Source organism: Mchenga conophoros, linkage group LG18 (assembly GCF_057382185.1).
Source record: "Mchenga conophoros isolate Kocher_MC1m ecotype Shallow Benthic linkage group LG18, M_conophoros_male_GT1.1, whole genome shotgun sequence".
NCBI classification, from domain to species: domain Eukaryota; kingdom Metazoa; phylum Chordata; class Actinopteri; order Cichliformes; family Cichlidae; genus Mchenga; species Mchenga conophoros.
The window spans coordinates 18,089,590-18,350,094 of NC_140543.1; the positions used below are offsets into that span (position 1 = coordinate 18,089,590).

The following is a 260,505-nucleotide window of genomic DNA, read 5'->3' on the forward strand; positions in this document are numbered from 1 at the left end:
ATTTAAACCCTTCTTAGAATCTCAGTAATCTCAGTGTGTGTGTGTGTGTGTGTGTTTATCCAAACACGTTTTAGTTTTTCAGTGCAAAGCTGCAGATCATTTGTGATGCGTTTGGTAAACAATTATAAATGTAAGAGCGAAGATCTAAAGGTAAAGGCATCTTCAGAGGTGGAATTAAAATTAAGTGGTTCAAACAAAAATATAATTTCTTATCTATTCCAGGCTTTTTTTAGGGCTATGTGTGGAAACTATGTTTTAATTATCATTTTAGAAAAGTCTGACCTCAAAATATTTCGTCAGTTACTAATTGCTTTATTTTGACAGCTCAGTTTTGAAACCAGCTTGCCAGTGTCTCAGCACTTAACTGGAGCATTATGGTTTTGCACAAACATTCTTAGTCATACTCAGACAGCTTATAGACATTGCTTCTTCATGTATATTTTGCTCCACATGTTGGGTCATGTATATCTCGCCCCGGCCTCTGAATCCACACATTCTGTCTCTCGTGTAAGAAAGCTGTAAAGTTTAGCCGTTTTCTTTCCCTTTCAATAAGTAATTTGTGCGACACATATTTAAATATGTCAGAAAACAAATTTCAAGTTCTTTCATGTCTCTCAGCAGTTAAAGTATGAGAGAAGGAATGAAAGCAGGCCATTGCCTGTTGCTGGTTTGGGAAGTTTCTATTCCTGCGCTTTCCCTTGGAAGGCAAAGGGTAATGAGGTGCTGCAAAAATGAAAAGAAAAAGTATTGGAGACACAATAAAAATGTAAGAGAAGCTTTCTGCAGGGAAATGAAGATATGTATTTATGTATAATATTACTATTAAACAAGGCAATTCAAACATAGTGAATAATATTACTGAATAAATTAATACTATTTAAAGGAGAATTGCAATACTGCGAACAGAAGCCACTTGTAGAATGCATTTAAAAGTTAAAAGGGGGTGAAGGAGGTAAACATTGCCAAAACAGCAGCAAGATGGAGTTTAGCTTTCAAATAAGGAACAAATTTCCACACTAAATGTGGTTAATATGTCAACAGTTTGAGCGATGATTGTAAAAAACGTTGAGAAAAGGGGTCAGTCCATTATTTATTCTCTCTAGGGCTCTGTGTGGATCTAGGTTGAGGCCTTGTGTATCAACATACAGTGTCATAAGCTGTTACTGACAAGCAGCACGGCTACAAAACCGTTACCACCATTATTCTAGAGTAGAGAAATGCCACGTCAACAATGTATATATATATATATATATATATATATATATATAAATGTGTGTGTGTGTACAATAAACTCTTTTGCACCTTTGTCGACGTTATAATTTACAGTTTACAACAAAAATAAAATGTTCAGTAAATGCTTTCCACACATAAATCCAGCAACTGTTGAACATTTATCAGCTCTCTTTATCTCACAGTTTATAAACTCAGCATCCAAGAGAGAAACTTAAAATGAAATATGCGCGACGATATGATTAAAGGCCAGGGTTAATCATTCGTGATTCATAGAGTTTTACAATTTACCATTTATTCTACCTAGTGCTTTAGTACCCAGGACATGTTGTAAATCTATATGAGAAGATAACGTTTATTTATGCTTTGTTCTGCGTGGTTTTTACCACAAGCTACCAGTCTGATTAGTGTTAAACTTGCAGCATATAGAAATGTAAAAAAAAATGCAAGGGTAAATTAAAATCAAAGGCAGATTTGTAATAATCAGAAAAGTCCTTACTATAATGCTAGATTTTCAGTGTCTCTGGATACATATTGTGTTGTTTCTATTCACAAAATCATCATCTTACTTTCTCTCTGTCTACAGTGCAACCCTCAAATGTCTGGAGTTTTTAGTTACCATCTGTTTTTGTGCCTAAGGCTTTGAAACGTGGCTTCACTAAAAAGAAATCATTTAAACATGTAAACAAGCGCTCATTTTCTTCCTGTGCCTGTACTTATGATGCCATAGCAACCGGTAAATTCCATCAGATTCAATCACATGAAATACAAAGACCCAACAAGGAAGCTGTGCCATCAGCAACCACAAAGATCAAAGGCAGGCGGCATGAAAATGTAATAAAATCATTAAATTAACGTATCAAGGCAACCAGCTGATCCTACATTTATAAATATGTTTTGTCAAATTAAACATAATTGTATTGATATTAGTCTGCTCCCTGTATTATTTAAGACATGAACTTTGTGGCTCATCTGGTTGTTTCCTCTCTGTTTGCATGCTTCTGCTGCATGTAACACATGCCATCTCTGCAGTTATTTGAAAGCTAGCATGAAGCTGTGCCAAACTTTACGTTGCAATAAACAGTTATTGCAACTTGTATAAAACATGCTACATTCATACCATCATTATGATAAATCTTGTTGCCTTTTATTTCTTTGCTTCAGTTTTACATACTTTCATCTTGAGTAGTGTCAAAATCTTTGCAAGAATCGCTAATGTTTGTATGTATTTCGGGGTTATGCTTGGATTTTTTGTGTATTATGTTAATTTTAGGTTAATTGGGGCGATCGTGGCTCAAGAGTTGGGAGTTTGCCTTGTAATCGGAAGGTTGCCGGTTCGAGCCCCGGCTTGGACAGTCTCGGTCGTTGTGTCCTTGGGCAAGACACTTCACCCGTTGCCTACTGGTGGTGGTCAGAGGGCCCGGTGGCGCCAGTGTCCGGCCTCTGTCAGTGCGCCCCAGGGTGGCTGTGGCTACAATGTAGCTTGCCATCACCAGTGTGTGAATGTGTGTGTGAATGGGTGGATGGCTGGATGTGTAAAGCGCTTTGGGGTCCTTAGGGACTAGTAAAGCGCTATATAAATACAGGCCATTTACCATTTAATTTAGCATTTGAGAAAATGATCTATAAGCACTTTTCTTGTGCTCACAGAAAACATTATATTTAAAAGATGTTATTTGAATTAATATACTAATTATCCAAAAGTATTTTGCTAAAGAAAATAATTTGAGTAAAACAAAAAACTGTAATAGTCTCCGGTCATTACCAGAGTACCTTATCTCTGCAAAGAAGGAATGTCAGGTTAAATAGAAACGGTATGTATTTCCATGCTGGTTAGTTTGTTTTTTCCTTTCTTTTTCTTTTTACAAACAAGTGAATATACCAGTATGACTACTGACCAGAAATCTGGGGCCATTATCTACAGGGACAACAGTTGCGTGAGGCCACGGTCTGCTGCCCTGTGCCTAAACATTTAAGGCAGCTTTTGTAAATCTACATGTGGGATCTTTATGGGAGTCAACATACTATCAATGGTTTAAACATGCCTCATTTGAAGTCTTGGTTTTTCAAGTGTTACACATATAAGTACATACATACATAAAGGCAGACATGGATATTTGTGCCTTTACATATATATAGATTTCCTAAGAACAGCCTAACCCTACTGGGCTTCAGGAGAGGAGAGATGTTTTTATGTGTGTGTGTGTGTGTGTGTGTATTAGCACAGAACTTGTACTCCATTCACTGCAGGACATGTGTTTTAGAGTTCATAAAGCCTCCGTACAATTTATCATCTTAACTGCCATTTATCTGATCTGCACTAAACAAAGGTTTTGGATACTTTGAGTCTATAAATCAAGTGAACTTTGTATTTACAGCAACCTGTTAAAAATATTCTAAAAGCTGTTAAGAGCGCTTCGCCTGCCCCAACTCAACTTGTTTTGGCTGCCTTCAGGCCTCCCCAGTCTCATTCATGCAAGCAGGAAACCAACAAAAAAAAATCTCAGTGTTGGGATCCCCTTCAAAAAAAAGTATGCTTAGATAATATCAGAGTTACTACGCCAACAGGACTTGTTTGGGTTATGTACAAATGAGAGAAAAGAAGACAGGAGAAAAAAAGCGCCGGCAGCACAGACAACAAAGAGCCTGCGTGCCAATAGGAGGAACTACTCCCTTTAGGTGAGTGTCTTTAAAATGCTAGCTTTGCACGAAACCAACACAGATCTACCAGCACACACCTTATTTACACCCACTCAGATAGAAGTCAGTCAAAGGGCAAATGCCATCCTGTCAAGAAGATTTAATGCAATATGAATCTAGAGTGATCATGATCTTTATTACAGTGTTTCTTTTTAGTGTTTGGTTGCTATATTATATAATTGTTGCTTTTGTTACCAGGGTTTTCTTTTTTAATGTAATTGCCTGGTCTCATAAGAGATGCAAAAATTATATTCTATTTACCTAAAGCTCTGCCTCATTCCCATGTTTGTTACCTTCTTTATACCAGCAAAACCTTGTCAGTGATCAAAGCATAACTTACCCATTATCCCTAAAGATAAAACTAGATTTTGGATGTAAATAAATGAGGCTATTTGGACGTTTTTCTGCATAAAGTGAAATAAAAGTGACATCTGCTTCTCGTGCAGCCTCTGCCGGGATACATAAACAGATCTCCCAGGTGGTCTGTGTGTGCGTGTCTGTGTGTGTGAGTTTGTGTGTGGATTTCTCTGTGCATGTGCTCACATCTATTTCTTTGTGAGCAGTGCGTGTAGCATGTTAGAATGCATGTGTGTGTTTCGGAGAAGAATCTGAGAAAACCTTAAGTGGAAGGCAGCCAAGCCCTTATGAACGGTGACACATTAAGCAGAGCCAAATGCAGTCTGACAGTTAAGTTTAATGATATTTGTATCCAAGCAACACGCTTCCAGACCTGCACTGGATCTGTTCTCTCGACAGGACCTGAGCTCAATACAATGCCTCAAGCCTGGTGTGAGTTTGCTCATAACTTGTGTGAGAGAGGGAATGTTTATAACATATTTGATGAGACTGTGTATGAACTGCATGTGTGTGGGCGTGCACAGCCAACACTGCATGTTCCGACTCTTCGTGCTGTCTCAAAGAGTGTTATTGCACACATGCTGACAGCAGTTGTGAATCTTTTATGAAATTTTAGATACAGATACAAACCTGGATGTGTATATACCTCCCATCCCCAGAAGATTTAACATCTTTTCTGCAGTCCACACACCTCCTTTGGGCCCACCACAGAGCCACATCAAGCTGGCGCTCTCCTTACTGTAGCTCAAAATCTGCAATCGCAGGCAAAAAATACAGCACCACCCCCCAGGATGGCAGTGTTGGTCAGCTGCACCACCACATAAAGGATTTATGGGATTGTGAACCAATAAAATGTGAACCAGTGTTTGAGATACTCTTTAGTTGGTAACATCAATTATATTTTCCATGAAGTGATTAGTAAAATAACTTTATTTTATACCTAAATATGACTATTGAAATACTGGCCAACTGAAAAAAAATTCCCAATATGAGACATGTCTGCAACCATGTACACATGGACAATTACCTACTGGTCTTAAAAGACTTTATGATTTTGACTTCTGGTCACTGGTTAAATAGACTGTTAACCATCACTGAAACAATCACACTAAAAGTTGGTGCATATAAAGCAACAATCTGTGGGTGTGTAGGTGTTTTCAACCAATCTGATGTTGCTGTAAAAGAAAAATTTTAAGGTTAGGGTTAGCAGGGCGTATTTGATTTTTATAAGGACACATTGTTAGCCGTTTCATAGTTTGTAGGTCAAGTAAGTAATCCGGTATGTCATTGACCCATTATGTAATTTTGTGGCTTACAGCCATTCAAAAAAATCCTCATTTTTATTTCATTTTGTTGTTTTGTATTCATTAAACATGCTTTCCTTATTTCAACAGAGAGAAAGAGAGAGAGAAATACACAGATAAGAAACAAAAGTATTTTGGTGATCAGCCGATAAGAAAAAAGACAGGATAATTTAAATGTTTGTGGCGGTAGAGAGCGTAGTAGCACATGGAGATTTGACAGTCTTTGACAGTCCAGGATGAGGTGGAGATGAGAATGCTGCTGCATGAATGGGTATCTGGAAAGTATTTTATCTGGAGGATTCTTGGAAAAGGCAGGCATTTTGGGGCATTTCTCTGATTTTTGGATCAAATAAATGACAATAGTCTTAAGATGAGGAAATCCAGACAGTGTGGGAAAGCAGAACTGACAAAAATAATAGAACAGCAGGAAAAGCATAAGCACTAAAGAATGCAGGACTTACTTACCTTAGTTCCTCCTACGCCGGGCGGCGCATCGGGCAGCTAGTGATCTCCATCGATGTCGGTCAGCAGCGACTGCTTCAGCTTCGTCCCAGGCAATGTCGACAGTTCTCAGATCATCCATGAATGTTCGACGCCATGTGGTCTTTGCTCGGCCTTGCTTTCGCTTGCCAGTGCGTGGACGCCATGTCATGGCAATCTTAGCTGGGCAATGAGGGGGTAGGTGTAAAATATGGCCCGCAAAGCGGAAGCGCCTTTCTGCAACAACATCGGCTAATGGACGGGTGCCTGCTCTTCGTAGGACCTCCTCATTTGTTATTCGGGCTGCTGGGCTCGACTCAGGAAGACCTCCAAAAGTTGACCGCGGCCCTGCAGAGGGAGGCGACGAAAGTTGGATTAAGAATCAGTGCCAAAAAAACCAAGGTACTCCGAGTTGGCTATGCATGTGCCCGCATTCCTGTCATGATCAACCAACAACGTGCTGAAGAGGTGGAGAATTTTACACATCTTGGCAGCATCATCTCGAATGACGAGGTCTCTGATCGGGATGTCGATGCCAGAGTAGGGAAGGCAGTTGGTGTCCTGCGACGTCTCCAACCTATTGGGAACTCGACCTCCCTGAATGTAAGGGTCAAGATCAGACTCTCTATCGTCTTCCCTACTGCACTTTACGCTAGTGAAACCTGGCGCTCAACAAGTGCAATTATTCAACACCTGAACGTGCTTCAACAACGTGGCCTGCGGCGAATCCTGAGAATTTCCTACCGGGACCCAATAACAAAGAATGCAGGAAGATGTGAAAACAAAGTTGTTTTTTTATAGCACTTATGCAAAGGCTTCAGTTAGTGCATAAAGATGACTCATTTACATGAAGAGATTGGAGTCTATTAGATAGATATGATTCAAGCCACTGCAGCACGGTACCTATAATAACTACAGCATGCTCTAATCTCTATAATAAAATATTATGGTCAACAGTATCGACCGCTGCGGTGTGGTCTAATAGGACAAGCACAGAGATGAGTCCACTGTCAGAGTCCATAAGAAGATCATTTGTAATCTTCACTTAAGCTGTTTATGTGCTAATTTGAGCTCTGAAACCAGACTGAAGCTCTTTGAATAAACAATTCCTCTACAGACAATTAGTTAGTTGTTTTAAAACTGCTCTTTCAAGAATTTTTGAGATAAAAGAAAGGTTAAAGACTGGCCTATAATTACTTACTTGGATCAAGTGATGGCTTTTTGAGTAATGGTTAAATTGGTTTAATTACTGCCAGCATGAAGGCCTGTGGTACATACCCCATAAAGACAACTCGCAATAAGCTAAACAGCAACTTGTTATAAGCTAACATCATGCCAGCTAATGTTAGGTTTGAGTGTTCTTAAAATCACTCTTTCCCTCTGATAACCAGTTTAATTCGTGTTTACTGAGTTTATGTGCCCAAGTCCAACAGTGCTAAATCGACTTTAAAGAAAGTTTCACTGATTCAGGCTAAAAGCAGGAAAAACAGCAACTGTTAGCTGTTAGCTGTTAGCAACTAAGGATATTCTCAGTATTGCTGTCACAGGACAGAAGCTAGTTTTACTGACTCACTGGCTTGTATCTGATTTTTTTCAAGTTTTTCAGTCTCCTCCAGAGTAAAGAGACATGGACATCCAGCATATTGATAGCTGAGGTAAACAACAGACTGACAACCTATACTGACCAGAGTTGCTTTTCCTTCCTCGACTACCATTGCCAGAATTATACACTTTAATTGGGAGGGTTAAGAAAACAGAATTCAGCCGACTGTAATCTGCAATCTACTGACATCTATGGTAACCTTTACCTTTAAACATTGCACACTTAATGATAAAAGTTACACAAGTAGCAATATTGTCAGCAAATCTTTTGGTTGCCATGTGTGCAGTAATAATATGAACGTGGCACCAATAAAGCAATCCTTACCTCAGCAAGCCAAAAGAGTCTGACAGTGATGCAACATGTATGTATATATGAGCGTGACAGGAAGGAAAAAGGAGAGATGATTTGGTTCTAATTATACCTTTTGTACCACAGTTTTTAGGTAAATGACAAATGGTTGAGATATCTCTCTCGCGCTCTCTCTGTATCTCTATAGAGATTTACTAGTTTGACAAACAAGTGTATATTTTTGGAGGGTGGAAACGCCTTGGAGGAGCTTCTTTAGCATCCGTGTAGCCTTTTGAAAGTCATGTTTGATTGTCAGGCACCTGATGTCATTGTAAATGACATTTAAAAGAATGCCACTGGTCTAGATGTCTCACCCATTTTAACTATGGATTTGCGTAATAACATCTGACAGATAAAAATAAGTTAGAAACATATTTTGAGAGTTTTAAGTGGAAGTTTCAATTCTCAGTAAGCAGTAGCTTGATCTACATAAAAATAACATGCGCAGATTGCTGATTTGAAGCAGTCTGCTTATTTCGCCAAGTTTTATGTCTCAGTATGCCAGAAAGTGTGGTCACAGCTCAATAGCACTTTGATCTTTAAAACCCAAATGCGATGAACTCAGGACCCAATGTTGACAAAGGATAAAATATCTTTTATAACTAAAACTGTGTTTTTGTTTAATGCTGGTGTGTCAATTTATAACATCTATCTAACTGATAAAAGGCCATATAACAAGAAGAAAATGAAGAAGAAAAAGAAGAGGCAGAAGAAGAAGAAGAAAAGAAGAAAAAATGACTTACTTTTACTTACTTTTCACTCACGGAGTAAGTAAAGTATGTGTCTTGGTGTGTGGTATGTCTACAATGAGGAGAATGTAAACTGTGGTGAAATGTGATCTTTGGCCTCTCATAGTTTTCCCAGGTTTGGAGATCAGAGCGATTAATGGCACGCACACACAGTTTTTCAAGTTTGTTAGTGATTATGAAAAAAATGGCTTCACTGCTTATATAATTTCGAATTAATGAGTCCTAGGACAACATCTTTTAGTTGTGTGAATCTCTATTTGTTTATTTGTGCTTTTCTGTTTGTTTGCTTGCTTTTTGTTTGTTTGTTTCTTGGTTGGCTGACAAGGTCAAACAATCTTGCCAGCATGGGTTTCATAAAATTTTCAAGGACAAAATTGCACTATCACCTCATCACACATCAACGAGCGTCAGTCAAGGTGCGTGAGAGACTCTACTCCACCTCTTTTTATGAATCATTTCTCAACCAAATGATCAGTAACATCAGATAAAGCAACACAAATCAGTTGTCTATATAAACATTCCTGATTGTGACGGGTGTATATGAGTGTTTGAAAACGAGCCAAGTCTGTGCATGATTCATGCAGGCAAGGCTCAAATTAGAGTCATATGAATTCATATGCTAAGCTGGAATCCAACAGGTGTAAATGGAAAAATCAAGTCTCATGTGATCTTGTTAGAGCCACTATTGCTGTGATAGATCAAGAGAATCAAGATGTGTACTGCTGAATATGAATTACAAAATAGTCTTAAAAGCACTACAAGAGTTCATTGTTATCTATCTAAAAACTAACATATATTTTAGGTTAAGGTTTAGGTTAGGTTTAGGGATGTGGATGGAGATGAAACAAAGATCTGGGCTGCATGACAAAAGCACAACATCTAATGCTGAAGTGTGAACTGCCTATTATGTTATATATCAGATGTATGTTTGATAAGAACTATGTGTTGTTTTTAATATGTTAATATGTAAAAATACATTATGATGATGTGATACGAAACATACCACAAGTCCTCTGCAGAAAGGTTAACACAAAGAATATACAGAATATTTCTTCCGCTAATTTCTTATAAGTCTGAAATTGCATTCTTTCTTATGGCCACCAGGGGGCAACTTCTCTGGTTCAAAGAAGGAATCTGGTTGCATTGCAATCTATGGGAAAATGGCCCTATGGCTTACGTGAACTATGATCTCTAGAAACACTTTCTCAATGAGTTAATTGCCCCAGTTATTAGTTTTAATTCTTATTTAGTTCGACAACTTGTTTATACAGTAAATTATGGTCCCTATTATGGTGAAAAAGGAGAAGGGCAAGGTGTCCTTTAGTGAGGCCTTACCTTGGACAGTGAGTACAATGCCATGTCCTGGCCTGCTAGACCAGCAGTCCCCAACCTTTTTTGCGCCACGGACCGGTTTATGCCCGACAATATTTTCATGGACCGGCCTTTAAGGTGTCGCGGATAAATACAACAAAATAAAACTAGTACCGGTACCAAAAAAAAGAAGGTTTATTCATAACACACGTGAAAAGATCCAGGAAAACCGAGTAAACGATAAAAACGATAACAAAATAACGCTGGAACCCGATAAAAACCCTGAAAACTATACATTTGACACCTGAGCCTCAACTCTCGCGGCCTGGTACCAAACGACTCACGGACCGGTACCGGTCCGAGGCCCGGGGGTTGGGGACCGCTGTGCTAGAGTGTTAGGTATAGCCGATGTAGCTCACCAGCTACAGGAACTTACCAACTACTACAGCAAATATACTTCATCAAGTTTTTAGCACCACCTATTTCACAAGGAAGAATATTTTTTTTGTTTATTTTTTGGGCTGCACCAGTTTATGATGTGATCAGGCCACCAGAAGACATTATGTAAATAATAAGTGCTGCGTAAACATTTGCGGTTCAAACTAACTGTCAGTGGTTAATTTCCAGTGAGGATCACATGCAATGACTCACCAGCTGTTGCTGCTAAACTGGGGAGTTCAAGTTCTGAGACACTCTGCATAAGACTGTGTACGTCTTTCCCAGGAAACTGGAAGTGGAACAGCTCGTGAAAGGATGTTTTCTTTGCTACACCCAGTGTTTGTTAGGTTTGAGGAGGGAAGGTGGGTTGTGATGAGGTCAAAGGAGAATTTGGGTGAATTGTCATTTCTATTTTGGTTTCACTAACAGACAGCAACTCCTGTCCTTTGAGGGTTTAGAGTCTGTTGCTTACCTTTGACCCAGACCTATGGGCCAAAAGAAGAGTGAGAGAACCCTGAGGCTTGGACAGAGAAATTAAACAGGCAGATGAAGACAAACAGCACATCTTTGTGATGTCGATGTTGTTCTTTATCTTAAATCTGTTAATATATTTACAAACAAGTAGTAAAATGTGCCTGTTCAACCTTTAAACAGGAAATCAGCGTTTTATAGTATTTATCATAACAAGACGTAAACATCATACCTCAAATTTGTAATAAATATTCAGTGATACTGCGCTCTTTACCTTATAATGATCTGGGAACTCCATCAAAAAGTGTGAAGCCCATAAACACAATGGAGGCCTAGAGTCAAAGAGGCACACACACGATGAAAGCATTTCCTGTCCATTGACCTCTTCTCATTCCCAGACTGCTGTGTTATGTAGGGAGATCAAAACAAACTTTGAAATCTGATCCTCATTTAGCATCAAAAAGCCACTACCAACAAAGAAACAAATGATGAAGTAAAAGGGTTCAAAAAATAGCTGGAGAAAGGGCCGTAGCACAATGCTATTGTAAGTAGTTAAAAAAAAAAAGAGGGAGAGACTGGCATTTTGTTTGCTTTGTGGTCAGACACACCTTTGTTTTTTCACAAACACTGTTTTGATCATTTGGCAAACACTGAAATAACGCAGTCAAATATTCCCAACAGTGCAAAAATTTACATCTGGAAAACAACCCAGAGATCGAGTTACAAAGAAGCTAAGAAGCAATACTTGGAATAGCCGAAATTCCATAAACCACAGATGTAAAGTTAGTGTGAAAAAATCTACTCTCCTTAAATCGTCCTTTGACATATTCAAAATGTAATTTAAAAAGTATTAAATTACATGTGAAGTATGTTTGGTGATTTATAGCCCATGTGATCCATGACTCTGATTACTTTCTCTATAGCTAAACTTTGTAGCTTATACTCCTGACAGGTCAAAAGATTCCGTCTTTAATGATTGCAAAGGCCAGTGTTTACTTCAGGGCCAAACGAGTCCAGCTCCACCTCTCTGTGGTTTGCTCTAGGGTGGGGGTGTGAATGGAGTGAGAGACGGAGCCTGACTTGGCTGGTGTCTCAATCACAGTTTAAAAATCAGCAAGCACTCCCTGAAAATATCAGATGATGATGTACATTCGGAAAAAAAACATAAACGCCGTTTAAGTCACCATGACGCACGAGGTAACAGCAGAAAAACATTTTTCAGTTGCTTCCATTTGCTAGCAAGCCATTCAGAAATTATCAGGAAGACCACTGTTTTGAGACATGCTGTATAAAGAAAAAAACAAGAGCAACGTGAGCAGCATGATAAAAGGAGCGAAATATCAAGTCCTGATTATGCGAAGTGGGTGTATACAGATTGTAATTGTTAAGGTAACATAAAAGAAGTAACAGGCAGATAATACTACCTTGAAGAATCACAAGATAAGCCCAGTTTCAGAGTGTAGGCCAAAAGCGGGCCTGTTATACATGTCACATATGTTACATGGTGATATGAACCTAGAAAAATGCACTTTTTGAAGTTTTCTTCAGTGCTTGTTTGTGTTTCTCTATATTGGTGATGTCAAACTAATATAAACTAGACTGGCGAAAATCCCCCTTTAAAGAAGTTTAACTGCACATGAGAGGAAAAAAGTGCAATTTATACAACAACAAGTCTCAGGTTTAATACTCGATAAAGAAGTGCTGTGGTAGTAATGAAGGAAATGTATATGTATGTGTCTTTGAGCTTAAATTGTTAGAAATAAATGTGTAAAATCAGAGGGAAATTTATGAAAATACAGTCCAAATTTATGCTCTCCTTTACATTTTCCAAAAACATTTAGTAAACAACATTGGTATCTTTGCTGGGCCGATTCTGACCCCTGCTCTAGACTTTAAATCATTTACTTTGGCTATTGAAACTATGACCTCGCTCATGATATTTACGTTCACGTTTGGTCATTAAAAATAATTCCCAGCAAAGACAAGATTTTGGCTCAGATTGTGACACATGCAGTGATAATATGCCGAACTAAAAAGTTTAGACCCACACTTATTTTAAGGGCCTTCATATTGTGACCTTAAAATTTTGCATGTCTTCATTAAATATACAGGGTGGGCCATTTATATGGATACACCGTAAACATTACCAATAAGTTTGATATGTCACATGGCCCTCTTCCTATTGAAAAAACAAAAGTTGTATCCAAGATGGCCGACTTCTAAATGGCCACCATGGTCACCACCCATCTTGAGGAGTTTGCCCCCTCACATATACTAATGTGCCACAAACAGGACTTTAATATCACCAACCATTCCCATTTTACTACGGTGTATCCATATAAATGGCCCACCCTGTACTTCAGTTTAATTTAGCATTTTCTCTCTTTCTTAAATGGTATTTGGCGCTTCTTTGAAAAGTTGTTGTTGTTTTGTTTTGAGGTTTTATGATTGGCAACAACAGAAAGGTTTGTTGTGGTAGCATCACAGCTACTGATTAGCAGAGGCAGTTTATGTCCCAGGGGTATCATAAAAAATGCCGGTCATAGGACAGCAATCTCTCTGGCATACACCACAGGATGTTCTCAGCTGCTATCACATACAGTAACAGGTTATATTGTCTGCCAGTTATTTCTGCTGTGTCACCATACGATCTTTGAAAGGGTTTATGGTGACAAGACACTGTGTCAGAGGATACCATATTAACATATGAATATAAATAAATGTTGTTTTTTAACTGAATTTTTTTGTACTTAAGAAAGACAACATTAGGGGTAGTTCTAAGCTCTATCTCCTTTATTACTCCTGTTATCGCTTTATTACTCCTGTTTTTAACACAGTTTTGTTTGTTTTCAAGGTGATATGTTCACAGTGACCCAGAATCATAAGGTGCATAAAATGTAATAAGTCTGACTCCTACTACTCCAACACTTTGCTTCATGCATCCCAACTTTTTCTTATTAATTTCCTAGTTCTCTCAACTGTAATTATTTAAGTAAATAAAGCAGAGAAAACTTTATTTTTTAAACAGCTGCATTAACTAGAAGAGGAGGACCATAAAGATGAACATTTGTTTCAATGTTTTTATGTCATTAAGGAGTTTTCTTTGTGTAGGCCTTTAAAGACATTTTGTGTGCACTTACTTTTTGGAAAAACTGCCCAACTGGTTCATTTTTACAGCCCCATTAGATTCATCTGTAATAACTGAGTCATGTTTGAAGGTCTTAGATCTGAGAGAGACACATCAAACCACTTTATAAACAAACTTTAAAAAGAAACCGAAAAAAGCATCATCAATGTCATATTTAATAAATGCAAAAAAATGCTTATTTGGTATCCAGATTTGTCAGATGTTCATGATACAGTCAAAATTATTTGTAAAATTGCCCCAAATTCAAAAAAAATCCAAAAGTTTTGTGCGATTTTTTCTCAGGAGGTAGAGCAGGTCATATACTAACCAGAAGGCTGGTGGTTTAATCCCCGGCATGCACTATGCCAAAGCATCCTTGGGTAAGATACTGAACCCCAGGTTGCTCCTGATGCATTCACCTAAATGTGAATGTTACAGAAGGTAGAAAGCATAGAAGACGCAGAAAAAAGTCTCGATGCATGCTCAATCATCCTGGTAAGTAAATCTCAAAAGGTTGATTCTGTTCATCTGGCTAGTCCAGCTCCTCGTAGTCTTAATATAAATATATAGATCTGCTTGTATGAAAAAAATCAATGGAATCAGTTTTCCCAGTGTGTATGAGACGCAGCATTTAATCACCATATGGTTGTCATTTGTAGAGCGATTATTAAAGAGTAAAATCTAGGATTATTGTTTTTTTCAATAAAAGGTGTGTATCCTTGGTTATATAATCACTGAGTATCAACTTCATATAGGCATATCTGTTTTAAAGGTTATATTATGTCTACTGCCCAGGGACAAAACAAAACATGCAAAACATTATTGCAAAACAGATGGATATGATAGCCAAGACTATGCAATGAGACCAAAGTTATAATAAACTGGAATTTTCCTTAAAAATAAAGAAACATGCAGTGCCACAATCACTAAATGTTTGATCGGTAATGCATGTTTATTTGGGAGAGTTAGAGTATGAGTATTTGGAAGGGAGAGTATTAATGAGTACTATACAAAGCATAGTATCAGGGTGGATGTTTTTTCTTTCCCGCACAGTAATGTGATGATTGTAATTGTACAACATCAGTGTCTGTGTAATAACGGCTCTTTGGAAACTTAAATCACTGCTATGTCTGAACAACAAATGATGTTTTATCACTGTTTTTAAAGACATACAAAGTTAAACATGAGCTACCAAGAGACAATGCTAAGTTGAACTTAAAAGACATTAGGTTAACTATAGTTATGAAAAACATCTTATTAACATTTTGGCAAAGGCTGACTGTAATAAACACACCCTTTTAGCATGCAAGGCTATATTTGGCGTGCCATGGTTACTAGTTTTATATTTATAGACTATAAAAAAGTAAAATTATTGTCCAATAAAATCCCTCAGGTGCAGATTTCAGCGGTAGAAGTTTGAAGTTTGCATGCCAGTCAGGAAAAATAAACCTGTCTTACACTTGAGCACTGACATGTGTGGTGACAGAGAAACACTTCAACAACAAAAGCAGCATTGCTTGAATGAGGGCTGTCAGTTGGGGTGAGGCCCAAATCTAAGCAATCGGATGAGAAGCAGTGAGGAACACATATACAAACAGCCCTAAAATTCCTCAGTGTTATTCTTCTAGGGATTTTAAAGCTTACTTAATAAGCTTACTGATGACTAAGACACACAGTAATGACACAAGCAGTGCCTATAGTAAACAGTAATGACTAATGTCTCTATGGAAGGGAATTCTAAGCTTTGGGTTTGGTGTTGACATGGATGACTGCTGTCTGGCACGCGATGTGGGATTAAGGACATAAACAAGTGTTGTCTGACTCTGCCCAGGACTCATAGGCCCAACTCTCTGGCAGGAATGATCTGCCAGGTCCACACAGAGATTGGTTCTGTGTACAGTTCACCTGACACCCCCACTAGTCCAAATGCTTTACTTTTATGGCCTTATCTTCATAGTTTCAGTTCACTGACCCTCCACTTCTCAACTGCCTTTAGCTCAAAAATCTCACTGTTTATCTGTTTAGTGACTCACTTGTTAACATAGTAAATCTTTTAACAGCAAGAGAGACAGATAGCATCTACAGATACTTATAGAGCACAGCTTACGTGCATGAATATTGGATTTACACACTCCAGGTAATGCAATAGTCATAGTATACAATATTATAATACATCAGTGTTTTAGTCAAATAATCAAATAATATATTGATAATATATTAATGATAATTAGCATAATTAAATAGCATGACAGTGTGGTGGTCAGCACCATCATCTAACAGTTTTCCTCTTGTGTTCACGTGGGCTTTCTTCAGATGCCCCAGCTGCTTCCCACAGTCCAATGACAGGCACATAAAGTAAACTGGTGACTCTAAATTGGCCATAGATGTGAATATGAGTGTGAATAGTTGTTTGTTTCTCTGGGTATAATATAAAATATATATATACAATACATGTCTCCTATTTGTTGTTACCCAAAACCCAGAAGGGATCGCATATTTTCTATTTTAACCTCCTAGGACCTGGCGTCCACATATGTGGACATCACATTTTGGGTTATTTGGACCAAAATACTCAATTTTGCTCTACAAGGGCCTGATATCCACTTACGAGGACATTATACTGCAACTGTTCTACTGAAATTTTAAACGAATGTCCTCATATGTGGATGTCATTTCTCTTAGAAACAAAAATTAGGTAAAAAAAAATAAAATAAAATCTGATCTGGTAATTCTTTATTTTTACATTCATCGGGTCCCAATCAGCCCAAATATCAAAGAGAAATTAAAAATGCATGCCGTGGAAGAGTACGGGTCTTAGGAGGTTAATGATACCTGATATATAGTCATTCTTTCCGCTACTTCTTCCTTCCCTTCACATTGTATCATAATGTCGGGTAATGCTATCTTATCAAGCTGTTGAACTAAAATGGGCAGTGCCTTGGTTGAACATTAAGCACATTCACTTTATACTGGAAAGTAATTAGGGCGTTATTGCACTCTATGGTACAGCAGTTGGGAAACAATATTTCTTTTGTTGCCATGTGTGGGATTTTAACAAGACATGTCCTGGTTAAACTTTGGCTGTTATGTAAAGTGTTTCATTTATTCCCTTACATACAAGCGGTGACCCTACATAAGCAAAGAGCATTCATGTATTCAAACAGAGCCTTCACTGTTTTTTCCTTATTGCTGAATCCTAATCCTTTTTAGCTGCAGATTGAGGATAGTTTAATTTTCAGCTGCATTACCTCCACCAGTTTTGCATATTACACTGTGAACTTCTGTGTCATTTTATGCTTCCTGTTATCTTCTTTCTTATTCTTATGAAAGTAGCAAATGTTTTGCTCGGATGCATGTGATCGTTCTGTTTTTAAACACGATAGTGCAAATATTTTTCAATTCAGAGTGTGGTCATGTTAACAGTCAATTTAAACTTGGCTTACATCCATGAGGACTTAGAGGTCAACCTGATGATTTATTGGTCACAAACTGACCCAAAAGAAAAAAAACAAACTAAACTTGTAACTTAGAAACTCTGATTCTTACATGTGGTGTGTATTCTGAACATACAGGAAGGGCCAGGTTTAAAGATTTAAAATATTGTGTCACAGTTGACCTTTGACCTCTCCTTCAAGGTCAATAGATTAATCTGAAGGTCAGTTTTTTGGGGGCAACACTTTGTCCGCTTCATATTTATTACTAAACAAATGTACTAAACAGTGAATGAATGCTACACATGCACCGTATCCACATAAAAAAATATATATCTATATATATTTTTCTCAAAAGTATGTCAAATATGTAAAAATGGGTTTTAACAAAGTAGATAACAAAAGCCTGCACTTTGCACTTAATTTTACTGTACAAACTTTTTAAAGTTAAATGAAAAAGAACAAAGAAAACAAGATGAATATGTAGAAAATGCAATGCTATTCCCTTAAAAGCAAATACTGCCCGGAGAGTGTGCTGCCTTGGTGGAGGTTTGTGGTTTTGAAGCACTTCTTGTTTTATTAAGCAAATGCAATAAGCTACAGCTAGTATCATGTTTCATACCCTTTTCAATTAGCTGTTGTCAATGTATATGTTAAGCAGACAGAAATAATAGTAACGATATTTAGGTTTTATGTTGTGGGCACCTGCTAAAATAGGCTCTGAATACATCAGGCTAATCTCATTTTATTAGACCATTAGTAATGTTTTGTGTTAAATACAACTTTTTATTGCAACCTGTTACATGATCAGGACTTATTCATTGACAGACAGAAGTCCCAAGATATAATATAGAAACAACTCTTTGTGTGTCTGCGATTGTTTGTGTGGATCTGTGTGTGTGTGCGTGTGTGTGTGTGTGGGTGTGTGTCTGTGTGTGTGCGTTAGTGTGTTTGTGTGCAGCCTCTTGCTAACTGTTTTTGCAGCTGATGACAGCAGAGAGGCCTTTCCACACATCTTGACAGCTGTGTTGTGCTCAGTCACGCTATAGAGGCACTGCAGTGGGCTGCACTTCTGACTACAGAGCCCTCTAGAGTTGGACATATAAATTAAGAGTCCCAGAATCTTGAACTAAATCCTGCAGATAGAATATTTAATAAAACCACAATAAGGTAAGGTGTAAACCTCACCTCTAACTTTGTTCTTTTGTTTCATTTATAAATGAAACACTGACAAGAAGCAAAACAGGACTGTTGGGATAATTAATGCATGGCTTAGATTGATATTTTAACAGGGAGGAGAGAACATTTTTGTCATTGTTATCAAGTTAAAACACTTGTTGAATTAATGATCCACCTACTGCATTTGATAACCCTATTAAAAGATACTTCCTAGTTAAACCCAAGGCCACTCCTTTTGTTCTTACTATATTATAAATACAATAGTATAGTTCTTATAGTACTATGAGAACTTTACATTAACAATGATTAATAATAAATGATTAATCAGGCTGCTTTAATCAAGACTGAAAAAGCAACAACAGAAGATAAAAACAGGGAGCTGTAGGCTGCAAACCTGGTTAAAAACTATGAAACAGTCAGTTCAATATATGACCAACAAGCACGTTTTGATGCTGTTTCACTTTTTTTCTTGGTCCTCTAAGGTCAAAGCTTCATGTAGAATGTCTCAGCAGAAATCACAAAAAAGTCTGAATCCCTGACGTTAATTTGGACTTTAAGAGTATAAATATTAAGGTAAGAAATGCTTTGAATGTTGTCAGAATATCAGAAAGATACAGCAGAAAAGTAAGACCAATGGTCAACAACCAAACAAACAAAACAAAAAAGAAAACGAACAGTAAATTGAGTCATAAGTCACGTGAGTTCATGATATTATTTACCATTGTGGGAGTTTTTGTTATAAAAGGGTGTGAGTTATTTAAACATTTATAGTACAATTGATATGGACAATGGCAATTTAGTGACTAGTTAGTGCAGTATGAAGGTGAGGCTCAGAGATGCGTCATGGAGGATTTTATGTACATGTGGTTAAATATTTTTGAATTGATGTTGCATAATGACTTTGACTTGACATTGGGTGACAATAGCAGCTCCTATTATTTGATCTACCACTGTAGTCAGTTTGATATGAAAGGCTGTTTGCACATTAGTTGTTCTGTTGTGGTCAGTATTCATCAGTCAGTTTATTTGTAGCTTGTTTAATTTGTTGTGAACAGAGTGAAATCAGTTAGTCAACCAATAAATCAATCAATCTCTGCTTCCAACCTCAGTACCTGAGGTTACATTTTTTCCAGTGCTAGTATCCCTAGAAACTGTCCATAGATCATACTCTATGGATGACTGTGTTACATTTCTATATTTACAAAGACGGGGTTCCTTCTAAATTCTGGTTTAGTTTAGTTTTTTGTTTTTTATCTTATCGTACATTATGTAAAGTTAACATGTGCACTAGTACAGCAACTAAACCCAAAAATGGATTGTCACTGTGGAAATGTGTTCTTACTCAATAAGATGAACACTTCATATAAAACTTGTAGTGTCATGTTGAACGCAATATGTGTTATAAAACTTATGTGCTCTAAAGACAGAGTTTCTTCCATTGCTTGCTTAAAAAGGGATTTGTTGAGCTAGCACAGGGGGATTTTTAAATTGACAATAACCAGGAGGCATTTGGAAAAACGAGAAATAGTGCACAAGAACTTTCACAGTAAATTCTGGAGTTTAGTCGATGTAAGTGTAAGGTTAGGGGGAGATTGTGACCCCAGTAGGGTACAGATAAGCTTTGTTTGTGCCACAGCAAGGCAGGCAGGGACACAGTGGGAAGATCAAAGGTCCAGTGTTGTGTCCAAACTGAAGTGGCATACTGACTCTGTCACACCCACACATACACTTGCACTCCCACCACTATGGAAAATTCATATGCTCTTTCGGCTCCATTTGTTTGTATGGGCAGGACAAACATCCCATATTTTGTGGTGTAGTGAACGTCATTTATTGTGTACATCTAATTAACGTCTGATATTCCATTGCCTGCTGTACAGAGAAATGGGAAAAAAAACAAAAACGTATGTCCATCCTTTTCAAGTAATTCTCTGAATGACATTCAGGGAATGAGGCAAAGAATATGTATGCCTATTTTTTGTGATTTAAAACCAAAATTATGCAGTATGTTAAATTCCATGTTTAAATAGTTTAAAATGATGTGTTAAAACATGCCCCCTGCTGGGCACAATGACAGCCTTGGAAACTGCATACAGTTGGTTTGTCTAGTTTAAGATCAAAAGTGTCCCTTGTTGTAGCTACCTTTACACTGCCTTATCTCACAAAGAGCCAAGAACAGCAGAAAGCAGTTTTTCAAAATTTACTGTAACTCAAATAATAGCTGATCTTGAAACAATCAAGTCAGACTGCATCAAAATGTTGCCATTGTACACATTATATATTAAAACAATAATAAAATGTAAACGAAAGAGCAATTTTTTACCCTTTTTGAAAATGTGTAACCATATACCTACGAAACAAAAAAGGAAAAATGTTATTTTGTCAAGTTTGTTATACTTCTGACTTGGAAAATTGTGAAATTTGGAAAAGTCTAACCACATAGCAGTTATTAGAATTATACAGTATAAACAGTCCACCTTAAGTTATGAACAGCCCAGAAGTAAAACAAGTTGCACAGTTCACCTGTTATTACAGTAAATGTCTCGTTTACTTTACTGAATTAAAAGAATAAACTGCCTTAATGCATTAACCAAAAATAAATATACATAACACTTCTATTCCAAATCTTACAAGTTAAAAATATATTAAAACTGCTATTGTTACCAGTAAGCAATCAAACCTGTATTTAGTCATGTAGGGTGAAAAAACAAACAAATTCTAAGTACAAAGGAAAAACTGTTAGTGTGTTTCATGGCAGACGTGTCAGTAAAGTATTTCTGCTTCTCTGGACTCTAAGTTGGCTGCATGATAATAATTTTTTTTTCTCTTTTTAAGTGTAACTGAACCATTGTAGGTAACTTTGTGTGCATTAAATTGAATCAAGTAGAAACATTTTAATGAGAATCAATGCTGGCACTCACAGCTACTATGACCTAGATGACTAAGAACCTGCAAAGACACTGAATAAGAGGAAACATGTTTATTTATATTTATAGTGGGAAAAGTTTTTTTTTTTTTCAAATCTGAAAAAAAAAACCATTAACACTAAACAGCAATAAAACTTTTTTCATGTCAGTTGCTTTATAATATTTCTACTTTCAGTTATTAAGCTTTTTGCTTTTTTCTTCTACCGGGCAACCTAATAATAATTAATAGATAAATGTATAAATGGTATTAACAGTAAAACATGCATTACAGACTCACATTTAATAATTTCTATTTTTAAAATAGTTCTAAAGTTCTCAGCAGTAGTGGTTACATTTTACACTGGAAAAACAAGCTTTATTTTTGCATATATGGCCAAAACACACTTAATGTTTTTAATGTTTCTAAAGTGTTGCACTTACAGTGCACAAGGAGTGCACATTATGTCCAAAAAACCCATTAAAACTACTGTATACTGCTGTAAACTAGAGCACAAGAGCTCCGTTCATATTACACTGACAAACCAGCTTAACAGTAATCTTTATCATCACACAGCAAATGAATATTGTCTAACTAAATACATTGCAATGTTGTTGCTGCTGATGTTCAGCAGGCCGTTTAATCCAACACCAGGGTGTTTCCCTGCTTTACCAATCTGCAGCATGTTGTTCTGACCGGGGTTGTTAAAACCACCACAATGCTGCTAAAAATACATTCCCCAAAGGGCTTTCAGAGGTCTAAATGTTAAAGCGGGCCAAAAAGCTGTAAGTATCATTTAATAAAAAATCAGTAACAGTGCAAAGATTTTAGCCTGTGCTTTTCATTTTTACACCTTGAAGAACATAACTGCAACAGTGCAGTTCTTCCTCAACAAAACAGCACTATTATAAGACATAACATAGAGAGTGATAATAGACTGTCTATTTAAGGAAATTATTATTTTCCATCTTTGCCTTATAGTTTACTTTATACAGTTCACTTCTAGTTTATCTTTGTTTTTTTTACATCTATCTATGGTGAGGCTAAAATACCTCAACAACTATTAATTTATACACTTACAATTATTTGAGAATAAATTGAAATGGCAATAGTTATTCCCTTGATTTTCCTCCTTTCGGCACAAGCAGGCCAAAAATTTTGGTTTTACAACTAAACATCTCAAAAGATTTTTGCTTATGGTTCCCAGAAAAAAAGAACTCCTTTCCTTTAGCATTCACTTTAGCACCTTTGGTTTTTAGCTAGTTACCCACAAAACGGACATTTCAATTAAACTTAACTGTTCTTCGTTTTTACTACTAATCATTAAATAATCATATACTTGTATATTAGATGCTGAATATGGTACAGTTATATAAACATCACCCTCCAAAGAGCTAAACATTAGAATGTGTTCTCACTGTGAGAAAATAACTTCTTGGTGTTTGTGCTTACAATTTTATGTTTGGAGTCCTAAAATTGAGTAGAAAGGCACAATATAAGCACCAGTCCATTTTTCATTTAGCATTTGGCTCAGTGCATGGAAGTATAGCCGCACAGAACACGAGTACTTCAGTTGTTTAATCTCCTAAGACCCGAACTCTTCCACGACATGCATTTTTAATTTCTCTTTGATATTTGGGCATATTGGGGCCCGATGAATGTAAAAACAAAGAATTACCAGATTTTTTTTTAACCTTATTTTTGTTTTTAAGAAAAATAAGAGCCATATATGAGGATATTCATTTAAAATTTTGATAGAACAGTAGCAGTATAATGTCCTCGTAAGTGGATATCAGGCCGATGTAGAGCAAAATTGAGTATTTTGGTCTAAATAACCCAAAATGTGATGTCCACATATGTGGACGACAGGTCCTAGGAGGTTAAGTGTTTTGTTCTGCCTCATTAGAAAATACAAGAGAAATCAGTCAAATCCACGGCACGCTGTTTCGGAGAATTGCCTGCTGCATTTCACTGACACAAAAAGAAGAAACGCTGTCTCGGAATAATTTTCTGAAATCTCTTACTCTCACAAGGCACTGGTAAAATTTCTGCTTGAGCGATGGCTCATAGTTTTACAGACATTTTCAAAATGACTAGCCGGTGTCTCCATGTGTTTACATTGTGGTTCTGCAGCTCAGTCAAGGCAAGAGAGGATCTGCTGAGCACCGTGTTTATACTGCCTGTTTCCTGTGTGGCTGTTTGGGAGCCTGTGAGGGAAGAGACACTGCAGTCACAGACCAATCAAACATAAACACCGAACAATGGATGATGGACGCTGAAGGATTTGCTCCAACGACTGACTTTTCGGGTGTCTCTGTTGATGCCATCCAAGCAAGACTCAGTATTTTTAACTCCTTTGCATGGATACAGAAAAAATTTAAACCTCGGCACAATTTTCTCAGACTCCCTAATTGAGCTCTGCCCATTCCGACTGAATTATAGCCATTAAGAAACAATGTGATGTGCTTTACAACCATATCTGGAGTGAAAGTGACTTTCATGACACAGCTCTTTGACTCTCTGGGGTAATTACACTAAGATGTGCTTATGTTAGCTAATAGGCCCCATGATGTTTGCTGACCGATAATTTGAGTTATCAAGAAAATCTCCACACTACCAAAGGACTATCCCTCCTTAGAAAAGGCCTGAATTTCTTATCACAATAAGGACCCTGCATCTGCCTTTCACAACTGGACCACATCTCCTGGGTGGTCTTTGGGTTCAGCTGCGTAATAACTGTGCCTTGCTCTTCCAAGAAGCTGTAGAAAACAGTGAGAATGCTTCATTTAAGCCAGATAGGAATCACCTCATAACCATGATGGGATTGATAAAACAAGCCGGGCGCAAAGCTTGGCTGTTCAATATGAAGTACATTAAATGTTTGCAAGGTGAAGACATGCGAACCAAGTAATCTTCCCTATTATCAAAATTAAGGCAATTTTACAGGCATGAGTGTCAAATCCCATCCCATATCAGAATTTTGTGGATGCTTAAGTGAGTCCCACCCTTAAGTAATAATGGGAAAAGGACTACAACAGACTGTGAGGAGGATGTGAAAAAAAACAGGCTCAAGTGGAGGGTTGAATTTTGTGTTTCCAGAGGCGTCCATTCTGCCACTGCCCCATGTCTCTGACCTGGACCTGGACCTGGATCCATCTCGGGAGTGGAGGCTAGAAAAAGGAGGTGTGGTCTCCTCTTGTCTACCCCATTTCCTGCCTTCAACACAAGCACTAATTGGAAATTTGGGTGGCCTTGTTTATTTACATGGGTGAAATGCGGCGAGGTTGTATTTATATTTTCATGGCGCGTTCTCAGTGGTGCTGCATTACAAAGCATTCCCCTGAGATCTCTGTGGGAGAGGTGCATAGAGCTGTAGAGTAGCCCAGTGGTTGACTATGCTATGTGCATGTGTGTGTGTAGAGGTTTTACAAGGAAATTCCATCTCGTGATCAATAAAATCGGACTTATTTGTTTTGTCCTCTAAAAATAACACTCATGAGAAGAAGAACATGACAGCATTGATTTGTTTTTATTAAAAATAAAGCAGCATCCTATACTTCTCTGAATGTTAAAAACAGGGAATAAATAGAGGGTAAAAACCAGTTTGAATGACTTTTCTTGTAAACACCGCATGCAAAATCAAGTCTCATGCCAGGAAACTGATGTCCTACTTCGACAGGCTGAGCATAAATGCATGTGGGCATCACTTATCAGTGTGTGTATTGTTCTAAAAAATGCATGCATGTATACTACAGACCTGCTAACTTAAAGGTTTCTTAGGCCCCATAAGTGTACACACAGAAAAAAAGTGGTGGCAGTGTGTGTTTATCTTTCAGACCAGGACTACGAAGTGGTGGACGGCCCAGCTTTCTAGTCAAGCCATGGCTAAAGAGAGGCTGGTCCTGACTCTGGATAGTGTAAACATATGAGTGCACACACACAAATGCACACAGATAGAAAATCTACAGGGCTCTCCCGTCCTGCTCCCTGCCTGTCAGCTGGAGACCACACACCCAGACCACACAGAGTCTGAGAACAGCCTGGCTCACTCTCATGCAGTAAGGCCTACTGTCACTCTGACCACCTCTGTCTCTCTGTCAGCAGTAGACCTGTTTGTCACTTGACACATAAAACAAAGAGTCTCTGCTCAGAGAGCAGGAACATATAAGTGCCTGAACATCAGTAGTTTGTTTTACAAGTTGGCATCAAATCCAGACAGCAGGATTTATTAATTAATCTAAATAAAGGGAGGAATTAGACACTTTTAAAAATGTGTACAGGAAATTAGTAATCCTGGATACAAATGCTTGCGCATTATAACAGAGTCTCAGGTCCTATAGCTCTATGCAGACAGCAATTAGACAACCAATGATATATCACTCCCTGCTGGTCATGTATTTTACTACACCGTCTTCAGTGCCCAATCATTTTGGAAGCCCCTGCTTTGTTTCAATTTGAAAACCTTCAGCTTTTCTGTTTATTCTGTGCCTCCGGAGATTACGTTGAAACTGCAGCATTTCTTACTTTGTCTAATGACATTTTAGTATGACATCCTTTGTATCCAAAGCCTTTGTAAGTTGCCAGCCAAACTAAATAGACAGAACAGTCTTTGCATCACCGCCAGATACACCACATTGTTCTGCTTATCCACACTTATCTGTCTGAAGTCATCAGATGATTGTTTTCCATTACTTTGCTGCTCCTTATCCGACAACTGTTATTGCTTTCCTGCCATCATAATATATTGGGTCAAGTGCGTTGTCTGAAGCAACTCACATAAACACAGGCATCTGAAAACAATTCAAACTGATTAATTGCACTGATAGAGATTTTATTGAGTGCCAATTCCCATGCCCTCTGTAGCTCAGATGCAAAAATTATTTTAACTATAATATGGTATAATAATTATAACACAAAGAAAAATAAATGGCATGGTAATAGTAACCAATAGCTATATAATCCTCCCCTAACACAGCTTTTCTGTCTTGTATTGTTCTGTGATAAAAGTGAGCAAATAATCATCTGTCAACAATTTATCAAAGTATTTGCTACCAACACCAACTGGTTGTCGGCTCGCAAGGGCTGTTTAACCCTTACACGCTTTTCATATCTCATGCCTTCACAGTATCACCCCAAGAATTCGCTCATAATAAGTGTATACACAAAATTTTTAACTACAGATTTATTTAGAATGTGGGTAATAGTTTATCTGTCATTAATAAATGGATGATTCATCTTAGTTAGGTTTCAGAGTTAGTTTCAGAGACCAGTGACGGGGGTTTTTGGGTCATTTATAGTATTTGTTTTTGGAGAAAAACATCTGCCCTGTTTAACCTGATATAAATATATAACAGACACAATGATTTAAATAGATTTGACTGAACATTCTGGGTCTGGAACTGGGGTTAATTATACAACCAATGTCTAATCACTAGCCACCAGGTTAAACACTGTTATATCATAAAAAAAATAATATATTATTAATTACTATAATTATCAATATTAATTCAAAAGTAATTAACAGACCACAAAACTTGCTTATTCCAAACTCTCTGTACTTTTAAAGCTGTAGCGGTGGGACTGTGTGGGATTTGTGGGACTGTGTGGGGCTTGTACATGTGTTTCCCACACTCACTGAAATGGCAGTTCAGGCACATTTGCAGTCTTACAACCACTCTTCTGATTTGATCTGGATCTGATTCTGAATTTGAGCTGAATCTTAGGTTACTTAGCTTACTTACCTAGCATGGCTGCTTGTGCTTGCAGGCCCAAATGTAACATGGTTGCATTTATATAACACTTTTCTAGATCTTCTGTCCACTCAAAGTGTTTTTAACTAAAAGTCAAACTTCAGCTGTACATTTCAAGCACTTTATCTACCACATATCAATAGGTGGTGTACAATCCCCACTGTGATTAACCTACCTGTTGCACAGAGCCAGAAAAACTGAAACACATGCAGGCCCAGGGAGAATATTCTTACCATACATGGGGGGCCCCTGAGATTTGAAGCGGTGACTTTCTTGCTGTGAGGTAACAACACTAACCACTGAACCAACATATTTCAACACTGTCTGTGTCAAGGCACCACATCTATAGACACCCTCTGATTTTGGAATATTCTCTTTTCCTTACGTTCCCCATATATGATGATTGTTATTATTTCACTGTTTTGAGATTCCCCCACAATCCTTCAGCTAAACGGTGTCAATATCTGTCACCACTGTTCCATAAAAAAATACAATTTTACATTTAATCATTTTCCTTGATTTGACCGACATGTAGCTAATCTAAAATCAGTCTGAATATATAAAGGTAGAATTTGACCTAGAACAGTTTTGACAGTATCAAAAAATTATACATATTTACAAAAGTAAATACATATTTTAAAATATATATTTTTGAAAATAAATCTCAGAATTTCAGACTAAGGAAAAATTTGTTTTAGCCAAAACACACACACACACACACACACACACACACACACACACACACACACACACACAAAAGCCCGTTCAGCTATCTTAGTGAGGACCTTCATTGACATTATGGTTTCCCTAGCCCCTTACCCTAACCATAACCATTTAAAAATGAATGCCTAACCCTTACCCTAAACCTAACCATAACCTAATTGTAACCCTAACACTAAAACCACATTTTGAGCCTCAAAATAGCCTTCAAACTTGTGAGGACCGGTGAGTGTGTCCTCACAAGTGACTGTTGGTTCTCACAAGTATAGTAGAATGCAGATTTTTCGGTCCTCACAAAGATAGCTAGACAGGAACACACACACACACACACACAGAGAGATAGATAGATAGATAGATAGATAGATAGATAGATAGATAGATAGATAGATAGATAGATAGATAGATAGATAGATAGATAGATAGATAGATAGATAGATAGATAGAGCGTGTGTGTGTTTGAATGTGTGTTCTGACTACAGCCACTCCTGGTGAGTAGCCTCATGTCTGCAGTTTGACAGGTGTTTAAAAGTTACATAGTAATGGAGTGAGATCAAATTGTATTCTTACAGTTTATTTGCTGATGTTATCTTTTGACTTTTCTGACACTAGTTCTTCAGAATAAACCAATAGCTTTTTTTTTTTAACTGAACCTACACCAACCAGCAGATGTCAGCAAAACATTGTTAACTTTTAATGGGAGCAGACCTATTTATTTGCCTTGACTAAATCATGTCTTTTTTCACATAAATTAATAAATAAACCCCAGCCGTTGTGACACAGCCAAATTTCTGTCACTCTGAATAACAGAATCAAAGGATGTCAGATACACACATGTATCATGGATAAATTCACAACAGTGTTACAATGATTGCTGTGATGTATTTTGCAATGTCATTTTTGAGGTTAAAAATATCAAGTATTAGTTTGTGTATATCGTGCTCATATTGCATTATTACCACAGTCAGATTCATCAAGTCACTGAGTCAAGACGGAACAAACAGAATCACTCTCTTTTGGAGAAAGTGTTGCAGCTGATGTGTTGCATGTGGTTTCATTTTCCTCTATAAAGTCTTTTAAACAATGTCGTGTGCATTAGCTGACTAAACTGTCAGCTCCAGAGCTTCAAGCTGCGAGTTTAGACAATGTCACTTGGAGTAACGGCTCATAAAGGCGGAAAAACTGAAGCCTGACTACAAATTATGTGGCTTCCTGCAAAGGGGGAAACACCATGGCAAATGTGTGAATGTGTTTTTCTTTTCTTTTTTGTTTTTCTAACCAAATGTGACTTTTATTCATCCACCCTTTTTCTGCAAATGTGGGGAGCTCAAACATAAACCAAGCACAGTACACATGAGTAGTTAAAAAGTTTATTCCAAAATAAATTTGTTCTCATGGCAGTTTTATATTAAAATAATCTCCATGTTAATATCTGATTCTTATCCTTTTTTTTTTTTAATAAAAAACGTTTACAATAACAATTAAAGAAAATCGTGTGGTTTTAGCTGTAGTTTGCTTTTACTGTAACTGTAACCTGTGACGCGAAAAGGGTGTGTGTTTGTGTTTGAGTCACTGATGCTGTAGGTGGGGGAGTCACATGTTTTGTCCTGAGTCCATAAATGTCACTTCCAGATAACAGTAATTCTGCAACTGTGTGACACACACGTACACACCTACACACATGGACACATGTGCTTTGTCACACACACAACGGCACGTTGTACATTAAGCTGTCTGATTCTGATTATGTGACATTTCTGACTGTGAAGTAATGTGAAACACAATTTCATGCAGTGGACAATCGGGCAGTTTCAGGAGAGCGATCTTTAAGAGGGAAAATTATTTAAGATTCATGAAAAAAAACAAAAACATTTTGGTCAGACATTTGAAGCCATTGTGAAAGTAATGTGGTTTAAGTGTGAAGGAACTAAATGCAGAGATTGAAACTCTGGATCACAGAAGAAAAACATAACAAAACCTTTATCCCTCGTCCTTCAGCATTAACCTCTAGGGCTTCAGCAGCGTGAGGAATTCCACTCGACTCATTTTGGCATTATTCATCTTATACTGCCTAGCGATTCACAAAGTGCCATCTCGTGTCATGAATATCGTTCGTTGGCTACCTTGTGTGTCAGAATCTACCCTCAGGCATGGGAAACAGAGAACTCCTCCCTGTGTAAACCGGCACTTGGACCACAAAGGTAGTTTTCCTTCCTACTTATTAGGCCACTAGTTTCAGGTCAAGAGGAACAGGTATAGTTTCCCTACAACTTACGGGATGAGTGTGATTTTCCAGTCAGCTTCCGTCAGTTCACTTAGTTCAGTGCTAATCATGACCAGCAGTAGAACAGCTCATGGACAACAGCATGGTTTGTAAGCCCTGTAATGCAGAATGCTGTATCTCTCTACGTTTCAATAGGGGAAATGGGTCAAAATTATGTTTTGAATGCTTGACAAAGAAGACAGCGTCCATGGTTACAAAAAGGCTGTTTTGAAACTTTTTTAAAAAATTTCTGTAGAAACTCTAATATCAGTAATGAGCTTTTGACCCCTTAGATTATCTTGCAACATCTTGCAGGAGGGCTGCGTGAGAACCAGATTGAAATTGAGAACCAGTGTTCAAGGCTTTTTGTGCATCTGTATTATAATTTTCTCTCACTTTCTTCCAGCTCTATCAATAAAACTAAGAATTTGGGAAATACATTGGACTACACTATCTTATGATTCACTTCCCTATCTAGCAACTGTTATTTACCATATCATGTATTGTAGTCGAGTGTAGAAATACATTGTGCTAAGAAGTAGAGCTGGCTATTGTCTTCAGTGCCACTTAACTGCATAAGACCAAGAATCACATTTTCAGCTGTTACCTGTAAATAACTAACTAAATAACTATTCATTCATGTTGTTTTATCGCTTTAACATATCAGTGTTTGTCTTAGGGGCCATTCTTCCTGTGCACCTGTGCTAGTACTTCCTGTCTCAGTTGCCCTCCGCTCTCCTCATCCCCCTACCCACAAACCGCATCCTTCACACTGTCACAATAATATTTGTTGAAAAAAAAACTCCACAGTCACAGACACAAAGACTACGATGCATAGGTGTGCAAGTGAAAACAGGGTCTTCCCCATCTCTACCCCTAGCTAACGTGACAGTTTCTACCGCTTACTGTACACAGGACTGCAGTCACAAGCGATGATAAAAAGTTGAAGCATTACATTCACAGTCCTGTACATTTGTATGTATGTATGTATGTATGTATGTATGTATGTGTGTGTGTGTGTGTGTGTGTGTGTGTGTGTGTGTGTGTGTGTGTGTGTTTTGTATGCATGTCACTCCTGAATATGCTGCAGAGGTCTCTGGGAAGAGGGATAGTCAATTGTAGGAGAGGTGTTTTGTTCCTGGATGTGTTCATAGCTCCGTAGGTAGTGACCATTGTTCTGCTGGTAATAGTACACGAGTTTCCTGGCAAACAAAGGCTCCACCTAAAAGGAGAACATGACGATGTATGAAACATGTATGTTAACGTACCTATACAAGCAAAGACCAAACAACTAAAACAACCAGTGGAAAAAGGAGACTTTATGGCTTTTATTTCTGATTTTTCCCTCCCAAAAATCATGACTATAACCTCTAATTAATATCAAAAATGGCGAAATAATATATCAGTCTTGTTAGCTAACTAGTTCGCTAGCTTGAAAGAAAATTACGTTTTTTCTTTTTTTTTTAAACAAATAATGGGAAATTAGGCCCATTTGTTATAAAACAAAATTAATGACTTAGGAAATTCTTTTTTTAATTATTAATTTTTAAATAGAATATCGCCTTTTCAGCCACCATCCATCCCTCTCTCCAGTAGCCGTTATGAATGTACATCTCTCACATAAAAACATGCTAATCAATCAACAGTAAAATCCATTTTCTGTTATTTTACGAATGACGAATGAAAGCTGCTGACCTTAGTTATACATCTAATGGTATAACTAACATGCAACTTCCAAGAAACAGACCGTTTTCAGTTACAAATAAAATCTAAGAAAGCAAGTGAAATATAGCTTTAAGTTTAGCTCCAGTATCATAAACAGCAGAGGCTCTTGTTTAACTACACTGATTCCAATTAAAGGATGGTATTCAGATCTCTTGTTTTCTGAAAATATGCATTTTCTAATATTAATACAGACTACTTTGATTGATCATTTAAAATCTGTTTTCATCGCCTACAGTTATTGTTCTTTTTGCTTTGTTTTTTGTTTTATTGGGTAAAGTTTTACAGTTTTAAGCGAGTTTTATGTACCTGTGCTGTGATCATCTTCCTAGGGCGTTGTGGGTCAGGATATTCGTCTCCAAAACATAGCACCACCTGGTGTCTTGGTACATGACGGCCATTATGGGCAAAATCTTGAAGTTCTGTTAGAAAAAAGAACAAGGTAAGAAAGTTTAACCAAAAAAAATGAGGTGTAATAAACACAAAACCCAATATGTACTCAGCCATGACATGTTTAGATTTCAGGTTACTAAAAAAGACATTAAAATCCCCTTCTTGCTAACGTGACATTTTCCTTAATCATGATGACTTTTCTGGAAACTACTGATGAGAATGACGCAAAATTTAACGTAAAATGGCACACCAAGCATTATCTTGCAGTGTGGTGGACCACAGGAGGTGGGTGGGGACTCCACATGCTTCGGCCCCCTGCTGAGAATGTGAGTGGCTTCTTAATGCTACCTCAAGACTTAAGAGGGACTTACCCAGACACACCACCTGCAGCTATCTCCACCTTCTTCATTGTCATCTCCATTATCAAAACCATTATCAATATGATCAAAAGCCATCGACATGCTTTAAGTAACTGAAGCTGTTTACCATTACAATGTTAATTATTCAAACCTGTCAAGGAATTTAATGACCGATTGTTTTTTTTCCATACGAGTATCCTCTACGCTAGGACAAAAGAAAAGATGGAGCAGAAGATATATTGGCTTAAATAGACAAAAATGTCTATTGAAAACAAGTGTGTGTGTAATCTGTATGATCTGAATAGCAAATTGAATGGAAACTCATGAAATCATTTTGTCCTTCAAGAAATATTGTAAAAGCTTGCAATACAATTCAGCATAATGGAATAAAAACACCTCAAATTATGAGTTTTAAATAAGAAAAATAACTAATTCGCAAAAATAACACATTTTACTAATATACTTCGGTATATATTTATAGCTCTTATATTTTAAAGGCAGTCAGTGTGTGCTATACGTTACGTCTAAATTGCCAACAGTTATGGGGAAATTCTACAGTATAAGGCAGGTTTAGTTACTTGTTTCTTTGACGATTCAGATTTTGGATCCGTAATATTGCTTCATTATAGATCAAACTACTAAACTATGGAGAAAGCCAGGATTTTACATGGTAACACTTTTACTTTAACCTTACCTATTTGGCATTTAAAAGCAGCTGTACAGTCCAGATCTGGGCATATGTTTGTTAAATGGATTTGTCAGTGGGCAACCAGTGTATAAGTATAGAAAATGTTTTTTCATCATGAAACTCAAGGTTAACATATTCTGTGCAAATTCTAAAGACTTTTTTTCCTATTTTAAAAAAAAAAGACATTAATCAGTGAAAAGATTTTCTGACCTAACTAAAATAAAAGCCCTGAAAAGCACTTTCACATTGTGGTCCACAAACAGAACAGAAAGTTAACATTTACAGTTTCACAAAAGCAGAAATATTGCATTGGACTGCATCACTTTTCTTGGGCGTTTTTGTGTGCTGTAGGTGGAAACACTGTAGCACAGCAGATATCACTTACCAATAAGGAATTGATGGGTGTCAAACAATTTGCATGACTGCTCCTTCTCCAACTTGTTGGGTTTATCCATATATGGAGCCAGAGGTCCTTCCCAATATACTCTGCCTTGGCACAGGCGCTTAGCATACAGCCCATCGGCTGCCATCCACAGAAGCACTCCCTTGTCTAGTATGTTAGGAAGCATCTCAGCACCCTGTCTCTGAGATTCAGGGTATGGGAATGGGAAAAGAATGACTTCTGCCCCACTGTGAAACTTGTCCTCTGGGCATGGAGAAGAAGGAGAGGAAGAGGAGGGAGAGGAGGAAGAAGTGATCCGGCATCCTTGCTGGCTGGTGGTGGTAACTTCCTTTACCAAAGTCTCTCTGTAGAATAGGGACACGTGCAGGCTAAGATCTGATGGAAAGAGAAAAGCATACATCAGGAACATAAAAATTTGAGCCTTACTGTATGATAAAATGTAGGTCTCGAAAATTGCTAAACTTAAATAAAACTTTTATTTTCGCAGTCTTTGCATATAGAGTATTGCTTATTTCCTTCTAACCTTTCCCCAAATATTCTCAACCCTGAGTTTTTGTCTATTTTAAATAGACATGTTTCATGTTCTGAGATTTAAAAAATGGAAATACTAAATGCGTAATGTGTTTGTAGTTTCTTACCTAGCCACACAAATAGATGTAGTGTAGATTAGTGAATATTTAGAAACAAGCATAGGAGTTAGTAAGAGTATCTGTTTAAATGGGCCTGAAACAGTTCTTTACCTGTTATGGCATTGTTATGGTCCACTGCATACATGGGCGGTTGAGACTCTGAAAAGTAGGTGTGGAAGGAGAGCTGAATACCTGCATGAAATTAATGAAATAAAATAAATGCATGCAATGATTAGAAGGGGAGCATGCAAAAATTTAAAAGGGCAGGAAGAATAATTTTAAACTCTTATTTTTAACAAAGGAAGTATGAAGAATGTATCTCATCTAGCGCACCATAGCATGAGTGTGGAACTGTGGATAATCACTCTTAAAGCCAGGTTTGCCTACAGGTGGTAACATCAAATATATATCATGATTTGTAAGGAAGATACTGCAGCTAAATAGTTGTTTATATGTTATTTAAGATTTGCTTTTGATTAACAGGATATTGACATACTTAAAATATAACGTTCTGACTGAAAGTAAATAAACTCCTACAACTACGACTGGATAAAAGCATTACATTACAAAATAAAAAGACATGATTGGAAGTTCCCTTTATACTTAATCTTTTACATCATTCAGTCTGGAACAGAAATCACTGAAACTTTTGAAAAATGCTAGCCCATTCTGAATGTCATATCTGTAAAGCGTAACATGTATAGGTGAATATTGTACCGTTTTCTGAGTGTGACCCTGGCCAGGCCCGACTGATTGATGATGGATAGTGGCACTGACTATACTGCAGCTCTGGAAGTGGCCCGTGGTGATGTGGAAGAGGCTGTTGTTCTGGAGGTGCGTGGTAATCTCTCCAGTCCCTTCTCTCCTGAGAAACCATAAAACCAGGTACCTGAAAGATCAAACGAGTGGTCACTCAGAAAGTATGTCATTAAACCGAAACATTTCGTTCCCATGTATGTGCTAGGTTCAGCCACAAAATCTGCTGACCTGATTGTGCAGGGATGTATATGGAGGAATATAGCTAAGGTTATTTGCATGTGGTGAGGTCTCCTCCACACTGGTCATCTTCATTCCTGTAAAAAAAAAAAAAAAAAACAACCCAAAAATGATTTCCCAAATAATCAATTTAAAAATAAAGGAGAAATAGTGTGAAAAGAAAGATTCAGAACAACAATGCTTTATTGCACAGAGTTGTAAAAATATGTGAGGTGCAATATGTCACAAACCACACTAATCAAATTTATTTTGGCAGGGCTGAACTGTGAATACGTTTTGCACACTTGTGAAGCTGTGCTATTTTAATTTGAGTGACAGGGTTATTTTCAAAGCTAGTGCAACAGATGATTGAGTTCATCTGAATCTTGTTTATTTGGAGAATAAAGTGTTAGTACAGATAGCAAGAATTGCTCTGGTGTGACAAAAAGCGTTGTATGATGGCAGAGACTTAGTTATGCAAGGCTGGAGGTCGTCTGGTTGTGTTATGTGCACCCTGCACTTAGTAACCGAAGCCCTCTAAAAAAAGCACTATGGCCTTTTTGGTACATGCTTTGGCTTCCTTTGTGCTTCCTGCCTCATCACAACTGCAGTGGTGCATATGTATGTAAAAAAAATGCCATAGACTATAAACAATATAAGTTGCTGTGTGAAATGTGTCAGTATTCTGTATGTGCAGGTGAATCAATGCTATGGCTATGGCATGCTTGTAGCCTGTACTACTTGCACAGGAATCCAAATACAACCATTTTACTCCAAGCTACATGTGACATGTCCTACACAGGTTGTTAAAAGTGGTGCTTCATGTAATTCTACACAGCTTTAGAGTATTTTGCATGAACAATATCTAACTATATGTAATACTTACCTTTTTTGGCTCCCTCTGGAATGATTCTGTACACTTTGTACGGCTCAGAGATGTCCAGCTGGCTTCTTTCAACTATTTCATCAAAGTCATTGCTTTTATTAAGGGCACAGCGTAGTCTGGTTTTCCATGTAGGGGGATCTGGTTTATCTACACCTTCCTTATATTTTCCCTTGAACATCGCCCATGCCTGCATTAATCAGTGAAGAGATTTTTCTTTAAACTTCCTCTTTAGTCATGCCAAAGCAAGTCAGGAATTTGGAATGAAATAGCACATGTTTAGTAGCTTACATTTTTCATACTTTTTGCTGCAATAATTCATGCAAAGCGTTCAAAATGCAATTGTCAGATGTTTTAGGTGCACTGTGAGGAGAAAGACGGGATGGTCTGACCTTAAAGAGTGCAGCATCCTCGTCTCTGTTATAGTCTTGTTTTCCTGCATGCTTCCACGGAATCCTAAAGATGCTTTTTTCATCGTTCTCCCAAACCAGGCCAGGATATCTCCCGCTGTCAATCTGATCGATGAGCCACTGTCTCAGTTTGCCATTGCCGCAACTGACTGACAGGCCACTGTCTTCATCCAGGTTCATCTGTGCAAACTGAGATAAAATGAGATCAAACTCAACACATATAAGACCTGTGGGCGCAGTAAACGTTCTAGCTTATTTATTATTTTTGATTCTAAGTTTTAGTCCTCGCCCCAAATCTGATATTATTAATTTGCCGATTCGACCACTTACAACATGTTTGGTTGCAATTTTAAACCGAAAAGTCATCGTTTTTTTAATTAATGAAAGATTTGCCCTGTTAGTGAGCTCAAGCTCGCAGAGAATTTCCTCATGCAGTCACGCCGTTAGTAAAGGACGTGATCTGGCTCAAGTGAGTAAATATAACAATCACGTTTGGCACAATTTCCTTTTTCTGTCAGAGAAGTGTGACTTATATGAGACGCGTGCATAAATTAAAAAGAAAGAAAGTGTTATGATTCATCCGCAAGAGTTTAATCCCAGGTTTACAGAGGTGTGTAGCGGGTTTTTTTTTAATGCTGTATTGTTTAGGAGCTATAACTCTAATTTAATGCCAAAATTACACAAACTAGTTCATGTTTTTGCCCGTGTAGTTAAATGCTGACATTTTCACCTGACTGAAACTTGTGGGGTCTCATAAGAATATTAAATATTTACATGTATTTTTTTTATATAATGAAAGAATATATAGAGAGCCAGACAGAGAGGTTGTGTGAATTTTCTTTATAAAATGCGCTGATCTGGCTTACCTTTGAATATGTCAGGTCCACCGTTGAAATCTGTTTTGAAGCTTTCGGGTTCCAATTCTTCAACGTTATCACATCTTAATTTGTTAAAGGGAGGAGCCTATCGGGCTCTGAGAAGTTCAAGAGGAGATGTTAAGCGCTCGGGCGCTCATTTCTGTGAAACTCGGCGCCCACACAGCGCTGCGGTGGGGAATCCCTTTAGAGACACCCTGAGCAGACACCGGGACGGAATGGAACAATTACCTGTAAGCTACGCTCACAAAAATATTTCCCCACCAATTTATTCTTGCAAAAGTCCGCACGTCCAACCTATTTTCCACAAATAAAACTGCTGATGGAAACGCCTTTAAAGTCTTTCATGTGCTATTTGTTAGCAGAGGTAGATGATGACAGGGTTTAATTAATTATCGTCAAAAGAAAAGCCATGGTTGAATTCAAAAAGCTTCTCATTATAGGAGGGCTTTGTTAGTAATACCGCCATCAAGTGGCTGCCCATGCTCCTCCCCAGCTATCTGAAGTGTGTATAGGAGACTGCTGCATACAAAATCTCATAATGGTAAAACAAAAGTGATGTATTTTAGTTTCTTTTAGTCTCTGCGACACCTGCAAAAAAGACCGATTAAAAGAACTCTATCTTGGTGTTTTTGATGCCACCATGCATGACCTCCCCCCGGAACACAGACAAACAGGAAGACAACCAGGAAACAGAGTTGTAAACTGAGCACAGAGTGTGTCTTATCACCTTCAACATGACAGCCCACTGACCAGAAACCTCACAAAACACTTGAATTCATTACTTTTATTGGACAATATGAAATCATAACAGCACACAGTTCAGAACATTTATAAGTTAAGAAACAGTACCAGGAACATCAAGTAATCAACACTAAAAATGACTGTGGACTGTACACAATAATGAATATAGTCTTTTGCAGTATTTTATGTCCATGATATTTAAAGAATCCTTCCATTTGCGATACAAACACAGACTTCCAGATGGGTCTGTAACTTGTCTTTCCATAATCTTCCAAAGACCTCATCAAAACAGCTCATCAGATACCTCCAGGTGGGGTGTTTGCAAGTTCTTCTATTGCTTCAGCCTTGACTTTGGATGCCTGATCAAGCAAGTCACGTATATCAGCTTCATCATTAAAAGGATTCTCCTTGTATTCCGTCCGTAGCCACTCTCTGAACTATAGGAAGAAAAGGTTAAGTCTGTTAAAAGCAACGTAGGCAATTTTACTACATATAAAACAACAATGATGTCAGTTTGAATTGCAAGGGTATACTTCCTGTCTTTTCATGCTTCATTTTCAATATGCTCGCTTTGTTACCACCAACCTGTTCAGCTTCAGTTTTTTCAAATTCCTGGAGCTGCCGCTGGAAGCCCAGGTTTGGGCCAGCGCACGGCCGGACCACCTTCACCGCAGCCAGGGCTTCCTGCCAGCCCAATCCTGTCACCGTCATTATGTAAGCTACAACCAGCGTGACACTACGGGACACACCAGCCAAACTGTATGAAGAGCGGGATGGAAAACAAACACTACAAGATTTAGCAATTATGAATAAATCATTGTCAGTATTCACCCATGACACATTTACTGTAGATAGCAAATGACTCGTGTTACATTTGTACAAGCAAGCGCAATGTCCTGGTTTGAGCAATTTGTCCTCATTTAGAAAAATGTAGATGAATATTCAGAGTGTGCAGATGTTTATTAATAACACAAGCAAATAAAACTATCATGCAAAGAAGTAGTGGTGGTAATAAGGTGGAATGAAAGTCCAATTCTGACAGTAATCACTGCATTTAACACGGCGCATCTTGTTTAAAAAGGAAGATAAGTTCAGGAAGTCCAGTCCAGCAACTGGAAAAAAAGATTTGTTACCAGGAATATTTATAATTCTGTATTCTGTGCACACAATTTATTGCACAATTATACTGCAAGCAAAGGTAAAGGTGAGATACATAAAATAAATGAATAAGTTTTGGCCTTTGCAATGAACAAGGGACTAAGCATTCATAATTAGAGAAGGCATTGTAAAAGCAGCTCTTAAAAATAGCCACTTGTATTTCTGAGAAGACCCTCTGTCTAGCCAAATATAACTTTACCCTGTGAACACTTGGTCAGCTACCCTAGTACACGAACACAATGCAGTCAGACTTGTTACTGTACTCTGTTTTAGGAAGTTCAAGAATAGGTTTTTATCACTTAATCTCTTCTGCAAAGCAGTCACACATGAGTTCATTTGTGCACTTGTTTGTTGTGATCTGGGTTTTTTTTTCCAGCTTTAAATTAACTACATTTAAATTTCACCATGTCTGCAACTGTTTGAGACAGACAGAGTGAATCTATGTAGGTCCGTTATTCAAATTTCACCTCTCAAGCTTGAGTGAACCTAAATTCTAGCTTGCAGGTAAAGATACAAGTAATCTAGGTCTCACCAGTGAACTAGGCAGCCTTCTCCTTTTAGGCGGGACTCGTGCATGAAAACAATACTTTGTTTGAAGTACTGAGATCTGTGGGGTACAAAAAAAGGAATGTAAAAATGGCTCCTGACTACCTAAAAACTGCTATGCCAACACAAAATCGCAGACTATATGCTGTTATTTTATCTTTGCCATGTTTTTGTGAAAGGCATGGGAATGTTTTTGTAACTGGCATGTGAAACTATTGCTCATCCTCTCCCCATGAGGATCAGGGTGTGTTCATCTCAAGTAGCTGGTGTCATATTTCATGCAACAGGTCTCGAACAGCAAATGTCATGTTCTCAAAACCTTAGAGGTATGAGACATATGGGGGTGCTAAAGATGGCAGGTGCACATGTGTGCATATTTGTAGCATATCACATGTACAGCTCTGTGAAAAGATTTCCTCCCTTCCTGAGTTCCTTTGTGTGTTTTTGTCATACTTATGTGTTTCAGATTTTTTGAATTTCACTCCACATCCAGCCTGGATTACTGCCAGACATGTTAAATTTGTTACATCTGGTGTAAAACTAACAAAAGCATCTCATAAAAAGAATATCATAGCAACAGTCAAACATGATGGTGGTAGTGTGATGGTCTGGGACTGCTTTGCTGCTTCAGGACCTGAACGACAAGTCATAATTGACAGAAACATGAATTCTGCTCTCCACCAAAAAGTCATGAAGGAGAATGACTTTTTGGGTGTCAGTTCTTGAAGTTTAAGCACGTTTGAGTTATGCACACACCAGCAAGTCCACCTCTGAAGGGGTCAAAATGAAGGGTTTGGAGTGGCCTAGTGAAATCAGACTGAGATGCTTTGGTATGACCTTAAACAGGCCTTTCATGCTGGAAAACCCGCCAATGTGGATGAATTAAAACAATTCTGCAAAGATGAGTGGGCCAACATTTCTCCACAGTGATGCTAAAGGGTGGCAACACCAGTGATTAGTTTTAGGGGCAGTTATTTTTTCAATAGGGCGAGGTGGGTTTGGATAACTTTTTCCCTTAATAAATGAAACTATCATTTATAAAAATAAGAAATCAGGAAGAGGGCAAACACTTTTTCACAGCACTGAACATGTCTAGGTGTGTTTGTATACCTCTGCTAGCTAGCCAGCATACCATTTGCCAATAATCGTGCTATAATTCAAGGACTTAGCTGCAAGACATTGGTCATTGCTTTTAGTGTGAATATAATTAAAGACTATTGTAACACAAGCACCACCCTTGGCCATCTTCTCTAGTTTCACATAGAAATAACTGCGTGTATTTGAACGTCACACATACCTACCAAAATAAGAGCCAAGAGCTCAGTCCATTTGTGTTACTGTGCTCTTGTCAGAAAATAAATGTTTAGCTTGGGAAAGCATATCATTTACACTTTATCTTGGAGAAAATGAACCTTAGACACCCACACAAAGAAGCCTCAAATGGATGTAGTACTCTCTCACTCTGCCTCAGCTTTTCATTGTTCTGTGCCGCGCTGCTGTGCTGCACAATTTGGTACTTACAGGTTTTGTGTGGGAAGGTCAGCTGCTGAAATGCAGAGATAGGTCATCTCCTGGTGGACAGAGTATACTAGTCAAATGTCACGTTCTCCTAAATATTTAACACAGATCAGCTAACAGAATGAAGAATATAATAAATGTCACCAACACACCAACACAATCAGTGATTCACGATGTGTGTTGCTTATGGTGAGGGCAGGCTGTGTAACTAAAGCTGATTAGCCACTATACTAAAAACGCCAGCCTAATTGTTCTGTTGTCCCATTAAATTAGCTCTGAGCTGTCAGGTCATGGACCTGGGAACTCTTTGATGTCCTGCGGCAACCTCAGCTGTTCCAACTTATCCCGCTGATGCTTGATGGGATCTTGGAAGTTCAGAAACCATGACAAGACCAACCTCGGGCTCTCTGTTGCATTTCTCTCTTTTTAAATAGTTTGTGCTCTCTATCCCTGCTGTTCAGGAGGTACCATTGGCAGGGTGGGGGGTGTCTTTACATGTTAAAGCGTCAAAATCAATAATCCAGAAAAAAAAGAATAATGAAGAGAGACCGCATAGTCCGAGCTGGTTGAGACAAGAACAACCGCCTACTCTGAAACCCACGCAGGCACACAACTCAGCACACTGACAAACCAACTGCTGTTGACTGGCATTTTACATGATACTCTAAAGAATCACATGAGTAAAAGAAAGTCCCCTGTGTATGTTTTACTCGCACGGAAATGAGAGCTGTTTGCTCAAGGAAAAGAGCTACTGATACACAGTGGTTCCTGAACAACCTGACAGACCGGGTCAACTGTGGAGGGTGTCTGACTGCTCTCAGCCAATCAATCTGCTCAGCTTGTTTGCTGGATGACTCTATTTAAAAATTTATTAGAAATTCAATATGTGTACCTCTATGATACACCTGGGTGCTGAGACATTATAAGGCAAAGGGAGCTTCTCACCTGGAGGATAGGAGCTGCACTGTCATGAATCGACAGGATGTGTGTAATGTTGTTTCTGGCTAAGTGTTCTCTGTCCCTTGCATCTGACAGAAACGCATAACAGCACAGTCGAACAGCGTTATTATATCTGCACACATATAAGAAGTCAATTTAAAAATAATAATAATAAAGAGAAAATGAGACACACCTTTGAAATTTCCCAGGTATAAATCAGGAAGGACCTATAAGGAAAAAGAATACCGATTGCTATATCAAAAACCAATGATTGATACTGAGGTGGTGCAAACTGATTAAAGACCAGTCAGCTACAAAGATAAATGAAACCCTAAAATATGAAGTTATAATTACAAATTGTGTCATTTGATGGTCTGAATAGATAAATATTCAGGCACTAAATGATAATAACTAAAACAACAACAACAACAAAAACAATAACTATGCCAAAAATAATTCTAGTTTGATCACTGAACTGTGCTGTGATTAAGTATTCTAACAGCGATGCTACATTTTCTAATATTGCAAAGTTAACGAGGAACCAAACTTTTTATTCTATGAAACGTCCAAAAATGACCAGCACCTATCTTTAAAACAGTGAGCACCGCTCACACAATAATTCCAACCTGAGGAGCACGGAAGAGAGGAAAATCGTACCTTGTTGATGCCATTACCCATGCTGAAAGACCCGCCTCACAGGAGAAGAGTTGGAACAAATGTCACACGCTGCAGCCTCGGCGCTGGAAAACGCGAATCCGGCGTCTCGATGCCTTCCCAAACCCGCTGAAGGGGAGCAAACGCAGTAGGTCTGCGTCCGAGCGAGCCGAGCACTGCTGCCCGAGGTTCCCGAGGTGGATGCTGGGAGCTGTAGTTTCCTAACGCAAAGGGCGTTGCAGACCTGTAGTAGATGTGTGTGGAGGAGTTAAACAGCCCCACATAAAAATATAATTATCGAAATCAACGAAAAGCTCAGTAATTTAATTAATATTGATCATTTTGCATGTAAAGATAGATAGATAGATAGATAGATAGATAGATAGATAGATAGATAGATAGATAGATAGATAGATAGATAGATAGATAGATAGATAGATAGATAGATAGATAGATAGATAGATAGATAGATAGATAGATAGATAGATAGATAGATAGATAGATAGAGCCAGGACAGACAGGAATGGATCTTCTCACCTTCAACCAAAACCTCACAAAATACTTGTCTTTATTTCCTTTGATGTCATTATAACAACACAGTGCAATAACACTGAAGATCGCGGTTTCTAACAAAGCAAAACACAAAGTATCCACAGGTTGTTTGTTCTGTTCCATACAGACGACCCAGTTTGGATGCCATCACCACCACCAGCAGAATGATGGCACCTGTGGAAAGGCTTTTAAGCAGGACAAACAGGAAACAGAATCTGCAAGCTGAGTATAGAATGTGACTTATCACCCTCAACCAAGAGAACCTTGACTTTATTCCTTTTATCTAACAGGTTGAAGTAACTAAAATAAATTGAAAACACAGCGAAAACCACTGTTTGCAACAAAGTGAATTATAAAATATTTACTGATTTATTTATTAAAAAAATCAGTAAATATTACTGATTTCCCCTACAGACCAGCCAGTGTGGATGCCCTCTCCACCAACAACACAACTTTTATTGTGACACCTTTGAAAAGGCTCTTCCAGAAATCGCGCTTATCCAAATGATTTTTCAAACAACATATGAAGGCACGTTTGGTTAGAAAAAAACTTTAATCTATGCTGCAGACACAATCAACTAGATGCATTCTGGCAGTTAACCAGTCTGAACAGAAATAGAGTGTGACTGCTGAAGAAGGCACTGAGAAACCAACGACAGGCTCGGGACTCTACAGTGCTGCTATTACAGAGAAATGATGGCATATGTCAGATCTCTACTGATAATTACTGTGATAAAGACATCAACAGGAAGTGCTGCTACCCACTGCCCAACATTGACAGCACATTTACACCGCAGACACCAGTTCACTTAACTTCCTGGTAATGTGTTGTTTTGCTATGTGGGGCAGCTTGTGACTGCCAGCCTCTACTCTACAGCTTGAATGGGAGGAAAGCATCTGCGACAGAGATGTGATGCACTTACTACACAGAGTAATGCGAGCTGGTTATCAGTCCACCCATCCGGTTTATGCATGAGGGTATGTATACTTTTCCCCTAGTTTTATTGCTTTTAAGAGCTCTGCACACTGGTGAATGTACTCTAATAGTAATCAATCAATCTAAAATGTTACTTGGATTCACAAGAAAACTGGGCAGGAGACAACATCAGATATTTTTATCACTTCTTGTAGTTTTGCCATAAAGTAAGTTGAGTTTATAGAGAGAGTCAACACACTATTGGACCTAAACTCATTTGTAAACTGCCAAAACTGAATGAGAACGCTGCCCGATACTGTGCCACTAAACAAGGTCATCTATGTGAATCTCCAAGCAGTCATAAGTAGGTGGAATTTAAGCTTGAATTCAGTCATTTCACTCACCAGTTTGTTTTTGTCTTTTAATTGTTGGTAAGAGCACTCCATTTCTCCTCAAGTGTCAATTACCACCAATAAATGTAATTAACAGAAAAAAGTTGAAGAAAAAAACTTGCAAGGCAATAAAATGGAGACAATATGAGCCAGGTAAATATGATACTGCTTTGATGTGGCTTTGGTGTGCAAAAGGAGGAATTTATAGTGTGGGCGTTCACAGATAGGCTGCCCAAAATGTAGGCCTACTTGTAGTACATCGCCCACATTGTCAGTGGCTACAATTCAGGTGGTTTCCCGCTCTAGTTTCGCATAAATATTCAATTTATCAATGAACTTGTTTTTTTTTTTCGGTCAGTGCTTCATTTTAATTACTCCATCATATTAACTTGTCTTTTGGGGTTTTTTGTTATTATTAAAAAAAATAAAATAAAACGTCAAAGTCCTCATCTTAACTTAGCTTAGCTTACACCTTAATTTTTTAATTCGATGAGAACGTTGTTTTTCCCTCCTATGACAACTGCCGTTTAGATCCAGCTAGAGCGATTCATCAGTGTCACCATCATGAAATATGAACAGGCCTCTCCTTCAAAGAGTTTCACCACTAGGTGGCACCAACGTGACACTCAACGATTTACAGCGATCGGCAAAAATTGCAGTGTTGCCCCCCCCCCCCCCCCCCCCCCCCCCCCAAAAAAAAAAAAGAAAGAGAAAGAGAAAAAACAATGTGAACACAACAGATAAGACAAGACAAACGCACACAAAGATTAATAATCTTATCCCGTATTTCTGCTTTGTGTTAAAGGCATCTCCGACAGTACATAGTTGAATCTACTAGCACCCCTGGATTGTTTCTGTCATCGATTTATAAGCCTGCTTGTAGTTTTTTTTCTTTTTATCTTGCGCTTTTCACTTTTGAAGTAGGTCGTCGAGGAAATCCCGGAAATAGAAATAAACTGCTTTACTTGGACCTTTCCAGCACATTTTCGGTAACTGTTTTGTTTGATACTGGAAGTGAATGGATGTGTTCCCCCTACAGTTTTGTTTCCCGAGTAATTCATTTAGTTATGGAAGTAAGTCAGTTAAAGATGCCGACACTTTGGGATAGCCTGTGTTGTTAGCTGACCTCTGTCACAGTGTTGTGATTGTTACGGATGTTGATTAGCCGATTCACTAATTAAACTGTGTCCTGTGCGCTTTGTCACGGCTTTGTTTGAGCTGTAGGTTTTTTGTTTTTTCCGATGTGACACTGTGAATTCTTCCCAGGGATGGCCACCGCGCCGGAGTCCTCACTTCACATGAGGTCGACGGATCTCATTATAAAAGAACCCCTGGATTACGGAGGTTTTGGAGAAGTTTACTTATGTTATCATGTGACGCTGGGCCAGGTGGTGTTAAAGACTATGTACACTGGACGTCTGCGCAACGAGTAAGTTGTTGTAGTTGTTGTAATATGTTACTGCATGTGCTACCCAAGGGTATTCCCCTTCGTCCAACGATAACTTGAATCATGTGTCCTGCGAAGTTTTCCACGCAACCAAGCGAGACACTTTTAGAGCGTGCAGAAAGTATAATAACACAGATGAATACACACGTATGTAAATGAATGTACTCGTTATTACGGTTGTCTATACCAAGGTAGTGTGCTGTGAAAAGGGACACTACCTTGGACACTACCACTTCCCTTTTGAACAAGGAAATGGAGACAGGTTGATTCAGCTCAATGCCGAAGAAGTCCAAAATCAGTTTTTATATCCGGATATACACGAATTTAAAGAAAACTCGTTCCTATAAAGGGTAAAGTTTTAAAGTTAGGGATAATACTCAGTCTAGCACTAAGAACACAGACTAAATTAGCTACTAGATCCAAGGCCATAAGATTTCTTGTGAGACATGCCTGGACTGTACAAAAACAAAACGGTTCTTTCCCATGAATTATTTATTCTATTAATTATTGACTATTTAGTTTTTTTTTTAAATTGTGAAGAATATCTGTTCACTTTTTATTTTTTGAGACAAAATTTCAAATGTAGTGCGTTGTCCCCATAACAGTCTGCATGTAAATAAATACAAAATGAATTTATAATTGTATTTATGTATTTATAAATACAAAATATTAACAGTGATTATAAAAATTGTTGCTTATATTTTTACTTGTCAGCTTATTGTTTGTATCTCAGATGCGCTGTGAGGCACGTGCCAATCCAAAGTCTTGCCTCAGTACTTTCAATCAGCTCCACCAAATACCAAAAAAATGTTTAACATAATTTAAAAAAATGTTGTCTTTATCTTAATCCCTATCAGTATAAGAAGATAAATGTATTTCTGTAGCACTAGAAACAGAATCACTGCTCTGGCTTGTCTGTATGATTATAAATGGTAACAGAAACACAGAATTAAAGACTATATTCCTTACTTATCTGTTACTGCACACCCACACATGCTTAGATGTCAGAATTGGGTTATTGAAGTCGGTAAGAATATGCTCGCATTGTCAGTTTTCCTATGCAAAAGCTTTCTCTTATTACATTTAACAAACTTTCCAGGGAGAGTAAAAAATCGCTACTGGAGGAGGGAAAGATCATGGCGAGCCTGAACCATGAGCGAGTGGTCAAGTTGCTGGGTGTGATTATGGAGGATCGAGATTGCTCTCTTGTCATGGAACTCATCCCCAGAGGCAACCTTCTGGACATGCTGGAGACCGTTAGTAGGCTTAAATCAATAAATACCTGTAACAAACACAGCTTTTGTGGTTTTCATCGATAGCGTGTCGCCTTAAAGAGTTCCACTTTTGTCAGTTTATCATGAACTGGAGCATTATTACACTATAATCTCTGTGTTCTTCAGGTCAGTGTGCCGATATCTATCAAGGGAAGAATCATTCTAGAGATTTTGGAGGGAATGATGTACCTCACAGAAAAGAGTATCATACACAAGGACATCAAGCCAGAAAACATCTTAGTGGACAAGGATTTTCACATCAAGGTACATTACACTCTCTGGGTCATGACACATGTAGGATTCTGTCTGCTGGCATTCACAGTCATGGTGAAGGATTTCTTGCAGATTGCAGATCTTGGTCTGGCCACCTGCCAGACGTGGAGTAAACTCACCAAGGAGGAATCTCGCAGGAAGAGCCGTATGGGGCGATCGACTGGTGTGAGAGGAGCTGGCACACTGAGCTACATGGCCCCGGAGCACCTGGAGAGTATTCATAATCCCTCCACTGAGAAGTCTGACGTGTACAGTTTTGCCATCGTGGTGTGGGTCATTCTCACAGGGGAAGAGCCATATGCAAGTGAGCTGTGATATCATGACATGCCAAAGTTTGCCAAAGATTACCAGATGTAGCATATCCACTGCATACAGCATTTAAAGAAAGCATCTTTTTATGCCCAGATGCCAGGAGTGAAGACCAAATCAGCCAGTGTGTTCGTAACGGTGACCGACCGGCAGAGGATCTTATTCCAGAAGACACACCTTCTGAAATAATTCAGCTCATGAAAAGATGCTGGGATCGCAATCCTGAGGAACGGCCGACTTTTAAAGGTTTCCTTTTTGTATTTGTGAATTATAAGCAAAATAGCACTCATTGATGAAACCACGTACACTCATTAGGTACATTTCCCAGAAATTTTGGTCCATATCAACACGATAGGATCACACAGTTGCTGCAGATTTGTCAGCAGCACATCCAAGATGCAAATCTCCTGTTCCACCACATCCAACAAATGCTCTGTCTGACTGAGATCTGGCAGTTTGAGTGCAGTGAACTCAGTCTGTGGTCTTATGCTGCTCTAACACATCTGCCACAAGACTCGACTTGTTGCGCATTCAGATAAGATGCTCTTCTGTAATGAGTGGTTATGTGAATTAATCTTGCTGTTGAGTAATTGTTGCCTTCCTGTCAGCTCAAAGCAGTCTGTCCATTGTCCTCTGAGGTCTAGTATCAATAGTATACAATACAATAACAATATTTTCTCTTTGTTTAGATCATGTTCATATGTAAATCTTAGAGTTGGTCGTGTATGAAAATTCCCGTAGATCAGCAGTTTCTGGAATAAACAGACTTTGGCACCAACAAACACACTAGATTTAAAGTCACTTAAATCATCCTCAGTTTGAACTTCAGGTCATTTTGACCATGTCTACACATCTAAATGCATCGAGTTGCTTGTTGGTGTTCACGAGCAGTCGAACAGATGTATCTAATAAAATGGCCAGTGAGTGTATAAAGTGAATGCAACACTTTTGTTTGTTGAGTTTTGTTGAGTCAGTTTTCTTTCCTCTTATTTAATGTCTCGCAGAGGCCTACAACATCTTCCATCCTTTCTACATGGAAAACCTTGAACCGCTTGTAGAGGAAGATTTACTTCACCTGAAGGTTGAATAAATATTTTCTATATGTGATCTTTTTTTTAAAATAATCACAGACATTAAGCAGTATTTTAATAAAAACAAACATTATATATATAGTGTAACATATCTTCCTAATGACAGTGTTATTAAAATTTTAGTTTTTTAAAATTTATTTATTTATTATTGCAGAATTCATACGAAGGCCCAGATGATCTTGTTGAGAAGATGAAGTCTTTATCAGTGAGCCCTGAAAGTTTTTCAGGAGGTGAGTGTGCTCCGTAAACCCGGTTGTCAGAAAAAAAACGCATTGTATATTTTCTGATCCCCTCCTTTGCATTCTGTGCTACATTTAATGCTGTTTAGAAATCCTGAAAACCTTTGAGCAGCTTTATTGTTTTACTGTCTCTCCTCAACTTGTAGATTGCCCCGCTCCGTTGATAAGTTCAGACAGAAGTGTGTCCGTGCCAGTTGAAGCCAGTATCGAGGATCTGCACGGCAACCAATATGAACAATGTCCAGGGCATCTTCAGACAGATGCTAAGGCAAGTAACAGCCCTTCAGAGTTGCAGGAGAAGCTGGATCGGGAGCTTCAGTACCACAAACACGGCAGTTATAACTGTGAGAACCACTCCGATGCTGGCAACTCCTTCCATACCGCAAATCCTTTCCTGCGAAGCAACGTCAGCATTTCGGATCACTCTGCACGGCAACCAGAACAAGAAAAATCTTCTGTACTCTCCTGGACAAAAGCTGAGCCGTTGCGGCCCGCAAACCAGGAAGAGCCTTGGTATCGTCCCTCTGCAGGTGCCTTTGAGACCTCTTCCACACCTACTCCATTCCCCTTACCTATATCTTCGAGCACACCCTCTCTGTCAGCGTTTAACCAGCAACATCCCCACTCCCACTTCGACCGGCAGCAGTCCTGGCCAACTTACCCAGTGTCTGATACGTCTGCCCCTGACCTCACCTCTGGACATCTTTTGACCACTTCAAAGAGTTGCCAGATGCACGATCAGGGTACTATTAAAACATAAGTGTTTGAAGAAATTCTGAATCTAATCCCTGAGGGGTGTCTCCAGCTTTTTGTGTTATCTCCTTGTTTTTGGATCAGTTGTGTTTACGTGTGTTTGTTTTTGTTTTCTGACCAGGACCCCTTTACATTCAGAATGCCAGCGGGATTCAGATTGGAAGCAACAACACAATGAGCATCAGAGGTTATGACCCCTCTCTTAGCTTGTCATCTGTATCTGCTAACAGCTCAACTAACTCTCCCATCAAAGAAGGCATTCAGAAATATGGTAAAACATAACATTTCTGTCTGTTTATGAACTTTTCATGCCTGAAGATCACAAATGCACTTTTAATTTACTAGAGCTGTAGTTGAACACGTTGTTGTGATTTTTATTTTTATTGGCTCATCTTTCCAAACCCCGGAGATAGTTTGGTCACATATAGGGATGGGTACCGGTGTCCGGTGCCATCTCACATAAACGGTAGTAACCAGACCGAAAAGCAGCGCACATTTCGGTGCTTTATTTCGGTGCTTTTTTTTCCTGAGCTGTGATACACTTTAGATTCTAGCCAATCATTTTACGTTTCCGAGGATAGTAGGCGGGGCCAGGTACGTACGTTCTGTTAGAGCAGAGCTACAGATTAAAAATGTCCAAGGCGAAGCGGTCAAAAGTCTGGCTGTACTTCATAGCAAAATATGCAAACTCAGCAGCAACAAGTGCTTTAAGCTGATACTGTGATACTGTCAAAGGAGGTAACACCTCAAATCCGATGAAACACCTGGCGACGCATAGCGTTTTTTTTAAAAGCCCAGAAATGCGCCGTATTTGATAGCTTGCTGCGAGACCTCACACCGAGCACATCTACTGCGGGTGGGTTGCCTGTTATGCAACATCCCCCAAAAACACGAAGAGGAGAGTCCTGGCCCCTAGCCCTGCCAGTGTAGCAGAAATGATGACGGATGACGGATGATGGTGGCAGCAGCAGTTCTTCTCTGCGTGAGTAGCTAATTTACGTTGAGTAGGCTAACCACGTTATTACATTAATGCAGGTAAGGTGAACTAGCAAACATCATCATAGCTACATGCGGCTGTCTTCTTGTTTGATGGCAGATACTCCCTTCACCCTGGCCAAAAAGGCTAAAATGACCAAAGAAAAAGTGGAAAACAGTTAAACATGAGAGGTTTAGGACAAAGTTTGTGTTTTTTCCATTGTTTAAGCACTGCTTCCAGCTAAGAGTGATACCATATATGCCTCATATCTGCAGAAAAGGCTAACATTGTTATCTTTTTACAAAAAACAGCTGAACATGAGAGGTTTTTGGACCAATTTTGTGTTCTCCATTCTTTAAGCACCGGTTTGAGCACCGGCACCGTTTCAAAAGTACCGATTTGGCACCGGTATCGGATAAAACCTAAACGATACCCATCCCTAGTCACATATGACCATTAGAAACCCATAAGCTTTAATTTGCCCTTCTAAGTTTTTCTGTGAGCAATGAAATATTTTTGCATATAGTGTTACAGTGTTGTGCAAAAGTCTTCAACCACTCTTCATTTCTTCATGGTTTGCTAGAAAAAAATGGTAAATAGGTGCAGAAATTTATTGAAACGTGCAAACATCAAAGGAAATCCAGTATATAAGGCAATAATAGAGTTTGTACATGGTCAGTATTTGGTATTACCATCTTTATTCTTCTGACTGAGCTCTTTCAGTAGTCTTGAGGAGTAGTTCTCCAGGGTTCTCGAAGTACATTCAAAGCTCTTCTTTGGATGTTTGCTGCCTTTTCTTCTGTTCTCAAGATGATCCCACACTGCCTCAATCCATGACAGTGTTTTTCTATCCAGGTAGGCCTATACTGCAGTAATGCATTGTCATGCTGAAAATTCAGGCTGTTGCAAATTAAGCTGTTGCTTTCCAGATGGTATTGAATGGCAGATCAAAATCTGAATTAAAACTTTAACATTTGAATTCATCACTCCATATGAGTGTTGTCACTGGTTTCCAGTAAGTTCTTGTGTAATTTGGAATACCTCAGCCTCGTCTCCTGGTTTTCCTTCATTGAGAATGGCTCTAATATATCTCTATCTCTAATATATCTTAAATTAAACTAACCTTAATGCCAAGATATGCCAACGTTTTAGAGAATAGGTCTTTAGGAAACATCTTTTTGTGCAAAAATACTGTTTGTTGGCATTTTTCATCAATTCGACTGGAGAAAATGTGAACAAATGATGTGTTTTTGGAACAGACTGCTAGTAACAAAGAACCTAGAAATACAATTTGAAATAAGCTTTGTGGAGACACAGCACTGGTTCATTTAAAGAAAAAAGATTCCTCTGACAACGGTCAGGTACAAGGAATGCAATGAAAATCTGTGAAAAAAGCAGCCAGTGTCCAAAGAAAAACTTTGAAAGACTGTCAGAAAGCCTGGAGAACTATTGATCAAGACCACTTTTTAAAAATGACTCCTGGCTCCTTGGAAGCAAGATACAAATAAAAGAGTGGTGGCTCAAGACTTTTGCACAGTACTGTATTCACCAAAACGCATTTTGTGTTTCCTTGAGTTCTAACAAACATATTGCATTTCCTTCCTCATAAAACTTTACTTTCTTTCGCTGGATGCAGCATATTCTGTTGCTGCTGGCACCTCTGTAATATATTTATCTTGTGTTTCCGTTAGAGGACCATGCTGTGATGGAGGAGCACCTGGACGTGCTGAGAGAAAACATTGGGACCAAGTGGAAGCGCTGTGCGCGGCGTTTGGGTCTGACCAATGTGGATATAGAGACCATAGAGCATGATTGCTATCGTGATGGCCTGCCAGAAATGGTGCACCAGATGCTGGAGCGCTGGAAAATGAAGGAGGGCTGTATTGGGTGTACAGTTGGGAAGCTTTGCCGAGCTCTAGACGGAAACATAAAGGTAGATGTCATCCAGAAAATACTAGACATCTGCAATTCGTCTTCCTCACTGGGATAAACCTTACAGCAACTGACGTGTCTCATGTTCTCTGATTGATTTATCATCTACGGTGGCCGCAATTATAAACTCTGCTCATGGCTCTGAGCCTGAAGGATCGTTTTAGTAGAGGTGGACACACTGAAAACTTATCACCTCATCTGAAATACATTTCTCTGCTTTTCAAAAATGATAAACATAGAGCTTAATGTCAGTTTTCTGTGAGCAAAGAAAACTGTCATTAAGTTTTCTTTAAACTTTCTTAGGAAATAGTCTTTGACAAGTTACTAAACACTGTTTCGATGAAATTGAATGCCTTTGTGATATAGCTTCGCCTGCTAAGAAGATATTAACATGAAATTGTGGATTTTTGTATTGCTCTATATGGTGACAAGTCTCTAAATATTCATTTCAGGCTAAGGTTTAAATTTGAATATGAACTGTTTCGAGGTTGTTGGGTTTTGGTTGGTATGAAGAAGCCAGTGGGTTTGTGCACATTAACAGAATAATGAATTCATGTACAGGGACTGTCAAATGGTGTGTGGCACACGTTTATTCCAGTCCAACACAAACATAATGACTACAATCACAGAACAGGTAAGGTCAATGAGCCTGTGACAAGCTGAAAACATCATCAGCAAAACGTCATAAGGAACAATGAAATACAAATGAAAACGTTTGCTGTCACGAGTAAGCCAAACTGCTACCATTAATCTGATGACGGTAAAGCAAAAGTACGCGTGAGTTGGTGATTCAATTCTTTTAATGTTAATGAAGTGATTCATTCAAACATAATAAGCATTTTGGATTGAAACGTTACTTTCTCTCCGTCAGAATTATAGCGTCTTGCCAAAGACAGAGAGTGTGTGTGTGTGTGTGTGTGTGTATAGTTAGAGACAGTATTGAGGGTCTGCATGTCAAATGTCTTTTCTTCATCTTCATGCAAACTACATTTCAGCATTACAAAAGAACTCCATGTATGAAAAAACCCTCCTTTTTTTCAAACTTTGAATGATTTTTTTAGTCTAGCAGAGTCTTCATCATATTCATTACAGCTGTTATCCTCTGACAAATATGTTTATGAAGTTAGTTACTGATAACTAGTCCCGAGCGGTCACTATATCATATGTTTTAAAACAGCAACAGGCTTTAATTTCTAAGTGTGTCGTTCTCCAGTGCAGTACTGTGCAATATTCTTGAGCCACTCTTCATATTGTGCGTGAAAAGATTTGTCCTGAGCTGTAGCTCTCCAGGCTTTCTGAAAGTCTTATTATGTGTTTCTTTTGCCATGGGCTGTTTTTCACTCATTTTCAGTTCAGTCATTGTAGCCGACCACTTTCAGAGGAATGTTTTTCTTGTTTTTTAAGTCACCTGACTCTACAGAATGAATAATTCAAGCAAAAGAAATGCACCTAACACAAGGGACGAGCAAGTGTTGTGTCTACACATAACAGACACCCTAGGAAAGAAACTATTTTTAGTTGTATCTTTAGGCACATGTGCTTTTTTTTACTTGCAACAAAAACAAATTCTTGTTTTTCACATTTTAGCTGGGTCTGTGAAAAAGACCAAAGATAAAGCAGTTAGACAGGCATAAAATAGCTTTTTGCACCAACAAGGGGATTTCCAAAGAGCAGTTAGCTGAAAACTTACATCTCAGTATGATGTGGCGTCTGTCCTTAAAAAAATATGAGCAAACTAAATAAATGGAGGACAAACACTGTGGCACGCCTAAAAAATATGCATTTACACCAGATGAATGGGGAGAAAAGGCTGAGGTATGACACAAGAAACACAAGAACTGGGTTGAAAATCAGTGGGTAACCAAATTTAAAATTTGTGGCTCAAATCAATATGTACCAAGTGAGATGTTTACAGATGTTTACAGCAATCTATCTCAGTCATGGTTTTAAGATCATTAGAATTGTATAAACTCTGTTTTTGCCTCCTATACTGTATTTCCATGTTTGCACGTTTCAGTAAATCGCTCTACACTGTTCTCTTGTTTCTAGCAAAATGTAAAGAATTGACAGGTGGCTTGAGACTTTTGCACAATACTTTATGTCACCGAAAAACACATTTTCCTTCCAAGTAAATATTGTGTAAATGGCCTGTATTTGTATAGTGCTTTACTAGTCCCTAAGGACCCCAAAGCGCTTTACACATCCAGTCATCCACCCATTCACACACTGGTGATGGCAAGCTACACTGTAGCCACAGCCACCCTGGGGCGCACTGACAGAGGCAAGGCTGCCGGACATTAGCGCCACTGGGCCCTCTGACCACCACCAGTAGGCAACGGGTGAAGTGTCTTGCCCAAGGACACAACGACCGAGACTGTCGGAGCCGGGGCTCAAACCAGCAACCTTCTGATTACAAGACGAACTGCCAACTCTTGAGCCACGATCGCCCCCAGTGTGTGTTTATTTTTCCGTCATACCCAATATCAATGCCAGTTATATGGCAAACTGCCAGGATACATGGTGAGATGTGAGACACAGGTCATTTTTTTAACAATAAAAAATTGTGAGACAAATCATTGGAGCTGAGTGATCTCTGAGTGAACTGAGCAATCCAGACTATAAAAAGCCAAAAGAAATTCAAACTCGTGTTTTGATGGACTTTTTAATGAATTACCGACATGGTGCTAGTGTACTTTTGCAAATCAGAATTTTTTTCTATGGGGAGTTTATTAGATAAAGAACATCAGTCCTTGAAGTTGATGGTTTAGTGATAACGCTCTGAGCTACAAAGGCACATATACATACTTATATTACATACAAATGCAGATTTAGTTTCAGATTTGATGATGTTTAAATAGTGCTCTCTGGGTCTGTAGACTATCTGATTATGTACTTATGTACACAGGACATAAAAGGAAAAACATGGGAGGGAGCAAAAAAACCCAACAACAATATTTTATTTAGATGAAGTTGTTGTAGAGTCCTTGGATGACCTCATGTAAAGGAACATCAGCCATGAATCTAAAAACGAAGCTTTATGTAAATGGTCTGTTTGGTCCTGAGTAACTGTCCAGATTCAGATTCACATTACCTTTACAGAAAAGATTCAACCACATCCCAAAGGTGCTCTACTGGATTGGGATCTGGTGATTACGGAGGTCATTTGAATACAGTGAATTCACTGTCATGTTCAAGAAACCAGCTTGAGATGATCTGGGCTTTTTAACATGGTGCATCAGGAGATGGGTTCACTGTGCTCATAAATGGATGCATTTTTTAATTTAGGTGAGCCTGTGTGAATTGTAGCCTGTTTCCTGTTCTTAGCTGGAGTGACACACAGTATGATAAGGCCATCTGCTTCAGTGTTCAGAGATGCTCTTCTGCATACCTTGGTTTTAACAAGAAGTCACTGTTGCCATAATGTCAGCTCATAGCAGACGAGCTATTTTCCTCTGACAAGGCATTCTCACCCAAACGACTGCAGCTCACTGGATACTTTCTCTTTTTCAGACCGTACTCTGTAAACCAAATAAAATCACCTGTCTCTCCTATTCTCAAGCTCAGTTTAAACTTCAGCACGTTGACTTGACCATGTATTGAATAGCTGCCATGTGACTGGCTTATTGGGTATTTGCATGACGGAGCAGTTGAATACATATACACCGAATGAAGTGGCTCATGAGTATATACAAGTAAAAAAAAATATTGTTGCATAAAATATTGAGTATTGAGTATTCTCTACTCAGACTGATTTGAAGTTTGTGTTATTGAGTTAGACTGTATAATAACTTAAAAACAGTATTATGCACAAATATTTCATTTTCTAGATCACATACATAGATAATTCACAAAGCACCATCCACTATTACAGTACCTGCAAGTGGTCAGTGTAAACACTGTTTGTAATGTTACAGTAAAGGAAGTGCTGACTCTCAGTTTCTATCTATACACAGGGGTGTGCTGCTGTGATAAATAATCAAAGGAAAAACGATTACCTTGCAAATCACAAAATACCTTTTATACACAAAGCCATGATTATAAATAGCTTAACTCAATATTGCTATGGGATAATGATACGTAGTATAATATAATAAATGCCTCCCAAACATGCTAAAGTAATAAGTTGGGTGTGTCATACATGCTGAATCTCCAAAGGTCAAACTAAAGTTTTTCTTCTACCTGGAACAAATGACTAATATTTTAATAGTAAAAGGCTGGCAGCTATTTGCATAGCACTTCTCTTAGAGTGCATAATTTCACCTTTAACTGGAGGGCACTGTTAGCCAGAAGAATAGTCAAATATGAACAACAAATCCTAGATATGTAAAGCCTAGAAAGTAGAAATGAATTAATGATGATTTTGAACATTTACAGAGAGACTCCACTCGTCTGACCTAGCCAATGTGGAATCGAAATGTAGGCGTGTTTTTTCCATCAGTGCTTGGAAGAGTGTTTGAGGTGGAGGAATATTTTAATGTATTTTACATATTTAGCTGCACTGAAACCCAGAGCAACACCTAAAAAGTGAATACCTTCAAAGTATCTGATAAATTTCCCTGGGAAGTTATTTCAGTTGGTGGAATCCCCCCAAGAAAGTCATCCGAGCCATGCAACTTGGCACATTTTTCATGAATAGGAAGAGAAGTTAAAGAAGCATAAATAAATAAATAAATATATGACATGGTTGTTGCTCAAACACTTCAGGTATGTATCATTAATGCCTGAAAATATTGATACAGTTTGTGAATAAGCTCACAAATCTAAAGAAATATCAGGGCCAGGCCACTTTTGCATGCCTTTGAACCATCTCCAGATTGATACAGAAATTATTCGTTTCTAAAGTTCTTTTCCCCCATGAGGTGGCTATAAGGGATTTCTCTTTTCGGCACTCACTTTTTGCGTTCTGCACGTGCGTTAGAGGAACTGGAATGTCTCGATCTTGTGATAACTCTCTACTGGCAGCTGGCTTAGTGACACCAAATATTTGAGGGCTGTGTTTGAAGCACTCAAACACATCCTTGCCCTTCTCACAGCTCTGACCCTTTAATGTCACTATTGGTGGTTGAGCAGCAGAGTTGGATGAAGCAAAGTGAATGGTCTGTCTGTGGACTGCACGAAGTCTGACCCTGATCTTTGGCTTTAAGCAGCACTTTACTTGGCACTGGCTGCAGATGCAGCCCTTCATAGAGACCTGGCATAGTGCACCCAGATCGCTGCATACCATCCTGCGGAAGTTTGGTCTTAGCATCAGGTAGATGATCGGGTTGTAGATGGTGGAGGACTTTGCAAACATGGCTGGCATGGCAAATGCCATGGGAGGAATGTTTTCGATGTGTCCGAAGGCAGCCCACATGGATACGACAGCATATGGACTCCATGCCGCAAAGAAACCAATGCAGACAGCCACACTCAGCTAGCAGGAGAAAGAACACAGAAAGTGTAATTCAACATTTCTTTTCACCAAATCCAATTAATAAAAAAAAACAAACACAACTGTAACACTTGTCAACTTTCCCAACTATCTGAAAAACATTACCTTATGTCAGAATACTGGATGAAGAAATCACTTAAATACAGGTTGTATCACTTAAATATAATATGTGTGACAGAGTGAAGCAGGCTAAAAGATCCTGAAAGGGTTACAAAGTTCATGATTTAACAATTAGAAAGAGACTGGGCAAAAATGGCATCAATGGGATAGTTCCAAGTTTAAAACCACTACTGACCAAAAAGAACACAAAGACTCGTCTCATATTTGCCAACAAACATCTCGTTGGTCCCCAAGACTTTAAGGAAAACTGGACTGTGGGCTGATGAGACAAAAGCTAAGCTTTCTTGAAGGTTTGAGTCGTATTACTGCATAAGAGTAACCCAGCATGTCAGAAAAGGAAGACAGTAACAACAGTAAAATATGGTTTAGTTTTGTATTGTTTACTTCCCCTTTCTGTAAATAAAGCTGTTTTTTGAGTTACGTCCCATTTCCGTGAGTCTGCTTCTGGGTTCTCTCCTGCCTGCACACAGCTGGTTTCATGACACTAAGTATGACAAATACTTACAAAAACCTACAAAATCATGAGGAGCAAATACTATTTCACAGCACTGGAAACAAACGGCTATTTGTTGTAAAGACAAATTTGAATAATGGTGTCCTTGGAAGAAAATGAAGACACACTTTTACATTTTGAGATTTTCTTCCATGTGTTTTTGTGAGCCTGTGCAATCACTGCTGGCCTTCCCTGTATTTAATTTTGTGCTTTTGACACCCCCTGCCATTCTCTCTAGACTGTGGTGGAAGAAAAACAAAAAACAAATTTAAAGAAAAAAGCTGGGTGAGGAGATCTACCACTATACCCCCATATGAACAGTTTGTATTTAAAAGAGAACATGCAGAGGCCACAAAGATTTAAAAAGCATTCTTCTCACTCCTCATGATGAGTTTAAAAAAAAAAAAAAATGAATCTCAGATGTTCTTACAGAGAAGAGAATATGATGATTAATCAGCAAAGGCAGCAGTATCCATCACAGTGAAACCAGAACTTCTCTCTTAATGAGAAACTGCATCATGAGGGAGATATATTGAGGTCACTGTCAATTTCTACAACAAATCGAGGCGAGGAACTCTAAACAGGACTCTTCTCTCTAAGGCAGTGTTTTTATAAGCTACCCATAAACCCTGGCCTTTCCACCAATAACTGGGTGATCACACTATGCACGTTTTTTTGTCTTCCTGCACTTTAATTTAAAATTGAAAGTGCAGGTGAAAAAAAACTGCAGGTATGAATAAATTGACTACATCTTTAATTTTTTACTTATTACTTAGTGATTGGCGAGCACTGTATAATCATTCAGTATAACATATTTAAACACATAAACACACATTATAGGGAGAACATGGTAAAGCAGTCCACAGAAGTGTTTAAGTGAAGTTTACCTTAACCCACCTTAACAATAACTATCTGGATGCTGCTCATGTGAGTCGGCCTCAATGCATGTTGCTCCATAGTTCTGCGAGATGCATGCACTGCGACCAGGATTCCTGTGTAAGATGCTAAGATAGCACAGCATGGAAGGATGTAGCAGAAGATGAACAGTGCCACAGTATAAGATCGTGCTGTGCTGAGTTGATTGGACAGGCGCCAGTCAATGCAACAGGCAGTGCCGTAAGGCTCTGGTCCATACTCCCCCCAGTGGGCCAGTGGGGAGCATGCAAACAGCAGGGCGTAGACCCAAGCACAGGCAATAAGCAGACGGCCATGAACAGAGTTAAACCTGTTTCCTGTAAAAACAGACTGTGTTAATATTTTATGATGTGAATGTGAGTTATTATTTATGACACACAACTGCATTTGTGGATCAGTGCATTTTTATACTTTAAATGATGGTATGGTAAATGATGCTTTACCATGTGAAAAATACTCTGTGTGCTCTAAGATGCTTATACTCCATAATCTAGTTAATATACAGCATAGTGCTGAAGAACTGCATCTGAATTCACAAGTGTTTAGCTTTTCCCAATGGCTTTTTTGGACTTCCAAGAAAGGTGTTTTTATTATGTTGCATTCCTTTGCATTCTGCAACTGACAGACAGTGATTGGACTACTGTTAAAAGATAACATAAGGCAACCTGAAGAAGTTCAAATTTTTGCAATCTCTACACAGGCTTGTAAGCCAGTCTGCTGAAAGAGCGCCTCACAGGAATGCCAGTTCTCCTTCCAGGAGGCTAATTATGCCTATTCTCATTCATTGGCAATGGCCTGTTTCTTAAGAAGTGAAAATGGTTAAACATTTTTCAGAGAGAGCTCAGTCCCCAGAGAAGGTTCTGTGCATATCCACAGCATTTTACAGGTCTTTTTTTTTTTTATTTTAGTTTGGTGATAAGTAGGCTGTACCAGTTTCACTGGAGTAGTAAAAGTACATTGGGTAATTATACAGACTGCTAATTTCCACAGGAGCTCAGGTAGAACATAAAGAGGTTAGGTGACTCGAGGCCTCATTAAGCTGCAGCAGAAGACAAAAGATGAGCCCTCTAAAGCAATCTAAGTTCATCAAATGACGAGTGATGTTACGTCAGCCTTATATACTACGCAGATATTATGTCTGTCAGTGCTGAAAATAAAATAAGCACTTATTTAAATATGCAAGGTTAAATATTACAATTTTAAAGCAATTAATGTGAATATCTCTATTTGTAGGCTCATACTTTAAAATTACTTTTGTCCCAGCACTTTTTTTTAAGGCACTGAAAGAAATGCACTTTTTTGGGATGGGGACCAAATAGAAAACCCAGCTGCACAGTGTTAACCAACATCACAAGCAGTACTTATTGAGCACAGCCCTTTGACTTGTCACTTAACAAAGAAAAGCTAATGTGCAGTGCTTTACAGAGGGCTCATTTCCTTCCACAGATAAATCAACACTCAGCCACTTGGGGATAGGGTAGTTAATCCCGTGTCATTTCACCGAGCAAAAACAGCCTCTTTGAAGACTTACCGTAGAGCGGATAACATACTTTCACAAAGCACACCATGCTTAGCAGGGTTAGAGTGGTCAGACTGCAGATGCCAAACAACATGCCACAAAATGCGTATACGGAGCACACCGTTTTCCCATACAGCCACCTGTGTGGGAGGGCGTGAGAAAGAGGACAGCTCAAAGCAAAGATATAGCTCAAAGATCAATGATTGAGAAGGAGTAGGCGCCAAGTTTTGTACCTGTGGTAGAAACTTGAAGTTATCGCCATGGGGTAGAGGGACAGAGTCAGGCCCAAGTCGCTAACAGCAAGGTTGATGATGAAGTACTCAGCGGGTTTCAGGACATTCTTTTTCTTGTAAGAGATGTACAACAGTGTGCTGTTGCCAAATAGTGAACATACTCCTGCAAAAATAAACCAGAACAAAAACCCTGAATGTGAATAAAATACTGATTTGATGGTGACAATGGGAGGGATTTTGTTTTGACTTTTCAGAAATTGCTTCATCAAATTCGCTGTCCGTTTAAAACAAGACAAACATACTGGATAATATGCTTTTTGCCTAGAATACATTAGATATGACTTTTATATCTGTCCAAAAAACATAAAGCCACATAATAAAGTAAATACATAAAGTGCATTAATACAAACACAACACAAAGTGTACTAGATAAAGTGTACTACAACGAAGCACCAGCATGATGTGCTCAAACCTCCCATTCAATCACATCCCAAAGGTGCTCTACTAGTTTGATCGCATTGGAGGATATTTCAGTACAGAAAGCTCAGATCATGTCCAAGAAACCAGTTTGACATGATCTGAGCTTTCTGACATGGCAGTTTATCCGCCTGAAAGCAGCCATCAGGAAATGTGCTCATAACGGGATGGACATGGTCGGCAACAATACTCAGGTAGGCTGTGAAGTTTAAACGATGGCCAGTTGGTACTGAGAGGCCCAAGAACAAAATCTCCCACCCCATTACACCACCTCCAGTATCTAATACAAGCCAGGATGGATCCATGCTTTCATGTTCTTTATGCTAAATTGTGACCCATCCATGCCATCTGAATGTTGCAGCGGAAAGCAAGACTTATCAGATCAGGCAGTGTTCCTGTTCTTAGCTGACAGGAGTGACGGTGCGGTCTTCTGCTTCTGTAGCCCATCTGCTTCAAGGTTCAACATGCCGTGTATTCTCCATAAACCATAGAGGTGGTTGTGTGGGTTGTGTCCCAGTAGATCAGCAGTTTGTGAAATACTCAGACTAGCCTGTCCAGCACCAACAACCATGTGATATTCAAAACCATTTAAAACAACTTTCTTCCTCATTCTGATGGTTGGTCTGAATTTCAGCCGTTCATCTTCATCTTCATCATGTCTACATGCACGAACAAGCACATGAACAGTAGTGGCCACAAAGTGTATATATAACTTTCAAAGTATTATGGATCTACAGAATAATAAGAAACTCACACTTCTACTGTCTTACAGGCATAACACTGGATACTGCTTTATCATATTTACCTAGCAACATATACAAATACATAGAATTGCTGATGATTCTGTAAAATATTAAATGTAGAGTATCTTCATTAATACTGACAAAATCACTGGTTCTATATATATATAAAAACACACACACACCATGTATGACATCTGTGATACAAACAGTAAATGCAGATGGATGAGTACACAGTGGGTGTGGGTATATATAGGTGGAAGTGGAATGCATAACACACAGTAACACAGTTAAAAATAAAAGTGTACTTGCAAGGCTTCGCTGCAGGATGCCTTGCTTCATGCTGCTATTCATTTCAGCTTGAGCAGAACTCAGAGAAAACTCATTGATAGTATTGTAAACTAGATTTAACTCACCAAAAACAGAGTAGACCACGGCCACGGTTATATCCAGTGGTGCCGGTATGCTAGAGTGGAATGCAATGTCTTCATTTAACAACCCCATCTGTAAACAGATTTTAGAAACTTTTCTGTTAACTGTTCTCACATATTGCATGTGCGAAATTTCAGACCTTCTGATTGTGTCTTATGAAAAATGTATCCAAAACTGTGATGTTTTTGTAGAACTTCACATCAAATATTTTAGTCTTTCAATGCAATAAGTAGATGGTTTTCACACATTACCTTAAAGTAGCTCTTACACTAACTGCTCAGAGCAGACGGGCCCAGGTAGAAAGAGCCATGTCAACACAGGGGAGCTTTTAGCACATTGGACTAATTACTATATAGCTCCACAGACCACCAGTGATGGAATGGAACCAGGTACATTTACTGTAATTCCATAATGTGAGGTATTGCAGTTTCATAGCTCTTTATACTTACCACCCTACACAGGCAAGTGTACTTTTTATCTCATTATATTCATCTGATTATTTACATTTTTCATTATTTCATTTGAAAATTAAAAAAATATTCAATACTTTTTTTTTTACTATTTTGAAGTATTTCACTATTTAAGTTTTAAAAAGCTCATAGAAGAAAAACAAGCAATTGGTATAATTAGTACATGTTTTGATTAAACATCTGGATGTAAAGTAGATAGATTTCAAACAAATGATGACATTTGATGTGTAAATAAGGAACTTAAACAGTAACATGGAATAAATCTAGAGAGAGACCCTGAATTTTGTCACATTAAAACATTGACAATGATTTATATTATAAATGTAAGATTAATTATACACATGTAATGTTCTTCAACTGAAAAAAAAAAGCTGTTTCATATACATATATGGAATTATGTCTTTCATAAGCTTGTGTCAGAGGGGACTAATAAAACAATAACAAAATGCATGGCTGTGTAATTCTTTTCAGCATCGTAAAATATTTGGAGGACCTGTGTATTTACATGCCTGTATAAGCTGCCAGTATCATCAGCACTCCCATTTTTCATGCATCCATTCTGCTTCAGCAACGAAAATCAGATAGTGACCGACAGGTCTAAATCAATAGATGAAATCAGGGTCAATAAATAAGGTGTATCAGGAAAATACATCTCCAACAGACCCGTGAACAACACTGCAGAACTGCTCTACTTTTCTCTGCGAACCTTAATATGTGCAATTAAAACAATCTCAATAATAATAGTGGTTGTGTTCATGCAATCCTGATGTTTACTGTTCATGTCAAGCACAACAGTCTGACGCTAGATGGCAGTTGTGCTACAAAAACCTACAGTGTGTAACGTTTAAGGTTTACATCAGGTTATTCGAAAATAAAATAAAAATAATTAATGTCCATAAACTATTCATTAATTATTATTTTAATATGAATGCAGTGACAATACATAATTTGGCGTGTGTACCTTTCATTTGTGAAACTGCAAACGGCTGGAACACGTGAAAAGACAAATTTAGCGATGGATCAGCAGAGATTCATCAAATCCAAAGTACATCAAAATAACATCATCAAAATATAGCCGCCTCCTGCAGCTCAAGTATTGCTCAAGTTACTGTCCTTAACAGATCACAGATGTGCCTGAGGCACGGCCGGATAAAAGCAGTAATTATAATCCACCTCCGTGCGTAAAGGCGCAAACCTCACAGAGGCGCACCGTTATATACGCTTTATTAGCTCACAAAACTGCAAACCCGTCTTGTTTATCACTGATTTTTTGGGAGCTTCAAACGATCACCTCCCACACATTTACTCACCTAAGAACAGAGAGGAGTTTGCACTGTTAAACTTCTCCATGCTTCCCCCCTTTTTCTTCTCTCAGAGATAAGGCAGGTGGTTTGAACAAACACGGATAGCATCATTTAGAAGCACTAAGGGTAATTAATTAGGGTAAATTAGGTAAGTTTAAATGGAGTGTAGCCTGTAGAATTATATCCATTTATGTTTTTATCGCTTATCTAAGCAGGACGGCGGTGGGATGGAATATGTCCTAACCGAAATCAGATAAAAGGAAAATGCACCCCTAACGAGTGATGAAAAGCTGAATCTTTGTGATATTAGTGTTGAAAAATCATCCAGTCTTTCTGTATGAATTTCACCATTTTTCAGTTTCACTTAAACTTTTGCATGCTATTCAAATGCTATTCAAAGAGCATCTAAAGATCGTTCAGCGCCTGTCTCCCTGTAATAAACTTTTACAGGTTTGGTGGTTTTCATAACAAATGGAAGTCAACATTGTCACAATTTAGACTTACATTTCTGAGAATTTTGTCTTTCGTTTGAGCTAATTACAATACATTTCGTCTTACCTTGTGCGTTATCACACAGGCTGGAAATGAGTAGTCAGTGAAACGATACCAGCTTCATTCACTACAACAGGCTGCAGCGCCAGTCCTCAAAACTGCACCAATCAATGACGTCAATACGGTGGGTATATCCTCAAGGGGGCAAAGGGGGCACTGGTCACTAAAGCTGAGAATCCTCCCACCTGCAAAAAATTATTTCTCAGTGTAAAAGAAAAAAATCTTGCAGGAAGTGAAAAAAACATGTGAGTAGACTATACTGAGGCAGATGACGCATCAGGTGGTTAGGTCCAGAGACCGCAAAGGAAACATAGAACTGCAGTAAGGGGGTGCTAACAGTTTTGGAGCAATATGTTGGGCCATTATTATTAGAATTATATTATATGTTACATCTCCAGCCAGCACACACTGCACCTGATCCATACAGCACCTCCTGCAGGTGGTGGGCATACAGGAGGTTGAGCCAGTGTCCCTTTTTCGGGATGTGCCAGGTCGGGCTCTATTGACTAAGGACCGCCCATCATACTCTCGGTAATTGGCATCCTCCTTGGGCACCCTCCCTGGGCCTGGCTCATGCTTTTAGGTGCTCCACCTGGGGACTCTATCATCTTACTCAGAGACTTTTGTACAAACCACAGTTTGCCCATAACAAACATCATATTTGAACATTAAGGGTGTCCATTAGTGCTCGTGGCACGAGACACCCTAGGCCGCAAGTCGATGATTGATTTAGTAATTGTATCATCAGATCTGCGGCCATATGTTCTGGACGCTCAGGCGAAGAGAGGTGCTGAGCTGTCAACTGATGACCACGTGGTGGTGTTCAGCACCTGCATTCTTGAAGCTTCTGCACTGAGATGCAGCTGCAAGGTGGTTGGTGCCTGTCATGGTGTTCTGCTTGTAGACAAAACAAAGGTGGCACAGCTTGTGCACATACAATTTGGTGATCAGCACTTTCAGCCAGCCAGACTTTCTAAGAAGTGGTTAACTTCTTTAAGTCCTAATTTCCATCCTTGTTTCCTTGCACAAAGCTGTAAACTTTTGGGGGTGAGTAGGTTAAATCAGAATCTTTATTGTTCCAGCACTGTAGTTATTTTGTGGTATTAGCTTCGTTTAAAGTCTGTGAAATTCACTTTAAAAGTTAATAGTTGTCAATTTCAGCAATAGTATGCTGCTTTTAATTAGAAATCAATATTGCATGCCCCCCAGAAAAGGAAACTTTTTTTTCCACATCTTAAAGGCAGGAATAAATTATCCTCAAAAGAATTACACTCAGTGAAAATGTTGCCTTGGGTGCCACTAGTTCTTCTTTTTTCTCACATGAATTCTCTCTCACACACACACACACACACACACACACACACACACACACACACACACACACACACACAAAAGCTGGAGATGAAAGCTCCATTCGAGGTATAACTGTGTTCTAAAAGAATTAATTGAGATGGCCACTGAGGGTAGGGAGAAATTAATGTCCATGATGGGATACAACAAGCCAACATGGACATCAAAGTAGTGAAGAAAGATTACAAAAGAACCACTTAACACAAACTTTACCTGATCACGTAAAGCCATACTCTGCATCCACATTCACTGACTGCAGAGGACTGGGTAGAATATATTAGGACATTTTGATAATGATGCTGTGTGACTCAAAATGAAATTTTTTCATAGTTAAACAACATTTGAGATGTCACACCACATGGATACTTTATTTGTTTTTCCAATCTTTTATTGTCCAGTTTTAGTGAGCTTTGTGATTATAGCTTCAGTTTCCTGTTCTTAGCTGAAAGGAGTGGCTGCTGTTGCCCATCTGCTCCAAGCTTTGATGCACTGTGTATTCAGAGATGCTCTTCTGCATACCTTGTAACAAGTGGTTATATGAATTACTGTTGCCGTTCCTCTGCTCAAAGCCATTTACCCATTTATCTTTGACCTGTGGCATTTTGAACTTTCTTTGTAAACACCAGTGAGGGTTGTGCGGGAAAATCTCAGCAGATCAGCAGTTTCCAAAACAGTGAGAGCAGCCCATCTGACGAAAACAACTATGATTATTATTCTTTTTTTTTTTCTTTTTTTTTTTTCTTTTTTAGCCATCAGGGCTGGGGGGCTGGGAGGAGGTGCTGGCTGTCAGACTGGGGTCTGGGATGCGGGGCCTCCCTGCTACTGCAGATAAGGAGGTGGTCCGCTTGCCTCCACCCCAGAGAGAAGGGTTACGCCTGTGGCCCGGCTGGGCCCCTTTCGGGGGGTGGGATGCCCTCAGGCCTCTGGGCCTGAAGCTCGGACCTCTCTGGCACAGCTGGCTGCCGGCAGAGCCCGCGGGCACGCCACTGCAACCCCCTCTGGCCTCTGCTCCGTAGCTGCGGGGTGACCTCTCCTTTGGGGCTCTACTCAGCTCTTCCCAGGAGGGTGGCACGGTTCCCCCCCCTTTGGTGGTCCTCCTCGGGTCCTTGTACTCTGGGGCCTCTGGATATCTGGGGCCTGGATCTCCTCCATACCTGCTTCATACCCTGGTGGACGGGGCTGTGGCTCCCCACACTCCCTAGAAGATCATTACATGGAGAAACCTTTGGAATACAAGCATGCTGATCCACACAGGTATGCACACAGGTGTACACACGGGTGTTCACAGACGCGGACTACAGCTTTCTTGGCTGCTGCCTCAAAGCACATTGTGCGCTGTCTATCTTGCGTGCTGCACAATATCGTTTATTATTTAGTATCTACTGTTATCTACTGCTAGCTAGTTTATTGTGATGGTGCTGTTTTTCTTATTATGTTGCTCTTTGTTGTTTGCTTTCTCTTCTGGTTTTTTTTTCTCCATACAGGTGATCCAGGTGTTTGGTTTTTTTGGGGGTTTTTTGGGGTTTTTTTTCTTTTTCTTTCTTCCCCCCCTTCTCACCGTCTCTTCTCCCCTTTGGTTTTCTTTCTCTCCCTCTCTTTCTTTCATTCTTTCTCCCTGTCCTATCCCCCAGTCATGTCTGTCCCGTTTGTAGCAACTGAAAATAAAATAAATTCATAATTATAATAAAGGTCAATCAAATGGACCAATATGGCAAGGCCATGATGATCCACTTGGTAAAATAAATCCACTTGGCATCTTTCTTGGCCTTAAGACAACAATTCTGATGGCTAAAGATCCAAACGGGACACACAAAAAAAAAAAAAACTATGATTATTATTCAATTATTCAAAGTAATTTAAGTCACTTATCTTCCTCATTCTGACACTGGGTTTGAACTTCAGCAGGTTGTTTTGGTCATGTCTATACACGTCTAAATGCACTTAGTAACTGCCACCTGATTATATATTTGTTAATGAAGAGCTAAACAGGTGCACCAAATAAAGTAGTTGGTGAGTCTACATGCAGCAAATATAGATTCTATTCAGGCTTTACAGATGCATTATGTATGGGCAGAAAGCTTAACTTCATTCAAATTTATAAACATAGAATCTTCTTTATGACAGACAAGAATTTACCACAAAAGACAACTCATACAGTAAACTTTTTTTAACAGTGCTGTGCAGATACCTCCCACATGAGTGGATACACATGAGCCTTTTCCACACAACCAAGAAGCTGTCCACATACCATCATCTATTGTCTTAATGTCACAAATTAGGCATTTTCTGAGATGTAATACAGTGCTAAAATCATCTGTGGGAATTGACAGCGCTGCAGACTTCTGTGTTATTATTGTTAATTTTCTGCATCCGGGAATATTTTTTGCATATAAAATATTACCTCTTTGCTGCCTGTAAGTCACAGGACAAATATGGCCAGAGTCGGAGGTGCATCAGTTCAGCTCCATTAGTTCTATCTAACCCACAAACTCCTCTTTTAAGTAATATAAAGCAGCAGCCAAGAAATATCAATATGTAATCACCATAGCTGAAAACTACCAAAGCACACAAAGGCTGCATGAGTGTGACAGCTTTGTGATTGCCTGGCCCTGTTTGGCCTAGTTCCACTGCAATCAAGGACAGTGAAATGCACTCGAAAAGAAACGACCCTTATCAAGGACACATGAATGTGTATGTCCGTACAGCAATTTCTTTGCTCAAAAGTGGTAAAGAAAAACTTTCATTTGGAAATTGCCAAAGTATGTTTTCTTAATGCAAGGAACCACGGTGATCCGAGCAAGGGGCCTTTAGCTTGCTATATTGCCATCTGCAGGATGGTGCAAGTAAAACACCCGAGTCCTCTAGTACAACTTGCATCCTTGATTGAACAAAATAAAGCAATCTTGCAGTTTGACCTGCACATACAATTGTAAATATTCCATTTAAAGGTGATGAAATGAATGATTTCTGCCATTTTCATAACTGTTACAATAACTGTGGCAATAGCATTCATTTTTAGTGGTCTGGAAAAGTAATTTTGCAAAAGAAGTGAGATCTTTATGCTTTCTGATAACAATGCAGCACAAAATGATTGTATAATAGGTTAATGTGACTGTACAACTAATGATGTGGCAATACCGGGTTTCAGTCACATATTTTAAGAATTTAACTAAACATATACAAAAGTATTACAGCAGCTATTAGAAAGGGAGAAGAAGAAAAAAGGACTGCATTTGTGACGGTTATTTTCAAAGTTGCACATTACTGCTTTAAATGTTACCAGTGTTTGCATTTATCACTATAATTTCCATATTTTAAAAGGGAAAGTGAAAACTATTCATGATTAAACAGTTTGATCTGGTGCAGAAAACACAGCTCGCTGAATATGAAAGAGTGGGCTTATCACTGGTTGCAGACGGTTACGTGAGGTTTCATGCATCTTGCTTCTTCACAGCAAAAGCTGCAGACTTTGATCATGACAATAGCTTGCCTGTTCTTACTGGGTCTTTGCGGGTTTTCTTTAGGCTGGTCCGGTTTCCATTCTAGCGAATGGGAAACTTTCAGCGCTTGCAAATGTTTGTCTGTTTAGTCTTGAGATAGGCTGATGATCTGCAGAGCATGTCAGCTGTCACTGATGCACACTGTAGTTGGGTTTTCCTTGACTAAGAACAGGAAAAATTGTGTAGAGTATGCTTCTTATGCTTAAGAATGCTTATTTATTGTTGAACAGTGGACAAATTATGGAGGTTACTGTTGTTTGAATTGATCTAACCAGTGTGTACCCATTCCAGAATAAGGGTTTAGATTTTGCCACCACACCTAAGAATGAATATATATCTGATGTATCAGCTTAAAGGGAGTGGTCTCTTAGAATAATTATAGTTTTGAACCAGAACACTTGCTTCAGTTCATTCAGTGGATGATAACACGTATTAGGTGTAGACAGTCCATACTGGTTTATATCTATGGGGCTAATTACTGTTGACAACACCCATTCAATGGACTGATAACATCAAAATTGGGTGACCAGATTGTGTAATGAATCAACAGACTGTTAATGTTAAGTTGATTCATTACACAATGTTAAGCTTTCAAGACAGCTGTAGTGTAATCATCATGGCAACCAAGCTGTGGTTTGTCCTTAATTGCTGTGTTTGTAAGATGTAGTTTTCAGTGTTTTTCTTTAAAAGTACTGTTGCTGTACTGTTCTGATGTAAAGTCTTTGTGTTTCTCTGAAAGTTTACAAGAACAAGAGCCTGCAGTTCTACATTGCTATTCTCAGTGACAATAAGAACCTCAAGACTATTAAGCATTGAGTGTACTAGTATATGTTTAAAACTAGAAATCTTTTATCACAAAGCTCGAACTTCACTGAAAAAAAGGGACTGGCCATCTCTTGGATTTATGTAAGCATCTTGCATGTATTTAACACAATTGCCTCATGTTTTAAAGATAAATGTAACTATATAGTGTAAAAACTACATGATATGCAGAAAGGGTGTATTAAATTGTTCATATCATGTTCAGGTGAAGTAAGTCAATAAGATAGCAACGTTAAATCTCGTGAAACCACGCGTGATTTCATCTCGCGGGCTTTGGATCGTGGTTTAAAAAATGCATCCATCTCAGTCAAGTCGAGCAGCCAACTCTACGTTTTTTGGTATGTCTTGATTTTTTGAATTAATATTTACCATATTTCAGCCAAATGTAGTTAAACGTCTAAAGTGCCGCCATGTAACATGCTAAAAAAGAGCCGTTAGCTTATTTGCTGTTTTATCTGTTATCAAAGAATTGGCGCTTTTTCATTTGAATTTGTCTTTGGCACAAGAGCCGTAATATCACATTAAACCTAATTACGAGGCACTCATAACATAATTTGGTTTTCTGTGTGAATAGATTTGTCAACTGACTCTTCAGTTACATTGTGTATTTACTGCACCGTGGTGTTAGTGAGATTTTGGACATTGAACAGCTTTAGCTAATATCATCAGCGGTATTATGCTAGCTTACATCCCTACCCCTCCTGCCCTCACCTGCTGTCCTTTTGTTTTTGTTTTTGTTTTTGTTGATGCACATTGAGAGACCACATCTATTCTGCATTTCACCAGGAGTCAGCTGATGGATTGTGGGTTCAAGGTGTTATGGTAAGAAAGTATATTCTATTTTCGCTTAAGGTTTCTGTAACTTAATTATAATAGGTTTTTTATAATTATTAGGTGCATGCATACTCAAATAGACCACCCTATTAATACAACTGAGAAATCCAAAATCTGCCATAGGTTTAACTTATACCTGTATGTATTGTCAGAAAGGTGATTACTGGACTCACATTAATGCACACTTGAACTAAAATGAGGTTGTAACTTGTGGGTTCTTGGGTTGCAAATCAGAAATAAACATCTTTGGATTTTTTTAATCCCATAAGATCTGGAAACACAGTTTTTATTCAACAAAACATTACTGATTATTAACCAAGCACAGTGCCTGCTGTTATTTCAAAATAATTTTATGTCATTTCAGATGAAATGCAGCATTCCAGTGCATCCCAACCATGCCTTTACAGTCAAGGTTTCTGACGGAGCTGAGTTTCTCTCTGACAGTCTGCTGAAAGTGTTTGCAAAGTGATCGGGGGAACAGGGCACAAAGCTAAAGGATGTAGCTGCCATGATGACAGTAAGAACTTTAAAATTCTTTAACTACAAAGTGTATATGTATTGCATTAGGTCAGTAAAAGATTTTTATGCTGCATCCATTGAAACAGTCAACTATTACCTGTGAGTACTGATTCCACCGAAAGGATGCCATAATTTTCGTCATGCATTTACTGGCCCACTGAGAAAAATTGATCTTTTTAAAAAAATAAATGTTCTGGAAACTATATATCCATAAAGTTGATGTCAAACAGGAACTTTTGATATTGCTTTGTAGATGCTGGTGTTGCATGTTGACTGGTTTAAGTTTTGGTCTGGGATCATTTTCTTCTGTGCTACTGAAAAGTTCACAAATCTCTGTTTTCTTTGTTATAATACTTTAGGATGACATTAATGCTCAAAGGGAGTCTCATCAAAGTGCTCCGCATCTGTGTGAAAGACAATTGCAACATCTTGGTGCAGGAGTTCATGGTGAGTGTTTTATGAGTAGATTGTGGCTTTGCAACATTTAAAAATGCATTTAGTTATCCACTTGATCCTCATTGGACCAGTTAGGACCAGTAGTCCTCTTTAATAATTTGAAGTTCACATGAGGCCTGGTAGTGAACTCAGCCGCCGGCCCTTGAGGCCCCACCCCTGTATTAGGGGTCACATCAGTGTGAAAAAACTTTAAATTTGTCATTCTAGTGAACAAAGGAAAATCCCACCAATATTTACATTAGCTTTTGTTTGAAAAAAAAAAAAGACCAACAGCTAACCAAATTGTGGGGCTGAAAGTCTAAATTCTAACATCTTCTGAGTGACAAAACCTGGATTTCTGATGGGCCGGTGTCTTTCTAAGAAAAACTAATGTAAAGCATTTGAAATTATGTTTTTCACCCTCTCTTAGAAACTCTGTTAGACCATGAATGGCAGCATGGCAGGCCACTCTTTGGCTATAGCTATTTACTATGTTGCTTGCATTGGTTTAAATTACTCTAACATTAGAACTGGTAGATTCAAAAGAGATGAGTTTAAAAAGGAATCTTAAAGAAATGTTTTGTGTTTAACCAGGACTTGACTGAGGCCACTGCACAGATTGAGAAAACCACAATGAACATCTGTCTCCAGAGGATGCACCAGGCAATGACTTTTCTGACGTTGGCATCATCATCGAGGGTATAGTAGTTCTTCAAGATCTGGATAACGTGACCTTTGCAGTAGCCATGCTGTTTGGACCTTTTTTATTCCTTCAATATGAGTTACCCATCACAACTCTGCTACACTTTTGAGGTGATTCAAAGGGTGGTAATGGAGTTGGAAGCAACTCAGCTCTCAAGAAAAGCTCACAACTAAGACAAAACTGCTCCTGCAACGAAGCTCACTGTTATGCATGCAAGCTGATCAGCTCTAGGTGAGAAGACATTTAAATCTCACACTTGTTCTGCTGCATTTTTGAAGCTCAATTCCAGGAACAGATTGCAGGGTTCATTTTTATATACACTGCAACTGCCATGAGGACGAGCCGTTTTTTTGTTGTTGTTGTTGTTTGTTTTTCCTTTTGCTCTGTACAAGTTCTCTGTCTGTTTGGCAGCATTTTTAAATTTCTCTTTGTATTTTTTCTTTCTTTTACTAGTGAAGAGATGTAGCATGAACAGTTATGCAGTCTAAATATCCCATATGGGCCGTGTGAAATGGTATTTTCAGTTTCATTCAGTTGAAGTAAGGAACGTTGAATATTTCTAAGTGTGCTGTTTTGAACCAAGATGTCACAGTATGATCAGTGCCGTAATTTTTGACAGTCACTGTATCAATGTTATTTTTGCATCTCTTGAATAAAGGTTTTGACCTGCAAGTGCTAATTTCTTTAGTTATTGGGGTAAAATGGGTAATGTTAATAGGAAGGTGTTTGCCAATTCAGTAACCTAATTTAATGTTAATGGAAACTAACATTACCTCAAATTGTTTAGTTATAATTGTTGTTTAACTGAATCTTGACGTTAGAGGCCTTAAATAGAATGTTTTGTATTGTTCTTTCCCAACATTTTTCAAAAGAAAGAGTCTAATTTCTTTGCTGTGATTGATTCCAGAGAACACGGAAGAACTGACATTATTTAACTGTTGGTTTATATAGATTCAGTAGTGGAGTAATGTCAGTTTAATTCTTTACCTACTGTCAATGCAGTGAAATTAGACATTTTGTTTTGAAAGGTTACTGGTGGATGCCAGCAACCATCTTGGAAGAGAACAATATAATCTGTTATAAGGCCTCCATTTGAAAATTGTGTATTTGATACTAGAATATAATAGCAAAATGTAATTTGAAGATAACATGTAGTATTTAAGTGACCAAGTAGTATTGGGTAAAAGTTATTGAATGGTGTTGGGATAAAGTGAGAAAATTGTGAAGGATTAAAATATTTCAAGAGCTCAAATTACTTCATCAAAACATGTTTAAGTCACATTTTATCAACACAAATTGCACAGGTTTATTGAACATGAATAAATTGTGTTAATTTAACTCAATTGTTTAAGTTGCTGCCAAAGCAAAACATCTGTGTGCAACAAATGTCCACCATTGAATTAAGTAAATCCAACAACATATTTTTTTCAGTGTTTTGTGTGGCCCAAAAACTTATTTCATGCTGCCACCAAACAGTACCGGACTTTGTGCCCCCATTCTGGTGTCGGATCACACATTCAAAATCACCCCTGGATCAACTCGCTCAACTGGACGACGAAAAAGAGACACAGACAACGTACAACCCCACGACTCGATATGGGGCAGTGACCTACCACAAGAGTTCAAGTTATGGACTACTGGACAGAAAGTCCTGCACTCACTGTTCCCATGGGTCGGAAATGGAAAAAACATGCTAAGAATTGAGACTCTTGACTACCGATTTGGACTTTTCCTGAACAGCTCAACAAAGATAAACAAGGCTCAGAATGAGGAAATCGACGTGATCAGAATAGAGGTCATGCAACACAGAGTCGCCCTGGACATGATTCTGGCTGAGAGAGGGGGCCTCTGTGTCTTATTCAACCCCACTTGTTGCACTTATATCCCGGACAACGTACACTCCTTGACCATGACCACCGCCCTAGACAAGTTACGACAACTGAGTAATGCACAGCAACAAGACTATGTCACGAACACAGAGGACTGGCTGTGTCTTAAGCATCTTTCTTGTAGTCGTCGTTCCAACACAGTGTGTTTGTGTTGATTCGTAGACCCCGAAAATGGCGCTGCGCTCCCATAATGCATTGCGGCGTGACGTCAACTCCAAAGCCCTTATGGCTCGTAACAACAGGCCAGAGCGCCTATACTCCCCGGAGCAGCTCCCACAGAATACTCTTAGGGACACGACTGAATGCATTCTCTAAGTCCACAAAACACAAGTAGAGTGGTTGGGTGAACTCCCATGTATCCACAAATATTTTCGAGAGGGTAAAGAGCTGGTCCGGTGTTCCACAACCGGGACGAAAGCTGCATTGTTCCTCCTGTATCCATCCCAGGGAGCCTGCCACCAAGGAGTTGCTTAACTGCGCTGTGACCTTGCCCTCTGTAATGCATGAGTCAGAACACTTGTCTTCCCACTGGCACGTCTTCCTCTATAGAAGACGTGTCAGTGGAATTAAGGAGGTCTTCAAAGTATTCCTTCTATCACCCAACAATATCCTCAGTTGAAGTCAGCAGCACAGTGTTGCTGACTTTAATGCAGTGTAGATAGAAATCGATAATAACAGTACATGTCCTGAAAACAGAAATGTACACATAGATCAGGAGGTTGCTATCAATTTCAACATGTCTTATATCAGGCCTGCTACTTGCAAATGTGCAAAGATTTATTGGCTGATAACAGAGTGGATTGAAGTTGTCGTTTAACTTGAGCCCATTATAGCTCTGTCAGTTATTGACTTGTGAACGCATTTTATTTCTCCACCCCAAATGCACTTTTCTGATTTCTTCTTCCTGAATGCCCGTCAGAGCTCAGTAGGTCTTATTTGGACACTCTTGTAGAGGGAGATTCTATGGCATGGCAGGAAGGGAACCTACAGGTGTGCTCATCCTTTACACTGCATGCCTCCTTTGTGGTACCACACTCTGCTTGGTGAGAAATTGTCATTTTGTTTAGTTTTTATTATCAGAAGTGGTCTTAGGAGAACTTGAAAGTTGACTTTTGTACACTTGAAAATCAATAACCAGTATTCCTTTTTCATTTATTTTAATATTTAGCCAGCAGCAAAATTATTAGGTAAGTTTTTTTCTCAAACAAGCAAAGGCTACTTTAACTGTTTTTGTTACTTTTTTACTAATTTTCATGTTAAATTACTACTTTGATTTTACAGTCTATGATGTGGACGGTGGACGGGACCTTGACATTTTTGATATCAATGAAGGTATTTTAGGAAAGAAACAGAAAAAAAAAACCCAGAAGAAAATGTTCTCTTTTTCTTCCAAATTCCAAATTCAGTTCTCTTAAACTTTCTTTGTGCTTTAATCTGATCAGAGGCAGGGTTGAACCTTGCAGAAGGGGACATAGTTCTTGATGAGGTAACTTAATTGAACTTCTTTCCCCAACAACACAAATTAATGGATTGGATTAAAGTTCAACAATGGCTCAATATTTTGTTCTTTTGTTTGTGGTTTGTTCTTTGTGGCTGTGGCAGAAGCAACCCCGAAATTCTATAATAGGGGAAGAGTACAGGTGGCCAAAGACAATCCCATACTACATGCAAGATGACTTGGGTAAAAGCGAGCTTGTTTTTTTTTTCCTTTTGTTTGTTTGGGGGTTTTTCTTTACAATTTGAAATTATTTAGCTTCATACTTAAGCCTCTACAGTACAGTATATTTGCATATACAGTCATGTGGCATAAATAAAGCAAAATAAATGAGAAAATGTGCATTATTTTTATTAGCTCTGTGTTTACAAGTATTTAATGTTTTAATTTTAATTTTAAAATGAATCTTGTTCCTGTTATTTGTTTTCAAGCACTTGAAAAAAAAAAATACATAATCTTTTCAGATTATGTATTATTTTATTACTTAACAAGCCAATGGGATCTGAAGCAGTTAAAAATAAAGTAAAATAGAATAAAGAATAAAATCTTTTTGACTAGATGCAATGTTATTAATGGCTTTTGGAAACAATATTAATGATAAAATTTAGATTAAAAAAACCAAATGTCATAAATTGGATATTTAAACACATTTTATTATCAATATTTTTGTGCTTTCACAAAAATATATGGGTATGGGTGTCATCTGTAATCATAACTCAGCAGGAGCTTACAGTTGTTCTTAAAAAAAGGTACCGTAAAGAACTTTTTTCAACTATAATAAAACTGATTTTTCATTTTGTACACAGAGATCAATGCAAAAGGTGTGATTCTCAAGGCCTTTGAGCAGTACCGGCTCAAGACCTGCATCGACTTTAAGCCATGGAGTGGAGAAGCAAACTACATTTCTGTCTTTAAAGGGGATGGGTAAGGCAAGAAGAACGTATTCTTCTAAAATCTCTTTTTAGATGGATTATATACACTCATTGGACACTCAATTAAGTATACGTTGCTTGTACCATGTTGGTTCCCCTTTGCCCTTCAGTAGTGCCTTGATTTTTTATTGCATAGATTCAATAAGGTTCTATTCCTGGCTTTCTAAGTGCAATATCAGAAATCAAGACTCATCATACCAGCCAATGTTTTGCCTAGTTTTTTCTATTTTCATGTTCTCTACTGAAAGCAGCAGTACTCGGCGTGCTACTGCTGTAGCTCCTCTGCTTAAAAGTTCAACATGTTGTCAATTCAGAGATAATTTGATTGTTTAACTGAGTGACCATTGCCTTTCTCTCAAGTCGAACACGTCGGGCCATTATCTTCTGACCTCTGACATCATGGAGGCATTTTTTGCCAATCACTGGGTATTTCTCTTTTCTGGATACCTCTCTCTAAACTCTAGAGATGGTTGTGTGGGAAAATCCCAGTAGATCAGCAGTTTCTGGAACACTCATACCAGCCCATCCGGCACCAACTACCACAGAACACTCAAAATCATTTAAATTACTTTTCTACCTTATCCGAATGTTTAGTTCAACTTCAGCTGGTTGACTTGACCATGCATAACTGCACTGAGTTAATACCATTTGATTGGCTGATTAGATATTTGCATTAAGAAGCAGATGATTAGATGTACCTAACAGAGAGGCCAGTGAGTGTATTTATTCTGTACTTTTACTACAGAAAAGTATTGGCAAGAAGACACTGGGAGTTTATCTGATCTTCACAAAAGCCTCATTTTCTTTCCATAAGCTGTTTCTCCTCTGTTGGCAACCGGCATGTTGGGAAGCAGAGACTGTCTATAGGAACAAACTGTGACCACATTGCCACCATTGAACATGAGTTCCTTCATGCGCTGGGTTTCTGGCACGAGCAGTCCAGGGCAGACCGTGATGATTATGTCGAAATCATGTGGGACCGCATTACAGAGGGTATTGTTACTGTTATTCATCCAACCAAACTACAGTGTTTAAACACTGGCTGTTCATCCTCTCATAAAGTTTTATCTCTTTATGTGGTGATTTCTTCATGACGTACCTGTTTACCCAAGTATTGTTATATGAGTACTTTTATAAGTCAGCAGTCTCTGACACCTGTTGATAAGCAGCATTTATGGTCCAAGTCATATGAATCATACAATAATAAGTAATGCAATGTCACAATGGATGAAACTGCAATGGCGCCTTTATGTATGTCCAATTTGCAGGTAAAGGACACAATTTTAACACCTATAATGACACCACCTCCAGCTCTTTGGGCGTCCCCTACGACTACAGCTCCATGATGCACTACAGTAAAACTGCTTTTAAGAACGGCATGGAGCCCACCATCGTCACCAAGATCCCTGCTTTCAGTGACATCATTGGCCAGCGTATGGAGTTCAGCGACAGTGACCTGCTCAAGCTGAACCGCCTCTATAACTGCAGTAAGATTCAGCAGTCAGTGCACAAGTACTATTTTATTTTCTCCATTATAGAAGTCAACTTGTCCTGCACCTGCAGTACTGATCTGTTCAACTTCATGTTTTGTTACATTCATCAATAATGATGTTCATGACATGGCTTGTCCCTTGATTTTTTTATAGTTTATTGCGGTTCAAAGTGCTGCAACACTTGTTTATGTGTGTTTATGAAATCTGCTCTGCAGCTCAAGGTTCCACCTTTCTGGACTCGTGCGACTTTGAACGTGAAAACATCTGTGGTATGATACAGGGACAAGGGGATCAGGCAGATTGGGACAGGGTTACAACAGCTACTGGAGGGCCTGACACTGATTACTCCAACATGGGCAAATGCACTGGTGAGAACAATCTACTATGAAATGTATGAAAGGATAGGTTCATATTTTTACAATTCTTTCTTAAAACAATGTTCAGATACTTCTTAGTGTACCAAAATCTCCTCTGCATAGAACATTTGAAAAAATATCTTCATAGGAACATGTGAACATATTTAGTGTGGTCTCTTGTTTATGAGATCACACTAAACATTTTTTTATGACAGACTTGTAAAATGTGAAACTAGTCTATGTTTCAGTTTTACAGTGGCTTGCAAAAGTATTCGGCCTCCTTGAACTTTTCCATGTTTTGTCACATTACAGCCACAAACATGAATCAATTTTATTGGAATTCCACGTGAAAGACCAACACAAAGTGGTGTACAGGTGAGAAGTGGAACGAAAATCATACATGATTCCAAACATTTTTTACAAATAAATAACTGAAAAGTGGGGTGTGCGTAATTATTCAGCCCCCTGAGTCAATACTTTGTAGAACCACCTTTTGCTGCAATTACAGCTGCCAGTCTTTTAGGGTCTGTCTCTACCAACTTTGCACATCTAGAGACTGAAATTCTTGCCTCTTCTTTGCAAAACAGCTCCAGCTCAGTCAGATTAGATGGACAGCGTTTGTGAACAGCAGTTTTCAGATCTTGCCACAGATTCTCGATTGGATTTAGATCTGGACTTTGACTGGGCCATTCTAACACATGGACATGTTTTGTTTTAAACCGTTCCATTGTTGCTCTGGCTTTATGTTTAAGGTCGTTGTCCTGCTGGAAGGCGAACCTCCGCCCCAGTCTCAAGTCTTTTGCAGACTCCAAGAGGTTTTCTTCCAAGATTGCCCTGTATTTGGCTCCATCCATCTTCCCATCAACTCTGACCAGCTTCCCTGTCCCTGCTGAAGAGAAGCACCCCCAGAGCATGATGCTGCCACCACCATATTTGACAGTGGGGATGGTGTGTTCAGAGTGATGTGCAGTGTTAGTTTTCCGCCACACATAGCATTTTGCATTTTGGACAAAAAGTTCCATTTTGGTCTCATCTGACCAGAGCACCTTCTTCCACATGTTTGCTGTGTCCCCCCACATGGCTTGTGGCAAACTGCAAACGGGACTTCATATGGTTTTCTGTTAACAATGGCTTTCTTCTTGCCACTCTTCCATAAAGGCCAACTTTGTGCAGTGCACGACTAATAGTTGTCCTATGGACAGATTCCTCCACCTGAGCTGTAGATCTCTGCAGCTCGTCCAGAGTCACCATGGGCCTCTTGGCTGCATTTCTGATCAGCGCTCTCCTTGTTCGGCCTGTGAGTTTAGTTGGACGGCCTTGTCTTGGTAGGTTTACAGTTGTGCCATACTCCTTCTATTTCTGAATGATCACTTGAACAGTGCTCCGTGGGATGTTCAAGGCTTGGGAAATCTTTTTGTAGCCTAAGCCTGCTTTAAATTTCTCAATAACTTTATCCCTGACCTGTCTGGTGTGTTCTTTGGACTTCATGGTGTTGTTGCTCCCAATATTCTCTTAGACAACCTCTGAGGCCGTCACAGAGCAGCTGTATTTGTACTGACATTAGATTACACACAGGTGCACTCTGTTTAGTCATTAGCACTCATCAGGCAATGTCTATGGGCGACTGACTGCACTCAGACCAAAGGGGGCTTAATAATTACGCACACCCCACTTTGCAGTTATTTATTTGTAAAAAATGTTTGGAATCATGTATGATTTTCATTCCACTTCTCACCTGTACACCACTTTGTGTTGGTCTTTCACATGGAATTCCAATAAAATTGATTCATGTTTGTGGCTGTAATGTGACAAAATGTGGGAAAGTTCAAGGGGGCCGAATACTTTTGCAAGCCACTGTAGCTTTGGATTGGCTTGAGTACTCTTATGTCTTATTATCCACTGTGCAAACATGCTTAGATACCGAACCTATTAATGAAGTGAAACTTATATCTTTAGGCTCTGGGTATTTTATGCACTTCAGCACCGGCAGAGCCAATACTGGGGACAAAGCTCTGCTGGAAAGTAGATTGCTTTACCCCAAAAGAGGCTACCAATGTCTGCAGTTCTTCTATTACAACAGTGCTGGGCCCAGTGACACACTGAAGGTCTATGTCAGAGAGTATGACAAAGCTAACCCCAATGGAAGTCTGCGCCTTATAAAGACCATAGAAGGTGACATTTTTGGAAATCTTACTTCTGTTCACAATCTACTGTCAGAATATTGCTTGAAATATCAGGTTTGTACACTTGCTTTTTAATACATTCAATGCATTTACCTCATGTGCCATAACAGGGTCCCCTCAGGAGCTTTGGCAACTGCACCACGTCAGTCTAGATGCTAAAATGAAATTCCGCGTAGTCTTTGAAGGGACCAAAGTGGAAGCTGGGCCCCCATCAGGTGGACAGTCTTTGGATGACATCAACGTTTCAGAGACCACCTGCCCAGAATTTATTTGGAGAGTTAAAAACTTCAGTCATGTTATGGAAAACACCCCAATAAACACACCTATATTTAGCCCCCTATTCACCTCTAAAGAGGGTTATACCTTCCAAATGATGCTTTACCCCAGCGGTAGAGAGGGCTACCAGGGGCAGTTGTCAGCCTATGCTCATCTGGTGGCCCGTGAAGGGGACACAGGACAGATATGGCCATGTCCTTGGAAACAGATAACCATGATGCTAATGGACCAGCATCCACATATTCAAAAGCGCATGTCCAACCAGCGCAGCATCACCACTGACCCCAACATGAAGGCAGCAGGTGCAGTCATTTTAACTTTTTTCAAAAAGAGTCACAGAAATTGTTTGCAAATTACAAACAAATCATGAAATCATGGCTTTTTGCTGTATTACAATTTTTGCACTCTTTTAATATTCTTTTTAACAGGCTCTGATGAATTTTTCTGGGATGATCCTCGTAAGGTCGGCGTTGAGGTCACAGATACAGACGGATCAAAGTATTTCCGAGGGCCAGGCTATGGAACTGCAGCGTATCTCACCCATCTCAGAGCTAAAAGCAGAGATTTTATCAAGGGAGGAGATGCCATCATCCTCCTCACCATGGAGGGTAAAAGCACCAGATATACAAGATGCATTTTAATTTTGTAAATGTACCATTTTTTTGTAAATCCGAACATATTCTGTAATGCTAATTCGGCAAGCCGCACAAGTAGGACTATGTAATTCGGCATACATGATCACATCTAGGATTTATTAACCCTCAGGTCAGGTCACAGCAGGTAATCCAAACAATTAGCTCTTTCACGTGGGTTTCTTTAACCTGCTGTCTCATTTGCTCCTCTTCTTCAGATGTGTCCCATTTAACTGTGAGCCAGCCCCTGCCTCCTACAACTTCACAGCCTGTCACCATCACACCTTCTGAAGTTTGCTACAATGTGCAATGCCAGAATGGCGGTGTCTGTGTCGTGGATGAAGGCAAACCTGCTTGCAGGTGAGCACTTTTGATGTCATCCACTATGCTAACTTCACGGCATTTACCAAAAAATGGACGTTAACACACTTTAATATTATATCAATGTGTTGTCCATTTTTGGCAACAGTTGAACACTTGTTTTAAGTGCACCTATTTAGAAAAAAGATTGAGAGGTGCTACTGAACCTCTCATATTGTGTTTTATATCACTGTGAACTAATTATGTCCTGTCAGCAAGCACATTAAGAGTGTCAAGCACTTGATTAGTTTGGACAGTCAAACAACCTGTTACACATCGGTCGGGGGTTCGATTCCCCTGAACAGCTACCCTGAGGTACCCCTGAGCAAGGTACCGTCCCTACACACTGCTCCCCGGGCGCCCAATGGCTGCCCACTGCTTCACTGAGTGAATGGGTTAAATGCAGAGAGGGATTTTCCCCACGGGGACCAATAAAGTACACTTTCTTTCTTTCTCTAATTTCCACCATCACGATCAGCTACGTGGTGAATGCTGGGTAAACCTTCAAGTATGTTTTCTGTCTCTCATGTTCATCCTTTTCCTCTGGTGTCCAGGTGTGACGTGGGTGACGACTGGTGGTACTACGGGGACAGATGTCAGCACAGAGGGTCCAACAGTGACAAAACCACCCTTGCACTTGCCTCTTCTCTATCTGTACTGGCAGTAATGTTGGTAGTTACAGTAGTCAGTGTCATCTGCGTGAAGAAAAAGTATAAAAAACGCACGAATAATAATAATAATAACGCCGTCATCCTGAACTCACATGCTAGTTAGAGACTTCAAGAGGCAGACCCTGAACTTCACAATGACAACTTGGTGAACAGAAGAACACAGCAAAAACAAATAGTTGAAAATGTTTAAAAAAAAAATTTCCCTGCTAAATACTGTAAAAAACAAGGCTTTTGATGATATAGAAATAAGACTTTTGTATTCTGTACTGGATCAAAATATTACATTAGACTGCCCCTTACTGGTCATTCAGTGGAAACACAGCAGAGCGATGCATCATTATTAGTGTATCAAAAAAATTAATAAAAAATCATGATAACCTGATTTTATGTATGAATTCATTTGTTAAAAAACAGTCCTAGACAACATGAAGTATATTCACAAATTTAAAATTTATTATACCAAAGACAGGAACATTTGTGTTGTTTCTTTTCCATGTGGATATATTTGTTTGTATTACTGAACTTGACACAGTCATGCCGGTGATAACAGTTACTGTAGGAGGGAGGTGGGACTAATATTAACCAAGTGTCTGTGTATGTGTGCTTGTATGCATGTCATGTCTGCATGGGTGTGTGTGTGCATGCAAAGATCGGTCTATTAGTGTTCAGTAGATGCAGTGATGACTACAAGACATCACAGTTGGAGTGGGGCAAACCAGAGCCACTTAGTGTAGTTATACTGCATGGAATGTTGGGTTTTCTGACCTGCTACTGCACATTTACATTTGTGTGTCTGTGTGTGTGTGTGTGTGTGTGTGTGTGTGTGTGTGTATGTGTGTGTGTGGGCTTACACTGTAAGATAAAGGGGAAAGGGAGGGTGACACCTCCATAACTGCAAACAAACGCATCCTCCCCGCCACTAAAACCTTCACCGACATACAGTTCCTTTAAAAGCCTCAGTATACAACATTTCTCTTATTTACAATCATTGGAGAAAAAAAATCACCATTTCTCTCAGAGAAGATTAGTAAAAGTGACTGAGTCACCATAAAGAGTATGCAACTCCTAGGAGTTAGTATTGAAAATTTCTACAAAAAAATTTCTATGCCATTTTATAGGCCAAGAGCCATGATTTACTGAAGAAATACAGTATTGTAAGTGCCCTATCTACAACAGTTCGATGTGGTATTATTGGTGTACCATTCAACATAGTTCACTGATAATAAAAAGATTATGTGTCTCTGCTTTTAAAAAGTTCTTCCAGAAACTTCACTGCTTTCACATTAAAAGATATGGTAAGTTCTTTAAAAAACAAACAAACAAACCATTGAATTGTTATTTATATTAACAAGTGTTGTGGCAAGCTAATGCTATAGCAAAGAGACTAGTGTTGATTACATACTCAGCTGGTTGTCTAATGTAAAAAATAAATGTTCCACAGTCTGTGAGAAGGGCACGACCATGGACACTTGGAGCTGCGTCCATAGGCTTTTCAAGAGGATTGAGTATCATTAAAGGGCTCATTTGCTTGTTTTATTCTATAACTGGAGCGGGTTACAGTGCATTTCTCTCCAATGACAGGGCTGCGTGGAGAAGAGAGACTACACAGAAAAAGCTTGATGAAACTTTTCAGTGTGCATTTTACAGCCTCTCGCCGAATCTCATTTGTTTGTGTCCATGTGTAGGAAAATCAGACCAGTTTAGTTCATGTAAAGAAGATGAGGCCAAAGTTGGTACTGCTGTTCAGAGAGGGGTGTCATAGTAGTCTGTGGGTTGATCTGTCCCAGCAGGCTTCTGCTGTTTCTGCTGATGCTGCTTCATGATTTCCTTCACCTCTTCCTCCAGCTCGGGTGGGATGATGAACTGGTCGTCTGGGTCAGGTTGGGCTGGAGCTGTGAAGTAACCCCCGGACTTCTTGGAGGGAGCATCAGCAGCCACCTCAATAAGGTTGTGGCTCTTTTCCTGCTGTGCCACGGACCCATTAACCCTTCTCTTGCCTGCTAGCTTCCCTCCATCCCCGCATCCCACTCCAGCTCCCGGCCATGACTCATCCCTTTCAAGCCCGTTCTCAGCCTCCCCTTGGCTCATGTCAATCCCCTCCTCTAGGGGCTCTGGGGTGCACGGTGGTGGAGGAGGTGGGGGAAGTGTGAGCAGGTTGCGTTCCTGACTGGAGGATGAGGGTACCGGTGTTTTGGGTGATGAGGACAAGCAGGACTGTGCTTTCAGGCAGTGAACATCTGCCTCTACTTCCACACGGCTACCGTTAGAGAAAACCCCAGCGATGGGCTCTTCATCCTCGCTGTCCAGCCCGTTGTCAGAAAGGGCGCTGGAGAAAGTGGCACTAGAGAGCTGCCTCTGAAAGGAGTGTGCTAAGCAGGCAGGGTGGAGGGCACAGCAGCTTCGGGATGAAGGCAGCTCTGAACCCGGGAAAAGATAGTGGCAGGGCTGGGTACTTGTGTGAGCCTGCTGGTGCTGTAGAGGCAGCAAGTGGGCCTGATGGTGCAAGTGAAGGTGAGGGTGGTGGGACTGCTCTTGCAGTAGGACCAAGGAACTCTGTGGAGGCTCGTCCGATGAGGCGGTAGAGCCCACCTCACTGCTCATCTCACTGGTGCTAATCTCACTGCTAATTTCACTACAGGAGGAGGGGGGAACAGGGAGGGAGCCGTCTGAGGGTCTCTCCTTGATGGCAGAGGACGATGGAGGATAAGGTCCCAAGCCTGGACTGGGAGGTGGCTGGGGAGGGTCAGAACAACAGCAGGAACAGCAGTCTTCACTCACATTGAGCTGCACAACGACGGCGCTGAGGCTGTCGGTGCAGCCGTAGCCCTGCGCCAATGTGCAAAGCTTTTTAGCAGCAGCCAGGCCATCGGGGACATTCCGAACAGCCTCCACCGCCTCTGTGGGGGACACAGCATCCCACAGGCCACGGCTACCGAGAATGAAGAACTCATCCTGAGGGGTTAGAGTGACTGTCTGCACATAGGGACAAGGGATGACAGAAGGGTAGAGGAAGGAGTAGCCCATGATTCGTGTAGAATCAGTTACACCGTTCACTTTGTTGTCCTGTGGAGAAAAGAAAAAAGAAAGAGATACAAATCAATAGTGTTCAGGCAGGATGCAAGTAATACTGCATTTACATGAATGTACTTTACACCAATTTTTCAGTACTCTGAAAAAAAAAAGATCTCTACCTCAGTGATGATAGCTTTGTGCTGCCTGATCCTGCGGTATTCCTCCTCCAGCCCTACATTGTGAAGGAGTGACAGAGACAACGGCTTTCCATCACGGCACAGAATGGCCTGGCACTTTCCCACATTAGCAGCCGTGAGGGTGAAGCAGCCACCAGGGTCAGTGGGGTCATGGCGAATGTGACACAGCGCTGCCGAGCCACCCAGTTTCTGTCCTGCAGTTCCAAGCTTCCTGCAAGGGTGGAAGAAGGAAAGACGGGAAGAGGATGAGGTTTTTGAGGCAGAAATGAGAAATTTGTTACACACAGTGAAGACGAGGCATGTAGAATCTATTGCAAACCTTTGCATGACAAGGAAGGTGTTGGTCATATAGTCCTCTTCGCTCTTTGTCTTGTGAATTTCTTCCGCCAGCACATCATTCATTGTGCACTGCAGGAGGTAGGGCACTTCCACATTCCTGTCTCCATCAAACACACCATACAGAGCTTCACGACTCCCACAGAAGCTGTTTACCGAAAGGGCAGCAACACAGAGTCTGAAAGAGGAAAGAATGAGAGCTCTTAGGACCACAACTCCCCTGTGCAACTATTTATCATGTCACTCCATATGCTATGCATAAGCAATGCCTTAAATGACTCCTTTGACTGTAAAGCAGAACCTTGATATAGAAGACTTGCCATCAGAACGCACTTTCAAATGCTGAATTAGCAATTTAGTCCACACAGGATGTGAATGTACACAGTTCTTGCTTTCAACGAGCACCGCTTTAACATTTCCTTCATTTGAGTCGCACGGCTTTAACGATGTGCACTCTCAAGAGGTTGCGATTAGTGCAGCTTCAACGGGCGAGTGTGGTGGTGCTGGTTGTCATTTCATCATTGATTGAATTGTGCTTACTTGTTCTTGACGCCCGAGGCCTCTGTGTAACCATGACTCCACACAGCAGGCCCACCAGACGCCTCACTCGATGAAAAGGTCGGAGGTGGATCAATACGGAAGCAGCGAATATTGCTGAAAAACAAGAAAACGCAAACAAGGTCAAATTCACCGCACTGTTTTGGGGGCAAAGAGAAACGAAAACCACTTGAAGTATTTCTAACAGCCATACGTGAAATAAAATACTAAACATACATCATGTGGTAACTCAGATTCCCTGTATGCAAAGTACAAATTGAAGCCACATTAACGGGACTATGATGGCGCATATAAAACAAACAAAAAAAAACTGCAGGACTAAATACACCCCCCACCCCCAAAACAAAAAACAAAAACAAAAAAAAAAACCCAGACATACTTTAGCTGCTCAAGAGTCTTGTGGTCCAGGTTTAAGCGAGGGTTTCCAGTGAGGTCCAGCTCCTGGAGCTTTGGGGGTAGATTCTCTGGTAGAGTGATCTCACTCAGCTCATTACAGCTCAGGTCCACACACTGACAACAACAAAGAGCAGATGTCAATACTCGCACAAATGCACATGCATTACAAAGTCAGGGCATCAAAGATATGCATTATTGCCCCTGACTTACTTTCATCTCCATCAGCTGCATGACCTCAGGAAAGACTTCAATGGCATTAGAGTGGGCTATGAGTGTGTGCATTCGCCGGCAGTTCATAATGGTGGTGGGGACAGTCTTCAGCATGTTGCCACTCAGGTCCACCTCCTCCAGCTCCTCCAGCTTAGCCATTTTACTGAAAGATCAGAGAGAGCAGTAGGTGAAGTCAAGTGTGTAAAATAGTACTGAAACAATCAATTGCTTAGTCAAAAGACAAATCCCCCCCCAGTACAAATGGCATACTGATCCCGGTTGTGGCAGTCATCTGACCTTCACCTTGCGTGTGTTAAGTTAGTGACATCATACCGATCCCAGAGCAGAAATGGTACATGTGAAAACATTGAGCCACACGTCTTAATCTCTGGATTCAGGTGTTTTCGGTTCTATTGCAACAGGTGTACAACATCAAGCACGTAAGTCATCCAGTCTGACTTGACAGAAAATTTCTTTGAGAATGGGTCGTTCTAAAGAGCTCACTGAATTCAAGCAAGGCACTGCAATAGGATGTTTAATTGCAACAAGTCAGTTGGTGAAAGTTCTTTGTTCCTATATCACTACCAGATACTTACTCGACTGTAAGTGGTGTTATTGCAAAGTGCAAGTGTTTAGGAACAACAGCAACTAAGAGCATGCAACGTTGTGGATTAGGGTGCATAAAAATCTTTAAAAATGTAGTGCTGACTCAATGACTGCAGAGTCCCCAACGTCCTCTGGCATTAGCATCAGCTCAAAAACTGTGCACAGGCGTCACTATAGCATCGGCATATATGGGTGAGAAGTTTGTGTGTAGGTAGGCGTCACATTGCTTTTGTGCATATATGACAGAGATTAAGGAAAGGAATAAGTCCCCTTTAACATATGACTTTTTTACCTGGCTGGGAAAGTCTGGAGATGGTTGTAGGCCATGTGCAAAACTCGTAGGTGTGTATGGCCTGTTAGCATGGGTACACACTTGTCTGTCAGTCGGTTATTGGTCAGGTAGAATTCCTGCAGGATGCTGTGGCTTTCCTCTGACAGACTGGATGGTGGCAGGTGCTCCAGCTTATTAGCTGATGCATTTACGCATCGTAAGCTGAAAGGAGAAAAAAAAAAAAATCTCCTTCAGAGAGGGACAGACAACACTGAGGTGATTCATTTTAATTGCAAACTACTCCATAAATTCTTACTTAATACTTCACTGCAAAAAACATGTCCTTCTACAGACTGATTGTTTTTTATTTGCCTGTCATCCTTGCCCTTGGTGGTCTTGTCCTTCACAGGAAACTCCTAATTAGAATTTCTGTGCTTTATCTTCATCTACCTGCACTGTCCCTACATTTAATCTTCTTGTCAGGTGAACATTAGTCAAAGAAAAATCACTTTCAGCTGATAATAAATGCTACCTGTCAGATTTGAGGAACAGGTTGCAGGGCAACTCAACCAGTTGATTGTGCTGTACATCCAAAACCTCCAGCAGAGGGCGCTCAACTCTTTCAGGCAGCTTCTGCAGCTGGTTATGTCCAGCACTGAGCTTCCTCAGACTGTTGCTGCATAACAACCTGCAGCAAGAAGAATATATAGATGGTTAGGTCACTGCTAGAAGATTAAAGACAAACAGGAAGGGCCTCGTAAAAACGTGTAAAAAAAAAGTGTTGCACAGTGATAGCTAGATGGCTATATAGATGAAGATAGATCGATAGACTGGTTGGTAAATAGATAAGGTGACACTTTTTTTCCACACCGGTCCTTGAACGACTGTAACCGGGGAAGCCTGAAACAGTATTAAAAATGACAATAGTGCAGAAGGATGATGACAGTATGGATAAGAATGGGAGAAAAAAAAATATCAAAAAATAGCAGTGCCTCTAGTGGAGCCCGCGGCTGAAATTCATCATCCTGACACTTATTGGGTAAAAAATAAATCTACAGACAATGAGGGGGCCAGAGGTAGAGAGAGAGAGGAAGAAAGAGAAAAGGAGTGGAGCAAGTTTGACACAGCCGATGTAAGACATAGAAAAGACGAAGAGGTGCAACTCAACTGACCTTCTAAAAGGGTACATAAAGGAGAAGAGAATGGATGGATGCTGCGGAGGTTAAAGGCTATCTGTGTGATTTATGAGGCCTTTTGGGGGATAAATGACAGGCCAGCAAAGGGCAGGGGGAATAATGCAGTATTGTACAGCATTTACAGGTTTTGCTGTGTGAGGCACTCACCGTGCTGGTAGCTCAGCAATGAGGTTGTGGCTCGCGTCCAGGACTTCCAGTTTCTTAGCTTCACATAGCCAGTCTGGCAAGGACTCCATATGGTTCCTGAGGGAAGAGAAGGAGAGACGATGATGATGAATCCTAGCAGTCTGCAACGCTCCATATATTAAACTTCAACTTTGGTTTGTTTGTTTACATTTTACTATCTTTCAGATTCAGTTTACCAAAAGATAAACAGCTAAACAAAAGATTAAAAAAAAGATAAATACAACTTTTAAAAGATAAGTAAGATAAATAAGATGCATTTACTTTCAGAAGGAACTTCCAAATATTTCTGTTTTATTTATTCATTTTTTAAATTCATGTACATTTCTGGAATTTCTCTCACCTCGAGATATCCATGTAACTCAGATTGGAGGGCACAGGGCTGACATCTAGCTGTCGGAGCTCTGTAGGGAGAAATCCAAACACATTAACTTACAGCAAGGACAGACAAGGTCTCCTACAAAGGTCTATTATAAATGCAGGTAAATGGAAAATGGGGGAAGCATAAGGCAGGGGAGGATGGTGATGACATGTTAGAGAGGGATGATGTGAGACTGCTGCACTGATGAGGATTAAGGGTGTATGCAGACGAACATGGAAGTAATATATATAAAAACATGGTGATGTCTTTGAGGTGTTACATATCCACACATACACACACATACATTATGTGTTGAAATTCAGAAAAGAAAGATACAAATCGGTGATCTCAGTTTAGAAATGTGTGAGGTCACAGTAAAGCCAAACTCACCATTGTTGGAGGCGTAGATGCCTTTGAGCAAGCAGCCCTTAGCCTTCAGGCTGGTGATGTGGTTCCTCTCGCAGTGAAGCACCTCCAGCCTGGGGAAGACCGAGGCATCCAGCTCCGTCAGCCTGTTATCCCTCACGTCCAGCTGGGTCACGTGCCTCAGTAGGTCAGGCTCGTCCGGCACCATGATGGAGATTTTATTCAACCTGACAAGAGGAGGCATGAAGGAGGCAAAGGTTCATCCAAGTGCACAGACTTTGGCCTTTACAGCAGGGAACATGCCTAGGGTGACTGCTGATATATTGTGCAGTTTGTTTAGTAGTCTGGTCCTGAGTGTTAACAGTTTATCTTGAATTGTTCAAGCGCTCAATCGATAAGAACCCAAGAATGAATAAGAGATAAAAGAAGCATAAATATGTGACTTTGGTCCAGAACTGGCTCTGCTCAGTTTAGCTGGATTAAAAAGTTTACAAAATTTTCCAGCCTTAAGAACAACTTCAAAACCGCCGAAAGGAGCTTTTTAAATTTATTAAACTGAAATTTCTTTTCAGAACATCAAATCATTCATAACTGCACTTCCTTGTTAAGAAAGCAGAGTTTCACAATGTTGTATGAAATGTAAACTCATCAGTGACACCGAGTGATCTTTGTCCAAAAATGTGTTAATGCTGGACAGAAAACAACTAATTTACAAACCCCGGCCAAGAAAAGTAAGAAAAAGTAAAGTATTAACTGTAAAATAGTGCAAGTCACACCAGCTCTGCACTTTTTCAGACAACGGGAGACGCGGTAGGCAAATGATTTCCCCGTTTTGTGCTGTCTGGCAATCTGCTTGTGTTTTGGCCTTCTCCTTTTATTTTTGTTTTCTAGTATTTACGCGTGTGTGCATGTTCTCAGTGTCACATGTAACCCTGGGACAAACTCTTAGGACATGCTGTTCTCGTCTTCATAGTGAATAAATGGGTAATAATTTGGACACCATGTCATACCTTAGGTCGATGTGTTTGACATGGAGCAGTCTGAAATTCTGCAGGGTAAGAGTCTCTAGGTGGTTGCCAGCCATGCAGAGCTTCTCCATGGAGGACAGCCGCTCCAGCACCTGGGGCACGTGGTTGAACTGATTGAAGGAAAGGCCCAAGTAACTCAGCCTCTGCAAGGAACCCAGCTCATTGGGCAGTTCATTTAAGCTGTTTCCATCCAGTAGGAATGTCTGCAAACTGAGACAAATACATGTGATTAGACAGTTGGCATAATTAATGAAAGATCACACAGATCACACAGAAAGACCACAATTGTATTTCTATATATAGTTAGTGTGCTTGTTGTGACATGTTGTATCAAGCAGGACTAACAAAACAATTGCCATTTCCAAAACTCAGTGAACTTGATGCCCAGTAGATGGCAGTAGCTGCATAAATGCACTACTGGCCACTTCAGGAATTTACAGGTATGCTAGATAATTTCCAGAGATTAATTTCTTATGTGCAAACATACCTGTAGGTTTTGAAGAAAGGCTGAGTTAAAGGACCTCTATTATTACCCAGACTGCAAGTGTTGCCCTAGTTACTAGACTGATTCCCGTAATCCCTAAATTCAAAGTGGAGTAAAATCGACCAAACGTGCAAGGATTTTAAAGGTCAAAGTCCTGACTTTATTTTTTAAGTATATGTTTTGTCACTGCTTTAAAGAGCCAGTAATGGGGCTTTTTTCTACAGCGAATGACTAGTAATGGAAAGAAAAGGAGAAAAAAGTGCCATTGAGCTAACAACATTACCTATGTTCCATCCTCTTCAAAATGCTGGCTCAGAATTATGAAATTTTGTACAGCCAAAAAAAGTATTTCTTGGAAACGTAAGTAGCTTGGAATTTTTAAAAAAAAAACTTAAGGTGTTCACCAAAACAAGAGACAGACAAAACGGCATTCATAATAACAAATCTGCTCAATAATATAGTAAAAGACTCTGGGAACACTCGAGAACTACAGCAAAAACCACAGAATCACATGTACAGCTTATGGTGTTTTCTTATATGTTGGAAGTAGGAATGTATATATCATTGTGGTTGCCATGTCACGTGACTGTTGCCAGGTAACTTTCAGATTTGACTATGGAAATGCTTGAAGAGGTTGGTCTACGAAAAGGTTCATTAGTTAAACTCAAATGGCATCTATGCAAGTAAGCTTTGCCCCAAGTCAGAAGCTTCGGTTCTGTACAGAACAGAGTTGGGCAATTCCCAAGGACTTAGTGCACTGCCACTGCTGTGCATATAGTTAACAAGCAAGGTAAACACAAAAAGCAAAACCAAAAGTAAAAAAAATCCTTCTGAACTAGAACTCAGATATATTCATGTTCTGACTCTATAAAATATTTTGATTTTACAGTCATGACTACCGTTGGTTTTCAAAGTTTTGGTAAAAAAAACAAACAAAAAAACTTCTGTGTTCTCAGTATGTTCTTCTTTTTACTTACTTGGTCATGGCACCCACAGAGCTGGGGACAGAGGCCAAGTAGTTACAGCTGAGGTTGACCTCTGTCAGAGTGGGTATGTCGCAGATAGCCAGGGGGAACTGGCCAAGGTGGTTGTTGGAGAGATTGAGGCTCCGAAGACGAGAAAATCTAGAGACAGTGAATAAAAGTATTAACGAAAAGACAAGGGTGATTGAAAAGTGTGGTTTCATCCTGTTAGTTTTGCAAGAGAGAAAAATCTATACATCTCAACTAAGTGTAGTTTACCCATGCTTTTTAATTAAAGTGAGCACAGAGTGAGATTCAACACACCCATAAACAAACCCTTCCTTCATAGTACAGCTAAACCTTCACGTTTGAATGTTTAGCAAACAAACACAGCAAAGATGCCTGTTGTACGTTTAAACACCAGTGACCAGTGGCTTTCAGCGTGCTGGCCCTTTGGCAGATCAGTGACCTTCACAGGAGTTGGCTCGCTCTGTCTTTATTTATCTATTTACACACATGCCGACACACGCATGCGACCTGCTATCATCTATCACGGAGAGCTCAGCTAGGCATCTGGAGATGAGAAGCGTGCCATATTAGCATCGCACGCTGGAGCAGCTGCTAACAGTGGCACTTGATTTTCCGCGCTATACACACACAGGTTACACACACAGTATATCACAGTGATATGGGGGGGCAGCCAGCCTAGACGTCGGGTTATTGATTAGAGTGACGGAGAATTTCCAGCTGAGGGTGACTCCTGCAGGCAGGGGATGCGGAGCATGTGGGAAAATGTCATTCCACCATTAAATCAGCCCCTGCAATCTGCTGAGTAACGCTCACACCCCCTCCTCACAGTCCCTACGCGTCTTTGTCATGCTGTGACATTCTGTCTTCTCATGTTACTCTGCTTTGACCTTACTTACATTCTTATTTATTTAAAGCAGCACTAATTATTTTTAAAAAGCCAGTGAAGCAACTGTTTGCAATATGTTTTTGCTAAAAGTCGTGTCCTCAAAGAGAATTATCAGTTTATACAGTTAGCTATTTATATGTTTAATTATATGTTTGCTACTCATTAGCAGGAGCGCACCAGTTGGAACTTTAATCCGGTCACTTGGCCTTTCATCGCTTCATTTCAATGACTTTTATGTCCTTCATAACTCGATAAGCTATCATAAATATGTAAATAAAAAAGGCCAAAGGTTCAATGAAATTCATGGAACATCAGCCATTCCCCTCAGTGAGTGGTAACCTCTGTCTCAAAAAGAGATGCATGCTGGGAAGGCAGTCCCATGCCAGAGGAGAGCGCTAGTATCCGAGACAACTGATTATGCATATCTGATTGGCAAATCACCCACCAGTTAGTATTTGGCCAGAAAGAAAATAGAAAGGGGCGGAGGGGGGAGGAGCCATGAGGCAGGTTCACATTCATTGGTCTTGGAAAATTAAAAGACACTATAATATAACCCCACATCAGATGTCAGAGAAAAGCTAGTGTTTATACAGAAACCAAAACAGACTCTCACACAACAGTCCACACAAAAACATACACACACCCACATTCATAGAGGCTGCATACAGAGTATTATTGTTCTTGAGCCCAGCTTTTTGGACTTCAGTCTCTCTGGGGAAAGCGACTACTCGAGTAACTCTGCTGCGCGGTTCTGTTAGAACCTCTCTATTTTCAGCTAACTATTCATCTCTTTCTCATTACTGACCTCATTTTCTGTCATGCTGGGTCAAATGCGGATGAGCCTACTTAGATTTGGCAGGGCTAAATTGATGTCTCTCACTTGACCAGCAGGGGAGCTGTGTTTCACTCAATTATTAAAACTAGCTATTTTCCCTTCACATCATCTTTTTTTAAATATTAGTCATTATGCCAGGGATTAAAAAAAAAAAAGATGACTCAAAAAAATGACTGTGGTAGGAAAACATAAAATCCTGACCTCATTCATTCACAATATTCTATCAAGAAGACACAAAAGGGAGCAAGATCATAGATGCAGAGCTACACACACGCGCGGATTCCTTTAGTGCAGCCATGTTAAAATGAAGGAACACGCCATACTATATCAAGACTCTGTATGCGCTGACCCCAAATCAGTAGCCTGCAGCCACTATTTCTGTTGCATGCAACACGCAAGCAGCTCTCACGTACACTGACACTCCACACAGCTAACACATACTCAGGCACCAGATTCACACTATTCAAATGGTAACAATTTTATGGTAATCTTCTCCACAGAGAGACGTTGAAACAAGTGTGCAAATATATTAATTTGTAAATGCATAAGTGCACATACACACGTGGAGACACATATACAGCATCTTGGCTGTGGTCTTTAATCTGCGACCATGATAAGCATGCAGCAGATGGTGCCCACAGAGAGAAAGAGCGAGGGAGGCCAGGCACATTAAAAGCTTCCCTGCAGACACTTCTACCCTTCTGGGCTCTGGGCTGATTTGGCCTAGCCTGGTACAGCCCTGGCTAGCCTCTTTGGTCCCTATGTGCCAATGGCCCCAGTCCTAGACTGCTCAGGTCGATGGCTTACAAATTGCAGGCAAAAGCTAAAGCTTTCCAAAACCAGCCAGCCGTGACTTGCTGTTCCCACTGAAGCCTCACTGTGTCGGTGTCTTGTCTCCTCCATATTGTACAAAAGCCTATCTCGACTCCAGCTGTTGTTAAGTTACACTAAGCTTTTGTAAACCATATCTTTCTTTAGTTCTCATCTTGCCCGAGCCGGCCCATCCAGACCACCTCCTCAACCTATTGTGAATCTTCAGGTCTGTTCTTTCATTCACAGGTGTGTTTACAGTAGTCTTATAATGGCACTGTACCTCTGCAGCTGCTGCAGCCGCTGATCTGCAGGCAGGAAGTTGTGTTTTAGGTTGAGGTGGGTCAGGTCGTGGCTATAAAAGAGATTGGGAGGAAGATGCTCCAGACTGCAGCAGGACAAATCAACTGAGTGGATTCTCTGGGACACCATCTAAAAAAGAGGTGGAGTGGAAAGCAAAGAAGAGAGGAGAGCAGAGGTAACAGGGAGAGAAAAAGAATGTGGAGTTAAAAAGGATTACCCCGACCACATAAGACTGTACTGGTTCATGATGTCTTTGTAGCCTGCTGATAGGGGCTCAAATGTCATTCAGAGGCAATCTTCTTAGGATTAGAGAGTCAGAAGAAGTCAAGGGACAGTCCAACAGCTTGGTAACCTGACATCACGAGTTATAACATTGGGTAATCTAGTTAACTGCAGGTGTAGAGAGTAGTTAGTCTGTGTCCATTTGATAAGTCGGTTTCAAAGAAACGTGGATATATAAACCGAAACGACATCTGTCATGTTGGAGGAGAAAGTCTACTGTCTGTGAACGGCAGCCTTTCAGAGTTGACTTAGCTAGAGGCTCAGCAGTCGTCACTGCAGCACGTGCCGCTTCTATCCAGGCTTCTATTCTGAGTGGCCCTCAGGGCGCTGGTGACATGCATGTCCCTGTTAATATTTAGAAAAGAGGTTTTCTGGCTATGGCCTACTTGAGTTCAAATGAGAGAGAGGAGAGAGCCATCAGTGGTGTTTATGTGTGTGAGAGCACCCAGACAGGTTATAGAGTACAGACTGCACAGCAGTGAAATATGTGCAGTTTTAACTTCACCGGGTTCATACGACAGCGGCATTGTGGTGGGTGTAATGCAGTTGAGCGTGTTGTAACGTACAGTGCAGCTGACCCAAAAGTAGTGCCCAGGGAGTATATGCTCCTCCTTTTCTTTCTCGAACTCTTTTGCCCACACAATACCTTGGCAGCGTGTCTTTGCCAGCGCAGGTGCTCCGTGAAGCTGTCAAAGCTGACATAGTAGGTTTGACTCTGAGGCCCTGCTGAGCTGAAGGCCAAACAATGATTGTGCTTCTTCACCTCCTCCACCTGGAGACAGACACACACAATAATGTCACTGGAGTGTAAAATACTGACATCCCTTATCCACTTCTGAATATAAATTAAAGAGCTCATCTTTAGGCATCAGAAAAGAAAAGTGAAAGGAAAACATGAAACACGGAGGCCTACATAGGTTAGTTCTCTCATATATATATATATATATATATATATATATATATATATATATATATATATATATATATATATAAAAAGGACTTCAGTTGAAACAAATAACACACTAAATGTCTGCAGGCTAGTCAGATTCAGTCACCTGTAAAAAAGAGAAAAAGCACGCACGTTCGTATAATGAAATAACACACACACGTGATTGACATTAGAAACAAAACGTGTGCATGTGAAATTGTTTTTCAGTCATCCACAGTCACATACTCCAGCAGGCTCAGTGAATGGCTGACTACTTATGTTGTTTGAACAGAATACTAGCAGGCGTACACGCAAACTCACTATAGACAAACACAGAGAAACAGAAAAGAGGGTTGACTCGAGGTCAATGTGTTGTGTGTGAAATGTTTAAAAACTGGGCGTGGTGACACACTGAGTGTTCTTTGTATCAGGCAGACAAGCAGATAAGGCTTTTCAGAGGAGCCCTTAGAGCTTGTTTAGCAGATACACACATGCGCACATAAAGCAATAAATGGATAAAGGTCACTTTTGGGAAGGCAATTTAAAACGCTACAGTGACATAAAGCTGTTTTAACGCTATACTGATCCATTACACTAAATATTAAAGTGTGTCTCGACTCCAAATTAGAAAAGAAGAAAAAAAACACACATCAGTGCTTTAGCCCTGGCTTGCACAATTCCTGTCTGACCTTGAGAGCTAAAATGAACAAAGCAGGAAGCAGTATTTGATGTCAAACTAAAGGTGACATTTCATCAAGGACAAACTTGCCTGCACAGGGAGGCATTTGAAGAGGGTAATAACATTGACTTTATCAGGTCATTCTCTGATGATATCATGTTATAGGTTTATGATCCGAGGCATAAACTATATAACATCACCATAAAAAGACCAGGGTAAAAGAGGGAGAAAAGAAAATGATTATGTGACAACAGTAACGCCCTGCCATGGTGTGACTTTTACATACTTTTCCTCCAATGAGGGGCAGGATGTGCATCTTCCCTGTCTGGCTCTCCTTCACAGAGGAGACGATGAGGCAAGTGCCGCACAGGATGACCTGGCGTCTGGTCCAGCGGTTGACTGGTAGTTGAAGCTTCCCTTTCCGAACGTTGTAGGTTCCAGACAGCTGGACCCTCTCTGAGCTCTCGATGCTCTGGGGCTTCCCTGAAACAGAGAAAGAAATGTTTTGTCCAGTTAGCACTGCAGACTTGACGTGAATACAGATTAGACAGAATCAGTTACTGCTGCAGTTAGAATCCACGTGAAACCACTGAAGAAACTTTTCGAAAATCAGAGAAAGTTAGGGTAGTGAAGACAGCTATACAACACCACTCAAAAGCATATACTTTCATGGGTCACTTTGTTTGGTACACCATGCATTTAAGCATGCAGACATGGTCAAGATGTGCAAGCTCACACTAAGAATTGATAAGAAATCAGATTTAATTAATAATGGATTGGATTTATATAGCGCTTTTCAAGGCACCCAAAGCGCTTTACAATGCCACTATTCATTTACTCTCGCATTGACACACTGGTAGAGGCAAGCTACGGTTGTAGCCACAGCTGCCCTGGCTACAACCATCGGCCCCACACTGGTGGAGGCAAGCTACGGTTGTAGCCACAGCTGCCCTGGGGCAGACTGACAGAAGCGAGGCTGCCATATCGCGCCATCGGCCCCTCTAGCCAACACCAGAAGGCGGTAGGGTAAAGTGTCTTGCCCAAGGACACAACGACCAGGACAGAGAGCCCGGGGATCGAACCGGCGACCTTCCGGTTACAGATACGCTTCCCAACCCCCTGAGCCACGGTCACCCCCAGTTGACTATGTTGACTATGAACTTAGCGAGGTTGCAGGTGCCAGATGGGCTAGTCTGAGTATTTCAGGAACTTCTGATCTATTGGGATTTTCTCACACAGCCATCTGTAGGGTTTACAGAAAATGGTCCAAAGGAGAGAAAATATCCAGGAAGCAGCAGTTCTTTTGGCCTCGTTCATGCCAGAGGTCAGAAGAGCTTGGCCTGAACTCTTTAAGCTGAAAGGAACGAGAAGTAGCTTAAAGAGAAGTAACTTAAATAACCAACCGAGGAATGCAGAAGCATCAATGAATGCACAATGTGTCAAACCTTGAAGCAGCAGAAGACTCTACTGGGTGCCACTAAGAACATTAAAATGAGGCTACAATTCACATAGGCTGACCTGAAATTCGATAACATCCATCCATTCGCTTCCGCTTATCCTTTTCAGGGTCGCGGGGGGCGCTGGAGCCTATCCCAGCTGTCATAGGGCGAAAGGCGGGGTACACCCTGGACAGGTCGCCAGTCTGTCGCAGGGCTAACACATAGGGACAGACAACCATTCACACTCACATTCACTCGCACATTCACACCTAGTGGCAATTTGGATTATCCAATTAACCTATCCCCACAAAATCGATAACAGACGACTGGAAAACATCGCCTGGTCTGATAAGCCTTGATTTTTGTTGCAACATTCAGATCGTAGGGTCAGAGTTGTCTGGTACGAGCAAGGCATAGTGAAAGTTTCCCATGAATATAAAGCACAAGTCAAACCCAGCAAACAGGCTTTAACCGTTCTACTGATTATTTGAGTCTATATTTTGTTATAACAGTGCTCTGTGCTAAAAGCTCACAATGACACTGGGCTCTGCACTCTGGACAAGTCACTGTCTGTTGCAGGGCTAATACGGTGAGACATTCATGTTCGCAAGTTTACACCTACGGTCACCTGACCACTGCGCCACCAAGCTGTCAAGATGTCACTCAAAAACCAAGCAAAAAAAACAAACAAACAAAAAACAGGAACCCGATGAACATTCAGGCAGCTCAAAATTGACAATATTTATCCGGCTCGCCAAAGAGAGCTAACATCACGATGCAGGCTTAGCATGAAGTCTAAACATATTACACACAACTTTCGCCATTGGATGCTTTGCTTTAGACTGAGAAGTGAATAGTCCAGATTTGCATTCAAAACAGTGCAGCCCACTCTCAAATTCAACCCCAGGTAAACCTCTTTTAAAATGATGCTTTTACAATATCTGGGTCTCATTTATTCAGTTTCACCCGTCTGTCTGCCTTTCCCCCTTGCATGCATCTCTCACTTCACTGCTAGCCTGCCAAACCTGACAGTCAGGCTGCTTATCAGGCGTTCTGTCAGCCAGGCTGTGTTATCGTTCTGTCTAAACATCTACCTGCTTTCTGTCTACCTCCACCTCCGCAAAAATCTCCCTGGGCTGGCGTGTGCTGTCCTCCTCCCCTCTATCATCTCGCCTTTCTATCTGTCCAACTTGCCTGCCTTTGGATTTCCCCCTTGCTATCTGCAGCTTCAATGTTTTGCTTTCGCAGCATGTTTAACCTCATTGCTTTCTAATTTGGCTAAGAGATTTGTGGCATGGCGCAAGAAGTTTTCCTTTCCAAGCGACAGATGGTCATAGAAAAATGTCTTTTGTCCTGTGGCTCGCTCTAAACTATCCACATCTTTCTTGTGGCGTCTCCTTCACACATTATTCACTTCCTTCTAAACGCTAAGCAAAGCAGGGGCTGGGGAGGTGCAGTGGAGAGTTAATGGAAGAAAGAGTCAGTATGGTAAGCAAGTGAGAACTTGCACACACTCTCATGGCTTTAAATAATTCAGGTCTTTCACATGCAGATTGTATCTTGTGTGGCACTGCATGAGCTGGCGTAGTTAAGACGACGGTCACGAGAATACATACACATTTTAATCTGATGATTATCAGATTATCTTGCGAGAGATGCAGAGTTTCAAACCGACCCAGGATATTTATTTATTTATTTATTTATTGAAATTAGCAAAGCGCCTGAGCCCTAACATCTCCTCAGTGGTGCAAGCTAATCTTGTGCTCACAGCAGAATCAATAGTCTCGTTTGCAAAAGGATATTTGCTCTGACAGAATGCTGAGTATGTAACACAAAACACTGTTGTTAAATGTCAATTACGAGTCGTGCATAACTATAGTGGAGAGCTGTATCGGTATTCTTAAAACTACAGGGCGGCTGACAGAGGGCAAGGCTCTAAAGAAGTTTAAGATAAGAAATGAAGGAGCAGCTCGATTTTAAAGAGAAGAAAAACTTCTGTGAGCAAAATATGAAGTGAAACATGGTAAACACACGCCACGTTTGCAGCTTAACACACACTTCAGAAATGACAGAAATATGTATTAAGCAGAAAAAAAATCTATTTATGTGCATATTATGAGTCATATCGGGTCTGTGGTTCTAGGCAAAAAAGATGACTCTTACTGTTTTATGTGAAGATCTGCCGGTAACAACAGCTTAAACAAGGTTTATACTGTGCACAAAGCTCATTATGATCAAAAGGATTTGTTTGTTTATTGTCCAGTGTATATGACAATATGTTTAACATTTCTTTCAGAATTTCTCTCAGTGCTCTGGCAGCCAGTTTTGACTTCACAGTAGGCATTAAAAGCTGAAAGCCTATTGGTGCGAATAAATGTGCTTTAATTAGCTTAAAAGATGTGAAAGGATATATGTAACATTCTTTTTCTGTTTTCTTACTTTAGGTTAATGCATTAATCCAATTAGGTAATTACCAATATTTTCCAAATATGTGAATAAGCGATTAGCTATCTCTGTACGTTTTAAATTATTCAAATCCTCACAGGCATTTTTTTAACCAAATATGTAATATCATGAATCTGGCATCTGTACTACGTCGCACTCAGCCTGAGATGGTGAATTCGAGATTCAAGGAGATTTTGTGTTAAGTGTAGTGCTTAAATTTATTAGACCAACTGTCATAAAAACAAGAAACACACAAATGTACTTTCTATTTAAAAATAATAATAATAATAATGTGCTTTACTTTTTAAAAAAAAAAGTAAGATCCATTACAGAAACAAAAAATGTCAGTGAGCAATACTGTTAATTTAGGGCAGCTGTAGCAAAAACCTTACATTGGTGGTGGTTAATAGATTTATTAAGAACTGTAGGTGCTGTTAAAATAATATATATCTGTTAAAAACAAAAACTCAACAAACTGTCTTTGTGACATTTCATGCTTGAGAATAAGGCATAAGTGAACATCACTGGATGTTCTGTTTTTGTCATTCATGCTGCCTTCAAAAAGAAAAAAAAAAACACAAACTGTTCCCTCTGTGCAACCCCCCCCACAACCCCCACTGTTGATCTCCACACTCATTTAATTGTACTTCTGAAACAAGTGGAGTGTGAAAGGAGCAAATGAAACTGAAGGTTTTATCTCTCTTTAAAGAGACATTATTACCATCCACTTTGCAGGAAACACCATTAATGATTTGTATTATTGTGACTACGTGTATAAAGTATTTTAGGTACAGACAAGAAAATACCAGACACTAGGAAAGCGGTCCCTTTCCCTTTTTATTCTTTTCACAGATTTGGAACATCATTCCTGTTGCATATAATTGCATATAATGATATTGCATGCGCAGCTTCAAATAAGTCAACAAGTCGTCTTGGCAAGACAAGACACGACAAGCCAAACACTTGTTTATACCTTGATCGCATTTCTAAATCCTAATGCCTCATTCACATATCTGAGAGGAAATAAAAGTCTATTACATTTTGCAAAGTTGGTTTCCAATTTAACTTTAGTCCAGTCGAGTGGCGCACACAAATACATTCACAAGGCAACAGACAAATATAACAGGTGTCTACTTTCAATTTCAACTTGTAATAAATGGTTCGGATAAGCGAGGTAAACAGTAGATACGCGTTTCCATTAAGAGGAAACGTGGGGAAGGGGAAGATTGGATAAGGAACTGAACTGATAACGTAAAGATATATTTAACAACTTAAAAGACTGAAATTTTAAGTTAAACTAAGACTGTTACTGTACATAGTTACTATCAGGTTGGTATCTGTGTTTACTTAACTCGACTACTGTACCTGCTTGAAACATATAAAAATGATCCAAATGCCATCCATGAACAGACAGAAAACCCAACTGAGGTACTGAAACAGGCTGGATACAACTTTCTCTTCCAACCTGCTGGCTGGCAGAGGTTACTAGCAGGAACATGTTTTGAGGAGAATGTGTTGCATTAAACAAATTATTCACAAGCTTTTAGCCTCAATATGTCACATGAGCATAGTCTTACTATTTTTAGGTCTTTTGTTGGAGCATGCTCTCTCCCACACAAGCATATGTGCACACATGCACTCACACACCCCACTCCTCCTCCTACTCTTATCCTCGCTGACATAAACACACACACACACACACACACACACACACACACACACACACACACACAGTGTGACAGTGATTAACCATCTTCATGCGTGCATCCATCCAATTCTGACCCAAAATCAGAAAGTGTTTTTTTTCCCTCATAAGGAGAAGAATACAGTCAGCTTGAGTGGGCTGGTTTTGTGCTAAGTTTGATAGCTACTCCTGTACTGACAATGCCGTTTACAACCATCTCACATGGACGTGGGATGACTGGATGGAAGTACATTTCAGTCTAGCCATGGGAATGCACAACGTAGGAAACAGAGAAATGGGTGCGACTCTGACGTGAGCATCCTGTTTACAGAGGTAGATCAGAGAAAACCAGGGTCTTTTCCTGGTTTTTGTAGGGGAAGGAAGTTATAGGAGGCATCTGTCATTATTCCAAATGCATGAACCACATCCCACTTGCAGTGAAAACATGATAAACAACGATGGGTGTTACTCAAGGTGGTTAGCTATCCCGTATTATATGGCCAATGCATAAGACTGTGAATTTGAAAAATAATAGTCAGGCTCTTTAAGGTGGGTGTGCTCATGTTCAGAAGTCAGTCTATTCCTAGCCCTACTGTATGTAGGAGCTGGAGTAGTACAGTTTGTGTGTGTGTGTTGGTATCTAAAGATGGTTTCCTTCCTTTTCCCCAGGCTCAGGAAATAACAGTTTCCCTTCCACATTAGGCTCAAATATTCAAGTGTGTGCACCACTACTGCTTTAACACAAACATAAATATGCACAGACTCACAGGATGAAAGAACAAACGGCACTATTAGAAACCTGACTTTCTCTCAATGTTGAAAATCTTACTTCTGCAAAAGCTTACAAGTACACTCTGAAATCTGCAACTCAATTAGATTTTTCACTAGAAGCTATTCAATTCATCGGTTTCTGAGACGGCCATATATTTATTTATGTGGTATACGATGCAATGGAAAGAAATAGCACAGCTTATCCAATTTTGCATAATGTGCTAAGCATTTGCATACTTCCCCATAGTTTTATTGCTTCTCTATGTAAGAATAACTTTCTTCCTGTAAGCCCTTGTGGGCTCGGCACCTCTGAGTATAGTTAAAAAAAATTAATCATTAGTAAAAATACTTGTTCTGCTTTTACTGTACACACAAATGAGTCCCTAGAATCCAATTGCAATACTTGGAAAAAAAATAAAACACATATAAAAACACCGCTGGTTAATTTCTTCTTAAAGAACACTTCTCTCTATTTTTGACTGCACAATCTTCCAGTAAATTCCAGCTCCAAGAAGCCTTTGAAAATCCTGTACATCCTAAAAATACTGAAACAGTCAGAGCGAGAGTTAGCCTGCAAAGGCAAATTTTGGTCAAACAATGGTCCCACTAGTCTTGCGTCCCAATGATTTGAAATGCAATCACTGATAAGAGAGAGAAAATATCCAGATGACAAAATTATACACGCCAAAGACCATTTTAGTCTACTGCTATGGTAGCACTTCCACTTCTTCAGTTCATTTCAGGACTTCAGCCCTGTGAAACACACATTAATGTTTAATTTAAGATTAAGCACGAAGATGTAACAGCTACTACTGACACTGAGGACCTTGCCCTCTCTGAATACAGACATCTATATTGTATGATATCTACCAGCAAAGTATATAGTTTTTTGGGCAATAACGTCCAGTGACATGAAATAAAGAGCCCTGAGCTGACTCTGGCGCACTAGAAAATCTGACTACTGATGCCCTGATGTCCCCGTCATCCGTCATTGTTAGCAATCAGTCAACTAGGCCAGCCTCTCTACATCCATCTCCTATTTAACAGATCAACACTTCTTTCTTGTGGATCTTCTCGGTAATAATAAGAATACAACCTGACATCAGCACACTATCTGTAAAGGACTGGGCATGCCATACCGTAGGGCATCAATGACCCACATAAGTCACAACCGAGCATGAGCTTGTAAAGACACACTTGTTTATTAGAAGCAATGACCAATCCAATTTAATGACTGGCAAGACTCTGGTGATATATAAATGCTTCCAAGTCAGTATATATATATATTGCTTCTTTAAATGCAACCAAAATGAATCATATAAATATTTAACTGCATAGAAAACCGACTAAAAGAGACTTTGATGAGATGTCTTATACATTTACAAAAAGGAAACTGGAGTTGAGAGGAGTTGTTGGAGATGTAAAACAGTAACGTCAGCTGTTACTCTCCAACACAAAATAGATGCTTCTGCTTCAAACATATACAAACACAATAAGTCAAAATATACCTACTCAAAGGTGACTTGTCTCAGGCAAGAGAGTGATATTTGTCCTACATTTTACTTGCTGTGTCCCTCAGTCTGAGTCTTGCTATTCCTTTCTTTATTTCTTCAGCAGTACTCCTTCTCTGTGGAAGACTTGAGGTGATTACTCAGATGAAAAGTGACAGGCAGTGGTTGATGAGCCATGCTCGAAGGTGGCAAAAGCCATCACGGGTGACAGACTGCTTGCTGTATTCATGTTAATACTCCACATTTTCCCTTACATTACATTTTTACCTCTCTGTACCTTTCAGAGATATACACAGGCTGAACTGTGAATGTGCGGTAGTGATAAAAAACAACATAGTGCACAATGGAAATTTTTAGGAAGGTCTCAAGCCCGTTTAAACCGCACAGTTTCATCGTTTTTGTAATGAGTAACCCTTAATTTGTAACTTCGTAATCCTACAAACCGCTCTTTAAAACTTTCCAGATGTTACTGCACAAACCGGTCCAAACAGACAGAAGGGATTGCTTTGGCCTCAGGGACTAAAGAGGTGTTGATGTGTGAAATGTGTCAAGCTGTCCTTTGTGTAAAAAGTGATAAGGAGATGAGGTGGATGTTTGCATGGGAAATAAGTGTTCCTGCATTATCACTGCGTGACACTAAATTTGCACAAGTGCTTAGAGTTGGGCAAATACAGCATCTGTGTATTCTTACTTACTTTGTGCTGAGCATGAATGTTCTAAATTTCCCTGTTGTCTTAGGGCTCAAGTCTGAATAATTTAAACTTTTAAAGGGAGGCAAAGTTTGAAACTGTTAAGAATTTAGTTTTTGTTAGATGAGGAAAAAAAGATCCTCCCTCAGCATCATGTACATTATGCAAATGTTATCAGCGTAACATACTAAACTAATAGGATAAACCTTAAAAATATTACACATTCTCAATATTAACATGTTAGCGTCGTGAGCCTGTTGAGATATGAGGCCAATATCTTGTAAATTATGTATGATAACATGTTGGCATACATCAAGTGTTATCGTGCAATGTTATCATGCTAAGCATATTAACTTAGCATGATAACATGGTAAGCTAATGTAAAGATGAGATGAACGTAAAAAACACAAAAATATAGACATTAACATATGTGAGCCTATTAGTATATGGGAACACTATTGTCTACTTTATGTTAGTGTGACAACATACTGTACTACGATTAACCTGAAAAACATTAAGCCAATATTAACTTGTTAGCATTGTGAACTTGTTAGCATATAGGGGCAGTCTCTTATGCTAAGCTAAGCTAACTGGAAAAAGTTTGAGTTAAAAAGTCAAGAAAAAATGCATTTTTAAAACAATATTGTTCTAGTCTAGTTTAAAGCTCGTTTATGAATGCATCAAAAATATTAAAAGCCTAAAATTAATGGGCAATAATGTAAAAGATCGAACTACTGTGGCTAGCATAAAGCTATATTTTTTCTAACATTCTGAATTATTCAGATACCTAGTAATACCTTATAAATCAGAGAAAGAGAGCCTGCTATAAGTATAAAAATGTCATTTTGATGAGTAATCTTTTATAAGGATATTGGATATGATAGGTAGTCTACTGTCTGTGTTCACTTTTTTCTAGTGCTTTAATTACTGGCTCCAGTTTGAGTTACATTCAGCTTCGAGCTCCTGTCTGCTGTCAGTGGACATCCTTCAGTCTTAACAGCACAGCCGAGGTGATGCCCCCTCCCCCCAACAGTAGCACAGCAGAGCCAGAGAGATGAGAACTGGAGTCTAGGGTATTGTAGTGACCCAGGTGCCCATGTGACATCACTCTATCACAACAGAGAGGATGAGGTGGACAATTATTAGTGTGAAGGATGCCGTAAAATTCTGAAAGCTCATCTCTTTTAAACTTGTCACCAAGGAGGGCAACATGCACACACACGCAGACACTACACAAAATATCACTCTCTCAAACTCTCAGTCCAGTGAAACACATCCTGAATCCAAATGAGGTCACAGCCTGCGATATCTTCTCCATCAAACCATTATTACCCTTTGCCCCTGGGAAGAAGGGAACTAAACAGTCCTCTGCTATTAAAGGCATTGTACAACTCCAGTTATCAGGTCATTGCATTACCACCCACCACCTGCAGGGATAATGCCCGGATGCAGAGCAGCACTGGGTAAAGGAAGGGTTGTCTTATCTGAAGATGAATTTGTCTTTAACGCTGCCTTTTTTGTCACTTCGCTTTTGCCCATTTGCACACTCACTTGCACTTCTGCATTTTTAATTTCTAACGTTAGTTAATGCACGCTGGCGAAAGAAAAAAAAAAACTCAGTCCACTTAATATCATTCCATATCAGATCATATTAACCTGAGATAAATCAGTACTGAAAGGCAGACGCAATTGCAAATGCAAACGATGTATGAATGTGTAACATGCGCCTGACCGTTGGCACGAGGAGTTATAAAGGCTCAACAAGTGTTTAGCGAATCATCCTGTGCAGCTATTTAAATATTAAATATATAAAGTTTGTGCCTTTAAATAAAAGTAACACAGTCCTTCAAGCCACCCATTACACTGGTAACATGCTTCATCACGTTATTTAAAAAACACTAAACACCACTTAGGTGCAGTGGATAGAATTGTATTATGGATGCTTCAAATTCAGGTGCTGGCATCAGGGTGAGAGAAAAAAAGATGTTCCCCAGTGATTTCCTGCCAGTGAAAGGGTTGGATACTGACGTACATTTGTGCTCCCCCTCTCTCTTCCCAGCTCCACTCCTGCTGCTGTTATGTAATGAGTGCGTGTTATGAAACCTTACATTGAAATACACAGGCCTCCCGGTCAGCTAGCTCACACATTCATACACAGACACACAAGAGCTGTGGGGATTTTTTTCATTTATTAGCTTTTCTTTTGTATTCAAGTGAATGCATACAGTTTTTTGCATGGGAGCGTGTACTACAAATTAACTGAAAGCATGGGTGTTATGAGTATATGAGTATAATTCCAAGGCTGTGGAAGTTTGTTGGACTCCCAAATTAATTATTAGTATGCTTGTGCATCATCTTTTTCTACAAATGCAGAAAAAGATGAGGGCCAAAAGGCATGTTAAAAGCATCAATAGTGGAAGCATGGCAGTCTAGTATAAGGCAACAGAGAGAACGATGCAAATAAATGGAGCTCTACGGAAAGAAAGAAAGAAAAGTTGACGCCAACAAGAACAAGATAAAAATGGGCTAAGATGAAGAAGTGAAACGATAATAGATGTAAAGACAAACAGATGCACAATATAAACAGACGGGATGAATTGGCTAGTGGCATGTTCTGTCACCTCAGGCAGAAAGATTCACAAGAGGAAAGTGCAATGAAAATGTTATGGGAGTAAATCTCAGTCAGCAGTAAACCTGAAAATACACAAAATACTGTCGTTTCCAGCTGACAGATTTAGAGTGATAATATAAAATCAGTGAGCTAGGTTTTGTAGTTCGGATGAGTTATGTCTGTAAATTACAGTGGATGATTACCGCTGACGATGAGTATTCATTTTATTGATCATATTTTGTTTAAAATACTCAAAAAAGTTTTTTTGAATAACAAAATAAGTAATAATAGCTCCCCAAAAAACTGTCACTGCGATAATTTAACTGTAATAAACATCTCACGAGAAGCATAACTAAAATGTCACAGTGACTGTCCATCATCTGTTCTGTAAATGATCAGTTCAAGTTATCATCATTGTTATTATTAGTATTATTATCATCATTGTTATTATTATGTTAGTAACACAAATGACCTAAAAAAAAAAACCACATGTTCAGCCAGTATTGGCGGATTGCTTCAAACAGAAGTAAAACCTTTTTTGTGTGTGTTTTTGTATGTTTTGTTTAAGAAATGAGGCGAGAAGAATCAAGATTCAGTCACTTGCAATAGCTGTCTAATATCTTGCCAGCTAAAAGTCAGATGTAATTCCTGTCAAACCCTTCTTCTAGCCTTTATATTATATACATAACATAATGCTGTTTCATGTGGAGCTGCACTGCATGCTGAATTTGTCCTCTGGTGTGGAAGAGGTTGGCTAAGTAGGGAAATCATAAATTACCAGCAGGTCATGAACGCGTGAGAAACAAACGGGAGGTTGCTAAGCTTTCACACACAAAATAAAGCAAGCCTGCACACGTGTGAACTGAGTTACTGCTGTGTGATAGTAAACTGGCAGGAAAGCCATGGTGTCCAGTTATGTAATGCGTCTCTGTCTTACTTGCTTCCTCTCTCTCTCTCTCTCTCTCACACACACACACACACACACACACACACACACACACACACACACACACACACACACACACACACACAGGTTTCAGCTCTGTGTGTGCGTGCATATGAAATATTTTATAGGACCCTCAGCAGGACCAAAATTCCTCCTTTTTCCTACACATCTTTCTTCATAAACCTTGTATATATAATGTCAGGTTTCAGTATCTCCAGCTGTTATTCACACTTTGTTTTTTCCTCACTTTCTTCTGTCCAGTGGTTCAGTGGCTGTTCATGTGGGTAGGGAATGATTTCTAGCCCAGGTTACTCACAGCCTGACCCCTCTCTTGCTCTCTCTCGCTCTCTCTCTTTTTCTTGCAAACCTATAAAAACCTTAGCCATCTTTTGAAATATACTGGTACAGGCAGTACCCGAAAGCAAAAAAGAAAATTAAAACAAAAAGAGAGAAATGACTGCATTTATATTAGTGCTTTATTCAGCGCTTCTCTCCATTTACAACCCCAACTAGCCCACCCATCCCCTGGCCCCACCCACAGACCTCCACATGCCAGTGGTCCCTGCAGTGTGTCCTCAGCACAACCTGTGCCATTATGTTCAAGGATACACTGTTGACAGCTATGGGTCACTGCAGTCTGGGCACAGGGTGGCACACACTCATGAATGATGCAGCACTCGCCTTTGGTCTTAACAGCTCTTTGACAAACACATGAGGAAAGCTAGCACACAGGAAATGCATGCACAATGTAACAAAGGCTGACTGCAGTGTAGTATGAAGTTGCAATTAAAGAAAATCCCAAAGCAAAGAAACAATGCCGTGTTAACAGCATCTGCCTCGAGGAGTTTTTACTTAAACCCAATATGAACTCAAGCATACATTCACAAGCTCCTTTAGTATGTTGGCTATAATGTTTTATAATTACCATCAGAACTCAGTACACGAGGGGTACCTTAAAATGTGAGACAACATGCTCTTCGGGCTGTGCCAAAAAGTCTAGCAAACAAAGGTTTTCTGTCATAAAAATAAAGGGCTGTTTTTAATCCAGTTCAATTCAATTTTATTTAAATAGCACCAAATCACAACAACAGTTGCCTCAAGGCGCTTTATAGTGTAAGGTAAAGACGCCACAATAATACAAAGAAAACAGAAGGAAGGAAAAACTCCCTTTTAACAGGAAGAAACTCCAGCAGAACGAGGCTCAGGGAGGGCAGACATCTGCCACGACTAGTTGGGGGTGAGCAGATGAAGACAGGACAAAGATATGATGTGGAAGAGAGTCGGAGATTAATAATATCTAATAATTACATGGAGAGAGGTGTATAAACACATAATGAGTGAAAAAAGTGACTGAAGAAGAAACACTCAATGCATCATGGGAATCCCCCAGCAGCCTAGATTTATTGGAGCATAACTAAGGAGGACTCAGGGTCACCTGATCCAACCCTAGCCATAGACTTTATCAAAAAGGAACGTTTTAAGCCTAATCTTAAAAGTAGAGAGGGTGTCTGTCTCCTGAATCCAGATTTTTTTTTTTTTAAACCAAAGGAAGGTCTCTCCAAAGCTGCTATTACTGTTTTCACAAGCTGAGAGAGCACTATGTCTCATTAATGACACTTCGGGGAAAAAGCCGAGCATTTGCTGGTTTCTGGCTTCTGAAATGGGCGGTGCATCTTCATTTTACTTTACAAATTATACTCAAGAGGCAAGATGTTTACTGTGGCTACAGTTATGCATGTACAAAAGCAAACAAACCATACAAAGATATTGACCAGGCCTCTAGAAAAGTTTTGAGTGCAAATTTTCTCATCACTGAATCAGAAAAAAAATGCTCTCCTTTAGGAGCATTATTTTTAAGATTTACCCAAATCGTGCAAGAGCTTTCACAGACACACATATTATGTTATCGTTCGCAACACTGGTTGCTCATCAGCGCTAACACTGTGTCACTTCAGCCTCCGCATTCTGTCACTCAGCAGTTGCTAATGGCCTGCATACAGCAGCAGCAGCCTGTTTCTGCTGCACTCTATACAGCCTTGATAAAGTGCAGTGCCTTATATTGTATGTCGGGCTTAAAGAAAGTGAGGTAGGGGTGGGGAGGTGGGTACAGTCATCTTAAGCACAGTACAATAACACCCATCCAAACAGAGAGGTTTAGGCTTACCCACCTCACACTCAACCCCCCTGGGAAGTGCATCAAGGGAGGGTGAAATACGAGAGCTAGGGATGAAGAGACGGCGGCGATAAGGAGCAGGCTGACAACACCTCCTGCTGATACAGTGGCTAAAGAGGCGAGATGAGTATAGTAATTGGTAAGCGAGCGAAGGTTTGATGTTGAGCAAAAGGTTAAAACTGATAGCGGTGGGTTGCACAAGCATGGAGACACACACTCACGCATTTGTGTTTACGTCGGTGACTAATTAGCATACAGGGACTCCCATGTGTTTGTCACCTTGGGCTTCCCTGTTCATTTGTACCACAGCATTAATAATGCTGACAGTAATTAAGATGGAACATTTCACATACACCCTTCTCTTCTCATCATCATGCCACTGCCCTTTTCAGCAAAACTAATATTTCTTCTTTCAAATGGCGAGAAACGAGAAAATAATGGTAATGCGTGGATGACAAACTTGACATTTGGGATATTTACACACACACACACACACACACACACACACACACACACACACACACACACACACACACACACACACACACACACACACACAGTCAAACAGTATGTGGTATAGGCACAGAGCACCATGGCTCTAAAAAGAAAAAAAAAATAACTTCAATAACACCAGAATGAGCCAAAGTCAACTGCAGAGTCGAAATCCCCCTCTGCATTTCAGCACGGTCCTCCCGTATTAATGATAATAATAATAATAATTGTACTTCATATCTGTAAGCCACCAATTTAATTAAATTAACAATCTAAAATAGAGGCTTTTAATTGAGATACCAGAACTTCACTTCCACAGCCTGAAGGCCGTCACAGACGCCCATTAGAAGGAGAAAATATTTAAAGGTCACAAAAGAGCAAAACTGCTACAGATAATCAGGTGGATTGTTTGAGTCATGGCAACACTGACGACTGCGATTCCATGACATTTGGAGAGTTCTAAAAAGGCATAAACAAACTACTTGTTAATTTATGGACAGTGTTCATAATGAAGCTCCAAAGGCCTTAGAAAGTTAATGTGACAATAAGTAAAAATCATAATTATAGGAGCAGGAGGATTGCCAACTCTCTGTACATTTATGTATATATTTTACTGTTAACTCCTGCACGGCAGCTAAATCCCTTTTCTTCATATTTTGTTAAGACCGAGACTTTGTGTGTGTACCTGTCAGCCACTCGCACATGATGCCTTTAAAACTCAAAGGCTGAAGGCATAATAAAGTGGGCAAATGGATTAATCTGCCTCTAGTGTATTTCAGTTTACAGCCATGTAGGGCTGGGTTATATCATACCATTCACGGTAATAACGGTGTAATTTTGGGCAACGATAGGAAAATGAAATATCGCGATAGAATATGGGTAAAATGCGCATGCGCAGTGCCTTTGTTTACATACGCACATGGCGGCGACGCAGAATGAGAAGAGCGAAAGTGGATCGTTAAATGAAACGGATGAATCAGAATTGGTTTGTAACAATGCTGTAACTTCAGTGGTGTGGAACTGGTTTAGCTTTCGTCCGTCAGATACACAACAAAGCACTATTTTTGGTAGAGCATGCTAGCGGGCCGCCGTTATTACCGTGTTGTTTGGAAAATACGGCACACTTAAAATCAATCCTTTGATTTTTCTGAAAATCGACAGTGCCCCTTATAATCCCGTGTGCCTTATGTATGAATTCTGGTTGTGTTTATTGACCTCGAAATGATTTTATGTGGTACATGTTGCTCGAATCTGTCAAATATTTTAATACGATTTTGCTAAGCTACGAAGCCGCACCGCTTGATGGATTGTCGGAGCATTACGGCTATCGTAGGCAGGAGCCTTGCGGAGTGATACGTACTGCGCTTCAACATAATATTACCGTATTGTGTGTGTATAACCTCTTTTTAAGTTTTGTGGATATTATACATGGTTATGCTGAGGATATATCGGCCAATTTCCACTGGAAATGCCTTTTGGTTAAACTGTCAGCAAGGAATTTGCACTGTTACGTTTTTATATAACTTTAATGAACATAAAAAACAGCTGCTTGTTTAAGTGAAAATACATTGATGGGGTTTTTTGCACTAATAAAGTTGTGGAGTTGTAAAGTATTTTGTCTAGTGTCAATTATATCATCAGTTATATCGTTATCGCAAATTTTCAAATGTATATCGTGATAAATATTTTTGGTCATATCGCAAAAAAGGTTGGGAACCGCTGGCTTAAACAACATGGCAATGCAGCTTAACAAGTAAGTATAGGTCGTTGTGCTGTAAAATGCTGCACAAAATGCTTTGAGGACAACAGCGATGATCACCATCAACAGATGTGATATTATCGACTGTGTGCACTGAGCATGTGCTACAAATCAAAGTGTAGACAGATTCCTGCTTAGAAAAAAAGAGGCAGATTTAAGTGGGCGGCAGCAACATTTTCATACGTGCAGAACTAGAATAGCACTGGAGTGAGCTAGAGACTGGCTGAATACCAGAGCAGTGTACAAAATCATAAAGAAAGCGTGTGTGAATGGTGGGATTAATATTATGCTCGGCAGACTGAAAACTGCAGGCTGCTTGAGGCTCCTGTCTGAACTTGTTTTTCCTCATATGCAACGTGCCATTTGATAGCAGAGATACACTGAGCTGACGTGTTTTGACCATTACTGCAAGAAAACTGTAAATCAAGCTCAGTTAGCCCTGTCTTTATATGAGCAGTGCATAGTGGCAAAGACAACTTTTTCATTCCTGATTGATTAGCTGTTAAAACAAGCTGAAACACAATCAAATCACTTTCAGTTCCAAGCATTACCTGCGGGTAAACCAGACATACAGATAACAAGATCACTTCTTATAGTAAGTACTTAACCTTTGCCGCCATTTATTATCAGAAGCTATAAATGACCCTCACAGCTTGGCTAAATCTGGCACATATCCACCGAGGTACTGCAGGCATTCAAGTTATTCTGGGATCAAATACATTAAGGGTTGCCATGTTGGCAGCATGGATGTGTGGCGTCACACTAAGAAGGTGCTGAATTTGAATCCACTGGCTGGCTGGGACCCTTCTGTATGGCGTTTTCGTGGTTCGAGTCCTCGGGTACTTTCACCCAAAGTGCTGCACTATGTCCAACAGCATGTCCAACTATGTCCAACAGTATGCTAATTGGTAATTCTAAATTAGCTGTAGGTGTGAATGGTTGTCTGTGTTAGAGCCACAACAGATTGGTGACCTGCATGTGATTTTAAAATAATATAAACATATAAACAAACGTTGAAACTAAGAAATAGTATTGTTGTTGTTTTTTTTTAATAAACACTTATTTGGTATTTAATATAAGCGAACAGACCCTTTCTGTCCGCTCTGTATGGCTGCTGTTGCAGCTCACTTGGTTGAGCAGGAAAACCACATGCTGAAAGGCTGCAGGTGCAGGTCATTCTGCAGGTCATTCTCACTACCCTCCTGTCTACTCTCTACTGTGGCTGTCTAAAAATGACCAAGAAATCAAAAACTCTGTATATAAGGGACAACATTTAAAAAGAGTAAAGCTTAGCACAGTCTGCGTGGCTTCTTTTTGAAAATCCCGGACTGGACATCCTCTTATAGAGAAGATAGACCCAATATAGTTCAAAAGCCAGCACCTGCCACTGTATCATAGTATGACATGGATTACTTGCACAGCTGTGAAGGCACCATTAACACTAAACAACATAGTGTAAATACAGAGAGAGCATCTGCATGATGAGTTTTTTAGTGATCTGTTAATTATCTATTGGGGGGTTTTAGCTTTATTAGATAGCGGAGTAAAGATTAGACAGTGAAGCAGGGAGAGAGAGAGCGTGAGGAAGGCATGGGTCAGGCTGCTGTATTTAGCCTTGCAGCACACAAGGCCCTGCTCATATAAGGAAGACCACATTCTGCACGTATCCCAGCAGTATGACTCTCTAGTTACACAATTTGCTGATAAACTGGCCTGACCAGGCCAGGCATCAAAGGAGGCCCAGAACTGCTAACCAGCTGAAACCCCGTATCATCCATTAGCTATCAAAACTGCAGCAACTGCTCTTCTTATTTTCCAAACACAGAAGTGGTGATGCAACACAGTAGTAAACATACCCCTGTCCCAACTTTTCAGGTATTGTCTGCAAGTCACTGCATTTTACAAAGCTGTGCTCAGGCACTAATAAACCAGTGATTTCTGCTTTTTCTTATCCATATTTCTAGCTATTTCTATTAAAAAGCCTACTTTTTTAGATAGGCTACTAAAGCTTGTCCATGAAGACTGCAAGTCAGCAAAGCCAGTTGTTCTTTAATACCAAAGAAGGACAGTCCATGAAGCAATCAGACTCCAGATCTTTGCTTGAAGCCTCAACTAGTCCGACCCAGAGCAGAGAGAGAGAGGACAGAGACAAGAGAAAGCCTTTCACGCCAGTAAATGGACAGAGGGCAAGAATTAAAGGGCTGTGCTCTTGTGATGATGCAGAGGGACAGAACGAGTGAATGAATGAAATTGTGATGTTGTTGCACATTCCCCTGGCCCCACGTGCTCACTTTTCTCTTTCTTCTCATTCTCCCTCCTCCCTCCTTCCCCTGTCCTTTTGTTTTGTTTAAAATTTAACAAGGTCTGGAACAGCGAAGGGCTGAAGCGGGCATCCGGGGTGTTTTGGCTCAGCTTCATGTCACATGCAGGGGCCATGTGAACACAGTGGCACTGAGGGAGAGGGAGGAGGGGTGAGGGGGTGCCAGGGTGGGAGGGCAGTGAGGGAGAGAGAGGGAGAGAGCAAGAGAGAAGGGGGGGTAGTGAGAAAACAAAAGAGGGAAAGTCTTTAATCAGAGGAGCTGGGAAAAATAGAAAAGTGGAGGCCAAGTGAGAGTTGATAAAAGACACCAAGTGTTTATGTGAAAGAAACCACAAATGAAACAGGAACTGCTGACAGAATGTCACTGGGCAGAATAAGCATGCGCAAGAGAGTAAAATCCACAGGGGAAGGACACGAGAGAAAAGTGAAGGGTAACTTCCTGGTGCAGCAAGTGACGCCTTCACTTTTTTCCAGGACCTGGGTAATTATCAAACTGCACAGCTAACAGAAAGAGACTAGCAAATTGCCCTGCTGATGACAGTTTCACCTGTCCATTCTCTAAAGGCTGATGTTGAGCCTTCACCTATACAGACACACCACTATTATACAGTTAGGTCAAGAAATACTTGGAGGGTATACCTATACTGTATGGTTGGACACAATAATATTTAAAATTCTTATTTTAAATACTTGAAACCCATGGACTCAAACAAAAATAAAATAATAAAATAAAGGACTTCCTCTTTTCTGATGCTCTACCAATCCTTTAATGCTGTTTGTTGGCCCCTTTGTGCCAGCAGCTAAAATGCATGCTCAAACATTCACATTGCTAATGTATATCTCTCTGATGCATTTCTTATTTGCATGTATTGCTTCCTCAACAGCATGCAGTGGGTTCACAGCAGCGACTTCAAAAAAGCAAATGCTACAGCTAGAATGATGGAATAGACCACACCTGTCTATAAAAAGGGGTCTGAGACAAGCAGTCACTTGAGAAAGAGTTGTGATTCATGAATTTTGACGTAATCCCGTTCAATTAAAGATATAAATGTCACTAAAATATATTTTGATAAACAGTTGAAATGCCAAAAATACATATGAACCTAACTGTTAACACCCAGCGCCTATAACAAATCTTACCTGTATAAATGTTTTGGTAGCTGCTAATGATTCTGTTCAGTTTTGGGAAATGTAACGCATCTGTAATAATCCAACTGGGACAAACTGAAATTGTTACACTACTTATTTTGATATTCTAAACACCAAATAGTGAAAGAAGAACAGTAACCTGTTCTATTAACTCTTAGATGTGTTTCTGGCCAATTAATGAATGCCAGTAAATTATTCACTTTCCTTTAAGATGTTCTTTAAGAGCGCTATGGATATAACATTTTCGAATTTTAAGTATAATATCTGTGCATGTGTCTTGCGCAGTAATCATGCAAATCTGTTCCAGTAAATCACTGGCGTGTGGTGGCATCCTTCTTGTTTTTTAATAACCTTTCTTTCTTCATTCGCTCACCAATGAGGAAGTACTTTCATTGTGCTTCAGCATTTTTTTGAGAGAGATGAACTTCAAAATAGGTCAGTTCATATCAACAGATATGTTGTTGATATGAAATGACAACTCTGTCCACTTTCTATTAGAGCAAAGTCCAAAGAAATGAGCTCAGCTCCACCCAAACACACCTTATCTAACTGTGTCCAGATGACACATACAAAGATTCAAAGACCGCCTGGTAACTTTCTTTACACAATAATGTTTGCAAAACATTCTACCTCCTTAGCTTTTTCTGTTCCGTTTCTACAAAGCAGGAAAATGTATCTGTAAAAAAAAAAGAAAAAGAAATACAGAGCCACCCCAAAAAGCAAAGTGATCCTATCTTTTCTTCTAATGAAAACAAAAAGCTAAGACACTGGATTTTCAAACACAAAGCAAGCTACCCTGTCTGGAGACGTGGGCTTTGTAAAACAAATCAGTCTAAGCACCACTGGAGTGGTGGTATTTAAAGAAACATCCAAATTGATACAGTTCTGTCCAGTAGACTAGCAGGCAAGCAGGCCGCTTTTTTTGGGCCTCTTTAATGCTGAGAGTTGCAGATGTTGTTGGGTATTAGGCTATGCTGCTGCTGATCAAAGCTGCATAAAGTCAGCCCCTGCTGGCCGGCTTCTAATCCCCCGCTCATGGATGTGGTCGGGGCCAGGAGCTGGTGCTCAGCTCGGGGACAGTCAGCTGAGCCCGTGACCCTCCCGAAGGGGGAACCCTTTCATTGCTTTTTGTTTGGTGAACATCGACTATTCCAAACCTCCGAGATTTCCGGGGAGCATTTGGCAAGGGCAGCTTGACAGACAGCTAAGAGGATGGGCTTCTCCCACAGGGCAGGAAAAGCCGCTGCCCTTCCCAACCCCCTTTCCCAATTCCCTATCAAAGATGTGCCGGCTGGCAGACAACAGTGACATATCAGCATGACATTGCTCAGCCTAGATTCAACTGTTTACAAAGGCACTTTCAGCTGCATACAACCCTGTTTCTTTTTTACTTACAGTGTTTACACAGTGGGCATGCTATATACCCAAGCAAGCAAATCCACGCACGGAGACAGCAATCAGACAGAGACTTTTAAGCGTCTAAAAGCAATGATGTTAGCTGTTGGTTTTTGTCATTTATTAATAAGACAACCAGGAGGGTGACCACTAATTGTCAGAATGAAAAGCAATAAGCAAGGAAAGGATAGAGATATGGGAAGATAAATGCAAACTGTCAGATGGTGTGAGGGAGGAGGAGATGCGAGAAAAGATAGCGAGAGGAAAGGGAGGAGGATCGATCATGAGAGAAATTGAGAGAGGGAGGATGATTCGGCGTGAGAGGAGAGAAGGGGAGGGTGGTGGATGTCAGCCAAGAAGGCAATCTATATTAGACAGAACACAGTTCCCCTTGCTTTAACTGCTACAAGCTGACACCACCATCCTCTCCAAGTCTGCCTCAGTAGACACACACGTGAATCCTCCGAGATACTAACATCCAGCTCAGCACTGAGACTCTATGGTCACTATTCGTTTAAGAGCGCTTGCGCACGTGCGGCTCGCATGTGAACAAAAGTAAAATGCATACAGTAAATCTATTCTTTGATCGCTCAGTTTTCTCTTGGGCACACGGATACACTAGTGAAAGCCAGAAAAACCTCAGCGCACACCAACACATGCGTATTGGATTTGAGCTCTGGAACGTGTGAAATCTGGTTACACAATTACATAATGACTCAGCAATGGGCCATTTAGAAAGACCATTAGCTGTCAGGCGAGAACGTGAATGTGAGGAAGGATGAGGCAGCCCCAGTGCCTCACTTCTGCAGAGATGATGCAGGAGCCTTTACACACACGGAGATCCTTTGGTTCGGCTGCGTTTTATAGGTTTAAGTGAAAGCGACACTTGAATATTGCAAATGATCAACATCGCCGAGCACCAATAAAACATCATTTGATTAACAAAATTCACCCAAAGTAAACCGCTGGAAGGCATCCTCCTACTGTTATTATGATAACCAGTAATCGTTCATAAAAACAAAAAAACAAAACAATGACAAGAATCGCGCAGACTGTCCTCCTTCTGCCTTTGAAAATGTTTTCATAGAAATGCAAGTGTGAGTGTGGGAGCAATCTGGCGCGCTGACTGTACGAAGGGAGCAACGTGGCACTGACAAGACAGAGTGAGTGGTTTTCTGCTTGATAGCTGCCACAGAGCCTGCTGGAGAAAGCTGGGAGCTTCATTAAGCCTTTAAACCCTGCACAGTCCTTTAAGTCATCACGTCACTAGCCGCTGCCGCCTCAGAGAGGCCCCTGAGGTAACAGTGGAAATATACTGCCCTGAAAAGAGATTTCACAAAGCTTTGAGAGTAGTCAAACTATTGCAATCTTCATGAAATGTTAACATGTTCCTCACACCGTAGGCAACAACCTGCCCAAGATTCCACCGAGACTTTATTATCATATGATAAATATAATAATAGAAAGCTACAAATCTTTTAAAGATGTGTAAGAAGAGTGACAAATTCAAGGGCAGCTGAGCGTGAACACTTGCCCCCCACACACCTCTACAACAAGAGGTGGTGGCTCTGCTTTGCTTTAGGAGGCCATGGATCATTTGAGTCCACTTGTATCAGAGGGGGAAAAAAGTTGTTCTAAGTGATCACTTTCAACTTTTTACATCAAGAGCAGGAGTGGTCTCTTACAGGATGACTGTGCCCACATACAAACCACATGAGGGGTCACTGAAGAGTTTGATGAGCATGAAAATTAAATGATTAATATGCTATGCATACCAGCTGAAAATGCACGAGAGACTTTGGACCAGAGTGTTAACTTTCTTCACCTCCTTCACTAAAACACTCTACATCAGAATATCTTTTGAAAGAAATTGGTGATCAGTGCCAAGGTACATTGGTTCTGGTGGCGTGCAGGGGTTCAACACATCTGCGTACCAAAATGAAAAGAGGTGATGACCTGATAACAACTATCAAAATTTGGAGAAATGACATATAACAGTTCAAGCTGATCTCACAGCACATTTTTTAATGTTTGTAATGACAAATTTCCCAACATTATTTGGTGTCCCTGAACATGACTGGTGGTGGAGGAGTAAGTCATTCTTGACTTTCACACCAGAGACCCATACATTTCTTCACACAACATTTGTAGGGTATGTGTTACAGATATGTCATATGGTTGTGTTTAGATTTAGCTATTAAAAACTACTTGGTTAAGGTTAGGCATTAATAATAATTTTTAAAAAAGTGTTTTGGGCTGAAATACAACAGTTGCCACAGCTTTTAGAGCTTTGTTTTCCTGGTTGCCATGGTGTCACATGCTCTTTCTGTACAACAAAAAGAAAAATCTGCGAATCTGACACAAAATATATTTCATATTGAAATGCATTACTTACAGAATTTGTGTCCATGAACAAACAAACAAACACACACACACACACACACACACACACACACACACACACACACACACACACACACACACAGGCAAAGACATTTTCCTGACTATTAGACACGTTACCAAGAGACTGAGCAGGATTTTCCTTTACAAAGCAAAGAAGTCTCTTTAGGAAAATGTATGGCGGCAAAAGAATTGGGCTCAATTAATCTGACACTTTGTTCATATATTGTTTGTTATTTTAGGCACCAAAGCTCCTTGGCTAGGTAAAAGAAAAATGATAGCAGTTTGGGGTAAGGGAAACCTTTTTACAACAGGCCACCTGCTTATACTCTAGATTTAATTTTTTCCTATGTGCTTTAGTTAGTAAAATTACATTTATAGTTCTCAGATTGTCTGTTACACATCTCTCAGCATGAACAGGACACACAAACACAGAGGAAAAAATAAAAAATAAACAGTTGTGGAACTTCGAAGGCTTGTGTTGAAAAGGTCCGGATAAGTGCAGAAAACTCCCCCTCCCCCTTTAAACAAAGCTTTCTGTAAGACGCGGAAGGAATATTACTGCCATTTTTAGATGCAGTGGAATTAACCCAGGTGATGACAAAAATGCAGAATATGTGCAGTGTTAGCCTTGGCCTTGTAGCTAGATCCCAAAGCAATAAAGTAGTCAAGTTATTGCCCGAATGTTGCAAGTAAACACCTGAATATCAGTGAGGCCATGTTTCAGTTGGTCTTGAGGGTTTGCAAAAATAAACTGAAATAAAAATGTTACATTTCATTAAAATTGTGCACATAATGTGAAAAACCGATATTACTCAGATTACAACGTTAACGGCTACCATAAACCTGCAAAGCTACAAACATTTTTAATCAGGAAGATATTGTGTTTCATAAAACCAGAGTCATTATTGGTATTATCTCTGCTTTTATTAGTTCTTCATGGCTGATTCTTCCTGCCAATTTCACCTTCCTGGCGCACAATGACGACATGGGAATTACCTGAAAATTGGGTGCAGTGTGCTGAAACGGCTACCAAAACTGACTTCCACAGAAGCTTGAGCTATGAACCTGCATGGAACTGAAAGGAATTAATACCTTGATAGTTTCTAGGCCCGTGGTCATTAATTTAACTCGTAAGGCACACCAAATCTTCCCACTTTAGACCTACAGGAAACTGCTTTTCAAACATTTCAACTTTAATAGAGTACGAAGTAGAGCTCACAAAAAGTAGCTGGTATGCTTAAGTGCATAGATGAGAGTGTTTGCGACGCCGCGTAGGCTAATGAATCTAAATAATTTAGCATGCTGCTTTGGTTTAGTTAAGAACTTCAGGCTCTTTGCCTCTAGAGAAAACCCTGTGCCAGTGTGTGCATGTCAGTATGCCATTTCTCTTTAAAACAAGTCTACACACACACACACACACACACACACACACACACACACACACACACATCTAGAGAGAGACAAACACTACTACCTCTGGGTAATGGAAAAGAAGCACCCCAGTAGGGGGTAGGTAACTTCATTAGCTTGCTGGACTGGAGATTTGCAGTCATGAGAGAAGAAACTGGGTTACAGAGTAACATTGAAAAAATATAATGTTTTAATCTGAAATATTACAATTTTTACTAAACCGCACCGTTGATTAACAGAGAACTTCTGTTTGCTTGCTAAGCGATGATGCATCAGCCCTGTTTCCAGGTCAAAGCATCTACTGCATTGACTGAGGCTGTTGTCTTTTCAACATGTTGTAATGCTTTGCGCCTTGTTTTATTTAATAAAACAATTTCCCTCAAAATAATAAGTGTTCATTCTCTAGATCTCCAGCTTTCAGATAGCACTACTTATATGCTATCTGAAACCTTTAACATGCCTTTTATAAGGCTCACAGTCTCCTGAACACCAAATATTTAAATGCTTAAATATTTAAGATGGGCTCATCTGAAATGTTTTCTTGGCTTATGTTTACCATATGATGGTGTTTATCTCCTTCCTCTAAACACGACTTCACTAACCCTCCAAATGTCACTGTTATTTAATTTCCATCTTTCTTTATGTCTAAAGTGATAGCAATGTCTGTTTTAGTTTTTCTTTAGAAACAAGAATAAAAGCAGAATGTAGTTTATCATCTTTAGATGAATAGTAGATAGCTAACACTGATAACTAGTGTAACCAACTACTTTACATTTAAAAAGATAGACCACCAAAAAGCATGACTGGTACAGACTGTTTTGCTACATGGCTCACAGCTAGGAAGGTATCCATCACCAACATTTTCAAGAGCAATAATTAAAGAATAAATATTTGTGTATTCTTTATCGAAAAAGTTTCTAGAATAGTAATACAAGAAGAATGATAAAAAGATAGATCAGAGATCCACCAAACATGTGCTCCAGGGAGGCACTGCCTCTCGAGTTCAAAGGAATTTATTCTCAAAAAGATGAGACACTTTGCTATCTGTGATAGAGTTTTACAGTAGTCGGGGCTTAGACAGCTCTCTCTCTTTCTCACACACACACACACACACACACACACACACACACACACACACAGAAGTGCCAATAACATGCAAACCAAAGCAGATACATATTTTTCTTGACTCCACTAAACTTTAGTTTAATAATAAGTCCAAGTGGCCTTTAAATTGTGTGTATTTTCTGTATTTTTTAAATAATTTTTTTCCCTTATACTCAAATTCTAATAAAGCTGGCTTGGCATTACAAGAGACTCCTGTGTGAGCAGCTCTGAAAGGATCACTCATCAGCCTTCCAAAGAGGACAGCGGCCCTTTGATCTAGTCAGCCTATATGTGTGTGCTTGTGTGTCTAGTAGGGCAAAGTGAGTTTTCTCATTTGACCACTGCAGAGTCTGTGTTCTCAAAGCATGACCTGACCCCTTCCTGGATTGTCCAAAGGATCTATCGAGATGCTCCATGGCAACTCCTCGACTTAACAGCCCCTTCCCATCATTCTCCTGCTTCCCTAATCATGCAGAGTTGCTGAGTACTTCATATGTCACTCTTATTAAAAATATAGCACAGCATAGCGGCTGCTCTCATACTTAATATCTAGGTTACGATTAAAAGTGCATAGAGCTTGTACTGTGCAACAGCGTGAGAAAACATAGTTTAGATACTAAACTTCCTGTATCAAAGGCCACTCTGCATGACCAGACACATAAAACAAAAAGGTCTTCAGTGTGACTGAGGCCTACAGCTGTGGCAGCTGTGGCTGAGATTCAGCCAACAAGTCAGCTGGGGCTAGTCCGATCGCTGCTATTTGAGAGAGAAAAAAGCCATTCGAAGACAGCTCAACATGTGTCAGCGCAGAATTCCTTCATACATCCCATCCCCCTCAGCCCTCTCATTCCCTTCTGTAGAAGACGTGCCTGACATTCTAGAGGAGCCAGCGTACATTCCTCACGTGCTTCAGCGCAGTAAGGAAACAGTGGAAGAGCGGGCTAGTAAAGTCCCAAGGGCATCAGCACTGCTCTCTCTTTACAGTGCATCCCTGTATATATATGTGTGTGTGTGTGTGTGTGTGTGTGTGTGTGTGTGTGTGTGTGTGTAGTGCTCTTCAATGTCGTTCTACATGTGGCTGGACAAGAGGCAAGCCTCATTTGCAGACTGCAGCCTGGGTGTTGTTGAGTGGCACTTTGTGTGGTGGTGGTGGTGGGGGCGTGCCGGGGAGAGCTCAGGTGATCGTAGTTAAGCTGTCTCACATGAGATGTGGAGGCGTCACCATCAGAGGGCCGTGAGGGCTTCCTCTGCCGGCAGTTAACAGCTGCTGTTTGCTACTGGCTCATCTCAGATGACTGCACAGGCTCATGTAGGATTTGATTTGTTATTTTCTCTAAATGGGCATTGATTAAGGAGTCCCAGTATGCACGCTTGTACAGCCTTCCATGTAATTAAATAATCCTAGCAATCGGAAACAATTGGTTCTATGGCCGTTTTCAGCTTCTTATTAAATAACTTCTGTTTCAGCAGCCTCCAGGGACAGGAAGCTACAGAGCATTACAGTTTGCACACTTCAGACCAGTTTCCTCAACTGTCCTGATTCAGCTCACATTATCACCCCTCAACCACCACCGCCACCCACACACTCGACTTCCCACAGCAGCAAACAGCAATAGCAGCGGTGGTGGAGGCAGTGGCATGGTGAAGAAAAGGGCTTCCTGAGCTTTGGAGAAGCACGTTAACCCAGCTTGGCAAGCAGTTAGTTAGTGTGACAGTAGCTGTGCTGGATGCCAGTAGGACAGGCAGTGTGCAGCATCTCAATGACCAGAATTCACAGAGTCCACAGAGAGGGTTTATGGTCTTCCCAGCCATACCGCTCCCACCCCTATTCTCCATCCAACCAAAAAGGAATTCAGGCTTTTCATTAGGATGATAATGGGGCAAAAGCCGGAAAGGGCCCCCATGTCTGAGCACCATAAGTTGTGGTGATGGCTTTGTAGCCAATGGCATGTGTGTCCATGGGAGCAAAGTGTGCTGCTACAGGCCAACAAAGATAGCTGAAGCCGGAAGAAGCAACAAAAAAAAAAAAAACAAAGACTGTAATGCAAGGTAGATCTGTAAAATCAACATCCTTCTGGAACGTGACCTCACTTTGACCCATTAATGCAAGCACACGGATAACCTGAACATAGCAACCCATCACTGGGAAAAAGGCTTAGTCTATCAGACCTTTAATAATGACCCTCTAAAACTGTTGTCGCAGTTATCAGGTTTTGTGCTGCACTCATACTGCACAAGCTCATCCTGTGAAAATATTATCCTGCCTCTGCAAAAAGGATATGGTGTCATACCATACAAATGCCTGAATCCACCAGATTCATTCTTTCACAGGTTAACAACCTGTTCCAAGCACTACAACATTACGGATCTCCACTCCAAACAACAAAGGCTTCATATAAAGGCCTCAGTAACTGTCAGAATGAGCAAAACACACATGGATCGCAATAGGATGATATTATAATGATATTAGTCATATTACACATGTATACACAGACACGTAGTTTCATTTACCTGCATAAAAACGTAACAAGGAGCCAATTTCTGTGTTAAGCCCCTCCTCCTGAACTCTCCACGGGTTCTTAAATCCAAGCTTAAAGAGAAAGTCATTCTGGATCTGCAGAGGCCTCTCATCTGGGCTAAGCCTCCTAACAGCTTCACCATGCAGCTGAACATAGAGTGTGGGGCTGGAATTATAAGAATCTCCATTCTGGTGTGCTGTGAGCCCTGTTTTTACGGCCCCCTGGCCACAGTCCGGATCTTGGATGTCAGGTGTGTTACCTGTAGAACCAGCTCTTGACAATGAGCCGGAACTACTGCTGGGTGGGAGGCTGCCCAGACTGTGTGGGCTGAGTCTGCTATCTGGCCCCACGTCGCTTGTCACGTCGCTTAAATGTCCCACGTTGCACTGCTTGTAGTTGGCAGTGACAGCAGTGATGCCATTAGTATGATGCTGGGAGATGGGGTCCATGCTTGAGCTCGATGCTGGACAGTCGAGTTCCAGTTCGTCTGACGAGCTCCCGTACATGTCATGGCCCTCTGTGGCACTATCAAAGGAGGGACTGAGGATGGATGCCTCAGTTCCCAGGATCATGTCATCACTCAGGGAGTCCCTGTGTTCACTGAGGCGGGCCCCGGAGCTCAGGTCGTCAAATGCACTGCTTTCCACATCTGAGCCAGAGTTTAATCCATAACTGTCCACACCGTTCCTGTGCTCCGAATCATCGTCATTGGGGGTATCCATGTTAGAGTTAGAATTCAAGTCTGACAGCGAACAGGTTATGTTGTCTTCTGACTCCGGGGTGAAAAGTTTTCCATCAACGTCCTGTTGCTTTTGCCTGACATCTGCGTTCTCCATGAGGAGAAGTCTCAACCTGTCATTTGGACGGGTTCTTAAATCTGTGGTTTCCAGTGGGGTCAGGTGGCTGCATTTTATACTCGAGTCTTCTTTTACCTTGTCCTGATTATCATTATATTCATAATTCATGTTACAGTTCCCATTTTGGTCCGTCTTGGAGGCGTCTTTACAAAAAATGCGCATTACAGAGCTCGACTTGCTGGAGAGTTTACTCAGTCGGAGGGCCACCTCGCCGGCTGTGGTGTCCATAGTGCAAAGCACCGGCCTGGGATACGAGGGCGTCAGTCTGTCGTGGACGTGTATGGCGCCCCGGTGGAGATCTGCTCTCACCCACTCGCGATCTGCGGACTGCAGCTGCATGTTCTGTCGGTGCTTCATCAGAGTCTTCCTATCCAGACTTCGAGTATGTAAAGACGCAGAGGACAGGGCCGAGTTCATCTTCGCGCCGCAAGCGGCGGTGACAGCTGAGGTGGTAGTGGTGGCTGCAGCTGCAGCTGAGAGGTTCCTCTTCAAGCGCCTCCGTCGCAACAGGAGCGAGCTGGAGTTGCTGGATGAGCTCCGGCCATTAGACGCCACGGCTCGGTTTGACGCACTAGTCCCCGCTGTAGAGGCGGAATGAGAAAGGCTATTCCCGTTCTTTGCCTCAGCGCGGGAGGGTGCCAAACATCCACCGCCATCATCCGCTGGAGTCCCCTGGGCGACAGACAGTCCGCTGGGCTTCTTCATTAACTTGGTCGCGCCTCCATCTGACGCGCCATCCTCAGCGACAGCCTGTACACTTTCCATCCCTGCCAATGAAAAGTCCCCCGCTCTAAATAAATAACGGTGCGCACTTGGTTATGCCTAAAAGCTCTACATTTAAAAGCCCGAATACGTGCCCGCCGCGCTAAATGTCCGCCAACTGGGCGGTGTTGCTGAGTTATTCCACTAGTAGTCATTCACTCCTCGCCTTCCTTTCCCTGTCGGAGTCTCCTCCGCTGCTCCCAAAAAACATCTTACTGATTAAATTCGCTGAGAAAGAGGCTGGGCGAGCAGGGACAGATCAGGGCGGAGACGTGACTGTGCGTCCCATTTGGACCAAAACACAGCGCTAGAATATGAAATGAACGTCGGCCGACCTCCTACGCAAATACCGACTAATATATATTCATGAGGAGGACACAAGATGGGGGTCGCTAACAACAACGCGGTGAATTGTGGGAAGAGTATTGCGCTAGCTAGCGTCTTGTAGTCGCCGCTGCCGGGACGAAACTGTTAAAAAAATACATTTCCCAGCAAGCCTTTTTGCACTTTCAGTCAAGTGAGGCGGCGAACAGTTGAGAGGCGTAAACATAGCGCCTATAAAATGTTTGGTGTTGCGTTACAGGAGCACGTCCTGTGTTTACTGTGGCGAACTCACCCTTTGCTACTTGTACGCTAACAGCGAGTAAAACTGTAAGACGCAGTCACACAGTGAGTTGTCAATGTCAACTGTTGAATATGTGAGGAAACTTTCAACTGTTATCGAGGATTCCTTGCACATTGGCTAGCTTACACGGCGGTCATTTATCTTAAAAATAAAAGAGAAAGTTTTTGTTATGCTACAAGGTTAAACTAAGCCTCGCTGTAGGTCTAAATGTTTTAGATAAGTGGTGACGAAGCAAATAACTTCGGCACCATCTCATCAGGACGCCATTTCACAAGGCTCAGTGTACGTCGACTTATTCTGTTGTATTTTCCGCCATCTAGTGGAGCGTTGAGGCCACAGCGAGCCTTACTGTACCAGACAGACTACTTGTTCACATTCTGCCGCATATATTACGGCAGTATAAAGTCACACAATGTAATTTGGTTTAAAAAACTACGTTTTACCTGTGTGGAATTAAAGATCCTGCAAAAAAAAAAAGACTAAAAATATTATGTTATTAACGTCTACTGCTTAGGAGTGGTTATTCATTTGAATAACCATACATATTCAAATGGAAAATGGTATTTCTACATATCGGAAGTCTCAGTGCTTAAAGGATTATAGTTTATTTAAACTGTCAACTTTGTTAGGATCAACCATTCCTTAAGGCAAATATCTAATCAGCTAATCACATGGCAGTGATTCAGTGCATTCAGGCATGTTTATATGGTCAAGATGACCTGCTGAAGTTCAAACAGAGCGTCAGGATGGGGAAGAAAGTAATTTAAGCAGCTTTGAACAAGGCATGGTTGTTGGTGCCAGATGGGCTGATCTGAGTATTTCAGAGATTGTTTATCTAAACTGTGTCTGTCTCTATATGTTTGCCTTGTAGCAGACTGGCGACTTGTCCAGGATGTAACCTGCCTCTCTGTGCATGTTAGCTGGGATAGGCACCAGCCCCCTTACGGCCCTGAATTTTGGTAAGCCGAACAAGATGACTGGATTACCTACTAGGATATTCCCTCACACTCATCTCCAGGGTTTGTTGATGCCAGAGGAGAATACCCAGGCTGGTCTGCACTAACAGGAAGGCAGCAGTAACTCAAACAATTGTTGCAACCAACATATTCAGAAAAGCATCTCTGAATGTGAACATGTTGAACCTAGATGCAGATGAGCTACAGTAGCAGAAGAGCCCATTGGGTGTGACTCCAGTCAGCTAAGAACAGGAAATGGAGGCTATAGTTAACTAACAATGTTCCCTGGTTTGATGATGTATATTTAACTTGTGAGACAAAACCTTTAATGTTGCATTTAAATGGCTCTCCAATTTCATTTCTTCCTCCTTTAAAAAAAGGGCCCTTCCCCTGTATTCATAAGGAATTACCAAATGGCCCAAACCTGATTTGTAATATTCTAAACTGAGGTATATTTTACACCTGAATTGAGAATGTAAATTAGTCTCAATAGGGAAGTTTATTGGATCATAAGAAGAAGGCTCTGAAATGTAAATACTATTAGTAAACATTTCTATCAATAAAACATAAGCACAATTTTTACTGTATATACACTAAGTTAGTAACAGCCAAAGAAGAGTGTGTTTTAGTGATCTCAGACTGTAATTACTACGAGGTTAAAGAACAAGCCTAAAATATGTACAAAAATAATAATGCATACAAAGTAAATGCATTCAGAAATGGAGTTTAATTGGCATGATGTATCCTTTACATAGTATTCTGTAGATTAAAAATGGGGGGGAAAGAGGACTGCATTCAGTTTTTGTTCAGTTGCTCCACAGACATGTAAAAGGAATCAGATTATTGCTGACATCATGTTCCTTGATTCCAGCAAAATGGAAAAACCTCATGCTCAGCCCGTTGGCTCAGGTTGTTACTAAAGAGCTGAAAATGAGAACTGGAGTGTATTTTTAATATAAATTCCTCCCTATTCCTACTATGCTTGTACTGAACCTCTGGACTTAAAAACATGAAAGAACATGTTGAGATGGCTGAATTATACAGAAGCTGCTCCCAACACGAAATACCACAAATATTAAAGTGTTTGCAATTAGATGATCCATTGACATTTTAATATTAAAAAAAAAAAGGAGGGGGTGGAGGGACAAGAAAAATACTTGTGTATTGATTCTGATCTGAACTTCTTCAGAAATCTAGCAAACCCCTATCCATTCACATACAAACCATGCAGTGCAAAACTTTTTTTTTGTCATCAATTCCCTGATTTCATTATGTCATCTATCGCTGTCCTTAAAAATAAGGGGAAACCCTGTTAATTTGCAGACAGATGTATTGTAAAAGGCGACCGGCAGCCGTTCAACTCCACTGTTTCTTCATCTGACAATTTCATATTGCAACTTTAAAAGCAATACAGTAGAAAATAATGAAAATATTCTGTGCACATAAAGCTCGTGAGCACTGGACTACTGGTGAAGGGTGGCTGATCAGGTAACAAAGACCACTGAAGTGAAGAGACACACTGGTTACACCTCAGAAATCCAACAATACTTTACACATTTGGATTTTACCTTGAAACAACGGCCACTTTAAAGCCACACTCTTAACAGTGCAAACTATATTTAGGAATAAAAATATTTAAAAATCCTGACTCAGTGAATACACTAAAATCAGTGCTCAAATCTTTTGAAATAGAGAATGCATCCTTTTTCGTTGAGAGTTCCATCAAATCTTGTCCGAATGTGTCGGTAAAGCTGTCAAAGAGGCAGATTTTCAGGTGGCTCAGTCAAGAAAATTGCTGAAAAAGTCCCCCAGAATAAAGCCTTTTTTTTTTCTCTTTTTTTTTTTTAAAGTAAGGTATAAAAGAAAACTTTAAACCCTGAAGTGTAGGCATAGTATGTACGCACAGTAAAAAACAATGATGTGTGTGGGGGGGGGGGGTACACCTGCAGTTTAACCTTTTCTCTATAAACGCTGGGTATTGCTTCGTCAAAAGCTTGGGTGACACAAGTATAAAAGTAAAGTGTATAATACAATGCACGTTATGAGCAAAGATCATTTCACACACTTCTGCAAAAGAAAAAGAGACGTGGTGAGTCATCTCTTGATATAAATCACACACATCAAAGCACTGACATGTAAAGATGTAAATTAATCATTTATGAGCCGAGCGCCTCTAGAAAAAACAAAAAAAACAAAAAAACAGTTAACACTGTCAAAATAATACAAAACAGGTCATTCTTGCACACACTGGAAACCAGAAAATATCCACCAGCTGCAAATTTTGACAGTAAATTTATAAGACCCACATGAATAAAATGCAGTTAAATGCGATTCTTCTTTAAATTCGACCTTCTTCAGTATAAACAAAATATACATTAAAGAGAGAGACAGTACAGGCGTTAGCCCCAACTCTTAAATTCACAGTTAGCAATTAAATGTCAGCATTTTCGGTACAGTGAGAAGTGCATGAAAGAAGTCAGGACTACATAGTAACGACATAGAGGACACTCCAGGGGGTGCTATAGTCTAAGAAAAGCAGAAGGAAAAAAAAAAAAAAGTATTGCACATGATTTTAATGTTGGACGCCTCCTTCCCTCCCGCCCTTCCTCCTGTTTCTCTAAGCTGTTTCCAAAGTCCCAGCAGGTGTAGTAATGATGGAGCTTCTGATGACATAGTGAGCTCAGAACAATCAACCCTGCATCCTGGCACAAAAGCTGTCCGTAAGGGCTAGAGGAGTCTGGTGTGACAGCGTAATAAAGAAGAGGAATAAAAACATGTCCACTGAGACAAGTCTACTGGTGTTATTGACATACCAAGGTACAGTTACCCTCGGTAGATGACACAAGTGTGCCAATCAATCGCAAACGAGAAAACTGGTCTGCTATCCAATCGCCACAGAACTGAGTGCCTGCCTGAGAGCTCAGCAGAGAGGTTTTAGAGATAGTCGAGCAAATTCCACACAGGGCGGGGGCAATGTGAATCGGCTGGAGTCTTTGTGTGCTACTACATGGATGGAGTAGTGGGTGTCTGCGTCTTGTGGCGTAGTACCGACTCAGTTGTGTGGGACTTGAAAAGGCATTTCAGAAGACATGGCCTTATTGTAGAAACGGGCACCATTTTACTGTCCAGCACTTAAGGTTCTCAGTGGAGGAGAGCGCCGGTTGGGCACTGCTCGAGACAGTGGTGGTCTACTATGGTCTGTGAAACCTAGAAAGATATATTTAAAAAAAAAAAGAGAGAGGTTTTGAAGTTTCAAGAAGAAGTCGGCACGTGCGTGCCAATATTTTTGGCTGCATTTGAAGTGATATCAATCATGCAAGCTGGTAGTTTGTACCTGGTTAAATGGCGACTTGATTCGTGCACTTCCATCTCGTTGCTCTTGAAATCGTTGAGTTCCTTCCTTATAGCTGCCTGCAGAGGACAAAGAGGAAGAAGACTGAGCGAAGCTGCAAAGGCTTAGCTCACAAACGGCAGCCTTTAAGCCCCGACTCCTTTTAGTATGCTTCATGCATTATTTATGCTCATCTCAAAGCCATGAATGAGTCTTCTGAATTCTTTTCTCTCATCACAGGAACCTTCAATTTCCCCCTCTTGAGACTTCTAACAGCCCTAACATAATTTACAATCTGTTGATGATTTACTTGGATAGATTCCTCTTTAAATAGCATTAAGTTTTGATAGCATTGATTTATACAGGACAGATAAAGAGAATACAGTTAAATGGAATTTTTAGATTTGACCATGACAGCTGTATTTTTAGAACATCAAAGCGATATCTACTTTTTTACAGTCTTTGGATCCAAAGCTCCAAATAAAGCAGATTTCAGAGTGGGAAAAAAACCCTGCAGTGATCTGAATGCATCAGCAGGGGGCACTGTGGTGTAATTTCACCAATTGGGCCTCACCAAAGCAAGCTTTTGAGTCCAAACCAGCGGGTAGTGAATCATGGCTTCTGTATATAAAAATGGTACGATACAATCTTTTTTAATGACCTTACATCCCCTCTACAATGTCACAGCATGTAACAGAACCCCGGTCAGGTGATTGCTTCTACTATTCAACGTGACGCAAGGGGATGTCTTCTGCCTCAGGGAGGATGCGTCCACAGCAGGAGACCAAACAAAATTCTGTGTTCGACGGCAGAAGTAGCAAACCAAAAAAAACCCCAACAAAATAAAACTTCAGCACAGCAGCGTTGGGGGGCTTCTTGAGGCACTGCTTGTCCAATTACACTCTTATGTAAGTGGAGATGTTGCATAACCAAAATGCTGAATCCTTATGATTTCTCACATTTCACATGAGTGGACCTCAGGTGTGCCCGTAGTGTTTAGGACAATGCAGAATATCTGCTCAGCAAACTCTACAGCTCATTAAAAGTCTTAGATCACGGGACAGTGAGCAGCAGGGTTGCTTCAGGGTGTTTCACAAAGGCAAACCAAACAACAGAGTTGGACTTTTCATTATGAAAGAGGAGGAACACACCCTTCTGCTACTACAGGGAGTGCAGAATTATTAGGAAAGTTGTATTTTTGAAGAATAATTTTATTATTGAACAACAACCATGATCCCAATGAACCCAAAAAACTCATTAATATCAAAGCTGAATGTTTTTGGAAGCAGTTTTTAGTTTGTTTTTAGTTTTAGCTATTTTAGGGGGATATCTGTGTGTGCAGGTGACTATTACTGTGCATATCTCACATTTGATGATGGACCACAGGTTCTCAATGGGGTTCAGATCAGGTGAACAAGGAGGCCATGTCATTAGTTTTTCTTCTTTTATACCCTTTCTTGCCAGCCATGCTGTGGAGTACTTGGACGTGTGTGATGGAGCATTGTCCTGCATGAAAATCATGTTTTTCTTGAAGGATGCAGACTTCTTCCTGTACCACTGCTTGAAGAAGGTGTCTTCCAGAAACTGGCAGTAGGACTGGGAGTTGAGCTTGACTCCATCCTCAACCCGAAAAGGCCCCACAAGCTCATCTTTGATGATACCAGCCCAAACCAGTACTCCACCTCCACCTTGCTGGCGTCTGAGTCGGACTGGAGCTCTCTGCCCTTTACCAATCCAGCCACGGGCCCATCCATCTGGCCCATCAAGACTCACTCTCATTTCATCAGTCCATAAAACCTTAGAAAAATCAGTCTTGAGATATTTCTTGGCCCAGTCTTGACGTTTCAGCTTGTGTGTCTTGTTCAGTGGTGGTCGTCTTTCAGCCTTTCTTACCTTGGCCATGTCTCTGAGTATTGCACACCTTGTGCTTTTGGGCACTCCAGTGATGTTGCAGCTCTGAAATATGGCCAAACTGGTGGCAAGTGGCATCTTGGCAGCTGCACGCTTGACTTTTCTCAGTTCATGGGCAGTTATTTTGCACCTTGGTTTTTCCACACGCTTCTTGCGACCCTGTTGACTATTTTGAATGAAACGCTTGATTGTTCGATGATCACGCTTCAGAAGCTTTGCAATTTTGAGACTGCTGCATCCCTCTGCAAGATATCTCACTATTTTTGACTTTTCTGAGCCTGTCAGGTCCTTCTTTTGACCCATTTTGCCAAAGGAAAGGACGTTGCCTAATAATTATGCACACCTGATATAGGGTGTTGATGTCATTAGACCACACCCCTTCTCATTACAGAGATGCACATCACCTAATATGCTTAATTGGTAGTAGGCTTTCGAGCCTATACAGCTTGGAGTAAGACAACATGCATGAAGAGGATGATGTGGACAAAATACTCATTTGCCTAATAATTCTGCACTCCCTGTATGAGCGTGTCATAAGAAGCACAGAAGCAGAGCTTAAGAGTGACAAATCAAATTAGGGAAGGGGGAATCTTGAGAATATCAGAGATTATCTAATTTTAACAGTAAGATTAGTAAACTGACCTTATCAGCTGCAGTGAGCCGGGTCCAGGGCTTATCTGCCCGCCGGTCGTAGTCCTGGGCATCTGACACCTCCACATAGTCACTGAATCGAATGAGGATTTTGGCCTGTCTCAGTTCCTCTACAGTGGGCCTCTGGCTCAGCTGGAGCAAAATGAGGAAAATTAAAAACATATATTACATTTCTCATAGAAAGTCTTCAGCCTGCATTGTTTTTTCTTATGCAGGAGGAAGAGTGAGGAGGTCAAGAAACCAGTCCTGATATTTTATTGTGTTGAAAAAGTCTCAAATTAACATTTCAGTTTCTGCTTGACACCGATTACTTTACTCAGATACTGATCATAATTCTCATAAGAAAGTGAGGTTATAAAGGAAACCCATAGAACTTTATTTTAGTTTAAGAAGCAATAAGCAAAATTTAACAAACAATGGATTAGATTAGAGTACCTGCACGTCTATCTTCAGCTGCACAGGGTGCTTTTCATTACTCTAACCTCTCTCCTCTCAGGTACACCCAGCAAAAAATAAGAAAGATGCAAGGGCAGACATACTAAAGCTGTCAAATTGGAAATCTGTGGTTTTATGTAGTTAGTCTTCAGCAAAGTAAGTTATTTATAACATGCTGCACACACATAGTGATGCATGAATATTTCAGGAACATGGAACCATAACAGCATAATGAAAAGCTCCCACTGCCTCATGTAGAATCTCATATATAACCTTTAAAATGGGTGCTGTGGCTCTACGCCTGAGTGTAGATCTATTTTTTTGTGAGGTAACGTCTCCTTCCTTACTTATGAGGTCTCTTTCGGAACGGCTAGACTCAGGTCCTTGCCTGATGAAGTGATGAAGTATTACAACACCCTGCTGTTTAAAAAGCCTGGTTCTTCCATTACTTGGTTTACACATTTGCATAACAAGTGAAAGATCCACAGTTTGATCCTGGAAGGAGACACAAATCCCTTTGGGGTTGTGTCAGAAAGGGCATCTGGTGTAAAAATCTGCCAAATCAAACATGAGGAGCTACCCACTGTGGCGGCTTCTTGTGAGTAAGGGAGCAGCCGGAAGTAGATTTAGATTAATTCCCTTTAATAGCGCTGAAGCAAAAGGGATGACATGACATTTTATTTTACAGTTTTTCCTCCTCGTTCACATATTCTAAGGAGTCATGGTTAGAGTACATATCTTTTACTTGATTTCTTGAGAATTGGGTAGCACTACTTTTTGAAAAAATAGCTCGGTTATGTTGGTTATTTTGACCTTGGTTCACCTTGGAGTAAATCGCTTTCAGTTACAGCCATGTTTCTGATTACAACTTCAAAAAAAACAAAACAAAAAAAAAAAAAAAACCTTCTCTCTATTCTTGCATTTTTAAAAACTTGCATATTTTAAAGTATATATCATCATTGGTATTTGTCCAACAGCTGAGAGGTTTTGTTTTGAGAAGCATATCTGCAGGTGAGCAGAAAGTGTTATTCTTTAATTTGACAGGGATGGGAACATGCTCAACACCTCCCTATGGGGTCTAAGAGTTTGGCATCCAACATGTTGAAGGGACAAGGGCAACAAGGGCATCAGTGTCTCCTGAGGGAACCTGAGAAGTACCAACACCAGGCCCACGCATACACACACACTCCATTTCATCAGATGACTCACTGTCATAGTGTTTGTTTATCCTGGCCAACAACTTGCCCCTTCAAGTGCCAAAAGAGCAAGTGTGGGTTCACACTTTTGGAGCTATTTTGGACTCACCTTTCGCGTGAGCCTTCGTTTTATCTCCCTTTTCTCCTCCATTTCCTCCTGCTCATTGCGAGCTGCAAAGAATGAAAGGATGAAGTGTTAACCTTTGAATACAGGCATCCGTACAGTGGGGCTCTTTGTGAAATAAGTACAAGCGCGCCGCTTGCTTAAAATGCCTCATTTGTTCCACACTTAACTGGATAAGTCCCTTAAAGCTTAAAAAGCTTCCATCATTGGCTGTTTTATGCTTTTAGGAGAGGTTAGGCATGAGGAGTGACTGATTGCTTTGTTTCTTTCACATTGTCCCAGAGCTTTTCAAATGTATATAGTTCTCTTTTGCTGATTACATCAAGTTCTTATTCCTCACTAAATTCCTGTATGTGTTGTCCTGCAGATTCCACTGGAATCACAATGACAAACAAAACAAAAAGATAAGTTAAAACGAGAGACAAGAGTAAACAAGAAGCACACTGGGACACTGCTGTTTGCAAAAAGCTTCACCAGTCAGTCTGTATTTATGCTTGTACTAAACACACACTCCATTTCCAGTACTACTTGCAGTTTGGGATTTTAGATGTTGCTTCATTACAAAATAAAGTCCCGTTTGTTTAACCTTGGTTTTGTATGTGTGTGAGTGACAGGGAGGACATGACTTGTCAGTCATAAATTGTTACTTTGTCTTTTTCCCCCTTGTACTGTTGCCAATCATCCAAGAGCCTCTGGGAAAGCAGGAACTGATAGTAAATCAGTCTTTGATGTGAGATCTGCAGAGTCCCAGGAAACAGAACTGCTTCTCTCTGATACTGCATGTGTTTGAGCTAAGAAAGCAGTCTCTGTGGACATGACTCCTCGGGGAACCCTGCTACCTTGCATGACTTTCACAAAAAGGCAGATCGAGGAGGAACAAAAGAAAGAGATGCATGTCCACGAGCACTCACATAACAGGGTCTCATAATAATCATTTAAAAAAAATTAATAAAAAAATGTAAAAAAAAAGAAAAGAAAAGAAATTTCCACGCTGCCCTTCATGCAGTCAGCATGCACAAGAAGGCAGCTACAAATGTGGGCCATGTGTTGCTAAAACGCAACGTTTGAGGGACCTTTTTGCACATTTTTAGCTATGTAATGTTAAATACACACGTTTAAGATACTCACGTTTGAGGATGTTCCTTTGCTCTAGCTCCTCAGCTGTGGGTCTCTGACTCAAGCGTCTGATGAGAAACAGAAATCCACAGTCAGCACACAATCAGAGAAAGGAGGTCAGCGAGGAAAGTCTGAACCAATATGGGAGCAGTTTTGAGATTATCACATTTAAAAAAAGAAAATACATCCAAATATTTTACAGGTTTTTCTCATTAAGAGGACTTTAACAGTCACGGGGTTCAATTAATGTTCGCATCAAACATCTGAATGACTTTGAAAACATGACTTTGTTAGTGCCAGACAAGCTGGTTTGTGGATCTCTTGGGATTTTCAGCCACAAATGTCTCTAGAGTTCAGAACCGTATGGGGGGGGAAAAAAACCCAGTGAGGAGCAGTTCTACAGAGGGGAAACATCTTGGTGATGAGAGGCCACAGAGCAGCTAGCCTGGTACGGAAAATCCACTCCCAGCAAGTGCAGCTGAGAGCAGCAAAGCACCTCAGAATGCAATTTCAAACTTTGAGGCCAACAGGCTGCAATAGAAATCTGAGGGTGCAGTGGGCAGAGGCTCACAAAAACTTAAGCACAAATGCAAAGACAGTTAAGAAATAAATGTAATCAGAATTTCTGATCCACATCATCAAACCATGGACCAACCTTACTTTGTGGATTGGAGGTTTGAGGAAAAAATAAATTAAAAAAATTCCTTTAACTTTCACTGTTTGACTGCCATTGTGTGTATGAGTATCATTGCTGACCAAGTTGATCTTTTCTTCCTACAAATTACTGATGGCTACTTCCAGCTTGATGATGCACCTTGTTACAAAGCTAAAGTCACCACTAACTGGGCACATCAGCGTGGCAGTGAGTACAGTCACCTCAATAACCTCATTAGTCACCAGATCCGAATCCACAACACCTTTGGGATGTTTTATAAGGGGAGATCCGCAATGTGAATGTGCAGCTGCCAAATTTGCAGAACTGATGTGATGCAGTCACGTCACACATGAAAATTCAGGGTATTTTGAAAGGACAAGAAGTGTTCCAAAACAGTATAGTTCAGGAAAAAGCTGCTAAGCTCATTTTTTTTCTCCCCTACATTCTGCAGAGCATTCACTTCCCAGCTTTGACATCGACTCCCGACAAGTTTATCTTATTGACACGTTGGCTCACAGAACGAGCACTTTTATATAGTGCTGGGAATAAGTCGCGTAGAGTAAGTTTAGAGTAAAATGCATTCTCAAACTGAACTGAATACAAATGACCTCAATTCTCATTCTTACTTGTGTCCTGTAGAAGTTATTTATGAGCAACAGAGTTGTATATTGTTTTAGTTGAAAGGCTTTTATCTTATTTAAGCTCTTGCCTCATGACAGCTTGACAGGTGAAAATCCAAAAACGTCACTCATTCATGATCACCAATCCCCACAATGACTCAATGATAAAGCAGTGATGGGATGCAGGAATAAGGCTAAAAGCAAAGCCTGATACCCCAAACCACCAAACTCTTATCTGATGCTGTATCAGGAAAATATGACTGTGACACCTTCAGCTGCTGAGTAAAAAGGTCATTACAAATTTACTGCATACAGCACCTACACAGCAAAAAACAGAATAGCCAGATATGCTTTTTATTTTATTTTATACAACATCAGAGTAGATGTGCTGTGTACAGGTTATCTCTAGTATGCTTATTAAGTGGCTGGAAGTACTAAGATGCACAAAGTCAGTCACTCAAAATACTTTCAGCTGGAGACTCTTACAATAGCAATCTATCCAAAACAAGTGGTGGTAGATCTGTCTTTGAGCACTGGATCAATGATTGACTCAGTTTCTTTAGATCTGACCTGTTACTGCTCATCAAAATAAGAGCCTGTAGCCAGACATAGTTCTGTGCAAAGAAAGGTCCAGGCACTAAATCCCAGACTGGGCTTTTGGATATCTCAGCATGGATTGAAGATTATGTAGTAAGCTCCATTTACTTTTGAACCTTTTACCAGTTTAAGTGATGCAAAGAATAGAGATGGTGAAGGTAGATGAGTTTAAATACCTGGGGTCAACCATGTAAAGAAAATGCAGATAGTGAGGTGCATAAGAGAGGTGAAGAAGAGTTTGCAGGCATGGTGGAGTGGATGGAGATGAGTGACATTAAAATATATAGTTAGTGCTATATTTTTATTTAACCACTCAAATTAAACCCAAGTCTTTGCTTTAAGCTCTTTATTCTTTACAGCTGAATGTTTTGATACATGGCTAGAATAGTAAAAGTTGTCAGTTTCAGACAATCCCGAAAAAGTATTTTTAAACATTTTCAGCGTTATTAATATTTTAAAATGTGCTTGTTTCTGAACCCGGTGCAAGTATTGCAGACAATACAAATTCCTTCTGAACAAGTAAAATTTGTAACCCTTCCAGATATCAATGATGCGTGGAAGTGAGAAATCACTTAATCATTGATTTAGTTTCTTTCTCTCTGAGCTGCTGCTGACTTATACCAACCAATTATTTAGCAGCATTTAGAAGGACAAACATCATTGTAATTACATCCAGAAATTCAATACACACAAATAAGATATAAGAACGCCTAAGAAATCTGCCCAAGGAAAAAAGGAAAATTTAAAAAGGAATAAAATAATAAAATACATGTTACATGAAAATATGAATACAGTCATTAAATCCAGCGGAGAAAGAAAAAAAAAACAGCATAAAACCGTGCGTTTATTAACTTTATGAAGGGTAAAAGCACTTCATTTTACTTTCCATACTTTTCCCAGTGAATCAGGTCAGCAGAACTAAGCTGAGGTCAGCGTGTCCTAGATCAGCATTATCATAATCAATTCTAACTGGCCTGGCACAAGCAACTACTTTAAAGGACACAATGCCGCTGGTAATAAAGAGTGAAATGGGAAAGTGTTTGTTAGGTGATACTGTATAAAAGACGCTGTTACAGAGCTGGAACATGAGAACTAAGCAGACAGTATGTCTGAGAACATGTACTGTGCTGCCGTCACAGTGAGGAGTAGTGCCAGTGTCTCTAGGTAATACTCCGTCAGTGCCGCATCTCATATCGAATTGCACTATTCAGATTTTCATTTTTACCAAGTAGCTGGTGGTTTCTTTGCCCCCTTACCACATCATTACATCCGCTTTATTTAGTCGCGCATGTTCATAAAGCCCAGTGAAATCAAATGAGACCAAACATTGCGTTGTTTGATCTGCTCAGTTACTAGAATTCACATTCATGACCTCAACATATGTATATACATTCCTACAACTTGCACACACGGCATCACTGCAGTGTGTGTAAACTGCTGATATGAAGCGGCTTGCGCGGTGCTGCTGTGTGGAGGAGTCGGGTGGAGATAGTTTGGCACATGCATCACTGTGGTGATTCAGTGAGCGAGGCAGGGAGTCAGGCAGGAGAGGAAGAAAGTGAGAGAGAGACAGGGTTAGAGAGAGAAATGGAGAGAGAGAGAGCACTCGAGAGAGAGAAGACAAGAGCAGGGAAAAAAAGGAGGAGGGGGGAGTTTGATGCATCACTGAAATTAGGTCAGCTCCATTTTCAGAGACTCGTTTTAACGAAATAAAGCGTTTATCCTTATCGGATATTGGGAAGGAAAAAACTGAAAGGATAGAAAAGACTGAATAAAAATAAGACTCACATGGGCTTTGGACTGAGTCACAATACTGTTAAGCCAGGACATTAGGAATTGTCAGCCCAAAGTAAAACAAATGCTTGCAATGGCTGAGAAAAGCCAGTGCTGTTGCCCAACAGCTGTTATCGGGCTGGCTACAGCAACATCAGCCAGGCCCGCTGGAAATATCTGTCCCAGAAATTGTGGCTGTATTGTAATTGTATTCAGGCTAAGAAGAAAAGCATGTGCGTATGATTCTCACCTTGTGAGTTTGGTGCCTATCTGCTGCCTAGATTCCAGTCTCTCCTCATCTGTCTGCATGGGCAGGATGTTTTTCTCCTCCAGTTCCCTCTTAGATGGACGGTTACTCAGCTTGATGGCCAAAGAGTCTTTTCTTAGTACCTTCTGAGCCAGTGTACCTAAATTTGAAATGCAAAATGTTAAAATAGTTATGGTTAATAGGTATTGGTATGGTAAAAATAAGTATACGAAAATGGGGTTTAATGTACTGATCTTTGCTATTTGGCCTCTGTTTTCTGGATCTTCCAGAAAACAGAGTTTTAAATATTTTATACCATGGATTTAAAACAATAGCTCTCTAACATTATGTTCCTTCCATGCATTCTGCACAGTTCAGCAGTTTTTCCAAGAGAATATGCATCAAAGTTTTGGCTGATAATTAAATTCTAGATACATTTCTGTGAATCTTTCGGCCCTACTTTGAAGGTTAGTTTAAATCTGAGTTCCAAGAGCCTTCATGTGAAATAAGGAGCCCTGACAATTATGATCAGTCAAACAAACAGTCTCTATGTCTGCAAACATGAGCTGTCCAAACAAAAACAGTAAGTAGAAGTAAGTAAGTAAAATTTATTTATATAGCGCTTTTCACAGATAAAAATCACAAAGTGCTTTACAACACAGAAAATGGGAATATAAAAACAATATAACAGTAAATAAAACAATGTAAAACAATAAAACTATAAAAACAGCATAAGAAGAAATTAATCAAATGCTTTTCTAAATAAAAATGTCTTCAGCTGTTTCTTAAAAGAATCAATGGAGTCCGTGCAGCGAAGAGACAGTGGGAGAGAATTCCACAACCGTGGTGCCACAGTCTGAAAGGCCCGATCACCACGAGTTTTAAAACGAGTGCGTGGTACCACCAGCAGTCTCTGATCTAATGACCTTAAAGCCCGAGAAGATGTATGTGGTTTCAGCAGGTCAGATAAATCTTGAGGAGCCTGACCATGCAGGGCCCTAAAGGTTAGAACTAAAATTTTAAACTGAAACCTAAAATTTACAGGCAACCAGTGAAGGGAGGCCAAGACTGGAGTGATATGCGAACAGAGAAAGACACTTCTGCTGCTAAGGCACCCTGTTTCTCAAATGCCCTACCTGTGACTTTAATTTGACTTACAACTAGTGCAGAACAAAATGCACATGTTTGGAGAGGTCACACTGCAGCTCGAGTGAGCAATTCACAGAAAGAATGGGGTGTGTTAACAAAATATGCAGCTCATGCACACCACCAACAGCAGTTAGCTTCAATAACTGCACAGAATTGGTCCTATGTTTATGCATGAACAATGCTACATAAAACCATAGTATGATTTAATTTATATGTCTAGAAAAGTTTAATTATACATGACATATTATGATATCATGTTGCCTAACAACCATCTGACAACAACTAAAAAACACAGACCAAGCAATACTGTAGCACAGGTATGTTATAGTTATCTCAACTGACATTAATCCTTAGCTTAACATTTACTGTTATTTTTGGTATTTCATATAACACACACTAACTAAACGAGGCATGCCCCAGTGTGTATGTGTGCGTCACAGTTAATTATCACAAAAAGAAGCCTAAAGTGAGCTACATAATCAAACTAGATCCCCAGCTTTATACCTGCCAAGTATAAAACAGATCACATTTTATAGTTAAATAAAAAAAATAAAAATAAAAAAAAACAGGGATTTTTAAATGTTTTGGGTGCATAGTTTTAAAAAAATAAATAAATAAATAACCAACCGTACTTGATAAACTAAATCAAAATAACATCCTCAAAAGTCAGACAGTAATAGCTTAAGGGACAGATCAGGCATCTGCTGATGAGCATAGTGCAGTAGTGCAATTTCACTACTCTGTGTTACCATGACAGCTGCCACTTACTTGTAAATATTGAGTCGTCATCTTCATCATCGTCTTCATCGTCATCCACATCATCATCCTCATCCTTATACATGCTGGGTAGATCTTCATAGTCAGATTCATTAGGCAGGTTCTCCTTATCGTCCTCGTAGTCGATGATCACAGATGGCACTTCTCTTCTTTCTAAGGGGGCACACTGACCACCGCCGTGCAGAGCAGAGCTAGAGGAGTGAAAGGGAGATAAGTTATGATGGTTCTGAGCCAAGCATGAATATTAATAGACTGAACAATTTCCAACAAAAAACGAATGCTAAACAAATAACAAAAAGATGATATTTTATGTGCGTATCACAAACATTGGGTTGTTGTGTAATGCCTAAAAGAAATTTGGGAACACACTACTTTCAGACATAAACATGAGGATGGCGTCACTATTCTGTGAAAGACTACCAACAGCTAATAAGTTCAACAAGTTAAAGTCACTTCTCAATACAAATATAAAAAAAAAATCAACAGGGCATATCATTAAAAGACTTACGGAATAGAGAGAAATCTCTCTGCACAAGGTACAAGGCCAAAGATTAAGACTGAATGGCTTTTACAGCACCTTTAGCCCCTGAGATAGGACTGCAAAAAATGTAATATTAATGAAATAAAAATATTAATATTTCAAAAAAATATATAAAAAACAAAAAACAAAAACAGATAAATAATGCTCAGCAGCATTTCTAAAACCACTGTTAGGAAGCATGGTTCATCACTGCAAACAGCACTTCAAGAATGTCATTTCTACCATGTAAAAGACAAAACGTTCATTTAATGGGAAGTATGGTAAAGTGAAAAACTGCCCTGTTGTCTGACCAATTAAAATAAGAAATACTTTGTCAACCTCACCATGCAATTCAAAAGCCAACTCCAATTTGGAGAAATATGTGCTGCCAAATACTGACATCTTTTTGAGGGAAGGCTTATCTTATTTTAGCAAGACAATGCCATATCACAACATATACACGTATTACAAAAGCACAGCTCAGTAGCTAAAGAGTCCATGTGCTAAACTGGCCAGCTTACCTGCTGTTTAGACCTATCACACACTGAAAACAGCTGGCAGGTTATGAAATGGGGAAAAAAATATGACACTGAAAATTGAAATCCCTAACAAGCAAGACAGACCTTAAAACAGTAAAAATTGTCTCCTTAAATATATATTTTAAAAAAATGTTATATTAGAACCATTGTAAAATAGATTATTTGAAAGTCATTGCACTGTGCTCTTGTTTACATTTTACACAGCATGCCGACTTTTCTTGGAACAGGGTTGTGACAGATTAGGATGGCCATATTATTTGGCCTTGCTAAAAGGGTGAATTTATGAAAACCCTGAGCCAGAAAATCCAGTTGAAATGGGGAAGATCATCATATTTCATCTCCATTATCTTTCAGCATTTTTTTTTCTTAAATTCATACAGTATTATTAAAACAATAGCCCGCACAAAACCCAGAAAATGAAAATGGCTCAAAAACAATAAATTGGTTTTGGGCTTCTGGTGCAGAACATAATGATAGCTTAGTGGGTTTTTAATCCAAGTATAAAGCGAGGGGAGATACACTGTGTAACTGGAGCTGAAAGAGAACTTCAGTACAAAAAGCCTGAATACCAACTAACTGCATTTCTGCGAAGCCCTACGCAATACCATGCAATTCTCTGAGCTGCACAGAAGGAAAAAAAGAGTAACGGATTATACAACTTGCATTATTAACAGCAGCCTGACGAGAATAAACTTCACTTTCACAAGCAGTCACCGGTTGGCACTAGCAAGCAGCAGTGACATATATGACAGATTCATTAATAACGGCCTAGCTGAAGGTTGTTATGATGGGACACTGTGATGTAACCACGTCAGGCTTTCAGACTAATTGTGAGCAACATCAGGGCCATTACTTCCTTATCCCTACTCGAATAGCTTTGGTGAAAAAGAGATCCTAATGTAAGAGGTTACATAATGTGCAATCCGCTATCATGTCCCTTTTCTCCAAACATGAAGAAATGCAGCTCTTGTAAAGAGCAGCTGGTCATGTTATGTCAGGCCAACTGTTGGAGGGACGCCTACTCCATGCGCCTGTGCCCACACATACACACATTTACTTCAAAATTAGGCCATGCTGCCCTGTGAGGCAGTGTGCCGATTTAGACCTGTATGGTAGTGCTACAGAGCTGGCAGGATGCGACCTCAATAACACAAGAGCAGATCTGAAAGTGGCAGACACAGTGCCACAAAAACAAATACTAATAAAAGAGGACACTCTATGCTAATGACATTTCTCAGTGATTACTCTGATTAGACCTGTTCTAGGGACAGCTTTTAGTAACAAGACATTCATTACTCCATAATGACCAGAAACTCATCAGATAAAAAAAAAGAAAAAAGAAAAGAAATCAATTCTTTGTAGAAGAAAAATGTCACTAGCAAACGCAAGGGAAAATCTGCATTAAACGCTATACTAATATTAGCCATGTAACTGTAAATCCACCTGCCTAAAACTGCAGATCCCCTTTTTGCTGCTAATAAAGAAGCTCTTTTCTGGTGCACAGACTCCATAAGACCTCTTGGAAAGTGTCCTCTCCTATCAGACACAAGGACTTTAGCATCAGATGCATTAAGTTCTACAAACTGTGATGCAGGGCCTGTATAGATGAGACTTTTTTAACAAATACCACTGATGTGTAATTGGAATGATAATCTAGAGGCCAAGTAAAAACAGTTCAGATCTTTGTGATGCTACACCATTTCCAAGCAACTGCCATCAGGAAATATTGCTTTAGTAATGGGGTGGACATGGTCTGCAGCATTGTCTATGTAGTTAAACTCTCTGTCATTTCTACGGTTTTACATATAAGGACATAATAAAAAGTTATCAGGTATTGCCAGGTTTTAAAATGAGGTAAATACCACCTTTAGCAGCAAGAACTTGAAGTAATCATTTTCTGCTTGACTTTATCAGCCTTTCACATTGTTGCTGAATGAATTTTGGACCATTTTTCTTTACAATTTTGCTTCAGTTCAATGAAGCTTGTGGGCATTTGTTTATGCACAGCTCTCTGAAGATACACTTCAGTCAGCTGAGGTCTGGACTTTGACTGGGCCTTAATTATTTTCTTTTTAAAGTCATTCCGTGGGTTTTCTGCTGTGCTTGGGATCATTGTCCTGCTTGACCCAATTTCAGCCAAGCTTTAGCTTTTGGACAGATGGCCTCACATCTGACTCTTACATTTCAGGAGTTTATGGTCAACTCAGTGACTGCAAGGTGACCAGATCCTGTGGCTGCAAAAGAAGCCCAAATCATCACCCCTCCACCACCTTGCCTTACATGAGGTATTTGTGCTAATATGTTGTTTCGTTTTCATCAAACATGGCACTGTGCATTATGGCCAAGCATCTCTACTTTGGTCTTCTTTGTCCAAAAGACATTTTTTAAGAAGTCTTCTTCACATGCAACATTGCAAACCTAAGCTCTGCTCCCATATTTATTTATTTATTTATTTTAGATAGAAAGAGGCTTTCTACTGGCAGCTCTTCCAAATAAAACATATTCGTTAAGTCTTTTTCTAATTGAACTGTCATGAACTTTAACATTTAGCATGCCAACTGAGGCCAGTAAAGTATGAAATTTATCCCTCTGGGTTTTTTTTTTTTGCTGACCACTGCATGGTCTGACCTTGGGATGAATGTGATAGGACACCCACTCCTGGAAACAGCAGCTCTCTTGAATATTTCATACTCTATATACTGTAGAATGATGAACATCAAATTAGGAATGGCCTCATAACCCTTCCCAGATTGATGCAGCAATAAGTGCTTCTTTAAGATTCATTACCACCCAAATTGCTGTTTTTATAGAGGTCCTCACACTTGCTGCCAATCAATTCATCAATTGCATTTGATTTGCAGCACCTAGCTGCTACTTACCCTCTTAATTCCCATGGAATCAGTAAGGCTGTACTTTGTTTTTCACTTACTGCTTTTGCATTTTTGCTTATTTTTTTTAAATAAATAGTGACATGTTGTACTATGTCTTTTATTACTGTTCATCTGAGGTTGTATTTACCTAATTTTAAGACCTGCTAAGGGCTCGATTATGATTATTATTATTTTATTACATTCTAAAACCTTGGGTTTGGGTGTACTTTGTTTTTACCATGACATATAATATGTGTATGCAGTTCTGGCATAACATTCCCTGAGAATCACCTCATCTTCTTCCCACAGTGCATCTTGCACTCATGTCTTCTACGGATAACCAATTCTCACACACCCAGGTGTCAACATGATGTAAAAGAAAATGTGACTCATCAGACCAGGCAGCCTTTCTGTTTTCTGTTTTGCTCCCCGGGAAGGTTTTGGTGGTATATTCATGCATGTGAAGGTTCTCAGTCATCCAGGTCATGGTACACTAACTTGGAAAGAAAAATGACTGGACTCCTTCAAGTTTTTTGAAGATGTTTCACCTCTCATCCAAAAAGCTTCTTCAGTTCTAGACCAAATGGTGGAGAGTCCCAGATATATTCAACATGTTGAATATATCGTCTTGGTCAGCATCACAATTTGATCAGTTTATTACATTTGTCCATTTTCTTTCTATGTTTTCTGTAATTTAATGTTCTCCTGCTGCCTATCGTGGCCCTCCCCGTGTTGTGACTGATGAGTGTAGTTCTGTTACATAAGATCCATCTGTGTCATTTTTAAACATACACATGCAGCATTGTTTAAGTTTACTTAAGATATTACATGTGATTTACAGACAGAAACTGAGCCATAATCCTTCCCTGCCTTCCCACAATCAGATTTAATGACCAGAACTGAGAGCTACTAACCTTTCAAACCTCTGCATGGAGAGTGCCAGGGTTTTATTGAGCTCCTCGATGATCCGACTGGGGGCGTGTAAGCTGCCGTACTGAAGCTGGAGCGGGTGACCGTGGCTCTGGTGTAGACCGGCTAGACCGACAAGCTGGGAGGGCAGTAAGGTGCCATGTAGGGAAGGCATGCCCTGGGGAGGGGCAGACTTTTGTGGGAGAGTGTTGAGGGGGTTGGGGGATGGAGAAGGGGAGGATAAGGAGGAGTCCAGCCCCCCTGGAGGCACGCAAATCATCACTTTCTTGGGTGGCAGAGGTGGAGAGTGCTTTCCCCCAGGCATACAGGGCAACTTCATTGGCTGGCAAGAATCTAGGGAATTGTTAAAAAATTAAAAAAAGGACAAAAAGAAGATTCATTGGACTTATTATATGAATGTCATGCATGGCATAGCTATTGCAGTTTATGGTGCAGATAGATAAACAAAGAACACAGATGAGTGGAAACGGCTCAAACATCAGCCCAGAGTGGGGGAATTACACCAGAGTAATGCCACTTCTCTCTCCTGACAGATTGACAATGACAGATAAAGCCAGCTGACCCAACCAGAGAGGGATTTAATGAGACTAGTATAATCCTATGAGCATGTGTGGCTGTACAGGTACAGTTTAAAGCCAAAGCAGTTATCAACACAAGTACCTGCTATTTACTTTTAAAATTAATCATTTTTTGACAGTTAAAGCTAATGAAGCAACACCCAACAATGTACACTTTAAGGAAAAATATTAAATCAAGTGTATATTATGTTGTATTTATTCTGCTTGGATTAAAGAAAAGTTCTAGAAAAAAAACATATTGCCTGGAGTGATTAAAGCTGCACAGGCATGGAACGGACCATAATGTAGGACAACTGACCTGTGCTGTGGTTTGGGATCCTAGAGAAAGGCTTTGGGGGGAGAGCAGGAGGCTGTTTATGGTAAAGCGGTGGTTTGGCAGGGTTGTCCTGATGGTCACCTGGATAGCCAACAGATTTCTTAGTGGGCAAGACCATCGACGATTTCATAGAGGGCTCCTGAGTGCAGACGCTGCCATCCATTGAGGATCGGAATTCAACGGTTGCTAAAACAAGGAAAAAACTATCAATCTGCAAACAGTCAAAAATGCATTTGACTACACAAGAAAGACACTTTCTAAAAAGACTGCATAAACTAAGTTTAAAATGAACTTGATGTGTTTTTGAGACACTGGGGGCTTGGACTGTTTACAAACCCGAGAGCTTTTTTATCAGCACACACCAGACCGTGGAACAGCAGCAGACAAGCAGTTTGACAGAACTTTTGAATTTTAATTCTTTTATAGTTCTCATCCATTTGATGTTTTTTTCTTTTGCATGATCACACTTAAAGGCTGACAGTGCAAGTCACAGTGCTGCTCACATATTTTCTGACTGCCAGTGCATTTATACAGCATGCCTCCCATATTCCCAAATTCCATCTTAGCTATGGACTTTGTTTTTTAAATAGAAAATCACAACAACGTCTCACTCCTCTAATCTTTTTAACATTCAAAAAATTCCTCAAGGAGACTTGTTATTTTTTATTATTAACTAAAGATAACAAACTAATAATTTGTTGTAGTTTTTCAAGCTCTTTATTCAGGGATCATTTCTAGGCTTTCATTTTGAGGCCGGTGCTTTAGGAAGGATCTATGATACAATACAGTAGCTTTCAACACTGTGATGGGAGATACTGAACCATTTAACTTGTTCCATGTTTGGAGATGCTTTTCTGCATACCTTGGCTGTAATGAGTGGTTGTTTTAGTCACCACTGCTTAGTAGCTTCACCTGTCTTGTCTTTCTTGCTTTTCCATGAGCTGTTGAGTTTCTGCAATATGTACTCATTCACTGTCACAGCATACAGTGTTTTCACATTTAGCTATTAAACTCAGTTTTTCAAAAAATAATGAAAGCCAAAATCTTCCATAAACTGTATATAAAAGATGGACGTAGCTATTATGACATCAGTCATTGGTTGATCAAGTCCCATCCTAATTAAGCCCTCTCATGATTGCCATCTTTATATTTTTAAACTGGGTTTGAGAAGTGGTAAACCTGAGGCCTACCATGTGTTTTGAATATCATGTTGTATTCAGTGTAATGAATATCATGTTGTATTCAATAACACATGAAACTAGCAATTATGATCTTGAACTTGTCAAATCCTGTTTACTATACTCACAGATCAAGTGATCAGTAGCGCTGTTTTCCCACACTCTTGTGTACAATTCTTTTTTTTTTCCTCAGAAAAAAAAAATTGGGCCATTAAAAAGAAAAAAGTTTCAATGCTTTGGCTTCACCTTTAAGGTCCAGAAGCTGTGTCTATCTTTTATATACAGGCTATCATTTCTTTCTTATCTGCTCTCCTCACATCTTGGCAAGAGTCAGCCGAGCTTCTCTGACTTTGTTTTTGATATCCTGCGGCATCGAGCCCCCTGTTGTGCGATTCAAACATAATAAAATATATCTTTAGGTTGTGTAAAGCACATCAAATCCAGATCAAACGGGGTTTTTTTTTTTAAAGCCACAAATTTTCTATAATGAAAGATTCTATCTCTTGAAGCTCTGTGCCAAATCTTGAAGAGTGCACACCAAAGGCTACTGATTAACAAGGAGATGAATAACTGAGGACCTTTCAGTTTGGTACGCCACCGTTACCCTTCTTGTAATTTCTACTTAAATCTGAAACAGTTTCCATCTGTTAAATCAGAGAGAAACTGCAGAAAATCAGCTCACCTTTTTCAAAGATCTCCTTCAGCACTCCTCTCTTGATAAGCTCATCTCTGCTCTGTCGCATTGACATCTTCCTCTCCAAAGCTGATGTTGTAAAGAAAAGGAGTGTGATAAAGAGGTTTTAACACTGTAACTTGTCATTCAAAAAACTATGACCGTTATTTCTTTGTTTAACCCAGGCTAAACAATTCACAACATGGATGTGGTCATGTGTTTCACAACATTTTTTTTTTAAAGACGCATTCACATCAACCACTTTTGATGTAACATTTCCAAATGCCTAGAAATGTAATAAATAAGTAACAAACATCAAAATTACTAGCAATATGCTAACGAAAGCTTCTCGTTTGCATCACAAGTCAAAGAAATATTTATTTACTTGCTTATTTGTTTCCTTTACTCAAAGTGTTCAGCAATCAGAAAAAGAAAAAAAATGACCAATCAAACATCTGGTCCAGCCAAAAACCAAAACAAAACAGGTTTTCTTTTTGTGTGAAATGGATATCAGTCACTATCTGCATTCGGTCACTGTGATAATCCCATAATTAATCCCAGTTTCACCATATACATTTCGTCTGGCTTATTTAGATTTTGCTGTAAAGATAATCAGTCGTCTCTGCTGAACAGTTAGAACAATTAGAAACTGTTCCCTGTTTAACACAGATAAAGGATAAAAAAGATATTCCAGCAATGCTTCTCATCGTAATTCATTATGCAAAAGATGCCATGTCCCATAGCTACTGTTTCCTTCTATTTTTAGGCTTTGCGAGTTGAGGCACTTAAGATCTTCTATCAGTAGGCTGAACAAAAGCAGTAAAATACTAAAAAAAAAAAAAAGAAAAAAAAAGAGAAGTTGTTACTCATTTTAAAATCTAATCTTGCACAGAAGCTAATTAAGAACGTGAAATGAGGATGAGCAATAACAACAGTTGAGCACGCTGCACAGGAGACTCGTACACCCTGTGCCCAGTATGAGTGCTTGACATATCAGAAGCCCTGACTTCTGAAATCAAAAATGTTCAGTGCTACTACATATTCAGAGCACATTGGACAAAAATACACTGGCATCTTGACCTCTCTATTCCTTGCACATCGTTCACAGCACATTACACTTTAAACCCACTGCTCAAAATAAGTCAAAATCACTACGCTTCTTTATGAGTTTCTCTATGGTACCAGGTGTTCATCATCAATGCTTACTTCAAAAGCTTTCCAAAGCTTTTTGATCAGCCCTGAGCAAGGAATTAGTTAAAAAGTTAAACATATTTTTTGGGGAGCGAGCATACATGACCGAATATTCCCCAATATGCCACACTCCTTTACTTCAGCTGCCAAGTTGGCATATTGCAGTTTTTATCCTTTCATATGCTTAGTCCATAGCCTCGCCACGTGGGAATGTCAGCTCAACAATGAATGCAGGACTTGGAACAGAAGAGTGGATGTGGCCACAGGTTGTTAATTGGATTTTGGATGGGAATGTGAGTCCCTGGTTTAGGCTCACATAGGCAGTACATTAACCATGAGTCAGGAGGTGATGGTCCACTGTTTCTTCCATTCTCAGATTAAGGAAAAAAGCAGCAGGATGGTGGTCTGAGCTATTTGGGGGGTGACGTTGGTTGATGCCATCTCTTGCTCTAATGTTGAGGCCAAGAACATCAATACTTGGTTACGTTTTCAAGCGTATCTCCTGTTCTTTCAGCCCACTAGTATGTGTTTAAGGCTTGCTTGGGGCTGCACACTGGTGACAGGACAGCACAGCACATCATGTGTGGCACTGACAATGATCAAATATGTAACAGATGTAGTCATTCTTAACCTTTCCTTAATTTAAAAACATCCGTATTTTGAGGTTTCTACAATCATCTCTAGCTGTTGAGTAACATGTGGCTAACAAATTTAATCGAAAATAAAATATTTGCACATTACCAAGCAATTTCCATAAAACTCCCACAACCAACTTTAGGTTAGTGGTAACAACTGTACTGTGAAGTAATTGGATTAAAAAAAATATATATATATATCTTGGAAAGTTAATATCTTTGCCAGACATTTGCCTCTGCCAGATCTAATAATAAAAGATAATAGGTTTTACAATGCAGCCTCTAAAAGCTTTCTCCTTAAAACTTTCAACTTTCAAAACTCTTGCATTGCAGTTTAACTTAGACTTTGAAATCCCCATCACGAGTCCATTATTCTTTAGTCTTTTGTTTAACAGAGCAAACATTCAAATGAAACTCTAACCCTAACCCTTCTAAAGAAGTACAGCACCAATTTGTTGCCAGAGTGGGGAAACCTGGGGTTAAAGGTCATTACTACGCCAGTTGTTTCATCCAAAACGAACAGCAATTACTCAGAGCTTTATGACATAAGAGCTCTTCTGCGGGATGCACACAGTTATGCAATACCATTAACTCAAAAGCCTTAATGAGGATATTATGTCTTCAGACTTGACAGGCGGCGAATGTTTGCGAAACAAAAGTGGAAGCTGGTAAAATTAAAGTGGACACGTGCAGAACGTGTGCCGAGCATGAAGTAAGGAGATGAAACTCTGGCCATCCTTGCAAACCCCCCTAAAAGCCCCCACTCTGTTTAATATTTAATCAGCACATTATTAGTGTGCAAGAAGTGGATTTCATGTTCATTTCATCAGGAAGGTCCTAGGGGACACACACACACACAATTGCGTGTGTGCGTGTTTAGTGTCTGTTTAGTGGGAAAAAATGCCACTCCCTCAAAATACCTGACTTTGATACAGAGTGCTATTGACTTGGACACCAGAGTAGTTGTCATCACTTGTCAGTTTGTAACAATGTTTATTATATAAGTTTAATGTGCAGCTGAGGTACTCAAGTTAAAAGCATCAAACAGGATGCACTCTTATCACTACCAAAGGGTACAAAGCAAACCTCCATATCAGTATATTAGAATCTGCAGTAGCCTTCAAAATCACCTTGAATATCAACCAAGTTCTATTTTAAAAGTCTACCATAGCCCAAAGTGTTATCATGGCCCAACACTCCAACCACTCAATCTGTACCAAGATGAGAAGATTAGACACTCATTGGGGAGACTCAGCTGAGAGCATATTAAATGAAACTGGCATATCTAAGTTCAGCCTCTACTGATCTGAGAACACTACATTTAGTTTTTTAGAAAAAAAAAGAAAAGAGAAAAAAAAAAAAAAAGTAAATTCCACTGCGAAGTGACCCAGATAGTCAGAACACATCCTACAAACCCTGAGGCACAGTAGCTTAAAGTGGAGTCTTTTACTGAGGCGTTTCTCTCAGTCTGACTCTCACAAAAAACTGGAATAAAACTTTGATGGTGTCTTCTATCAATGAGGAACTCAAGCGTTAAACCTCAGACCTCAGAAGCTTGAGTGTGGCTAAAATACACTTTAACACCTATAAAGGACACAGCAGGCATGCAATAGGCAATCAACTTCTCCCTTCATACAGTGTACAATGGACACGTATGAAATATGTCCTTTTTGTTAAAAATCATGCGAACATCCAGCATGAGTAGTGCAATTGGATGACTGCTGTTCATAGGGAAATGTGCTAATTAGATTAAAAATAGACTCCCTGATAACATCAGACTACAGCATGCATGTTCTTTTGATAAATCTCTTCTCGCTAAAATCTCTTCCTGATACAAGCTGCCTGTAAAAATTTACCAAGCACAATAAGACAGCATGATAAGACATCCAGCTGTCAGATGCTTCTCCTCCCTCATTCCTTCCTGAGGTAAAGAGTGCAGCCTCCCAGAGCTGGCCTTCATCTGCTTAAGATCACAACACATTAATAATCCTCTACTGTGCCCAGTGTCCAATTATCCATGACAACATCTTCCTGCCCAGTGGCTGGTCTACTCCCTATTGATACAGGAGTTGTAATCAACAATAAGGTAAGCACAGACTACTTCAGACACAAAAGACAAACAAGGACCATCTAAGGCCAAGATCATAGCAATGCAACTATAACCACTGCACATTTTTGCTGATTGCTTAAGCAACAGACAAATACTCTAATACTCTTGCAGACAAAATGCTGTTTTCAGCTATTAATGATGGTGTACTAAAACAAGTCAATAGCTGGTAGTAGCATGTGGCAGCAGTGTTCTTATACCTGCTGACAACAGGTCAGTAATAAAATGAGGGCAAGTACACAACACAGTTTCCTTGATAAGGTGAAAAATTATTCCTTTAAACACAAACTTGCTAATGGTTATACTGCACAGAGTCTTTCTCGGAATCGGTCTGAAAAGAGCAAACTATTTAAAAAGAAGCACTAACTTTTCATACGACTGCATAAAGGCTTATAAAAACTATTTATTTTTCATTTTCCTCACATAACTGTACTTCACAGTCATGGCTGAAGTTCAATACATGGCTGGCCACGAGAAAAACGTTTGTGTGCAGCGAGCCATAGGAAATAATACAGAACAGAGTGATGTTGTTGTCATGTTGTATGTGAAGCGCTTTAAGGGTTCACCAAGAAAATGTTACCTTTTCTAAATAAAACTTTTTTCTTGGATGGATATTTTTTTATTTCTCAATGAAGCAATAATCCATTTTCAGTAATCACAGGATTCCTCTGCACCATACAGTTAACCTACTTTCCTCAAGCTTAGCAGAATTTCTCATCTAGTGACTATACTAAGACAAAATACCAGCCATTGGGCCTTCTCTAAAATACGTCTAATGACTTATTAATCATTCTCTGACCATAAGATTGATGTTTTGTGAACACCTGGTGCAAACTTGCACCACGATGTGCCACTGGAACACATTGTTATTGTCATTAAAACTCTTCAATGATTCATGGTGTATAATTATTTTCATTAATGTTAACCTGGAAACACTTGTAATTATCTTAATAAAAACCAAATGTGCATTTCAATAATAAGGACGTGACCCTGTGAGTTTTCTTAGACGCTCTCTTGCTACAGTTAAAAATCCTTCTGCCAGCTCCTGTCATTTCAATTTATTGCACAATCGCACGCTTGTGGCTTCAATTCTACCACTGCCAGTTGCAGAAGTTCAGGCCACATTCCACTTATTTGGAACTTTCAGAGTTAGGTTCACGCTAAAAATGGATGAGACAGAGCTGTGGTCTCTCTGAGGCCAATGTGCCTGCCTGAGCATCGAAGTCTCTTGTGAGACTGCGTACCACCTGTAACTTAACAAGGTGATCATCAGTGGTATGGCAGCTCAAAAATGCCCATCAAAAAGGATTGAATAGAACAATAGTAGCAACAGCATTATTTGGGGACAGAAGCATTATGCACACAAAACAAGTGGATAACAAAAGCAATGAAAAGCGTCATTTCTCTCAGCTCCACTCAGCATTACCACCATTGAAACAGAAATTATCTTTTGTTGGCTCAGCTTTTGATTACTGTCCTTAACCACAACAAGAGAGATGCTATTATCACAGGGCTGACATGACTGTACCAGTGAACAGACAGAATCTCTGTGGCTGTGTTATCAAGTACACACTTCAAAAATGCAGTTTTTTTTAAGTATTAAACAACTCAAAGGCAGCTACAGTTAAAAAAAAAAAAAAAAAGTCAAGCACACATCTTGTACTTCTGACAAATGATGGAGCTGACGAAAAGAGGTCGCAAAAATTAAAACGGTCAAGACTCAAACAGCAGCCAAAGAAACCATGAGCAAACCCAACAGATACTGAATCATTCAGCAAACTCACACCAGAAAATGTTAATTGAATAATGTTACTAAATGAGAACATCCTGTTCTGTTCACACTGGATTTAGCTCCCGTCCATAAAAGCAGGGACGCTTCTTCGAGCCTGGGAGCTACAGTCTGACAAAGTGCCTCCTCCTTTCCAAGAGGCTGACAGAAAAATTCAGGATGTGTCAGTCGAGGAAAATAAATACAGCCGGATCTGAAGAGACCACGTCCTTCACTCGACCCTGACAGCACTGGGCTGAAAGATCAAAGCAACTCTAAAGAGACCTCAAAACATGAAACTCCAGCGCTACACTGAATCAATTTGCTGCATTGTGACTCACCCTGGAGACTGAAAAACGTAATCAATTTTTCTTTTGACCAAAGGATATGCATTGATTCCCCCCGCCAAAAAAAAAAAAAAAAAAAAAAAAACTGAAACCACACAGGGTACAGTCTTTACAAGTATTGGAGTTATTATACTCGTGTCACTATTATGCGGATAAATTATGAAAAGATGTCACGTACCAGCTGATGTCTGCTTGAACTTCTCGCTCTTCTTCTTTCTCCATTTCCAGGGCTTGAGGAGCCGCCCCAGAGTTGCAAACTTGCTCCGCCGACGGATGGGTGGAGTGTGGGTACCAGAGACCAAGGACTCCGAGCGCATGGCGGCAAGCCTCTCTACTTCCTCCGCTGTAAGGGGGAGAGAAAACAAAACAAAACAGATTTAGTTTAGGTGAGGATCCAGAGGAGGTGATGGATAGTCTGGATGATAACTAAAGGCAGCAAACACTTTTGTTTTTTAATATCCAAGCAGAAATAATCTGTGCCAAGCAGCCTCCAGAATTCAGCACTAACTAGATGAGGCTGAATAAGAGCATAAACAAACCTGCACATCATATGGCATTATGCAGGATTTGCTCTGGGTCTAAACAGTTCTAGGCTGTAGACTGACTGATGAGCACCTCATTAAGGGGGAATATTTCAGCTCTTCATCAAATATTCACGAGGCCCGGCCCTATAATCTTTTAAGTACTGTTTGACTTCAGAAGCAAAGAATGTTAAGTAATTTGCTCAAACACAAAATATTACATGAAGAAATAACTGCGAATGCAAACGGCTACAAACAGCACTTAAAATGTAACACCAAGAGGAAAGCTGGCTGCTGGATAAGAATACAAAAGGCGGATGATTAATAACTAAGGGGACTCGAGCTGAAAATCTGACTTAAACCTACTTGGCAGCTTGTGAGATTTAAAAAAAAAAAGAAAAGAAAAAAGAATTACGCAATGCCAAAAAGCTCTTCTCTCTTCTCCTTACTTTAAAACCTAATCTTTAAACTTAGTCTTTTATGTAGTCAAAAAAACATTTCATCAGAATAGCAAAATATCGCAAATGCAACTGCGTGCAAGAACAGCCGATTAGTCAGGACAATGCATGTTTTTTTAAACTGCATTTTTTTCTACTAAGCAGCCAGTGAGTTCCATTACTTTCCATACTTTCGAGATCAGCTCGCCTCGGTTGTTTAAATTAATCATCTCTGCATTTATAATTGCCAAAATACATCATTACTGAATGATAAATGTGCAGACTTTTCAAATCAGTTTGCACATGCACCCATACAGAAACTGCACAATCTTGCAGCGAGAGCGATTAAGACAAACAATAAACAGACATTTTTTTTATTAGAATGAACAGCATTGCTTGGGAATGTCTTAGAATTCTCTCAAAACTCTTGGAAGCTATTAAAAAGATGACACAAATCACCTTTAAAGTATCTTATGAGCATGCAGCAGAAGCAAACAGAAAAACTCAAAAACCGCCAAAGAAACCCCCTAAAATCAGCAGTGTTAAAAGTCCAGAGCCTGGACGCACGAGGTGACCCTCTAGCACATCGTGTCACGTCTGTTGTCAATGTCACCCGGTTGCATCAGATCATCACCCATGACATGCAGTCAGGGAATCTGAGGGTGTTTGTTTGTTTGTTTATTCTTTTAATAATTGCATCACTTTTGCAATGTTTGCCAACACAGACATGCCGCTTAACAGGACAGCCGCCTCCCTGGGGCAATGAGACAGTAAATAAATGTGGCGATAATGCAGTGCTGAAATCAGTCCCACGGACCATTATTTGAATGCTCTGCAGCATCCTTGGAAATCCTTCCACCACAGCACTCTATAAATAACCCAGCAGTCAGTGTTAATTGAATCCAGGAGAGATTCAAATGGTTTCGTTAGCAGCCTAAAGGCCAGATAGAGACAGGAAGACAACGAGCTCTAAGTTGAGCCACATCCAGGAGCCAAGTAACAAGCTGCTGTACTGTATGACAGAGAGAGTGGCAGTAATGACTCACTGTTAGCAACTTCAGTGCTTAGGGCATTGCTTCATAACATTAAACACTACTTAGTGTTAAGTACCACAACCTTAACTCAAAAAGGAGTATGGGTTTGAAAATATATATTTATATATACTTTTTTTTTATTATAATTATTTTTTAAATGCACACAATAGAAACTGCAGTAAAGCAGTTGGGCCTTCCTGTGAAGATGAAACCTCTGGATACTATCTCCCCACAGGTGTAGGTATCTCAGTGTGCACTCAAAAGCCCTCTTATCCCAAAATACAGTGTTTACTACCAGATTTATTTCTTTTTTTTATGTTGTTGTGCTGAACTATTTAAAACCAGTACACATAGAATCAAAGTCTACACTGTAAATGTGTGATGATGCAATTGTAATTGTGAGAAAATCCTAAAATCTGCACAAGAAAAAAATAAGGAAATCCTCTTCCAAGTGTCCAAATTCATTGGATTTTCCCCTTTTCTTCCTCTTCTTGACATCAGTCTGATTGCACGGCAGAATCCTTATAACCTACATTCTCCACCACTGTAACATGAGCAACTGATGCTGCTGGTTTTAATTAACAACACTTTTTTGCATGCCAAGATGGCTGAGTGATGATGTAATGACACCTAAGTGGGGGGGGGAAATAGGCTTTGTGCAAACAGCCTGCACAGCTTCATGCTAGAGGTTAATACTGAGATCTAATGACAATTAAAAAAAACAAAAGACGCAGCGTATTTTTGCGGTCAAACGACAATTAACAGTTCAAAATATGAGCAGCCCAACCCTGTAAGAAGTTCTGATCCAGTCAGAGGCAGTTTCCACAGCAGCAACAGTGATTCACTCTCCTTCAGGAGAGTGGTGTCATTTCAATGCACATCGACACTAAAATAATATAATCTATCCCTCGAGGGGAAAAAACACTATATCCTCAACTGTATCCTCACACAGCCTGCTTATCAAATCGCATATTAAAAAAAAAAAACCCCAAACAAAACAAAAAACAGAAGCAACGTAGCCATCTTCAGATGTGTGCATCCTGGATGGTAACAGCTACCGCAAACCTACTATGGGCGAAACCACACAAGGTTTGAGCCTACTCACCGTCCTGCGTGTCGTTTCCGCGGCTGCAATTGCTGCAAATGTGCTTTATCTCTTTCCCGATATGACAGTGGATCGTAAAAGGCATGGTGTTGTTGTTGTTATTGTGCGGATGCTGGCCGTGCCCCTTCTTGTTGTTCAGAGACATTATTTTGACCAAGCTGAACGCCTTTTTCTTAGGTTTCTCCACCGCCACGGGCGTGTTTTCTCGGCATCCCGTGGTAAACCAAGTGCCGTGCATGATGGTGGGCGCAGGATCCACGCTCGGGTAATTGGCCGTCTTGAACATCGGGAAGCGAAAACGGAGCGGTGCTTTAAACGGAGCGGCGTTACTACGTTGTGGGTTTAAATTAAAGGGCCATGGATCGAGTCCTACCTGACCTACTATAGCAGCTTCTAAGTATTTGGTCGCTTGTCTCTTCGGTAATCCCACACCTTTACCTGAGATCCCAAAATGTGCAGCCTACTTGGTTGCGCAACGCAGAAGTCGCTGCTGCTGAGAGAGAGAGAGAAAGAGAGAGGGGAAAAAAATCTGCTGCCAAATCCAAGAGAGCTAATAATAAAACCGAGGCTGAATGGCAGTGACTACCTTTCACTCCCAGAGCTGTAGACTGCAGTCGGTTGTGGCTAATCCACGATTAGAGGAGCTGAGGAGTGAGTGCCTGTGATTGGCTGCTAGGTACGCGCTTCTAATAGGCCAGCCTGGACGCAGGAAAAGTTGCTCCTCCATCCACAAGATCACAGTTAACTATTTCTTCTATTATTAAGCTGCCTAATATGACAGTGCCATTTGAAGCAGCCGCAAAAACCACAACACAAACTAAGTAACACATCTAAGCATATTAAGTATAAAACAATTTGTTGTGCTGTGTGTTTGGGTGAGATGGACATATTGATTTTATACTGAGAAGATCTCAAACATATTTAATCAAAATATTATTAGAATTACTTCACAAACTGAGATGACTGGAATAGTAATGGGTCCAAACACTTAGACGGGTGAGTGAATGTTAGACACAGTGATTCAAATGATAACAATGCTACTGATTCCCATAGTCAGTGCATCCCGCAGCTATGGAGAACTTTGTAAAACACAACAATATATATACACACAGTAGATGATGTCATCAAATGTAATAGCTTAAAAGGCATGCTGACATCATTCAGCTTAGAGAGCTTCCGATACAAAATACATAGTGAAACAATGGAACGTAACAAACCATGCAAATTAAGCACTTTAAGGCTGCTTCCATCACACCTATGTGCACACTTGCTGAAGGGCAGCAAAGATGACTGTAGAAAAAACCCCAACACCAATCTAATGCGGGCATGACACCAGACAAGTGCTGAGAGGTCAAATTAAAGAAACAAACAAAGGGAGTTTAATCAGTGATCTGAAAGCAGAATGAGAGGGCTCAACCTGAAGAAAAGAGGCATTATGATGCCCTTTCTTCAAATCACAAATTCCAAATAGCTACGCCCTTGATCCCCAAAGTTACTGTTCACATTCTGGAATAATTGATAGTATTAACAGGCGGTTAATAAGCCTTTAATTGTGAAAAAGATAACGGGAACCCCACGGCATTTCCAAACATGTTTCAAAGCAGCGCATGGTTGTGAAGCTGGGGTGGGGTGGGGGGTATCTTTGATGTTCCTTCAATGAGCTGCAGCTTATTCCACTGACATCAAAGCGCTCTCTGAAATGAGGGACAGAGTCACGCAGATTTACTCACACCACGGTGCAATGCAGTAGTTGCTCTTAGTTGCCTCTCTTTGGTGCAAAGTTTGTTTGCACTGATATGTGTTAAACTTTAGGACCCCGTGAAGCAGAGTTTTTCTTTTTTAATATACAAAACATTTTGCAACAAAGAGTCAGGGTTTAGCAGATAACAGGGACAAAATTATCTCCCTTACTATGCAAGGAAGATAACATTGCACCAAAGTGTGACTCTGTACAGTACATGCGTGCTCGCTATAGAACGAGGAGCAACAGCCCTGATAAACTCAAGAAACCTGCGTTGCTTTCTTCCTGTGCCGGCCTGATAACAGCATTCACTCTGTTTGCTGCCGCCCAGCCAAATAATTCTGATAGAGGAACACAAAATGCGCTTAAATCAATAGTGATGTGTGCCAAGACTCATGCATGCTAGCCTGTGTAATTCATCCTCAGCTTTTGTCTTACAAGAAACAAATCAAAGGCAGGCTATATGTCGGCTGCAAGGAAAGAATAATAACGTGTGTCAGTGTTGTTATGTAACTACTGTGTGACGCAGTGTTGGTCAGGGCTTCACATGACTCACTTTTAATCAGCTGACCACAGTTCATGCCTTTTGTGACGGGGTAAAATGTTCTCTTTTTGCTATCTTTCATGAGTTTTTGTTGTTTAAATGTTTGATTTCTTTCACTTGTTTCATTTCACTGGTCACTGTCTATGACAACTCTAGTTATGGATCTTGGGTATGCATTGGCTCCATAGTTATATTCAGCTTATTGGGACTTGTTCTTGCATAACCCCACTAGTGTTCGCAGTGACATTCAATAAAAATGACACACCACGTTGCTTACTGTTCATTACTTTAACTGAACCACAACCATAGGGTTTTAATTCTTTTTTTTCTTTTTTTATTTGGCTTCCATCCATCCATTCAACCGCTTATCCAGTTCAGGGTCACGAGGAGCAGAAGCCTATCCCAGCTGGCATAGGACACTAACACAGTGTTCCATGCATTTCAGCATAAATCTCCAAGATGACTGTGACTCTTAAAAGAAAAAGACTTTCATGTTGATGACAACATACCTGACACTTGTCACAAACTCTCACAATAAACTTCAACTGTCAGAATAAGCTCAGGTACAGCTGTTGAGAAGTGTCTGCCAGTCTATTCCGACTCATGCTCCTTCTGATAGAAATGCTGGCTCACAGCACTGTTTGCCAAGGAGTTTCAGTAAATATTAGTTATCTGCTTTTTTCCCCAAAAAACTTGTGAGGCTGTGTAAAATGTAAACAACATCAGAATGCAATGCTTTGCAAATCATTCAAACACTATTTATAACTGACAATGCAAGGTACAAAACCAACATATCAGATGTTTAAAGTGAAAAATATCAACGTTTTTGGGAAGAATGTGAGCTCATCTTGAATTTAATGCTAGCAACCCTCAAAAAATGGTACAGTGGCAGCCAAACACTAATTTTCAACCTAGATCTTGTGTAATTTGGCATAGCATGGCCTTTTCTCCCTGTTTCCCTTTCTCAAGAATGGTTTCTTGACAGCGATCCTTTCCCTGAGATCATTTCTGAGCAGCTTCAGTGAACAGTAGATGGATCAACTGAAGGTCCAGATGTATCTCTCAGATCCTGTGCCAGGTATTTGCTGGATTTATTCCTGTTTCTTACGATATGACTTTTTGATACTGTTCATCTGCTATAGATAGTTTCCAGGCCTTCCAATTCTTCTTTTGTCCTCCACGTGTCCAGTTTTTGCCAATTTGAAAAAAAAAATAATAATAATTTAAAGACACACTGCACACCACACATGCTGAGCTATCGCAAGTTTTCAGCTAATATGTCTTTGGGAGTCACCTTGTAAGTACAACCTTTTTTGCTGTTTTTTTTCCTCAAGACAGAGTTTTGTGACTCTGTTTATTTCATATTTTGGATTCTGGTTCAAACTGGTTTCCATGGCTGCTTTGCAGATTTTAGGCTAAACAATCTTACAACTTCCGACTGAGCAGCCTGTCACTACAAATCTGCTGTTCCCATTCTCTGCGTATCTCTCTGTCTCTTCCCATCTGTCATTCTCTCACTGCATTATTATCTGCCTCGCTCACTCATAGTAAGACAGCACCACATTTCCTTGACACAATCTAGAAGATAAGATGATAAAAGTGCAGCGCTTTGCCTTTTGCACATTTTTTTTAATTTGCCACGGGGAAAATGTGAAGGATTTTATGGAACCGAATCTCAACTCTTTTATGAAGTTCCTGGCTCCACCTTCTGAATTAAGCCATATCTTTTTTATCACAGGCAACAGAGTAATGTGACATGATTATGTAAAAATCCACAGACAGCAACACGTGTGAAACAATGTTAATTTATTTAAAACACGAGCACTTGTTATTTTGTTTGTTTTTGTAATAATTGTGCAGATACTAACCAGCTCAGCCACTTAAGCCGACAGAAGTGTTCATAGAAATGGTCACTAAGTGTCAGGGATTGTGATAACATGCCTGTAACTACCCTCTAGTAAACTGAAAATAAAAAGCTGCTCACTTCTTATTTCTGTCATATTTCATTTCCCTTCTTGTCTTGTTTATGTCTCCATAATCTTTCTTTATTGTTAATTAAACTGATAAGTTTTGAATGAAAGGTGCTGCCAGGATATGCTACATGTGGTAGGTGAAGTTAAATATAATTTACTCACTTGCATAAACTTAACAAAAGCAGCTGGGTAATTGCTTAAATATGAGTATTACTCACAGTAAAAAAGACTTTAGAAAAGTACATGCAGGTGTTACATTCTGCACTGTGTTGACACTGCAATCTGCTAGAAAACAAAAACAGAAGAACCTAAAATGAAATCATTGCAGTAGGAGGCATCCACTGCAGAGCTGCCCAGCTTTTTCCATGCAATAGTCTTTGCAATGCTGCCATCTAGTGGGGTCAGTTGGCATTTTGCCAACTCTAAATTCAAAGCACAAAAAATATTCAGTTTCGTCACCAAACATTTACACTGTGCAGCGACATTTATGGACTCCAAATGTTAAAATATCACGAACACTGTCTGTAATTGGGGGAAATATGATGATTTAACCCTCTCGCGTGCACGTTTGTGCGCCAAGACGCAGTGCGCAGAGTTACTTCCAAAGGAGAAGCGATGTGCTTCTGACCACCGGCTTCCATATTCCAGTTTTGCCATAGCTACGACGTTATTAGCAAGCAGCCATCTTCATCGCTAAATCAGGTTTTGTTAATTCAATTTTGTCCACTACAGCGCAGTGAGCGAGATATTAAAGGTAAGTGTTCAACACCCAACTAAGCATCAATAAATGCCTAAGTTGTGCGAGGTGATGCAGCACTACAGTGAGTTTCTCCCGTTTGCAAGTATCCAAAATCCTTCTGCTGTTTCCATTTGTGCTGCTCGGCTCCCTGCCTCCCTGTTCCGTGCTTCTTATCGTCCCTCCTCTGCAGCTTGTGTCTGCAGCTCAGTGGGAGATAGTGAAGCAGGGAGCTGTGATGTACTACGCTCTGCTGGAGGAATTCATTATCACAGTGCTGGAAATAGTGCCTGAGCCCCCCCCCCCACACACACACACACACAGCGTACAGCTAGTTACCATGCACTGTACGTGCAAGGTAAGGAGTAAATACGAATATAAAATAATAATACCCAATCTTGATGAAAACGTGGAAGGGGCCAAATTACAAATTACCTAAATGGACAAATAAAAGATAACTGGCAGTCATTACCAAGCCCTCACACTCTGCAACATATTTACCTTCATAAGTAAGTTCCTAAACTGTCTACTGCATCTGAAAGGGCAGGGGAAGATGGCTGGCTGAATGGATTAATTGGTAATAAACGTAACAGTGATCAGTAATGATAATCAAGCAGCCATTCTGCATAATTACTGGCAATGAGTAATTCCCTTTTAAGTGTCTGAATAATTTTTCTACAACCGCTTGGCTGATAGTTTGACCCATTAGAACTAAAGAAGCAATAATCCTCAAAGGCACAAGAGCAAGCGTTGTCGATCACGTACTGCGCTACCACAGCGGACTGCACATTTTTATATGCACATCAGCACAAAAGCAGGCCTCTCTGCTTTTCTCCTGAATCTTGTTCATGGTGTCGAAACATAAACAAATATAAAGTGAAAGCATAGTTTTCACGCCAGATGAGAACAGGACCAGCGCACGCATTTCACACATTCACACTTAACATGCACATTTCCATTTTGACCTCCTCAGCCAGCTAAAATTGAACAACATATGCCACCAGGTGGTGCCAGAGATGTGCCTCAGTGTGGATTTCAGATCCAGTTGCTCTGCCCACAAACTATCCAGTGTCAACTGAGCAGAATGAACAGCCACTTTACAGAGCAGGATTCAGGGGTAGAGGCTCTTGTTAAACACCTGTCTGTCTTATATTTTTATATCTTTCTCTTTGTAAATTCTGTTGTTAGAAAATCTTCCAAATGGAGCTTGGCCCTAAAGATAACTCAGCTCTGCTGGCTAGATTGAAAAAAGTCACATTTTAATCTGAAGAAGTTGGTGCCAGTACAGAATTATTTCAGAAAAGAAAAATGACCATAGTCAATATTTTGAACCCCCCTGAAAAACTGACATTTTTATAGTAGTGATGTGCTTTAACTTCAAGTGTTTAAAGCTTGTGAAACGTGAGACATACAGGTTTCACCTTTGATTAGAGAAAGTGTTGTGCCAAAAACCAAAGTTTGAACGTGAGAAAAACAATTGTTGACACTCATAAAGGAAGAGGTGGATATAGAAAGTTATCACAGCATTTCTGAGTGTCAAGAAATGAAGTGAGAAGTATCATCAAGGAATTAAAGAGAGCCACACAGTACAGAATAAGACAAGCAGACGTAAGAAGCAAAAGATATCAAAGTCTTTGAAAGAAAACTAGTGAGAGATGGGTCTACAGACCCCACATCATCTGGCAAGACACTAACAAATGACTTAGCCAATTCAGGAGTTGTAGTTACAGAGCAGACAATCATTAAAAATGTGCACAGGAACGGACTGTGAGTTTGCAGACCAAGAGGAGATCCACTTCTGCAAAAGAGGCATGTTCAAGCCAGACTGAAGTATGCTAATGACAACCTGGAGCTTGTCCTTTGGGCAGACAAAATTAGAGCTCTTCACCCACAGAGACACTGCATATGTTTGGAGAAATAATGGAGAGGCATACCACCCAAAGAACAGGTTGCCTACAGTGAAACATGGTTGGTGGGAGTATTAGGCTGTGAGGATGCTTCAGTGCATCGGAAACTGGGAATCTCATCAAGTTGGAAGGGCTCATGGAGAAAGAATATGTGAAGATTTTGAAAAAAAAAAAAAAAAAAAAAGTTCAAGCAGTCAACAGAAAAAACCCTCCTATTATTTACTATAAACCTAATAAAATAAATGTACAGTCACTGGATAGCAGAGTATTTATAAATGTGCAGAAGTATTGCAAGGAAAGTTTTGTTTTTTTTTTAAATTAAAACCAATACTGGACTTACTATATTTTACATAACCGTGTTTAGAGTAAAACAACAACAACAACAACAAAACTATGTGCTTATGTTTTTACTGAATATTGTCACATCTATAACTAGTAAGTAAGTGTAAGTCATTCACTTCCCTGGGAGCCATTCAAAGGCATCCTGAGACAAACATTTAGGTCCAGAAGTTTTTGGGCAGTAACACATTTTCTTTTGTAGTTTTGCTTCTGTACACCAGCTCAGTGGATTTTAAATCAAACAGTCAAGTTGTGATTGAAGTGCAGACTTTCAATTTGAATTGAATTAAAATTCAGCTTTACTGTTTTGGAATTACAGAACTGTTTGTACATAGTCTCAAATTTCCAGAGGTATCAATGTAATTAGACAAAATAACTTAATTTTTAAATTTAGGAATTGTTTTTTAATATTTGGATGAAAATCCTTTGCAGTCAATAACTGACTGAAGCTGAGAACCCATGTACATCACCAAATGCTGTGTTTCCTTTGTTGACATGCTAGACCTTCACTGCAGTGGTTGCTTGTTTGTGGGTCTCTCTGCATTCAGTAATGTCAGTGACTGAAAATCACACTCATGCTCAACTTATTGGGTTGAGGTCACATGTTTCAATTGTCATGAGTTTCAAAAATAAATGTTTTTGGTGGTTAGGTTGCCATTTTTATTCTACAGCTGGTTGCAGCTGAGTCATATCAGCAACTAAAGTTGGACAATGATGAAGGCCATGGCTGTCATATCATGATTCATGTGTATTGCTAAGGATCAGCAGAGGCATAACTCGCTTTGAAGTGAGTACAAAAAGGAAAGAAAAGACAGCCTTGAAAAGATAAATTCAGAAATGATAAGGAATGTAGGGCAGCAGCCTGTTGTTTTGAGTGAACACCAAGGAGCCTCCGTTGAAGTAACACTTCAGCCTTTTAATGAAGGCTAGTCAAATGACAATACAAACAAAAATAATAGTTTTGTCATTTACAAACTCAGAGGAAGGCAACAAGAAACCTTTTGAGTGTTTTGTTCATGGCCAGAGTTTTGGTTCCGGTAGCAAACTAAAAAGGCACGAGATGACTCAAAAGATTTTGGTTCTGAGTGATAAACAGAATTGGTTGCTTGGGTTCTCCTAGCCAAAGTATTTTTTGTGAGAAGATAAACTTACATCCTAAGCCAACAATTTGTATTTGGAAAAATTATTCTAAAAAGTAAAAATGAGCTACCATCAGTGGCTGTGGCACCAACACATAACAACTCTTCAAATTTCAACAATATTTAAAAGAAGACCAGAAGATTTGTGTGACAGCCAACAAAGTTCTACTACCCTAACTCATCATCCCAAACAACAACAGGCCAAAACAACAAGTTTTTCTAGAGTGAAGCAGGACCTTCAAATGTTACAACAGTGTCAAAACCTGCTGCATTTGTGGGATTTTTTGGTAAATTACTTCTAACTTGACAAGACACACTAGACACCTCTCAGCGCAGAGTCCTTGTCATTGTTCTTATTGCTGGAAGGATTTTGATAACTATGAAAAATGCGAGACACACAAAGAAGAAGAATGAATTTAAATGGAATGAAAAAGAAACTGTAGCAGCTGCAGAGGGCCACTTGGTTAAATCTAACACCATCAAGAGCACCATGTGTGATTAGAGACTTTCAGAAACTCATGTAAGACACTAATCCAAGTCAAGTTAGAGACTCGTATCCCTGATACTTTCTTGTGGTCGTGCAAATTGGTTTGATATGAGCAGAACAACAACAAAAAAGCGTACTGGTGTGCTGACTGCCAAAATGTTACACAAGCCAGGACTACTAAAGGATCATGAAAAAGTTCACACTTCATATCTCTCGCTTATCTAATTCTGCACCAGACAAAGAAGACCATTCTCACTGTGGGAAACGGTTCAGTACAAAAGACTGTTTGATACACATATGGTGAAGCGTACAGGGGGGCTACCCATGGTCCATCTGCAGGAAGAAATGCTATCAAAAGACATACCTCAATCAGCACAAACATGCAGGACCGGAGCACCCATTTGTCTGAGATGTGCCAAAAGCTTTACAAGAAAATCTCACCTCTGTGACCACAGAGAAAAGGTACATTTGGAAGTCAGTCCTGTGGACGTATTGAAACTACTTATGATTTGTTTTCAATCTATAAATAATCGTCTTGTGTAAATGCCTGAAAAGCTCTCATATAATATTTCTGCACTGTATACATGACAAATTTTATAATCCATTAACAGATTTGCACATAAACTAAAACATTTAGTCTGACAATGTGAATGGTTCATTCTGCAGGGATTGTAAGTCTAAAATATGCAGATCTCTGGAAGATTTCTCCAAGAGCTCAAGAAACCCAAAGCTGTATAATTTAACAAGGCGGAGCCAGACTCTTAATTGGAGTGATTCTACATGAATTCATTCCAAATGGGAAGTCACAAAGACTGCTTCCTGTGAAGTGCACATCCACAAGGGTTATAAAGTGCTGAATTATCTTTAATGACTTACTCACAGCATGAAGAAACCTAATAACTGTAGAGCAGAAACAAAAGTTAACAGCCGACAAGTCAAATGAATAATTTTTCAAGCAAATTGTCTGCATGGTAAATTTGAGACATTACTACTCGAGGTTCTGAAAAAATCTGAAAAACTGCATTGTGTCCTTAAAAATGGATGATTTCATCAGAGCCAGGGTTCTGAATCATCCTCAGTTTAACAGCCTTCTCACTAACTAAATGACATTACACGTAACGTGCTGTACTTCACCAAATTAAGTAACAGACAAATCTGTATATAACAGAAATATATTTTCACTGTTTGTTTACACGCGCACACGCGCGTGCACACACGTATGGGTCCTCAGTTATTTAGAAAAAACAAAAACAAACAAAAAACAGGACATTTTCTGTAAAAAAAATGGAAAATTGTCCACTTGATGAGCTGCAAATCCTTTCTTTTAAAGACTGAGACAGTCAAATCGCTGTTCACCTGTGTTAGGCAACTAATGATTTTTCTTGTATCAGTCAGTTGATGAAATCAAAGGAGCTTGCAAAGAAAAGCGTCTGGACTTCTTTAAGTTGCTTGAAGACGTTTCACCTCTCATCCGAGAAGCTTCTTCAGTTCTAAGGTCAAATGGTGGAGAGTCAGGGGGGTCCTTTTGTCCCTATGTGGGGGGATACTCCCACTAGGTTTATATCTGGGACTCTCCACCATTTGACCTTAGAACTGAAGAAGCTTCTCGGATGAGAGGTGAAACGTCTTCAAGCAACTTAAAGAAGTCCAGACGCTTTTCTTTGCAAGCTCCTTTGACTACGATGACCTGGATGACTGAGAATCTTCACAGACAGTTGATGAAATGTTCATAAAGCTCTTGCGAGCAATGTATCTCTTTTATGTAAATGACATATTCAGTTAATATACATATTTTTAATCAGTAACTAACACAGTGAGCTTTCATTAATAGAGCTTTGCAACACTTTTGAGTGTATGAACATTTAAATTGCAAAAAGTGAAAGTTGCACCAGCAGGGAGCAGTGGTGCTCCAAGGACTGCCCTAATTTCATCTTCCAGAGGCAGACTGTAATACACTGACATATCATATTCATCTCCATTATAATGATATACATTTTCACACATCCTCTCTTATGAAATGAAGACAGGCAACAGGCTTTAATGACTGCATCTTTCAAATTTGAAACGATTTTTGGACAGAACATTGTGCTGCTGAACATTTGTATCTGTCTTTTATGGTTTTACAGGACAAACACACGACTTTGTAAAACTTTCCTTACATTGGTTGTCTAAACCACCAGCCTCTTCTGTCCCAGGGTTTCAGGTTTTCCTTTTTACTGTTTTTTTTTTATTTGTCTGTCAAGTAAATAATTGTGTTGCTATTTGATAAATAGCAACTTTTTGTTTAAAATCTCTTGTTGTAAGAGCACATTAGATGTTAATCCTATTTGTGGTGATCGTGGCTCAAGAGTTGGGAGTTCGCCTTGTAATCGGAAGGTTGCCGGTTCGAGCCCTGGCTTGGACAGTCTCAGTCGTTGTGTCCTTGGGCAAGACGCTTCACCCGTTGCCTACTGGTGGTGGTCAGAGGGCCCGGTGGCACCAGTGTCCGGCAGCCTCGCCTCTGTCAGTGCGCCCCAGGGTGGCTGTGGCTACAATGTAGCTTGCCATCACCAGTGTGTGAATGTGTGTGTGAATGACTGGATATGTAAAGCGCTTTGGTGTCCTTAGGGACTAGTAAAGCGCTATATAAATACAGGCCATTTACCATTTAATAAAGCTAGCAGAAAGGAAAAGGACAGAGTACCTCATATTTCACTACCAGCACAGAGTCTTTTGTAATACAGTTTGATTATATTTGTAAAAAACATCACAGTATTTGAGAGCAGGTTAGTGGAAACTGAAACAGAAGAAATTCCACAAAATCAAAGCAATCCCCAATGAGCTCTGCAGTAATTAGTGGCAGGCAGACTGTGCCACTCCTCTTGGATGTTCTTGCTGTCTGTGTCTGCAGACGCTCTGAGTTTTCTCTGACTAAGTCTTTCATCTGTCATTCTCTCAGAGAGCAGCGCACTACAGAGGGGGCGCTCAGCTAAAGAGCTTTGGTCCCCTCTGGCCTCTTCTGGCTCTGATAAAGTTAAGACGAATATCATTTAGTTTCAGGCACCGGTAGCTCAGTAATATAAAAAAAACTTCACATCAAGAATTTTCCTGATTGCTGATGACCTACTGAATGACCGCTGCCACATATTTTCAAAGTTTAAGGTGTAACGCACTACAGTGGTGCCTGCATTATGAATGGCTGAGTGACAGGACAATATCTTTAATTAATCATAGTGACTCTGAATGTCCCAACAGAGGGATAACAGCAACAGTGAAAGGGAGGATTTTGCAAAATGGTACAGAGAGCTGGCATGATGTATGGTTTGGAGATGGTGGTGCTAACCAAATTGCAGGTGGTCGAGCTGAAGATGTTACTTTGGAGAAAAGTTTAGAGAGGCAAGGCTGAGATGGTTTGTGCAGAGGGAGGATATACTAGTAGTGGATATACTGGACAAAGGTTGTTGAAGGTGAGTTGTTGAGAGTTACCAGGCAGGAGGGAAAGAGGAAGACCACATAGGAGATTCATGGATTTAGTGAAGGAGAGGGTTAGTGCGGAAGAATAGGAAACTAGGGACAAGGTGAGATGGTGGCAGATGTTATAATGTGGCAACCCATAAAGGGAGGAGCTAGAAGAACAACTACAGTATGGATGAAAAACCCACCACTGTGTTTCATATTTTTTTAAGCACTGATAAAAGCAGTCTATATTAAATTAATATAAACGCTTCTGTAAAAGTGTAATGTTCTTGTACTTGAATGTTTTAAAGCTCACATGTTGAGAATTAATATGTGATTACACTGTAGCTATTTGTTGTTAATAAACAAAGAATAAAAATGATGCAGTCTATGTTCTGCTTTGAGGCATTTATTCATGGTGTCACTTGAATTTGCTCTGCCGGGAGAGAATGAGGTGGTACAGTACCCATCTTGATGTTAACGCTAGAAATTGCCAATGAACCTAACCCTTTAAAGCCAAGTGTATCATATTTGATGCATGACATTTTGTGAGTTTTTGTCTTCTACATCAGCAGCGTGATCCTCCCCCGCCTGAAAAACTGAAATCAACTGCCTGATATAGCAAATAGGATTCCAACTGAACAAACTGAAACTCATATATGCAAATTAATATTAATTTTTGTAATTAGTCAGAAGGTTCACTAAACAATCCATTTTCAAAAAAAATACTTTTAAAAAATATTTTCTTATTTCATGGATCAGGCTTTAAAGGGCTAATCAAAAAAGGAGCATTATTTAGCTATAAGAGATCCTTCTTACATTTGGGAAGTTGAAGCTGGGCTGTATATCCATATACACATATATAACATATACAGATGTTGACAGTTGATGTTTTAAAAGAATATATTTGACTTAGAAAACAATATAATGGCAGATTGCATACTGCCTGGAAAATGCAGGCATGATTTACAATATTGTTTTCTTAAGGAAAACACAACACCTTTTTATTTCATTTGAATAGTTTCATTCCAAAATAAGCTCTGCACTATAACATAAAGTAACTGCTGAATATTATTTTAACAAAAATTTAAAAAATGCCTTTTTTTTTGACTACATAACAACTAATAATCCAAAAAATTATTCCATCAATATTTTTGTTGGAATAAATATTCACCTAGTTTAAAAATATTTGTCACAATATAGCTTAGGTTTACCATTAGAAAAAGGATGCAATCTTAAAGGAGGGCGAGTGGTGCAATGCAGCTTTGATTGAACTGAGTCCCAGGTTTGCGGCAGTGTTGAGGGGATTCTTACTCTGTGAAGACACTTACTCAGCAGAAAGATCCTAAAGGGCTGGTGCACTCTGGGAATTGCATTTGTGACACCTGTATCAAATTTCTGTCTTCATACATTCGCCTTCTCCACTTAACAGATTACACTGTATGTCTCTCAACTGGCTGACACCATCTGCTGAGAACATACATTTTACTGTCACTGCAGATAACAGGGATATCATCCACCCATCCATCTCCTGGATCCTGTGCGCAGTCTACGCTTGTGTTTTGCATTTTATTCCTTCATACGCAAAGTCATTCGATGCATGTGGCCTTACATTCTTTCAAAGCAGCATTAGAGAGTAATAGTGATTCAGACAGGGTTCTCGAGTCTAGTAATAATTGGTCCTTGGCCATGCTGCCTTTTTTATTGCAGCGGAATCCTTACCCATCTCTATCCAATGTGCATACACACTTACTATAAATAAAGCCCATAAGTACATCATCGTGCTGCGTTCTTTGGCTTGCGAGGCTTTTTGAAAAATGCGTTATTTCTCAGCTGGCATGTGGAAAGCATATCACAGCCAGAAGCCTTTTCCACACTTAAAAGTGTGACACGGAGAGGGAGAGAGATGAAAAGAAAGTGAAGAGAGAGAAAGATTGTTGAGAGAGAGAGAGAGAGCTGCAGCTTCCTGCAGGCTGTCGTAGAAGACACCTGCCTGTCTTTTAATTTTTTTTTAATTTTTTTTTTTTCCTTGAGAGGTTGGCAGGTGTTCAGGCCAGGTGACACTGATGGTTCTCTGATGGTTCACGGAGCAGGAACATCCAGTAAGAGTTCTGGATATAGCTTTGCTATTTTCTGCTCTCATTTACCCACTCATGTATTATTCAGACCCGAGATGCTTCAGCACAAGATAAGATAAGATAAGATAAGATAACTCTTTATTGTCATTGCACAGTCATACATAGTACAGTAGTACAATGAAATTGGAAAAACTGTCCTACGTCGGCACTACATATAACACAACACGACACGATATGACACATCACAACGTAACAAACAACACAACACAGTATATTAACTTAGTATAAAAAAGAACAATAAGTGTGTGTGTATTGCACACTGTTATTATTGCACATTAATTATTATTGCACCTTGTTATAAATATAAATATTATTGTTATCGTTTTAAACATTGTTACCTCCCCCTAAAAAGTCCAGGGAGGTATCCAGTCAGGTCAGCTATTTACATTGATCAGGGCTATTGCGCTGTTGTAAAAGCTGTCCTTGAGTCTATTTGTTCGGGACCTCAGCAGCCTGAACCTCCTGCCAGACGGCAGCAGCTTAAACACCCGAAGGCAAGAAGGCACATTTGCAACCAAATAGAGAAGATGGGTGCCTGTTGTTTTTTCAGTCTCTCATAAGATGGTCTAAAATGTCAGCCACGCTCTGTATGCTCGTGTTTCAGAAATTGCAATGGGGGCTATGCGATAAATCACAAAAGACAGAGATTGAGAACTGATATAGATTTCTTGCTGCTTATTATCACTACTTTGTTAAACACATTCGCTAATTCCCTCTAACGTCTCTACAGACAGCTGAAGCATTTCAAATTCTACAGCCTCTGCACTTATTTCAGCCCCACTAGGTCATCAGAAATTCACTTTTCCTTTTAAAAAAAAAAGGGCTGACAGCTTGAATTGATGATTGCTAATTCTGGTGGAAGTTGTCCTTGCAGTCACCTTTTACATTAAACTGGCTTAGATCTTCTTCTGTGGAAACAAATATGTATATTTAAATGCTGAAATAGCAAAAGGTAAGACAAAATAACTGCTGGCATCTTGCAAGGAAAACTACAGTTACATTTCTCCAGTCCAGTACAGACATACTGTAAAAGCTGTCATGTAAACCCAGCTGGCGAGCAGAGCTCTGCAGCAAAAATTTGCCCCGTCCCACCATGCATCTGTGTATTGATTGTACTCTTTAGGACAGCAGGCACTGCAACACGGAAAGAGAGAAGTAGAGAGCGGTGGGTGGTGAATGAGTTGAATTTGGCTTTTTTTAGCTTAATGTGGTTGCAGCACAGAAGCCAGGCTCAAACATCAAATTGTGAGACAGACAGAACGTGTCCAAGTGAAATGTTAACGCTGCTTCTCTTTGCGTCTTTCCACGTTTGGCTGTACATCTGAATTTGCAAGAATGTCTAGGATGAAAAGCCTCGGCATGCACATTGTGCACAGGCAAGACTGCAAATAAATATTAAATAAAATTTGCACAAAAGCCGAGGAAAGTATCCCAACATCTGCAGTGCAGCCAAGTCTGAGTTTATTTACATGCAGGCCAGGTATAAGAGCGGGAGCTCCAGCCTCCAGGCATCCCCACACACCATCCAGCTGTTTGCCATAACTAATATTTGTATAGTGGGTGTGCTGAGACTATTGTGGGGTATGAAAATCTTTGAAAACTAGGTGAGGAAGCTGGACTGTGTGTTAAGTCTAGAAAAACAGAACAAACAATGTACACCCACAAAAATATCTAAAGATAATAGTGGGAATCCAAACTGCCATAAGCAGGATTTTTGTACTAAGTGTTTATGAAATGATTAGCTAGAGGCAAGCTCTGTGTGGATAACATTTCAACACATCTCAACAGTGTGACAAAGTAAGAAAAGTGAAAAATCTATCTACTCCATAATATCAAATTGTGATTTTATCAATGTATTCTGGTATTAAAACAGATTGTATCTGACAATAGAAATATGGGAATCAATTATTTTCAACAAAAGGAGAAATGAGGGACTGAGACAGAATGATAGGTTAATTGTGATGGAAAAGATGTGAGAAAATCCAAAGAAGTCTGATCAGTTATCAGAGATATTTTAGTAGAAAATCAGAAGCGCCAGCTCCTTTTAACTGGGAGACTTTCTTGTGTGAAGCAGACAGAAAACAGATGGGGCTGTAGTCGAGCAGCTGAATGATAAGCGAATAAAAAACCAACAAGGCAAGCTCTTCCAGTTAAACAATGCTGTGTCAGCTGGCAAAGCGCTAACAAAGAACTGACATGTATGCACACTTTGTCTTCACGAAAGTTTACAGTGAAACGAATGCACGAGCACAAATCTCTGTTTAGTTTTTTGTTTTTTTGTTTTTTGTTAAAAACCCATAGACAGGATGCTTAGCTAAACAGTGATGATTCTCTGTCAGCTCACAGCTGCTATCCCAGACACCACGCATGTCTGTGTGTGTGTGTGTATGTGTGTGTGTGTCCTAATAATATAAAGCATCATGACAAGCGGTACAGACTGGAATCAGTCTTGACACATAGGTCAGCCGTCTGTCAACACCTACACCCCCTTTCGTGTTTTATCGTTGACAGCAACGCGGTAACTGATGCCTTTATGTTATTATGTCTGTGTGCAGAGCCATTTAACTGCAGGGCAAATTAGATAAGCACTGGCTCTACACAGGTCAGTGCAATAAAGCCATGTTTCATACGTGAACCCTAATTCCATTACAAACCCTTAGAGTACCTCTTATTTGTAAGCCTCAGCCTTATCTCTGTAAAAGTCAAAGTTACAGCAAAGACTGGGGATGCCTGATCCATGCATGGGCTAGCTAAACCTACTTTTAGTCTTAGGGGATAAAGCAAGACAAGATATGAACCTTCAGTTCATCTTCTAATGATCGCACAGATAAACCTTCCCAGATAAACTTTGCAGACATGAATGAACACAAAGCATAATAATCCCGTACAGGATTAGTGGTGTATTGATCATAATCTCATTATGCTCTCTTTCATTTATTAAAGGAAACAAAAACAACAACAACAAAAGCCAAAACATTTGTTTTTCATTTACCATATTTTCTTTCTGTGCAGAGAACTGGGGTGTGTTTAAACCATTATAAGAGTTTAAATGCATGACAGGTAACTATTCAATGTCTTGCTGTGAACTACAGAGAGATAATTGCTTAGTACTTGCTTCACATACTTGGCAGCCCTGGTCATTTATCTTTATTAAGCACCTGGGTGCACAAGCACAAGACTTTTGGTTTCCTTGGCAATAAGCAAGCTAAATCCTGCTCCACTTCTACAGGTGGAAGTGAGTCAACAGCACTGTTGTACAATTCGCCCCCGTACCATCTTTATGCTTTGTGTGAGCTCGATGGTAGAGTAGGAAAATAAAAATGAAGCACAGAGACAACTGACAGTGTCCTGTCACTGACAACAGGCTCGTCTCCACAGGCCAAACACTCACTGGTGAAAGCAAAATAGACTCGAACTGTTTCTTTTTTCCCCTCTTTTTCATATGTCAAGAAAAACACAAGTGAGCATCCGGTGCTGCCTGGGCTCGCACTGCACACCTGGGAGCTGTCAATACAGCTGCCGTGCAATGACAAGCTGCACTGGAATCCAAGCTGTCCTGATGTGAGACTGCACATGCTCCGCTCTTCAAGCATAAAACTGCATAAAATACTCTTAACAAGCGACCATTAACTGATTTCAAGGTTTGGCTTTTCAAATAGGATATGTACTTTGTTTATCCCAAAAAGCTGGGAAATTACTTTGTTGCAGCAGCCAAAACATGTAAACCAGCCTTGAAGCAAGTATTAGAAAGGTGGGAAAAGAAAAAGCTTAATTTAACTGAAAAAAGAAAAAGTAAAGATCTGAACAAATCAAAATCTAAATATAATACAATCTAACAAAGGACTTCAGGGGTTGTGGTATGAGGCAGGAAAGATTTTCTTTATGGGAGCATTTTACTGCTTATTTTTCTTGTAAAGGACTATGATGATGATGAGATGAGAAACACTTTATTTATCTTACATTTGGGAAACAATGATGATAATGATAATAATATGTGAATAATATGTGTAGATGATTTTCTTCCAAGCAAATTTCCTGTATTTTATGAATGTCTTACTCTTTGAGATTTGGAAGTGTTGCTCGGGGTGATGGGGGAGGAATTAAAGGTGCCACATTGGGTATTTTCACTCATTTTTAGGACACTTTGCAACCAAATGATTCATTGATGAATTACTAACACATGATTTCATAATGACGCGACACTGCTTTATCACTGTTCAAACTTCTTCTCATTAGCACAGTAATTTCATCTAAAGCCATCCTTTATAAAGATATTTGTGATATTCAGGTGAAAATATGTGCCATTGTGTGGTAGTTTCAAATAAAGAAAGGATCTTTTGAAAGCTACAATACATGGACATCTGGCCAACATCCAAACCTTACACACTACAGACATGGCAGCTTCAGCACCCTATACATTTTGCTGAGTGGATGATGGGTGTGATGCCAGCAAGCTGATACAGCAGGACAAGAGGAACTTCGCCAGCTTATTATATAGAAGCTTTATGAGAAAAGAAAAACAGCAGGGCATGTGATTCAATTAATGAGACCAATAAGAGAAAACCACATTTTTGGCTGTGATACAAAACAAGCTATCAAACATCCTTCATAGTAGGCTGCTAACTGGCGTGACTGTGATGAGATCTGTCGCCGAAACAGACTGTTGGATGCAGCTTTGTAGTGTATCATAATCACACTGTAGTGCAGAAGATCTGAATCCGGTTGACTCAGTCAGCATAAAATGCCAAATCACCATGGTAACAGGGGATGCAACACACTTTGCACAGGGTGATGGAGACGGGAGACTGTTCGCCACCAGCATCATCTCGGATCAATGACAGCTGTTTATAATGCAGTGATTAGAATCCGAGAGAGAGAAATACATGCAGGACTTCGGACATCCCACCTGATTTTTTGTGCACCACAGCCAAAGCTGGGGCTACTACAGGGTCACGTTGAAGATTTTTTTTTTCATTATTATGTAACTGCGTTGAATTACAGTGGTAGCAATTACCAAACGCTGACGAAATCAAAATCCACACGAGACTGCTATTTAAAGCTATGAAATAAATAAATAAATAAAAATGTAAAAATCTGTATATTTTCTGTATTCTGGAGTTTTGCAGCGGACACCATGCCTCAGCGTTAGTCTACAAAGTTGCATAACATTTCACTCACATTTCTCCCTCCCTTTCAAAAATATCTAAAGCTACCCATTAACAGATTTTGAGGATTAAATCCCACACCCCAAAAAACTGTCCTACAAATCCACACATTCTGTGGAAGCTCATTCGCATAAAAACAGGAGCGTATTTTAGACCGTAATCTCCTCACTCCACCCACATCATTGAACGACATCTGGAAAGGGGGACAGAAAAAACATCCAACAAGAAGATCTGAGAGCATGACGGCTGGATGGATGTGCTCTTACCTGTCCGCATGCTGGAGGAGAGTCGTGCTTCTATAAGATATGGTGTTTCACTCTTGGAGCGGAGTCTCCTTATCGGTCTGCGGTCTGTGCTGTTGGCTGGAGTGGTCGCCATCAATTTTCACCCAGTGTCCAGTGGAGACTGCTCTGGCCGACTGGGGGCAGATGCAGAACCACGGCCACTCTCACACGCTGGGAGGTAGCTATTGATGACGGGAAGGAGCGAGAGAGCGAGAGAGGGGGAGAGAGAGAGAGCAAAAGAGAGAGAGAGAGAGAGAGAGAGAGAGAGAGAGAGAGAGAGAGGCGTTGGTGGGTTATGACATGCATACACTACACAGTGCGAAGGGATATATAAAGCCATGATATGATCATTTCATTATCATTGATCAATTCAGATTTTTTCACATGTAAAAACTGAAACATATAATCTCAAATTAGAAGAGATTAGGACTTTATAGGTTACGATGTATACAATTATATTACGGTTAAATACATTTGTGCTGTATGGAAATAAATATTTTTTTCGAACCAAAATAATTACTTATAATATATCTGAAATAATCTTATTTGATAAAATCTCTATCCGTTTGTCAGAGCTTTTATTTTTTTAAGCATAAAAAGTTGAAACCACTGAATCGTTAAACCTGAGAATGAATGAATCATCTTGAATGAACTGCAATTTCGCCAACGCGCCAGCAGGTGGCGGTCACGCTCGCGAGTACTATTTACGACAGTTTGATACGTTTACGGCTGCTCACGATAATCAAGCGTACAGGTAAACAAGAAAACTCGTTGTGGCACTCTGCTCTGATAGAAGGTTTATATCGCAGCGAGGTGAGCACAATAAATGTATTGTAGCAAGTTTATTTAAAACACGCTCATATTTGTAGTATCAACAGATACATGTTCGGATGGACTGGCTACTTCCTGCTTATTTGACAGCGAGCACGATTTGATCCCTGTGGCTACTCCTCCCCCCGACTTTAAAACGGGTACATGTCGACGCAGCCGATGTTTGGAGTTTGTTAATGAGTTTGCAACTTGTTAGCTGCAGTTAACAATGTCTTCTTTTCATTAATTCATCGGCTGAAACGCTTCTTTGGGTTATTTTTGGAAGAAACGCGCGACAAAGAGCCGCAGCAGTAAGTAGTTGTAACGTGTACTCGGATTGTGCAGAATCTTTATAGCCTTTAACGCCTAGATTAGCTTAAGCACCTTTTGACATGTTTTTTTAACCTTAGGCTTGACATCTCGTTAAACGTAATAGGTAGTTTATTCAGGTTAATGGGCACTCACTTTTGTCATTTTCTGTTATTTTCCGTTGGCCTCAAAGTAGGAAGAACTGGCAACCTTCTTTGGGTTTAATACGCGACATTCGCGTGTCTTATCGGGGCCTAAAAAGGCAGGCTATCTGAGTTACGTTGCAGCTGTATTCATTTACGTGCCTTTTTTGTATTTATATTTCACTGGCATATAAAGCAAAACAGGCACTGAATTTTGCATTTATTGTCCTTTCGGAAGCGCCATTTGTGTCTTGTGGCGACTGTCAGATAAATACAAGTAAAGCAAAACAATAAGTGCTGCAGCAAAGTGAGCGACTCTCATATCAACTGGATTTGTTCATCAGTTATGCTACAAGGTCTAAAAGACCTTCCTCCTGATGGCAGTATGATGTATTTATCATGTGTTGTGACACATCACAGAGGATGTCTCACCCTGTCACACCACCCAGGACTCCCAAAGCTGCATCATACTGTTTTGTTGCTGACCTGTAATCCATGTTTACGTGGATTACACCACTTAACCACCAGCTACACATACACTTCCACTCACTGATGTGCTATGATTTAGATCAAAACCTCTTTTATACTGTGCTTAAACGGTGACTCTTACACTGTCCCTTCAAACATCTTGTGTGAGCATGCGTGAGGTTACACATTGGATTTTCAGCCTTTTTCTATCTTTATCTGGTCTTCCAGTGACAATGCTTCTCCGAAATCGAGCTGTCGTTGCTCTTGGGCTTCGAATGTGCTCCTCTCATGTGACCAAAGGACCGCTGGCTGATGCAGTGAAACACAGCTCAGGTAAAATGAACACTTGTGCATAGTACTACATAGTACAATGTTTGAGTTACATCATTCTGTGACATATAGAACCCGAGTAAGAAGTCAGTTCATGAAAAGCAAACAACTAAATCCTGATGCGCTTAATTAAGAAGTAGGAAGTGCATCACGGTAACTGAAAAGAAGACAGGCTGCTTGATTCTATCGAAATTAAAATGATTATGTTTTTTTCTTAACTCATCTGGGTATCATCATTATGTCTGAAGGGTTTCAACGCTTGCAATTGTGCTTTCTGCTCTGATGTAAAAGTAGTTTTTATTATATTTTCCTAGACATGTCTGAATTCCGTGAGGTGTTTTCCAAAGCCAAGCACATAGCCATCATAACAGGAGCTGGTGTAAGCGCAGAGAGCGGAGTACCAACCTTTCGTGGAAAGAATGAGAAGTGGAGGAAGTGGCTGTCTCAGGTAACTCATAAAGAAGCAGCACACACTTTTACATGGATGCATTTTATTTTTTCTTTTCTTTTCTTATTTCATTTTTTTTTTTTTTTTTTTTAGGTTGTATTTGTGTTTTCCCTTTCAGTTAAATATGCCTTTGGATTGTGCATTTTGATGGCAGCCTTCTGACCTTTAAAGTCTGTGCTTAAAACACAACCATGTGGATCTGTCCTCAGGACCTTGCAACGCCAGAGGCCTTCTCTCGCGACCCGTCTCGAGTCTGGGAGTTCTACCATTACAGAAGGGAGCTTGTGATGAACAAGAAGCCCAGCGCTGTCCATTTGGCTTTAGCAGAATGCGAGGCTCGGCTGAAGAAGCAGGGACGCTCTGTGGTCATCATCACTCAGTGCATAGATGACCTGCACCGTCAGGCTGGGTCCAAACATGTGCTCAACGTTCACGGTGAGGAGCAGAGCAAGTGACAACAGATACAAAATGCAAATAGCAGCTGTTTAATTTCATTACGTGCAGGATTATGTAAAAACTACCAGGAGGAATTATATGAAACTTGGTTGCAAGCTGGAGCATGACAGCATGCCTTGGCAGAGAACTGCACTGTCAGAATGGCCTTGCTGTTTTTGTGACTCACTACCTCCATGTCTAGTTTTGTGTGCTAATATTAAAAGAATTTCACTCTATAGGTATCTTCAGTTTCACACTCAGTTTTAAGTTCTGAAATTGAACAACTTTTCCAGTTTGTGTTAACAATGTACAGTCATCCTAAAACAACTTGTGTAGATATTAGTGGAAACTTTGACAGCGCTGTTGTGGTTTCGCTGGGATATGGAAAAATCTGATTCATAGTGGTTGGTCTCTCAAGCCCACAGATTTAGTCAGTAATTTAATGTCAGTGGAGAAAAGTCCAAGAAGTGTCCTGCTCAAGTATTAAGTTGGCCTTTTAGAGGAACATTTTGACTGGCTTCTCTATTTTCATACTGTTTTGAGAGTGGCCAGAGTGCTAAAACGTTTGACTCACCTGCTAAAATCTTTCTTCTGTCTGTTCCCACGAGATGTTTTCTGTGATCCCAGCACTCTAATGTGCAACAGCTGTGTTTTCTGTGTGTAACTGCAGGCAGTCTGATGGAGACGCGCTGTATGAGTTGCGGTCATGTGTCAGTGAACAAGAGAAGCCCCATATGTGCTCCCTTAAAAAACAAAGGGTGAGTAACAGAACCTTTGAAATACCAACTCTTACATTGATCAACATAAACCTCCAGCATGGGTGGATCACTCTTTAACCCACAGTCTTTGCTGTATTAATGTGCAGTGACCCTGGCCCAGATGTTCCTGATGCCCAGATTCCTGTGGATAAGCTGCCAAGGTGGGATTACTTTCATGCCATATTAATAACACTGACAGACGGATTTGCTAAGCTTTTTGTTTTGCATATACTGTAGTCGGTCAGACGCAAAATTAGTTTCCTCAAATTCTGTATTCTGCACCAGTCTAATAAGCAAACTTATTCTAATTGCATATGATTATGCAAACACTAAGCAATTGTCAGCTTGGCTGTTTATGCACTGTGTGACGTTTACATATTTTTTTGTGTAATTCTGTGTGCCTCACCGGGAAATCTTTCTCCCCTTTCGAAAAGCATGTGCTTGTTAGAAAGGAAACAAATATCAAAAACATGGAATCTTTTTAATAAGAAAACACAATAGCTACGAAAATGCACACTTAAGGGAAGCATGCCATCTGCATTATTGTGAAGGTTTAGGTTACCCATCATCTCCACCCACCTCCGGTGACCCTGTTGTCTCTTTGAGCTGCTGCAGGCCTGCAGGTTTTTCCTGCTGAATGAGTTTAAACTCAACTCCAATGTTCCTGTTAGTCAGGTCAGTTCTTCCACTGGGGGGCAGCAGTGCGCTATAAATACTTCAAATCCAGTTTTGCTTATAGGTGTCACTGAAAATATGGCTGAAAAGTTGCACATTGACATCTCCTGAGAAAACGGCTTATTCTTAGATTTTATCATCTTTAATTATCAAGCATTTGGCTTTTCTGGCCACATCTTTGTCAGTCTGGATAGAATTTGAAAAAGTATGAGACCATTAACATGAGGACTTTATACTGGAGGAAATGAGGTTTTATACTGCTCTTTGTAGGTGTGAAGAAAGAGAGTGTAATGGTCTTCTGAGACCCAATGTGGTGTTTTTTGGGGAGACGCTGGACTCTCACATTCTTACCAAGGTGGAAAAAGAAATTGAAACCTGTGATCTTTGTCTCGTGGTGAGTCATTTTAATTTCAATATGCACGTGTGATATATACTGTATTCTTCCTGTGTAGTATTGTCATGTAACACAATATTTGCTAAGAAATTACTCGACCTGTGTTTTTCCCATATAAGTTGCCACTGGAGGTCATTGTTGATTGTTGTTTTCCTATAGGTGGGAGCATCTTCTATTGTTTACCCAGCAGCCATGTTTGGCCCTCGTATTGCATCCAGAGGTGTTCCAGTGGCGGAGTTTAATATACATACAACACCGAAATCAGAATATTTCATGTAAGTCAGTCAAATAACACAGTCCTCATTAAATAAGATGAAGTTAGACCACCTACACGCCCTTCAGACGTACAATTCTCACCTTCAATGTGTTTCTCTGTGTGTGTGTGTGTGTGTGTGTGTGTGTGTGTGTGTGTGTGTGTGTGGGGGGGGCACAGGTACCATTTCCAGGGTCCATGTGGAACTACACTGCCTCAAGCTTTGGCACAACATGAGTCAGAGGTTTTTTAAAAAAAACACCGGGCTGACTTTTTCAACATCAGTTAGATTCAAAAAAACAAAATAAAACCTACAAGCCAGTGCAGCCCAGACATTTCTTAGCAATACTCCAAATCTCTTTAAATCATTGTAGCTGTTAATGTGCTTTAAGGTATTTTGTAAATCATTAAGCTTCTTGACAATTTTTGAGATGAATTTCTTAATACTTGAAAATGTAGCTCACTAACTGGAATCAGATCATGATTTTTTTATGTTACATGATATCGTGTGAACTATGCAGCTTAAAAAGGAAAGGGAGAACATGCATGTAAAAATCAAAACAAAAGTCAGACATCAAAGGGTATTCTTTCATAATGGATGTTAATGAGAAGATCATTAAATGTTAGCACTGTTGTTCTCTAAAATGAAGCTGTAGATCAACATATTACTTCTGGTAGAGTATTCCACTTTTCTCTTTCTACCGCATGAAGAGATGTACAAATCATAATATAATCTAGTGCCTTTTCAGACTGTTTACACAACCTTGACCAAATGCTTGCTTTAAGTTTCAAGTACAAATCTTTCAATGTTACAGAGATTTATTCCAGTGTACAGAGTTTGCTGTTGACCAAGAACAGAGAGGAAGTGAAAAATTCAGGTTATGCCTGTCATTTACTCTCTATGCTGGGTAATTGTGTTTATTATGACATGGGTCTTGTTATGTTACATGGATTATCCATCATGCATTTGATATTTTTTTTTATATACTTCTCAGTGTCTGTATTACAAAATGATGTGTTTCATCTCTTGGTGGGACGTGTCTAAAGAACAAAAACATCTTCTTTGTCCAAAACGATACGCACAATGTGTCATGATGTATTTCAGTAAGACTGCCAATACCTTTATTAAAAAACTCAATACAATAAAACACTAAATTGATATTTGGTGAGAGCTTATTGTGTTGATTTTAAAAAAGTCATAAATGTCTTTGGTGAATGGTAAATGGGCTGGTTGTTGTATACCTGTTTCTACTCCACTTCAGCAATGTAAAGCCTTGGTAGGTTACAGTACCGGGCATAACGAACCACTTGGCAAAGGAAAGGAAAAAAAGAATCTTTTGGCACTTTGCTACTGTTGCAAAAACAGGTTTGGGGCTGCATTTCAGTCAGTGGTGTTGAAGATATTGTCAAAAATGATGAAACTAGGAACACAGAAAAATACCATTTGTATCCATTTTCCTAGCAAAATACAAGGAAGCTACTCTTGTAGAGTCCTGCATGTGCAGAAAGTGAACAGTAGATGCCAGCGTGTAGCTTTCTATCTCAGATGTTGCTTACATAGTGATGTATAATTCTGCACTGAGAGGGATACGGTGGGGAAAAAAAAGGCCTCTCAGATTCGGCTCTTAGCATGCATGAGTGAGAGGAAATGCAGATTTAAGTACCCCTAGGCCATCAGTGAACCCAGAGTTGTTACGACTGAGCTGAGCTGAGGAAACGATATCAAGCTCAATCATAATGCTGCTGAAAATGGAAACAGTTTGAAGTGGAAAGCAAGGCGACACAAGGTGGCCTCTGTTGTCCAAGCTGATTTCTTACAGGGATCTTGATAAATTGCATGTTTTAAGACTATTATTAGAATTAGTGTGTCTTTGTGTTACTTTTTTGTTAGCCGATTGCTAAAGTATATTTTTCCTTGTGTAGTTTTTATTTTTCCCTAACTTTCTCTTGTTCAGGCTATGACTAATTGCATCATGCAGTGTTTAACCCCATAAAGCGAAGTTAACCTGCAAACACTGGTGACTGTTTACAGAGATGCTTTAGACACCTACTTACAGAAACTAACAAACACGTCACCAAAAGAACCACCACAAAGGCTACAAAACTGTTAAAAGCTGCTGTGTAACAAAAGTCTCTTCTCGCTGCTATGTTGTGTTTTCCCCGGTTTGGAGACACTGGCCCGGTGCATGCTACTGGAAATGCTTCTCAAGTGTTTTATCTTCATTTACCGACTGGGCTAACATTGTTAAGTCATTCAATGGAAATGAGAGAGACAGAGGGTTAGGAGTCATTCAAATTAGCTTTGGAAGGTTATGTGCATTAGACGGTGTTATGTTAATATGATGACAGTCATAAAAAGAGTTATCCCAGGAGAGCGTGCGTGTATGTGTGTGTGCGAATGTAACGGCGAGCACATGCGAACTCACACAGGTACGTAATCTATCTTTGGTGTCTCAGGGGAGGCTCTTCGGGTTGGTTCATTTCATGCACGCTGTAGTTTCAGCGCTGATTATAAATTTTTTAGCTCACACAGCATTGCAGCACCGCAAACCCAAATATAAAACCACAAACACACTGCAGCTGGCCCACATTGGTTAAAGAATAAAAAACCCCCACATCCATAATATCCTCCCTCCCTCCCACTGTGCTGCTGTTGTTCATCAATTAGCATCTAAAATCAATTAAGCATATCAACTGTATCTTATAATATATGTCATCATCACCATTGCCATGATTAGATTTCCTCATTTCCTTTTCTATTATTGGTAGCCCCCTTTAAGGAGAGGTAAGGCCAGGTCCCATTTGTCATCAGGAGAAAAGTACATGGAGAGGCACTTAAGAGAAATCTCAACTGTCTGATACAGTCATTTCTGGAGCTGATGTGAGCGAGGCTGCCAGAGAGAGGACAGCTACTCTGCCAACTCCTGCAGCTCATTCATGAATGCAGTGGGCAAGAGGAAAGTGTGGAAAAGTTCTTGACTGCTCCAAAAGCCTTAAGGTTAACAGACTTGCCATCTTTGGTGGAAAGGCAGGAGATGTTTCTCTGTCTCTGTCTCTGAGTGAGAAGGCAGACTAAGACAGTAGATGGCATGTATGCAGTTGGATCTATAGAATGATACAGTTTTGATAATTCTGCCTCTGTACCAGCAGAGTGCTTTGGAAAAAAATAAAATAGAAGAATTATGCTGCTCCCTTGTATAAAATGCTCTGCAGCTGCCTTCAGTTGCTCCTTGTTTGCGGGCTTGTCCTCATTCAGTATTCTCTGCATTAACTGAAAATCGTGCTCTGTTGGTTGTAATCAGATGACTGACTTGGCCAATAAAGAATATCTAATTTCTTTTGCCTTGAGAAACCCATTTGTGACCATCTATGAAGCTGCCAGAAGCTGCAGCTTTTGACTAAATCTGAGCAGAGAATATAACCCTGCACGCTTCAGAATGTATCCTGCCACTTCTATAAACAGACACATCATCAGAAAGCGCTATTTGCACTTGCAGTCATACATACCTGACCTAACAGTTTAAAGCCACATATTGCTTTTAATGAGAGGAACTATATGCATGATAGAATCCATAACTTGTTTTGTTGCAGTCTCTGCACATCAAAAAAAAAAGATGTTTGATTTGATGTTTGATTGGCAGCTGGACTAGTGTTTACATGTGCTTGCATCAGAGGCGTAAGGCGCCTGAGAGTGTGTGTCTTGTACTGTATTTGTGCTGGTGTGATTTTTCATTCTGTATACATGCATATGACAAGAGGAAGTGTCAGACCAAACCAGGTCAGGCTGGTAGAGGAGCTGTGAAAATTGCACAGAGACATACTGTACCTTTACAGTTACATCGAGCTTGTCAGTGTTAGGCATGACATGACTCATTCTGCCATTTCAGTGTTCATTTTTTTCCAAAGAACTTCTGTTTACATATTGGTTATATAAAAGGCATTGCAATAATAAGTGGGCAAGTCTTAAAAAAGTAACTACATATTAAAGGATCTATTGTTTATAAAGTTAAAGCTATGTAGGATGAATTGTAAAAACATGGCCGCCCCAGCACAAACTAATTACCAACATAAAAACTGACCAGTTATTTTCTTACAGTTAAACAGTTTGTCATAGTTTTTCTGGCTTACAAACTAGATTTGGTTTGATACAGGCTTTTTGACAGACCTGTAAAATGTGTGTGATAAAATAAACCAGCTATTCATTTTAGGCAACAGATTGGGGACTATTGAGTACAAAAACCTTGTAATTGCTGTTTATCCTTGCAGTATATACAGTATATATACAGTACCCCCAAACCATCGTATTCTATGTCTAGGTATGAATTGCATATATTATATCGCAGGCTGGATCAGTTTTGGGACTCCTGCATCCAACCATTTTCTTGACCATATATCACAAATAGATAACTGGATAAGCATTCACGCTCACATTCACACCTAATACAAATTTTAAAGTCACAAAATAACATTGATGTCTTTAGTCTGCTGCAGGGAGTCTGAGAAAACCTACTCAGACAAAGTGAGAATGTGCAAACTTCACACATAGTTTTGCTTTTCTAAAATTTGTATATAAATGATGTTTCATGATATGAATGTAAAATATACAGTTAATGTTTCTGTTTCTGTATCCCAACAACTCAGCTTAGAAGCTGAGTTTCGAAGCTAAGTGTAAGACTGGAATCGATGACCTTTCTCTACAGGGGAAAAAAAAACCCTTCTATATTAGTTAGTAGGGCTGTAGTATTGTAATATTATTTTTGAATTCATTTATTCATTTCAGTTTAGTTTCAGTGAGTTTCCTAAGTGGATTTGTTTATTTTACTTTGGATTTTTTTTAAATTGAAAATATTTAAGTTAGTTTAGTTTTTTTTTTTTTTAGTTTATGTGTGAGTTTCTTGACAGTACAAACAAACTCACACTCATACAGACATTCAGTCTCAGTAAACATCTGCACCAAAGCCTCTTCAGGTTGATTGTGTTGACAAATTGTATCACACTGACACCAATGACATTCCCTCTGCATATTTATTTTGTTTTATTTTATGGCTTTACAATAGCGTCTCGCCTCACAGCAAGAAGGGTTCCCTGTTTGAATCCCGACTGCTGCCTTGAATGACATTCAGAGGTGTTCTTTGGATGTTGGCTTTCTTTTGTTTCACTGTCTGCTTTGATAATGTTGAAATTTCACATTTGGACACATCACTCCACAAAAGCTGTTGCCGCTGATTTTTCAGTCCAGTTTTTCTCTAATCTGGCATACCTCATCTCACCGTTCCCCTTCCTTAGAAATGCCTTCTTGACAGTCACCCTTCCACGGAGACCATTTCTGATGAGGCTTCAGTGCACAGATCAACCAGATACATCTCTCAGGTCCTGCATCCGGCCTTTTTCTGGATGACTTTCAGATACTGTCCATCAGTTGTAGATATTTTTTTTAGGTCTTCCACTTTATTTAGCCATATATTAATCTCCTTACTGTTTCCTCTTCCTATACATTCCCTGAGTTTGGCTGAAATAACAACAGTTTGCAGATAATCCCTCTGTTGCCATGATGGCAACTATTATCATGTGGTAGATTGTTGCTTCTCACCCTCCTCACATCCTTCTGTGATAGACCCACCCACTTTTGGCCTAAATTTGATATTCCCAAACCCAAACAAACAATAAAGCAAAATGAGTGGAAAAGATTGATACTATTCATATGCAGACAGAGTTGTTTTTCCCAACAACTCAAGCACATCCCTGAATAACACTGGTGCTTCTAGGTAGCCTGATTGGGAGGGAGTTGTTGTTTGAAAAAGGCTGAGATAGGGCTCAGGTGCAAGCTAATCTGCTCTAACCCTGCACTAATTAGGATCAAGGCAAGCGGCCACTTTCTCCTAGTTATTGATCACTGGCCCCGCCTTGCACAGACAAGTGTATGGCTCCTATGAGAACAGCAACACAGGGCGCACATAAGAGGAAGCTCTGCCCTCTCTGCCTGCTGAATGTTGTTTGTGTCTTTGAAATTCAATATCCAGTTCCTATTCAACATCAAGCCTTTCGAAGTGTTGTTGAGTCTCATCCGTTAGGCCTCCAATCAGCTGTTTTGGCCTGTTTCCTAGATCAGACCCACTCAATATTCACTGTATAGGTGTCTGTTGACCAGCATCACAGGCATCTCTGACTCTATCGCTTATTTATGCATAGATCTCGCTCACTTTTCTCTCTCTTCACAGATTTAAAATAGGCTTTGTGGTGACATACAGCACACATCTAAATCAATGTGATGATCCCTTTATTGTCTGCTTGCTACTATCTGCCCAAGATTATTTGATAAGGAGTTTATTTTATCTTTAAGTCTGTACATTTGGATATTTCACTTAGTGTGACACACAAATACTTTGACTACTTGTCATTTTACTACTGATCTATAGTTTTTATAAAGACTCGTGGAAAACAGACAATGAAATCTGCTTTTGGTCTGCTTCAAGGTCTCGTGTATAATGAATGCTGCTAATCTGTCATCAAGATTTATTTTTAATTAAAGTTGTGGGAAATAACTTTCATCATTTCACTGTTAACTGGTACAATATGGTAATGCAAACTGACACAAGGTTTTAAAACCTGTTCCCAATGATCTGAAAGTACCATGAAAAAAAAAACGCTATTGGAAAGACTACATTATCTGAACAAACAGGGGTGTTTTAGTCGTGTGGTGTGGAGGATTCTTACCAGTATTTCAGGTGTTCTTACTTTCATTTTTGCTGCCAAATAAAGGTCTTTTTATAAAATAGCCAGCTAATTCGCCACCAGTGTTCCCAGGCCACATGTACACACTGAAATGAATGTTAGATAAAATGAGAAAAAGTTCAAATTAATGCGACAGATCTGACACATGAAGTGTCTACTTGGTTAGCTGGCTCCGATGCTTCTGTGTTTATATTGTGTGTGTGTGTGTGTGTGTGTGTGTGTGTGTGTGTGTGTGTGTGTCTTTATTTTCTTTCTTGTCACTGATCTTATGCGCTGCATGGCGAACACTTCAAGAGCTCAAAGTCGGCGAGGCACGTGACCCTCTGGAAGACCGCCATTATTGGAGGCGACAGGGCACGTGGACTAGACGCAAACACACACTTGTTGCCTCTCCCAGATTACTTGAACTATCAGAAGCTTTAAGAGGATTTCACAGTGGGAGCTTGCTGGACTTCAATCTCATGGACCTGATGGCTATTGATCCATGCTAAGCTTTCACACAGAAACACACTCGCGTAACAGCTGTTACTTCATGGCTTCATAAACATAAATAAATGGTTTCTAGTTGTCAATACTTCAGTATCTCTGTGGTTGTCTTCTTTCTCTTCTCTTTCCTTTTACCCCCTCACCAGCAGAAGTAGATAGCTGCCCCTCATGGAAGTCTCTTCCTGTTAAAACAGAGCTCTTCCTTCCCACTTTTGTAACATTTGTAGTCACAGGGGAATGTTTGATTGGTGGGGTTTTCACAGGCCTGCATTATAACACTGGATTTCTTTGATAAACACAAAACATCTGAATAACAGTTCATACACTATTTAGGAAAAATAAATAAATAAAAACAGTGAGAAAATTAAACTGTGTCATTTTCTATCTAGCCCACCCTTTAAATAAATCAGTCCCTCAACAGTATATGCATGCATATTAGCAATGCTGATGTGAGCGGTAGATTAGAAAGGTGGTGTCTGTAACCACGGAGACACTGAAGGAGTACCTCAGATGTGTAGGTTGATAGGTAAAGGGCTCGAATTAGGAAGCTGACATGTGAGAAAACAGGATATGAATGCTCTTTACAGGCAAAGGCAGGTACTGCATTGGCATTACAATCATTGGTAATACATTATGTTTCATAAGCTGAGGATGCAACACCTTTAACTTTGAAAAATAATGATAAGGAAAAATATCCCTAGACAGGCTCCAGCCAAAAAAGAGAATGGATGGATGTTTGGAAATCATTCATTGTTCTATTTTATCCTTGACCTATATCTATATATATATATATATATATATATATATATATATATATATATATATATATATATATATATAGGGAGTGCAGAATTATTAGGCAAATGAGTATTTTGTCCACTTCATCGTCTTCATGCATGTTGTCTTACTCCAAGCTGTTAGGTGATGTGCATCTCTGTAATGAGAAGGGGTGTGGTCTAATGACATCAACACCCTATATCAGGTGTGCATAATTATTAGGCAACGTCCTTTCCTTTGACAAAATGGGTCAAAAGAAGGACCTGACAGGCTCAGAAAAGTCAAAAATAGTGAGATATCTTGCAGAGGGATGCAGCAGTCTCAAAATTGCAAAGCTTCTGAAGCGTGATCATCAAACAATCAAGCGTTTCATTCAAAATAGTCAACAGGGTCGCAAGAAGCGTGTGGAAAAACCAAGGCGCAAAATAACTGCCCATGAACTGAGAAAAGTCAAGCGTGCAGCTGCCAAGATGCCACTTGCTACCAGTTTGGCCATATTTCAGAGCTGCAACATTACTGAAGTGCCCAAAAGCACAAGGTGTGCAATACTCAGAGACATGGCCAAGGTAAGAAAGGCTGAAAGACGACCACCACTGAACAAGACACACAAGCTGAAACGTCAAGACTGGGCCAAGAAATATCTCAAGACTGATTTTTCTAAGGTTTTATGGACTGATGAAATGAGAGTGAGTCTTGATGGGCCAGATAGATGGGCCCGTGGCTGGATTGGTAAAGGGCAGAGAGCTCCAGTCCGACTCAGACACCAGCAAGGTGGAGGTGGAGTACTGGTTTGGGCTGGTATCATCAAAGATGAGCTTGTGGGGCCTTTTCGGGTTGAGGATGGAGTCAAGCTCAACTCCCAGTCCTACTGCCAGTTTCTGGAAGACACCTTCTTCAAGCAGTGGTACAGGAAGAAGTCTGCATCCTTCAAGAAAAACATGATTTTCATGCAGGACAATGCTCCATCACACGCGTCCAAGTACTCCACAGCGTGGCTGGCAAGACAGGGTATAAAAGAAGAAAAACTAATGACATGGCCTCCTTGTTCACCTGATCTGAACCCCATCGAGAACCTGTGGTCCATCATCAAATGTGAGATTTACAAGGAGGGAAAACAGTACACCTCTCTGAACAGTGTCTGGGAGGCTGTGGTTGCTGCTGCACGCAATGTTGATGGTGAACAGATCAAAACACTGATAGAATCCATGGATGGCAGGCTTTTGAGTGTCCTTGCAAAGAAAGGTGGCTATATTGGTCGCTGATTTGTTTTTGAATGTCAGAAATGTATATTTGTGAATGTGGAGATGTTATATTGGTTTCACTGGTAAAAATAAATAATTGAAATGGGTATATATTTGTTTTTTGTTAAGTTGCCTAATAATTATGCACAGTAATAGTCACCTGCACACACAGATATCCCCCTAAAATAGCTGAAACTAAAAACAAACTAAAAGCTACTTCCAAAAACATTCAGCTTTGATATTAATGAGTTTTTTGGCTTCATTGAGAACATGGTTGTTGTTCAATAATAGCATTATTCCTCAAAAATACAACTTGCCTAATAATTCTGCACTCCCTGTATGTATGTATGTATGTGTATGTGTATGTGTATGTGTATATATATATATATATATATATATATATATATATATATATATATATATATATATATATATAAGTTATTGTTACTGGAAGAAAATATGGAAATTACACTGAATTCAATTACATTTTAGAACACAATTCTAAATGAAAATAAAATAAGCTAAAAACTGTAGTGAGAGGAGTGGTCCTACAATCAAATCTGAAATGCTTTGCTTTAGTACTCAATCACGCAGGGCTAAAAATCAGTCAGCCACCTCCTGGCAACCACCTATTGTTAGGAAAAATCTGCAATGACTGGATAGTGAGTGGTTGCTTGCGAGGTGAAATTGGTTGCAAAAGGGTTGCTAGTAGAATACCAAGGCCACCAGCTCACATGCTAATCTCAGCAGTGTGAAAAATGGGATGCACACTGAGAGTTGTCTCCTTCAAAGTAAAAGCTGAAACATGTTGGTTGCAGTCAAGCCCCAACATTTCCTTAGAAGGAACATGTTCTCCTCTTCTGGTTTATGTTGCACTGTTCACAGTTTCTCACTTTTTCTGCTCAAACCTTTTTGGGTGTAGTTTGCAAGTGTTTGCAGACAAGTCAGCTTCATCCCTGGAAACTACACCTGATACACCTTTGCAACCAGTTTTACGTTAGCAGCTGCCAGTAATCACTCACCAAACTGTATTTTTACATTTTTACAACAGCACATGTAACATAAACATAGTTTCCCAGTCAGATAAATGAAGCTGATAATTGACAATTAAAAACGTGGCTCATGGTCAAATTAGCCATGCATTTTATCTGAATCCTTGAATCTCTCCATCTATTTTCTTACCATGTTAATTTCTTCTTCCTCCGTCTCTTCTTCACCCTTTGTTGGGACTGCTGTCCCTCCTTCTGCACTTCTCCACAGCTGTTGCTAGCAGCAGCAGCCTCCTGTGACTGTTAGGGCTGGTTATTAGTTGCTGCTGGTGCTGTTGTTGACGGTGAAGCAGCAGCAGCCCGACAGCTAACATGCCAGTTAATTTGACACATTTTGCTGCATCTATTTTTAGTTTCTTTTTCTCACTTAGCTTTTCAGTTCCACCTTTTTGGTACTTCTTCCACACTAAACTCTGTTCTACAAGGTGCATGAGCACACAACAGAGATGTGATTAGGCAATACAGGTAAGTAATTAAAATGATCAATGTGTGTATTGTAGAATACACAGATTTCACACGTGACCGGCAGTCGTTAGATGGTTGCAGGCTCGTCTCTAGGCCTTAAATATTTTGCACAATTATTTAGTTTTCTAAACAATGACTGCAAATAAATTGCTATTTTAAAGCAAAACAGTATTAAATGGCCGTTTCATTTTTTATTATTAGGATACAGTCAAAAACAGTGGTATTGCTGTCAGTGCGATGGCAAGTACATCAAGAAATGAATCATGTTCAAAGCATTTATATTGCTTCTGCATTTATCTCTTGCAGCATGTTTTGAAATGTGTTGAATGACGGATAGGTTTGTGGATTTTTCACCCCCAAGGCCAGTTTTGATTTGGTAATTATTAGTATGTTCTGTTGCTGCCGGAGGTCACGTTTGGACACATTTCTTTTCAGGATATGTGAAAGCTAGCTAAGTTGTGGTTAAATTTGATTTATTCATTGTATTTTATTTCACGAAAAAAGGAGAAGAAATACATCTGTGACCAAAAGCAATGAAACAAAATACCACACAGAGAAGTCCTCCCAAGATGTAGCAGTTTCTCTGATGTAGGCACGCATCTGAATGACAGAAAAACCTGCTGTTTTTTTGTTTGTCTTTTTTCTTAGCACATTTTAATTATGGCTGACATTTGCTAATTGACAACATGCATTACCTTTTCCTTTTGGCTTTCTCTTGGCTATTTCACCTGCTGGTGCTGAATTAGTGTGATTGTTATAGTAAGAAATATCATGCAGAGAAATCTCATTCCGTCCCTTTCATTTTGTAGCTTGCATATTTTTCTTGTACAGTTTTTAATTCATCTTTTCTATCCTCTTGTCTCCATTCTGGCCCAAACCAGCAGATTCTGAAAACCCAGCTGGCTGGAGAATTAAAGGCTGTGGAAATCTTTTTGCAGCTTTTCTTGAGAGAGTGAGCGAGAGAGACAGAGCCAGAGTGACATTTCTCACCATTCAATTTACAAGAGAAGCCAAATATGAGGCGTGGATCAAAGTGTCTGTATAAATTCAGCCTGCTAAGGTTCATGTATTCTATAGATGAGCTTTCTAGAAAGAAGTAAAACAACTGACATGTGGTGGAAAAGATTTTAATTGCTCCAAAGAGCTCAAGTTGCCTAGTCATCAAACTGTTATTCAGATAACAATTTTGCAATGTAAATATGTCAGCTGTTTTATATCATTTCTGATACTCAGCTGTTTCATGTCTTGCAGTCTGAGGTTTGTGTGTGTGTGATGAATGAGTAAGAGCCTGAAACAGAAAGGCAGGCAGAGGAAATAAAAGGATTTTTAGTAAAGAGACATACATCAGGAAGCTGGCTACTGTCTCCATATCTGATGCCCTTGCAGTACAGCCTTGTGGCACGAACTCCCAAAAGACCTCTTTGTTCTCAGAAGATGAGGGCTAGCAGAATGTGACTGTGCACTTACACCTGAAGCAATCAAAAGCAGAGAGAATAACACATTTATACCGCACGATGGCTCTGCTCTCATCCTACAATATACCTGGCACAAACAGGCCAAGAAGTCCTCCTGGAATACTGCACGCCTTCAATCAGATCTAAAGAAAGTATAATTGTATAAGCACGAAAAGATATATATCCAAACCAGCACATGCAGCTCCATGAATAGAAATCAAAGGTTGCTGATTTTTTATTTTGTTTAAATGCACTGTGCCTTATTTGGCTCTGAACATCAGCAGTGCTCATCTTTTAGATTAATTTAGGAGGTGCTGCTCAGCAGAAATTGAAATACAGATCGAGGTGACTACAGAGAAACTGTGCCAGATTAACGAGCTTACAATCGTGAAGAGAGACTATGACAAATAATCCCCATCTTAACAAAATTCAGATAGAGTCAAAACCAGTTAACTGATGTGAATCATAGAGTCTCGGTTTATGTAGTGGATTGTGTAAAAAAAAAAAATGAAAGTACCTTCCGATTATGATCCACCATGCAACATCATGTGATTGGCAGCAGCTTCATTTTTCAACACGACAAACACATTGCCAATGCAGTAAAAGCATACGTTGACAGAGAACACACAGTAGAACACTATCAGTCAGTCAGTCATCACGCCTTTACAGAGCCTGGACAATTTTATTGAAACAATGTGGGATCATCTCGACAGAGAACGGAACAACAGATCATCATCCAGAGAAGAGCTTTAAACATCTTTGAGGAAGCCTGGAAAACTATTCCTGAAGATTAGTTAAAGAAATTACAATAAATCTGCACTAACAGAAAGCAATCATAGGAAATATTGTTTTTCAGTGTCAATACTACAAATGTTGCCTTATATGCTACATTTCCATTTATATTTCTATGTTTCAATAATTCTCTGCAGCTATTTCCCATTTTCCAAGCACAATATAAAGAAATGAGGGGTGACTCAAGACAGACAGAGTACTGTAGCTTCAGCATTTATCATCTGTGACTGTAAACACTTTTTTGAGAGGGGACAAATCATTCTAATGTGGATCCTTCTGATGAAGGATACGCTTGTGGACTTTTTCCTCAAGTCCAGTTTTGATTTGGTAATTATGTGTGTATTGTGTTTTCAGCCCTGACAAATGGAGTTCTGCAGGTTCCTGCTCAGGGCTGGAATTGCACTCATTTCTTTTAAGTTTATGTGAAAGCTAGCTGACTCGTGGCCATATTTGATTTATGCTGTGTAATTTATTTCATAAGTAAAGGAAAAGAAACAGATTGATCACCGTGTGTTGAAAGCAATGAAACAAAATACCATTCACAGAAATCTTATATTCTCACTTCATCTATTTTGTATATGCCATATTATTCTTGTCCTTCCAAGATTGTGGGTGTTTATCTGAGGGGAATACACACCTGAGTGGCAACTGTGAGAACACCTGCATTTCTTTTTTCTTGGCACATTTTAATTATGGCTAACATTAGCTAATTCATGACATGCACTGCTTGTCCCTCTTGGGTGTCTTTTAGCTGTTTCATTTGCTGGTGTTGAACCAATGTGTCTGTTATTACAAGACCACCAATACGTCAACCGCATGTGAACACTGGTGGGATTTGCCAGATGCTTAGCTATCATGGAAGATGATCTCTTGATATCAGCATGTGCAAACAAGCACTGAGATGGACTTTTGTTATTCTTACTATTGTTATTATTCTTTCTTCCCCCCTAGTGGTGTGTGAGCATTTTATTTGTACATTCTGAAAACACCTGCCTAAAAGCAGAAGCCTAATCGGAGACATTGACAAAACCCATTTTGAAAGGAAGCTATACAACTGACGTGTGGCAGACAAGCGTTTAACTGCTCCAGAGATATGAAGCTGATGAGTCATCATCCTGTTAAATAACAATTTTGCAGCATAAATATGTCAAATATATAACAATATAATGCTGTTTCACATCGTTTCAGATGACAAGCTGTTTTTAGGGGGTGGGGGAGGGGGGCTTATGTGATGATGGCGTTAAAGAGGAAAAATAGAAGATATTTGGAAGAGAGGCAGCAGGAAGCTGGCGTCTGTCCAATACCCTTGGAGTGCAACTTTGCAGCGTGAACTCCCAAAAGACCTTTTTTTGTTCTCAGAAGATGAGAGCTGGCAGAGTGTGACCGTGCACTTAAACCTGAAGCCATCAAAAGCAGAGAGAATAACACATTTAAACCGCATGATGGCTCTGCTCTCATCCTTCAATATACTTGGCTGCAAACAGGACAGGAGGTCCTCTTGGAATACTGCAATCCTTCAATGAGATGCAAAGAGATCCGTACAAATCTGTGTCAGACAAAATAAATATTTGGAAACCTGCACATGCAGCTATGCAAACAGCACGGATGTTGCTGATTTTGGTCTTTTGTTGAGCGCACAGTTTGGCATTCGCCTCAAAAGACTGTGGCTATGCCATGCAACACTGAAAAACTGCAGCCCTCGCTATTGTGATTAATTTAGGAGATGCCACATAAGGAATATTGAAAAATTGATTAAGGCAATGACATAAAATCGGTGCCACTTTAATTACACTCTAGTCAGGAGACTGTAAATGATGCCACTGTTTTCTCTCATTTGCAGATCACCTGTGCGAGAGACTGAAGCTGACAGCCGACACACAGCAATGTGAATGTTTTTTTTTTTTATATGTGGGAGCTAATAAAAGCTCAGTAAAAAGGGAGTAAAAGCCTTGTAGATAAGACAGATTATCAGTGTAAAAGCAATGTGTCCTACATCTGGTGTCCCATATCTTCCTCTCAGAGCAGCAGGGACAGATAATACAGACGTGAGCCTGGCAGGTCCCCAAGAGGGAAAGGTGAACTCTATTGTTATGCAGACAGCTGTTTGTTCATTTAGTGTGACAGCAAGCAGGCTTGTTTAAGATTTCTCTTTAGCTAAAGTTTAGCCTAGTTCAGTTTTAGTCTGTGTCAAGTTTGACTCGGTAATCAACAAAACCTGGTTAAACCTGAATATTCTATATCATCAATTTCCAGGTGACATTTTCCAAACCTTTTTGGATTTCAGAAGCTTGAGCTAGTGATTCTAATTATGTTTTTTTTAACTAATGACCAAACATATCAGCTCCAACACCTCATGTTTGCCACAAATTGTCTACTTCCATGTTGCTGGTAGCACAAGTCTTTTATAGAACATTGTTTCCCTTTTTGTCTCAGAATTTAGTAGGCTGCGAAATACTTTACTGCTCTGTTTCTATTTTTGCCCCATCCCTTTCACTCTCTCCATCTACCTGTCACACTGTATATAGCTGTGCTGGATCAGTGAAAGCTAGAACACTAACAGCTGAGAGAGACACACACACACACATAGTGAGAGCTAGGGAGGTGGAACAGAAGGCATGTGAGTGTCCTGGTAGCATGGTAGAGTGCTGGACTTTGGCACTGGCCATCAATCTGTCACTTTCTTACATCCTCTCTGGTACCGAAGGGTCGTGGCAATGGCAGCCTGTGACGGATGACTAATCTTCTCCTGGTAATGAATGAGACACCACCCCCCTGAATGCCAAAAGAGTGCTGATTGTGAGGGTGGCTGCCTCATGGCAATATAGGAGTCTTATTATGAATGCTATGCAATCATGTTACTCTGTGTCTGTGCCAACCAAACGCAGTAGCTCCCAGTTTATGAGAGTATAGTCGTGTCTCGAACACGGTGACGTGCGGTAGCGCTATTAATTGCGCTTCTTTCTCTCATCTTCTGTGCTTGTGTGTGAGGGAATTAGGCAGAGGAAGGCAGCGCGTAAATGAATCAGAGCATAGTAAAAGTCACTGCACGGGCTTTAACGATGGAAACACGTCGTGTGCAGGTGGAAAAAGGAGACGTTGCTGTTAAGGATGATGCATGTGCTGTTCTGTCAGGCTGAAGGGGAGCTCTGTAGCCGCGCTAGTCAAATCGTCTTGACTGCGTGTGTTGAGTAGCTGAGACCTGTCTTATCTTCACCTCATAATGCGCAGGCGTGATCCTATCTGAGCCCCGCAAAAAAAAAAAAAAAAGAAAAGAAAAGAAAAAAAAGCTGTTACCGTCACAAGTAGACGACGTGCTCTTCAGTGGTGCTCAAGCGAACGCTGAATTCTTATTATAGTAATTATTTTTTAGTAGGCTACATGTATATGGCACATCGCCTGGAACACTGCTGGAAAATGAAGATTTGCTTGCCAGCTAATCTTTCCGGACAGCACAGTCCAACCTGTGGATAGTGCCGAGCGCGTCTGTGGCCACCGGCCAGTCTCCTCCGCTATCTGGGACGCTCTGCCTTGAGTCTGTTGTGCGCGTCTTTTTACGTTTGCATCCCGGGGTCTGTGTCGGCGCGGGAGCCGCTGTTCTGTTTAAGCTAAGCTGTGAGCAGGTATTCAGTTTATGAATGGCACTGACATGGAGGAAATACCGTTTCAGAAAGTCAAAACCAGGCGGAAGAGAAGTCACTGTCCACCGGGTGTCCCTTTGACCACCATCGTATGCGAGGACGAGTTCGACTGCAAAGAACTCGAGTCTCTCTTCCAGAACTACAACCTGAAACTGGAGCAGACGTCCACTCTTAAAGCCCTGGCCGTGCTCATATTCTTGTCCTCGACGCTGGCTGTGGTGGAGTTGCTGTCCGGCCCCAGCATCACCATCTCCAAGGGGTCCCATCCGGTCCACTGTGTCATCTTCGTGTCCCTGTTTATTGTAACTAATGTCAAGTACCTGCAAGTGACTCAGCTCCAACAGATTGTTAACCTGACGCTGCTCTTCGGGTTTACTTTCTCCTTCCTTTGCTGTCCCTTCTCCCTGGGCGCCATGGGGCTAGAGCCCCCGACGTCCCCGGAGCAAGGCATGTGGCAGCTCATCCTGGTCACCTTCGTCGCCTATGCGCTGCTACCTGTACGGACGCTTTTGGCTGTTGTGTTTGGAATAATGGTGTCCATCTCCCATTTGATTGTGACTGCCACTTCCGTCACAGTGAAAACACAAAAACTATGGAGAACAGTAAGTACATGTTGCACATGATTATGGTGCCTCTAATACTTGGTAACCTTGGAGCTTATATTATTATGCGTGTGAATATAATAATCTATTCGTATGAGCTACACACTGCTGGAGTAGCCCGTATTAGGATATGAAGCTCAGGTAGAGAGAAGCAATTTAGATGTCAGTTCAGCACCAAGGATAGCTCCATGTGGTAAGACATGATGGGCTTTGCTTAGGTTTTAATCAAATCCGGCAAAACAATAACACGAGACAAGTTAGAGCATGTTTGCTCTCATAAGACAAAAAATGTGGAGAATTTGTAGCTTTATCTTGGTGGTATGTAGTGGAAGTGAATGTAACGGTGACTATCAGTTCACATAGTTTTTCTCCCTCTTCCACACAAATTCCATGCGTGTAACACATTTATGATATTTAGTGGTGTTAAGCTACTGTATATTATAGTGTGGTGAAACCAAGACTTCCCTGCAGGCACCCTGATTTAAAAATATATAGTAAAGCAAAACAGTCTACGACTGTTTTCTATGGGATATGATTCAATCCCAAAGGAGCAGGTCAGGAATGAAGAACTAGAGTGACATCCTCCAAGCACCAGAAGTAGGGCAAAGTGGAGGGACAAGCACACACACACATAAACACACACCCACCCACACACAGAGGAAGACCACTTTGACTACTCTACATATGCTTCCGTTAAGAAATAGGGCAAAGTCATGCATGTCATTGCAGAGCCGGAATAGAAATTGGTACACGGCTCTCTGGAAATGTATAGCTTTTGTACCTTTTCCTGTCACAGTCAGACACATATGCTCACATTCCTGGCTGTCATCAGCTGTGGGAAAAGAAGATATGTCACATCAGTCAAAACCTACCAGGGGTATAATGGAACATGTCTGCCTACGTGCAACATATGACACAAATATTGGGCATTTCTTGGAAGTGAAACTGGGATTCTGTCGTTTCATCGTGCTCCCAAATGATGACAGCCTATTTACAGAGCTTTGTTTTCCTGTATGTAGGCTATGCGGTACCTGCATAGCCATGTGAAGGACACTGCTAGCTGTACTACCGGAGATAGCTAATCCATTAAGCTTAGAGATGAGCTGTGTGGCATGACCCTGCACAGTCCAGGCTTGCAACAACCACCCACCTAGGTCCCAAGCACTCAGCCTATGGTTGTGTCTACTTCTACATGAAATACCTTATTACTAAAGCAAGTGTTGACTATAATTTCAAATGCACCTTATTGTAGGGCCTCTTTGGTCTCATCATGCATCAGGTCCTTTTAGTAGCATAATTTATTCATTTTTGGTAGTTTAAATACCATAAAATGTTAAATGGGGTATGGGTTTATAGCCTTACCTGTCTAGATAAAGCTTAGATTACAAAAACAATAAAACTAAAAATAGGTACTTTATTAGACCCCATTGAAAGAAATGACAAAAATATAATTGTAAATAAACTCAGCAATCATTGGCATTTTTACTTATTAACTTATTGCTACTACTATTAATATGAAGTACAACAGCAAAAAAAAAAAAAAAAAAAAAAAAAAAAAACTAAAGAAAAGGGGAGGAAAAAGCATTGCAAATAAAAACCTTGTATTGTATTCAGTGAATACCTGTATACATCATAATGAGACACCTTGGAATTAATCATGTCGCCGAATAAAAGTTAATGTACTCCTTTTATTTTTTTACTGCATCGTAAAAGTTTGAAGATCTTCATTACTGCCAGTGAATGGGTACAACAGCCGAGAATGAAAGATTTTGTTGCTAGTGCAGTAAGGTCAGTAATGAGCACACTGCGTTTAACACAACAGAGAAGCTCAAGAGTATTTTACACCAATTAACTCTGATGTCCACATTTATTCACTCCGGGCTATAAAGTTACTTGAGCATCGTTTGAACATGCTGATCCTTGCCAACAGTGCTGCCAAGCACAAAGCCAGACTTCTGCTGCCAAAAACAGCGTTCTCAAGGCAATCCGTTATTCGTCGCTCTGGGAAACGTGCCTGTCTGTGGCAGTAAAAGTTTCTTAAAATTTTACAAGAAGTGGATACATCATTTCAAAATATGACAGTGTTTTCATGATGCTTAGTTAAACATATAAGCTATATTTTAATAAAGTATAAGGTGTTTTGGGGTAACATTTCTTAAAGTCAAATAAGCTCCATCACTAAGTTCTACAACAGAAAATACTAAAGGTGAATGAGGATATGAGTTAACATATTTATTTTCATCAATATATTGTGTATTTATTACCTGCAGTGACTGCTTGTTAGTCTACACATCATAGGCAATCGCAGAACTGTGTCAAGTAACTCAGCCAGCCTCAACCAAGCAATAGGAATTATTATATACAGTCATGCTGCTTTGTGTCTATTATAAGAGATGTCACAGATTTTCTCATAGAAAATATTGAATAAAAAATTATATATTTGAAAAATATCCAGGTAAATGAATTAACTGGTATAACACCCTTAAACTGCCATTCAGCCCGTTTAGGGTAGTGAAACTCCAGTTTCAGGTCCTTGAAAGCAGGGGTAACAAAACCTGGCAAACATCCACATGTATACATGTAGTTATATGAATGCCATGGATACTTTAATCAGTGTAGTGTATAGGCTGCTTGTTTTTATTTATTGTTATTCAGCTTTGATTTTAAGCATTATGATATGGGTTTTTTTTAACCATTAGCGTTGACTATATACACATCTGTTCATGCAGCTTAGTGTTATAGTTCTGTGCTTGCCCCTTTTAAATAAAGTAAGAAATTGAAATAAATTACTTCCTGTGCTGCATTGTGCATCAATGCACACAAACAAATGCACAAAGATGCCAAATGACAAAACATATTTTACATTAGAATATTTACCATACATCCAATATATGGAAATATACATGAAAATACATTTTTCATTGATCATAACAACACACGTATAAATATTTGATCTAACTAAAGTGATGTAAATATTTCCTAATGGTTTCTTAAATATTTGGTCTTCAACAATGTACCAGAGAAGTAATAGTGTGTAATGTGTGTGTGTTTTTGCAGTTGGTTGCCAACACAGTACTGTTCACCAGTGTCAACCTGTCAGGGCTGTTTGTACGCATCCTAACAGAACGAGCCCAGAGGAAGGCCTTCCTGCAGGCTCGCAACTGCATCGAAGAAAGACTCCGCATGGAGGATGAGAACGAAAAACAGGTATAGACACCTTTTTTGCTGCACAAACTATGTGTAAAATTGGATGTCTACCCCCACCGCCCCATGCCTCAAGTCATTTTGCCACATTATTCATTTCTGTTAGATTTCATGCCTTTTTGTCTAGCGCATTTCTTATCACCGCCAACACTTTGCCCTATGATAACTTTGCCGCTTTCGACTGTATAAGTGACTTACTTTATCTTTTTTCCCCTCTCTTGCTCTGTTTCTCACACACAAATGTACACACACACACACACACACACACACACACACACACACACACACACACACACACACACACACACACACACTCATATTCTCAGGAGCGCCTGCTAATGAGTCTGTTGCCCAGGAATGTAGCTATGGAGATGAAGGAGGATTTCCTGAAGCCCCCAGAAAGGATCTTTCACAAAATCTATATCCAGCGTCATGACAATGTCAGGTAGGACCCTATCATCAAGGCAACACTGCTGTGAACTTTTCCTAGAGACATTTGTGAATTAAATAAAGCCTTTCCATTTTAAAACAGTCATTTAGAGATTAGTATACTCATAAGAGATTCAGTGCTAAGAAAAACTAAATAATGTCCAGAGGAACAACTATAGAATGTTGGGGTGGTGTTTATGTTTACACTGAAGCCTTACTTGTATTTTTTACAGTTTTTTCTGAATGCTTAAACCCTAACTGTGATTCCTGTAGCACAATCTCTAAAACTATTCAGACTTATAGCAAAACCACTCACTGAGTTTGCAAAACTAAAAGCACAAAAACTGCTTTGCACTCAGTTTGCAATTTCATAACACACACTTTGCAAAACTGTAGGCACAATTCACTGCACAACACTCAATTACCAAATTTCCAACACACTCCTAGCAAAGTATACACATGTATGGCTATCATTAACACTAATTTGCCAACTGTCTGGCACACTTTCACATGTGGAAACTTTTTTAGATAATTTGTTCACTTTGCAATCTGCCTAAGCACTATAATACAGGTAAGCTGTGTGTGCGGAGTACAATGGAGGGAGCAGAAAGAGTGAGAAGAAGAGGAGGCCGAGGAAGAGGACGTGGAGGTGAAGAAGTAGGATGAAGAGGACGACAAGGACAAGGAGGAACAAGAGGAAGATGAGGAGGGGGGAGAGGAAAATGAGGAGGGGGGAGAGGAAAATGAGGAGGGGGGAGAGGAAGGGTAGGAAGAGTAAGAAATAGAATTACTGATGACATCAGAGCTACAATAGTGGACCATGTAATCAACCGTGGAGTGACCCTGAGGGTAGCTGGCCAATGGGTCCAGCCTAACTCGAGCCGCTACACTGTAGCAAGCACCATAAGGACATCTTGAAATGAGAATCGGTTAGTTGTGTGCTTAGTAGATGATGGCTTGTGTGTACTGTTTGATACGGAAACACCACTTTTACGAAGGTGTGAAGAGTTAGTCTAGCTGTGTTTGCTTTTGCAAGAGAACTACAATGTTTTGATGATTGGGTGACAGGTTTTCTTATTTGTGTGAAGAGTTTTGCAAAATTAGCCAATAGTTACAAAAAATGTGCTTAAGCAATCAGAAAAAACTGTAAATTGTCCAGGTAACACTGATGGCCTGGAAAAAGATTATGTTGCACTTTCTACTAAAAAGTTCCAAGCACTCATTCAAACAGTTCTGTTTGTGATATTTATTATATTACTGCATTTTTACATATGGCTGATGTGTTCACATCACTAAGGAGCATTTTAGTGTTCCAGCCTGTTGCTGCTTTCACAGCTTCATATGCTGGATAACTTAATCTGAAGTAACTAATTATATTTTAATGCAGAAATCTATAAAGTAACTATAACTCCTTCTAAATGTAATAATTCCCTTTGAAGTATGAAATTAATTTACATTTTATTTACGTAAATTTTCTTTTAAATAATCTGATTATTTTGTTAAGCGCGGTGCTTGGATATTATTTATTATATATAACTTCTTCCCTTTTCTTCCTCACTTTGTAGTTAGTTATGTCTGACCTTTAACCTTTGATTAGAAATGACTAAATATGTGTGTTTGAGAGTATGATTTTCACTGCTTCATTCTGTGGGGGGGAAAAAACAAAAACTTGATGTTCTGCATTCTCATTTTCATTACCCATTTTGGTATGCCTCGGTAACTGTTTTGCTACCTTTCCCATTTCATGCTCTAGCATTTCCTTGTTACCGTTTCTTATCTTTTTCACTTCCTCCTTTCCTCTGTGTTCTCAGAGCAGCAGGGAGGCTTGAGGAGGAGAGTTTGCTTAGCCTTAGGATTAAGTTGCTACAGGGGATTAAATGCAATGGAGACCAAATTCTTGTTGCATAACACTTTGCCAGTGTGTGTGTGTTTGCTTTTGTGTGTTTGCTTTTGTGTGTGTGTGTGTGTGTGTGTGTGTGTGTGTGTGTGTGTGTGTGTGTGTGTGTGTGTGTGTGTGCTTTTGTGTGTGTGTGCTGGTTAAATATGGACAGATCTCAGTGGAGCTCTGCTGATTGCTTTTGTGCCTTGAACTTCTTCAGATAGCTCCACCCTTTGAGAGTGATCTGGACTGGATGCAGGCATGATTTATGTGATTTGGAGGGCTGTAATTAGAAACTAAACTGTGTGCAGCACAGTTTATGCAGTTTTATTTATTATGTTTTGAGACTGTGGCTAGTATCTTATTAAAACTAAGCCAGAGGGATATTGTAGTAATAGTCTTCAGCCAACCTGTGACCCTGAATTGATAAGCTGTTAGAAAAACGGATGGACGGACGGATGAATGTTTGGATATTGTAGTTATCAGCTACTAAAAAAGAATATATTTAAGTGTTATTTAACACAATACAAATTGTATTATAGAACCATACAGGTATACATTTGCAGTGAGTACAGTATACACAAACAGAAAATTAACTTACATAAACTTACAGTAATTCACTTTTTTTTTCAAGGTCAGTGATTTGTCAAGTCATTTTAATAAATTACCCTTTTTATTTTTATTTAGTGATAAATTATGATCAGAAATTAATACTGCCTACCTCTGGATCAAAGAGCCATCAGATTTATTAGGATTTAGCACTTAATTAAATATTTCTACCACTCTTTGTTTTTCCATATATAACATTTCCATAGAGTTGACATTTCCTTTATCCTTCCTGTATGGAGGATCAAAAGTGCCAAAATGAAACCAACAAATACATCTTTGGATAGTTTATCAAATGTGTCATGAATCAAAGTTATAAACAGGTAATTTATTAACACACAGTTAATTAGATATATAACTTAATTAATGAAAACATAAATTCATCATAATTTAGAACATATTTATTTATTTTACTATTGAATTAATTATTATTTAATGGTTCCTGATCAACAGACCTTAACATCTGATTAGCTATCCTGCAAGTCAAGACAAATCGTTCGCAGATAAATGATACATGCAGTATCACAGTCAGTTGGTGGTGGTGTGGATTTAAGACAGACAGGTATCCCAGAATGCTTATAAACCTAAAAATCACAATGGTGGAGGAAAACACCCCAAACTGTAAGTAAAATATGAAATACTGTTTCTGTGTCCATCTACAAGAGAAAAAAGAAGATAATTATATCTGCATTCATTTTTCATTCATTATTTGTCACTGAGAAGTAAGAGTTATGTATACATTGAGAGATTTGCCAAATAGTCTGTTGAATTATCATCAATATTTAAGGAACTAGTATACAGCTTTTACCAACCTTTCCCAAATCAGCCCATTGTTTAAAAAAAATCACATAAATGGGCCTTTTATGAGCATTTATGATCAAATGTATTTTAAAACAACAAAGGTAATTAAGACTGTTGTGCTATTTTTATTGTAAATATTAATCGTAAGGGTAAAAAGACAGTAAAGGACAGAGTTAAAACGAACTGTTGTTATCAAGTGCACTGCTGTCTCACTGTAAGCTGTGCTTTTCCATCCAACCATCCCATCTAACCCTAAGTGTACTTACCAAGCAAGTATGCAACTCCAAACTCCGTATTTGGAACTAAGAAGGACCAACTGAAAGAATCGACTACGGACCAAAGTAACGGTTCTAGCTTTGGCCGGATTTGCCCCACACCCTGGCTTTGAGGTTGACAGATACAATAAATACATGATGCACTGCACTGCAGGAACTATGGAATAATTAATTAAATACTGAAATGTTTAAATATGTTTAAAATGAAATTAATTGATAATCAAATTAATTAATGATACATTGAATCAATTAATTATGTACATAATAATAATAATTTATATATCATTCAATTGTAATTCTTAATTCATTTAAGTCATGATTTAACAGTTTACTTATTTCTTTTATTTTGGCACTTTTAAGCTTCCAGATTTCCTCACCCCAAACACACACACACACACACACACACACACACACACACACACACACACACACACACACACACACAGATACTGTTTATACAAAATCCTTATTAAGACAAATGTTCACCAGTAAACTTACTGTATCCAGTTTCATCTGACATTATAACTAATGATTCTTAGAAAAACAGCACGTGAGAAGAATCCAGGGAACATTGTGTTGCAATAAATGGCTTTGCTGTAAGATGACTTTTAAGGTCACCAATTAGAAGTTTTTGATGATGTGAAGTTTGAAGGTGCTCACTCACACTGAAGAAACTACAGTTTATTATTGCAAAATTTGTTGTAAGCATATTTCCCACTCCTCTGGGTTCACCCCTTTATTGGTCCAGCATCAGCACATCCACTGCCCACATGCTGTATCTCCAGATGGACCCATCCAAAATTAAACCTTGAGTTTTCACTTGGCTAGTGGCTTCCACTTTGTGATTAAATTGATATCACGTCATGCCATAAAGCAGTAATGACTCCCACAGGGAGAAATAAGAGATTAGCATCATTAGGGCAATAATTTTCTTCAAATATGTGCCATTGGAGAGAAAATGATGAAAGAGTATGTGAGAAGGATTGGATTACACAATCTTACATATAAAAGTTGCAGTTACCACCAGAGATGGGCAGTAACGCATTACTTGTAACGCGTTACTGTAATCTGATTACTTTTTTCAAGTAACGAGTAAAGTAAGGGATTACTATTGCAAAAACGGTAATTAGATTACCGTTACTTTCCCGTAGGAACGCTGCGTTACTGCGTTACTAAAACCGTGATTTTTTGCATGAATGTCTCACGACAGTGACGTAAGCGAGTGCGCCGTTAGTGACAACAGCTGTGTGGAGATCAACAATGGATCACATATCGATTGTGGGAGAGAGTATGAGCGTGCAGCGTTTAAAGCGTGGAAGTACTGACCTTACTTTGAGTTTGATTCCATAAAAAGTGACAAAAACATTAATGTCCGTTGTGCGTGGGAAGAAAACTTCTTTTTACAGCGAAAAAAATCCCTAAACAAGCACCAAGTGCGCAACGACGTAATGGGAAATTCACAGAGAAACTCGCGGATTCTTCAACTGACCGCAGCACACCTGCACCAGGGTAAACCTCCGCCTACCTCAGTCCTGCTTTACAGGTGAAAATAGAGCAAAAGGACCGCTGAGTCTTTAACTTTATTTATTTTCTGCTGTGTTTTACTTGCATCTATTTGAAAGACTGAGTGTAAACACAAAAAATATTTTATTTTATGTGCTGGAATGTGCAGAAAATAGGTTTAAATGTTAAACTAATTTATTCAAGTCAGAGAATGTTGCATATAATTAAATTTTTGCTTGATGCATAAAGTTAAAAGATTAAAACTGATAAAACAAGTTAAAAAAAAGAGACTTTTCCATTCGAATCAATCAAATCAAATCAAAGCACTTTTATTGTCACATCACATGTGCAGGTACATTGGTACAGTACATGTGAGTGAAATTCTTGTGTGCGAGCTTCACAAGCAACAGAGTTGTGCAAAATACAATAATGTAAACCAGCAAAATACAAGAATGGCTACATCTGAAACTAATAAATATATGTACAATATATAATAGTATATGCATTTCTGGATGTGTATACTAAATATTTTTCTACGTGTGTGTGTGTGTGTGTGTGTGTATACACAAATTAAATAGAGTAAACAATAAATAAAATATATAAAAATATACAGAGTTGAGACATGTGCAAAACAGTGGCATTACTGTACAGTATGGAGTGCATAATGTTAAAGTTCCAGTAGTGAAGCTGAGGTGTCTATGACGTGTTCAGCAGTCTGATGGCCTGGTGGAAGAAGCTGTCTCTCAGTCTGCTGGTACGGGACCGGATGCTGCAGAACCTCCTTCCTGATGGAAGCAGTCTGAACAGTTTATGGCTGGGGTGACTGGAGTCCTTGATGATCCTCCCCGCTTTCCTCAGGCACCGCTTCCTGTAGATGTCTTGGAGGGAGGGAAGCTCACCTCCAATTATCCGTTCAGAGCACCGCACTACTCGCTGGAGAGCTTTGCGGTTGTAGGCGGTGCTGTTGCCATACCAGGTGGTGATGCATCCAGTGAGGATGCTCTCAATGGCACAGTGATAGAAGGTCCTGAGGATGCGGGGGCTCATGCCGAATCTTTTCAGTCTCCTGAGAAACTGTTTTGTTTGTGTGTTCTGACCACGTAAGATCCTCAGCCAGATGTACACCAAGAAACCGGAGGCTGCTCACTCTCTCCACAGCAGCGCCGTTGATGGTGATGGGGGTGTGTACTTCTCTGCACCTCCGGAAGTCCACTATCAACTCGTTTGTCTTTGCGACGTTGAGGGTGAGATGGTTGTCTTGACACCAGTGGGTCAGGGCGCTGACCTCCTCCCTGTAAGCCGTCTCATCACCATTGGTGATTCGATTACATTTTGTATGATGGATTATGCAGAAAAAGTAGAATTGGGCTGAAAGATCTATCACTTTATCACCTCTTCAGGTTGTAAATTGTGTTTTTAAAAAGTAACTAAGTAACTAAGTAATTAATTACTTTTGAAAATAAGTAATCAGTAAGGTAACGGGATTACTTTTTTGGGGAAGTAATCAGTAATTAGTTACTGATTACTTTTTTCAAGTAACTTGACCAACACTGGTTACCACAGGAGTAATTTTTTGTAACTTGCTTATTTAGGTTAATTTTAGCACTTTGCACTGAGTCAATGTGATGTGGTTCTGTAGGTTTTGGCAAAAGAGAGTTATAGCTGTTGATGGACATTTAAAATCAGACAGTTTGCAACCCAGGAGTAGCTAGCTAATTTAAAACTGAATGCGTTCAAAATGTCAAAACTTAACAAATATTTGGCAACATGTAGTGGTCCAATAATTACAGAACATATGTATGTTGTGACTGTAGCGTCTTTCAGTACAAATTCATACATTTCGTACACTGAGACTAAATGTATGTCATGTATTGTAGATATATTACAAAAAAAAGAGATCTAAATCAGGATGTCTTCTGATTAGAATTCAATAAATTGATCCCCAGCTCCTCCAATCTGCATGCAGAAGTACCCTTAGGCAAGATAGTGAATAAAAAAAATGCTGCAGCTACATAGATAAAAAAAAAAAGATATACTTAAAAAGTGCACAAAATAAAGGACTGTGTTAATGCATCTTTGTGTGTGTGAATGAATGTGGTTTGTTTTGCTTACTCAATAATACCAGCCCATTTACCACATATATTTAGATTTTTCTTTTGATTTAGGTTGCTTGTCCATACAGATGTACAAGGGTTACAAACGTCAGTGTAATTATCCTAGTTAATACATAATTAGATTTACGTGCCTTTATGATGTGCTAAGTGGAACACGTTCCTCACATTTTTCTGAACTGAGTATGCAGTTCCTCGTGCAAACAACATTTAGCTTATTCTAACTGCACCATCATATCTTTAACCGCAGTACACGTTAGCAATATATTAGATATTAGCAAATATCTTTATATCAGTAATGTTGTATGGTTTTATATCTGTATTGTTTGTTGCCTATAAAAAGGTCTAGCATTCTGATTTAAGCACTTTTCTGTCTTGTTTTTACAAGTAAGTGCACTGTGTCCTAAATGACCTGGACTTTGAACAGAACACAGGATTCATGCTCTGTGCATCAGTGCATGTGAGTGTTAAGATAATGGTGTGTGTGTGTGTGTGTGTGTGTGTGTGTGTGTGTGTGTGTGTGTGTGTGTGTGTGTGTGTGTGTTTCTGGTTGAAAGAAGGTAAAAATAAATAAATAAGTGACTGTAGCCAAGGATCACATGAGGTTATGAGTCATTAGGACTATGCAATCAATGGGATGCATGGCTGATTCATGCACAGACACTCATAGGGGCCACAGTGATAGATTCTTCATATGTCCTTATATTTTTTCAGGAAACATATGTGTGTGTTTTGAATATTAATTACCATAACAAGGACCATCTAAATAAAAGGGTTCTGAAAGCAAGGAGACGTGTGCTCCAGGCAGACAGTTTAAAAATAATTAGCATTTTTGTGTACTCAGCCTCCGCTTCTAATACTCATTAGTGCATGTGTAAAGATGCTCGTGAGTGATGATCATGATAATAATAGCGTGTTTTGCAGCCTCTCTGTCACTCAACTGTTCTGTTCCACTTGTTTTTGTGGTGTCGTTTAAATTGAAACAATAGTGACTTAAAGGTTTAAAAAGCAGGTCACTGAATCAAGTGAGAATTCGAATCCTTGAGTAAAGTGTTGATTTTCACTCAGCTTTTCTACATTTCACTCCTCTGAAGGCGGCAAAAATGAAAGGAATAAAGGTGAAAATTCTTGCAAACAACTTAACTTTTAAGTGTTATTCAAAACTACTTGCATGAAAAATTACAACAGTTTTGGCTTGGAACTGAGCTCAAGTATCAAACAAAATTAGCTGTGTTAAGTTGAGGAATTAAATAAGTGGGCATGTGTTGTGTAGGCTGATCACTCTAAATCAATTTGGTTCTTCTCCACCTTTTTCTTCAGCTGTTCTGTAATTCACTGCAAAAATTCCTCTGCTGGAAACACCTTTCCATTCATCAAAATTTGGCCTATAACTTCACTAATCCCTTTATCTTTGAGCTACCCTTGACTCCGTCCTTTCTCATATGTGGCACACAGCGGGAAATATTCAGTGGTTTCAGTGGGTGCGCTCTTGCTAGAGGTGAATGCATAGTTATGTTATACATCATGTCATGTTAGTTTTTTTTTTATCACATCTGAACAGTTCAGCATAGAAGAATTCTGTATATATATATATATATATATATATATATATAATCATAGTTGATGCATGAACATTTTAAAAGTAGTGAAGAGATGGGAGAAACACCCTTCACTGCATAGTTTGTCCACTAGAGGGCTTTCTGCAAATTACCTATTGGCTATGTATGTATTTGGAAATTCACAAACACAACAATCAGCTAGTCATTTGCCTTTATTAGGCAAATATCATAATAAAAACATGTTTTATATCCAAATTTGTGCCAACACACTTGACTGGGAAATGAATCAAGCATAGCATTCAACTTATTTATGTTCTGCCATGTTAGTAAATGACAAGAAAAAATAATCATAATGTCTTCTACTATTTTGTTCTTCCTTTTTGTAAAACAGAAAAGCTGAAAATTCGTGGATCACAACAATCATTATATTTTAGCATTAGCATCTACTGTAACCAGTAGATATTTATTCTAATGTGATTACAAATCTAGAATAAATGTAACTGATACTCTAACCTGCACTTTGCTCAGTTTAGTTCTCTTTAGAGTTTTAGTCCATTCAAGTTGAAGTGTTTACACTAACATGGTATTTAACATTGCAAGTATTTGTCAGCCCCAGATGGTTGCCAATTAAAACAGTAACACAAACTGAGTCCGCTGCCCCTCATTATGGTGACATCTGTGAGACAGCAAGATGACATTTAGCAGCTCTCTTCTCTCAGAGATCCAGCACTCTGTCACTTTGTGAAAACTCAAGCCTACATGAAAGCAACAGTCTGCCATCAGTATGAGATGCAGACATGCTGGTTGTTCGGGACAGTTAGTATTTGGTGACTGATCGAGTTCACACTCTTCACTGCCACATAGAACTCATTGCGAACACTTTTCATCACAGAGTTCTTTGGGGTATCTGCTCAAGCTGTATTAAAGTATTAATGTGCACAACAGGATGTTAAACTCTTCACACTTTTGGAAAACAAAAATATAATCTGAAATAATTCTATGTCAGTTCTCTGACAGGGGACGTTTTGCCTATACACACAGGATGGACCTACCATTTGAACTACTATAGTGTTAATACAGAATATTTTGCGTTTTTTCTTTTTTAACCAAAGGGGCAGCAGGGCTGGTTTTAACCTGAACCATCCATCTAAACCATCAGGCTACTAAGCTTGTATCTCACTTACAAAGTCAAAACAAGTAGGTCTATGCTAACTACCTTACACTATGGAAATAAGTGCTATCTTTCATGATTCCTCTCACATTTTACCTGTTCAGTGTTATTATTGTCCAGGATTAGATAAAGACTGGGCCAGCTAAGTAAAGTAAGCTGTCTCTCTTTTCTGGGTCCAGTTGTGATGCCAAAAATCAGGATTAGACTACTCGATGATTAAAACACAGGTGGAATTATAGTTGTGGTTAGGTCGCAAACCACGCAAAGGGCAGAAAAAGCAACGACTGACATTATTAGTCTCGCCCGGGCTCACTGGTTTTCAGACTGTATCTGGCATGCATTAATTCAAATGCAAAAAAGAAATTTCACCCCCACCAAGCAAGTTTTTTTAATAAATTGGCAAACAATAAAAATGAGTTTAGAATGGAGTGTTTTTGTGAAATAAAATTTAAATAGCATCAAAAAAACCTCTGGGCCTCTAATCCACTGGCACTATAACTCACTAGGTGACCTCTATGACACTCTATTATGTGGTCTGGCCAGTCATGGGGTGAGAGGCAGGAAATGCCTTGGATAGGTGGACAACACAGGGAGACAGACAGCCATTAAAGATCCAATTCACACTCGACAGAATCACGAAAAAGAAAAAAAGTCAGGCACAGGGAGAACAAACAAACTGCACACAGAAAGGCATCACCCTAATAACATAATATTGATATAATAATTTGTATTTGATTTCTTTAGAAAACTGTTTAAATCTGATTCACATTTTGAATAAAATCCACACAAAAACACCCAAATGTGTTTTCAGCATACATTTAAAATGAGCTACTGAATCAGCTGACCTCAGGAAGGTTATTCCAATTCACTGACAATGCCAGAAGAGCAAGTGAAACTTAGATGGCTTATTTTGGGTAAAACAAATGCCAGACATGTCAGTTCAGGCACATTCAGTCCTATATGCAGCCTGTCAAAAGGGAATACCAGTACTCTTGATGGCTGCATTATATCCTAGAATGTCTCCTCTGTGATCCTCGTGAGAATGCTCTTGCTTCTATTTTGAGTGGCTCTGCTTGACTGCGCTGCCAGTCAGTTAGAGAATGGGGCAGGCTCTCTCTCTCTATTTATCTATCTATGTATCTATCTATCTATGTATATCTATCTAGACTTAATTAATTTAAATGTTGCTTGCATCATTCCAAAGCAATACTCAAACTGATTTTAAAAAGTCATTTTAAGCACATTTCTTGCAGCTAATCTGACCAGGCTATTATTCTTGTTTCATTGATGCAGTTTGCTGTGATTAATTTCCTACATTGACTCAGATTGTTCTTTCCTTTGTCTTTTACAGCATCCTGTTTGCAGATATTGTTGGCTTCACCAGCCTGGCCTCTCAGTGTACAGCCCAGGAACTGGTTAAACTATTAAATGAACTGTTTGGAAAATTTGATGAGCTTGCCACGGTGAGTCAGTCTCCCTTCCTTGAAGACATATCCCTCACTTGCAGCCACTGTTGACATTGTTACAAAGTGGCTTTTTCTCTGTGTGCACACTTTCGCCGCAACACGACACAACTATAGTGTATTGTTGTGAGCATGTGGGGTTTTTGTGCGTATGTGTGTGTGTGTGTGTGTAATGCTTTGGCCACAAGCTGTTGGCACATTCCACTAGCTTAGCATGATGTCACTATGAATATTGGAAGCCCATATGATGCTTAATATGATTATCCAGTGCTTCATTTTGAGGAAGAGTTGACAGACCTCTTTAATCTGAGCCAGATTTACCCAGGGCTAAATCTTGCATCCTCTCTGGTTGTTTGAATGAACAAAATGAATGATTTTAAGAGCAAAGTTGTACTGGCCACAGTTGCTCTTGGTTTGCATGTGAAAAAGGTTTCAGCCAACCCATCTGTCGATATTTCACTCTTTTTGATTTTGGTGCTGAAAATCTGCTCGGCTTTTGTCATTAAGTTTTACTGCCACAGTTAATCTATTTGCTTTTCTATTTGACACCATCAGCACAAAATCTTTTAATCAAAACACTGTGCATACTCTGAACACATGCTTCCAAAAAGGTATGATATCACCCCATCACCTGTCATGTAAATTTGGTTAAAAATACTGGATGTTTGGTGAGGAGGTTGAGCCCCTGCAGATCACCCTGCCACAACCTTAGTAACATATAATCTGGCCTCTGTTACTTACACTAGCCACATACCCTTGTCAAATCCATTAATCCACGGGATTACAACCAACCCCTTTTTTGCTTTCATAGAAGGTTTTACTTGGCTGTGTTGAGAGCTTGTATTTTTAACTTGTTTGTTTACAGATTTAAATTTAGAACTGCCTAAAACGAGAGCTCCATGCATTTGACATATTGTCAAATAAATGTCATCGCCTTTCTAATTAATCTGTGTTCAGTTAGTTTCCCTTATTATTGTTGGTTTGAATTTCTGTTTTCATCCCATGGAAAGTTGCTGTTACTCTGCTATTTTATTAACAAAGTGATTCCTTGTTCTAAAACATACCAACTTGAAACGACGTGGCAGATACATTTTCATCACCCACAGATTTTTGGCTAGAAGACGTTTTTTCTACATTCTATATCTAGAAGATGCCAGTTTTATTGCTGTTGTGAGTTTTGCTGTCTCACTCATTTACTTACAAATAACGTGAATGGGCTGATCATCTTTCGGCCACTTCCTGGGAGCCTCATGTTACACCGAAAGGTTGTCCCCAGCCACGAAGCTTGTCATCAAATGCCCTGACCCAAAACCTCGCTCGTATTGATCGACTTTGGCAGGAAGTGGCAAAGCCAGTGACTCATAGCTGTGGTCACTGTGGGCACGCAGACTCCTCTTGCTCCATACGAAGAGCGGGCGATGCCACATGGCCACCAGGCATCATCTCATAATACCATTCCAGCACCATCCCCACACCACCTGTCCACGCTTTGGACTTGTCAAGCTGCACGGGAAGTGGGCCAGGAACACAGCGTTCTCCTAAAGTGCTGTGGATGTAGCAGACCAAGTCTTCTCTCTTCTCTCAAAAATTCTCAACACAAACGGAAATAAGGCATCAAATCTGAAGCACGCTTTATGAGAATGCCTATACTAACTGTAGTTTCATCTCCTTTTAACCAGAGGGAGCTTGGGAGTCTGAATTTTTATACCACATAAGCATTAGAGTGAAAGAAATACAATAAAATTTCAGCATGTCAGCTCTTTCACCACTTTTGAACTATGTCTTAAGATTATTTAGGACTAACATATACAGAAGTAATGGGATATCTCTGCTAGAAAGAGAGTGTAATTAAAGACGATAGCGGTGAGAATTGTTTTCTCAGAAAACGTGATAGGGAGTGGCACGCCTGTTTGGTGCTTTCATTGGTGCATCACCATGAAAAAAAAAATTACATAAAGAAATTACATTAAGCATCGATTTGCTTCCACTTGTCTAATTCAGGGCGGTGGTCTGGCTGGAGCCCATCCCACCTGTCGCAGGTTGATGGGTGGGGTGCACACAGGACTGGTCACCGTTCTGCAGGGGTAGTGCATAGAAATACACAACCATTCAAGATCCACTTCACACTTAGGTCCAATTTGGATTTACCAACATGTTTTTAGATTGTGGGCAGAAGTCATAGTCCCTGGAGAGAACCCACACAGACATGGGGAAGAACATGCACAACGAGAGCCCCCGGCCAGCTGCTCGATGATGAATTAAATGTCAAAATTGATCATTTAATTTTTTTAAACAACTGGAGGCTATACTCTTTAGTGTAATTTGATTGGGATGGACTTTTATATGTATGTCTGTCGATATCAAAGGTGGACGTACCTACCATGAATCACCCATTAGTTTCTGAAGTTTTGTTTTGAACCCTTTGAAGCCATCTTGGTTTCAAAAAACCAGGTGTGACAAAAAAAGTCTGACTGTCAAAGTGGTTTCATTCATTGGATTATGACCTGTCAATCACAATTCACTAGCTAGCGAGCACACCACAGGAAATCCTCCATTTTAAAACGCAGTATGGTCAGTATTTACAAAATAAACTTTTGTTTTTATTCAGTATTACCTAAAAAGACTGACTGAGCCCATTAACTCATCCGGAAAGTGTTTACAGAGGTTAAGACAGAAACCTATAGCCTTCTATAGAACCAGAAGTCTTTTTGAAACCACAGCTATCGCCACCTGGTGGTCCAGAATGCAGGTTTAAGGCACAGGTTGACCACAGTGGCATTAATTTTTCTTGATGCTCGCTTCTTGCTGGATAAAGGGTGACGAGAACAGTGAGGCTGAACAAAAACATAAAGGAGAAAATCCGAATGTGAGGCCTAATAATGCCAAGACACCGGTGACAGTTTTCTCTGAGTCTACAACCAACACCTATAACTGTGACAGTGGTCTGGGTCCCTTCATACTGTACCAAGGGCTGCATGTAAATAAGCACTGCCCAGATGGTAAGAAAATACAGTACATGTGTTGTCGCACAAGTTAATGGTAGTAATAAATTTTTTTTTTTTTTTTTAAAGCTTCAGGTCTTGGATCAGGTCCAGATTTTCATTTTAAATTTGACGGTTTGACTGGAGCAGCTCTTGAAGCTACAGGTCAAGGTCAGGTTTAGGTCTCAGCTGTAGTCTTGTGCAGAATTCTGTGACCTGTCTATTTTATGACGCTACCAGATATTCGCCTCTTAGCGAGCTCATCTGTTACAGTACGCGTGCCGATAACACGTCATCAGATCTTTAAAGGTGTGATTCTTCGCTGGGCTGACAGGAGTATAACATATTTTATGCTCCTGTCCCCTATTTTTTTAAGAGACAAAGCCTGTATTTCTTGCGCTGTGTCATATTAAGTTGGTGTGTCTGTTGGAGGGGGTAGGGGGGTAGCTTGAAAATTGAAGTTTACAGGAAACCCACTCACACTGATCAGTATTTGCTGTTTGATTCCCACCACCCACATGAGCACAAGCTGGGAGTAATTATAACTCTTCACCACCAGGCTGACTACCACTGAGACCAAACACAAGGAGCACATCTCAGGAAGGCTTTGAAACCTTATCGTTACTCAGACTTGGTGTTTGCTGAAGCTGTGAAAATACAACACACGATTGACACCCAGATTATTATTCCATACATAGCTGAAGTGATCAGATTTACTGTACTGTAGAAATCATCTAAACGTAGCTAGATGTTTTACAAATAATATAGAAAAAATATAGAGAGAGAGACAGAAAGATTGACATTTGCAGTGGTTGTTTTTTAAGGATATGAAGAGATGAGGGACATTTATTTCAAAGACATTAATGTCATTTGGCACACCAAATGGTCTTCTTGAGCCCCCCTCTCACTCTATAAACACTTCCTCTCCCTGGCTGAGTTTCCAGCAATCTGTCCAGCACCCAAAACAACAGTTTCAACTGTGAGAGGAACTGAGATTAATTTATGGTTGTTATGGGTGCCATATAACATTAATAGCTCTGTACTGGTTGAGCTTTTGTGCCCGTATGCGTGCGTGTGTCGTGGCTGTTTCTGCGACAAAGTTTCACAAAGCTTTTCATTCTTGTCTCCCTTTTCTCTCCTCTTGCAACACCTCGCTGCATCACAGCTTTCAGACTCCTCCGCTCCTTGTTTCTCAGCTTTTTGATTGACATGCAGCAGCCTACTTCTCTCAACTCTGTCTTTTATGCCCCGTGGTTCTCCGCACTCTCTTCCTCTTTCATGTTTCCATTTTTAGGATGGCTCAGTGATGTATCTATCTTCTGTCTCTTACTTCCTTGACAAGTTATAGGTTCCTTTTCATTCACTCATACATGACTGTTAGAGCTTATAAAATAACCCTTTTCTGCATGTGCAGGTCATGAATGCATATGATTTGAATGATTGATTATGATTTTAAGAGGATAGCAGTTCACCTAGCTGACAAACAAATGGCTGTACAATTATTTCCTAGTTGAGTTGTAGTAAAATATCTGCAAGTGATGACTCACCTAAGTATGCGTAACCTAAGATCCAACAATAACATACCTCAAAACCTGTTATTTTCTGAAAAAAATAACTTTAGAAAAGCTGTCTGTACGCCAGTTAGTATGAGCCAAATACAACTGAATAAAATATTAGCCAAAAACTGGATTGTTCTTAAATGGAGCACAGGAACTTGTCACTGCCCACATGATGACAGCTGCCTGCCAGAACAGAAAATCTGGGTGTAGACACAATTAAATAACACTGTTTGGGTTTGTCCCATGAGCAGATGCAAAGATTGCTGTCAAGTCCTGCTGCTTCCTTCAGACTCCTGTGCGCTAAACCCAAACCAAACAAGCCAGCGTGGGCTCTTGACTAGGAGAAAGTGGGAAAAAGTGTTTCTGTTTCAAGAAAAAAAAATCACATTTAAGGTTTCTATTGCAGTTTTAACAAAAGCTAAACTTACATAATACCTGAAACACAGCATGGTGTAGATTTAACAGGAGGGTCAAAATGTAGCAGGATGAAGCTGAGATTTTGTGAGGTTTTATGATTTTTCTCACACTGTCTATAATGAATCTTTCTGTTGTCTCATTATCTCTGGTTTTAAACAAAGCAATACCACTTATAGAAATGTTTTTCTACTCTCCAGGATCATACACGGATCGTATTGTACTAGTTTACACATTTGTTTAACAAGCAAAATATCCCTGGTTCAGTGCCAGGAGGAGACACGAATCTGTCGGGGTCGGATCAGTGAGGTTATTTAGTGTGAAAAAAGAGCCAGCCAAATCAAACATGCCAAGCTGCCTGCTGTGGTGACCTCTTCCCTTGAATAAGCAACTGAAAGTAGCTCTCTTGCTATCATTTTGACCTAAGACCAGACAGAAAGCAAAAAGAAGCAAATGAATTAGGTAGGTCAAATAAAAGGAGGCTGTGTGCTACAAAATAAATGTAGCATCCTGTGAGCTGGATTTTAATTTAGTCCCATATATAATGGCTCTTACATTTTTTGTAACGATACTTCAATGAGTGTTGTTTTCCTCAAAATAACTGATATCCTATGAGACTGGTCTTAATGTTGGTCTTAAAATGCTGCACGAGACTTAGTGTCCAAAACGACATTAGCTTCAACTCAGATACATTTTCACCAATTTCTTTATGTTAATTAAAGAAAAACGTGTGTGTTTCCAATTCTGATCAAACATTCAATAACACCAATGCCATCTTTGAAAATAAACCAGTCCTGAAACGCCAAACAGTTGGTATTTGCCATATCTGTTAAATGCTTCACATCTACATTAATAGATTTCTTTTTTATGCCCACTCACTCCAGCCCACAAGGCTGAGTTGGGAGGAGGAAGTGTTGATATATTTTTCATTTGTTGTTGCACAGAAATTAAATTCAATCATTAAAAGAGCTGGTGGCTAAAAGGGAAACATCCACGCATATGAAGGAGATGGAAAAGCATTAATGGGGCAGGGGAAATATTGAGTTACCCCTGTAATAAATCACTCCCTGTATTGATGAAATGTTGACATGAAAAACTTTATAAGCCAAAAAAAGGAACATATGTAATGGCCTTATGTAAAATTCATAAAACTGTTTGACTACTTCTAATTAGCTGCTGCAAAAACATTGCAACTACCAATATGAACAACCACAGGGCACATTCAGGAACACGTGTGGGGAGGGGCATTTGTCTTATGTCCTTTCAGCCCCCAAAAGTTGCAGGAATGGAATCTTTAGCTCATCAACACAGCAGTGATATTTGTCTTCATACCAGAGGCAAAGAACTGTGTGTACTGCTCTTTAGGGACTTGTAGGAAATTAAGAGATGAGCTGGCTCATCTTTTTGCTTCATAATCATTTATTGAATGTTCCGCTTCCCTGTATTTGTGTCTCTCCTTCCCTTTGTCTGTGTAGACTGAAATGTGTGCTAAGTTACATTCCTGCTAATACTACCACACAATAGTTCTGATTGCAGTGCTCAGTATAAATCCTAATCACATTAAGACATGGCAAAAAAGGTTGTCTTAAAACTGCTTTTCTTTCTTTGTAAATTGAAGTAAGTGTCAAAATCTACCTAATGTTCTGTAACTAGTTACACTGATGACCACCCAGATTGCCCACAATGCTTCAGTCATATGACACTGGTAATCCTGCTTGGGTCTGAATCAGCTCCTAAGCCCTCACACTGCAGCTTAGCACAGGAAAAGTACAAAGTAGGAGACACTGTAAGCACCGGGGCTTTCCCCTGTTTCCTGTAGCTTCAGCTGTGTCTCACTATAGCCCCATCTGTTATTGCTCCACTTTGCCCAGAGTTAGGCTGAAGAGACCTCAGTGGCTCTGTTACAATATTTTTTTTTTTTTTTAAAGTTCTTAGTGGGAGTCTTTACAGTGCTGTGCAAAAGTCTTGAGTCACCTCTAATTTCTTATTTCTAATAGTTTCCTTCCAAGGAGGCTTCTAAGGCTGCTTTCGCTACTCATTTTCAGATGATTTTTATTTTTAAGCCACATTTCATTCACACACAAACACAAAAGCTAACACATAAATGAACCAGTGTTGTGGCAAAACAAAGAAGACAGCATGGCCACAAACTAGCTTTAAATCTTTAGGCACTCTGTTACTAGCAGCCTCTCCTTTTGTTTGTTTACAGATTTAAATTTAGAACTGCCTAAAAAGAGAGCTCCATGCATTTGACTTATTGTCAAATAAATGTCATTGCCTTTCTAATCTAAAAAGATTTGGGGAAACTGAACAAGTTGAGGGCTACTGTTTGCTGAGTCCTAATCAGAAATGGTTTCAATTGAAACGTGGCTGTTTGCAGTCATCCTTAAGGAAGGGAAACAAGGAGAAAAGGAATCCCAGCTCATACAAGAGCTGGACTGAAAATCAGTGGCAGCAAATCTTGGAGCGATTCATCCAACTTTGATATTTTTGGTTCAAGTTTTGGAAATATGTACAGATGTTAGGAGACGGCACAACAGAGAGTGTCTAGTATAATGCTATATTTATCATTTAAAAAGAATAGAATTAGTCGCTGTAGAAGGGAATATGCTAGGATTCAAAAAAACTATTTTTTGTTGAAAGTTTCAAGAGTCCAGTAAAGGCTAGATCATGCTTCTTTCATAGTTGCTGTAGTAAATTCATGCTTTTCTTAATCAACTATATCAAGTGTCAAGAGCGACCAAGGCAGCAAAGGTTAATTGCAGTGCAAAAAAAGAAACCAGGAAGGCAGATAAAAACAGACCAAATTTAGAAAGCTATACATGTTATGTAGCACAATAATGTCATTTTATTTTCGTATCTATTTAAACTAGGCTATTTAAAATTGTAATCCTCATACAAATTAGTTGGTATTCTTTTGATCTTTAGTTCTATATATGGGGCTTTAATTTAAGAGAAAATGTCTTTCACAGAGCAAAACTGCCAAGAGCCGCTCAGCACACTGCTGCTGCATAACACTCGGTCTTTTGTAGGTTTGTGTCTAAGAATATATTTTGTACAAACAGCCGCCATGCCACTGAGTACTTAAAAAGCATGACCACAGCAGGTAAACTTGCACAAGACAAAGAGCAGCTGCTAACGAGCCCTGGCTATCTTGCCGAATTTCACATGGCTCCCATGTTAAAAATAGAGCACCCGTCTTGTCATGTGCCCACCGATGTGCATAATTATGAGTCTTTGTGCTCTTCACATGCATGGCCAGCAATCCCATTACCTCCATGGAAACAATGAAGGGTTATGAGAAGGCACCCACGGTAACCTGGTCTCCCTGGTAAAATGAATGCCTGTTGCTCATATCCTGTAATAATGGGTTATATTTGTAAGCTGTTTTTTTCATGCCACTGCTCATTGTGTCTAAAGAGTGAGAGTGAGTAGAGAGTGACTCACCTTATTCCCTAAAATGAAACTGATCCTTTAATATATCACAGCATTGTGGGAGCCATTTTTAGTACGAGTCCATATTTTTAACATTTTTAATGAGATACCGATAAAGAAGCGCAAATATCTTTCTGTCGCAGTCTTGATTTGTTTGGCCACAGAACTGTCTCGTATACACCGCACAGTCAGTCTCATCCCGTCTTCACAATCAGCTTTTATATTTTAATGTATGATTAGCACGACCATGTCACTTTCGTGACAAGCTCTCTAATTTAAGTTGCAGGACCATAGGTGGTGTCGATACTGAATGAGCATCAGGCAGCTTCTCTCAATAGCACAGAGGTTAAAATAGAGGGGAGAAAACTAAAAGCTGCTAAGCATCTCAAAAAAGATATAGAGCCACCAAAACATCAACTTTTGTCTTGGGAAGTTCTGTTTTAAAGCCTCAACTTCACTATTTAGTTGTTTTTTGACCTTCTCACCATGCAGTGCACCTTTGAAATGGTCAAAGACACTTAAGAACAAGTTAGAGGCATTGCAGGCCTGAGTTAACAAGGAGTTTCTGTAATGAATTGTTTAAATAATGTGATATTAAAAAAAAGGCAGAGCTTTTATAACTGTAATGTGATCACATACTGAGTGATAGTGTATTTTGACATAATTTAAATGTACTCAAATCTTATATTAACGATGTTACCATTGCAAGTCTGCAAGTCTGAAACCACCTGCATCATGAACCTAATCAATCTTGGAAACCGAGCAGCCTGAAGCTACACTTAGAAATTAAACTGCTGGGTATGGATCACATTAATCAGTGTAAGGGAAAAATTATATTTGAATGACAGGATGTTTCAATCAAAGCATCCCTGCTCTTAGATGCCTCTCGTGTGACTTTGATTAAACTGGAGGAAAGTTGCTTTTTAATGTGTATTTTTTCAACATGACTAATTACTATTTTTTTGTATACGTTTAAAACTGCTGTAGCATCAGTTTGATTGTGTAAGTAAGGGTGATTTCTTTTCTTAAAAATTCTCCTTAAATTGTCTCTGTGACTGACAGGAGAACCACTGTCGCAGGATTAAGATCCTGGGAGATTGTTACTACTGTGTGTCTGGACTGACACAACCCAAGACCGACCACGCCCACTGCTGTGTAGAAATGGGTCTCGATATGATTGACACCATAACGTGAGTCTCTTATGCCTGTGGTTTTCATGTGTGACCCGAGAACACATTTACCCCTTCCAAACTCTGACGCAAAAGTCTTCAAAAAGACAGCAGTGTTCAAAGTCGGGAGGGGGGGGGGGAGCTTTAGGGGGGAAGTAATAGGCTATGTTTTTCTTTTTCTTTTTTTTTTATTTAATTAGAAAGTCGCTGTTTTCTTTGTATAGTTTGGAAGTGAAAAAAGATGCACAAGAAAGTTAGAGACGGAGAAGCTCCAGAAGATTACATCAGATGCTTTTCATGATTTGACTGTAAGTCTGTTAATTAAGATTAAGATCAGATTTCTCCACCAACACTGATTAAATAAAAATGCCCAGCTTTTCAGTCTTTTTGTTCTCGGTCTATTTTGGTATGTTAGAGCAGAGCAGAGCATTTCTGAACAGCTTCTGGTCCTTGAAGACATCGTGACAGATTGTTATATCTATTTATAAAGGACATTTGTGGAAACAGATTCTTAATTTTGGATGTGTGTATCACCTGCATTCGACCTCAATTATTTGTGATCTTAATGTTAATGAGATCGTTTGCTGAATGAATGAAATCAGCGCCGGGTGTACATTTCAAACCATGAAAGAGTTGGCAAATTAGTTGATGTAAACTTCTTATTTAATTACTATATGTGTTCATATACAGTCATACATACATGTAATACATTGTTATTGTAACACTGTGTTTTTTGTGCTGTTTTTAATGCTCTGCCAAATTATAGGCAAACTATTCGATTTAGACAGAGTTGGACAGTTGGGAAAAATGTAGTCACATTATTTGCCAATTTAAAAGATGACAGTTAAAAATTATGGAAGTGTTTGATATTGAAATGGTCCAGATATCATTTAAAAGTATTCAGATTAAAATACACATTGTTTTAAATCCAGTGGATTAGGTTATTAATTATTTTTTAAAGTAATCTGACCAAACTCTGGATATAGATAAAAATATATAGATATTGCCCTGCCATATTACCTCACTGAGACTCTCCATGTTTTTTGTCTGTACAGGTCAGTAGCAGAGGCCACAGAAGTCAACCTAAACATGCGCGTGGGCTTACATACCGGTCGAGTGTTGTGTGGAGTGCTGGGTCTTAGGAAATGGCAGTATGATGTGTGGTCAAATGATGTGACTCTGGCCAATGTGATGGAAGCTGGAGGACTACCTGGGTCAGTACTCAGCATTTTAAAAGCATACAAGCCTGAACAGCTTCAGACTATTTGTCTCCGCTCTGTTATGGTACCCTGGAAAAAACATCTTGACACATTAAGTGATTTCTAACAAATAAGGTGTTAATATTTTTTGTTCTAGAATCAGTCTTGTTCCCTGTGTTTTTAAAGCATTAGTCGGTGATTTAAGCTAAATCAGGAAACAAGGCCAACTGCAGGGAAGACCCTTATGGTTGAATTTTCCCCACTGGACAAAGAAATAAAGAGAAGCACAGAAGCAGATTCAATTCATCCACAAACTTCAGGCAATGCAATTGTGTGTATCATTACAAACAAATTACCCAAAGAATCTTATTAAGACCCACCAAAGCAGAATTTCACAAGTTATTGTGAACACATCCTTTAGCTCTTGACTCTTCTGCTTATAAGACTTGTTTTAATATTTGCTCTGCTTCCCTTATCTGTACCACAGGAAAGTTCACATTACCAGATCTACACTCGAGTGCCTAAACGGAGACTATGAGGTGGAGCCTGGAAACGGCCATGAAAGGAGCGCCTTCCTTCAAAAACATGAAATCGAAACCTTCTTTATAGTGCCATCTCACCGACGGAAGGTACCCAGTTGCACTTCTGTGTTTAGTAATATACTGTATTTATATCTTCAGTAAAAATGAATGAAATCACAGCAATAGTTTTCTATTTGTTTAAACCATTGCCTTGGATGAACCTTTTCGTACTGAGACAGTTTACTGTACATATTAGCTTCCATAGGTAATCCATATTAATTGACCTAACTGGTAAATCAGAACAGGACAGGTTGACAAAGCAGGTTTATCCTGGCCAGTCACTTCAGTAGAAGGATCTACTAGAAAACATGCTTCAAAGACTGTAGAAATGTAGTGCAGTTTGACTACAGAGCTCTCACCCATTTGTTGTTGAGCTGATCTCACGTTCAGCCTGTAATGGATTGGACTGGGGCTACAGAGAGAAAGAAGAAGAAAAAAAAACAGCCCGTGGCATCTATCATCTTAAATTTGCACAGTCCGACAAACTTAAAGAGATATGTGTGTGTCAGTGCATCCACATAAGCATGCACATTTCCAACAGATGTGCCCCAAGCAGCTGGAGAGGGAATTTCAGTCTTGTTACTGTATAACTCTATAAAGCCTTCCTTCTCCTCTCTCCTCTCCTCTCCTCTCCTCCCTTCTACCTGCCTAACAATATTTCTTGCAGCAGGTTTTATGTTATGCAAGCCCACGCTTGCACATAGGTTACATGGTGCCTTATATGAACCTGTTGTATCCCCGTTGCGTGTATTTTTCTTTGAAATGTGAGAGACTTGGCTAATCCTCTAGCTGATGGTTTAACTTCATCAAAGACACGGCTCAAAATAAGATAGGCACAGACTGTATTGTTGGATAGGCTGATATTCTCACTTAGAGACATACGGTGGGGTTACAGATTAAAGGAAAAGCTCAACCCTTGACCCCAACAATTAAGGTTTGAAGTAGTTTCATAATGCTCATAATGTTGCTGGGGGCATTTTGCTGGCATGGTTTGGTTATTCTTGTGCCCTTACAAGGAAGGTTCAAATAGTTTTTAGCAATCACTTATAATATATATTAAATCATTTTGTATCTAAATAAGCGCGATCTCTCCCACAATTAGAGTGCCCCCATCCATTGGGTGTCACTGAGTGGTTTGATGAGTATGAAAATAATTGGCACCACCAGCTCTCAACCTTGTTGAATATTTATCAGCAATTTTGGACTGATTTGTCAGAAAAGGCTTGTCACTGTCATCACCTTCCAATAGCTTTTGGAAGAATGAATTTCTGTGTTTCCAGTAGATTTCCAGTGATCTGAAGCTGGTGGACAAATGGCCTTACTAAGAAATGCTATGTTGCATTTTCCCCTCAATTTGCCATTTGTCTCTATTTTCAGCTTTATGTGTTGATGATGACATATTTTTGTTGTTTCAAATGGTGCTTAAACACACGTTCTTCAACAGTTTACTGAAAGAGAAACGAGGGCATCAGAGTCACCAAAGGACTGATGTACCTTATTTTAACTGCATTGTTGAGCATGAGCATGATAATAATGACTGGATGCATGTGTCAAGTCCATAGTGCCTGTGCATGAATTATAGACCCTTACATAATATATATTACTGTATGGGATATCATGACTAAATACTTGTTCCCATTTCTTATCTGGTGGCAGATATTCCCAGGATTGATTCTTTCGGATATAAAGCCCGCCAAAAAGATGAAGTTCAAAACTGTGTGCTACTTACTAGTGCAGCTTATGCACTGCAGGAAGATGTTCAAGGCTGAGATTCCCTTCTCCAATGTCATGAACTGCGAGGACGGTGATAAGGTATAAACTCTCAGTGTCTGTGTTGACGTTTCTGTGTTTGTTCTTACTGTGATTTCCGAATAGACGCAACACTGAGTGAAAACCTGGTGAAAAAATTAGGCTTGTGTGTTCTGTGTCATAGGAAAAGGGGTAATGGAGCGTCCTTTTTTAAAGGTCCCTATCCAGTCAGTATGTTGGTCTTGGCAGAAATGTCAATGAGCCTGTTAACCCTTTCAGGCTCAAATTAAGTTTTTGTTGCTAATGCACAAAAGAACATGCAGTGGTACTTCTGAGTAAAAAACACTCATAAAATATGTATGTGGGGTAATCAGGTTGTTAGCTTTTAACTGTTGCAACTCTGCAACGCCTGCCTTGAGAGGGTTAATATGGCTAACTGTTAGAAGAAGTGTTGTGTTATTTAACCTTATATGTCTGTAAATTTTTGCACCTACTGCTTAAACAAGGAGTTTCCTGGGTCCGTGTGTGTGTGTGTGTTTGTGTGTCTGTTGTACATATTTTCCTGTTAGTAAGGTGTGTAGAATTTATATATAAACTTAAAGGTACAATAATGTTGGTTTGTGTGTAACATATTTTACAAGTGGCTTTTTTCCTAGAAATTTATGGAAGTTTCAGTTTTTAAGATGTTGGCCTTTTTAAGATGTTCAAATAATCTTTACCTCACACTGCATGATTATATGTCTCCCCATTAACGGTAATCACAGCATCCTCCCATCAGAGACAACAAGCAGATTAGCATAATACACAAAACAGTAAAAGCTTATGGCCTTTGTCATGGGCGGTTTAGTTGTAGTAAACCTTCCACTGAATGGTAAATTCAAATTCAGGCCACACACACTAGTGCTCAGTGAAAAGATGTATGCATTCAAGACACGAATGCAAGCAATATGAGGGACGAGGGATGAATGAATAGGATAGCTGGTGCAGCAGACACGGTTACATGATGTGTCCCGTGCTGCACTGAGCACAATATAGAACATAAGGAGACGTCAGGATCTGCAGGCCACCTTATAAATAAACCAAAACAAGAGAGTGGGGAATGCAAAAAGAAATGGGGGGAGTGAAAATGGGCCAGATATAAAGACTGGACTGGTGAAGGGGATATAAACAGAAGTGAATATATGGAAGCAGGTAAGAAAATAAGGAAATAAATATGAAAAAATAAAGAATGAATATACATACGATGAGTGAGTAAGAGCAAGGTGAGGTAAGAAGATGGTATTACAAAAAAACTGAAGTTGAAAATAAGAAGCAAGCAAGTGGATACACTTAGAGAAGAGACAAAGAAAGGAGACAGTGGCACAGGAAACGAAGCAGAAGAAATCAGTGACATCCGTGAGCTGAGCACATCCATGTCATGTCACGAGCTCGTGAACACCGGTGATCCTTGATCATGCTCTGATCACCTACTGTGCTGTGTTCAGATAGCATGCTAACTTACATGAACAAACACACCTACACGTACACACACACATACCCAAGGTGTTTGCTAAGCTGCTCACTTTGGCTGCCGAGGACACAGCAGGGTGCTTTCAGTAATGAAGTTAAGTGTGAAGGCAATGTCCTAATTTGAAAGTATAATCAGCTGCCTGTGTTTATTGTTGACTCTTATTCACCCTTGTTCCTAATATGATAATACTCAGGCATTGCAGAGAATACAGGGTGCTGTATTCACCAAACTATTGTTGTTTAAGCTCTGCATTGTAAAGTGAGTGGAGATTTCTTTTCATTTTGTTTTCCACCAGCGGAGGGCCATGCGAACGGCTCCACAGAAAATGAGGAACCGCTCCAACGCTAACCAGGCTAATGTGATCCAGAGCAGCCCCAGAACACGGGTCAACCGCTACATCGGTCGGCTGATTGAAGCCCGTCAGACCGAGTCTGACACGGCAGACCTCAACTTCCTCACGCTCATGTATAAATGCTCTGAGCGTGAGCACAGGGTGAGGGATTTGAGAAACTGCACTGAGATGTTGCTCAATCATGTTACAATTCCACATTTTATTGTTTGGTTACTCGCTCTTTTTGGGTTTTGCCATTGTGCAGTACCACCAGGTGCCTGATGAGTACTTCACCAGCGCAGTGGTCCTCTCCCTGATCCTAGCTGCTTTGTTTGGCCTTGTCTATCTTCTCATCATACCACAGTATGTACCAAAAATGCTTCTGTGGGTCCCTTCTTTGTCTTTCTTTTTTTTTTTTTTCCCTTCCCATTATTTTATCTCTCCAGCTGCCTCTTTAACATACCGAAGTCTGTCTTACTAACCCCATCATTCCCCTCTCTCCTTTTTTCTCTCTCAGGGGCACAGTGGTGCTAGTTCTTCTCGTCTTCTGCATCTGTTTCCTTGTAGCTTGTATCATGTACCTCCATATCACTAGAATACAGGTAACTACAGATGCTTTCCTTATCCTATTGAAGTGAAGGTCTTTTTTTTTTCATTTATTAGAGCATTAACCTACACCACAGATGCATCTACCTTCTGTTATCTGCAGTTTAGAAAACCTGGCAAGGGAAATGTTCTCCTGTATAGGTTTTTGCTGACCAAAGACAAATTATAAATGTATTTTGTGAAACCATGTAAGAACAATTTAATAACCACTAGCTTTGAGGTTACATCTATGCCCCTGTGTTGTATTTAAATTAAAATCGCTCTTCTAGAATTTGACCAGTTTAGAAGCTTTTTTAAGCTTTGTAGCTTCTCACATGCTTGTCTTTTTTCTCTTTTTCTTTCCTCAAACCCAAAAAATTCTTGTCCATCATAACATTTGTTCTTCCTCAAGCTGTACTTATAGTTATTAACACTCTGACAGATTATATTGGTGTTGTCTAAATGCATTCAAGGTATTTTAACTAGGCAGTATTTATATAATAGTCTCTATATTTTTTTCTGTCAGTGTTTTCCAGGGTGCCTGACCATTCAGATTCGCACTGCTCTCTGTATTCTCATAGTGCTCTTAATCTACGCTGTGGCCCAGGCCTGTGTGGTAAGTGTAAATGCAACAGTAAAAAAGTGTCATCTGCCACAAACTACCCACCTGACTGGCCAGCCAGCTAGTAAGAAAAATCTCACCGTGTTTTGAGCTGCTGCTGTTCCCTCTGATTTAACGGTGCCAGTGGGCTTATTTTAAAAATATGTTTAATTATTATTTTAGAGGTGTTGCTTTAGATGATGTGCAGTTGACTGTGAAATTAATAAAGCTAAAATTGTGGCGTTATCATAATTTAATTATCACATTTTTGCTGTGTTTACATATGTCATGTATAACATAAATCTGAAAGCATTCAAAGTTTGAATTATGGTCATGCTATGTATTTAAACAGCTTACACTATCCAGCTGTACAGTGCTGTTCAACTCATGTGTTTTGTTTTTTCTTTAATGAAATGTGCAGACAAGGCAGACCATGAATGTAGATGAGCATTAAGCCTTTCTCCAGAAATATTTCTCACTTTGCATCGCTGTGTTTGCTTTTGACAGGTGGGCTGCATGCCCTGGCTGTGGGGTAGTGCCAATACAAACAGTTCCATCATCATCATTGATGTGGATAGCGGCGCCAACCACACCATGGCAGAACTTCCTTGTGACGGCGCCCGCTACGCCTTTCTCTCATGTGTGGTGGGCACACTTACCCTGGCGCTTTTCTTGCGCGTCTCCTGGATGCCAAAGATGGCGCTAATGCTTCTTCTGGGGGTGCTGTATCTCACCGTGTTGGAGCTCAGCGGCTTTCGCAAGACTGCAGGGTGAGAGGTTCACGCCACGACGTATTCAGAAAGCTCAGACACATTCCTGACTTTCCCTGAAGTTATATGACAACAATGAAGTGAGAGATCTCGCACAGTTGTTATGCATCATGCATTATGTGCGTCAGTCGGGTATCAGAGGTAATGCCTGGCTGTGTAATAAACAGATAGGCAAGAGTTGGAAGAGCATTTACAGTACATGTGCTGAGATGTATGTGTGTGGAGGAGTTGTTGCTTGTCTTCAGCCCACACACTCTTTCATTTTCCACCCTTTGAAGCAGCACACATGCTTATTAGTTCCAAATCAGAAGCCTAAAAGGACAATGTGGGCTGCATGATGGGACCACGTTAGCTATTTCAACCCAGTACTGAGGGACCATGCCAATTTTATTAGAGCTCAGATCCCAAATGTGCAACTGAAAAAAATGATTATTCTGAATTTGTTCAGGTCAAGGTAAGGATTAGTTTTGAAAAAAAAAAAAACTTTTAGATTTAATCATGCACAAGTTAATAGTAATATTCCATGATTTCAGAATACGTTATAAGCACAATAAAGTTGTTTTGTTTTGTTTTTTTTGCTTGCTTTGTTTCCATGTGCTTCTAAAAAAGCCCTTGCTTTCATACTTTTGTGAAGTAACTCTACTTGTGATCACTCCCGACGCTGTGGGGGGTCCATTCAACCCTCCTGTGTAGTTTTCTGTGTGGTCTGGTCCAGTGCTGACTTGTGCAATTGGTCTCTTCCGCAGTGGGGGGTCCTTCCACATCCGGGGCTATGAGCCCATCCTGTCTCTGTTGCTCTTTGTCAGTGCCCTTGCCCTCCACTCCAGGCAACTTGACCTCAAACTACGTCTGGACTTCCTATGGGCTGTACAGGTCAGGAAGTGTGCAATGATATCTCTGTGCATATGAAAAAAGGCTATGGATATACATTTCTGGAGGATGTGCAACCATGCTTCCAAAGTAAACTCTGAAAAACCTTTTCTAGTTTTTGTTTAAAGGTGTTGCAGGGATCACATTTAAAATGAGCAAACAAATGTTTGTGTGCATGTTTGATCAAACACAACAAAAAAAACTTCCGTTAAAATGATTATTGAATCATTGCAATTGGATTTTTAAAAAATTATTTGGTTTGTTTTTTTTACTTTTTACAACGCAACCCAACTTCTTTTGGAAATGAGGTTGTATATTTATAGGCTGCCAGATGTCTGTTCTTGGCAACAAAAAAAGAGTAAGAAGCTTCTTCTGGCTCGGTTTCATTTGGCACTGAGCGTTTTGCATAGGGGGATAGAAGTGTTGAAGCTGAATTTAAGCCATTTAACCCTTTAACTAGCAGGATTAGTCATGTAATGTACCCAAGTCTATTAATCATACTCTGACGCTTACAGCAGTCTGATGCTCACAAGTCATTTTAGTGACACCATGTGGTGGAAATATGAAGCAAGCTTTGGTTCTCACAGCTATATCTGGATATTTTGTGTGCTACTTTTCCTGCCAGGCGGAGGAGGAAAGAGATGGAATGGAGAAAGTAAAGCTGGACAACAGGAGGATCCTCTTCAATCTGCTGCCTGCACACGTGGCTCAACACTTCTTAATGTCAAACCCAAGAAACATGGTGAGCCACGATAATAGACAGGCAGGCAGGCAGACAGACAAACAGGTAGATAAAAAGGCTGAAACCAGAAATGACTAATGATCACATCTAAGAATATTTTTTACTGTATTGTTTTTCTTTTCCTTTAGGATCTGTACTATCAGTCCTATGCACAAGTTGGCGTCCTATTTGCCTCAATCCCGAACTTCAACGATTTCTACATCGAGCTGGATGGCAACAACATGGGAGTGGAATGCTTGAGGCTACTGAACGAGATCATTGCTGACTTTGACGAGGTCTTAGTATTTTTTTATTTCTTTACTTTGTAAATTTGGAATTGTTTTTGCCTTGTAGTGTCAGGTGTTTATTGAATGTGTGCTTCACAGCTCATGGATAAGGAGTGCTACAAAGACATAGAGAAAATCAAAACCATTGGCAGCACATACATGGCAGCTGTGGGACTCGTCCCCACCATTGGGACCAAGGTTTGGATTTTCCTTTTTATTTATGTGTTTATCTTCTGTCCTAGTCTTTAAAGGGAATATGAAGGATCCTTTCTCACATGTACACTAACTGCTTGGTGCTCTTTCCCTCTGTAGAACAAGAAATCTGTGTATGACCATCTGAGCACGATAGCAGACTACGCCATTGAAATGTTTGATGTTTTGGATGAAATCAATTATCAGTCATACAACGAGTTTGTCCTGAGAGTTGGTAAGTAGACATACAATATAAACCACCTTGTTGGACTGTTGGGTCCGATTTGATGCTATATAAATAAAATTGAACTGTTTTGGTTCCCTGGCAAAGACAATTTAAATGTGACTGACTTTCAATGACTCTGTTTTAGTTTAATGTTTTTATGTCTGTGCACAGGAATCAATGTGGGTCCAGTGGTTGCAGGGGTGATTGGAGCACGGCGACCTCAGTACGATATCTGGGGTAACACGGTCAATGTGGCCAGTCGAATGGACAGCACTGGAGTACCTGGGAAAATACAGGTACTTGTTTTCAATTACAAATGATCCACAAATATGATGGAGTCAAGTGTAACCAGCTTGCCAAGCTCCGCTGTCACATCTACCAACACTTACAATAACAAATATCTATATTTCCTATGCCTCTATTATCCAGGTGACTGAGGAGGTTTATCGGCTACTGAATACCAACTATGACCTGGTTTGCCGCGGCAAGGTCAGTGTAAAAGGCAAAGGTGAGATGCTGACCTACTTCCTGGAAGGGAAGGTTCAGGGAGTGGGCACTGCAACCACTTCTTCGGTGATGCGTTCCGCCAGCCTGGCACGTCGGATCCACTCCTGTGGAAAGACGAGCGTCCCGACCAATCTGGCCAGCGTGTCCTCTGCTGCCAGCCTCACTGCTCATCCCGGCATGGGTAGCAACATGCAGATGAACACTGCCAACAGCAGCAGCAACAGCCAAGCCGCATGCCAACCCTCATCCTGTGTGCCCGCAGTGGGTAAGGTTGATGAAGAGAGGGCTGTAGAGGTGACAGAGATTGAAATTGAGACGGTGGCAGCTGCTGCAGATGTGTCAGTGTAGGAAGAAAGAAAATATATTCATCTTAAATAAAGCAAGAAAACCTGGTTGGAGGACTAGAAGCGTCTAGTCTGTACTGGCACAACCCAGGATACACCCATTCAGGATGTGAACTTCCAGAAATATGAAGTCATTGTATGGATAATCATACTTGCTTTAGGGATTTTTAACTGCTTGCCACTTTTCAGAGACAAAATGCAGAGTGCAGAGACGGGTACCCGGAATCTCAAATCCTCTTTTAACATCTCTGTAACAGATGATTAGATGTGTGGTTTTGTTGGGTTCCATCAGATCCAGGTATAATGAGCATATTTATTTTTTACTATGTTGTACATATTCCGTGTTCGGGGGATATGTGCGTTGATATCCAGAAAGAGACTGATCATGCTATTGCTTTTGCACTGTCTTTCTTATTATGCCAAGGATTCATTGCGTTATTTAGCGTAAAATGGTGTTGTTTCTTTTTGGTGTATGTAAGCATGCAAGTGTGTACTTGTGAGTGTGCGTATGCATGTGTGGTCAATTCTGAATTGTAACAAAACAGCACAAAACAGTCTCTTTTCTTTTTCTTTTTTTTACTTGGAGCTCACTGGATGAAATATGCTTTTTATGATACATATTTACAATTAATAGTGCATGACTTTTTAAAAGTTGACAGCCATAGTAATGATACTCCTGTTGAAAGAAAACCAAAGTACCGAGCTTTCCATAGATCACTAGCGATACTTACATTGCCTCAACAAAGATGAGAGAGAAAGTTGCAGTAGATGTTTACCACATGCTCGATCACTGGTAGAAGACAAAGGTGTGTTTTAAACCCTGGAAAGACAAAATCAGTTTTCCTTAATACATGACATTCTTTTGTATTGTAGTGCAATATGGCATGTACACATAATACACAGATAGGGGCAGCTTTGTTGATGAGGAGGCAAAAAGATAATACGAGGAAAAGACAAAGGTTAACAAACCTAAACAGAAGTCATACTGAGTTGGATTTGTGGTTCTATGGATGCTAGTTTATGCCAAAATGGGACCAGCGATGGAGTATTGTAGAACATCACACAGAGGGCCCACGCATCCTTACATACAGATATCTAAAGGAGTTAAGAATGGCATTCATCCACACAGAAGAGAGCATATACTATAAGCACATGACTTCCACAAATGCATGACTAACTCCTTTAGCCTAAACATTTCAAATGCTGTAAGTACTTTCAAACATTTCCTTGAGGCCACAGAAGATTTCCTGCAGTGTCTCGCTGCTGTCGTCTTTCAGGCATACACATTACTGTACTATTGCTTTTTGTTATCTAGCAGCTACATTTTTGAGTTTTCCTCGAGAAATTTTAGCTTTAGCACATCTCTCAGATATACTGGCAGAAACATGATGCGCTTCAGATTATCTTTATAGCCTGTATCTTTATCAGCACATAGAACTTTCACTCGATCTGCAAAAGTGTAAATACATCACGTTTCAAGTTCTTGCCTTACTCAATAAGCTTACAGTGATTGCAACTTGCCTTTTTAGATATATTCACTTTGATATGCAGATCATACTTTTTGTAAATAGTCAAAAGTTGTAAACTATGTTGTATCTTGTACAGTGTAAAGTTGGGTTATTGAATATTTTGTAATAAAGACAATATTGGTGTATAAAATATCATCAGTATCGCTATGATAAAGAAAGTAGTTTCTTGAGTTTTGGCTACAAATGTGAAAGATCACCTTTTTTATTTTTATTTTCTCAGACATTATTTAATCACTTTCGCTGTAAAAGTTTTCTTTCTCAACAGGAAACTATTTAAGACAATAACATGTTTATCATGTCGGTCAATGTACTTTGACAGCCCACGGCTAGATGGATGTCATCATGTGTCAAACACGGGGCAGGGGCCAAAACTGTTTTCCTGGTACTGATGTAAAGTTTGTTTAAGGTTCACTCAGTGTAACAGTTAAGTCAACAAACACTTCATTTGCTCACCTATTTAGCTCTTTTATGGGCTTGGAGAGAGGAAACAATGCTTCGTTTATGTAGTTTTATGTTGATTTACCTTGATGAAGTTCTTCATTTACTAAAAGGGGTGATATCATTGAGCTTTTAAGTTCATGTCACCTTCACTCTAATTGAAGTCGAGCTCAAACAGTAAAGGGAAACTACTGCAAATAATAGTTAAGGAGCAAGTCTCGTCATGGTGTCATCAGGGCCAAAGGGGATTGAAATGAGTAATTTGGTTGTTGCACTCCTGAATGGTTGGAATTACATAAAGACAAATAGCATATGTCACAAACAAGAAAATGTAACTTGATTATATATATATATATATATATATATATATATATATATATATACCCATAAATTAATGATTTATGTGAACATTTTTCTGTGAACAAAGAAAATACAATTTGCTAGTCTGTATTAAGAAAAAAAAAGAGCATTTGTAACACATTTCTACTTCAAAATGAATTTTGACCACAGTTTATATGCATTCATTCTCTCCTCATCAGTAGTCTATAGAGATGCAGAAATCCATGATAGTCAGACAAATTTAATCTTTGATGTGTTGGCAACCAAATGGAAATCTTGCACACTGTCTGCCTTCTGCCTGTATATTTATTAAATTACTGTGGTTAAGTCTATTGGACCTTAACCAATAACTCCACATCCTGGGTTATATACACAACACAGAATTATTATTTTATTTATTGATATTTTAATACATAGATCAAAATCTTCATTCCTGAACAATGCTGTAACATATTGATATATGACCTTTTTTGCTTTGATACCTATTAATATGTGACATGATGGAAAAGTCTGAAGTTAATGATTTCACTGATGCTATAAGTTTACAACTGATATATACCTGAAAGTATTCACTAATCAGACTAAGTAATTGGAAGTCATTTGATACGATGTTAGACTAAGGCATTTGCTATACTAACCTCAAGAATGCTTATTAGTTTCTTTTTTTAGCCAATTGGAATTAATTAATTTTTAAATGGTAAATGGCCTGTATTTATATAGCGCTTTACTAGTCCCTAAGGACCCCAAAGCACTTTACATATCCTGTCATCCACCCATTCACACACACATTCACACACTGGTGATGGCAAGCTACATTGTAGCCACAGCCACCCTGGGGCGCACTGACAGAGGCGAGGCTGCCGGATACTGGCGCCACCGGGCCCTCTGACCACCACCAGTAGGCAACGGGTAAAGTGTCTTGCCCAAGGACACAACGACCGAGGCTGTCCAAGCCAGGGCTCGAACCAGCAATCTTCCTATTACAAGGCGATTACACGGCGAACTTCCAACTCTTGAGCCACGATCGCCCCGTAAATGGTAAATGGTACAAAATGGTGCAAAATTAACATTGCTGTCACAATAATAGTCACAATAAGCTGAGTGACTTTAAGCTGCATTGCTTTATTTTGCATGTATATTGTAAAATTAGGCAATGCAAGTAATTTTCTCATGCACCTGCAATGACCTGTCAAAACATCTGTGAAAAATGTTAAGCCTCTGCACCTGATTTCAATAATCAACTGATGACAAGGAGGCCACACTCACACCAGAGACTGCAGTATCTTTACTCTGGTTCCAAAAAGCTCAGCCATCCAGCTAAATGGACATTCAACAGCCAAATGTAAGCCTAATCTGTTATCACTATTCTTTGAATAAAGCAAATCAAATGATAAAAATGGTAAATGTCATGAGTAAATAGGCTTTTTGATGGAACAGAGACCTGGTCTGGAGCCCATCCAGGAAGAGTCAGAGCTTGAGGATGAAACTGAAGGGAACAGAACAAGAGAAGGAAATGAGGGCGATTTTCCATTTCAAGTAGGTGTGGAGGAAGAGGATGCGCTGGCAGAAGATGAGAGCGATAAAGATGACGATGCTGCTCAACTGAGGGTTCTGAGACCTGGGAGGCTGTCTCGTTCCCTGAGCCAGTTTTCAAACCATCCACACGAAGGAACCGAGAGCTTTTCCGTGTCTGATGTGAGCACGCTTTCTTTTCATCTACGTGGTGAAGCTACAACACCAGGACAGCCGAAATTTACAAATGTAAGGAGATCCAATAGCAGTAAGGTGAAAATAAAGGTAGGTGTTACTGAGTATTTACTATTTGCTTCTATTTAAATAAATAATAATAATTTTTAAAAATCTGAAAAAAAGACTAGTTTATTTTTGCTTCAAGGCCTCCAAGATTAAGTGGCAGAAACCGAGAAGATCTAAACAGCCAGTCCCGAAGCCAAGGGAACGCTCTAAGAAGAATTTAATAGCTGTGAGTATAATTTTAAGCAAAGCTGTCTTGACTTAAAAAAAAATATGGACCTTAATTAAATCTCTTTTCCACTAATGCCCTCTAACATATTTCAAAGGAGGAACCGTTTCCCCCCTGGCTAGCGGATCTGATGGTCAGCATCGAAGAGGCAACAACTCATCAGCTAGTGATTGAGTGACATCTCGTGAGGTGAACGTGAAACATTTGGGACACACCAACCTGGGACCTCATTCGTGACAAACTGAACGTTGAACAAATTCTGCCTAATGTGCCTTATTTAAGGAAGCCACTGACAAGAGAGTGAAGTCCATGTGCGAGCCCGTTTCGTTTGTTGTTATACGTGAATAAACAAAAGGCACGATAGCTGGTTTCATTACACAAGAGTTCAATGCTTAGAGAGAACATGATGTGTATATTTTGTGCAAGAGTTAATTGTGTCATTGTGTTATCTTCAGTTTGGTATTTGTGCTTCTATCCCGCTACTGTCTTCGCTGTATTTTTATTTTGTGTATCAATCCCTTTTTCAACCAGCACTTGCTGCTGTTAGGTTCAAGCTGAACCCGTTTACCGTTTCTTAAGTTACTAGATTTGGATGCCAGTGAAGAATGTAACACGAAGAACCAAAGCTCTCTTCAGCAAGCATAGCAACGTCAAAGCTGACCCCTCCCCTGCTGTGTGGGAGCAACATGGCTGGTGCACTTTAGTGTACCGTCAGTCAGAGTTGACTCAAAATAAATCAATAAAATTTATTTTTCTATTTTTTATGAAAAGAAAGTGTTTTCACCCAACCTATGTAAGCTAAAGTAAATCTGCATTAAAATACATATTAAAGTTTCAGTTCATGCACATGCAAACGTAGTAACGCCGTGGTCCTTTTCTTACATCATGATTATGTTATTAAATTAGTAAAATGTGTGCGATTCACGCATAGTCTGCAGTACTTTAAAGAGGCGCTAATGCAGACTTCTTTTATATACTGCTGGGTGTACACATTTCTAGCAATTTAAAGGTATAAAGGTTTCATTTAAAAGCATATTTTTCTCTAGTTAAGATTAAAAAAAATTTAAGATATTCAAAGACAACATATTTTACTTTCCTATTAAATGCAAAATGTACACACACAATGTGCTCATTTTTGTTATTTCTCATTGTGCCCATATCCTCACATTCATCAGCATTTTATCTCTTTAACTTCATATTTTTATCCCGGGACTGTACACATAGTTTTGTTATTAAGACCTGTGTTTTTAGTAATTGGTCCTGATGACTGTATCTGTTTCCATGGTGAATAATTATTAAATTAAAAAAAGCAATTAAAAGTTTGCAGGGTAAAAGCAAGTTCTTCAGTGAATGAAAAGCACGGGATCACTGCCTATTGAAATTTGTGTCACACATCGTATGACTAAAGGTATGTGGCATTTGACTTAGGTATTTATGACAAATATTACAGCAAGGAAACGGCCATTTACTGCCATCTTTTCCCAGATAAATGTGTCGTTTCACCATTTCTGGGTTATGCAAGGCAGACTGGGTTATCACACAGGTCGATAAACAAGGTGGAGGACCTTGTTTGTTTGCATGTGTGATAAGAGGAACCTTCACCAACAAGACTAAAAGGACAAATAGGACTTTTTTCTGTCAAAACAGTGTCAGCACCTAACCTGTCAGAATTACTTCACAAGATAAAGTTTTGACAACACCCATAAGACAGTTTTTAACATTAACAAGCCATTGTAGCAAAGCCTAGAGCTCCTTGGATCACGTGATGCTCTCTCTTAAAGACGTTATTCACTATTCATCATTGTACTGAATTTCAGCAGCACTGTTCAGTTGTTTTCATAACTCTAAAGTTAAAGAAAGATGACTAATGCACGTCAAAAGTTGTTTTGATGTGCATTCCAGCGTCAATATTGACAAATGACCTCAAACTACGCAAGGCAAGCGGGGTCATCCACCTTTTACAGCAGCTTTGTGAAAAATATTTTATATCTGTGCTGAGTCAATTATTAACCCTTCTGGAGGCCAAAGCTTTCATATAAATACTGCCAGTTCAGAGAAGACTTGTTAGAAGAAACTGACAGTTTTAAACAACGTCTAAAAAGCTAAAGAATTTCATCAGAAGGAAATGTTTGGATTAAGCGAGAAGCTGACGTTTGTGGCAGCGGCGGCTCTGGTTGTCTTGTCCGTAGTGAGGTCATCTCCGGTGGTGGGGCCAGAGCCCATCCGCTGTGCCCCCTGTACTCAACAGAAGCTGAACGACTGCCCCGCCATCCCAGCAGACTGCAAGCAGGTGTTAAGGGAGCCAGGCTGTGGCTGCTGCATGGCCTGTGCGCTCGAGGAGGGGGCTTCCTGTGGAGTTCACACAGCCCACTGTGCTGAGGGTCTCCGCTGCACTCCCAGGCCTGGTGAAGCAAGACCACTGCACGCTCTGACCAGAGGACAAGGAATCTGCACTGTAGACCTCCGCCAAGGTAGCCTGGCTGTTTCATATGTGCTCATATTGATATTCATTAATTAAAAAAAGTTCACAGCATTGAAATTACATCTTTAGTGCAACCCCATTCCATTTCATGTGCCATGTATGCTCTCTGTTTTCTAAAAATTCTACAGAGGAAGATGGAGGAGTCCCTGACCATGGCTCGTTGCAGCACATTCTGGGACTTAACCTTCCCTTTGATCACCAAGATTTTGCTGAAGGCCAGGAGAGTCTCAAGGCTAAGGTCAATGCCATACGCAACAAACTGGTGCAACAGGTGAGGGGAAAAATAAACAATCCGACTAACTGGTTATTCAAAGTAATTCATCTCTCTTTCCACAAGAGGGAGTAGATGGCTCTGAGGGGGTGTAGATAATTTGCTGGTGCATTTGTGTTTAGGAGACTGTAGCTCTCATTGTTTCTCTTCCTACACAGGGTCCATGTCACACTGAACTGCACGAAGCACTGGACACGATAGCCACCTCTCAGCAGAGGTTAGGAGAGAAGTTCACAACTTTCTACCTTCCCAACTGTGATAAGCATGGCTTCTACAAGGCCAAGCAGGTGAGAATTTAACTTTTTGTTTGTTTTTTCAGAAATTTCACCATAACAAAATGAATTTTGACTCCCAAAAGGGATTTATTATAAAATAATGAGTGATTTATTTGTGAGAGATGCCATTTTTATTTCCTTTTCAGTGCGAGTCATCTCTCGTTGGACCACCCGCTCGCTGCTGGTGCGTCTCGTCTTGGAATGGGAAGAGGCTCCTAGGATCGAGCGACTTGGTCGGTGACTCAGAGTGCCATCAAGAAGTTACTCACTGAAGGATGGACTCTGTTGTCACTCAAAAACCAACTTTCACACACACAAAGGCACACACATTAACAGCAACAGGAGGTCAGCCGCCTGATGAGCCGGCTCTCCTTTGCAAAAATGAAACTGTGAAAACTTATTTGAGTGGAGGAAATTTCCTCCCATCTTATTTACGTGGTGTATGTATGATCAACTTATTTATTCGCTGCCTGTATATTCTTACAAGCATTAACCATTTGTCATTTTTAGATCTTTTATATGTTTGCCTGTTTTATTTTTTTCAGTTGTAAATATAGGGCGACACTGTATACATTTGTGTTTCTGACTAAATAACTCCATTGCTCAAAACCACAGGTCCATTACGGTGCCAAGCCCATTTGAGAGACTTCAGGATAAATTTTTGTTTAATTCATTCATAACTAGAGCTGTGCACGGCAGCAAACAACACAGCAGCTCATTCATTCATTCTGTTGACATTGTCTGAATGTATCTCCATTGGCGTTTCCTCAATGGGTATTGGGTGAAATGCTTAAAGTGCCACAAGTATGTGCATGGTGGCCTAGCACAAACATATCAGTGCTCTTCCAAGCCACGCTGAGGTTTGGGATGGGTTGTTCATCATTCGTCTACCTCTGCTGGTCTCTGCAGGTCCACAGTTTGAGCAGAGGATTTCTGAGACCTCTTCTCAGCTACATCTTCTCACATTAGGGACTTTATTTGACCTTTTCTTTATCTGACTACCTACTCTAGTATTTATTATCATTCACTTGTGTTTAAAGATTTGTTTGTTGTTGTAGCTATGTGCAGTAGATCCAGTTTCAACTGAATGCTAATTGCCCTGGAATGCTGCTTTTTCCATTATTGGGTTTGTTGTATATACTCTAATTCTGTGGATGTGCATCTTAATAAAATCTTATTTTATCACAAAGGAGTTTTGTTTTGTGTCTATCTACAAAACATTAAAAACAACAATACTTGGGTAACTTTATACTGCCTTTATTAAGTAAAAATAGACTTCTGAGGGTTGCATTGTACATGCAAACAGCATATTTAAACTGACCACTTAATCCAAGACAAGTGCTAAAAAAATATCACTGGCTACACAGAGACTGGAGATAACTGTAAGGACCCCTTATCTCTTATATTCAGCTTATGCAAAGCGACAACAAAACAAACAAACAAACAAAAAAACCCACACACGCACACACAGTACAGATCATGAAACAAAATCTCTTTTTCCGTGGCGTGAGACCCAGAGTAAAAAATAACTTTCTATGCGCTGTGTTGTCTGAGCTGCACGGTCCCAACCAACTCCCTACTTGGAGCAGGAAGCAACCGGAATAATGGAATTCATACAAATAGGAGTTCATACTTAAATCACTGCATGCTTACTTATTCAAATATACATACATTGTCAAGACAAAACACAATGGCTTTATAACAAATCACAAGCATACAAATAATGATTACAAATCACAAGCATTTACACATATGCAATGCCATTTAATTGTGCGTAAATGAAGAGCTCTCTTATCACTGCTTGTGACATGTCTTTGTGCTTTAAAATCAGAATAAGGCCTCTGAGATAGTTTCTTTAGGTGTAACATTATTCCAAAAGGTGTCCGGGTTGAATCTGAGACAAACAGGTTATGAAGAATCCATCCATGTACAGAGGCTACAGGCTTTTTCTGCCCGGTACTCTTCTGCTGCGCTCTGCGCTGTGCCTCAGAAAAAGGTCCCACAGGCAACAGTTAGAAATAGCAAACATCCATATATCGGCTGAGCCATCTCTTGACCTCTCTTCCAATATCCTCGGTTTCTTCATTTGTTTACAGTTCTTGCCGTTCAATCTCAGCCTCCCTCCCTCCCATCCTGCTCTGCTCCTATTGGCTGTCAGAGTTGTAGTACTGGGTATCTCCTCGCTCCCTCCTATCAAGACCTGGCAGAGGCTGCCCATATTTGTCCACACACCAACAGTAGCCTCGCTTTCTGCCTTTGGAAGGACGGCACTGAAAGTGAAGGAGAGAACAAGGTGAAGCGAGGGAAGACCGGTGGGGGGAGGTGGGAAAGCTGAATGTACAAATCCGGTTGAATATGAAGCATTATGGATAACAGGCCACTTTAGTCAATGAAGCAGAAAAGCATAGTTAAGAGTCATTAATGGTCAGATTGTGCTGAGCCTTTGCTATCCAACACGCTGTGGTATTTTGAGCTGCTTTTATGGTCTACCTCCTGTTACACACACATATAGAGACCTTTAAGGTAAACAGAAACCTGGTAAAATATTTGCTTAGTCCCGTTTGTGAACAACTGTGAACCAAGATCTATTTTCAGAAGCTGGTGGCCAGTACGAATCATCTGTTGCTGATTATACCCCACAGCTCCAAATTATGGGTAGGCCTACTACAAATGACTTACAGAGTCTGTGGAGCTACCCAAGGGCTGTTATTTTACTGCCAATTTTACTAAAGGTCAACCTCCACTCTAGTTAAACATACAGCCATTCATTTCAAGGGCTAAAGCAACACTTGCTGCTGCACAGAAGAGACTGGTCACGCGGGGAGACATCCTTACTCAGTGAGGTCTGATCTTAGGTGGAGAGTTTCATAAACAGTCTTTATCATGATGAATGAAAAATTCTTAGTGAACCATAAATTTTGGCGGCAAGTTAAAAAAAAACAAAAAAACGCAGGCTGTCTATTGGGGAAACAAATACATTAATCTATTTATTTATTTATTTTTATAAATGCATCTTCTTCAACACCAAAATCATTATTGGGTAGTTTGTTATGTTCCCTCTAAGAGGCATTTACTGTTAATAATCATTGTAACAAGAGCTGTTTTCCCTTAGAGTCATCCGAGTGTTCAAATTCAACTGAACACCACAACATCTCTGCCACTCCTTCAGTGCCTAAAGGCTTAGCGCGGTGCAGAAGGTCCGTTCTGCATAAACAAAGACAATGAGCCTGGCGTTGTAAGGCTGGTTATGAGATGATTGCAGGTCAATAAGAACACTTCTATTAAGCGGGAGGGACTGCTATGTAATAGGGGAAGCTGCCTCTGTGATGCAGTGGTGCGGGAGCCCTAAGTGCCTCCATATGAATGCGTCAGAACCACTCATTTATTACAACCCGATCGTGGGTGAACCATGTGAGCGTTGGGATGGCTTCGGCTCTATTTCTGTGTCTGCCTCTCAAAAGTCCAGCAATTATGGGGCAAGCACATGGGGTGCCGGCGGCCACCTTGACGTCTGTCTCCCTGGGAGGGTTTCCGTTAAATGGCCATCGTCCCTGCCGTCAACCCCGCTGGGGTTTGGTCCCTGTGGTTCCAGTTTCCAGAGCCAGTGGCTAGGGTATACCTCACTGGTGTGGTGGTGCAATGATGAGGCTCTAATAACTACCAATGAATACATGAGGACAGCAACAAATCTGTAATTGGGCTGCAGGAGACCTTAAGTTTGAGTCATTCGTCTTGTAATCATTATGAATGTACTCCGCAAATGCTGATTTCCTTTTTACAGCATTTTGATTCCGTAACCAAGTTTGCATTAAGCAGATCATGAAATAATGCACAGCCCTTCGTGTCCACTGAATAAGGATGCACTAAGCCAATGATTCTCAAACTGCTAGGCAGGTCCCACTAGGGGGGCAATGAGCCACTGGTGATGGGCACAAACAACTAGGAGAAACTAAGAAGACTGACTGTGATGTGTTTGCTGATGAAACTGCACTGACATTTTTTTAAAAGTAAAATTCATCTTGAATTCTTTTAGATTGTTAAATGTCGATAAACACTGTAGGGTGTGGGGTGCAAGCATTCTTTTGGCTTTTGTACTGAGGCCTGCCAGAAAAAGCTTGAGAACCACTGCACTACTAAAACACTCAAATATCAAATTATTAGGTATACTTTTTCTCACCTGCTTTTTCTTATAGAAGCCCTTCTTATCACAGTTTGGTATGCGGAAACCTCGGGGGTTGAGAATGTTGGAGATCTTGAGGTTGCTGAGAATGCTCTCAATCTCTCTTCGGCAGGGACCCTGTGAATGAGGGAAGACATCACCAGTTTTTAGTACCTTCCTTTAACATCAGAAATTCTATAGTTTCATTTTGAAGACAGATAAAAAGCGAATAAAGCGTTTATACTTCCTCATTAGCAATGCCATTTGGCAGTGGGTTTTTGACATTAATGTTTTGGTGAATTAACACTTTAATAAAGCTGACTCACGCTGCCTTGCTGTAATACCTAAACAATGGTGGCTGCAATATGAAAGAGGTGGCAGATGAGGAATGAATTCATCTGGCTTGTGAAGGTTTAGCAGTTTGCCAAAGCTGCTTAGAAGTCTTACACAAAGACTGGGGGGGCTAAAGTGAATTCAAACAGCTCAAAGAGAGTCAAAAGGCTTGTCCTCAAGTCCAAGTACTCAAGTCACTAATCAGAACAGCCAGTCAAAGCCCATTACTACAGTGTGCTCACTTCTCGGGCCAAAGAGAAGATCAAAATAGCAGCAGGGCTTCCCAACAGGCACTCACATAAGCCAATCCATCATTCGCTGGCTCTCAGTATAGCCGGCACGCGGACGCCTTGTGGCCAAACAACCGCCTGACCCAGGTCAGCCGCAGGGCTATGGCACCCGCTTGCTGCCATGCCATTCTACTGGCTCACAATCTCTGCCAAACGTCAGCACCGCTACCCAAAGCATTTCATCACCCGCAGGGGGAAAAAAACACCAAAGCACAGAGGAAGAAGAGAAAAACATTCCTCCAGTGTGCTCTGAAGACAGAAAAAATATTGGTTGTGGTACTTACATACTCAGGCTCCCGCTTGGTCTCTAGAGAGTTTTGTTGATCTGTGACGAGTGGTCCCGGTAGCTCCCCCGTTTTAAAGAACTGGGTTCTTCTCTGTTGTTCCCGTCTCAGGATGTCTGGGGGGATGAAAGGGTGAAGTGGAGGCTTAAATGGTCCAATAGGTCTGTGGGTGCTGTATGTAGTGGTCTGAACACCCGAATCAGTGGAATTGCGCTCTTCATCCTGAGTATCAGCATTCTCTGCTAAAAAATTGTGAAAATAAAAATGTGTTTATAAACAAACATAGCAGAGTGTTAATTTCACATTTTTTCAACAGGCTAGGGTTCAGGGGAGGGACATGGGTATTGTGTGCTTTAAAAGCATCTTCTGAAAAACTTTAGAAAACCTTGACTTCCAGTAAAAAATAAAAAATAAAAAGCCCACCTTTTTTGTTTTTTTAATTTGATTTCATTCAAAAGTACAAACTAGAAACCATGCAACCTTGAAGATGCAGGCTAGGCTTTAACATTTATCTGACCTGAATTCTTTACAATGAATTCAGGGAGGGTTCAAGTCTTCCCTCTGCGGCACAAAGAGGCACTTCTTCTTTCCACAATCGAAATCTCTCCAGTGCGCACTGCTTAAAGCCTTATCCACCACCTTCGTTCCTCTGATGTAAAGACGTTTTAAACACATCAAAGTGTTTTCACATATTAGCTGGATTTTTATTGCTAAAAGAAAAAAAGTTTTCTCTTTTTATACAACATCTGGTAATTCTTACATTGCCCGACGACCACTGGCAAAGATTTACCAGTTCTTCTGCAACTACCGAAATTGTGGTCATTAACCAGTGATACGTAAGGTGTCTAAAAGAGCGCACTTTGAGGCATAAACACTCACGCTGATGAATTACCTGGTAGCTCATTGACTGGCACTGTTGGTCTGGTAGTTTGTCGCTTGTTAGTAGCGTTTGCACAAATACCCCGTCCCTCCAGCAGAGCCTGCAGAGGTTTCGTTTCACCGGGTTGATGTTGACAAATCAGGCCGGAGCCACATCTCCCGGTGTACACGCCGCACGGCTGGCCGAAACTCAGCGCGCAAGTCATGCAGCAGCCGCAGCCCGGTTCGCGGACCTTCTCCGAGCAGTCCTTGGGTAAAGGTTTGCACAGAAGCCGTGCAGCAAGATCACATGGTTCGCATCTGATAACAGGTCCGAACGCACCTGACCTCCAGGTGAACGTTGCCAGGACAAAAGTCATGCAAAGTGCGCGAAAACAGGAATCCATGGTGCTGTGTCTGAGAGCGAATGAAGTGAGGAGGTGCGCTGTCCTGCCGTGGGGACTTTTCACTGGGCAGCTTCTCTCCCATTCACATAAAGACAGCGGACAAAACATCTCAATATATAGACCCCAATGACCGTAGTCACACCCCCGAATAGCTTGTGGTGTGCTGCTGAATTGCGTCTACTCCGTTATTCCTTCAAGACATCAGAGAAATATGCTGGGGTTTTGCTGAAAAGCAAGGCAAGATTTAAGGTGTGGCTCTTTAAGACAGATATTAAATAACATTAAAAAGGAAAAAAAGAAAATCACAGGCCAAGGCATTTATTTCCTTCACCCTCTCACTCATGACTTTTAAGTGAACAATGTAGTTGAGATCTTTAAAAAAATGGAATAATCAAAATGTAATCAAGAGCATTAGAAGCACGGTACTAATGATGTTCCACAAAAATAAATTAAATACTAATCAAACACATACATATTTGCAGTTTACTGACGGTGCATATAAAGTCTTAAGTCCCCACACGAGAGGAAACTCAGCAATCGGCTATGTTCGCCTTAATCCATAGGGGGAGCCAGTTGTCATGTGTGTCAAGCATTATTATTACAATGTGCCTCTTCGACTTTTACAGTAATTCATCAACACTTACTACTAAACGCTATTTAACATTGAAAAGCCAGAATCATTTGTTTCTTTCCGTTCTTTTACGTGGAAAAAGGTCACATGGCTGCACTTAACGTTTTGTTCCAGTAGACCAAAGGTGTCCAATAGGGTGATCCAAATCCTTTGTAAATAATTTAAAGGCCTACATTATAAACAATCAAACAGTTACAAATTTTAGTATATTATTTGATATATTATTATGTATTATTAAATTATTATTTATGCAAACAGTACACCCTGAGGTCTAAAATATTAAAGAATAACCAAAATCAGTGGTGGCATATATATATATATTTGTCTCTCTGTTTTTAATTTCGTTTTATACTTCACAGACTACACAGACTAGATGTATATGCTGTGTGCATTAGCTGCACATTGACCATATTCATTTATCAAATACTGCTCAATGATGAACTTCCTTGTGCAGATAATGCATAATAATTCACATCCACTGATTTCATTCACTTATCAGTAGAGTTGCATGTCCAAGGCTGATTTTGGGTACAGCAAAGACCTGACATGACCAGAACCTTTCTTCTGTGAGCCACTAGTGCCAAACACTGCACCATAGTGCTTTCCCCACACTATACATCGTCTTTAGAAATATTATGAATAACAGTAAACTTATCATTTTTTTTTAACTTGTTGTTTTGCCTCTATTTGCATGAAGTAAAACATTCCATAAATATAATTAAGGATCCCATCTGCTATTTGGTGTTATTGTGTCATGCAAAAAGTCTACCTTGTGTACCTGCTCCTCACACGTACAGCCATGTATTTGTCTCTTGACTTGTTTGTATGGGCGACATAGCTGGTTCCGTCCCGGTCATTTGTCTCCGCTACAAAGCAGTCCTTAAAATAAGGATGCATACCACACATGTAAGTGAGAAAATTCCTGAGTAATTACATCTGTGGTGTTTTTAGGTCCACTATTGGTTACAGATGAGAGAGCAAATACCATAGCAGAAATTGTCCAAAATACCTCAACAGAATAACAGCAGCAGAGTTGAGGTGTACAGTTCAGGGTTTTTGGGTTTTTTTGTATTTTTTACATTTCTGAGAAGTCAGTGTCAAATCCATTGCCAACCAGCCCTGCCATTTGTTAACAGACAGGCCTACAGCAGAGCAGTGCTCTCTGGAATGCAAAACATTTGGTTCATATGCTGAAAAAAGAAAAAGCTTGCTGATTTTCTGCCCTTTCCTCTACTCATAGCTCTTTGAAAGGGGGTCTCTCAGCCACCTGTGCATATTCAGCATAGCAGAGGAGACTAAGAGTAATGTACTGGAGGAATGTCGTCTCGCAGAGCAGCCTCTCAATAAAGAGGGAGTGTGAAGAATGTACGTTTGCACACACAGGATATTACTGTACATGTGTTTAACATAACCTGCTGTCAGAGGCAACTATGGCCAGCTGCAACAGCTTGTCAAATGGTACTATGGAGCAATTTTCCACTGTTTTAAGACGATTTGGACAAATCAGATACACTTGCTTGAAGACCTCAGACTGGGCTGCACTAGCTCCAGCAACCCGACTGTAGCTCACATTAGCCATAATGCCCCACTTCCCACAGGTAAATATAATCTATAATAAAATAAGTAGGTTTTATTTCACTTTAAAACCTTTACATAAGTTATACCAAAATTTTCTCCACAGCTATTTTCATAATTCTTCTTGTGATTATCTCTGGTATTGTATTTGGCATTTTAACACAGCAGCTCTTTTAGTAGCTTAAAGGATGTAAGGAAGTAAAAGCAAAGGAATGTGCAGTACCAACATTCATAGATAAATAAATCACGTACTGTAATCAGATGGATATCTGCAAAACATGCCTGAGTTAGCCCAGAAGAACAATGTAAGAGAGAGAGTGTGTGTGTGTCCCTCACTCTCAAACACAAAACAACCCTTTCCCTATTTTTGCTTGTCAGGGTCCAGTGCATCTGTGCTTGTGGAGAGAGTGTGTGGAATACACACAGTGTGGAGGTGTGCTGGAGTAGGAGAGGAATGAGGCGGTTGCAGATCACATGACAAGTCTGGTACATTTAAAGTTATTCTTTTCCCTGAATGGTCTCATGACTGTCTGTCATGTAATTGCTTCTGTCTGAGAGCTTTTTGAGCCGACTAAGATCACAGATAAATTGGAGTCTCTATAGTGATTAATATGATAATTGTTTCTCTTTGATTCTGCTCTGACCTGGACCCATACATAGCTTCAGCTATTATGTGATTATTGGATGTTGGTCGAATGGCGAACAAACTAGAGGCCAGCTTTCATCTAATTCCAAGGCCAGTTAATCATTTTCTTTCTTTTTTTTGTTGGAGTGGTCTATCGTGGTCCCTGTTTCTGGAGGCTTGGCCCCTGAGGCAGTCCAAAGCTGTAATTAGGCCTAAGCAAAGTGAAGGACACAGAGAAAGAGAGAGGAACTCTCAGCACTCACCCTGACAGATTACAGAGTAGTCGGAAGTGGGCTGTGAGTGGCACCACTCAATTTGACCCCAAGTCCCCCCAAAGACAGTTACACTTCCTATGTCTCTGTCTCACCTAGACTTATGAGGATAGTTGAACATGTATTCATACATCTTAGGGACATTTTCCCACATGTGTAAAATACCTCTCTCTTTTTTCTCACCACTGTTATATGACAAGAAACAGATATTCAAATGTGACTTGGACATGTGTCATTAAAATTAAAATTGCAAAGTAGTAGACATCATGCATTAATCTACAAACAAATGTGCTTTTGGTTTTGAGGTAGTTTGGGTAGATGAGTCTATGTTGGAAACCACAATCATCCAATTAGCACAAATTCTAAAACCCTGTTGTAAATGCAAATTTACACCACGAAGGAAGCTCTTTATCCCACAGTTTTTTGTTTCTTGTTCGGAGACCATGACCTAACTGAAACCCCTCCACAGTCTCAATCAATGACCTTGGAGTATGCCCAGTTTCACCACGCATGTATGAGCGCTGTGATGCCACAGACTCAACCTACTACCAATATTCCGTTAGTAACATTACGAGTTATGATGAAGTGATCTACTTGTTTGTCATCTCAATGTGACCTGGACATACCTCAATTTAACAAGCGTTATGAAAGCCTACAGTTTTCTCACGGTGCCTTTCCAGGTTTTGGCCTCTGCTGAAAGCCAAGCATGGGCCTCAAATTGTGCAGCCATCCCAGAATCCAGTTTCTATTTCTGTCCACAAACCTTTGTTCTGGTTCAGAGGAAAGAGATGGGCCCTGCCCCGCCAATTAAGTGGCTGTAAAAAAGCTGCAGAACTGGGGTGATCGAGGAATGAGAACTAGTTCTGTCAGCCGGGTAAACAAGGCCTCCAAATTATCTGCAAAATGAAATTTGGAGAGGCTGGTGTAAATCTGTAAGGGGTTATTGCAAAGCTGGTATTTGCTGGGAGAAGGATAATCTATGTGACTTAATCTTCATCATTGTTTCTTATAGTTGTTTTTTTCCCCATAAGGTCAACTAGTTCTTATAGCTTCAGAAAGTTGACAAAGACACCCACATGTAGTGTCTGGTTTTAGCCATTCTTATATAATAAAACAGCCTGGGAATAGTAAATGTAAAGATGTATTAATTAATCTTAATGGGAAATTATTGCTGCATTAGACCTATATATCTTACATGCTAACACACACTTATTTTTCCCATGTGAAATGGTGTTTCTCCTGACAGTTTCCTTTGTAATCTGATAATGTTGGTTGCTTCTCTGGATTTTCCCCTGCTCCTTTTATTTCAAGACCACTCCACACTAAATAACAGAGGAAGATGGGCTCTATGCAGTCGCCACAACTGGGCCTTCACTTCCTTCCTGCCCTCCCCGGGAATTCTTCACTTTCACCACCTGCAGACACACAGTAATGTGGGTGGAGGGGTCCTTCACTGCACACCTTTCCTCCTTCTTATCTCTGCAAATGTATTCCCTCTCTGCACCTTAAGAGCAACCTGCCCAGGCTTGCCTGGAGGGAAGAAACTCTTTTAGTGCACTTTGTAAATGAGGGTGGACATGTGCATTGGATATGTGCACACGCAACAGGTAAGAAAGGTGCATTCACACTCTACAGTGATGGAATAATTTGCCCATGCACATTAGAGAGGCCCCTTCACTGTCCACTTTTAAATCACGTCTTAAAACCCACTTTTATTCCTTGGCTTTTAACCTCAGTGAGACTTAGTTTCTCTTTTAATTGAAGTAGTTATTTAATTAATGATTTCACTCTTCTTTTATTTGGTTTTTATTTATATCTCATGTAATTTTATTTTACAGTTCCAATGTACAGCACTTTGTGTCAGCTGTGGTTGTTTTAAAGTGCTTTATAAATAAAGTTGATGATCATGATGATGATGATACAGACATTTGTGTGTCAGACGCATCAAAAGATGTGGTGTTACACTTCAGTGTGTAATAATTGCTAGCCTGTTTTGCTCTAAAACAACAAAGGTGATGTCGACTTGGGACTTTCACAGTCACAACGGTTTTGTGTCGCTAGTGTCCTCTGCTGGCCACAGATTGACATGAATCATACACAGTGTGTCCACTTTAATAGGTTCAACTGTCCAATGTAGTCATGTAGACTCGGGGAAGACAACCTGCTGAAATTCAAAATGAGCATCTGAAAATGGCAAAAAGGTGATTTAAGTGACTTTGAACGTGGCACAATTGTTGGTGCCAGACAGGCTGGTTGCTTCAGAAACAACCAATATACTAGAAATTTCTTGAACAATCATCGCTGGTGGACCATCATAGAAAACAGTCCAAATAACACAACATATCTAGTTAGCAGCAGTTCTCTAATAATAATGGATTGGATTTACATAGCGCTTTTCAAGGCACCCAAAGCACTTTACAATTCCATTATTCATTCATTCATTCAATCTCACATTCACACACTGGTGGAGGCAAGCTACAGTTGTAGCCACAGCTGCCCTGGGGCAGACTGACAGAAGCGAGGCTGCCATATCGTGCCATCGGCCCCTCTGGCCTACACTAGTAGGCGGTATAAAGTGTCTTGCCCAAGGACACAACGACCAGGACAGAGAGCCCGAAGATCGAACCGGCAACCTTCCGGTTACAGATGCGCTTCCACAGCGCCACGGTCGCCCTCTAGGCCAAAATATCTTGTTGATCTGGCCCCTGAGGCAGTCCAAAGCTGTAATTAGGCCTTAGCAAAGTGAAGGACACAGAGCAAGAGCACACTAACTCTAAGCAGATGAACTGCAGCAGCATAGGGCCATACCGGGTGCCACTTCTTTCAGCTAAAAACAGAAAAGGCTACAATTTGAACAGGCTCACAACAGAAGATTGGAAAAATGGAGCCTGGTCTGAGTCTCGATTTCTGCTTTAACATTCAGATGATGGGACTAGAATTCAGTGTAAGCTACATGAAAACATGAATCAACTATATCAATGGTTCAGGCGCTGGTGGTGTAATGGTGTAGGGGTTGTTTCCTTGGCACACTTTGGGCTTCTTAGTATCCACTGAGCATTTCTTTTAGATGTCGTTTGTCCTCACGTCTTGTCTCCCTTTTCTGTTTACTTGTTCCCCTCCTTGTGTCTCATTCCATGTCTCCCCTGTCTGAGTTGTGCGTTGATGTATGTTCTCCCCAAGCCCATCATGTCCCTCTCCATTTCCTTCCGTGTCCCTTGCTCCCTCTCGTCACTCCATGTCTCTCACTCCTTGTTCTCCGTATCCAGTCATGTCAGTATTTTTGTCTCTCGTTTCTGCTTCGGTGTTCCAGTGTCAAGTCTGTGTGTCTTAGTCTGCGTGTTTCCCATTTTATTTTGATAGTATCACGTCCTGTGTGTTTAGTTTTGCTTCCTCCTCTTTCATTATGTTTATTTGCCCCAGCTGTGTTCCCCGTGTGTTTCCTCTTCCCTCGTCACTGTTCAGATATTCATGTTCCATGTTCCAGTATTTAGTTTTCCCAGTGTATTCCGGTTATTTTTGCTTTAGTGTCCTCCTGTCTTGTCTTTTGTATCACTCAGCCTAAATAAACGGCTCACTCTTGGTTTAAGTTAAGCTTTGGTTTCCACACGTCTGCTTTTGGGTTCACTCGTCAACCATCGCCACACAGTCTGCCACCCCAGAATATGACAACATGTGTATTGTTGCTGACCATGTCCACGTCTCTTTATAACTACACTGTACCCATCATCTGATGGCTGCTTTCAGCAGGATAACACACTA

The 260,505-nt window shown here is 39.8% G+C and overlaps 11 protein-coding genes and 1 long non-coding RNA gene across 21 annotated transcripts; 6 read left to right on the forward strand and 6 right to left on the reverse strand.

Annotated features, from left to right (window-relative positions):
- Positions 1-29,456: 29,456 nt before the first annotated feature.
- Positions 29,457-37,738, reverse strand: irf4a (interferon regulatory factor 4a). Of its 2 annotated transcripts, none has more exons than XM_085254545.1 (9): positions 37,691-37,738; positions 36,807-37,013; positions 36,418-36,604; positions 35,544-35,629; positions 35,274-35,445; positions 34,668-34,715; positions 33,910-34,302; positions 32,394-32,506; positions 29,457-31,584 (listed from the first exon to the last, which is right to left on the reverse strand). In XM_085254545.1, exons 2-9 carry the CDS (start codon positions 37,002-37,004, stop codon positions 31,432-31,434), a joined length of 1,350 nt encoding a protein of 449 aa, XP_085110671.1. In that variant the 5' UTR covers positions 37,005-37,013; positions 37,691-37,738; the 3' UTR covers positions 29,457-31,431. The 2 variants fall into 2 exon arrangements, with proteins under 2 accessions (XP_085110671.1, XP_085110670.1); XM_085254544.1 differs by having other exon boundaries at positions 34,668-34,748.
- Positions 37,739-38,468: 730 nt separating this feature from the next.
- On the reverse strand, positions 38,469-43,438 carry dusp22b (dual specificity phosphatase 22b). 2 transcript variants are annotated; one of them, XM_085255283.1, is made up of 7 exons: positions 43,262-43,438; positions 42,798-42,831; positions 42,611-42,693; positions 41,669-41,718; positions 40,134-40,208; positions 39,029-39,200; positions 38,469-38,880 (listed from the first exon to the last, which is right to left on the reverse strand). In XM_085255283.1, the coding sequence occupies exons 1-7, from the start codon at positions 43,280-43,282 to the stop codon at positions 38,740-38,742; spliced, it is 576 nt and encodes a 191-aa protein (XP_085111409.1). In that variant the 5' UTR covers positions 43,283-43,438; the 3' UTR covers positions 38,469-38,739. The 2 variants fall into 2 exon arrangements, with proteins under 2 accessions (XP_085111409.1, XP_085111410.1); XM_085255284.1 differs by lacking the exon at positions 40,134-40,208.
- A 2,495-nt stretch (positions 43,439-45,933) lies between these two features.
- Positions 45,934-55,988, forward strand: ripk1l (receptor (TNFRSF)-interacting serine-threonine kinase 1, like). Its single transcript, XM_085254934.1, has 11 exons — positions 45,934-46,107; positions 46,385-46,547; positions 47,665-47,821; positions 47,966-48,103; positions 48,185-48,416; positions 48,518-48,667; positions 49,426-49,502; positions 49,667-49,742; positions 49,898-50,494; positions 50,626-50,775; positions 53,172-55,988. The coding sequence occupies exons 2-11, from the start codon at positions 46,387-46,389 to the stop codon at positions 53,468-53,470; spliced, it is 2,037 nt and encodes a 678-aa protein (XP_085111060.1). The 5' UTR covers positions 45,934-46,107; positions 46,385-46,386; the 3' UTR covers positions 53,471-55,988.
- A 2,195-nt stretch (positions 55,989-58,183) lies between these two features.
- Positions 58,184-63,844, reverse strand: opn7a (opsin 7, group member a). Its single transcript, XM_085254576.1, has 5 exons — positions 63,757-63,844; positions 62,124-62,286; positions 61,903-62,030; positions 60,354-60,688; positions 58,184-58,825 (listed from the first exon to the last, which is right to left on the reverse strand). Exons 1-5 carry the CDS (start codon positions 63,842-63,844, stop codon positions 58,184-58,186), a joined length of 1,356 nt encoding a protein of 451 aa, XP_085110702.1.
- Positions 63,845-71,823: 7,979 nt separating this feature from the next.
- LOC146553560 (uncharacterized) lies at positions 71,824-75,670 on the forward strand. The gene is made up of 4 exons (XR_014889564.1): positions 71,824-72,592; positions 72,969-73,121; positions 73,483-73,570; positions 74,153-75,670. It is a non-coding gene; the product is annotated as an uncharacterized LOC146553560 (long non-coding RNA).
- A 1,259-nt stretch (positions 75,671-76,929) lies between these two features.
- Positions 76,930-84,948, forward strand: LOC146553561 (meprin A subunit beta-like). Its single transcript, XM_085253373.1, has 14 exons — positions 76,930-77,193; positions 77,319-77,337; positions 77,432-77,482; positions 77,593-77,636; positions 77,753-77,831; positions 78,452-78,569; positions 79,392-79,570; positions 79,846-80,064; positions 80,286-80,438; positions 82,383-82,598; positions 82,720-83,187; positions 83,314-83,493; positions 83,736-83,877; positions 84,432-84,948. Exons 1-14 carry the CDS (start codon positions 77,119-77,121, stop codon positions 84,649-84,651), a joined length of 2,163 nt encoding a protein of 720 aa, XP_085109499.1. The 5' UTR covers positions 76,930-77,118; the 3' UTR covers positions 84,652-84,948.
- Positions 84,949-84,979: 31 nt separating this feature from the next.
- phlpp1 (PH domain and leucine rich repeat protein phosphatase 1) lies at positions 84,980-130,232 on the reverse strand. The gene is made up of 17 exons (XM_085253372.1): positions 128,280-130,232; positions 99,754-99,950; positions 98,507-98,632; positions 97,559-97,707; positions 94,730-94,876; positions 93,251-93,478; positions 92,265-92,467; positions 91,857-91,917; positions 91,478-91,573; positions 90,667-90,822; positions 90,156-90,356; positions 89,258-89,420; positions 89,031-89,161; positions 88,634-88,747; positions 88,077-88,271; positions 87,740-87,968; positions 84,980-87,611 (listed from the first exon to the last, which is right to left on the reverse strand). Exons 1-17 carry the CDS (start codon positions 129,907-129,909, stop codon positions 86,292-86,294), a joined length of 5,346 nt encoding a protein of 1,781 aa, XP_085109498.1. The 5' UTR covers positions 129,910-130,232; the 3' UTR covers positions 84,980-86,291.
- A 1,963-nt stretch (positions 130,233-132,195) lies between these two features.
- Positions 132,196-182,862, reverse strand: LOC146553563 (phosphatase and actin regulator 1-like). Of its 2 annotated transcripts, none has more exons than XM_085253802.1 (12): positions 182,689-182,862; positions 159,900-160,064; positions 153,683-153,763; positions 151,805-152,008; positions 150,913-151,261; positions 146,061-146,260; positions 144,147-144,303; positions 140,264-140,319; positions 139,121-139,182; positions 137,372-137,512; positions 134,822-134,898; positions 132,196-134,694 (listed from the first exon to the last, which is right to left on the reverse strand). In XM_085253802.1, exons 1-12 carry the CDS (start codon positions 182,798-182,800, stop codon positions 134,679-134,681), a joined length of 1,620 nt encoding a protein of 539 aa, XP_085109928.1. In that variant the 5' UTR covers positions 182,801-182,862; the 3' UTR covers positions 132,196-134,678. The 2 variants fall into 2 exon arrangements, with proteins under 2 accessions (XP_085109928.1, XP_085109927.1); XM_085253801.1 differs by lacking the exon at positions 182,689-182,862 and adding an exon at positions 162,819-163,436.
- A 561-nt stretch (positions 182,863-183,423) lies between these two features.
- On the forward strand, positions 183,424-188,890 carry LOC146553564 (NAD-dependent protein deacylase sirtuin-5, mitochondrial-like). 5 transcript variants are annotated; one of them, XM_085255013.1, is made up of 10 exons: positions 183,547-183,677; positions 183,803-183,827; positions 184,665-184,769; positions 185,081-185,214; positions 185,424-185,649; positions 186,320-186,407; positions 186,515-186,568; positions 187,353-187,476; positions 187,636-187,751; positions 187,910-188,890. In XM_085255013.1, coding segments are annotated over exons 2-10 (921 nt in total). In that variant the 5' UTR covers positions 183,547-183,677; positions 183,803-183,826; the 3' UTR covers positions 187,983-188,890. The 5 variants fall into 5 exon arrangements, with proteins under 5 accessions (XP_085111140.1, XP_085111141.1, XP_085111139.1 ...); XM_085255014.1 differs by lacking the exons at positions 183,547-183,677; positions 183,803-183,827 and adding an exon at positions 183,424-183,519; XM_085255015.1 differs by lacking the exons at positions 183,547-183,677; positions 183,803-183,827 and adding an exon at positions 183,439-183,460.
- Positions 188,891-203,499: 14,609 nt separating this feature from the next.
- LOC146553565 (adenylate cyclase type 1-like) lies at positions 203,500-240,013 on the forward strand. Of its 2 annotated transcripts, none has more exons than XM_085254513.1 (20): positions 203,500-204,965; positions 208,023-208,172; positions 208,496-208,614; positions 219,855-219,966; positions 229,418-229,545; positions 230,580-230,738; positions 231,211-231,352; positions 232,961-233,116; positions 234,859-235,056; positions 235,160-235,257; positions 235,412-235,496; positions 236,006-236,095; positions 236,588-236,850; positions 237,597-237,723; positions 238,346-238,507; positions 238,591-238,737; positions 238,828-238,926; positions 239,041-239,155; positions 239,318-239,442; positions 239,576-240,013. In XM_085254513.1, the coding sequence occupies exons 1-20, from the start codon at positions 204,357-204,359 to the stop codon at positions 239,999-240,001; spliced, it is 3,510 nt and encodes a 1,169-aa protein (XP_085110639.1). In that variant the 5' UTR covers positions 203,500-204,356; the 3' UTR covers positions 240,002-240,013. The 2 variants fall into 2 exon arrangements, with proteins under 2 accessions (XP_085110639.1, XP_085110640.1); XM_085254514.1 differs by having other exon boundaries at positions 203,501-204,965; positions 238,346-238,462.
- Positions 240,014-245,293: 5,280 nt separating this feature from the next.
- Positions 245,294-248,501, forward strand: LOC146553566 (insulin-like growth factor-binding protein 1). Its single transcript, XM_085254517.1, has 4 exons — positions 245,294-246,755; positions 246,895-247,037; positions 247,196-247,324; positions 247,459-248,501. Exons 1-4 carry the CDS (start codon positions 246,410-246,412, stop codon positions 247,582-247,584), a joined length of 744 nt encoding a protein of 247 aa, XP_085110643.1. The 5' UTR covers positions 245,294-246,409; the 3' UTR covers positions 247,585-248,501.
- Positions 248,502-248,534: 33 nt separating this feature from the next.
- Positions 248,535-254,135, reverse strand: LOC146553567 (insulin-like growth factor-binding protein 3). 2 transcript variants are annotated; one of them, XM_085254516.1, is made up of 4 exons: positions 253,271-254,135; positions 252,379-252,494; positions 251,490-251,609; positions 248,535-249,582 (listed from the first exon to the last, which is right to left on the reverse strand). In XM_085254516.1, the coding sequence occupies exons 1-4, from the start codon at positions 253,749-253,751 to the stop codon at positions 249,457-249,459; spliced, it is 843 nt and encodes a 280-aa protein (XP_085110642.1). In that variant the 5' UTR covers positions 253,752-254,135; the 3' UTR covers positions 248,535-249,456. The 2 variants fall into 2 exon arrangements, with proteins under 2 accessions (XP_085110642.1, XP_085110641.1); XM_085254515.1 differs by having other exon boundaries at positions 252,379-252,620; positions 253,271-254,127.
- Positions 254,136-260,505: the final 6,370 nt, after the last annotated feature.

Excerpts from the sequence above, each read along its gene's own strand:
- LOC146553563 (XM_085253801.1), bottom strand. The coding sequence starts at position 163,104 with ATGTTCAAGACGGCCAATTACCCGAGCGTGGATCCTGCGCCCACCATC. Across the intron at positions 152,009-153,682 it reads GAAGGAGATCTTTGAAAAAG|CAACCGTTGAATTCCGATCC; the intron begins GTGAGCTGATTT and ends TCCTTGTTTTAG. Across the intron at positions 137,513-139,120 it reads AACGAAGGCTCACGCGAAAG|CTGAGCCAGAGGCCCACTGT; the intron begins GTGAGTCCAAAA and ends ATTTTGCTCCAG.
- dusp22b (XM_085255283.1), bottom strand. The coding sequence starts at position 43,282 with ATGGGTAATGGCATCAACAAG. Across the intron at positions 42,832-43,261 it reads TGGGTAATGGCATCAACAAG|GTCCTTCCTGATTTATACCT; the intron begins GTACGATTTTCC and ends TTTTCCTTATAG. Across the intron at positions 42,694-42,797 it reads ATACCTGGGAAATTTCAAAG|ATGCAAGGGACAGAGAACAC; the intron begins GTGTGTCTCATT and ends CGTTTCTGTCAG.
- ripk1l (XM_085254934.1), top strand. The coding sequence starts at position 46,387 with ATGGCCACCGCGCCGGAGTCCTCACTTCACATGAGGTCGACGGATCTC. Across the intron at positions 47,822-47,965 it reads TTCTGGACATGCTGGAGACC|GTCAGTGTGCCGATATCTAT; the intron begins GTTAGTAGGCTT and ends TGTGTTCTTCAG. Across the intron at positions 48,104-48,184 it reads ACAAGGATTTTCACATCAAG|ATTGCAGATCTTGGTCTGGC; the intron begins GTACATTACACT and ends GATTTCTTGCAG.
- irf4a (XM_085254544.1), bottom strand. The coding sequence starts at position 37,004 with ATGAACCTGGATGAAGACAGTGGCCTGTCAGTCAGTTGCGGCAATGGC. Across the intron at positions 34,749-35,273 it reads AGGGTCACACTCAGAAAACG|GTATTCAGCTCTCCTTCCAC; the intron begins GTACAATATTCA and ends AATTTCATGCAG. Across the intron at positions 34,303-34,667 it reads CCATAACAATGCCATAACAG|ATCTTAGCCTGCACGTGTCC; the intron begins GTAAAGAACTGT and ends TCTTTCCATCAG.
- phlpp1 (XM_085253372.1), bottom strand. The coding sequence starts at position 129,909 with ATGGAAAGTGTACAGGCTGTCGCTGAGGATGGCGCGTCAGATGGAGGC. Across the intron at positions 89,162-89,257 it reads TGCAGCTGATGGAGATGAAA|TGTGTGGACCTGAGCTGTAA; the intron begins GTAAGTCAGGGG and ends TGTTGTTGTCAG. Across the intron at positions 87,612-87,739 it reads ACAAAGCTATCATCACTGAG|GACAACAAAGTGAACGGTGT; the intron begins GTAGAGATCTTT and ends TTTTCTCCACAG.
- opn7a (XM_085254576.1), bottom strand. The coding sequence starts at position 63,844 with ATGGGGTTGTTAAATGAAGACATTGCATTCCACTCTAGCATACCGGCA. Across the intron at positions 62,287-63,756 it reads CGTGGTCTACTCTGTTTTTG|GAGTATGTTCACTATTTGGC; the intron begins GTGAGTTAAATC and ends TTATTTTTGCAG. Across the intron at positions 60,689-61,902 it reads AGTATGTTATCCGCTCTACG|GAAACAGGTTTAACTCTGTT; the intron begins GTAAGTCTTCAA and ends CTGTTTTTACAG.
- LOC146553567 (XM_085254515.1), bottom strand. The coding sequence starts at position 253,751 with ATGTTTTGTCCGCTGTCTTTATGTGAATGGGAGAGAAGCTGCCCAGTG. Across the intron at positions 252,621-253,270 it reads GCCAGTCAATGAGCTACCAG|CAGAGAATGCTGATACTCAG; the intron begins GTAATTCATCAG and ends ACAATTTTTTAG. Across the intron at positions 251,610-252,378 it reads CCAAGCGGGAGCCTGAGTAT|GGTCCCTGCCGAAGAGAGAT; the intron begins GTAAGTACCACA and ends CCTCATTCACAG.
- LOC146553565 (XM_085254513.1), top strand. The coding sequence starts at position 204,357 with ATGAATGGCACTGACATGGAGGAAATACCGTTTCAGAAAGTCAAAACC. Across the intron at positions 235,057-235,159 it reads GCTCTGAGCGTGAGCACAGG|TACCACCAGGTGCCTGATGA; the intron begins GTGAGGGATTTG and ends GCCATTGTGCAG. Across the intron at positions 235,497-236,005 it reads TCCATATCACTAGAATACAG|TGTTTTCCAGGGTGCCTGAC; the intron begins GTAACTACAGAT and ends TTTTTCTGTCAG.
- LOC146553561 (XM_085253373.1), top strand. The coding sequence starts at position 77,119 with ATGGCAGGAAGGGAACCTACAGGTGTGCTCATCCTTTACACTGCATGC. Across the intron at positions 77,483-77,592 it reads CATTTTTGATATCAATGAAG|AGGCAGGGTTGAACCTTGCA; the intron begins GTATTTTAGGAA and ends TAATCTGATCAG. Across the intron at positions 77,832-78,451 it reads CTACATGCAAGATGACTTGG|AGATCAATGCAAAAGGTGTG; the intron begins GTAAAAGCGAGC and ends TTTTGTACACAG.
- LOC146553564 (XM_085255013.1), top strand. Across the intron at positions 185,650-186,319 it reads ACATGTGCTCAACGTTCACG|GCAGTCTGATGGAGACGCGC; the intron begins GTGAGGAGCAGA and ends GTGTAACTGCAG. Across the intron at positions 187,752-187,909 it reads CCGAAATCAGAATATTTCAT|GTACCATTTCCAGGGTCCAT; the intron begins GTAAGTCAGTCA and ends GGGGGGGCACAG.
- LOC146553566 (XM_085254517.1), top strand. The coding sequence starts at position 246,410 with ATGTTTGGATTAAGCGAGAAGCTGACGTTTGTGGCAGCGGCGGCTCTG. Across the intron at positions 246,756-246,894 it reads CACTGTAGACCTCCGCCAAG|AGGAAGATGGAGGAGTCCCT; the intron begins GTAGCCTGGCTG and ends AAAATTCTACAG. Across the intron at positions 247,038-247,195 it reads GCAACAAACTGGTGCAACAG|GGTCCATGTCACACTGAACT; the intron begins GTGAGGGGAAAA and ends CTTCCTACACAG.